Source organism: Ptychodera flava, chromosome 6, assembly GCF_041260155.1.
Source record: "Ptychodera flava strain L36383 chromosome 6, AS_Pfla_20210202, whole genome shotgun sequence".
Classification (NCBI taxonomy): domain Eukaryota; kingdom Metazoa; phylum Hemichordata; class Enteropneusta; family Ptychoderidae; genus Ptychodera; species Ptychodera flava.
In genome coordinates, this window is record NC_091933.1 from 14,724,226 (window position 1) to 14,955,707 (window position 231,482).

The 231,482-nt window shown below is 37.6% G+C and overlaps 10 protein-coding genes across 12 annotated transcripts; 3 read left to right on the forward strand and 7 right to left on the reverse strand.

The window, feature by feature from the left end:
- Nucleotides 1-995: 995 nt before the first annotated feature.
- LOC139134943 (selenoprotein K-like) lies at nucleotides 996-7,335 on the reverse strand. The gene is made up of 6 exons (XM_070702046.1): nucleotides 7,196-7,335; nucleotides 4,790-4,874; nucleotides 4,244-4,262; nucleotides 3,804-3,868; nucleotides 2,996-3,088; nucleotides 996-2,240 (listed from the first exon to the last, which is right to left on the reverse strand). The coding sequence occupies exons 1-6, from the start codon at nucleotides 7,278-7,280 to the stop codon at nucleotides 2,237-2,239; spliced, it is 351 nt and encodes a 116-aa protein (XP_070558147.1). The 5' UTR covers nucleotides 7,281-7,335; the 3' UTR covers nucleotides 996-2,236.
- On the forward strand, nucleotides 7,313-15,866 carry LOC139134940 (proton-activated chloride channel-like). Of its 2 annotated transcripts, none has more exons than XM_070702042.1 (5): nucleotides 7,313-7,537; nucleotides 8,834-9,131; nucleotides 9,538-9,835; nucleotides 10,681-10,825; nucleotides 11,838-15,866. In XM_070702042.1, the coding sequence occupies exons 1-5, from the start codon at nucleotides 7,511-7,513 to the stop codon at nucleotides 12,093-12,095; spliced, it is 1,026 nt and encodes a 341-aa protein (XP_070558143.1). In that variant the 5' UTR covers nucleotides 7,313-7,510; the 3' UTR covers nucleotides 12,096-15,866. The 2 variants fall into 2 exon arrangements, with proteins under 2 accessions (XP_070558143.1, XP_070558144.1); XM_070702043.1 differs by lacking the exon at nucleotides 7,313-7,537 and adding an exon at nucleotides 7,675-7,803.
- Nucleotides 15,867-16,160: 294 nt separating this feature from the next.
- Nucleotides 16,161-30,231, reverse strand: LOC139134933 (myosin-2 heavy chain-like). 2 transcript variants are annotated; one of them, XM_070702034.1, is made up of 10 exons: nucleotides 30,099-30,231; nucleotides 26,237-26,392; nucleotides 25,927-25,997; nucleotides 24,004-24,230; nucleotides 22,679-22,820; nucleotides 19,721-19,862; nucleotides 18,972-19,085; nucleotides 17,897-17,965; nucleotides 17,551-17,649; nucleotides 16,161-17,408 (listed from the first exon to the last, which is right to left on the reverse strand). In XM_070702034.1, the coding sequence occupies exons 1-10, from the start codon at nucleotides 30,165-30,167 to the stop codon at nucleotides 17,289-17,291; spliced, it is 1,209 nt and encodes a 402-aa protein (XP_070558135.1). In that variant the 5' UTR covers nucleotides 30,168-30,231; the 3' UTR covers nucleotides 16,161-17,288. The 2 variants fall into 2 exon arrangements, with proteins under 2 accessions (XP_070558135.1, XP_070558134.1); XM_070702033.1 differs by lacking the exon at nucleotides 30,099-30,231 and adding an exon at nucleotides 26,889-26,974.
- A 1,863-nt stretch (nucleotides 30,232-32,094) lies between these two features.
- LOC139134939 (GDP-fucose transporter 1-like) lies at nucleotides 32,095-91,323 on the reverse strand. Its single transcript, XM_070702041.1, has 6 exons — nucleotides 90,840-91,323; nucleotides 87,412-87,472; nucleotides 85,363-85,503; nucleotides 47,454-47,570; nucleotides 39,987-40,095; nucleotides 32,095-36,493 (listed from the first exon to the last, which is right to left on the reverse strand). Exons 1-6 carry the CDS (start codon nucleotides 91,007-91,009, stop codon nucleotides 35,937-35,939), a joined length of 1,155 nt encoding a protein of 384 aa, XP_070558142.1. The 5' UTR covers nucleotides 91,010-91,323; the 3' UTR covers nucleotides 32,095-35,936.
- On the reverse strand, nucleotides 40,580-44,727 carry LOC139134941 (melatonin receptor type 1B-B-like). The gene has a single exon (XM_070702044.1). It carries the CDS (start codon nucleotides 43,736-43,738, stop codon nucleotides 42,722-42,724), a length of 1,017 nt encoding a protein of 338 aa, XP_070558145.1. The 5' UTR covers nucleotides 43,739-44,727; the 3' UTR covers nucleotides 40,580-42,721.
- LOC139134938 (thyrotropin-releasing hormone receptor-like) lies at nucleotides 52,228-53,691 on the reverse strand. The gene has a single exon (XM_070702039.1). It carries the CDS (start codon nucleotides 53,519-53,521, stop codon nucleotides 52,367-52,369), a length of 1,155 nt encoding a protein of 384 aa, XP_070558140.1. The 5' UTR covers nucleotides 53,522-53,691; the 3' UTR covers nucleotides 52,228-52,366.
- Nucleotides 91,324-91,535: 212 nt separating the features above from the next.
- Nucleotides 91,536-98,124, forward strand: LOC139134944 (dolichol-phosphate mannosyltransferase subunit 3-like). Its single transcript, XM_070702047.1, has 5 exons — nucleotides 91,536-91,644; nucleotides 92,151-92,284; nucleotides 96,022-96,051; nucleotides 96,349-96,426; nucleotides 97,700-98,124. The coding sequence occupies exons 2-5, from the start codon at nucleotides 92,162-92,164 to the stop codon at nucleotides 97,751-97,753; spliced, it is 285 nt and encodes a 94-aa protein (XP_070558148.1). The 5' UTR covers nucleotides 91,536-91,644; nucleotides 92,151-92,161; the 3' UTR covers nucleotides 97,754-98,124.
- A 591-nt stretch (nucleotides 98,125-98,715) lies between these two features.
- On the reverse strand, nucleotides 98,716-111,327 carry LOC139134936 (NCK-interacting protein with SH3 domain-like). The gene is made up of 10 exons (XM_070702036.1): nucleotides 111,023-111,327; nucleotides 110,124-110,233; nucleotides 107,415-108,075; nucleotides 106,490-106,651; nucleotides 105,973-106,059; nucleotides 104,907-105,126; nucleotides 104,358-104,486; nucleotides 103,961-104,053; nucleotides 103,232-103,404; nucleotides 98,716-102,799 (listed from the first exon to the last, which is right to left on the reverse strand). The coding sequence occupies exons 1-10, from the start codon at nucleotides 111,188-111,190 to the stop codon at nucleotides 102,602-102,604; spliced, it is 2,001 nt and encodes a 666-aa protein (XP_070558137.1). The 5' UTR covers nucleotides 111,191-111,327; the 3' UTR covers nucleotides 98,716-102,601.
- On the forward strand, nucleotides 111,308-157,224 carry LOC139134934 (gamma-tubulin complex component 6-like). Its single transcript, XM_070702035.1, has 28 exons — nucleotides 111,308-111,445; nucleotides 112,949-113,278; nucleotides 113,916-114,040; nucleotides 116,130-116,224; nucleotides 116,977-117,043; nucleotides 117,218-117,274; nucleotides 123,338-123,505; nucleotides 124,180-124,319; nucleotides 124,623-124,830; nucleotides 125,150-125,451; nucleotides 126,055-126,240; nucleotides 126,822-126,913; nucleotides 127,764-127,903; nucleotides 128,496-128,645; nucleotides 131,521-131,602; nucleotides 135,004-135,208; nucleotides 139,627-141,713; nucleotides 142,091-142,201; nucleotides 142,427-142,595; nucleotides 143,344-143,485; nucleotides 145,007-145,163; nucleotides 146,463-146,500; nucleotides 147,018-147,150; nucleotides 147,783-147,837; nucleotides 148,979-149,078; nucleotides 149,426-149,487; nucleotides 150,257-150,456; nucleotides 156,214-157,224. Exons 2-28 carry the CDS (start codon nucleotides 112,957-112,959, stop codon nucleotides 156,327-156,329), a joined length of 5,709 nt encoding a protein of 1,902 aa, XP_070558136.1. The 5' UTR covers nucleotides 111,308-111,445; nucleotides 112,949-112,956; the 3' UTR covers nucleotides 156,330-157,224.
- A 792-nt stretch (nucleotides 157,225-158,016) lies between these two features.
- On the reverse strand, nucleotides 158,017-166,088 carry LOC139134942 (tripartite motif-containing protein 3-like). Its single transcript, XM_070702045.1, has 2 exons — nucleotides 165,907-166,088; nucleotides 158,017-161,288 (listed from the first exon to the last, which is right to left on the reverse strand). The coding sequence occupies exon 2, from the start codon at nucleotides 161,265-161,267 to the stop codon at nucleotides 160,293-160,295; it is 975 nt and encodes a 324-aa protein (XP_070558146.1). The 5' UTR covers nucleotides 161,268-161,288; nucleotides 165,907-166,088; the 3' UTR covers nucleotides 158,017-160,292.
- Nucleotides 166,089-231,482: the final 65,394 nt, after the last annotated feature.

Below are 231,482 nucleotides of genomic sequence, written 5' to 3' on the forward strand. Positions count from 1 at the left end.
CTAAGGAAAATAAAAGTTTGTTTCTCATCCTCGTGCGTGTCAATTCAGACCTGCTGCATCAACCTTTTTTTCTGCTGAGGAAATAAAATGAAAAAAAAAATAAACACAAAATACACGACGATAATGCATAACAAAATAACTGACACTAACATTCCATTAGAACTGTACACATATGTCACTGTTGTATTATTAAGCTGTCAAAACTCTTCATTGCTGCACTGAAAGTCAAACCCCAGACGATACTGCTGTGTGGGGGTATTTATCTCTGCATGCATTCCTATGTTGTTTTCATGTTTTTTGTGCGTTCTTGTTGGTTGAAGAGTAAAAAAAAAATTGTAAGAGAAAAAAAGACCCGCGTCACTACATCATTTTTGCAATATGTCTAGGATGAGAAACAAACCTTTTATTTGTCTTGGCCCAAGGTAGTTCCAACTCGCTCCAGTACCATCAACAGTATACAGGATTTTTTGGAAAGTCTGCAGATGAGGAAGATAACACACACTAGGAAGCCAATGTCAGTTACCAGTTTAACCCTTTCACCACCATGGTTTGGCCTAAACCCAGTGTTATCAATGGTGACAATGGATCTGTTTACAGGGAAATGGGTTGAACAGGTTAAATAATATTGACAAATTTCTACATCTATGTTCAACTTTGAGAAGTCCTCTTTCACGGCAATGAAATGAATCTTGCCAGGTTCTGTCACACGTAAGATGCAAACACAGCTATAATTGACAATTTATAATTGAAAGATTCAGTATGTGTGGGCACTTTGCGATGGTCTCTCTTGCGCTCTGACCATGTGGCTAGGGTATTAAAGAGAAAGAGATTAAGGTACTTTAGCACTGATATTGTTACAATTCATTTTCTTGCATCTGTTGGAATGTGCACAGCCGGCTGGTATAATATACCATTGGTGTCATTCTAATGATAAAATTCCTGTCTGATGTCATAAGTATATTTTTGCACTCACAAGTTAACAAAGAAGAGCAAAGTTTGTACTTAACATAAATTTATTTGCTGATAAGAAATACTTTTACAAAGACAAGGACAAATGTTCAGGTTTCTTCATTGGGTTGTATTGCAGCTCTTTCTACTATAAAAATGTTGTGAAAAGATTGCTAGATGGATTCTGTATATGAGTTAAAGAAGTCTGCTGTCAATCATAAAATATAAACAAGTGAAGATACTCTCTCAAAAACAAAAGTTATCTGCAACATCTAAATTCTTAAGAGGTTACTAAAATCGAACATTTTGAATGGCAAAAAAACAGGCATACTGGTGAAGCAATAAATCATATGAAACTAGAATCATTGAAGATGTAACACAGTATGTTTTGAATTCTGAAAAAGAATGATGCTTAAATTTGGAATATACTGTATTTGATGACAAAACAGAAAAAAGTTTTTAAATCATCAAGTCTCATACATTAGGTTTCAAAAATAGTTCTACTGAGAAACTTTCTAGGTGGATCAATTTTTTTAAAGTGAAAAGATATTGCAATATGTCTGTATCGACAGAAACATGACTTTTTTGAATTAAATAATTTTTCAGATCATCTCTTGCGTTCAATTGCCACTACCAGTAGGTCACTAAGTCATTCATATTGTATGTAAATTTAGTGAGTGGAGATAACAGAGTGACGTAGTGGAAATGGCAATTTGAAATGTTGCTGTTGGATCAGTCTGTCCAGTACCACTGCAGTGGTTTCCCCGGACAAACATCATAATCAGTGCCAGACACTGCAGCAACTTAATTAAATAATAGAGTCTATACCATCGAAAAAAGCACAACCACCTCTGGTTGTCAGAATACCACTTCAGGTTCTGTCCACATGGCAGGGCTAGGATGTCTTGATTGTCTCCGTCACAGGCCATGAAGAGTCAAGACTGATATCACATGTTGGAAATTTCAAAACATTTCTTGGAAACACTACTAAAAAAACATTTTCATTCCTGCTCTGTGTTTTCCATATGATTTTAAAAACACTGCTTAATTCGAAGATGGCTCAAAAAATAATGAAATGGCAGTAACACTTTCAAATTTTCATTAAGTAAATGATCAACATCAACTATGGAGTCTAAAGATCTGGCGATGGAAGATTTCAAAACTTTGGAAATTATGGACATGTCTTCAGTGACGTTATCAGCCTGTGATATAGACAATGCTGGTGAATGTATTAGACATCTACTGCACCAATGGTATGACTCTTCTGCCTACATTCAAGTGCAGGCAATTACCTGCAAAACGAAATGCAAAGGATCAGGTCCTGCACTCTATGAATGAAAGAGAATCTCTTGAAATGGAATGTCTACGTTCATATACCATGGCTATATTATCTGGATTCTCAAGATGTAAGTCGCTCGTGTAAAGGTAAATGATGGTTATTTTGGAATTTTTGCAGGTCTTTCTGCACCAGGGTGATTTAGCAAGCACTCTAAGGTACATGTACAACAATTATTCCTATGTCATGAGAATGCCCTGTACCTCTTTGTGTATGATCTAAAGTTGTAATGTGTATAAATTTTAGATTACACATATTTTTGTTGAAGATTTCAAACACAGATCTGTATGATTCTGGAAATCAATAATGCTATAATGCCTGTTGTTAATTTCAATATGGCGTGCATGCTGTAGGTTACAGAGCTCTAAAGGATGACAGAAAAGCGCCAACTTAAACGCAGTACATGCAAGTTGCATTGAATCAATCACCAAAGTTGGGATATCAATTGCTGTTGGTATTTGGAGATTTTTTATTAACTTTGGTATAGCAATGCTGCCATTGCAAACAAGCAGTAAAAAACAAGCTGAATTATGATTGCTGAAAATCGACAGACCGCCAACAAAGAAATTTTTCACCTTCTGCAGTTCACGGGAAACAAACAGTACAACACACTATCAATGACACACAGGATGCGTGTGTAAAGTAAAGCAGCGACAAAAAGTGGAAGAATTTGCTTCTGTTGGAATTCTTAATAGTTACTGATATTCATACCTTCCTCATCCACCTCCAGCTGGGGGTGGGGGCATTGGCCCTCCTCCTCGTCCACCAAATCCTCCCATTCTCCTCCTTGGTGGCTTAGGGGGTCTGACGAGGAAGAATTAGATTGTACTAAAATTTATTTTTTTGCTCAATAATGTTAGGCAACAAGTAAGAAGGGATCAAATATATATGTTGCAGGTTTCTTGTTGGCATACATCATAAAAACTACGGAGTAAATGTGAGTTATATCAAGATTTTCTTTTCAAATTTGCCCAAACCTTTCAAGTTTTCAAATTATAAAAATTGGCATCAACATAAACATATGATAATACATACCAATATGACCAACTTTTTTAGTCCTATACACATTGTGTAAGGGGCGCCTTGGTTTTGTCTGTTTTATAAACTCAATTTCTGACCAGCTCAAAGTAAACATATCAACAAAGCTACTTTCATGGAGAGCATTTTTCAATATATCTTTGTTAACTTGTGTGTCTCAAGCAGAGTTCTAAAACCTAGTACCATCATATAATTAGTGATTACAGCAATGGCTATTCTTCAAAAAGTGTGAATTTACTTTCACTTGTAAATGATTGCAGAGGTAAACATATACATCGTTATCATGTTGTGTCAATGATGCTTTGATATTCAAGTCAGAAGGACAAAAAATGTCTAACATGCAGAATAACTTAGCTAGAAATTATCAAAGCTATAAAATAGAAGTGCTTCTCAAATTGGTCACATTGCCAACAGTGTGAACATTTTCCCATGCAACATATGTTAGAATTAGAAAGCAAAGTTTACTGATTATATTACTAACCCCCATCTGTCGTTGCCGGCTCTGTAATCTGAAGAATAGCCTGTACCACGCTTAGTTAAACCAGGCTGTAAAAGAACAGTGAATTCTATTAGATCATAGATTGCAGACAAAAGACAGTGTATGGTTTGAAAAGGCAACTACACTACAGTGGTTCTACAACTAGCAAATAGTGGGTCATGTTGATCTGTGCTGCCAGAAAGTACACAGAGGTTGTAAAAATAGCTGTTACTGAGTGTTGGCCATCTTGTTCTGAGTTTTAACTTTGCAAAAGGTTGCCTGAAAGAGGAGCAAATTCCTTTTGGGGCGCAAAATACCATAATCCTTCCCTAGACCCTCTACGGCATTTGTACATAACTTTTTCCCCCGATACTCCTGAACTGGTAGATAAATCAATTGGTCTGAGAATACTTTAAGAAGTTGATAATTGTTAATTTACTTACCGAATACATTGTTTGAAAGCTGTTGTGTAAAAAGAGAAAGTAATAAGGTTATATGCATTCAGTCAGAAGTTACATTGGTAATTTATGACAGAACAAAACATACAACTATTAAAATTTCAACACAATTTGAATAAATCTAACCAAAGTCATCATAAAGAATCTGCATACCAACTTTCAACCAAATCTGGCCTGTGGTTACAGAATTTTAGCAATTTGCGGGATTTTCCCTTTTTTAACCTCACTTGCATATTTTTGACACTGACATGTTCACTGGAACAAATTCACATCTCCATCCCTGGGTGCACCTGAACACCAAACACTACGATGGTAGATGCTGCGGTTTTGGAGTTTTTGATGTGGAGACATACATCCGCACATACTAACATACATACATACATAAAGATGCCACCTACCTACCATATTAGCTCTCTTTGGTATATATACATATACCAAATGTGAGCTAAAATCTGTGTCATATGCTGAACTATGATCAAACTGGTATACGGGTAAAAAAAATGAAATCAGAAAAAGTAAAATTTTACTCACAAGAGTGCAATGAAGTTTAGGATTCCCCAGAAGAGTTCTGGAATTGCAGAAATTCGCCATAGTGATCGACTTTCCAAAACATTACCTGAAATAAAATTTGAAGTAGTAAAGTGATATTGCACATTGGTGAAAAAATCATCACCCAGTAGTCTACTGGTATAATGAAATGAAAGTAATTTCATAAAACTGAATTTTTTTCACAGCTTAATTGTTGATTTTAATTTTGATATTGTCCCTAATCAGCATGTTATAATTATAACCTTCTGCTAAGGCAAAGCGCTGGTGTTGAGTATAATATATGGAGCTGCTACACTATTAGACTTAAAGATCCGTTGCTTGAGGATGCTGTCTACGCTCCCTCAAGCGACGGATCTTTCAGTCAAGTACACTATCTAATAGTACACCTTCTTATACACATACGAGGACGCGTGATATAGGTAATGTTATGCTGAGGGGCAAGACTGAAGATTAGTGGACACAGAGAAATTTTATGTGAATTGTTAGTAACGTAGGGAGTCCACTCATATCACCACTTATCCCTTTTAGGGTGTCTCCACTAATCTATTAAGTACTCCCCAACAATGGTATTTTACTCGGGCATTTCTTGAGTGTCTAGTTGATAATTGCAGTGTTGTTTATATAAGACAAATCATGGTAAAGTTATTTGTAAGTGACGACCAATGAAGAAACTTCTTCGCATGAACAGAATGCAGAAGAGACGTGATTTTGAACGAACACGGAGATATGTAGCCACAGCGGATGGTACGAAGAAATGATTTAGCAGTTTGACTTTGATCACCGATTTCCTTGTTATTCTTAGTAAGGGACTGGTCAGTTTCTTCGGCCTGGGGGGGGGGCGGTGGATTATTTTTTGCCGACGTCAAAAGTGGCTGACCCCCCCTATTCCAATTTTGAAAACAGGTGACCCCCCCCTATTCCAAATTTCTAAAACAGGGTGACCCCCCCCCCCCCCCCCCCCCCGGGCGCGACAAAGGTAAAACACTTTCTCTGCTTAACCAGATGTCCTGAACTGTTGTACAGAAATGGATGTCAATCATTAATATCAAAGAGGAAAAAGCAGTGAATCAAAAACTTTGATGGGTGTTAAGACTTGCCAACCATCCAATTAAATCTACTGAGGAGCCATAGAGAGCTTTTTTAGCCAAATCTGATGTGTACAGTGTCTGAGAGGACCTTTCTTGTGTAACATTGAAACCATAAAAGCACAGCTAATAATGACAAAAACTGCCTTTTTAACTGTTATTTTGTTCATAAAAAAGCATCTTTCTACAGAAAACCTATGAAACAAAGGAAAATAATTGCATCAATGAGAAGGAAAGATATCTTGTCATTTTTCTATCTCTAAAATAAGTCACTGTATCAAATATATATTGTGAAATATTTGTGCATGTTGCTTTCTCATACTGATTCTCACAGAGAGAACAGAAAAGTATCAGGAATTTGTCATCCTTTTCATATGAAATGCAGATTTCATAATGGTACACTTTCACTTAGCAAACATCAAGATATCTCTGAAAGTATGGCGCCCGAAGGGCGCGCCAAAAAATATGAAACATCCTGATATCTCTGATATATATGCCTTGTATATTAAAGTCATGCACCTGAAGGCATGCTGAAAGATGTATGATATATTAAAGTAATGAGCCTGAAGAGCACGCTGAAAATAAGCTGAAAAATATTGAACATACAGATATCTCTGATGTATGTATGCTTGATATGTTAAAGTTGGGCGTGCTGAAAAATATGACTGATTATTAAAGTTAGCGCGCCCGAAGGGCGCGCCGAAAAATACAACTGAATGATGAATTTTGTGGCTGACACTAGCATTTTAGGCAATGATGAGCCTGTGTCAAAATTCAAAAACACACTGACCCCCCCTATTGGGCATTTCAAAAACATGGTGACCCCCCCTATCACCAAAGTCAAAAACAGGGTGACCCCCCCCCCCCATGAATCCACCGGCCCCCCCCCCCCCAGGCTGAAGAAACTGACCAGTCCCTAATCTAAAGGAAAATTGTACCCGGCAACCCTTGATTTGATTGAACGACTTTCAATATCCGTTCGACTAAAATATAAACAGTTATAAAGGAAAGAAGCATTTGCCAAATAGGAGAATTTAGTCTGGGAAACATATTACTACAAAGTTTATATTTGGGAACCCGGAAGCAACACGTTTTGCATAGTCACCATACGCACTGTGAGATAACGAAGCGTCGAAGCCATACACTGTATACAGTTGTTGTTGCTGTGTTACATGTAAAAGATTACAGAAAGTGGTTTCTACACATCAGTTCTTACTGAATTGCATTTCGAGGAGCAAACCTGTGAAAGTGAAAAGAGAAACTAAGCACGTTGGGTCAGATAGAAGCATAAATATTGCCTTACTTTCCGATATGTACACCATCTTGGTCTTCTGAAAGCTTAGCTTACGTATCATAAACCACAATGCAATGCAAACGGAAAGGTTCATTTTTTCGTTGGGGACAAAGGTCAACTGAGGGCGTCGTTCTCAGCTATGCAAATTGGGCCGACGGGGCGTTTAAAGTTTAATCAGTGACAAACGTTTATGTATGTATATTTTTATGTACATTTGTAGCGTTCGGAAGACTGGCCTTCTCTACTATGTTACTAGCTAATCTGTTGTTAACTACGACGGACCTTCGCAGGACTTTTACAATTGTGATGTGAACTGTATTCCAAATGGAGCAGAGGCGACCTTCCAGAGAGGTAACAAATAACTGATAATCTAATCAGCTGATTGAAATTGAATCATACAACCCTTTGATTACCATCCATTGGGCTCTAACAGTCTAACTCACCGCATGGAGGTAGGAAGAGCCTGTCATTGGTACTGCTTTCGATAGTGTTTTGAGTAATAGGTCACAGCTTATATAAGTTTCTCATGTAGTATGTATACCGCTTGTTTTGCATTAAAGTGACGGCAAGTTGGCAGGAGGATCCCGGGGACAGCATTGAGGTAGTAGCGGAGAAAGGTATGACTATCCCAATTATGGTCACGGTGGATTAGAAAGTAGACTATCCCATTAGTTTAATTGGTTAATAGATTTGTCCCTTTGTGTTCATGTCGTTTGTACTGGGATGAGCATAAGACATGGTATAGGCGTGTCGGCGAGGGGCGTGTACATCATTGTATGATGGAAGTAATTTTCTGGATGTGTATATTATACTACGTTGGACAACAATCGTTATTTGAATTTCAGTCCGGACTGTGCTTGAATAAAGTACATATATCTGTGTTCTGAGCTTCAGTGGCGGTACCAACTTCAATCTTTATAGACTGCTAATCCCTCAACAGGCATTGCACAAAAGAGCCTCCAGAAATTAATACCCGTGTGTTAGTACCTACAAATATGTTTCAAGGTCTAATACTGCCCAACTGTTTCTTGCATAACCTTGGGATACAAGGTTTTGCCAAAACTATTGTACTTTAAGGCTAAAGTAGTAAAAGTTCCCTTGTTGATTTGTTTCAAATCGTTATTGAGTGGCGCCAATTCTCCCACAGGAATGTGCATTTTAAGGTAGATTAAGAACCTACTGCACATTTTTTTGTTGTGTACCAAAATTGACATGCTGAAGGAGACTGTCTTGTGTCCTTCAGAAAGAGTAAATATGCTAGACTTTCTGTAAACCCCTAAAATTCTAGAAGCAACTTGTATTTTCTATAACAACAATATCCATATTTTGCTCATTTGCTCAATAAAGTCATGTCCATCACAACTCAAAAAACAGAAGTGAACTCATCTACTGCCACAAAATATCTTCTTAACCCAACATTTTGTTTTGTAGTTTTGATAAAACCATAAGCTGTTCTTTTCTGGAAAAGGAAAATCTATGTGGAAAGTTAAATCAATATTTCTATTTTTCTATTTTGCTGGTAAAGTAGGTATTGATATACCAGCAGAGTACATTGAACTCTAGGCATGATGTTATTCTGTTTTCTGTTTGAAAAACAGCAAATGCTGAAGAAATAAAGTTAACTTTTCATATTTCTTTAATTTTCAGATGAAAAAAATTGCCGACAAGGAAAGAGAGAATGACACAGGCAGCTTCTATGATTCCATACAAACCAAAGATGAAGAAAATCTTCTGAACGCTTCCATAGATTCAGTGACTCCACAGTGCAAAGACCCCAAACATCTGTTCAGTCACTTCGTCAAAGGATTTCTTGCCGTATTTTATTTATCTCTAGTAGCAGTGGCAGGGATTGTTGCCTACAATACCATCAATGTTTACGTTGAATCACAGAAGAGGCCTGTTACTTCCATCACGTACAAAGAAATGCAAGTTTATCCAGCACCTGGTGAGTTGTTTTTATTCAAGTTGTGTTTCAATATTATTCTCTCAAAGAGGGACTCACTGTCGTTTTTTATGGAGTGAATTATAACAGATATTTTTCCATTCTAGTGATTATATTTAAAATAGCCACTGTGATTGTTGAAGTTGTTGTATTGATTGAAGTTTGCGTGGTTCAGTCAGTTTTCATAGATTGTTAACAGGTCCTCAGCATACTTTCACAATTCTACCAGAGAATTTGAATCCTGCATATGTCAGTTCTTATGGTGTTTAACCTTCATTCCATTCAATCATTTACCAGTACATGGATGACCGTTCACTTCTGACAGCATTACTTAAAACTTTCAGCTGCTGCCAAGCTCCATGTATCTGAAAAGCTCCTGAACTTGTCACACATCTGGCTTTTGTTGCAGGCATTGTCATTTACTCATCCGACATCAACGCTGTCTTCCTCAGCTGCGGACATTACTACAATGACATTGTTGAACCGCCCACGTTGGATCCCAACCATAAAAACTGTACGTTTGTGGACATCAGCTATCCTAACCCTTACTTTCCTGAGAGGTTTCGCAAGGCAGTGGTTTTCAGAGGACCCACAAAGTTACAAAAGAAGGAGATATTGTTCATAAACTTTAGTCTGAACTTGACTGCCAGGAATTTTAGTGGCATAGAATATTTGCTGTTCCCTAATTGGTACGGTTTCTGGAACAGGTGAGTGAGAAATCCTTTGTACATGTTCTGTGTGAAAAGATGACTCATAAGAATGTTATTGGAAAGCAGAATAAAGGAATTAGAGTACTGAATATGGGGTGTTGCTGTGGATTTTTAAACAAATTTAGTGTTCAACATTCACACCAACTTTCAATCCGTATTTTGCCATGGCTAATGTAACAAAACTCATGTATGAATGTGACGCTTTGGGCGTAAACCTGACCACATCAAATTAACCCATTACTATGGGTGCTCTACTTCCAATTGTATATCAACTATAAGAATATAAGTATCCAAGCCCTTCACTGCTTTTTTAAGCCATAAAACAATAGGAGTTAGCTGGTGTACTGGCCATTTTCTGGCATATCATTGGTCATGCTAATATTGATCTTAGCTTCAAAGAACAACTACTTCAATGAAGGTAAGGTAGAGTGGGCCCTGCATGAGAAACCAGTATGAAAGGCTTACGATGACATTTTTATCAATAAAGCTAGTTGATTTTACATTCATGACATGTGAAATTTGTATAGACATGTAATTCCATAAGTGTGTATAAAATTTCTAGTGTTGCTTATCACAGTTTATGTTTAGATTTCATATCCATGACAATGTGTCAGAGATAACATTCTCATGTCAGCTACTTAAGATAATTTATTGACAGTTAACCTACACGCTTCTGTACTGTATCAAAAGTGAGAGATGGTATGTATACAAGTGTGACAGATGTCCCAGTGCTATCAAGATATGGTATCAGCAGACCACTTGCTCCAGTTTGCCTTTAAAAGCTGTGTTTATGCTTTCATTGTAAATAATGTTTTTTTACCTTCTGCAATTCTTTCTGGTAGTTCTGATAAGGCCAAATTTATTCGAGAATGTGACATCAACAACCCAACGTGGACCTTTTCAGGTGGTATGCTGACATGGATTAAGCTAGCCCTGACAGAAACTTATTACCTTGACAACTCACGTGACTCAGAATTTGACGTAGAGGTCAGTAGATACTGTGTTGTTACATGTATTGACAGTATAGTAAGCTTATACCTACTCTAGACACAGGCAGTGTGTCATTCATTGATCTGTTTATTATCCATTGGCATATGTTCATATATCTGGTACACAGATGCATACAGATCAACATTAACTTAAAGTAAGACCTGTAACCCTAGGTCCTTGACCTCTGAATATTACTTGAAGTGTTGAATTTAATTGAACATAGTCTGGACTTTTTATAATTCACTTTCATCAATGAGAAATGTAGCATACAAACTACTCCCAACCTCACATAACTAAAATTGGCTTTGCTTGCTTGTGGCCTATACCAAGCAGGCATCAAGATTGCCAGATTTGCTGTGATATTGATCGAGAGGGCTTATTATAAATACAAAATGGATTTTCTGATCTCTGATGTGCATGCTCACAACTATAAAACAAAACTTTCACTTCCTACATGTTTATCAAAAAAGTCTCACTAAAATGAGAATTTTGAGATCATTTCCCCAGTTGTGCTTTTATCCTTGATATTTTATCTATTTGGCCAGACAAAATAAATTTTTCATAAAAACAATATTTTTTTCATCTGGCTTAAATCTTGGCTTTCTAAACTTCCTGTCAGTGGAAGCTAAGCTTCCTTTGCTGATTCTCATACAAGTAATGATTCTAAAAGATATTCTTCCCCACTTTTTCCAACACAGGATTTGTAGACAGATTTTGTTGTCATGATTTTTTTGCCATTTTATGTCTGTCATCTTAGACATTTTATCACTATCATTAACTCTAGGATGTATATACTGTGTATTTAATTTCTAATTTCTTTGAAATATTTTTGAAGTCTTGATAAGCAGAAGTGGCCATGAGTAATATGAGAAGCCTTCCTGTCTTATGTACGTCATACTTGAATAAGTATTGAGATATATGGTACATTCCCTTTTTATTTGTATGTAGCTTTTCCTGTTCTGATATTTCCATTCGAAAATAAAACTCTGTATACATTTCCTTTTCCCAGGCCTCCATGGTGAAATACAACGACCCCAGGCCACCGAGTGAAAAAATGAATGAACTTTTCTTCGTAATGTTTCAATGGAGAGACAAGTTTATCACAGAAGCTCACCTTGTAACGACGGTGTCTCCATGGAACACTATAGGAGTACTGTGTGGTGTTTTTCTAACACTTATCAAAGCTGGTGAATTCGCCACAAAGTCTATTAAATGGCTTGTCAAGGCTAGGAGAAGCTTTCAAGATCAAAGACGACCAAAAAGATGAGAAATTATATACATACTAGTATGCATATTGAATGGTGCCTTTCTGTACAGATTAAAATAAGCAATATATTCTTCGTTCAAAATACTTGTCTTGTGAAAAGGTTCATAAAAAGGGTTATAAATTATTATTTAAACAGCAGACTATGCATGAACTAAAATCAGGTTTACAATTAAGAACTAAATTTTAAGTTTTTTCTGCATGTACAATTATACTGTAACGGGTTGAGAAATAAACCTACTATGCTAAGGACACTGCTTTAAGTGTTGAACAATCTTCAGACAACTATTGTTTCTTTCTGTGTCATTCAAAATGTGACTTCCAACAGGAACTTTCACGAGACCAATTGTATATTACCGGTCATCAGTAAAGCTGAAAGTAAAATACACTATGGGAATACCTGTCCAATATGTGCTTTTTTTAGACTAATAAAGAGCACAGGACAAGGATTGCATGAACAGTGCCTTCTAACAAAACCATATTTACATGTGCTTTGATATTCAGTTTTTTTTTATGGGTGCAATTTTATATAGATGATTTCCAAAGTCATGTACAATGTGTGTATATATTTTATGGTCAAGTGACTCACTGGACCGCAGCGGACTCACATTATATAACGATCACCATGTAAAATTATCCATTTATCAACTCATGAACTGCATAATTTGTTATTTTCTTGGTGCCTAGATGACCTTTCATCCTTTTTTTATTTTATGAATTACTGTGGACTATTTTATTTTCACTGGAATTTATTTTAGCTGAAAACAGATTTTCAATGTTTCACTGTGATCTTATTTTCACTTCGTCTAGTCTGACTACATGCAAATGAAAGAAAATTCAAATTTTTACTTGGATTTTATTTTAGCAGAAAAAGGTCAAGTGAAAATAAATTCCAAGTGAAAATAAAGTATTCTACAGTAACCAGTCGGTTATCCTCTCACTCAATGCCGAACTGAATTTGTCACCGTAAAGTATTTCTAGCAAAAATTTGAATTTTTCTTGCAGCTAAATGTTCAAAGTCGAATACCACACACAGTGAGTGGAGGAACTGTGATTTACTCATCACCAAAAAAAAAATGAAAAGGTCACATAGGGATCGTGAACATAGCTGGTTACTTGATGTAACTTTGATCTACCATATGACAAAGTGTATCAACTTATCCATGACAATTTAAACAGTAAAACAACAGACTTTGTAGCATGGTAGACACACTTCTCACCTTATATAAACAAAGTAACAATGCATGATTGTTTACTAGTAGTGATTTCCATTGAATGATGCATGTGCACAGCGAATGGTAAATTCATAAAGTGATTTTTTGATGGTTTAACAGACAAGAAAGTGCAAACTTAGAGGCTCCAAATTGGAAAGTTATATTTTAAATAGTTCTTATTTTTTTGTTGACTTTTAAAAAGAGTACATGCTTTCTAAGTGTACATGTCTGTCCATTTACCAGTGACTGTAACGCTCACGAAATTAGGAATAAATAAATGCAATTTACTCCAGGAATCAGAGTATCCAATCTATAAAGGAGACAAAAGTGGAAAAAATCTTCAAACAGGTGATTGTTTTCAGTCAAACTCGATTTGACTTCAGTGTTCTTTTTGTTGTATTTTACCATCTTTGTGCATTTTCGTTTTTTCATCTCGGAAGGTTTCTTTTCTGATGTAAATTGACCCTTGACAGTCAGGCTGCACCAAAATCATGTTGCCACCCAGTGATTTGAATTTATAGAGGATGTTTTTTTATTGCGACCTGCTCTTACAGTGTGACTCAACATACAATGTACAGTGTACTTTGCTGTCGTACTACAGAATCATTCAGGCTGGAATGTATTGCATATAAAATGTATACGGTATGTTTATTTTCTGACCCTCTTGTGAATGCTAACATTTTTCAGTACTTTTCTGTGCACACCTTTTATTTCTATAGATACTACAGTAAGATTTTAAATGTATATATGAAGTGTTATAGTTTATTGAGAGGGAAGAGCATTCAAAGATAATATCCGTGAATGTTGATTTCACATTCAAAACTTACATTTATTCACAGCAGGTCTGTCAAAACTGCAATTAGTAATGCTGGTTTTTTTTTCGTGTGTTTGACTTTTTCACCTACCATACTCTGTACCCAGGAGGCAGTTCCAGCCGACACAAGGTGGTGGAGTTCATATCTTACCACTCTTTGTAAGGAACAGACTTGATTCAATGGAGATACCTTTAAAGTGGTCTCACTAGAGATACGGCCTTTGACCTTTGCAATGTGTGACACCAGTGTTAAGATCCATCATACACGATATAAAAGCAAGAAAACAGAAACACATCGTTGCAGTCTTTTTGTGGAAATTTGTAACAAATATACCTCTAATGTACCAGTGACTGTTATCAACATCCAGGATATAGTTTCATGAATGGTATAGACACAGATGGTTATTGTTGATACAAACATATACAACAACTTCTTTCGGTATATGATTCAATTGGCAACTGAACATTGGTTTAGAAATGTGTGGCATGATGCCAGAAGGGTGTGCGTGAAGAAAACAAGACAACTATGCAAATGATCCTAGAGTATGGTCTGTTTACTGAGAATGGCTTTCTGTTTGTTATCTTCATCAGTACAAGAGGAGAAATGAAATGTACTGGACAAGTTCAAATTCAAATACAAAGTATTGTTGATCAAAAAACTTGCTAAATGCATCTGGGAGTTTTAAGTATTTGTATCTAGCCTAGGAATGTTTTTCAGTGTTCGGGAACGTAAATTGTTTGGCTGTGAATGTGATACAGAACCATACACAATCCTTTAATACGTCCAATCATTGTACATACCGGTAGCTTATCAACTCATGGCAATAAAAGTATGTTTCATAGTGTTTGTTTCAATGAAATTTCTACCTTTGAAAAACACTGATTTTTTAGCTCACATTTGGTGTACCAATGTGAGGTTATCGTATAAGCTGAATCAGTTATTTGCATCTGATTTGCATGTCTGTATATTTGTGGGTATGTGCGGATGTATGTCCGTCACACACAAAGGCTCCCATACCGCCAAAGCTACCATCTCAGTATTTGGTGTCAGGTAGATGCAGGGGTTGAGATGTGAATTTGTTCAAATGAACACATCAGTGTCAAAAATGTGCAAATGAGGTAAGAAAAAGTGAAATCCTGCAAATGTGCAGGAGGCAATATGCCAGTGAGAAACAGGCAAACTCCACTGATCTTGACTCATTTCCTGTCATTGTTTATGAACTGTTACATATTAACAGACCAGCTGCAACCATAGACAGTAGATGGGGGCAGACCGTTTATACTAAACTTAAGGGGCTTGTTTCTGCTATGCATGTTGCTAAAGTTGACCTCCAGTACCTAAAGTTAGACCTTAATTACTTTTGTCATTCTTGTTTTTCTGGTTTAAATATTTCTTGTTGTTTTTCTGGTTGTACTATGCAGAAATCATTGCCATAACATCAACGTAGAATTTTCCTCCACTGAACAGATAGAAACAACATTTATTGTTGATCATTGGTAACCCATACTAGTATATACCAATTCTGATCAAATTTGAGCGACACCGTATAATTGCGGTATTTTTTTTGAAATGTAGTTATTTCTCAGTTGCTTGAATTTCTTCATAGTTAAGGTTTAGTCCAAGGTAACCGACATAATGATGTAATGTGACTTTTTACTTGTAAAATATTGTAGGCCATGATATGAAAGTTTCATTTATGTCCTTGCATTTTATCATCAGTAATAAACAAAACAAGTTATCCAATATTCTCGTCGTCCGTGAGTGTTTCTGAGTAAGGTATGTGGAATTATGCAAGTCAGTTTAATGCAACATAATGAAGTGTGGTAATGTTGGGACTGTCAACAATGCTTTCAGGCTGAATTTAAGAAAAACTCTGCTAATTTGCCTGACAGGGATATGGGATAGTCCTCAATAGCAAATCATGAAAATTGAAAACAAAATTGCCAGCATCAATGTGACCTTGTCTGTGATGAGATGGTGCTGATTTACTGCTGTCAAAGAAAATATAGATGGGAGATAAACAGGACATGTACAACCGGTAAGGATAAATTAATCACCACTTTTATTTCATCATCATAATTTCCCATCAATCATGTGTCTTAAGTACATTACGAAGCCTGCCAAATATACAAAATACAGACCTTTTATTGCAGTACTAGAGTATTCAGAATAAAATATGTACACGAACTTCATTTGAACTCATAATTTAGCCAGACTGAATAATTCAGTTGGATATTTAGAATTTACATCTTTCATTTATAGAACAAATATATATACCGTATGAAGACAAAAAAGTGATATAAATAGTTGAGACATAATAGTACATCCAAGAGGCAAGATTGGTGCAGTCAAAAAAACAGCAACCAACACATAAAAACCGGTTTAATACTGTATGGTTAACACAAAGACAACAAAGTCCTTTTGAAATGTGATCAGAAAAAACCAACTATAAGTACTTTATAGGTATTGCTGCAAACTGCCATAGTTTGCTGTATCGTCATTCTAATTCTCTATTTCTTCCTACGCTTCCCGGAAAGCACTTTATTCAAATTAACAAGTGCAAAGGTCCCACATGACTTAAAATCATATGAATAAACCATTCTTGCTATATGGTCTTGTGTGTCCCCAAATCAGAAAACAGTGGAGCTTGTATACATTTTACAAATTTAATACAAAATCTTGTACAGCTATTGATCAGCTGGTAAAAATATTTAACGTACTTTGACGTTTTAGAACTCAGAGGCAAACAATACCCAAAGTTGTATTCAAAGTTTGGTTCATGATGGATTTTTTTTTCCTGGCAAAGATTAGAAAACAAGTCAGGACACACTATGTAGTATAGAAATTCCACAGAGCAGCATGTATAAGACGTTCATGTGAAAGAGTTATCAAAATCCAGTAACAAGCAATAGATGTGACCGAGCTGAACTGGGTGCAACCCCATTTGAACAGTGTTCGATGAAAGTGATGAACAAGCTGTTGTCATACACCTGATTCATCTCCAGCGGTCTACCTTCTCTGCTTGTGGTAGTAATAACTCCACAGATAATTCTGGTGGCTTTGTGCAAAGATTGTGGCAAGACTGCACAAGATAGTGTTGGTGTGACAAGTATGCCAAAATATGGAAGATAAAAAGAGCTCTGAATTCATTTTATACATTAGAACTGTCAATTGTTGTCTGCCCAGTGTTCCACAGGTATGTCTCTAGGTGTGTCATCCTGTTTTGTCACCGTGTTTGCGTATAGCCTTCTCTCTGCTCCAACAGTACCGGTAGAAACAGCTCCAATCTGCGAAAAACGTAAGGATAAAGACATTTTATAAGGAGTTTTCTATCAATGCATAATCCCTTCTTTATTTCCAAACAGTATCTTAGTCACAACACTGATTCCACAATCCCCATTTCACAGGAAGCTGAAAGCCTGTGCTTACCTGACTCCATCTGTATTCTTCCTCTTGTCTTTGCTGCTGTTTCTTGCTCTCTATCCAATCATTGGCCTGCTTTGTCATAGCTCTCTCCAATTTCTGTTGCTATTGGTTGATGAAAAGAGTCAAATATCATACTGTAAAATATTATTCATTGAGAATTTTAGGTACAGGTAAGCAAATAATTTACTCCCAAAAAATTTTTTCCTGAAAGTATCATAACTCAAGGTTAAATAGACATGAATACAATATGGTATAAAAGATTCCCAGTTCAATCTGAAGAAGGTAACCATGCAAAATTTGATGCTTCATGCAATCTGTTGAGAGGCCAAACATAGAAAGATATAATTACCTCTAGTTTCTGTCTCCGTAATTGTTTTTGGAGCTTTTCTCTGTCTGCAAAACTTGTCGCAACTTGACTCTGAAACATAGAGCAGACAGTAGACGTCATTGGAAGTCATTGCTTTTCAGTCTTTGGGGATAATATACATCAATGTCAATTTGCTGAATAGAAATATTGATCTCGGATTTCAACTTGGATGTTACAGTGTGTATCATTACTGCTGACCTTGGGCTGTAATTTCATTTCCTCTCATCAATTCATCAATGGACATTAACAATGTCTGCAGCTGCACTACATCCTCGTCAAGCCCTCTTGTACATTGTCCTGTGAAATAGGTTTGACATTGGTGTTGTTCCTCCCCAAGGATAACAAGTATCTGCTCTTTTGCAAAATTTTCAGCAAAGGTCAACAAACAAAAAAAAAAATCAATTTTCTTGCTAAATTGATGAATAGTTTTCATATTTTACAAGAGCAGATAGAGTTGCTGACAGGTGGCTGTATGTGAAAACTGTTTAAGGATAGGTGAAATTTTCTTCACAATGGCTGAGAACTACAATTTGCCTGTTCAACTACTAGTGAATTTTGACACTTGTTTCACGCCCCGTAAAGTATCGGCTTTTCGCAAATTTTCAGCATTTGAGTTTTAGAACAGCCTGAAGTGTCGACACAAGAGCCATTCTTATTCACCTTTTTTGAAACAATGCTATGGTGTTTAATTAGCACTGCTTGAGTTGTAAAAACAAGAAGGCCACTGCAAAAGGCCAGCAAAGTTTTAAAACAACAAGCGTCTACCATTTACGATGTGAAGTCTGAAAATCTGGACAATGTAACCAACATGTCTGAGTATTATATCGCTGTCAACATTGGACAGACACCACTATCTGCTACAGAACTTACATTACCATAGCTGAATATTTGTGTTATTATACTTACTAGGCCTAAGCCCTAGAGACAAAAGTACACGACAGAAATATAATGTCAGAATATTCATAAATTGAAAGTCCAGACTATTCACAGCCTGCATCACATTAATTTGAGCAACATCCCATTGCAATGGTGACATATAAACCCATGGATTTCTCACCTTCAGTATTTGAAGACAACTTCCAGCTTCCTTGGCTCGTTTGAAGAGGTCATCATTCTCTTGCTTGAGTCGTTTTATTTCAGTCTTGAATTTATCATTTTCATCTGTCAGATTCTGTGGGTAATATACGGCATGTAATTGACATTGCAGTAAGATCAACTTGTCATTATGAATTTTCATCATGCTCACATAATGCGGATACAAGTTGGAGTTCTAAGTGATTATCAATATGTGACGGCAAAGAAAAATAAAAGTAACAGTCAACATCTTTGAATACAGCTACCGTTTATGCGTAGGAAATCCATATCTATTTACACAGGTAGACTGCTATTTGAATGCAGTCCATATGTGAAACATGAACGATTTACATCGCCAGAAGCTTGCTAATTTGCTACTTTGCCGTGTATAGTTGTTTTCATATCTGTTACTGAACTTTTCAACCCTTCTCTCTGTCTCTACCTGTCGGCTTGTCAGTTGGTTTCTTTCAATGTAGCTCTCTCTCTTTCTTTCACTCTCTGCACTCATATACACTAGGCTAAGACAGGTTTGAGGATTGCTCGTATGTGTGTAATACCAGCAATAGACAACTAGGAACCTGATACTGTATCTGTTCTTTTATTTATGAAAAATTATATATATATATATATATATATATATATATATATATATATATATATATATATATATATATATATATATATATATATATATATATATATATATATATATATATAAACAATAACACACACCTGATACTTGCGTTGTAAATCTGAATACAATGAAGCTGTTCTGTTTTTAGCTGATGATACCCTTTTTTCCGACTTTTCACCTTTTTGTCCTCCTCCACCTCCTCCTTCTTCTTTCTCATCTTTGTTGTCTTCCTGACCATCTCTGGAAGAGATTGGAAATTTTTAGGGGAAATTGTGAAATGGTAAAAACCACAAAAAGAGAAATCATACACCGTGTTGAGAATCTGAATGCAAGTGAGTTTACAATTTGGTATGCATTACTTTATTTGAAAAATTTTGAAAGCTTTAAATGTGTGCTCAGGTGGGGTTACAGCAAAAATGCACTACTTATTAGTTGTTGTTGTCCTGACTATTTACATGGTGTTAGTCTGTAGTTGTCATTTGGAAATTGGGTCCAAGTCATCGATTTGTTTCAAGATAATGCTGATAAAAAACCTGCCCCTTTAAAGTAACTTGTTTCTTAATTCTGACATTTACCAAACCAGTCTTTGCATAATCATAGGCCCTGCCACACTTTTTGAAAAAGTCACATCTCGAAAAAGATCAGTTTTCCTAAAATGATAGCGTCCATCTACGTATCTTCAGGTGTTTTTTTGTATCAATGATGATATTAAGGCCAAAAAAAAAAATTGTGCTGTTCCGATTACATGGTTTTCAAAAATAGGGTAGGTAGGTAGGGAAATTTTTTTTTTTTCAATTTTTTTTTATTTCTCAATGTGCATTTTGTACACGTTCAAACAAACTACCAGTGAACAATTTCCTAATGAAATGCACTCAAATTGAATACCAATTTATTAAAATAAAATATTCATCAGTAGAATTGAAGTGTGTGGTTTATTAGACTGCCACGGAAATTGATATGGCTGAATTACAATTCTTTGACAGGAAAGTGAACTGTTTATCCACAGGTAAGTCTGACTTGTAAGAACTGACACAACACAATATTTGCTGTCATCAATGCAGTCTTTCATCTAGGATACTATACCAGGGAGGATTGGTCCCCCTCTACTGGAATTTTTGAGGGGGATTTTAAAATTTTGGGGGGATTTAACTGAAACATTTAATGACATCTTATATGTAAGTTTTAATGTTGCAGTGATGTCACTTGTGATATACATACTTCAAGCCATAAATCACTTGCTTACACAATCCAAGCTGCTGGCTCCAAACACCATCCTCTATAAGATTTTTTCAAAAGTCAACAAATTTGGGTATCACTGTTGTGAATGTATAGGGCTTCCAAGAGTGGCGGACGACTCATTAATATTCATAAGCTTTAATATCCCTAAAAATTGTAGCATATTCCCTCATGCTTAAATATTCTGTATGTTTGTTTGCACATATTCTGTAAGTCTGCTTTCATAGGGCTTAATGTACATTCAAACATAAAAATTAACAACAGCCAGCCATTCCCACTGTACCTTCAAGGGATTTTTTCATTTTTCACTGAACTGTCTGCACTACACTAAGGAAGAAAATCTATTGTAGTTATAAAAGAATGTTTTGTAGCTTCTGAAAAAAATAATGTGCTTGTTTGTCACGTTTTTACTGTGCGTATATCATCCCTCACTACTGTAAGTTTGGATCAACATTGCCCTTTGCAAACCAATGAGTTGTATTTTTCTAGTGACCTAGCTGGTCTTGTAGTCTTGTGCGCAGACTCAGTAGAGCTAAAACGAACAACTTAGAGGGTCAGATCCCTTGTTTTGAATTGAATGCGGAGTCGAGTTTTTCTCGATGTCAGATTTGCTCCAGTTGCTTTTTTTCAGTCATTTTAGAATGGGGAAAATAACAAACAGAAAGGTTGGTTGTCACCAACAGTTAATTTTAGGGTTTATTTGCCCCGAAAAATGAGTCAGTGTCTGTTCACTGAATTCAAAAACCGGGCCCATTGACACCACAGCTTGATTCAATGCTTGTGCAGTCTGCACTGAACACGTTTCTGTGACAGTAAAGTCCAATTTTTCGTGTCAATTTTGCTATCAGAATTATTTTCAGAGTATTATGGACATTCATATGATGCACAAAAACTTCAGTTTGTCTCCTTTTCTCAATCCTTCAGAGATGATGTGACACAGAAACCGTATCGGGCTAGGGCAATGAACTTTTGTGAACGTAACTCTCAACTGGCTGATAGGCTTTCATATGCAAAATCAGCGTACGGAAATTTATGCGTGGTATTGTTTCAACAGCATTTTATTGAAGTAGTTCAAAAAGTATCAAAATCGAACTAAAATTAGTTTCATGCCTTTCACGGTTTTTCATATCATTATTTTAACTTCCGGGTTTACGAAGCTCTAAAAAGTCTAGGGTCGGGGGGATAAAATTGGGGTAGGTCGGGTAATCGGAACAGCACATATTTTTTTTTTGGCCTAAGCTACACTGTCTCAGTGTTGCAGCCAGAACGCACCCTTGTCACAATGTACTCCAAGACGGAACCCATTGTATCTCATTCTCGTCTGCTACCGGTCACCTCAGAGTTGACTGTATTGGATGTAGTTGATAGACTAACAGTAATATATTTTACTGATGATGACCTTTGTTTTGAGGCTTATATTTTCATACTTTTAGAGTTGTGATTAGAAGTAATTAAACACTGCACTTGATATTATAACTTGCTCATAATCACTGAGCTCTTATTGGCGGCAGATACCGTATACTGCTACAATTACTTGCCTGAAATTCAAGCAATGAGACGCGGTCTCGATAGCTTGAATTTTGTTTTGTGAAACCAATTTGTTAAAATAATACAAAATTTGATTGACAACTGATGCATGTTGTCCTCACAATGTGCAAAATGTCCCCAAAAATAGACAGTAGTGGGACACAGTGTCCCCAGGTTTAAAATTCTTGGCTGCAACACTGCCGTCTCTTCACACATGGCATCACTATGGGTTCATCTGATGTCTCAATCGATATGAACTGTATTTTTTGTTGTGTTCAGTGAATATTTCCTACCCCTGGATGTCTGTTCTGTCAGTTCTTGGTGTGTTCTTAGTCTGGCTCTTGCGTTTCTCTACTTCATACAGATCTTGATACCGCTGTCCCACTTCCTGACTTCGTTTCAACTCTTCTTCTATGTCAGACAGACGTTTTTCAGCTGAAAACACAGAGGTGAGAATTGTGAGTGTAAACGTTTGCTCTGTTTTGGGGAAAACATTATGGACTACTTTAATATCTAACTTCACGTCTCAAACCTTTATCTTATGAGCATTTTTAGGATTCATTTGATACAACTGACAAAGATATTACTCTTTCATCTGCCATAACAAGAACAATGCTGCTCTCTTTTTGGTTGTACATTTTTACAGACCAGGCAAATATGTATTGATGAAATATCAGAAACATGACAGAAATTACTGGAAACATCATAATTATCATGGACATATTGAAGCATATGCATTCAGACTAAATAAGTTGGCCTTTCCTGGAGATCATATCTCTGTCCACCAAATGTCATTATTATTATAATTATTATTATGATTACTATAATTATTATAATTACTATAATTATTATAATTATAATAATAATATATTATCATCATCATCAAAGGGCAAGTAACTCTATCTTTTTATGGTGTTTTCATTATTTTTATTTTGTATGTCAATTGCAAGTTCATGCTCAACTCCCAAAAGCATGTTGAAACATCCACTATTTAGCTTGTCAACAAAAGCGTCTACATGTGTAAAATGTACTGTTTTTGTTTACATTTGAATTCTAGTTCCGACCAGAATTCACTCGTCAACAATTACGATATAAATACTGTGTCTCTCAACATGGTTTGGGAGAACAAATTATGGAATTATGGTTGACACTAAAAACAAAAATAGTGAAAAAAAATCATCAAAAGTTAAGAGTTACTAGCTTTTAAATCTTTAAGATTGTGGAAAATAATATATAACAAAAAATAGACAAAACAAATTAAAATAGTTATTTATATTAATCATAAACTACATTAATTGAATGATTATATTACAGATCATTTATCAGTTCTTTGACATGTCAGACAGCGCCATCTATGGTGTAATATTATGAACTATTGATTACTTCTTCCACAAAACAGAACTCACCAAATAGTGTCAAAGATTGTGACATTTTAAATGTACAGATAACAGAAACATGATCATAGATGAAGTACATGTAATGCAACCAAGAGCAGGGTGGTATGTAAGCCATTGTCAAGGTTGGGTGAAATAACAGTTTATGCATGCCAAACAGGAGGAATAAACAAAGAAATAAAGAAACAGCAGAGTATGGATAATCCAAGGTTTGGCTAGCTCACCTTCTTTGGCTCTTTTATCAAATAGTTTCAACAATTTTTGTGTGTTTCCCCTCGAAGTGTTGACATCCGCTTGCAGTCTCTTGTTGGTCTGACCCAGCAACTTGAGAGCTTCGATTCTTTCGTAGAGTGCCAGCTCAGTTTTCATTTTGGAATTCTGCATTTCTACATTTCTGGACATCTGTTCTAGGAGTTGGTAGTTGAGTTCTTCCTCACCTGTAGTACCTTGCCTGAAAATGACAACGAAAAAGCAAATATTGAGTTGGTTTTATGGAAGAATGTATGGAGGAAAATATGAGAGTCAGAGACATGGAGACATCACTGTGAAGTCAACTACGCTCTATCAAAATTATCATTAAAGTAATATACAAGTTCCTTTAATATAATTGTATAACTCATGCCCTATTACAAAACAAGTCATCGTTGATGACACAGTCCCCACTTGTTAATGGGTGCTTTGATTACAGGTCCTCAGAGAGGATAGAGTCCTCTTCATTAGGTCTGTGATAAAAATACTTTTGAATAAATTCGCTTGATACATGTCTGAGTTGTAGTTCAGGACATGAAAAAATCGTAATAAAATGGCCACATGGTGGCCATAATGGATCGAATCACAAAACAAATCAATGTGCATATGTATGACATACGGTAGGTCAATGTCCTTGTACCAACTTTGATTAAAATTGTTGAAATATGCCTGAGTTATGGCTTTGTACATGAAACAATCATAACAAAATGGCCGCACAGCAGCCATATTGGATCGTATCACAAACAAATTAACATGCATATGTATGACATTGGTCAATCTCCTTGTACCAACTTTGAATAAATTTGCTTGATACATGTCTGAGTTATGGTTCTGGACATGAAAAAACGTAATAAAAAGGCCACACGGCGGCCATATTGGATCGTATCACAAAACAAGTCAATGTGCATGTGTATGACATAGGTTGATGTCCTTGTACCAACTTTGAATAAAATTGGTTGAGATATGCCTGAGTTATGGCTCTGTACATGAAAAATCGTAACAAAATGGCCGCACGGCGGCCATATTGGATCGTATCACAAAAAAAATTGATGTGCATAGCTATGACATTGGTCAATGTCCTTGTACCAACTTTGAATAAAATCTGTAGAAACATGCCTGAGTTATGGCTCTGTACATGAAAAATCGTAATAAAATGGCCGCCTGGCGGCCATATTGGATCGTATCACAAAACAAATTCATGTGCATATGTATGACATAGGTCAATGTCCTTGTACCAAGTTTGAATATAATCGGTTGAGATATGCCTGAGTTATGGCTCTGTACATGAAAAAATCGTAACAAAATGGCCGCACGGCGGCCATATTGGATCGTATCACAAAAAGAATTGACGTGCATATCTATGACATTGGTCAATGTCCTTGTACCAACTTTGAATAAAATCAGTTGAAACATGCCTGAATTATGGCTCTGTACATGAAAAAATCGTAATAAAATGGCCGCCTGGCAGCATATTGGATCGTATCACAAAACAAATCGATGTGCATCTGTATGACATATGAAGTAATCCTTGTACCAAGTTTGAATGAAATCGCTTTGGGCATCTCTGAGATATCTGCGTGAACGGACGGACGCACGCACGGACAGACGCACGCATGCACGCACACACGCACGGACACGACCAAACCTATAAGTCCCCCGGACGGTGTCCGTGGGGACTAAAAAGGCAGTTGAAGTTGTATGGAGTTATATTTGTGAGTATGTTTCGCTTTTAAGGCCAATATGATTGTTTCAGAATGTAATTGTTACAGATCTTGCATGTTTACTGTATCGGGCACACTGTGTCTAGACATAGACCTGTGTACAATCTACCAACATCCTTGTCATCACTATCAATGGAGATGTTGCTGAGAGAGAAGTTTCACCGTTCCTGCACTTACCATGATTGGGCTTCATTTTCTTGTTTATTCCCTGTCAAAGATGCACTTTTACTCTGAAGAGCTTCTTGAAGCTGATGGAGAAAGCATCAGAATTTATTATGCTTTGCATATTCAAACTGTCACCTAACAATACTTTATATCATTAATTAGCATACTGACTGCTAGATATATTTATGATAGAATTTGAAATCACTTATATAGAGAAAAACTATAAGTATATGGTCAAGGGAAATGACAATTTATGACAACATTTTTTTAATTTTCTAAATGGATATTGCAATATTGCAATCAACTGCGAATCAGATCTTACCTCCAAGTTATTGTCTTTTGTTGCTATATGATGTTGTTTGAGTCTCTCTAGGAGTTCTGCAGAACTTAATTCATTACTCTTTTCTTCAAGGTTTTCTAGCTCCTTGAGTAATGCAGCATTCTTCTCAGACACCTTTTCCAAGTTCTCCAGTACATCCTAAGGGATGGAACATCATTGTACATGTCTTTAAGTAAGGGATGGAATATCATTGTACATGTCTTCAGGGTTTTAAAGACAACCATCATTGCATAGATGGTGTGCATGAAGAAAAATGGGCCAAAACTTGGTCACGCAAACAACACAGTTCACTTTAGGGGGATCCCATAGCTTCTTGAAGCAACTGGCCCCCCTAGGGTCAAGTTGATTTGTAAAATTGTTCCGTGCGACCATAGTCTCCTTCAGCCCTGCCATATAAATTAAACTAACAACTTTACACAATATTTTCAGATAATAGTATGAGTGAGTACCATGCCAATGGAAGAAAAGGAACTCAAAAAGCATGACCTAGGCTGGCAGGACTGTGACGCAAAAAAAAATTGTCATAATACAATTCAGGCAAACTCAACAGCAATTTCAAGAAATCTGACCAAGTTACTTGTTGCTTAAACATTGCGCTGATGCTAAAGTAATGTCCCACTAAACACTACCTTACCATGGACCTGATTGATGAAGGAACAGCAGAATCTTGCCTATCAGATTCACAGGAGATACATATGTGCATGCAATAAAAAATCATTCCCACTTTTATTTGAAAATTTTGAGTGACCTTTATGCATATTTTAAGCTCTTTGTATATCAACATTTCAATTAAAATTCATAACAAAGATGACAGGAAATCACATTGATCACATGTTTCACTGTTCTCAGCCCATCAAACTTTATTTGGCGGACAGTTTGCTATTGTTTTATCGGTATTTACGTCACACGGCAGTTACGGTCCTTGCATTCACACGGCAGTTACGGTCCTTGCATTCCTCAAAGTGTCCGTGAGAGGAGAATGGATTTAACGGCCGTCATTCCTCCCTACCAGTGAAAGCATAATTACATTTCCTACCATTGTTTAACAGTAATGAACTTTAACTGCCTTAGCAAAGCCCATTATGTCTCCTTCATGAGCGATGCTTTTTGTGGCCTCTGTAGGCTGTAACCTCAACTAGCCTTCTGTTACCAAGCATATAAGCCGAAACTTGAACTACTATTTTCTGAAGAAAGTATGATGTTTACATATTTAAAGGGCCAATTGACAGCAGATCTTGAAAACCATCATCAGCTACATTTTGCACATCATCCCAGTAACACTCAGTAAATTACTACCAATAACCGTAGCTTCTATATTATGTTAGGCTGTTGTCCAGTCGAAAATTAAATTTAATTGGCCTACATCTATTGTCAAAGAAGCCATTTATCTCAGTTTTTCAAACCAAAAACTGAACTGTGACTTTGGTAAATACATTGTACTCCTTGCCAAAATACTACATGTATTACTGGTTAATCTTTTTCAATTATGCAGTTATGCTAATGAAAGGTAACCATACAAAGCTAGAAGCCAATGTAAAGAGCAGATTATATTATTGAGTAGGATGGTTCATTGCCAGTAGATTTTTTTATACCAGTATCAGTAATCATGCTACAAGCTCACAGGTCAAAGCTTATGATTTGTCTTTCAAGTAAATATACTTCATTGCAGAATTAATCAAAAACTTGGAAAAAACCTCGAAAGTATATCAAAATACGGTTGCTTAAAAGATTAAACGTCTTAGATCATATAAAATTGCTATACATATATGACTGATATACAGAAAGGTAGCTTTGCTATCTACTCTGGAATATTACGGGGCTAGACTCATTTCTAGAAGGAAAAAAATATTCACAGACACTCAGCCTTTCTGCCTGGACTAAAAGATAAATCTGTTTGTTTCAGTACCTAGACCTCAAGCAAAACTGATATCAAAATCAATGCTATGGGTACATATGGTACATTTAGTGATTTTTAAAGCACATTTCGTAGTACCTTCACTGATGTGTCAGTAACTAATGGCTGCCATATGAGAAAACAAATTGACAAAAGTTTTCTCTTCTTACTCAAAATGTCACATGTTGACTTATAGCTATCCTTTCTTCTCTAGTTGGGATGAGAGATGTCAGCTCATGATGACTGTTGCCAGACTTAAAATGTATATATATATATGTATATATATATATATATATATATATATATATTTTTGAACTCAGTCACTGTGTTTATAATCACGAGCTCATTTTCAACATTACCTAAAAAAGTATTTTGGTAAAGGGGATTCAAAGGGGTTTTCATTGAACACTTGTGATTTAATTTATGTCCTAGGAGTTTCATGAGTTCACCTACGCACAAGCCTAGTGTTCATCCATCATGAGGATGCTAAAAACAAGGGTCAAAAATGACAAATTAAAATGGACCTAGTGGTATGCTGGGTTTTAGTTGCTAAAGTGGGTATGTACAGTCCCTAAAACTGGGGGTTGGGAGTGTTCAGATACTACTTGCTACATAGGGCTAGGCAGTAGCAGTGGCAGATTTATGGCTATACTGACAGCAGGATGGGGCTACTTGGTGTTAACATGCAGGTATGAAGGAGTCCATGAGCTTCCCTGTTGTCATAATTGAAAGCATAGGGCTAGTAATAATAAAGACTTGTAGTTCCATGGATGTACAATTTTTGTACATCCATGCATCATTGTATGGCATTTCTAATGAAAAATTTTCGTTAGAAATGCATTGGTAGTGCTTATGTGATTAAATACATCTACAAACGAAAAACGGATCAAAGTACACTTGAAATCTCATTGGACACCTTGCTGTATTACATGCGGTCGGCACGAGCTGTAGCAACAAGTGTGTGCTGCATACTGCTGCAGTGAGCTGGGGAGAGCTGATCGTTGGTAAGCCCAGGTGCTCACTCCATCAATGCATGTTGCCCATGCTTCCGCAAAGGAACATATCTTCAGTCAGCAAATAAAACAATAGAACGCGACAGCTAGAACTTTTGAAAGGAATGTGTTTAACTTGATCGCTACCTTCGATGAATACACAGGGAGAAACGCTCACCACCATCGGGGTCCAGACACTTCGCACCAAAACCAGTTCGCCCCACACAACTTCGTCCCAAAACCATTTCGTACCAAAACCACCTCGTCCCAAGTACTACTTCGCCCAACCCCACTTCGCCCCAAGTACCACATCGTACTAAAACCACTTCGCCCAAAGTATAGTACCGTCAACTCGTCCTGAAACAACGATGTTACGACGTATCATAAGGTTGTTTTTACCTACAACTTGGAAGCATTAATGTGTTAGGACATTTTGGCTACCACGAACCATTTATTGTTGCATGAAACCATAAACGATAGAATAAGAAAAAAGAAACACGCAAATGCTACAACTCAGGTGCCTTGCGCGGAATTGCACGATGTCAATTTCGCGAAATGTGTACACTTTCAAGATTTCAGTCCCAGGATGACAGAAAGGTGGTTATTTTCAGCTTTACCAGTTAGCGATAAGTTTCAGGCAAAGTGGTTTGGGGACATGACTTTTGGGGCGAAGTGGTTTTGGTACGAGGTTGTTTTGGTGCGAAGTGGTATTGGTGCGAAATGGTATGGGACGAGATGGTATGGTGCGAAGTGGTTTTGGTGCGAAGTGTCTATAGGAACCCACCATCAACTGCAACTGTGCTTCACCTTCAGTGTCACTGTCATGTCATAAGACGAAGCAGTGCGCAATTATTTTTTGTGCAGTGGATTCGGTGTCAGCAATGCCTTGTAAACACTACATACAACATATTCCATTCTTCTGTTTGAAGACTGTTGAGAACTGAACAGAACTACTTACAGTTACGTCTACATTCGATGCAGTCTTGCCGAGTGATTCACCCGCAACGGTGTCGTTGTCGGTCGCCATCTTCTTGTGCCTGGTTTCCTGTATACACAGGTAACCATGACGTCACAGCATCGAGGATTTGACCCCTTAGGTCGGTAGAGATAAGCATTAGTCAGCTTTCGGACTGTTCCGAGTGTTCATACTCATAGACAGAAATTTCATCGATGAATTAATATTTTAACAACTATTATTACTTTGATGTCCATTTTCACTATGTATACTATGTAATAGTCTGAAGAAAGAAATCAAAATACACAGTTTACAAAGTTTTGAAAATATGAAAAATACCTGTTCTCCAGACCTGTAGGTGGCTGTGTGAAATATTGCACTTTCGACTGGACTACAATGGGTTTCTGAACAATATTTCACTTTCATATTTACATTACACATATTATCAACATATTTTCATTCGATTTATCAAGTTTCATTTACGACATATATTTCTTATCTCTCCAAAGCGAGTGGAATTTTGATAGATGACAACTTCATGATGAAAATATGGAAAAAAAAATTGACAAAGGGTTTATATTGTCTGATGAGATCGAGAACTCAGAGAAGTTGCATGAAAAGGTGTAATTCACAACTTGTCCTTGTCAGATCAGAGGCTCAACGGGGTTACAATGGGCCTATTGTGTTTCATTCTAGATTTGAATGAAATTTTTGCCAACTTTAAGTGTCATTCATCATGCTTTGCTGACAATCTGAAATAATTCATGTGAATGACAACATTACAGGATATCAATCATTTATCCAAATGGTCTGAGAAATGGAAAATGCCCCTCAACTATTGCATGTAGTGCTTTGTCTATCTTTTGATAAGGTCTAAAAATATTAACACAAATGAATTGAGAACAGTTCTCTATAGATGCCTGGCTCTCAGGGTTTACAAATTAAGCTTTTCTCAGAACCAGACTAGAACATCTTAGTTGTTGAGAACAGTATTGGCACAGTGTACTCAGACAAGGCTTTAATGTAATTTGATATTCAAGCTTTGTTTTAAAAATAAGATTGCTGGATTATTGGTATGATGATCAGTGTTTAATTTACCAAAACTCTCCAAAAGGCGCATATATTTTGGCATTTATGTAAATCAATCGATGCCATTCTTGATAGTTGACTAATATCCAATTTACATATTCCCGAGCAATGAACTAGACCAAACAGAACATTTTTGGTATGAACATGTTGTAAGAGTTAAATTCACAAGCAATTCACTTCTTATTAATCACATTCTGAAGCTTTGTAATGGCTTTTAACAAAGATTGCCAAAGTGTTAATTTCATTTTTTTAAAAGAAATGTGAAAAGCATGTTTATGATAGTTTTGTCCCGGTTGTTTGTCACTTGTTTTACCTGGCTTCTCTGTCCTGTAACCACTGTTTGTTCCTTTTTACTAAAACCCTCCTGTTAGTGTGGATGTACATATGTATCACATGTGTTGGCGACTGAATAAATAAATAGGTAAATATAGAATTAAACAAATAATTAAATTTATGAATAAATAAATCATTAAATATATGCATGAATGAATAAATAAATATATGAATAAATAAATTAATAAACATAAATAATTAACTTTATGAATGAATGAATAAATAAATAAATAACTGAATAAATGAACTCAAAATACTATGGAAATTACTGCAACAAACTGGCCAGTGTCACCCCAGCTGGAAGTCACTGATTATGAAAGCAATTTCCAGTAAACTTCAATCATCTTAGACGTCTCGGTGGCAAGCTGCTGTATCATCTGTACTGTGCATGGTGGCAGAAATGGTCACTGAGATAGTTTTTTCCTGCAGAATTTCAGTGTATCCAGAAGATTCTTTACTGGTATGCCTGTGCCCTAATTAGTGTAAGAAGGGGTGTGTATATCTGGGAGCATGGCAGGGTCTGTGTGACATCACTACCTGAAGTGTTTGAGATCAAAGGACGGGACTGACAACTAACTTTATTTGCAGAAATAATGAATAATTTATTCAATAATTTAGTTCCAGGGAGGAAATGTTTACACAGCCATCACACAATCTAATGACAGACCACAAGTGAAAAAAAAAGGCACCCTGTTGATTGACCGTACTCCATACTCACTAATATCATCCCACTTTTATCCACAAAATGGAAGATTTCATTTCTACATGCACACATTTTGATGTCTTTGATAACACAAGTTTAGATTTACAATGGCTGTCTTCAAGTGACATAAAATGTGGAAATAAATGTCTTAATCAACCAATCATAACAAATCATGAGAAAGTAAATATAATATATACTTTCTGATGATTTCTTATGACCATTTCCTTTCTAAATGTATATTTTTACATATTATTTCTAAAACTATTAATTCACAATTGGACAATTACTTGTAAAATACCTGATTTGCCCATATCATTAGGGTTTGGTGTTGTATTACTGTCATAGTGTTTGAAGACATCTGCACATGTACATGTAGTATTTCCCTGATTAAAGATAAGTAGCATACAGTCTCTACCTGTGCTTAGCAAGGGGTTTTCATAGTGATTCCTGTTGGTAGGAGATCACTTGGAAGTTTTCCAAAGCACAGAGACTGTGTTATAAGGAAAACATTTTTTACTTGATTCATTGGTATTACTGTAATCAAACTCAAGCATAGTTTATAGTTTTGTAATCATGTCTCTTACAATCTACTGGCTGCACATCCTATGCAAGACACACGGCCCTAAATTCATGAGAATATTGAATATACGTAAACTGTGAGATTTCCTGCTCTTTGTATGAATGGTTTAAGAATTTTGACAAATGGTCTTCATGTGCTTACTGTGATTGAAAAAAATCAAGGTACAAAAAAAAAGATGTTACCAGGTTACTGAATTGACGACACAGTCCAGCCACAGATGTGAACTACTTATGGTTGTACCACAGAGTTCTCAAAAATAAATCCCTGTATGGTAAGATAAATTTGTGCGCTTTCTATCAGTTTTGCTGATGGCCTTTTGAATCTTGATCTTATTTAATACAAAAACTTGCAGCAAATCAAGATGTACAGAGAAATTTATTTTGATAGTAAGACAAAGTTGAACAAATTTATGAAAAATCATCGGCCTAACAATAATCCAAACCTGAATCCAGGGGTGCCTGTCTGCATGACTTTGATGTAATAGATATTAATGTCGGCATGAAGGTAGTCTGTGCTGCCTCTGCCACGGTTTTGAAAGAACTGATGATCTATCATCCGTAGTCAGCAAAGTCTGAAGTGTATTTTCATCAGAGTGGAAGATACATGACGGACGTTGACATTTACATTTCCAAACACAGTGGGGAACTACACAAATTGACAGTACAGTTCTCATGGTGATAAGTAAACAGCGCATCACGTATTGCTTGCATTGAAGAACTGTGTACTCTGCATAGCACGGTGTCGAGAGATTGTGGATAACATTAATGAATTTTAATTAAGAGCTAAAAATACAGTTCCAACTGAAAATGATTCATTGGTTGCGGTTGTTTTCAAGACCAATGGGGTCAGGTTGCTGCGAGAATAAAGGCTTTAATCATTAGAAGCTGCATATACTGTATGAAAAATGATACTGCCTATGCATATTTCAAAATTTGCATTTTCAAATTCGATGGGAATATCATCATTAAAATATTGGAGTGTTTATATCATCCATAAGTCTTTGCAAAGATAAAGAATATCTTGAAGTACATGAGTTCTGTGCTTTACATTTTGTGTCAAAGACAGTGTTGAAATATTCTTGAAGAGAGAGGAAATATCTACTTCAAACTGTGAGCACTTTTCAGCAAACATATTGATCTTAAGGATGGTTATTTGTGCAATGTCTAAAAAGTGAAAAACATGAATTTGAAAAGTGAATGGCAAATTTTCTTTGCAGTGGACAGTCTACTAAAGTAAAATTTCAACACTATTTCTTTCAGATAGACCATGGAATGAAAGAAGCTCAAACCCTGTCATGAATACATTACATTGGAAAGGCAAATGCAAAAAGTGTGCATGATAATATCTCCATCTTGAAGAACTTGGTCCTGGTTATACATATTGTGTGGTTCATGGTTGAACATAAAGACTTAAGCTGCACCACAAGGTATATTTTCAAAGGAAAGACTACTATTACGATATATTACTGAGTGAAATGTACAGACTGTGCGGACTGTCTTTGACAAAGTTTGAGAAAAAGGAGCAATTAATTTTCATTGATTATTCTGAAAATGAAATGTATTCAACATAATTTCTTCAATAAACCATCAATCATTCTTGAGTGACTTGTAGTCTAACACATACCACATATTCAGTTTGCTTGGAACCCATTTATTATCCATGAAATATTCAAAACTTTGAAACTTGCCACACAGAAAATCCAAGTATAAAATGCATTTGTCCTGCCTGTAAAAACAACTAATAATTCTACAAAAAACTGCAACATAGCACAGGAAAATCACCATTTCTTCCATGACTGTTTTCCTTGACATCTTTCTCAAAGTACTTGTGGCCAAACAGCGCCCTCTATGGCAAGACGGACTTGTACCATCAATGATTGATGACACATAGCCACCGATACTGTACAATGCCAAGGACAGCAAAAATGGTAAAAAAATGTTCCCGGTAATCTGGGTACAAGGCCCTAAACTGTTTTCACATTTAGAAAAATAACGTGTCAATTTATCAAATTTCAACATGTTCTGGGATCACAGACAACAGAGAAACAAAACAATCCTGGCCAAACTTGCACATACCAGTATTGCAGGGAGAATGTACCTTTTTTGTGGTCTTTCAGAATACAAGGGAAGCATAAATACATAAAGTGGAACCATCCTACATGTACAAAATGAAATCTTCAAAACATTAATGGGTAAGAAATCAGCCTTGGTGATAAATGTATTTTCCCCTACTCTAACAATTCCCATAACTTAATGAGTTTGCAGAAAAATAAAATAAAAAGTTGCACTGTGCTGGCAAGTCCAGGACTTATCAGTGTCTCTCCTCAAACTTCAGTAATTTGATATGCTGTTCCATTAACAATTATGCAAAATTATCAGATCATATCATACTCCTTGAAAATTGTGAGCAGTTAAATACATTGGGGGCTGTTTACATATTCGGAATGTTATCGGAAGTGGAGTGGTTGAAATTTGCTTTGAAACGTATTTCGCACGGTGTTTGGAGATAGATGAGCCCTGATTCTGAAGATGATGGCTGTTCAAGGTTTAACAGAATTTAAAGTTTAGAATTTTGGACAGAAAATTAACTTTGTGGGACATCGAATTGATAATACTGTTTGAAAACCAATTTATCGGTGACTGAGGAACATGGATTGTACATCTGGGACAAAAAAACAACATGAAACAGTGCAGTTTGCAGCAAAAGTCTACATGTACAGATCATTAATAAGGTGATAATGTACAAATTATAATCTTAAAATTGTTTCCTTGAATAAAATTGTAATTGCAATTTTATGCTCAATTGGCAAGGGGTTGGGATGGGGGAGGGGGGTCTCTGAATGACAATGTTTAAATGCACAAAGAAAATAAAAAAACAATATCTTTGCTTGTTAATGATGAAAAAAGAACTTCATTTTGCAACATGGAAGTCTAACATTTATCTTTGCCATGAAAGACAATGTACCCTGGATCAAGGCCTTTGACCAAGAAGTATGGAAATATCTGATTTTGCATAAATGTCAAAGTTCAAACATGTCACTTTGCTTAATGTCTGGACAATATTCAAGGTCTGTGTATTCTTTGACGTACAATACATATAAAAGAATCAAGTCACAGATTTAGGAGATGTTTTTTGCTTATACAGTTTCCTCATCTGCTTCTTCACCACCATTAATAAGGTTCTCTTCATCTTCTGCTTTCATCGCTTTCAAGTTTGCTTCGTGGGCCTGTTTCATCTCCATGCTCTTGACATGAGTGTAAGCACCCGATCCCAGGATGACTAGCCCGTTGCTCAACCACCACAGGGCCGTCTTGATCTCTGAGTAGTACACCACGGCGATGATAGTCTGGGCACAAGCTTTGGCAGTGCCGCTGATGTTGTGCGTCAGCGGACTGGTGTACTGGATCTGAAGTCCCGTCACATAGCCAATCGAGAAACCCATCAGACCGCTGATCGTCATCACGGTCCAGAACGCCGTGGCACCGATCTTTTCAAAATTTAGCAGAACAGTAAATTCACCTGTCAGGAACAGCAGGGGTAAAAATAAGATGCACGCATTGATATTATTGTAATATTGTAGTTTGCCTATACTGCCATCCACGGCTGGTAGCACCTTCTTTGTGAGAATTGCATTCAGCGAAACACACAGGCTGGCAAGAATTCCGTACACTACACCCATGTAGCTGAGAACACCTGTGAAGATACAAGTCAAAAACACACATACTTTGTCAGAAAGTGCCGTTTTTTTTTCCTGTTTACTGTTGTAACTTCATTATGAATTAAATATAGGATACACCTCATTTGCTTACAGATGTCAAGAAATACGGACTGAAATATGTTTGGTGTGGTTGATGACTTAATTTATACATAAGCATATTTATGCATGTATTACAGAGTGTTCAAGATTTTTCAACCTGGTGGCGAAATGATCATTGATAGATGGTCCGGTAAGGGGATGAGTCAAAGTGTGTATTCCCGGATGAGAAATATTTTTGTTGGGAAGGTAGTCTGCCAACATCAGTGAATGGCTTGGAAGTTTGTTAAGTACGTGGCTAAAAATGAACACTGTGCATCAGATTAATTTGCATAAATTATAGTCAATGTTATGCTATCCAAAGCCGGTAAATTACAAAAGTTGTGCAGCCACTCATGAACTGCACAGTCAGACTTTGACAGGATCCCTACTTCAGACTCTGGTGAGAGTGCTGTGAAATTGAAGGGCTGTGTGTACATATGTTGCTGACCCAGGAAATAATCTCCTCCGACCCCAATGGGAACACATTCAAGGTTAAGGTGGCTGCTCTAGTGCAAGTACGGATATGTTTGTATCAGTGTAATCGAGGCAGCTTTTAAATAACTACATATATCAAACTTTAAGTGTCACTGATTCAATGGTAATTGACATAATGGTCTAGAATGAAGTGTTTGCAGTGAGAGAAAATATACAGAAACTGAGTGTAGAGCTGTTAACGAGATATTACACCAAAAATCTTCTTGTTTTCCTGTAATAACTCATTTTTGTATTCATAAATCCAAATGCTGTATCTATAAAATTATGGAGTGTATAAATTTTTGGCACTCACATGGAATATTACTAGCAAATATTTTATTATGCATATTAACAGAATTGCAAGCACCATCTAGTTTGAAAGTGTAGGATACTTTTAATTTTCAAATGCATTTTCAAATGTTTACTATCACTCAACTCCTTTGAAAACAGAGTAATTATAAATCACAGGGGTTTACCGATACCTATGGAATGATTCTGAAGGTTTAGTGTAGACTTCAAAAGATGTTGAGGTCATCAAACCACTTTGGCATAAATGCTGTTGGCTTGACAACCATGGCTGCAGTGACCAAACAGCCTTGTTCGGAAGTGGAAATAAATGGTCCACGGGAGAATGATGATGAAGCTTTCAGCCTTCTTGGTTAGGATTTAGGAACAAGCAATTGTGAGAATGACAAACATTTAAATATCAGTTTAGCCTTCTTGTAGTGCTTTGCTGTTGCTTGTAACTAGTCAGAAAGACTTTGATGACACTATGACAAAATGTAAGTGTAGTTTGATTTTTGTTTTAACTGACATATTCAACTCAGGATGTAAATCTGTCTGATAATCCCTTTAATCAATATTTTTATGAATTTAGACAAGACAAATAGTACTATTTTGTAATGTTCACAAAAACCTGCTGGGCAAATATCTTCCAGACACTGTAACATCTCATCTTTGATTCATGTTTGTCAGATAAATTCCTTAAGACCCATGCACTTGTGTTATTTATAAACCAGGGCTCGAAATACTTTTTTTCAACCACCTGTCCACTGGACAAGTCAAAATAAAAAGTACCTGTCCCAATGAGAAAAGTACCTGTCCAAAATGGCATAATTTATTCTAAGAAACTATACTAGTTTCAATTCAATTCAACAAACTCATGCCTGTATCATATGCAAACTGGCGTAACAGCGGTGTCGAGATAGCTCTGAGAATCTCCCAATCTAAGAGATTTGAGACGTGACCTTAGATAAATCAATATGGCTGCCTCTTGTAAACAGTGATTAGATATTATCGAATTTTTTACTTTTTTCTGACAGGTAAATATCCAAATATAATGATTTTCAAAATTGTAAAAGGTATATACAGCGTTTTCGTTAACGCAAAATCCTGCATATTTTACGCAAAATAGTTCTGAAATACGCAAAAAAAATCATGGCTGCGTAAACTAATACGCATTGAGAAATGCTGCCCCATGACACGACGTACTTGGCCCGCACTACATTGCCTGAACGTGGTTTCAATGCAGGACAAAAATAGAACATATGCACCTGCTTGCAAGTGACATTTATCATGGTATTTCATCATCACAAAGCATCATGTCAATCAGTTCTGTACAGACAATGACACTACAGATGCAAAAAATTCGAGAATCCATCGAGTCTATGTTGGTGGTAACACAATACGGTTAATGATGGTCATAACGTCGCCTGTTATTTGGAAAGTAGTCGCCTGTTATTTGGAAAGTGTTTACGGGTGACGATTTAAACTCTGGGTTGCATTCTTGAGGTCCCGCTGGATTTTGACCAGTATCTGCTTTTTGTTAGCCCTTTGAAACACTAATTTCGTTGTAAGAAAGTATTTTCTTTGAACATGAAGTCATTAGGCTGCTCGACGATCATTTACGAGACATGCATCACGGCATTGAGAGCGTTCAGCTACTATACCTTGAAGCCCCCAGGCTATTGTTTTTTGTTAATAAAGCATGCGCATTAAAGGAAACCCCCCCAAGTTTGGCAGAAAAGACTGCCCAACTCACTTCAGATGCCGATTCCCACCAACACGGTACACGTTGTTGATACATTTTACGCAAATAAAAACCAAGTTGCGTAAAATCTTACACAAGTTTTGAAATTATAACGGAAACGCTGTTATATAATAATTTAAACTTTTGAATATTTGCTGTAGTCAATAGGTTGAAATACTGGTTGCAGGCTGAAAAACCTACCTGTCCACTTGGACAAGTACTTTTCAAAACTACTTGTCCCAGGCCAAATTTCACTTGTCCGGGACAGGCAGACAGGTATTATTTCGAGCCCTGTAAACTGAACGTAGCTACACTGTTTTTGAACCTTGGCTGGCGTCTAAATCAGAGGGTGCGTGAACAAACTTGTGAATGTTCAAGGGTTTGATACAACGACGCCAGTTTTGATGAAATATGGTACAAGCATCAAGATAAGACGGGGTAATTTACTGCATGTACACGTAAATAAATATTCTTGCTATGAAGTTATGTCAGCTCTTTGTGTGGGGTTATGACAGGTTTGTCAACAATGCTCAGACCCATCCCTTGTTTGTCTTTCTTGAGTGCGCGTGTGTGTGTGATTCACTAAAAATACTGCATTACATTGACTGCCCACTACATGTACCTGTGTACGATACATACGGTACATGTACTTGCAAGTGCTGTACTGATTTTGTTTGATATACATTGAACTCATAAGTTTTTATTAGGCTTCCTGTATTGTTAGAAATCATCTTGTGAGGGGACGAAATGTCTGATGCTTCAACACACATATGAAAAAAAGCTATATTTGAGAATGTTACAGCGAGTGCAAACAGTGCATTACTGAGGTTGAACAGTGCAATGTAGAGCACTGATATATTTGGCTGTCATACAACTGTCCGACTTACCTGTGTTTCCCTCCTGATCAACTCCTAGAATAAAACCAGAAATGATGACACAACAGCATATAATGGCTTTCACTGATGTTGTCTGTTTCAGTACAGCGTATGACAGTATCTGAAATGACGAAATACCAAAATACTGGGTTTAGGACAAAATATTTGAACTATCATATCCTGTCTGAGATCATATACAACATACATTCTTTCTAAGTGATTTTTTTATTTTATGCTTTTATTCAACCCATCGTCCAATGAGAGAAAGCCTGTTTACAGGATGAGGTATCGTCTGCCCATTATCCAGTGAAGCAATGAGGGAGTGAAGTGCCTTGCCCAAGGGTACACCATCATGTTCCAGTCTCCAACTCAACATTCTCCGAGTCCAGTACCCTAGTGTCATGAATGTGATAAGTACAATCTGATAATGGAAATTGATCTTTATTTCATAATGGGAAAATTGCTCATGATAATATCCTTTAATATTCTTCCAACTTTATATTCCACGGTTTTGCACACATATAAAAGTCATCATGGTGCGACGTGAACAAAGGCATGTACCGGTACATGGGTACTGTGAATTGTGTCAATTTCACTATTGGCTGTTGAAAATTGCTATTTCTTTGTCCAGACAATATGAAGAACATATGAATAACATATGGAAATGCTGAGCATAATGCTGTCTCTATGGATTGTGATTGCTGAGTTTGGAATTTCAGATGACAAAGATGTATCTTCTGTTACAATGTGTACACACAACTGTAATAACCAAACTAAAAATTATGGACTATGAACCCTAACAATACAGAAAAGAGCTGCAGTGGTATAATACAGCACTGGGAATGCAAAAAATTGAAATCTAAATGATACGATCACAGTCCCACAACAAGTGAAGGAAACATGCATAGATGTAACATTTAATGAAATATTTTCACAGAAACGTCGAGTCACTTGAATTTCACATTTGTCACCAAAATCGGAGGTAAAATCTACTGTAAATGAAAAAACGGTACTTTTACCGGTACTTCAAACAAAAAAATGAAAACCCTTTATTATTGTATAGATTACACACAATATTGCACAATATTTGAAACGTGATGGCTATAAATCTTTGACATTTTGTTCTTCAATGTTTAATGACAGATGACCTTTTACAAATGAAAGCGAGTTTACATGACGTCACTTTTCACCCTTTTAAGCTTAAGAATAGGTGAAATTGGCCAACTGAAAGTGTCCTTGTTGAGGGTGGCATATTTGGACATACACTGGTACACACACAACTGAAGGCAAATGGAAAGGGAAAAACAGGCGTGTACAGCATATTGAGCCATACAGATGCACTCAAATACAAAAGATAATATTTTCCTCTGTAAAAGGCCAGATGTTTGTAATACAATTGTTTCTAGGCATACCAATGATTGGAAAGTCAGGTAGAAAAATGTATAACAGATTCTCTGGGTGTGAAAAGTCAACCAAACACAGTAACCAATCATTGAGTTGAAATTTTCTCCTTTTATGTTTCAATGAATTATGACCTTCATTAAAGTTTACAACTTCATTACAATAGCTCATCTGACAACTATTGATTTTCTTTCCATTTTGACTGTGTGTATGGTAGTGGGAATACTTCATGTTTGTTTTTTTCACTTTTAAATACAAACAAATCAACTATGTGTATATTATTAACTGCACAATGTTTGAAACGTGATGGTTATAAATCTTTGTCTTTGGCAGTGAATTTCACTGCAAGGACAGGTCAATTTGCATGACTTTACATGCAACGTATATACTGTACACTTGTTGTGTGGAATTAACTCACAGTTCAATTGAGATTCCTTTCTCATGAATACACATATTCATATAAAGATTTGCTTTTCACAGCAATTTCAGATATTAAATAATTTGGGTTGTGAGGAAAACCAAAATGCCACTAAAAGTACGCGATCTCTGCAAGTTTTCTGCATTTAATGAAGAGCGTTTTTTTTGCAGTTGTTGCAGGGTAAATTAAGAGTGGTTCGCAGCACAAAGTGTTGTCAGGTTAGGGTACAGTCAATATTTACTCTCTTATGACTTCATTGCCAATTTAATACCGACCAAAGAAATAAAAAACACACAAAAGATCACGGATTTTATGGGTGATTCATTTCAAAGCTTATGAGCAAGGCCGCTAAACATGTCCTTAATTGGATTCACGATGACTTGCCGTACCATTACTGTCACAACCAAGGAGAGTTATTCACGGACCCATTGAGCAGTGCCGGCATATCACTTGAAATACCGGCAAGTTTCACGGCTCTCTGATGAGTGACCTCCTTGTGGCCTGAAGTTGGTAGCAAATAGTTCAATAAAACACTTTTGCTGAAATAAACGACCCGGCAACATCTAACTTCAAAAGGAAAGAACTTTATTTATTTAGTAATGCTGCGCTACGTTACAAAACTTTATCTGCCACTGAGGAATGTATCAAACACACAGTTTGTATAACTGTACAGAATATGGTTAGCAAAAAACGATTACACCTTTCATGTTTACAAAGTTGCTGCTACCATAGAAACAATAAAAAAAACATGAAATGAACATAAAATTCATTTTCACTGTGATCAGTGCACTTAAAAGTGGAAATAACTCTCAAAACTGCATCTTGGTAAATGACATTCAACCTATAATTGGGTAAATGTAGTCTTGATGGTAACTGCAAATACTGTGTACATTCAAGGACGGTATGAATCAATGTCAGAAGGTCAGTTTCAGGTATTACATTTGCGGCAGGGAGACATCAGGACTTTCTTGTACGCTGCGATAAAGTGTTTATTTTTCAGGGCATACAGGAGAAAGTTGATGGATGAAGTGGAGAACGAGAAGAGAGAGAAAGCCCTCCAGACTCTGTGACTGGCATTTCTCTCGTTGTCCACCAGCGACAGACAGACAAACGGAAGCCAGCAGATGCAGAACACAATAAACACTATGAACAGGTTGATGGCAATGCGGATTTCCTTCTTCCGGCTGTGTCTTGTCCGTCTCTGGGGGGACTGCCCAGCTCCGTCAGGCGATGTGGTGGAACTGTCCTCATCTTTGTTGCTTTGTCGCTGGGTGACTGAAAGTTCCGCTGACTCCTCCACGCGGCGCTTGCTTTTCCAGACGTGAATGAAGATGCCGGTGTAGCAAAACAGGATAATGACGCCGATTGAGAAGAGGACCAGGGAAAGCACTATGAAGAAGTAAATATTTGACTGACATGATATCTTACAGTTAAGCGTCATTCTGTCAAAGCTGTAAGCGCTCCATCCGAACACTGGCGGGAGGGCGAACACGATCGGTATGAACCATATCAACACACACATGAAAACAGTCATCGGCGTTGTATATATGGCAACACTCACTGCCACCGGTTTTGTTATGGTGATAAATCTGTTTATGGCTATACAACCCAAGCTGCAGACGGATGAACCCCGAAGAGCGACACTGAGAAATCCTAAAAGTGTGCAAAGTCCGTCGTTGAGCGGCCATTCCTGATGAATCACTCCAACCATGTAGAATGGCTCCAGTATCAGACACACCATGAGATCAGCAATTGCCAGATTAGTCACAAAGATGTTCGCGGTGCTTTGCAGTTTTACGTTGGTGGCCACAGCGATTATTGTGAGACAGTTACCGAAAGTTCCCACCAACATGCAGACTCCAAGAAAAGATGCTTCAATCACAACAACTACAACCCTATTTTTCTGTACCTCGCCGCAGCCATCATCCTCTGTTACATTATCCATCCCGCCGCTTTTCCTTTGGTTTTTTTCTCTCTTTGGTTTCTCCTCTCAGCAATGCCTATACCGGTAACGTGCCAGCAATCTGTACCACACTGCTATCATGGTGTGTGTGCGAGTAGCAGTGAAGTGATCAGGGGCGTTTACACGCCGACCGGCAATACAAAGCAGACATCACTCACACTCAAGAGCTCACCGAGGCAGCAGAAATTTATGTGTCAAATTACCCTCTGACATTTATGACCAATACTTTATTTCGGTCAACACTCCAGTCGGCTCAGCACACTCCAAACGTACCCAGTAAGCTTTTCCAGTGGGTCACATGAACATCAGTATAATGCAGAGCAACAGCAGTGCGAGGAGGGAGTTAAAATACTAGTCTGCTGATGTCTGGCCATTTAAAAATATTACTAATTTCTATGGTTGGCTGAGGTTAAAGTACCGGCTTGTAGTGTGCTATTTAGACTGCTCAGAGGGACAGAAGTTGATTTGTATTTCAAGTGTCATGGCTGACAATCATAAGTTAAGAACATAATAGATCTCTTCCTTGATGTAGATATGATCACTATGAAAGGACTGACAGGGTTGAGTAGAAACCTGACCATGTGGAGTGTTTTAAATTGCAATTCCATGTCAACCATTCTACCAAAAACTTGTCATTTGTAAGTGTTAATATGTCTTTTCTGCTCATATCGATGCATGTGTGTGTAGGAAGTCAATGAAAAAATGCCAGGTAATTCCTTTATATACGAAAGTGGCAATCTGTTGATGGTGTTCATGAATAGCCAATTTCATTATTTTATTGCTAATATTATTGATAAAACTAGTTTTTAAAAATGAGTCAATAGTGCGTCTTTTATATTTTTAATCATTTGGATTATATGTCAGAATAAAACACACCACTGTCTAAAAATATTTGCTGAGTGTGTGGCAAGATTATGAAAACTGTAATGTCAAATTGCTGACACTTGAATGGAAAACGGAAATAAACGCTTTTCATAAGCGAAAGGAATTTTTTTCACCACTATTAATTATATCGAGTTTGAAATACTATGATAATGTTGACGTATGGAACAAGCTCAATTTAGACTTATAAGTTATATACTGAATCTAAAATTCTTATAAGAATACATTTTATATTCTTTAATGAAAACTTTCTATTTCAAGAAGAAGACTAATTTATTGAAGAAAATGATAAACACATGAAATCTGGGCAACAATAATTTCAAAGTATGTTTACAGATAAAAGTACAACAAAACAATGCAAGCAATGTATCTTTCTCATTTAAAATAATCACAGTCATAACTTTAAGGAACTGTCGTATACTTGAAAGTAAAAGACTTTAACTTTTTCTGAAGTTTTCCTACATGAAAATTTCAACCATTCTTTTACTAAATCCAAAATGAGTCACTGTGCAAAGTGTGGTACTAGGGAAACAAAATTACCAATATTTGAATCTGTGTTAACTCTATGAGGAAAAATGAAAGTTTTGATTTTTGAAAAACTAAGATGGTGAAAATTTTTCTTACACCAAGAGCTTTAAAACAAGCCTCCATGAGTGGTAGATCAGAAAGGAAGTGTAAAAATTTGAGAGCCTGAATATCTGTCCCAAATGCGCATTCTACCATAAAGTTGTTAGCTTGGCAAATTGAGATGTGAAGAGAAGAAAGTGAGGAAACCATCACTAACACTTGTAACTAATTTCATGACACACCAGTCTGATCAAAATGGTCAAGTTTAACTGTATGGAATGTGCTGGAAAGGATGAAAAGTTCTTTATGAATAGACCGACAATCTTGACGCGAAAAACACTGGATTCCTAACACAATATCAACTGGACAGGCTGCTGTGTTGTTTACTACACACTTGAATCATGATAATATCATTCTAACAATATAGTTTTTGACATTTTTTTCTGTTGTTCATATTCTTTTGAGAATTAAGCATTGCTTTTACTTCCAGGTTTACGCCTTGTTTTACTAAAAGTACAGGGTTGGTGGGTAGAAATGACCTAACCACAACCACACAATTATATTGTTTCCGCATAATCAATATCACCAGCCATTAACTGGGTAGGTATAAACCAGTCTCTCTGAGTATCATCTCTTTAAAATTTTAAGAGAATATTTATTGGACATGTAGAGTAAGAAACGTCTTTGGCTGACCTGTGGGACAGAACTAATTTCCTGCTGCAAATATTAGATTAAAACGGCTAAAACCAGTACTATTTGAACAGTTGTTGATAAATCACTCTTATGCACTTCAAAACATTTTAATTGAAGGTCAAAGTCAAGTGTTTGAATGTCTCTTTGCCGCCAGTAGATTGGAAAAAAGCATTTTTAAAGAGGGACTTGTGTTCAAGGTCCCTGTGATGTTGGTTCACTGAAAACTATCTTATGCTGCCTTACAGGGTCAATGTTCTTTTCTTTAACACACTTGGATTTTACTTCTTTCACAAATATGATTACTTATAAGGCTGGTTTGGCTTATGAAATTGTCGAGTAGTTTGTCCTACGGAGTTACACATTGATGCTACTGTTGTGACATAATGATTACTTTAGGTTTTCAACGACAATTTTGCATCTAATGACCAGTATGTTCAGCACTTGACTTTAAAGTTTACAGAAAATAATAAAATGATATGAATAACTTATTACACATGACAAAACAAACAAATTAATGTCAACATACTAGTGACTTTGTCAAAATTTCAATTTGAACTGTGGCCATGGTATGATGGATATATCACATCCAATTAAAAAGGTATTGCTATGTTTATATATCAAGTGTTTAAGAGATATTGCACTTGAATTAGTTAAATATTTGAGAGAAAAAAGTTAATTTTCATTTGTGGATTTTATCAATAGGATAAAATGCACAGTATATTTGACAGGTTAGACACTACTTTGTATCTCAAATTACACCAATTTAATGGGCCAGTATGGTAGTAATGACAACTTTTGATGATTTTTCACTAATTTTGTTTTTTATGTCAACCATAATTTCTTGCACTTTAGCATGTTGATATACACAGCATTCAGCTTGTCAACTTAGCAGATACATGTGTAAACTGAGTTGTTATTGCTGCTCTGCTGACAAGTGAATTCTGGTCTGGACTAGAATTACAATGTAAATAATAACAATAATGCATTTTACAGGATTTTAGATCACCTTTTTGGATTCTAGTGTCAGTAAATTCAGGTAAGTTTTTTTCTTTGATCTTTTGTATGATTTCTGAGGAGGCAATATTTTTGATAAGTTCTACTGGGAACTGCATTGACGATATGTTGTTTGCTTATTCTACGTCACTGTTTGCAATGAAGTAATATCATTTCACTGGAAGAAGAAATTTTAGTGGTAAAAATGTCGTCTTTAGAGTTCTGAATATGACTGCATAAAAATCATTACTGTTAATTATCAGAGTCTACTGAAATATTTTGCGACATTTTCTGATGATTAACCAAAGAATTCACCAGACCAGAACTTCTGAGAAACTGACCTGAATAGGAGCTGGAGCAGAACTGTGGTCATGGAAACAGCTGACTTTAAAACGTAATGAAATAGCCTTGTAAATCCCTTTCCCTGCCAGTCTGTCTGACATGTATATTATCAAGATTATTTGTCCCTGAACAAATACAAAATTCCCACAATGTTGATTTGTTTATCCACCTGTACCTGGTGGTTTCACAGATACCCCAAGGCAGTGGTCAATATACTCACCACATTGAATACTGTTGACAGGGATCTACCAACATTGTAGAAAGACACACCTACATATTTCAAGCACAGGTTGTTGAACGTGATCATGCCAACAAATACCACTGACAAAGGCAGCACCTGAAATGCAGGATTAAAAAAAAATAATATGGAATTTGAAGATTGACAAAATAGATAGATGATGATAATGGTCAGCAGATAGTTTGTCAAGTGTCCTCACAGAACATGCACAAAGGTTGAGACCTTGGCCTCTCACCACACACACATGTACACACACACACCTCACACACACACATGCATGCACAAACTCTCTCTCTCTCTCTCTCTCTCTCTCTCTCTCTCTCTCTCTCTCTCTCTCAACCTCTCTCTCTCAACCTCTCAGAACACAAATGCATATATACCATTATATCAATTGCACTGAATATCTCATACATTCATTGACATATTGTTTATATCAAAACGCAAGGCTTTGGTTTCCTGTGGTACAACTACAGTTTGAAAGACAAAACGTCATATTTTACATTTTTTTGAAATAAATTATCATCAAGATGTTTCGCAAATGGTCTTTATTTTCACTTTGTAGGTCATTTGCTGAGAGAATTTCAAAGAAACTCCACCTGGAATTCAAATACAGCCCAATAAAAAGTACAGACAAACACAAATGAAGTTCCATCTTTAAAATCCAATCTTTATTAACTGACATCATCATTCTCCATCTGCTACCCATCGATAATAAAAACGATGCGAATAAATCATTTATCAGCATGGTTTTATGATCATAACAGGCATGCATGGCCTCATTTGCACACGACTGTGACTGCTTATGAGACTTATCTTATAAAATGAGTTCTAACATTACGTACATGTACCGGTAGGTCCCCTGCTCACAGATTATGGTTATCATTGAGTGAATATTTATAAATACCAGTATATCTAATATCATAAACTTTTACTGAATACAGGTTAGGTAGGTTAATTCAAACACAGTGATTTTTATTCAGTTTCTCTTTCCAGGCTGTTTATCGATGTAGAGAAGTTTAAAATATTAGGCATACATGCATTGCTGGCATTGGATTTTCCTTTGATACTTAGTCTGGTGTGGAATAGCAAACAGGCAGTGAACCTGTTCACCTTGGATGTGAGATGCCTGAAATGATACCAAAAGATGAACTTGAAAAACAATCACAGAAAATGTGATTTTTTTCAATATCATTCACCCTTGAATGCAGCTCTCTTCCTACCCCATGCTGCTGGTCAAAGATCAGTACATCTAGCTATTGTTGTGACGCTGACGATACTTAATTAATGATGATGGTAACTTTTCATTATGATTCAGATTTCAGCTTAAAAATTTCATTCAGCAGACTATCACCTGGCATACTCCTATGCTATTAATACATTGTTTATGTAAATCACTAATTGACCTGAAAAGACATCTTAAATAAAGGGAAAATATTCTGAATGTTATCATGGCTTTCTGTCTCAACGAGTACGTTTTCTTCTTCTCTGACAAAACACTGAGATACAAAGTATAATTTTGGCATGTAAACATAACCCATTGTTATCAGTATGCAACAATGTTCAATTATTGATAAATGAACTTGAATTCAGAATAAAATCCAGCTTTTAAAAATAACAGAACACACGAGCAGGCTGTGGCAGGTTGACCTCAGGACAGTTTGACATATCTTTATTAAAGAGAAGAAGAGGAAACAACATTTGTGAACTGAGCAAAAATACTAGAAAATACAATTACTAAGACATGCTATGATACATCATGTATGGCATCTCCTTTAGATCATAGTTCTCTCATTATTTTACCAGCAACTTTATTGACATTGCGTGCCATTCTCCTAATAAATGTTTCAACACTAGGCAAGCTTTCAACGGTATCTATACAGATGTACACACAGGCTAATATGCACAGAGACAAAGTGTATCATAGACATGAGTCATGTACTTCAGAAACTCATCACAGGTTCTGTTTAAAAGGACAAAGTTACTGTCTGCGCTCATAATATTTGTGAAGTCTGTTTCATGTGAGAAGATACTTGTATTCCACATCTTCGACCATGTTACTGACAAAATTCATCTAGAGTACAGTACACTACACGGAATACAGGTAAATCTATGTAAAGCATTTATGATGAGTCAGTTTATCAAATGACTTGCACGCCAATGACAGATACTAGTTATATGCAAATTATGAAATTATGTTAATTGGGGTATTAATCTACAATTTTTGATAGCTGCCAAAAATTTATGCTAATGAACCAACAGGTGCCTTGACAAAAGTTCAGACCTAAGCCTCTGCTAGAGCATTTGATTGAGTTTCATGAGTTTCCTTAATTCTGGACACATAAAAAATACCAGAAAAATAAAATTTTGTCCTGTGAAATCATACAAAGAACCTGACAGATGATAGTAAGTATTTTAACTTCAGAACTTACAAACTTTACAAGTAGAATTACTTGCAGACATAGAATAAATGGTTACCATGACTACATTACTATGCTTTCAACTGTGTCACATTTAAGTTTATACGAATCGTCCACATTATGGCTTAGCTCGGAGAGGCATTTATGTCCTGCAAAAATAAGGTATTTATGAGCTCATTAGTCCAGACTGGCTGTGCTATTTGACTAAACATAAATCATGGAATTAAATTTCATTTCTCAGGATGTAGCGGCAGTTTATGAAGTCTCAGAGAAACCCGCTCAACCAAATATTGATAGAATCAAAAAGACTGTTTACATATAAATAAAAAAATCTCCAAGTCTTGATGATGACAGGTAGGGTGTGCACCAACTTTATTTTCAAAAATGCTACTACAAGGTATATCTTCAACATGTCTGGTTGTTGTATTTGTCCTTTTGAACATGTTTTTATGTGGTTCTTATATTTTAGATTTCTCAATCCTGAGGGCCCTGGAAGAGATACACTCTCTTTGGAATTTATTGGACTGCCCTCATTAAATAAGATCAAATAAACAATAAGCAAAATGAATATGATTTCTGGCACTTTGTTACAGAAATATTTGTTAGTTTAAATTTTTAAAAGGCAAATACAATTAGAGTAGTCTTGTGGTTTGATTTTGACAAGTTTCACCATAATTTAAATATGGTAAATCACTGAACCACATTGTGTCCATACTTGGATCTGATACAACTACTAATCTACCAAATTTAGACATAAGTGGTACATCATCCAACACTCAGATTACAACACACAGACATACACGCAAGCAAGTACTGAGCTAGGAGACCAGCATAATTTATTGTTGCAAAGGAAAATTACACCAATGTGATGACATTTACAATTTATGCTTAAAGAGCTGCTGCCTGGCAAACTTTCACCATAAATCCCACCATTAACCAGATTAATACAAACGTGCATTGATATAATCCGGCGACAGCAGTGTGTGAGAGTTACAGGGGCCAACTCAACCTAAATGTTCCTTGAGAGCTTGAATTGAAGTAACATACTTCTAACTTGTTTTCCTACAGTCCTTCTTTGCATTATTTAACATTGACTTTGAAAGTAACAAATGAAACCTTTCACTACTGGTGGCCTGCAACAATACTTCACAGAAGATACAGGAATGGAATCCGAATGCAGTATTTACTCATACAAATTAGCCTTAATAAAAATCACATAGAATATGTTGTTGATGATTGAGTAACTGACAACTGAATAAGCTCTTCAAGGCAGCCAGGTTATAATTTTAATTGTCAGTAATACACCTGCATATTGACGGAATCCCAACAATTCAAAAAATTTTATCTACTAAACTCAAAACCCCAAAACCTGTAAATTCTATGTTATGATATCTAGTCAAGTTATTATGACACTGTATTTGTCATCACACCCAAACTTCCATCCTTTCACTTGGGTTGAGAATATTTTGTTTGTCTGTACGTTAACCAATGCATTCTGGACATGGAGGTGATAAGATAACTTGCAAAACTGCTGAAATTACTGCTAAACTTGCTCCTGACTACATTGACTGATCACACATGGACAGACACACACATCTGATATCCGTCCATCCAGTGTAAGTGTGTGTAGTATAGTGTGTGTATGCATACATATGCATATGTGTGTGTGTGTGTGTGTGTGTGTGTAAATATACTATACATTCTAATACAACACACACACACACACACACACACACACACACACACACAATATATATATATATATATTCATTCTTCTACACACATATATTTTTCCCTTATATTCATCATCAAAAATTGCATCTACCTGTTTGCCGCAGGAGAACATTCATTGCCCACTGATCCAATGATTACATAACATGACATGGTGTGAGGCGTTGTATTTTAACAGTTATCAAAACATTTACATTGCAGTGGTCACATGCTTTTAGCATTAAAGAGATTAGGGATTCCCACTTCAGTGTTCTTGATGGTGACCTCTCAATTGTTCACGTTTCCATTTGACAGTGATAGATAGAGGGAGAATGTTGAGAATTTGGGGAATAAGGCTTCAGCATTAGCCACCACTATCTTGACACTTTTCCACAGATACATGTAATATAGCAAACATTTATTGTTGATTATAGGTATATTTTTAGATTAATCTTCTAGCCTGCATGCATGTGTACACTTCAATAATAAAGCAATCTATATTCATATAAGATAAACTCCATGCAGAATATTGAACAGAATAATCAGTTTACAGTGTTAAACGCTATGGATATAATAAACTATGTATTTCATGAAAAGACTTAATATAAGAGCCATTGTTAGATGTAGGAGAAATAAATGTCTGTTGGGGTATTTTGGTGAGAGGTTAACTCTGTATTTCTTTTGTTTTTTCATGCATGAAGTGTATAAACCATAGCAAAATCTGCTCCAGAAGTTTATTAACTATTGCAACGTTTGCTCAAATCCCAACTACTTCACTACTTCATTATTTTCGTAAATCTCTGTAAACAAAGTGGTGACGTGCAACTGCTGCAGACTACTTGCAGCAATGATGAAGATACTGTTGTTGTCATAGTTTGTCTCACTTTGGCGCTTTTTCTGGCGACCGCTCCTACTGAACTTGTTTGTAGATTTCACAGAGCTGTCACGGGTCACCTGTTTGCTCCAGCAGCAACACCTGGAGAAAGCCTGTCTGAAGGCCTGTCGGTACTTTGAACTGGTGGCATTGTAGATGATGGGGTTGACCGCCGAGTTCAAGTACAGCAGAAGACGACAGAAGAAAAACATATCGTAGAAGACGTCCCAGGGGATTGGGACGGGCTGTCCTAATACGCCCAGCACCACTTGGAAAGTCAAAAAACAGTCTGGAAACACACAAATGAAAAATACCACAGTTGTGATGATCAACAGACGCACGATTTGATGTCGATCTCTGGAATGACGGCTTCCATTCTGCAGAGCTCTGATCGACACTGTTGCCAAGTTTTGTCTCTTCAGTCGCCTCATCACCGGTATATACAGGGCAATTACGACAACCAACGAAATCAGGAAAGGTACGATCTGGCAAATGGCGAACGTGACGTATAAAGTGACTGTCAGGTGAAAGCATCCGACGAGGTAGAAGGTAGCGAGAATCAAAGCGAGCACCCAGCTGCTGATGATGAGCCCGAGAATCTGTTTGGCTCGTCCGGGTCTCTGTGCTTTGAAAGGATGACAAATGGCGATGTATCTCTCAAGGCTGATCAGTCCGATGGTGAAAATTGACGTGAAGAGCGGTACCATGTTGAAGAAGGTCCACAGCACGCATGTCACAAAAGAGTCGTCTCCCCTGACTGCGACCAAAAAGGACATGACTTCAAGGGGAACACAGGCCGCCAGGAACAAAGAATCCGCAATGCTGAGACTCAGTAGGTAGTAGTTGGTCGTTGTTCTCATGGAGCGGACTGTCTTGAAGACAACCATGAAGAGAACATTTCCAATCAGACCTGTGATTGCGATCACTGGTAAAGCTATGGCGAAGAAATACACAACACCCTTGCTGATCGGCAGTGAATCATCAACCGGTAAACTGTCATTGTAAAAACTGATATTGCCTGGTATGGCAGACGTACTCATGGCCTCCATGGTTGAAAGTGTCAAAACATTCAAATGACTTATATACTGGTACGTGAAAACACTGCTTGTGCGTTGAAAATTTCAGTAACTTGCTGCTGGAGAATACAATTCTTTAAGAGACTTACACAATAGGGGTAAAACCCAAAATTTTCTGGCAATAGCACCTTTGAAGTCTTTTTCCGTTGCAGTATGTTTCTTTTGATCTGTTATCTCCCAAGACGTTGACGCTGAAGCTGTGAAACAGAGTTTAGAGTGAAGTCTTGTCTCCAGGACAATCTATAGCTGCACATTTCTCAACCACCTGTTGATTCGCTCTGTCTCAGTCTAAAGTTGCACAACTCCTGCGTCTTTGCATCAAGCACCAATCACTTTGGTGAGAGCTCTGAGGAACAAGTTGCACCTTGATGTAAGTTAAGACACACTGCCACTCTACTAAAGCTTGTAAGTTGTCAGCACAAATTACGGACTCTTCGGAGAACAAGCACAGTATCAGTTGGACAGTGGAGCAGAACTGTACCCGTATCTTTGAATTCTATATGAAATTTCCCCTATCGCTATCAATGCATATCTAGGTTTCTTAGAGAGTTACGTAAATCCTCTGTTTGACTACATGTGCCGCCAGGATCTCAACTCACAGATTATATTCACTTAATCTTCATCCTTGATCACACAAGCCTTTTTTTATCTTACTATTTCAAGTGTGTGATAATTTGTACAAAGTTTTGTGACATTGAACGGAAATCCTTCCTTCATGAAGGAAATCATCACTGAGCCCATTAACTGCAAATATATAATAATCTTCATATCAAGAGTAACCTCACTCTTTGTGTGAATGTTTGTTTTGGTTTTTTTTCGAGGGGGGTACTTTGTTGGTACTTTTATTTCTGGAATTAATTATCACTCTTGACAAGTGTCTTTCCAAATTAACAGTTTATTTGTGTACAATTTCAAAAATTTCATGATTTTTTTTGCCTCTTTATAACTAGTAAGTTTTGGGCATGAGTTCACAGGTTACAGTTAGAAAACACTGAGCAATGCCGATAACAAGGCACTGTGACAACCTCAAAAACTTTTAGCACGGATTGGGATTTTTTACAGGAACTCTCCTTTTTTTTATCCTCTCCACTCTAGCCTTTGGTGAGATTTGTTTACTTATGCTGTGCTATTTTTTTAAGGCAGAGGGAATATTGCCTTTTCTTTTTCTAAAAATGTTAAAACTCTACTTGAAAAGGAACTGTTGCATGATAATTGTTGGTGAAATCGTCAGTTCTCTTGAGAGGTACACATTTGATAAGTATTGCCTGTGGCAGACATAAATTCTGTTGCAACACATGAAGTCATCTCACACATATTTCATGGGGGTTATTACACCTGGGCTCATATTATCACAACATTACCTTCATTTTATTTAATCGTTTTATGTTTGGAAACAAAATTAAAACGTGCCTGACACGCAAAAAATGTCCTGCCCGTCCGGAATTCAGATCATTTTCTTCATTACGGCACATGTAAGGGTTGCCATGATAATATGTTTAAAATTCACATTGTCTAGACCTGTATGCCAAATTCAAGTGTTCAGAAATTAATACAGTACAATAGGGTACAAAACTACATTACATAGTCTGACAATTGTGCCTGTAGTGATGAAACTAATAGTCATATTTATAATTGGATATTCTGCTATGTGTAAAAAGGAAACAAGATGTAATATGATTGGCTGGGATTAATTCTGGCATATTTTTACCATGAAGAGGTCACTCTCTTTTCCCAAAATATATTTTATAGCCACTTGTACCAACAACATGCCTGTTAAGAACCACTTCATTAGTTTTAGTAGAATGTGCTGTACTCTCACAGACTGATGAATAAATGAGGTCTTAAGAAAAAAGGTGATTGGTAGCTAAATATAGATTACTGATATCAATCTTTGGGCCTAAATTTATACATTGATATCACCATATATAAACTGTAAAGGCATTAAACAAGATATATTTCAGGAAAGTTTTACATCAGCGTGCTTTAGAAAACTCTTTGTCATGAATGCACGAGCAAAATCTCACAAATGACTTGAGGTACGCTGTAAACATGCATGCTTGCACAAATTATCCTATGCCTTCCAACTTATGGAAATGGCACTTGACTACACAGTACCCGTAAAGTTGAATTTTTAAATTACCTTTCTTTTCCTATATAAATCCAACCATGCTGAAGAAAAAATAAAGTTTGAGCACAAAGTTTGAGTGAGGATTAAAATGATTAAAAAAATATTCAAACATGTTTTTGTACATTGAAGTGCTAATGGGGAGGCAGTTGATATTAAACTTTTACAAGTGGACTGCATTTTTTTTATTGATTTATCAAGAATGAAAAGATTTCATCACAATAGAAAGACCTTACCCTTGTATATCAAGGGTGTTTTTATAGCCAGACAAGGTATTTACGAGACTGATTTACCACATAAGAGTGTGAACACACACTCATATATAAAAGCAATGCAAAGCTGTGGCAACAACTTAAAGATCAAACCGACATTTTATGAGCAAGAGCATATTCATCTCGAAGTCCAGAGATGGTGATGACATACATTTAAGTATTAGCCTGTGTTGTATGAGTCCATTTTGAAAAAAACACTTTTGATGATCCTTGGAACCATGGTTTGCACTTACTGCTTAGGTCAGACAGTGTGGGAAAGAGGTTCGGTGACCCCATGTATGGCCAAACTTTCATAACTTCACTCTCCCTGACCTAAAAAAGTGGATTAGAAAATTGACACAAAACTTTAAGCATGATTTCAATTGGCTGACCTGACCTGAGTCAGAATTGATCAGATCGATAGTCTTCCACCATTTTACAACCATGTTTGTCAGTGTGCCTTCTTAATAACTTTTATTTCTGTGCCAATAATGGCGGTGTTGCCTGGCATGGTGTGGATGGTCTCCAGGGCTAATTACGGCTGATTACACACGTACTTGTATCTTAACTGTGAGACTGTGATGGTGATTAACCAGCTGACTTATGTCCCTGACATCCCTGATAATCCCACTTGTCACACATCTGTGTTGACCTGAGCTTTGATAAAGTGACATTATTATGACTATATAGCTTTTTATTGGCAAATTTGCCACCTGCCTGTCATTCATTCAGGAATGAAAAACAACGTCTTCAAGGCGTGAAGTTCAAATGTACACCTTACATATTTTATATATATATATATATATATATATATATATATATATATATATATATATATATATATATATATATATATATATATATATATATATATATATATATATATATATATATAAACCTTTTCCCTACCATGGTTTGGCCCAAAGCTATTACTACATGTATCAAGGTGATTGTGGACCTCCTTACAGCGAACTGGGGTGAACAGGTTAAAATCTGAAGATCTGATCCATCTTTCAAAGAAGTAAGATTTGGCGTATTCAGCTGTCACCCAGAATGAATATTGCTGTATCTGATCAATTGCTGTAGAATAAAACTAGAATTACATGCTTGTGAAGTTCAAATTTTATCGCTTTACAACATCTAGACATTTTCTGCTGCAAAAATGATAGGCAGACACATGACCGCTATTGATTTGCATTATCTTGTGAAATCAGAATCACAAGAGCATCAGGTGATCTTAAACCAGCAAATTTACGTTTGAACAGAAATTTCAAACTTGATAATGTGTGATACCCATCAAAAGGAGCCTGTTGCCAAGCAACTTAATACTTTTCAACATCCTGTCTTCGTCCAGTTGATCATAAATTTGTATCACTGTAAGTGTCTCATGAAACTTTTCCTATTGGAGTAATATAAATGGACAATGACGTGTACAATATTTCTCATGATTGCAGCTATCACATTGTACCAGCTATACACATGAAAACTTCATTGTGAAAGCATTGTATTCAAAAAACAAGTATTGTTTAACAAAGTTGTCAACTTAAGCAAACGACAAAGTCTGAAAATGTACAAAGTACCGACAGTTCTTTTCACACTTGTCAATGAGAGAAGGGGAGGTAGATCAAACAAATTTCCTGACAAAGCCTTGGTTTACAGAAACTTTCTTAAAAGTAGCCATTATACTACGGCTGCACAAACTGTCAAAATTCATAACTTTCATACTTAAACTAACTATTCAAAGTCCATTGGACATGCTGGCCTGTTCTCCCAGTGAATTCAAATTTTCACTCGTGATGATAAAGACATTGTAAGATCCACGGTTTAGGCAACTTGTTGACTTTCCCTGTTGCGTTAGCGTTATACAACCCTGCCCGAGAGTTCTGCGCTTTGTACAACACTTCCGTCTGGCGAAGGCTTTCGCAAAAGCTTGTCTGTACCGACGGCTGGTTGCATTGTATATGATGGGATTTACAGCAGAGTTGAGGTAGAGAAGAATTCGGAACAGCATGTACAGATCAAAGAACATCTCCCAGGGATACAAGACTGGTTGATCAAACATGTAGAGAACTAGCTGGATGTAGGACAAATTATCCGGGAAAGCCAGGAGGAAGAAAACGATGGAGCTGGTCACCAGGAGACGAATCACCTGTTTCGTTTCTGGGTGTTCTCTGCTGCTGCGCCACTGAGAGTGTCCTCTGTCGACTACCGTCATTTGACTCCGTTTCTTCAATTTGATGATGATGAGGGTGTACAGCACAGAAACAGTCAACATGGAGAGTACAAATGGTATCATTTGGCAGAAGAGAATCGCAAGATGCAGGTATACATTGTTGTAGAAGCAACCAATTAGGTTAGGCACCACCAGAAGTACAGCCATGATCCACGCGCTGATGAGGATTTTGCGGTTTCGCTCTCGGCTGTTCGTTTTTTGAGCTTTCAAAGGGCGACAGACAGCTCGGTACCTTTCGATGCTTATGAGCCCAATGGTGTAAATTGACGTGAAGAGCGGAACACAGGACAAGACTGTCAACATCACGCAGAATATTTTACCTTGCTCGATGTAGATTGAGAGCATCTCCAGAGGATAACCCAAACGTAAGGAACATCAGGTCGGCAATGGCAAGATTCACCAGGTACATGTTGGTAACAGTCCGCATACTGCGGACGTGACGGCAAACGTACAGAAACAGAGTATTGCCCAAGTCTCCGATGATCAGTATGATAGGCAGTAATGTCATAAATACTACAGTCATCCAAGGTGATGCAGTGGAGGGAATACCAGTGTCGGGATCAGAATATGAAGTGTTCATATTTCCAACTTTGTATGTGAGTGTAGGGTTTTTACGGCCGTTTACCACTCTGTGGTGTTGACAAGGTCATACCATGCACTTGACTTGGCCATAAAACTGCTTTTCTATACGTAGCAGGCACTTCAGATGTACACAGCTTGATGCATACCACAATGTCAAGTGAGTCACCTGAGATCAAAGCCAATATCAAAGTAACAGATACTGTTATTAAAAGCTCTATTTACTTTCAATGTCATGGTTGTGTTCATTCAGGTATACATAAATTGTACACTACTGGCACAGAAATTATCACTTGTGAGTTTTTACCACACATAAAAACTATCACTAGCGCAAAAAAAATATTGAATGTATTTAAAGTTTTTTAGATGACAGCTTACAGGAAGATGGCATATAAATTATTGACAAAATGGCTGTGAAAAATTAGATCATTGAGTTGTTTGGATTCATGCACTTCATTTGCACTGGACACTGGTATTAGATGCAAAGTCAAGAAGTTCACTCATTTCTTCAATGTCACACTTACATTGACAACAAAGTACTAAATAACGTTGATGAAATTACAAGTGTCAAAGTCAATGTTATGATTAGTTTCACAGCTTCAATATAGAGCAGACACTTCAGTTGCATTAGAAGTGAATAAGAAGTTCCAAAGTTATTTGTAGACAAAATGAATTGCAGATTTCAAAAAGGATAACAAGTTTGCAGCAAAACAGTTAACCAAAAATGTGAAAACTTTTCTGTAGTGTGTAAAAGTAGATTAGATAATTTGTGTTCACTTGAAAATAGCTAAATGTACACGCTGCAAATTCATATCCAATTCCAATATTTTTGGTAATTTTTTGAACATAAATCATTTGAGAGGGCAGGTAGAAAACAGGGAAAAAATTTACAATAATTTAAAAATTTAATGTCATTTGAAAAGTCATAAAGAAATCCCCTGATAGGAATAATATTAAAGTACTTTCTGTCTGAACTAATATTGTGACGCTATAGCAGTTTTAATACACTTTGTTTGTCCTGACTGACAAGGGCTGTTCAATAATTTTTCTCTGCATGGACTCGTGTGTGATAAACGTTTTCAAGTGACAACTGTCCGAAAGTCAAATCAACAGGTACCTGTGACAGTCTGACACTGTCAGTCAAATGTAACATGATCGTTTACTTGTATTTTACAAAATCATAATAGTATAAACAGTATATACGCACCATACTACAGTACTTTCAAGACAATCACAGAGTAACTTCAGCTGCACAGATTGAGACCTACAACTGCTTCACGGATTAAAGGCTACAACACATTAATCTACAGAAATGATATGTTTTGGCTTCAAATGCACAGCGGTTCATAAAATAAGCTTTTATTTGGGTAATGAAGGACATGTCAAGATGTCTGGGAATTCACCAGCGATGATATAAACAATCACTTCAGTATCACTAGGCGTATGGACATCTTTTATTGCACATGACAAATATGAGCATAGTTACAATGAAATATACATGAGTTTCACAAAATACCAACAGGCAAAAGAACAGTTGTCCAGTTTCCAACATTTACTGTCATGTGACAGAAGAGAGCTGCTGATAATTGTTGGAAAAGATATCACTGTATAGAGGAAAAAAAACTGATATTTTTAGTGCCGGTAATGATCTCGACACTTGTCATCATACTTCAGCGTTTCACAGTGGCAAGGCAAGGAAGTCATTGGTCGCATTGAAGATCTTTCTCATTAACAACTGATGACAGATCACAACGTTCCAATGTCATCATGCGTAAGACAACATTCTAAAAAGTGCCAAACAAAAGTCAACATATAGAACGGACACTTTGTTTTTTGTAAGAGGATATGATCTCACTGGTGGTGTTTTGTTTTGTGGGGAGCAGAGCTGAGGAACACCAAGATCTCTGCGGTATGGGATTATAGCTAAAGTCCTGAACTGATCATGTCATGCATGCATGTTAACATGAGATTGTGGACAGAAAGTTTTGTTCTTCACATAGATTCTATAAAACAGAAAATTTGCAAAAGCACAGTACCGCTTGCTAATTAATTAGAATTTACTATTATTGACAATGCTGCCATGATGACGGGCAGATGATGTTAAAGAAGTTTAAACACTATATCACAGAAACTCACTGTAAGAAAAAAAATCCAATCCAAATTAACAGGATGTACTCTTACATCTTTATTTTTTCAACAAGATCTTCAAAGTTACATTGATGAGTGCTGGTCAAGTATTTAAAGCATACAGGACAACCACATACAGATACATGGGGTATTCAATGAACCATACACAACACACTCTTCACAGAAGAGAATTGCTGAAGATTGTAGGAAAAGATATCACTGTATCGAGATATCACTGTATAGAGGAAGGTACATCATGAATATAGTATTTACAGTATAAAGAATCAGTCACTAATACTTAAGTGAAAAATATCACCCAGCCTGAATGACCACAGGCTTTTAATTTCACTGATATGCTGTCCCATTATGAGAACTATGGTATGATATCAAGATATCAAAGCTGTATCAGAGTGTATCATGATGTACTGTGTGCACAGATATTTTAAGATCAATAAAGCATCTTGAAAAGGCACACAGCACAGTACGAGACACAAGCAGAGAGTTTATGATATGTACAGGTAAGTATATCAGGAATTACTTGGCAGCTGTTGACAGACAAGTCTACTTCAGAGTAAACGTTTTGCACGTTGACTGTTGCTGTACAAGTCCTGAAGAGGCCATGTGATGGCAGTGTTAGAAAAATGTGAATCAACATGTGATAGATGTATTTTTTTGCACAACGGTTTTGTGTGCACCTAGATCTGGGCCACTCAGATTTCAGGTTGTAGCTGTTTTTTTCAATGACGGTAGCTTTATCCCTTTATTCAAGATACTGACTCTAACATCAACTGCAGATCAAGTGAACATGCAAATACATACTATATAGGCAACGTATAGGCTGACACAGGTCTGTGGTTGATGTCTAAAAAAACATAATAAAATGTATAAGAAACCACTCATTTGATAGGTTCTAAATTGCCTGTAGTGTGAACTGTTGCTAGAGGGAATAGCAGACACATAACAAATTACACCAAAGAAAGTTGAAAGTTTGCGGTATGATGGAAACTTAAGTTCATTAACAACTAGGAACTCTGCACTACATTGTGGAAAGTTGCGCAAAAAACAACAAAATCATTGTATTTATACAATTATAGAAACTACATTTATTTATTCATATCTTTCAGCAACGCTATCGCAATGGTACCAGGAAAATGCCACAATGCAATACACTGCCAAAAGCTTTCACAGTCATGCTATTTTCTCCTGTGCTGTATGCAATATTGGAAACTAGTCTGGTTCCCTGACCCATTTCCCCGGTAGAGGGCGTGGGGAAATATAGGGTCAGGTACCGGGTAGCCATCTTGAACAGAATTTTGTTCAAGATGGCGGAGGTTAGTCACCTGACAGAACATGCTACAACAAATATGGCTGCTACCATGAAAACGCCGGTCAAAATTCGACTGGATCAGAATTATGTTTGAACACTGGTATCCGAACCAAAAACATTGGCACACGAGACGGAAAACATAAACTGAAAGGATTAATCCAGAAGTACGGGGAAATAGAGGTGATTGAAGGCTGGCTGTGATATCGCAGCAGTACTTGTTGCGTGTATCGAACGCGCTAGGGTCATTGAGGTCATCGCCGACTGTGGCGTGACCCCAATGACCCGAGCATGTTCGATACACGCCACAAGTACTGCTGCGATATCACAGTTACTTGAAAGCAAACTTTGTTGGAACTGTGAACGACTATTGATTTCGATGGATAGAATGGTGTCCGAATTTGTGAAAAATGCCAGGCATCATGTCGACGTGTGCTAAATCACAGTGGCTAAGTTGGAGGTAGAAAGTCTTTCTTTCTACCTCCACGGCTTTGTGGTACAAACAAGAAGTTGGTGTCAAGTGAGCCTGAAAGTGCGAAACCCAAGAAAGATGAGAAAAAGTTACAAGTGTTACTTTCATCCAATCACAGCTTGTTTTATTTTAACCCAATAGCGTCCATGTTTACATTAGCCGGTACCTGACCCTATATTTCCCCACGCCCTCTACCGGGGAAATGGGTCAGGGAACCAGACTATATTGGAAACATGTGCACCGCCCTCTAGAGGTCATTATGCTTCATTTGTAGTTCATCAACAGGTGGTCGTGATCTCTCCTCATTACAGCATACGCAAATAGGAAAACAAATCTCTTTTCACTAATCATTCACCGCTAGACAAACTGACACTGTACTGATGATGTACTTAAACCTGGCAACATGCGATACACCAATACCTCTCATTGTGGAAATCAAACAACCTTCAAACTTGTCATTTTTCAAAGTTTAGTTTAATGCTGTATATATTAGTCAAGTTCAATAATGTATAGAAACATGCTACACCTGATATTGTGATTTGGCAGAAAAAAAAAAATAAAGAGAATAGAAAAATTGGTCTCTAATATTGGAGGAAATTGTGAAAAATATGGTATATTTAACAATTACCAAATGTATTATATTGACAGTGTCATTTCAGTATCATCTAGATACATGTACGGCAACTATACAGCACAGTGCTTTTGCCAGTATGATATGTTCTGCTAAAAGTACAGGAAATATAATCAAACTTACTTACGGCCATCTTGTGAAATTAGTACAATACATTTTTAACATAAACTCACATGTACGGTGGTAAGAGTAGATTATAATAGAAAAACACTAGGGTTAAAAATGCATGAAAAATCCAAACTGATAATGATATAATATACATATCTTTGTTGTGTAACTCACAGAGGTAAACACAAAAACAAACAGGATGAAAAGGTCAGAAATATTTGAAAGTATTGATATCTAATTTTCTATCTTCCTGGAAATGGAAGAAGATATCAAAAATATTCTCAGTAAAAGTGCATTTAGTTTTGGCTGTCACTTATCAGCTCACAAAATGCAATTGTTAAATGTTATATACTTAAGTAAAATTTTAAAAGATAATTCTTTTTGCTATGGTATATGTTGGTGAAAAAGTTATTGATCCTCATCATTTAAATATACTTCAAAAACTTTGCTAAAGAAATTTGCTGAAAACTTGAATATTTCTGGGTATCTTTATTCTGTACTTTGTTGTAAGACATACCCAAGACATTTTGAAGATGTGGAATTCACACTGACACTTTAAAATGTGAACATATTTCAACGCAACAAAAATTATAACTTATTTCACGCTGTTTCTTCTGTTGCTACATATTACGGTTCATAATCAGTGTGTGAGGGGCATGCTTTTCTGCCAGCTAATTCAAAAGATGTCTGTCCAGGATTTGAATCCTGTATTGCACTCTAAGCTTGGTGTAAATTTTTACAGTAGAGTTTCATACCCTCTCCACGTTCATCAAAGTGGTTGGTGTTTCTGTGCAAACATTAGAATCATTCATACGTCCATGCATCTACATGACTGAAACCCTTTGGCTGCTGTAAATTTTCCTTCCAAAATATTAATGCAATATTTTACCAATTTTTGTGAACTTTTCTGTAAGTTTTTTCATAAATTTGGACCAAATGGATATCACATTTCATCAGCTTGTCTTTATCAAAATTTTGGCAAAAATCTGAAAAAATTGACTGTGGTATATTTTTATAAAGGTGACAAAAATAGACTATGGCACTCAAAGGGATCGCTGCCGCTGTTATTGAAAATTCAATGAAACGTTTTCAAGGGTAATTTCAGAAATTTCAATTAATCCACAAGGAATCTGCAACACTCTTACTGTTGAAAGTAAACTTGACTATTGACAGGCTTTTGAACTTCAACTCACACAAGTGATATGGAAGTTTCAAGACTATTTGTGTTGTTTTTATCGGACCGTTGCTTTCCTGCATTTTTTTCATCAAATTGAATCTTGGCTGTGTCGCTGTCTTTTTCTCTGTTTGTGTCAGTAGCAGGTTTTGCAGCACGTTTGGAGTCAGTAAAGGTGGCCAAATTTCTGTCCTTGTTTCTGTGACAACAGTGCCTACCTAAGTAGCTTTTGGCAAAGGCTTTCTTGAATGCCTCTCTGTAGCGTCTGCTGGTGGCGTTGTAAATGAAGGGATTCACCGCAGAGTTGAGGAAAAGCAAAATGCGGAAGACTATGTACAGATCCAGGAAGATGTCCCAGGGGATGAATGCCGGTACATCGTACATCTGCAAGACGATCTGGATATAGAGCAAGTTGTCCGGAAATGCCAGAAGGAAGAAGATGACAGAACTGATGATGAGCAGCTGTATCACTTGTTTTGTGTCTTGATAGAACGTGCTGCGGAACTTTGGTTGGCTCTGCCCGTCACCGACTCTCCGCCGTCTCCTTCGGAGTCTGATGATCACCAGCGTGTACATGATGATGACCGTGCACATGGACAGCACAAACGGCACCATTTGCAAAATTAAGACCACTAAATACAAAGTCAGTGAGTCGTTGAAGCACTGGACGAAGTTCGGAATGGAGATGAGACTTGCTACGACCCAGGAAACGATGATGATTCGAAGGTTTCGCGGTCGGTGGTTGGCTCGGTGTGCCCTAAGAGGGTGACACACTGCGATGTATCTTTCGATGCTGATCAGTCCAGTGGTGAATATGGACGTGAAAAGAGGAATGCAGCTGAAGAGGGACCACATCACGCAGAACGGTATCCCAGTGTCCATGTACAGGCCATACAGCTCCATCACGATCGAAAAAGTCAGAAATATGAGATCAGAAATGGCCAAGTTGACTAGGTACATATTGGTCACGGTCTGCATGGTGCGAATTTTCACACAGACATAGAGGAATGCAGAATTGCCGACATTGCCTAGCAAGAGGATCAGCGGTAGACAGACCAGAAATGTTACAGATAATGCATGTGAGGGACTTTGGATTACATCATCATTCGTATCTGTGTCATTTGTACATGTACTATTCTCAGAATATACAGCGAAGAGTGGTGACGACTGGGAGCACATCATGCTGAGAGTGTATGAACAGAAAGAAAAAAACCCAGGTTTTGTTGTCTTATTGGCGTTCCCAAAGCATTATGCACAGAAAGATGGGACCACTCTCTCTCCTTTAAGTAAAGTCAATCCATTGATCTTCCAAGTTGGGAAAGCATACGTTTACAGTCCAGAAGTTCAAGTTCAAACTAGCACAAGAACTGTCCACTTCAATAATGCTGCAGATCATATGCAGTGAGTGCATCGATGCTGGAACTGAGTGATGTCATCAACACGAAGTTCCAGGACCCAAGAAACAATGAAAACACTTCAACATACCGGGTACATATATCAACTCTCTTACATATGCTTACTGTACAGTTATCAGCTCGCTCCAGTGCAATGTATCACAGTGAAAGTAACTGAGGAAGGATGCACATATACCGGGTGCATACTGTGGTTTGTGTCATCTCAGTCGTCACCTTGCCTATCAAATGATGCAGTTCAGAGTTGATGTACCCATCTTATGACAGATTCTACAGGCCCGGTTGCATCACTTAAGGGTCTGACAAACATGTATACTTCCCAATTTCCTGGCTGCATCTCACACTTAATTAAAGGATGGCATTGTTGAGCAAATAAACTATGATGTAACAAGGAATGACATGATACAATACTTCACAGATCACAAAAGAGAATGTGAATCCAAAACCGATGGACTCATGACTTTTATTTCAAAATTAGAATCTTCACCTGTCTAATAACAATCTCTGTATAATTTAATTTTTCCAACTTTGAACAATTCCAAATAGATAGTCTGAAACAGACTATCTCAAGAATGACTAAAGAGGTTCATCGCTTGCATCTTGGCAAACTGAAGACTTCATTATTAAGTTTTTAAAGACTCCTAGCTGGTTGTGAAGTCGCTATATCAAATCTACAAGGCTCATTTGATAACAATGGTATTATAGATCTAATTCTGAGATTAAGACTTTTGTGATTGCAATATTCTGAGGCCACGGTTATCTGAAAGGTAAATGATCAAACCAACACAACGCTATTATCCAAGTTAATGAAAACCAACTTGTCAATTTACTTGCTGCATCATGGCATCTAATGAAAGCCAAGTCTATATTTACACTGACAAATTAGCTAGTTCAACCAATTTCAAGTCACTCGGATGCAACCATCAATTGTCCAATCAGCCAGTGTGAAGTAAATGTCATGATTCTTAGTTGCCATGGACACTCAATGGATGGAGAAAAATAATACAATATTTACTTTTTGTTGGTTTTTTTAACAAATTACTGAGGGGCTATCATTCATACGCAATCTGAGGTAAATGTGTGTTTTTACTGTCATGATGACGTGATCAAAGTCATCAGTGAAGCCACCAAGCACGTAGAGAACAATCCCACAATTCCCTGTGAATACAGTGCGCTTTGAATGAGTTGTCTGGATACAGAGGAGTAGCATCTTTTGCAGAATAACTTTTTCACAGATAAAAATTTCTTTCTGATACATGGTGTAAATACACAACTTTGTCTGCACATGATGTAGATGATGGAAAACCACACAGTTCACATGATACAATCACACCATTATCACAGTGTTTGTTCAATAAAGTAAAGTTTCCAGGATGAAACTGTCAGACAGTAGCATCCAAGATTTATTTTTTCATTAAGATACAGCGGGACATGTCTGTGGTAGGGATATATTAGTGAGTCTGATATCTCTTGGTCTATTTTGAACTCATAAAGCCAGAAATAAAGTGAACGGATACTAGACTGGGGCTGTATACAGGTGCTCACTGCAGAGCTCTTCATCAGCACACATGATCACCATCTGAGTAGTATGCAGGGCTTGGTTGGCATGAGGACTGCTTGATAGTATTTCAGAATTAACTACGGCGCTCTAATACGTAATTACTTGTTGAAGCAGAAGCCCATGGAAACAATGTCGATGTGTGTTTGTGGAGGGACCGTGGTGAGATGTATATTTGATCAACTGAAGGCTGCTAGGGGCTGTTACAACAAGTGTACGGATATAAAGTTTCATTGCTGCTTGTGAGTGACAACTTGCAAGATGTCCGCTTCATGTATACTATGTAAAACACTCTAAGTTTGAATAGGGTTTGAACACAGTCACTTGTACAACTGCTTTTATCTGATGATAGAGCGCAACTCTCTGAATTCTATGTGGCTGCATGCAAGAGCTTGGGCAGAAAGGTGGCAATGCCAGGCACAGTGGCTGCAGAAAGTCTAGGAGAGAATGGCTGCAGTAAAGATTAGTACTAGTAAGGCAGACCTTACTATGAAAGTTACAAATGATTGATTTGTCTGCCAAGATAGTATGAACTGTTCGTAAATGCATCTACGCCCACAGTAGGGTATTTTTTAAGACTTACTATCTGTTCATTGACAGATTGGTGTGCTGTACTGATCTCAACCACAAGTTCATGGTTTTTAGTACACAAAACATTTTTATTGTGTTTAGTATCTATACATTGCAAAATAACTGTACATTGTCTCTCTTGATAGTGTATGAACCTCTATACTGGTAGTTACACACTGGGTGTTCAAGAACTCACCTTCATTACTCCTGGCTGTATAATTTTTGAGTAAAGTGTTTGTATACATAATTAAAATAAGGTTGACAAAAGTGTTTTCTACAAAAAATATCTTAAAAATTAACAGACCATGTGGCCAACCTATGAAACTAGTTCAGTTGATCTATTTCAAATTCTGCTGAATGAAATACTCTCTGTCTTTACCTCAGTGAGAATTCTGTCTGGATCCTGTTGGAAGTGATAACCCATTCTTAACCATGGTTTGACCCACACTCATTGTTATTAAAGGTGAGTGCATGTGGACCTGTTTTCAGAGAATTGGGGTGAAAAGATAAAGAGAAAAACTAGCATTTTTTGGATGTTAAATTTCTTGAATTTTGTATTTTTCAGGTTGACAGTTACTGGTACCTTGTGCAGCATCTTGAAACATGACAAAAGTTGTTAATAAAATGCTACTTCAATCCTGCCAACAGAATGGAAGTGACATAATCTCTTCTATTTAACAGAAAGGGAATGTAAATATGCTTTCCCACACTGCAAACCTTGGTACTGCAGTACAGTTGGGTTAATGGGACAATTTTTGTATCATGCATTTACTAGAACATATTGAGTTCATGGTTAATCTTGAATAGGTAACTAACTGACATGAAAAAACCTACAGAAAAAATATGTTGTACCTGTTGTACTCAGAACGGTACATAAGTTCTGGTACATATTGGAATTCATATTCTATCTCTAATTATAGAGCTTAAATGATATTATAAGTGAATGCTCATCATTCTACCACAGAACATCACTGGCAAAAATGATGTCAACTACTGGCAACTTTGTCCCTAGGAACTTTGATCAGATATATTGTATGACATACACTGATATGAAAAACTGATATCTTCATTTACAAATTTATATTTCAAGTTACGAAAAACGGTAAATGTACGTACACATATTTACACTTGTAATAAAAAAATATGTAATCAAGAAAGGACTGAGTCATTCTGAAAGTATCAGCCATCTCATGGTATCTCCCAACTATATTGACAATTGTGCGTACATGTAAACATGAGAGTATAGGAGAAAATATATCTGAAACATGCCTCACTATTTTTAACGTTAAAGTTGATTGAAATAATTTCACTAGTCATTACTATAAATTGTTCATCTATAGTGCTGCACAAACATCATGAGATTTGTTAATTCTTTACAAAATACTATAATATACCGCCATATTTTTATCGGGTCTGTATGCAAAACTTGTTTGCAGTATTCATATACTGGTATATTTAAATGACAGATCAGATGTTTAGTTTTCAAACTTTTGTAAATGTAAAAATACAGGATGTAATTCTGAGATATACCACCAATTGCGACTGTTGTTGTGCTATATCCCCTTTGATTAAGATCTAAGCTTCCTTGACAACACACTCAGGAAAAGACTTGGGTGATGAAAGATGTGCTCAACATTGGAGCACAGTAGTGAGCATAAATTTAATTTTCTGAATTCTTCTAGTGTTCTGGGTTATGATGTTAAAGGTCTAAGTTCAAGTGGTAAATCCCTTCTAAGCCACTATTGATCTGTATGATAAATATGGGTTTCTGCAACCTGTGCATGCATATATACATGTACATACACACATTGCAACCATGATGAGATTCGCTTGATCTGAAATTTATTCCTTTACTGGAACAGTCCATGCAATCATCCACGTACAACTGTGCCTTTTAACATAAATGGGTATAAAAACTTTGACAGTGTCAGTCACTGAGTAATGCAGACAGGGTTATATTATACATATCAACAGTAGATTATAGCGCCATATGTGCATATCAGATTTGTGTGTTATGAGCAGCTGTTGGCTGATCTTGTTGATTTTGATGCATCTCCTGTCTCATTATTGAAATGCAGAATGTCACTAATTTTTCTCATCACAGGATCATCAATACACTGGGTTCAATATGGCGTCACATTTTCCCGGTAATCTTCATGCTTAGTGACAGAGTTACAGATGCTGTTCTTTCTTTCATGTGAGTCTAACTTCATACAGCGGTAAACTGTTTACCTTTGATGCTTCATACAGTGGTACTGTTTTTACCTGACAATGCTGCAGTATCTTCATTGACTGGCAAAGTAGCAATATCGTCACTGACTGGTGATCCTACAGTTCCTTCATTGACTTGCAATACTGCATCACTACTCTTGTTGATTCCCAGTTCTGAGCTTCCAGCCTGTGATATTTCAACACCTTCACGTGGCACTGCAGTATCTTCATTGGTGAGGGAAACAGCAGAACCTTCTCCAATGTGTACTGCTGATGTATTTTCACTTTCTGGTGGCTCGCCCCCAGGCTCACGAGCGGCTGACCTGATCCTGGTGTTTGGTTGTCCAGACACGCTGAGAACCACAGGCTGTGAGCAAGGTGACACACAGTTTGAATTGCGTCTCTTGCACGAGGAGCAACAGGAAGAGAAGGCGGTCTTGTAGGCTTGCCTGTACTTGGAGCTCATGCCGCTGTAGATCAGCGGGTTTATGGCAGAGTTCAGGATTAGCAGACTGCGGAAAATGCGGTAAACAATAGTGAATGAGTGTGACTGTCTCACCGATATCGCACCCAGTCCGTCAAGCAAGAGGAAGAAATACAATAGATGGTCAGGAAAGACACAAATAAAAAATATAGCTGCCGTGACACCGAGTACTTTGACAACATGTTTTGTGTCCTTGGTGCGACATATCCTGCCCGAGTAGCCATCAATCTGGAAAGCTGTCGTTTGCTTCTTCTTAAGGTACTGTATGATGAGGATGTAGAGAACAGTGACGATGCACATGGAGGTGACAAATGGCAGCGTCACAAAGAGAATCATGAGAACATACTGTAGGGTTCCCGGTTCAATTTGGCAAGCGGACAGCACTGCTAGTGTGGCAAATGTCAGCCCCATAAACCATGTACTGGCAATAAAACTCTTGACTCTTGTTCCTGGATGACACCGTTGGACCTTCAGATGTCGGCAAATTGCTATGTATCTCTCGATGCTGATTACGGCGATTGTAAACATTCCAGTATACTGCGGCACAGATATGAAGAAGCTGCCCCTGCAGTTGACCGATGCGGACTCATTATCGTTTAGGCTGATGAAGCCGTACAAGGCGTTCAGTTCTAGCGGAACGATGAAAGCGATGAACAGTGTGTCGGCCACGGCCAGATTGAACAGAAAATAGTTGATGTGCGTCAGCATGGAGCGGACTTTGATGACGACGAACATGAAGATTCCGTTAACTGTTAGTCCGAAGAAAAAAAGAGTCACCAATGTGATAGTGTAGATCAGACGTGGATAGGTATCATCATCTCCCATGGCTGAATCATCCGTGCAGTTCACATCCGTGTAATCTTGATCTGAAGACATTTTCACAAGCCGCTGTTCTCAATAGTCAGTCTCTATCCAAAGAACAATACTAGACTGGAGTGGGACAAAAGCATTGTGATGTGGCACAACCATTTTTTTATCTTCCAGATGATCATGGCCGCCCATAAAATTGTCAAGTTTGGCTGCCTGATGGCCTACTGATGACTAGTCGTTATGGCGACTGGCCGCAATACTCCACAGGTTGCTGTGGAGGAAAGGTTTGCCTGGAAACCGTGTCACTCATTTATCACCATAATTAAGCAAATTAGTGTCTGGAGCAGTTGTTTTCAAGCTGATATACAGCAGCGTAAACAAGCCCATATTGTTTGTTCATAAATGTTTACTCAGGCTTACAAATGCTCCTGAAAATACGGATCAAAATGCTCTGATTTCAAAATTAAAAAAAACACACATGTACAGAGAAATAACACAAAGTTGGAAGGCGAAAAGTGAGAGAAAGATAGTGCAGCGAAACTTGTAAAATTGCTACATGCAGTTTGGTTCAAAGCAATACACAACTCTTGAACTTCATCTTGATGACAATCTGGGTCAGTGTGACAACATACAATGCAATGCATACCACAATGCATACGATATGCCCTAAAATTTTACTATGACAAAAGTAACTTTACAGAAAGGAATATAATTTTGGAGTTTTATTGACAGTAATTTTCTGACATCTACCTAAATCTACCTGGTATAATTTATCTATCAATGCAAAAAAAATAGATAAATAATGCATGAAATTTCCTGTATAAAGTCATTTGGTGTGACTATGATGGCTTCAAGTACCGGAATACTCTGTTTAGATGTGTATTAAATAACTTAACTTTGTCGTCAGCTGTGTCCCTGGTTACTGGTTTTTGACAATTTTGATCAAAGTCTGGAGGCTTAAGGATTATTTCAAGGGGGTTCGACCAAGCTATACCTCAAATAGGACTGTTACTTCACAAGTGCTTGGATCTGTGGGCAAGGATTACAGGGCATAGAGTGTAAGTAGCAAATTATCAGGGCAGTTACTGTTTTGCTTGGGCTGTCTACTCTTCAAAGTTATCAGTATGGATTTCTGGTTGTTTATTTTTCACCAATGTCCAATGCTGTAATCCGTACAACAGGTTTCAGTATGGAGAGAGAATTCTAGCTGATGTTGAACAAACTAAAATGATATTGAAGATGAGGCAGTGGTATTTCATGAAATGGTTTAATTTTTTTGGCTGATCACTACTAATATTTACCTCCTTCTGCAAACGTTATTCTGAACCCATCCGACTATTCTACATGTTTTTCATGGTACAAACTGTGAGCAAGACAACTGATGAGGACTCTCGTGTTTGGACTTGGCAGATGTTTCATGGAGTCATCATATTGTCAAAGAAACTGGTCATTACTGATAAATGGAATTGGCACCTACAACTGATGTTCACGCAGACCAATATTGTAACACATCTCAGAGCAGCTTTGTGCTCAGTGAGATCAATATAGCTTATTGCTGATCAATTGATGCACACTTGGTCATGATGATTTTCCAGTCTACTGATGGACATATTAATGATACATGTACAATTCATTGACAATGTTCATGCACTGAAGAGAACTACCGGTACATGTGTGAAACACAAAAAAATAGTCCATTTATGATGAAAAAGACAGTGGAACAAGCAAACATCATAGCTATACTGTAACACATATTTTATGCAGTGGTAGTACTTATCAGCTCCATTACACTTTCTTTAATCCACAGCTTCCTCAAGTGCTCTGACAATCACTGAAATTTGAGTTACACAAGTATATTGTCTTTACATGATACTTTTCTTCAAATTTCAATTCTCTTTAAATTTCAATTCTCTGCATTTTCAGCTGAATTTATCTTATTGTCTCCTAGCTCCTCACTGTAATATTTTAGGAATGACTCACAACTAGTTCACTGGTATTAAATTTACCGTTTTCAAGCTACACGTTAAGTTACCTGAATCTCCTGCCTTGATTTAGTCTGGGGCAAGTTTAATTTCCTTGCTGCTGTTCATTGTTAACAATTGTTGGAACGGCAAGTGATACGTGAAAATCTGTTTCTGTCTCGCAACAATCTGTTTCCGTCTCATGATCGTTACAATTCACTGATGTCACAGGTATGGCAGAGTTTAATCCATGTTTTGAATTCAATGATGAAGGTGTTTCACTTTGGAGGCTGCCGTGTGATTCAGGTGTTGGTGTCACGTGCAAAGCTTGACGATTCTCTGTGTAGCTGTTGGCCCTGTAGCCGCTAACGTTCAATGCTGACTGAGAGCTATGGTTGGCTGACGACTTACAGCAGAGACACGATTTGACAAAGGCAATCTTCAGTGCCATGCGATATCGGGAACTAACGGCAGTGTAGATATACGGATTGATTGCAGCGTTCAGGATGAGGAGGCCATGACAGAACAGGTACATGATCTGTTTTGTGGAGGTGCATGGCACAGATATCACGTTTGCACTGTCCAGGGCAAATATGCAATACATCAGTTGGTCTGGGAAGACCAGCAGGAAGAAGACAAGTGTGGTGACCACGAGAAGTTTCACCACTTGCCTCGTCTCTCGTGCCCTGTAATTTGGGTGTAGGCTGTTCTGGGGCGCGTTAACGATACAGCTGCGCTTCCTGAGGCGTCGAATGATGCGCACGTAGAGGACCGTCACGGTAGCCATTGTTATGCAAAATGGCATCATTTGAAATACGACCCCGACAATCAGCGATGCCATCTGACTGATTTCCAGAAGGCAGGGAATTACAATGGCAGCAGAGCAGATCACACTGGACAGCCATGTTAGGCCGATGAACTTCTTCGCCCGGGCACTTGAACTTGTCTTCTGAGCTTTGAGAGGGTTACATATTGCTATGTGGCGTTCAATGCCAATGGTAGTGATGGTGAACATTGCCGTGTACTGCGGAACACAGACCAGTAAAGTAGGCAGACACGATAACCTCTCTGTTGAAAACTCATTCTGATGGAGGACGCTGATGTCATAGGTACCAAGCACGATGAGGAACATGGAATCCACAACGGAAAGGTTTAGCAGATACCAGTTGATGTGAAGTCTTCTCACTGATTTGACTTTGTAAATGACAAACATGAACACAAGATTACCAGCCACTCCCAGACACACCAGCAGCAATATTATCAGGGAGTATACGTTCTTTTCTTTCACAGTCAGGGTTTTACATCCTGAATCCCAATCTGAACTATTGCCGGTTTCTGTTGATATGAAAGTTGACGTAGCCATGGCTGCCATTTGGTAAAATATAGTTTTTCCTCAAAGTCTGGAGAATGAAATCCTTCTCGAACTTTTCATCAGACAACAGCAGTTTTGTGGAGAAGAATCTGACAGACCTTGGAAAACACTGACGGAAATTGCAAGCCCTATTTGGACCTTGTAGCACAAAGTTACAAGTTTCCTGTGCAGCTAGCCTGTTTTGGTACATCACAACGGCACTTTTTCAGTATGACTCTCCACATTATGAATTACTCATGGAAATGTATCTTCTGCATTTGTTGGCCTATATTGAATGTGGTTAGGGAATGTGTATATGTACATCTGCCAAGATTGCTAGTTATTTTTTATTTCAACTCCTTCCACTTAGCAGACCCATTTAATATACACGAGACACGCCTATAACCAGCTGACAACTGTATCTGCACACTTTATTGATACATCTGTTGGTGTGGTCCCACAAAATCGATACAAGGATGGTTTCACTAATGACAGACATTACTTGGCAAAAAAAAAGCACAATCAATTCCTTGCTGCATGGGGACCTGTTTTGAAGTGGTTGCACAGGTTAACATCTGTCCATCCAGCTGCACAAAAGCATCTCATTTCACATTTTTTCTGACAAACATGACAGGGATCCAGTGTTAAGCACATGTACAGACTTTGAACTAGTAAATGTCAATTTGTTTCACTACAGACAACAAACAACTTCAAAAATAGAATTCTGATTATTTATTTGAAACAATCATTTTTTTTCTCAGTGCACCTTAGCATATATCCATTGATATATTTTGTATTGAAATTCACAACGGACATTGCATAATCCGCTCTTATACTTCAATTCTGTCATACAATAGGCAATGGGGACACTCCACATTGCAGTCTCTGTGCTTTCATTTGATGCACAGAATACCACAGCGCCCTCTATGGTACCAGCTATGTTCTGGCTACGGTATTTAAGTTTCTAGCTAGAAACTCCACTCTCTGAAAGTTCATGGTCAGTATAGTTAATTTAACAAGAAACTCATGTTTCGATGATGAGAACTTCTGTGCATCAGTTACGGTATATACACCTTGAATGATACACTGGCTTGGATGTCATATCAGAGAATCTGAACAAAACTGTTAAGAAAGGCTATAGTGCTTGTTTTGCATTATACTGCCTATACTTCCATCAGTCTGTATATTCAATCTCATATCTAAATACAATGAAATTTCATCTACAAAATCATAATCATTAAGAAGTCTGCTTCTCTTCAAAAAACAAAAAAAACAAACATTAGGTGACAAAAATCCTATACAGTATTTCGAAATAGATTGTTGTGCCTGCATTCACAATTATCAACAAAATGCTCCATGGAAACAGAGGGCACTATATATTGCTAGTGACACAAATGAAGAAAACATTGGCAAGTTAAAAGATGCAGTGATTAAATGACACACTGAAAATACTCAGAACAATCACTCATTCAAGAATGGACTCTTTGACATTGAATGGAGCAAATCACACGGATATGAAAGAAAGATAAAACAATTTAAACTATAGAGGGCGGTTACACCATACCCCTCTTCAGCTCCTGTGAGGTGGCTACATGCATCGTACACTGGTATTCCTGATCAATTGACATTTCACTGGATGCCTCTACAAGTTTTAAATGCTCCAAAAAGTCATTACAGGTTTGCATACTGATTATTTTCTTCTGAAAATGATGTCTTTTAATTGCATTGATTGTTCAATGCGACCAAAGCTACAAAGAGCTGTCAAAATGACGTACATTCAAGTGGACAGCAATATCATATAGTTACTGAAATTTTATGAATACACAAGGAAATGTTTCAGAAATATGTAAGCTATATAATACAGAAATGTACCACTTCTGAAAAATATTTGAGACAGAGCCACGTTAAAGCAACTAAAGTATTTGTAACAGAAGATCTGATTACAGATCTTGTAAAGTTCTAACTTACAGAAACAACAACTGCCTTCTGAAGGTCAGGCTACTTACGGGTATGTGTGTCAATTTTTAATTTTTTTCTATTTAGAATTGTTGGACAATTCAGTGAAATTTGCCACAAATGCGATTTCTAAAAGCATCCAGTTTGAGCTGACAAAATTGTTCTTGTTTGTCTTTCAAAACAGGTGATATTTGCGAGACACTCAAGCAGAAAAACAAATTGTTACTCTTCCAGTATTAGTTTTCAATACAGACTTAATAGCTTTATCAAGGTCATATCTGACCAAGAACTTCAGAGTAGGATATGAAAGTGCTCACAGTTAGATTCTTGAGTAACAGAAATGACTGTCTCTCTCTGAGTGATTGTGTGATTCTTTCCATTCTTCATTCTTGTGGGTGTGAATGTTATGTAAAAATAGCAAGCCTAGGTTATCAACTCTGTCCTCTGAAATCAGCTATTGGAAAATACTGTGACAGGGTCTGCTGAGGTACAACACAGATACCAATGCATGGTCAGCGCAAAGTTTACTTCAATGGATCCAGCAATGAGAAAATAAGACTGACCAAAAGGAAAATCATTGGTGAAAACAGAACTAAAGAAATCCAACAGAGGTCAATTTTATAGTAGAATTTGAAGCTTTCCATGGGGAAAGCACAGGTTGCTTATGGGAGCAAAACTATCTCCCACTACTGTTCAGAATACTAGTGTACATATATACCTGTACGAGCCTAGACCCTCTACACCATTTTGGATCAAAAAAAACTTTTGTGGGGTTCTGAAATGGCAGCTAGGCTTTATGTTATACCTGTACACAGTCAGCTAAAAATGAAACAAAAACAGTGAAAGTCCTGAAAAAATTCAACACTTACAACAAGACAAGAAAAAATAGCTAATACTTCCCAGTCAGTACATGTAGTTTAACTATTTCCATAACGGAAGGACAAGCAGAGGACAAGACATGATAGAAATTACCTTAACATGGCAGAAATGCAGAGTTTGCTGCCACAAGCTTTAGAATATTCTAGCATTACCATCAACATCCAGTAAGAAGATATTTCACTTGTACATGTCTGTTCTTTCATTTAGAAATCATGGTTAATTTTCCCCGACTGAGATTGTAAATTGTGGCAACATATCAAACTTGGTTTCCTAATCTAATGGCTCAATTCATAATTAAGGATCACTTATATTGGTTGTCAGTCTTCTATCGGTATATATATCCAAGTTTATGGCCCCTATACATGCTAGATATAGGCTCTCTGCTATACGAATTACCTGTTAATAGCACAAAATTGATCCTGCAGCTGTCTGCTCCCAAACTGTATGTTATTGTGTTCCATTAGAGTACACGGTAAGGGTATGTTTTCTATGAAATATTAACACCTTGAGATGCAGTGTAAATCCTCCAAATTGCTTATCAATAAAGACACTACACCAATATAATGACCACAAAACTGTCACTGGGACAATCCTGAAGAATTAGTGCTGTATACTGTAATACTATGTGGAGGACTTACGAGCCTAACAAACTGACCTGGAGGGCAATACTTGGGTGATAATTCCTCCATTGGTGCTTCTTTTATACCACACCTCGAGCAAAGTTAGGGAAAATTTTTGTTGAACGTGGAGCTTATCTTGTGCTACATGTATGTCACAACGACACTTGGGCAATCTGGGAAGACACTTTCTGACCTTTTGTTCACATACGTCTGCCCTCTTACTGAACTGACCGACCGACGCAGAAGGAAACAAACTTTACCCGGCACACCGCAAACATGACTTCTGAGGCCCCGTCAGTTCACAGCACTTTTACAGTGTGATAGCATACAGTCTCAAACAGAAAAAGGAGATCATTTATGAAACTAGGATGACTTTTTCATAGTTTAAGTTTTCTACAATCATTTACATGCCTGCGAAGTCAGGCACTAGCGCAGTGCCATTGGTTCTTGAGAAAAATCATAAGTAAGAAGCTATGTCACTGAGAATCAATCAATACACAGTCAACTGATGAAGCACTAATGGCTCAATTGGATTCCTGTTCAGTTTACACGGCAGACGGATTCAAACGAAACCTGGCAAGCAGTGTGTTGATCATTAACTATGTCAAAAATGACTGGGCCATATACATCCGCCAGCCAAGTTTAGCTTTTCAATGTACAAGTACCTGTCCACATGTCAGTTTAATTACCGGCCCATTAGACAAGTTTATCAACCTTGTAAATTAACGGAATGAGACTGGGACAGCTTCAAAGGCATTATTGGTCTGACTGTGTTCGTGACAGAAAAAGCTGGTCTTCTGTCAAAGTGGAGCAAGGCGTTGCGTCTTCGGCATGAACACAACACTGCTAGGTCCTAGGGGCACGCTGTTCTGAAAAAACGTCATTTCTCCGATCAACATTTGTTTGTCAATTTCGGATGTGACTGAGAAACTCTGAAGAGACAACAGCCTGACTTTGACGATGAACATGAAGAATTCCATTGTTTCCCCTCCCTTGGACAGCTACATCTATGAATGGAATGATACGTACAATGGCAACGACAGTTCTTCAGGAGATGACCAACACGAGAGAAGGCAAGATGAACATTATTCTGTCATTGTGTACACCATAGTATTGGTGGCTGTCCTGATTCTAGGGCTTGTGGGCAACTGTGCATTCATGTACGTGACACTGAAAGTGCCGTCCATGAGAACGGTGTTGAACATCTATCTAATGAACCTCTGTGTTGCCGACACTCTCTTTCTCGTGACAGGCATCCCGACTGAGATCTTCGTCAGTCACAAGGAAGAAGTTAACATGAACATCATCAGCTTCGTTCATAGCATCTTCAGTTCCATCCCACAGATCGCCGCACTCTTCATCATGGCGCTCGTCAGCATTGAGAGATACGTGGGAATATGCCACCCCTTCCGAGCCAGGTACTTCCGTACCAAGTACCGCATACGGATCTCGGTGATGGTTTGCTGGTTGATGGGACTTGTGCTGTCTCTGCCTTACACCATTTCCTCCTTTGCGATGTCCACGGCTCTCTTCACCGCCACCCTCCTCTGCCAGATCATGGCGTTCGTGGTGTCCATGTGTACAGTGTTCGTACTCTACACCATGATCATCTGTAAACTGAGGCGAGACGAACAAGCCCTGGCTAACACCATGTCGGCGATGCTGCAGGACAGAAAGCAGGTAATCGTGCTCTTGGTGGTGACAACATCCGTCTTCTTCGTCTGTGTCTTTCCAGAGTACATGGTCTATTTTGAAATGCTGTTGTACGCACTGGGCGCCACCTCTGAAATGACCGAACGGCACGAGACATTACAGATGCTGGCCAAAACGCTGCTCTTCCTGAATTCCGCTGTCAACGCTCTGATTTACAATGTCACTTGTGCCAAGTACAGGGAAGCATTTAGGAAGGCCTTTGACGGATGGAAGTGCCAGCGGAGAAATCTTTCGGCTCACCGCGACGGAATAACCACCCCTCCGAGATCACCACCAGGAAGCAGACATCTCTCTGTTACAACAGTTTGTGACGTCTCCATACAAACTGATGACCATTGCTTTACCCAGGAGGACTTGGGAACTTACATGTGATGACATACAATGGCAAAAAAACAACAAAAACTAAGGTATGAAATCACTCACTTCTGCTTGACATCAATTAGAACATTGCTCGATCAAATCTTAAATACTACTTATATTGAAACTTGTGTCTTTAAAGCTTCACATTCAGTCGCAGCAATTATGATAATCTACATGTATAAAACAACAACAGACTCCAAAAACTGACTATATCCTGCTTGAGCTTGTACTGGTCTATTGAATTGGCATTTTTCTGATTTGTTGGTCTACTATCATATCACTTTTTAATGGTGACCCACTTATGTGGCTGCGTACGTAGTACACAACTGATTCATCGTAACATAATGTTTTGATTAAATTACAATAATAAATGTTGGATAGAAAACTTTGATTTGCCTCTGTAAAAAGCAATAGAAATGCATCAATATTTGCTTGAATTAGACACTTTTATGAAGTTTATTCATTTCACTGAATTTTTTAGGTAATGATAAATCTCATCAATGCAGGTAGCTTCACATCAAGTGAGGACTACACACATAAGAGAATACAATTTACAAGACTTGTAGAGAATATTATGCATCTGTATGTGTACTTACTACTAAAATCAAGTAACAGCCACTTCTGCTGCTAAAGTACTGTCTCTGTTTAACAATGTCACACATTTACTTTCCTAAAAAATATTAAATGTCATGTATTTCAATCTTATCTATTTTAACATACAATATATGACATGCTCCACCCAAAAACTACAAGAATTGACGTGATATTTCTCACAAAGAGCATGGTTAGTTCACCGCAGTGTATCAGCTTGTTTTTTTTTCTTCTGACAAATGTAGCATCACATAGCAATTCTTGTACCCATCGCACAACCAAAGTACTAATCAACTTGTATGTATACAAAGTATGTTTTAACATTTTGAATTATTTCAGCGAGTACTTGATCTGGTATCAACAATGTACAATGCACTGGTTGCAACTTTCAGCTTGTATTTACTCTTTCATGATTGATCATAAAAAATGTAGGAATAAATAATATTATGATAATGATAGCCCTAACATGGCTAAGGCTTTTGTTTTTTGTACAACAAGTCACGGAATATTGCAAGCCAGTATGGGTATATAAGTCATGGTGAATAATTGTTTGGTTGGTTTTTTTTTGCTACTCTTGCGATAGGCAAATCCATTTTATTAATCTGGCAATTATTGAGTATTATAAAGACAGTGAACAATAAAACTGAATATAAAAAACAGCAAATATCCACAGGGAAAAAAAACTTTAAAAAATATAGCATCATAAACATTTTTGGCCACACAGATTTTCTCCATCAGACAGTGTTCTAGCATAGTCAAAAGGAAGTTCTGTTGTTTATTATTCATCATGAATGAGACAGTAAACACAGATACTGTAGAAGTTCAAAAGACCGGGATACTGGTCTCAGTACTATAATGCAGAGATTTAAGGACAACAGTCCAATGTGTATTGCACACACGTACACCTTTCACTGCCCATCCTTTGAAGAGTTACCAGAAACGCACTATTTTATACTCCTGTGCACAGAGTATACCAGTATGTCCATCCTCCCCCAAGAAGTTGATGGAGGGTATAACGTGGCTGAGTGGTTGGGAGGAGACATGTGCAATTTCTAATATCAGGTATTGCTTTGACACACAATGTACACTCATTACTGGTCCGCTAATGGCTTTAAAATAGTAACAACCTAAGTATGTGTGACTATACGGCAAATAGGGATGATCCAGTCTTATTAAAGTTAGTGTGAACAAGATTGATGGGGAAAAGTTACACCTGTCATGAGTTAATAGACACATGTATACTCAGAGTCTGGTAACCTTTTTTCAGTAATATGCCATAAAGCAATTTGGAAAGTCGATAATACATGAGTGTTTGGTGTAAACTGATGTCGTGGGTCCTGACAAGAGCAACTACAGTGGTGCTGCAGTATCAATGACAGTGTAAGGAAATGAGTAAGACGAGTTTACGCCCGGCACTGTCACACTGACATGAGTAAAGTTGAAGTTTGGATGCAAGCTCCTTCAAAGGGCCACTAGCTGTAACTGTCGATGATTTTTTCACTATTTTTTGTTGTTAATGTCAGCTACAGTTTTTTGTTCTTCTCCCTAGAGCATGTTGAAACACCAACTGTTAAGCTTGTCAACATATATATGTGTAAAACGCACTGTTATTGTTTTGAAGTCTAGTCAGGACCAGAATTCACTTGTGGACAATAGCAATTCAGTCTGCACAGCATGTACAGGCTGAGCTGACAAGCTAAATACTGTGTGTCTCAACATGCTTTACGGAGTAGAACAAGAAACTGTAGCTGACATTCAAAACAAAAATAGTGTAAAAATCACCAAAAAATTAGAGCTACTGGCCTTTTACATGTAACATTTGATTCATGATTTTGATGTGAATAGTTTGAGTGAGCATAAACATAATCCAACTACAACTTTGTTACTTTCTATCTGACCCTCGGTTAAACATGGCCATAATGTAAAATGGCTGATATGAATGCAAAAATCTTATCTTGGTGGGGAGTGCTCTCAACAATTTGTTAACAAAAAATCCCATCTTTTGTCTGTAAGGACAGAGGGGGACACTTTTAGTGACAACTGTACGATACACACAGGGTGCACGAGTTCAGATGGTGAGACATAAAATGAGGGCTCTTCTGTTGGTATATGTATGTTATTCATATCTACCCAGTTCAAACCCTTTACAAGCATTAGACAGTGAGCATGTATGGAAACATTTGAACATTGATTATAGTGCATTGGTACTGTGGAATTGATGCTAACGTGGAGTGTTCAAACACTAAACAAGATAATTGGCAATACATCTACATTGTAATGAACCAGAAGCAAGTTTCAACTGTTTGCATGCACACTACAGGGAAGCAGTAAAAGAGATCTTGTTCAGCATCTGAACTCGTATGCATCTATCAGATATTCAAAGTCACCACTTTTTCTCCAACTTTCTTGGACGAAACTTTAAACCATTTTCTTCCAAATCCAGAATAAAAATCAGGGATGACCATGCACATTTTTGTACAATGAAAACAAATTACCTTAAATTTACTGTTATTTGAAATTCAAAATGGCTGCCATCCCTGTGCCAACTCTAGGGGGAAAAATGAAATTTTAGGTTTTCACAAAACAAGCGAGCAGAGTTACTAAGAATTACTCTATTAGCTTCAAAATGATCCCCCCACAAGTGGTAGACGAAAATACCACGATAAAAGTTCAAGAGTTGGAATATCATTGAATAGGCGAGTTCTACCCTAATAATGAAATAATGGTACACATCCAAAATTTAAAATGATGGTGCTGAGATAGGCTGCTACTTCATATATCAATTTATGCCAACAGTCATTCAGCATATCAATTTCTACGCACAGCAAAACCAATGGCTGCTGTGACTGCTTGTTGCTATGGATACCATCAGTATATCCATAGTAACAAATCTTCATACAGTACGCTGCAATGACTGTATCGGATTGATCAGGAGAGAGCTTTTCGAATCTGATCATAAAACTACATACACATATCATAAACTCACCTGGATAATAATGCACAGGCGCTAAGGCAAGCATTTATTTTGCAGTTTGTTGTGATAGTATCTTCTTATCTCCATTTTAATTCTCCCAGTCTATTCAACATTAAAAGTTTGCTCTTTGATATGAATATTTCAAAAATTCCTTCACACTCAATAAATGGAATACTTGCGGTCATTCAAAGCAGAACAAAGAAACGTGAAACTACAGGCACTGATAAACGAGGGCGCCATGTTGATGTGTTTTACTTCAATTAAAACATTAAATAACAGAAATTGAAGGGAATGTTATTGGTTTTGAGAGGTACCTCAGAATTTACAGTACATACAATAAAAAACAAAGAAATAATGTACGCAGTTTCTTACATTCGTAAATCGAACGTAAATTTTTCAATTCATTACAGCCTTCCAGAAAATTGAGCTTTTGCTGACCAATAGTAGGGGCTACAAATCTGCAAATGTGTCACTGCTTACAGACACAATGACAACAGGATAAGTTTTCGATGCCAGCTGTCACACTGGCAAAGACAAACATTTATAGATATGGCATGTCTCCCTATACCCAGAAGGGAAAATTTACCAGAGCATAAAATAAAAGCTTTCACTGGTTGTAATATGGTGTTTGGTCAACACGTATAATGACATTTCAATACTGATTCAGGACACTCATCTCCACTACCGTATAGGACAGTTTTTTTTCCTTGATACCTACTATACATGAAACTGTCAATAGATTGGTTACAATAGTGGAATAATGTTGTGTTGTACACCCATGAATTCCAATAAACACTTGCTGCCGGCTGTTAGTTGATTGCAAGCTGACACACTATTCCTCAGCAGGCCAAATTACAATTTTATTTCAAAAGGCACACACACTGACATAATATAATAAAGTGAGCAGTGCACAATCTCACTTGTGTATGTTAGTCTATTAGAATGGTCATTGAAATCGGCTTAAAGATGGAATTTCACAATTCAGATTACCTGACATATATTTTCAAAAATCACGGTGAGAGTATCTCAAAAATTTTACATTGCTTCACCATATATATAGCTTCAAAAGACTGCTACCACAGGAAACCAACCATGTAATTTATACTGACACATGTAACACAGAGACATACATACTATTGCTAGTACACATGTACATACATGCCGGGTTCATACCAGTATACATACACACACATATACAGTATTCACAGTCACAAGTACAGACAATTTCATGTCACAGGCTAGGCTGAGAATTCCATGTCACAGGCTAGGCTGACATCATTCTATCAGACAGACCTCTTCTTGACACACACCAACCACACCACACAGCAGTGGGTACATACCTCTCTTGAAACCTTGGGATCAAATCTCACTTTTGGAAAATTGGAAAACGCTTTAAACCAAGATCCTGAAATACCTAGGAGTACACACAACACCACTGTGACAAAACACTGGAACATTGTTACAAACAGCGGTGCATCTAGCTGTTGGAGAAGATTAAAAAAAAGTGTATGAATGAGAACATCACCTAAAGCAAGGCATCATACACTATTATGTAGTTTTGATTAGATGGTATATACATTCAGAGGCACACAAGACCTTGTAAGCATCTTTTCAAGGACAGATAAAGCATCACTATGTGAATTGGGAAAATACATACATACATGTTTTAAACTCAGACAAGACAAAATGAAAAAGACAAAGTAAACTATTTATGAACCTTTAATATGTTGACCTCATGTATAGATATTTATATTTATTATATATTATATATATATATTATATATATATATATAATATATATATATATATATATATATATATATATATATATATATATATATATATATATATATATATACTCTTTCATTGTTGTTTTTGCAAAACCTTCATTGTACTTTATGATCAAGATCCCAACAGGGATACGATTTCAATAAAGGCTTACTTTACTTTACTTTACACAAATCCATTCCATTCTATGGCAGTCTAGAACCTCTATGCAGTTTCAGTATGTCAACTCAAGTCGGCCATTTTGTTTCTGTTTTTTCATGTTTAGAGCTAAAACTAAGACATGCCTTTGCTGATTTGTTGAAACAAATCAAAGTGCATATGTGTAACAATGGGTCATGTCCTTGTAGCAAATTTGAAAGAAACTGGTCCAGGCATCTCTGAAGAAAGCTTGTGGAAGGATGAACACATGGATGGGCTCTCCTCCTTCATCCGTGGGGAGTAAAAATTTGATAAGGGAACAGATGTGAGTGTATTTAGATTTGTGTAAGTAGTAAATTTTTCCTGTCCCTTGAATTCATCATTGCTTCTGTGAGTCAAAGGAGAACTGCAGAACAATAACCAGAAAAACAAAGCATAAGGACCAATTTCATACTAACCCACCTCTTGTATCTAGGTTTTATGACGTTGAAAATTTAATCAGCCTTTAGAAAAGTTTCAATTGAAGGACATCATAGTTTAGGTAAGCTAATCTGCTTGACTACATGAAAACACATGTAATCTGACTATGTTAGTCGTATTACTGTCACCTTTTTAATATCCATGCGAACCATTTCCTTCACAATAACTAAATTTGTGGCCTTGTAGTTTGGCAGCATAAACAAAAGTTACGTACTGTACATGACAAACACACCAACCCTTGTTGTCAGCTTTTAGCACATACATCTGTAGGCCATAACTGTGGCAATGAAAGTCTCCGTAGTTATTTTTAACACAGAATCACATGTACATATAGCTCCTAGCTATTGTGAAAGCAAACTGGTGGGATACCTTTACTCTCACAGTAGGATTTGGTTGGATTAGGGACCATCTCAACTTGTTACATTAGCTGAAAAACTAAAATTGTATCTATTAAAAGAATGATCAACTTCTGTTATCACTTCCTGCCCAATCTGCAAAGGAGTGCCAAGGAAATTCCTATATAACAGCACTACATGTTTTAGCTCTTTGAGAAATGTGGCCAAAATGATTTGTTTGGAGAAAGTGGAAACAGTTTGTGTAGCTATCCCACTTTCACATTCATAAAAGGACAAAGAGCACGTCTCTTTTTTGTGTTATCTTTTCAAGTAAGAAACAACTGAACAAGTGAACTTTATGCAACTGTATGCGAAAACAAAACAAATTTACTGATTAGCCAACATCCATCACCTTGTTCATGGTCTGTGAAATGGTCATGTTCAGATCAAATTATTTGGGCTTTTTCACCTTAATGCAACAATTTGATGTGGTCCCTTAAACCAAATTGTTCACAATTTACATCTTGCACTTCAAAGCATAGGATTTCAGTATCACAATGACTTGGCTGGGCAACTTTGCAGAAAAAATTGTGGTAATAAAAAAAGCATACTTCTCAGTTACTGTATTATTAAAGGTCAATAACATACCTTTAAGTCTGGACTGCTCAATAAGTATTTATTGATAAAAACCATTGATATCGACACAATCCTAAAAAAGTGAGAGAAAAAAACAAGAGTATAAGCACTTGGAACATTAGGTTTAGTTTGCAAATGCAATGGAAAATGCGAAGTGTCCGACAATAAACTTGATTACTTCCTGTCATGGCATGTACCTGGTATTTCTAACATGGAACCATCCATTTGTATTAGCATTGTGACAATTAAATGCTCATACTTGCCACATGAACTACAAAATAAAAGCATTCTTAACTTTTTATTCAACTGACCCCTGTCTCCACTGCAAGTGTGTTTCACACTCACAGAGATTCTTTCAATCATAAAAACCCTATATTCATTCATGTTTTTTTTTTGTACATGTCTTGGTTGTTCCTCCGATTACATAACTTCATTCTTTTCATGAGTTGGTGCTTTGTAACAGTCTTCACAGGACACTTATAGCGCTCGTGTAAGATTGAAGAAACTCCCTTTTCCATGCATGTTGCTGTATAAAGGGCTAGTATAATTCATCAACCTTGATTGTCTAGAATCTTTTTGATTCAGTCCGACACTTCTGGTCTACTTCTGACCAACCCTGACCTGCAGCTCCTTTGAAAAATAATCTGTGGATACTTTGTTCTCACATAGCCTCCCACCATGCCATAGTGTTACATGTAGTTGATAGAGTACAGCAAGTTTTTCCGTGTGTGAAGAAGGAAGTTAAGTTGGTCCAAAAATTTGCATAAGATGATCACTTTTGGGATTTAATTTACAATCAGCTAAAGTCAAGATAGTTTTGCCTTGCTGTCTCTTGTCATCCTTCAACGTAACGCATGTTTCATCGGTACAGATATTTCCTATGGATAGTATCAACATTACATCTCTAGTAGAACTAATACAAAGTCACATTGGTTCAGTCCTTTGTAATAAAGTTTTCAATTGTCTTATATCATTTCTATCATTGTGTAAATGTATGATGAGACAGCAAACAGTCAGACAAATATCATTTTCATGCCTGTATTGTTATGTTTGCATGTAATGTTGAAATGGACAAATCAAGCTAACCAAAGAATTGTTAAAGGCACTGTTTGTGATCCCTGGGATCGCCTTTGTTCTAGCCTGTAAGAGGATTATGGAGGTGTGACAATCTTTTGTTTTGCACTGAAATTGTAATCTTGTGGGTAAATTTTCTGATGAGACAATCCGGGGCCAACTCAGGCCTTTAAGTTTGTGTGGCTAATGGGTGCTTTTTGTGACCATACATTTCAAAGTGTGTGTAGCTTGTGTACACTTTACTATGCAACGTGTAGAATAAATCGCATACATAAGTCTTAATGTAACCACACAAATTTCCCTTATAGCTTGGCTTCAGCTCATGTGATCCCACCCAAGGGCATGCCATAGTTTGGGTATTCACATATGTACCACAGTATGACCCCACCTTTCACCTCATGTTTTGTTAATAAAATTTAGCCTTTTGAACCCTGATTTTAATCCTTCTAGTGCAACTTTTGACCCAAATTAAAAGGGAAGTTCACAAAGGCTGATTTTTACATATGAGCTAGTTTTTTGGTCGCTTTTTCTGGAAAAGCAGTTTTTGCCATTTATAACTCGTACAATTTTTCACAAAAATGGATAAAGATAGTGGCAGAAGTTGCATTTTAGGACTTCATCAACTCATTGTATTTTGAATCACAGGAAAAAAGCACCAAACTTGGTGCTTTCATCACGTGATATGGCAGGGACCATCTTCTGATGGGTATGGCATTTTCATTCACCTTCACACCAGGCTGTGCTTATTTGCATTGTTATTGTTATACGCGCAACCCGGTGTGCAGACTTAGTGGTTTGTAGTTTGGATTGTCAAGGCATGGAGCTACCAAAAGAGTCGGCAGCTCCATGGTCAAGGGTACCTAATTTGGGACGGAGTAGTGACCACCCCTCTACCCCTTCCCCAATATAGTGTAAAATTAATCAAGATGTAGGTATCTTGCGGAGGTCTTGCTAGTGAAATTTGCTTTTATTTACTATGTTTAGTCATCTTCGTTTATCCACCTCTTTCAGATCTTTCCTGCATTAGCTCTTAGTTGTACGTGTGTGATGTGGGGGAGGGGGGGGGTAGGCACAATCATGCTAGACAAGAAAAACTGCAAAACAACAATTTGACTCCATGAGGCTTGACAAACTTGACAAGGTCTTTGTCAATTTCAGGTACATGTATTACACTAATGAAGTGGGAAGGGCCTCAGGTACTCGGGTGGTTCATTCTGCTTTACGCAAAAAAGCCTAGGCTTCTGCTACGTTATGCTATGTGGATCTACACTGAACACTCCAAACGCCTGTGGGAATGGCAACCTGTCATTGATTCATTCTTGATCCCGGACATTTTCTCCTCGTCTGTGGATCAACACATGCATGTGCCGTAGCCCTGCGTACGATGCTGTGTGTTTCCAGCGTTATACGGCTTACCACCACCACAGCATCGTACGCAGGACTAGCATCACAGTCGTTTGGAGAGCTATTCAGCGCTGGGACTATTCGCCCCATAGACGAGTGTGCAGAAGCGAGGAGGGGGTCCAGACACTTCGCACCAAAACCAGTTCGCCCCACACAACTTCGTCCCAAAACCATTTCGCACCAAAACCACCTCGTCCCAAGTACTACCTCGTCCTACGCCACTTCGCCCCAAGTACCACCTCGTACTAAAACCACTTCGCCCAAAGTATAGTACCGTCAACTCGTCCTAAAACAACGATGTCACGACGTATCATAACGTTGTTTTTACCTGCAACTTGGAACCATGAATGTGTCTTGACATTTTGGCTACACGAACAATTTATAGCATGAAACCATAAACCATAACACATGCATGAAACCATAACACATGCAAACTACTCAGTGCTACAACTCAGGTGCCGTGCGCGGAATTGCACGATGTCATTTTCTCGAAATGTGTACAATTTCAAGATTTCAGTCCTGGGATGATAGAAAGGTGATGAAAACTTCAATGGTCGTGGTTGGTTGTTTTCAGCCTTACCGGTTGGCGGTAAGTTTAGGGCAAAATGGCATTGTTTTGGGGGCGAAATGGTGTGGGGCAACGTGACTTTCGGGGCGAAGTGGTTTGGTACGAGGTTGTTTTGGTGCGAAGTGGTTTTGGTGCGAAATGGCATGGGACGAGATGGTATGGTGCGAAGTGGTTTTGGTGCGAAGTGTCTGGGAACCGCGAGAAATACCCCGCTTCTGCACACTCGTCTATGGGGCGAATAGTCCCAGCGCTGAATAGCTCTCCAAACGACTGTGGCTAGCATGCATTCAGTACCATCTCCATGGAGTCCAGGAACTTAAAAAGTTCACATTTCCACAATATTGCACGAGACTACGTGACATAATGGAGAACCACACTCGCACGTTGTACTTACCAGTATAGAGACACAATTGCTGCTATCTTCACGTACTGCGTGAAAAGCGTTCCATACTTCCCGGCTTCCATTTTATTGTTGTAGTCGTTGTAGTTCTGGCTGTGGTGCGACCGCGAGTGAGGTTGCCGACTGTGTGAACGCATCTCCTTTCTGTTGTTAATATTTATCATAAGAAATTGATATATGGGTATTTTCTATTGAAATATTGCACAGCCTGTAGTAATCCTCTTACGGTTTTATTTTATGTACAGATGTTACACACCATGCTCCAGTTTGCAGTTCAGTAGAATCGCATGTTGACGACAGGATACGCCTGCTCGATGCTACGTGTTATGTTTTTACACTGGGAGGCGCCGGCGTTACACTCACGCGTGAATCACATCTTGTTAAACGACGTTCTATTGGTTAGAAGTTGATACTCAATAACTTGTACACCAATACACGATAGGGTGTTATGTGGTGTGTGAAAGAGGAAAATTTAGCATACTCATTTACGTTACATGAATCTGAAGACCGGTTCGCGGCGTGTTTTCTGATAAGAGGCTGAACTTGGATCGTGAATTCAAGCTATAGAATTTTATAACTTATGAAAGAAATGTCTCCTAACAATCAATTTTGTACTATTTGGTTGTCAGTTGTGAATCCCTGAGACAGTGTTTTACGACAAACCGTCTCTTACGACATTACAACCGTGATCCTTCCCAAGGTCAAAGGTTGGGCGGATCGATTAGTAACAGCTGACACGTTACGTTACCACAGCTGTAGCCTTTCTGCTCTCTTTTCCAACAAATATATACGGGGAAAGGTAGGCATCAGTGTGACTTATTTATGGCATTAGACTTATTCTTTCAAGACGAAAAAGTGTGATTGTGCGATGCAAAAATCCGAGTAATAAGTGAATGCTGCATCCTTTACGTCAATGATTCTACATTGAACAATGTCTAAACTACTACAGTACTCACCATGGATGTCTATGTTTTACATCCATATACTCACCAACTCGATTGAGAAATGTACGAGCTTCACCCTGAAGAGAGGGGATGTTATGAGGAGCGGGTGCTGTGGTGGCGCTCTTGTACCACCCTGAAAACACTTGAGAGCACAATCAACAACAACATCATTAAAGAAATTGTCAAAACATGCTGTTGCTTTTCTGATAATATAATGGTACATGTACAAATTTTTATAGGGCATCGTTACAGTACTTGTTTTTGACGTAATATCTTCAATTCCCTGTCTATGGCATACTCAAACTTGGCTATTGTATCACTTTTATATATGTGACAAACCATTATTTATTTCTTCTTTTAGCAAAACAAATCATGGCCACAAAGTTGGTCCAGTGGCTGGTAGTCGTCAGTTTATTTTTCACTGTCTGGGCATCAATAGTGTTTGAAATGACACCAGTCAACCTCAGTACCAACATCAGACAAGTAATATTGCCCGTAAGTAACACTGTGATACTACAAAGCAGAACTTTTGCTCAAAATCACGTTTAGGCAAGGCGATGGTAGAGATGAATTTTTACTGCCAAAAATTTGAAAAAGAGCAATAATTCAATTTCGACATTATGTATTTCAAGCAACTTCATTTTTAGCTCACATTTGGTATACCAATGTGAGGTTATCATATAAGCTGAATCAGTTCATTTGCACCATTTGCATGTCTGTATGTATGTATGTATGTATGTATGTATGTATGTATGTATGTATGTATGTATGTATGTATGAATGTCCATCCACTTCAAAAACTCCTAAACCGCAGCAACTACTGTCTTAGTATTTGGTGTACAGGTGCACCTAGGAGTGGAGATGTGAATTTGTTGAAATGAACTTGTCAGTGTCAAAAATATGCAAATGAGGAGAAAAAAGGGAAAACCCTGCAAATTGCTTAAACTCTGTAACTGTTGGTCAGATAGGGTTGAAACTTGGCATGCAGGTTCCTTTAGGTATTCTCAATTAGGTGTTTAAAATTGAGATGAAATTTGCATGGGGTAATTTTTTCAGTTTTTAGTCAAAAAATCTTTTCCTCTGCAATCACTCATCTGACTGCTTTGTTCCTCAGGATGACCTCAGTCAAGTTTATACAAATTGAATTGAAATTTTCATATTTGTAATTTTGGGTCAATTTTCCGAATTTTTCATCAAAATTTTTTTTATCCAAAAACTACTAATCTGATAGCTTTGATATTTGGTATACAGGTTCCTAAGGTTAATCAAAATCAGTTTTGTGAATATCATGAAGGTATCTAGAATTTTGTATTTTTGCTGAATTTTTTGGTTATTTTTCTCATTTTAAGTAAAAATTCTTCTTCTCTGAAACGGCCAGCCCAATTGCTCTCAAATTTGGGTTAGATGTCTGCAAGGGTGTTACCCTTCTAATTTCTTGAAATTACGACAGTAGTGGAAATATTACTTTTTTTTGGCAATTTTTGTCATTTTTTGGTCATAAAATCTTAAAAAATATTTTCTTTTTAAAACCCCTGGACAGACAGCTTTTATATTTGGTGTACAGATGTCCAGGGATGACAATAGTTAGATATGTTGAAGTTGTTCTGAAATATACAAATTTGTATTTTTAAGACAATTTTGTCATTTTTTGTCAAGAAATATTGTTCTCAAAATTACTTGTCTGATAGCTTTGTAATTTGGTACAAAAGTCCCGAGGGATGTTATTAGATAAAATTTCTGCTCAAAGTGTGGGAAACCCTACATTTTTATATTTTAGGTAATTTTCTCAGTTTGTGACCTTAAATGACCTACACCAACCCAGGATATGTTGTGAGACAGTTTCGAAGGCTGTGAACATAATTTTGTCATATTTGGTATCACTTTGTAGTAAAATTTGATCCAAGTTTTACAACTTTTCCACGTGAGACACACAAGGACTGATTGGAAATTTGGATCCAGGATAATTCCAGATGTCGTAATCACCCCCACAGTGGAAGGCATTTCACTATCTGTAATTAATTTAAGGTAGAGACACACGTTAGATGGTACTTATTTTAAACTCACTTTTTCTCAATAAATTTCACTTTTAGACCCCACACATTATATATTTACTGTTAGCCCTATATCTCAACATTATGAAAAATATGTTTATTTTCCAAAATCACAGTGTTTGTGACCATTTCTCTCAAAAATATGCGTTTTTGAGTTTTTTTACCTAAAAAAAATTAGGTGTTACAGGACTATGGCGACTTGAGATCTTTTAACTGAAATCAACAATTGAGTACTCTGGGGAAAAAACGTGTCCCAGATTTTCGGTAAAATTGATAGAACAAGAGAAATTCTTGCTGAAGTGAACGAAACCCGGTAATTTATTCAAAAACCCAGAGTTGTTACTTTCACACCTTATTGTGCTGAAACAAAAGGGAATAGAAGAAATCTGGGACACCGTTTTTTCCCCAGAGTACGCAATTGTTGATTTCAGTTAAAAGATCTCAAGTCGCCATAGTCCTGTAACACCTAATTTTTTTTAGGTAAAAAAACTCAAAAACGCATATTTTTGAGAGAAATGGTCACAAACACTGTGATTTTGGAAAATAAATATATTTTTCATAATGTTGAGATATAGGGCTAACAGAAAATATATAATGTGTGGGGTCTAAAAGTGAAATTTATTGAGAAAAAGTGAGTTTAAAATAAGTATCATCTAACGTGTGTCTCTACCTTAAGTGCTGTTTACATTCGAATGATAGCATTCATAGTATTAGTTAAAAAATCCCCAAGGTTGTAAATACATTTCCTGCCATTTGGCCTTATGTAAATATGGTCAACCAAGGGGTGAAACATTTAATATTCAGGAGTCGGTAAGGTCTAGAAAATTGATGAGGTAGCATTACATTTTACCAGATCCCTTGTACATTTTTTCCAACTCTTTATTTTTTCCCCACTCTTCCAACCTTTTCTTTTTGTCAAGCCTTCTCTGGCTAATTTTTTTGTTGACATTTGCTTATGTACGTAGGATCTGCTTGTCCCATTGCTATAGAAGTTGATATGCATGTTCCTAAAGATGACCTCCAGTACCTAAGTTGCAGACCTTATTTGTTTTTGTGATTCTTGTTTTTATGGTTTAAATATTTCTTGAATGGACCAATTCAAACCGAAAGTGAGCACACTGTCCTTGATGGTATTTTTCTAAATTCAAAGAATTTTAGATGTATTCAGATTGATAACCACCTCGCACAAATTATCTTCATTTAAATTGAAACTGAATAATGATATTGATTACATGTAAATGTTTGTGACTGAAACACAAACATGAAGACGGCTAATGTTAACCGATGAAATGGCGAAATGAAGAAATAAAGAAACTGAAAAATAGAGAAATTAAAATAAAACATGCTTGATATGATGTCAATAACCAATGTTGTCACTTCCTTTGTAAGTGTATTTTACGTTTCGCTGTTTTGTGTATAGAACTGATTAGCCATGGCGAGACACAGCTGTAATCTGCGTGTTTGTGCAGTCTCTTCTCCAGAGTGGAGAGACTGCGTATAACACTATGATCCTTTAATGTTCGGCATCCATCATGGAGGGACCACCACAAGACTTGGGACCAATGAGTAAAGCCATGTGGGAGCAAATTTTAATAGCCATATATGGAGGCACTGTAGCAAGGGGATAATGGGGAGAGTGAGAGGAGCATGTAATTTACAACAAATCAACCGTGTTTTGCTATTGGTCGGGTTTATATATATATATATATATATATATATAATATATATATATATATATATATATATATATATATATATATATATATATATATATATATAATATATATATATATATATATATATGTGTGTGTGTGTGTGTGTGTGTGTGTGTGTGTGTGTTTTTATATATATATATATTATATATATATATATATATATATATATATATATATATATATATATATATATATATATATATATATATATATATATATATATATATATATGTATATTTCAGTTTCTTTATTTCTTCATCAATGTACTAATTTCTCTAATTTTCAAATTCTTTATTTCTTCATTTCACTATTTCACCGTTTCACAATTTCATACATTAACATTAGACCATGAAGACCCCTTTTGAATACCAGTGTGATTTCATAAAATTTTCAGATTGTCCTGTCGAATAAAATATGTGAATGACTGTCCATCGAATCAATAATATTTTTCTGATCTTCCCAACAGCTTCCAATTTTTGTGGTCATAGTATTGGGGGTAAGATTGTTTATTTTTCTTTCCTTTCAAGATATGTTGCATTAATATGTTCATAGGAGACCATACTCATAGAAAAACAATATTCAGTAATGGACTCCAAAAGTTAGTGGCATTTTTATTTAAAACACTCAAAGCCCTCATCTCATACTTCCTGAATGAATTGATAATCTCAATTTCTCATACTTGATTGAATACATGGTGTTTTTGCTTCAAATTTACCTAATACTAGCTTCTTTGGGCAATATCGCCATACATATTTACAACATGTTGATAGTTGTTCAAATCATTCTCCTTCAGTGTTATGCATTGGCAGTTATTGGATACAGAACAGCAACATTTAATGACTGCATTGAAGCTGCAGAAGAACTTAAAAAGGTAAACGGCTTATTATGTATGTAAATAAGTGGCACCAGTTTTCATCAAATGTTGGCTGTGCAAATGGCATGCATGTTAAGTTTAAAGAGCCAATGCAATAGATTTCTTCTCATTTTTATGTGCACTGGAAAAATGTATAGTGGTATTTTGATCAAAGAATTCACATGGCTGGCAAAATCTGCAATATATTGATGACAGTTGACTTCAGATTGCCAACTTTTGCCACCAAACCTGGCACCAGGTAAGACACAGCTGGCAGTAGTGGACTGCACAACAGGAAGCAATGGGACCTATTCATGATTCTCATTCAAAGTAGAGGTAGCAGACCATGCACATATACTGGAATGGTTCTCCTCGAAACAAACATAGACATTGTCTATGCAACAAGCAAAAAGTGTGATAAAACAGAGACCCTGTCTTGTCATCTCCATTGGGAAATACTTAAAATCAGTCAATTTTCAGAAAAGCAAAAATGTATGTTCCTCCATTTTTGGAGCAATCTAATTATGTGTTAATAACTGTAAAAAAGAAAACATTTCCTCAGTAAAAGAATGTGCAAATTATATATTGTTATGTAAATTTTACAGCCCCCTCTGTTTTTTTCCAAACTGTGGAGAACACTCATGTAATGGAATATGCAGAGTTATTCGTGTGGCTGGCGTCCTTGGGTACTCATATGCACAAATGCACGATGCCAAAGCATCTCGTATACAGCTACAGGCCCATCACTTCCCAATCTGCTAGTCAGTAAAAAGTGGTGTTGAGCCAAAACCTATTCATATTTCCTCCTGCTTTGCATGGTATGTTGTAGCAGGGCTCAGTCAGTAAAGTCATGTGTTTACGGTATCTATGTTTTGACGCACCTTCAAATGTTAGTCTTTGTTACAATGCAACGAATTGGACACGTTATGCCTCACTGGTTTTAATCGACTTGACCTAATGGGGACATTAATTTTCAGGATAAAGCTCAAAGGGAGGCAGTTGTGGGATCTGCGCATGTGCAACTTTCTTGTTTACAAACAATGTATTTCATGCACTATATATAGATGCATCATGTCAACATAGCTGCAACATTTAAATTTTACGATGTACATTAAGACAAACATGTTTTAACTTTCATCAATCGCCAACGTAGCTTGGATACAGTGTTTATATCGGACGTAGGGGTTTCCAGCGACCTTTGACGCAGTTCCAATGACTGCCTCCCTTTAAATACGTTGTAAGATGTTTACAGTCTTTACCCTACTATATATTGCTTTTTAATGTTTTTCAGGAAATTGAGATGGCAAGAGAAGACTTGAAGAAAAAAGGACTGAAAATTTCATGAAGTAAAATTTGAGAGGCTTAAAAACCAGATTTTTTATATACTTTTAAAAGCAATCTACCACTTATTTACTCAAAGAATGAAAAGTGAACTCTATCTTTTCCTGAAAATGAAGCTATGAATGACAAGTACAAAGTACTGAAATCTGAGTCAGGCAAAATATTCCAAACGTGAAATTGCAAGAGAAACATTGTTAGAATAATTTCACTAAGATGAATTCAAAATTCTGTGTAATGTTAGCAACTGTATCAAAACCAAGGAAGTATCTTTTATATTTTTGCATTTTTCACAAGAACTCCCAGTTCCCAGATAAGAAATGTATTTGAAATTTTCAGTTTGTGTCAGTCGCCTGAATAAATCTGAAACAAAAATGATTTTGAATTCGTTGGTGATGACTGACGTGCATGCAATGTTGTTTTTATGGAATTTTGGGGCCAAGTGGAGGGTGTAATTCCCTTTTTTGAGTTTCTCTGTGAGACATGGTCTAACAATAATGAGAAAATTATTAGGCAAACTGCTCCAAAGTGACGCATGGTCAAGATCACAGTGTAGGACAAGGAGGCATGGTAGTGCGTGATATTGAACTAGCAGTGGACTGCATTGTGCCAAACCCGTTAACAGTGATAATTTGTGGGAAAGCGCTTACATAAATGCAGTGGAAGGGACAGCAATCAGCACAAGTACTTGAAATGGCCCCTGTATCTTCACAGTTGGTTGTGGTTAATAGTTTCAGTTCATTGAGACTTGCTTCCACAAATAGGGTATTTTCAGTCGGGGGTATTCAGTGTATTATTTCAGCACAATCTGCTATGCTATAATGATCTCGGATCTGGTTTCAGTCAACCCAGCCTTGAACTGGATATTGCTTCCAGCGGATCTATCACAGTGCAAAATTGTTTTCTGTCAAGACAGTGTGTGTGCTTTGCAGTATGTATAGTCATTTTCATCAAGAACAGAGTCATTAATTATTTCAAACAATCTTTATCAGGGCTTTCTGTGATTTATCAAGTACCATACATTTCCATCAATGATACAGAATTCATACAAATCATAACGTAATACAATTCAATTCAAAAGCATATGTTTTATTGTGAGTTCAACACTTTAGCAATCTCAACACACGTACAAATCTATTTATAGAGGGCAGTAAAGGGCATGTAGCTGTAACTTGTGATGGTTTTCTTACTATTTTCATTTTGTATATCAATCGCAAGTTCTTGAACCACTCCAAAGCAGTCTACACACAGATGTACAGGTTGATTTGACTATCTCAACACTATCTCAACATACTTTTGGGAGTAGAACAAGAATGTGTTGTTGACATTAAATACAGAAATATCAAAAATTAAAAGTTCAATTGCTTCTGGCCCTATAAAGAACCATAGTGGAAGAACTATACACGTAAGTCTATATAAGAAATTCCTAATAGTTTTTTGTAGCTTTAAAATTGGGTTTAATAGTAGTACACGTAGGTCAAATCCTTACTGTCATTAAGTCCCCGTCTTAACTTGCTTCATACTGTCAATAAATAGAAATACAATCCCATGGACAAGCTACCTAAAGCATCAATGACTGCAAAGCTGATAATACTACATATTATAAGTCTGGTCTCACATACAATCCTTCAGTCTTGATATGACCGTAACATCCCTAATAACAGCTCAAATGTGTTTTTTGAGTTCAGAGTCACATTAAAAGCAAACAATGATTATGTTTGTGAGTGTATTCGGCATGAGAACTGCTAGTTGTGTGCTTGATTCATGAAAATTATGATTTCCAGAAATGCAGGTTGATATAAAAGTGAAAAAAGTAAAATCAATGTTGCCAAATAAGATTTACCAACTAGACCAAACAGAGCTACATGTAAACCTGAGCATTTATTGAATGAAAACATCAACATGGAATGCAAGTAAAGGAACAAAGCTTTAACTTACATCAGTAAATGCCCATCAACAAAATTGTGAAATCATTCTATCACAGTCATTGTGGAACAACAGTGACAGATAATGAAAACAGTCCCCTTTAATATTGGAAAAAGAATTCCCCCAAATAATGGAATGGAACATGACAAAATTGAATAAAACAACAAACATTTGCTGTTGTAGCCATTTTAGTAATCACTATGATTATTCATTCTTACTCTCAGAGCATAGTGAATTAAAGCTTCCTTTCGACATAGCTCATGCGTAGGCACTAATATTATACTGAGTAAGCACGACTTACAAAAGGTTGCCTTCACTGAGTCAAAGTACTTAGTATTATAAATATTTTCAAAAAATTTGCTGACCCTTCCCTGAAAACTAGAAAATTCTTTACCATCAACTATTTTAACATCACCCATTTCTTACAAATTTGATGAATGTTCTACTCTATTGAAAGTTATTTCAATTTTGACACATGAAACAAGGTATGCTGTCAAACTGTCATTCTGTATAAAAAGTGATTTCACATATCTGCCAGGAAGAGCAAACTTCAAATTTCATTTAAACATTTCCCTGTACACAAGATGATCTTATCAGTGTTTCCGTATTAAGTTCACATTGGACAAAAGACATTAACAACAACTGGTTACGGAGACTGCGAAAGTCAAGGTAGCTCAACCATGTGGTAGCAGTGTGTTCATGTCTAGCTGGCTACACCGGGCAATTTGTCTAGCTTCTCACTTGCCGTACATCAACACTTTAAGTGCCAGGGTCAGTTTTTGTCGCCTTTATAAAATAAACCCAGTCAATTTTTCTCAGATTTTTGTCAAAACTTTGATAGAAAACTGTAGCCAATGAAGAGTGATGTCCATTTGGTCCAAAATTATCAAAAAAATTATGGAAAAATTCATAGAAATTTATAAAATGTTGCAGTAAAATTTGGGTGGGAAAAATTACAGCACTCAAAGTGTTAACCAGCTGTTTCCTTTCAAAGTTGACTCACCCTCTCCATTCTTGGCTGCCTGTCAATGGTAATGTGCTATCTATTGTGAAAAAAAATAATTCATGGCTCTTTACTAGCAACTTTCTGCCTGTAGTGTGGACTCTACCAACAGAAGTGAACACTTACCTGACTATGTAACACCAGATGATGCTTTGGTATAACATATGTTTGCTCTTTTCATGTCATTAATGGGGAAAAATATACAAATACAGTGGCAGTGAAAGTGCAGACTAATTTAAACTGCTACATTGGGTGTGTGAAATTTTAGCATGAATTTATCCAATGACCTTTTGAAAATGTGAAAGTTTGTTATCAACACAGAAAGTATAACAGGAATCCACTGACGAATTCACCGGTTGTAGAGACGTCTACATGAAGTTGAACACTAGATATTTTCTGGAAACACTGAACGATTCAGAAAACTAACAATTTGGCTGATAAGCTTTTTTTGCATACACTACCACTGATCGACAATTCTAATTACACAAATTGGAATGTTTATTTGACAACTCTTTTCTTTTATGGAAAATGTCTACAAGCAGTGACACAAATAAAACATAACACAAGATTATCTTTTATAAATAGCTGTCATTTGGCAAAAAGAGTTTGAAGATTTCCTAATGAACTCACTACACTTACACAAAAGATTGTTACGGTTGACATATTTCTATCCATTTTCTTCAAAAGTGTGAATAAATGATTTTGAAAACACAATAAATGCAAGTTACAGCTCTATTCAACAGGATACAGCCAACTTTCTATGGTAAGCCGCAGTCTAAAAGTTGCCATCAACAAAGGGGAAATACGGTACACAAGAAATGGTAGGTTGAAAGTGCCCCTAATATATCAAAGGAAGGCAGGGGGAATATGTAAACAATAGTTACATGACATTGTGTTCACTTCATAGTTCATGTGTATTAGGTATTGATAAATGTCCCCTTGCCTGTGAGGAAAATGATTAAAACACCAGTTTGTTTAAAGTAATCATACCATTCTGTATGAAGAGTTTAAGCTCAGCAACAATTAGCAACATAGGAGAACCATTTTATTTAGTTCCACTTTACTTCCATTTGCAAGGACTCTATTTACTAATGCCATTATCGAAACTTACAAAGACTAAAACACTCATGCAAATGATAAATTTTTGGGCTAATATACATGTTTGCGTGCAAACAGGATCCCTAGGTCCTGTCAAAACATATTTCCAATGATAATCCATATTTTGTTTCATATACCATACACCTCATCAAACGGCAGAAACCTTACAACCACTTAGTTCCATTACTTGTTGGAACCTGTCCAGGACATTTTTATTTTTGACAACCAACCATTAAATAGGTGCCTCAATATTAGTATATTACTGGTTACGCTTGAGTTCAAATATTGCAAGGATAATTTCAATCTTGAACACTGTGGAAAAAATTTTTAATGGCTGAAATATAAATTACTATAGTATAACCACTTAAATTATATTTAAAATCAAAATTGACATGTGTAACAAATATATGCATTACATTTCAACACTGAAGGAATAATACAATACAGGCATAAATTTCAGATCACCATGTTCATGGGTCTATATGATATGGATTCCAGTTTTACAGAAATAATGTTCATTCTTGCTCGTAGCATGCAGATTTCACCTGTCTTGAAGTTCTGTATGTCCATAAGACATTGTGCTTGTTAGGAGTGATGTAAATATACAATAATTGCAGCATTCGGACAACTTTACAGGTTTTGATATGGTTGATATAAAATTGAAATAAGGTGTTTGTGACTGGCCCAAGTATATCAGAACTCAGACTGAGAAAGAGCTGTCACTCAAAGGGGTAGCTTAGAGAGCGCCCTCAAGCGATTGATCTTTCAGTCTAATCAGAACTTCACAGTTTCAAATTTAAAATACCACGAGAAAATACATCACAGACATCACGTAACGGCTCTAAAATATTGTGGATAATCCTTCCATATCTGATGAACTATGATTCTGTCTTGTTCGCTTTCTTGATCCTCTTCTACTGCAATGCCAGCAAAACATCTCTGCAGCTCAGAGCAGCGATGTAGGTGTTCACCGTAGTTTGTGGTGCCGACTAAACTGTGAAACAGTGACAGACATTCTGTACGGATCTGTATGGTCAGGAAGACAACATACAAATGTTGAGTAAATTTCTAGATTAATTTTGTGAAAATAAAGGAATCTATGTAGACTATCATATAGACATCCTGAAAATTGCTTAACCTTACAAAGCTTTTTAATGTTCCCTATTTTGAAAAAATCAACTTTGTTCTCGTACATACTGCAGTTATCTACTCTTTATCCATAGAATTACATCAAAAACTTTGACAAAAAGACATTTAAACAGTCAGCTTTAAGTACTTGTCATAATTCTGTTAGATTTCGTCAACCCTGAGGAGAGCTAAGAATGTTTCCTTGGTGATGACAAAAGGTACCAAACATATAATACTGCAAAGTACAGAGCATAAAGTTGAGGAGGATATTTTCCATTTTATGACAAGAGGGGGCGCTGTTCCCAGTAGTTTTTCACCTTCCTCACTTACCTCATCACCAGCAGGAAGATCTGTCAACTGTCTCAGTACAATGTCTATGAGAACCAACAAATCACTACTGTAGAATATATCTGATGTCTGAGTGCTGGAGAAGATATCACCAAGAAACTTCAATAGTGAGTTAGGAGTCCTGAGTTTGTGGTCAAACATTTTCACTGGATCATCTGAAATCCAATTAACACTGAAATTGCATAACAATGTCCCGTAAACCTAAATTTCTCTTTACACTCTTGTCACTCGGGACTCTGATATAGCAATCACTCTTCCTATCACCATTTGATTTTGGCATTTTATTTGTATCAATTTTTATGGAACCGACTAATCCTCCAGATTCGATAGTATTAACATTCACGATTATGGGCATTTTATAAGACTACCATGACATTTTGCACAGCTACTGTACAAGTATCATGTATTCTTACTTCTATCTTGAAGCTAATAATTACTGACGTTGAGAGGAAACTTATGTGTAAGCACAATGAGAAAAGAAAGACAACATTGTGTCATTTCTGAGCAAGGGCACTGAGGGTCAACAATACCAAATCCATGTCTCAACCTATAAACAGCACACTTGTTTTCCAAGAATGCTTCACAACTATGGGATAACACAACTGCCAATGCTCAAAGACATCAAGAATGAGAATGGGGGCATGTCACACATTCAGACTTTGCAAGCAGTGCTTTGAAATGCACCAGGGTCAGGACCAATAACACGCTTACCTCCTCTGTTCACAAGCAGCATGATCTTTTCGCTGAATGTCTTCACATTCTTACGATGTGATAGCACTTTCATCACAAGGTTGTCAGAAGGCACTGAACAAATTGACAATTTGCACTCAATGTCATGAACATGCTGGATGATGCACACCTGAACATGATCATGGCTTAAAAAGCATTTTGACAGTAACGGTAGTTACTAATGTAGGGAATTTTCATGATATGAAACCATATAATTGCGCTTGTTTATATGTACCGTTCACAAAAACAGTGTGAATGACATTAACTTAGCAAGTTTGTTGAGAAATATGCCAGCAAAGACCTCCTTTTAATGAAAATTAAATACAGAAACGCAGACTTATGATACTGTATGTGGTATTGCAGATACAATCATTCTCACCTTGGAAGTGTACGTTGAAAGCTAATATCAGTTTAACAAAGAGATCAGGGATTTGTTCATCCTCATCTTCTATCGGTGGGTCCTCTATCTTATCCAGCAAGAATCCTATAAATGTTTCATTTAAATGATCTGTCAGATAAACACAAAGAAAGAGTTACAGAAACAAAGAATATCACATTTTAAATATGTGTGAACAAATTTTTCTCTCCCCATTGTATCCCCTGGCCTTTGAACTCTTTTTTGAAGTAAATCTCTGCATGTCATAGGTCACTGAGGGGGTCAAGGTTCAAAGAGTCAATTTTCAAATATGTGTTCAGCTTTATACTTTATATGAGAGTTTCTTCTATATGATTTATTTGATATAAACAATAGGAGCTACATTTGCAAATAATGGGTCAAATTAAAAATACTTTGTAAGAATCTATGAACTATGGATCTGTAACCCGGGTCTCAATTTGGATGGATTACATATGGATGCATTTGCAGTTAAGCCAGTTTGATTTTTTTTCAGAAAATTTTTCTCACATGTCACTCAGGCGCGTGACTTACCATAATGTGTATACGGCAGAGATTCACCGGTGGAGAGTAACATCGTACACACCAATGCTGAGAACATCAGTCTTTGCAGTTCATGTGTGTTGGTTTGCATATCCCTTGCTAACTCCATGGGAAGCACCGAACACAGTAAATGGGATATGATGTTTGCCTCCAGTGCACACAGAGCACCAAACGCTTTGAGCAAAGCAAGTCTGATTGTAAGTCGGTGCTCCTGGAGTAAAAGGATAAAAATGGAAAGATTATGCATGAACAGATGAAACTGAAATTTCTTTGAAATTGGGAGACAAGTCTTTGCTCAAGTTTACAAACCTCCAGACAAGAGGCTGCCAATATCTCTATGAAGCTTTTCACAAATTACTAGGCTGTCCACTGTGACAGTCCACATAGTGAGCATAATACAGATGTATTCACAGGGGTCTGAAGAATACTACCGGCCTTGGAACTGACAGATAAGATTAGTGGAATTCTATCAATTTAATTGTACAGGGTTTATTTACTGCTGTTGTGATGGTAAGATGAAAGCAAAGGGAAAGCGGGATGCTCACAGGTCTGCAATGCAGATCTATGGCTATATTAGTGATTGCACAGGAACAAGAACATTGTAATCAATCTACTAAGGTGGTGTGAACAGTTGAGAATTAATGCAAAGCATTTACAAAGTAGAGGAAAGAGTAAAAAAGGCTGGGTTGTTGGCACAGCAATTGCAACAGCGGAAATTTGTCATGTCTGCATTTCATGATTTTAGTTTCACTTTCGAAAAGAAAGCTTTAACAATCATTCGAAAAAGATAAATATAAAGTTTATGTAACATTCATGTGAATATCTTCATTTCACAAAGGCATGTCCGGATGTGTAAATTTCTAATTCTGGGCATTAGATTACATAATTCCTGCAGCACTGTACAATAACACACACATTCATGTTTTAAATTGGTGAATAGCAATACAAGATAAACATTTACCGCAAATGAAATGATAACAAAAATGATAGCATTTTCTGTTCATTTTAGCAAGAAATCATTATTGTCATTTGGAGAATGACACAGAGAGAGACATACCATTTGATAATAAACAACCAATGAATGCAGACACTCAAAGTGATCGCTGGCGATTACATCTCGACAGACCTTTGGATTTGCATCATTCTGAAAGAGATAAAAGTGGCAAAATAGTTGCGTAACCTAAACATATAACATAGCTTGGATGTAGAAAAATTTAGTTGAAGGTGACAAATGAAGTATAAGCGGCGAGGTTACAAATAATGTGTGAGCACATTAAGGTTGTGCAAAATGTCCTTATACTTTTACAAAACTAGTAATTTTCACAACCAACAAATTTCAGCTGACACCTGGTTGTTTTTCGCTGGCTATTTTCACACTTACACTCATATGTTTTCATGAAGACTCTACGACGCAAACCTTGCTATCCTAGTGTACCAGTATTGACGTGACATCCTAATGTTCACGGAATAAACAGGGGAAATGACATGACGTGTAAGCAGACAACCCAAAGCCCACATGGATACATAAATGCATGCAATAAAAACACAGATCTAGAATATTTGTCATGACTTACCAGGATCATTGTCAGTTCATCGACATATTCAATTATAATTGCCTCGTCTTCATGCAATGCCCAACTCCTCTGCTGTGAATCATCCTTGCAGCTTGTCAGTTCAGAAAATATAACTTGCAACCTCTCAGCGTCTTGACTTCCTTCCAGGTCTTTGATATCACTCTGCCGAGACATACAAGAATGCTCTCTAAATTTATCTTTCAGTTTCATTCAGGATGCAGTCATGATGATTTTGCAGTTTTCTACAAACCTTCACCCAAGTTGAAAATTGACAAGAGTCTTCCTTCCGTTTTAGATTTCAATTCCGGTACGTGATAGACCAAAACACCGGTCCCTTGCTGATAAACATTGCACAATTATTGAACATTCTTGAGGACTGTACTTTCCAGTAATGTATAAACATTAGTTTCTTTTCTTCATAACAATCCATTTACTCTAATGGATTCTAAACAAACAGGAGAACTTGGAATTTTCACTGACCATTATAACATCATTGAGCTTTATCACATAGCCGTTTCATCCAGAGCAAAAATCCACAACAGTATGTTTCAGCTCTAAGAAGCTTGTAAAATTACACAATAAATTTTCTTTGTAAATTACATGACATGACAATTTCTGAAAAGAAAATGAACAAAATGTAGGGGTAGCAATTGCTTGTTAAAATTTGAAAATCTGTGTAGAAGGCATTGACTTCGTAAGGTGTTGTAAATCCACATAGGAAGGCACACTGACTTCCTGTTCAAATGAGGACTTTTGTTTACATTTGAAACGTTTTTCCTACATGTAAAAGTGAGCTCTTTCTATGACATCAAAAGTCATTCATTTTATAGCAAAAGACTCAAGAGGCAAATAAAAAATAACTCTGACATTGATAAAAGAGGAAAAAAAATTAACAAAAAAAGGATTGGACAATTGATATACTTACATGATCAGTATGTAATGTTTTCAAAATATCCTCCATTACGTTAGCAACAGCAGGTATGGTTTGTCCGATGTGACTCAGAGCGGTTCCTATGGCAATCCTGGATTTCTCAAAACTCAAGTTCGTGTTGACACGCACAATTTCTATGAGTTCACTTCCCATACTGTCAGGGACCGGAGCATGGATGCTGGCCGCAGATCTACTTGGAGTTGGTGGCAGTGACATTGAGGTACTCTTTGAGAGAGTCTCTGGTGGAGACGGCGCTTTGTATGTTTTGCTTGAGCTTGCTAATCTTTCTGGTGACTTTTTGTCCCACGTCGGTGACATACTACCTTCGCTCTCCTTGCTTTGAGTTGAGTCTGAGCGTTTGGGAGGAGCTGGTGCCTTGTGTCCTTTCAGGGAAGACCTCTTTGCAAGCAGTGGCTGTGCTTGTTGTTGCTGTATCTGCGTTTGCTGTAGCTGTGTGGGTACCGGTGCTTGCCGTTGTTGTTGCTGTTGTTGTTGTTGTTGTTGTTGTTGTTGTTGTTGTTGTTGAGCTTGAGCTAATGGATGCTGGGGTTGTGAACTTCCTGGGCTTGGCGGTTCAGGTGCTCTCCTTTTAGGCTGAGATGGGATTGTCCCGACTTTCTTTTCTAATGTTTCGTGTCTGTGTTTGACCAATTTGCTGTCATTGAAAAAAAAACAACTTACAGAATTATACATTTGAACACAATTTAGGTATCAGTGTTTTTTGACAAACTCTATGAACTGGTCTGGTTTTCTTTGCTTGTACAGATTTGTAAATCGAAAAGAATTCTGAAACTGAATCAGAGAAATTAACAGAAACTTACAATTGGAATAGAAAATTGATTTGGAGACAAAACAAAATTTATGATGGGTTTAATGCAAGTTATGCATAAAATATCACTTGATGCTGTCAGCCATAATGTGGTAATGTATAATTATTACACAAACAAATAACAACTTCACTGTTGTTTAAACTTTGATCTCAACATACTAAGTTTTGTCACTGAAATTTTCGGCTGCAACCGAAAAATTTCAGTGACAAAAAAGTAGTGTGTTGAGATCAAAGTTTAAACAACAGCAATCAGCAACAAACACAGATGAATTTCCATGCAAAGTATCCACTTCCTCGACTTTGTCCAGTCCCTACACCACAGTAGAGGGACTGCGCTAGGTTTTCACCATGGCATAGATGGTACTGTCTAGCGTTGTCTTAGAAGGGGAGGCAGAAGCATTTGTGCATCATAGGATTATCGATATTCATCCGGAGTCTAATATAAATAGGTTTTGACAATTGAAAAGTAATACCTACACACAATGTTTTGACAGGTGGGAGAAAATATGATGTATTTTCAGGAATTGTAAGTATTATAAATTGCGTTGCCAGATATCATATAATATCCTTACTGCTATACTACTGGTTGAAAATAAATAAGATTGATGTTTCCATAAATATAATGACCAAATACGTATTTCAAGAAATAATCTGGATAATCCAGCTGTAGCTTCAAAGCTTATGATTTAAGGATATTACTTTCAATAATCTTATATGAATTATGATGCAGAATTTCTCTGGTCTGCATGACTCTTAAAATTTGCAAACTGAAGACCATTATATGCCCAATAAATATTGATGAACAGGTGAAAATTTGCATACGAAATGGAAATGTCACCATATTTCAAAGTATTATATAAATGGTATAAATCACAAATGTGTCTATTGATTTTATCCCACCATTATAGAAAACGATCTACCGGTAAACCTAGAATTGCATGCAATTGGAACCCTTACCCCTGTTTTGGTGGAGAATCGCTGTTTGCCTGACTAACCTTGTAAAAAATTATAATTATTTCAGGGCAGAAATTTCTGATATTTTGCAAAATAGGGGCAATAAAAGTCATTACATGGAACAAAAATATGTAGGTGGCAGTTTTGGTATTTTCCATACTGTGTGACATACCTTGTCAAAAATCAACCATGAACTGATTTATCCATAATGATTATCATGAATGATATGAGTGTCAATTAAATTTTGCAATACTATACTCTGAAGTTTGAAGTCTGTCCAAAGCTGCTGGCAGTTGTGACTGACACAAGAAATTACGTCAGTGTTTGCATTTTATCTGTTTTGTGTGTTTTACAGTAAAGCAGAATTGGAAGAATCTTTTGTCTTTTGTGGGTGGAGGGACTGTGCTCTGACCAATACAATCGAGTGCACTTCTCAGATTATGTAAATTTGTCTATTTAGATTACCATGTTTAACATACCCATAGGTACATAACCTTTTAACAGTAGGACAAAAACATACATCTCCAATATACCAATATTAGACTTTTTTCAATGTAAATTTGGGGAGGTCAGTGTACAACAGTACTTGAAAACTGAAAGAATAATGACAGTATTTTAGAGTATCTATACTTGTCTTTCTCACTTAATTCTCACTGCATTATCTGGCAGAGAAAAATGGTACAATTAGTGTACACTGTACCCTATGTGACATCAATTTACACTTAAATTTCTTAAATTGCATTTTTTACAAAAACGCTTCATTAAACATCTGCTGTAGGTTCACAGTTTTCTCAAAGTCTCAGGACTCAACAGAACTCCTGGGCTTTTCCTTTCAACATTACCCTGATAATTTTCGAATCTTAGGTATGTTTGCTGGTAATGGCAAAACAATGCAAAGTTGCTTAAAATGGTGAACTCACTTGAGACAGTCTCTTTGTTCAGCAGTGTAGGTTCCACCTCGATGAGTTGCAGCTATGTGGATAGATTCCATGGCTCGGTCTATGGATGACAACACATCATCATCCGAGACCTAATAAACACATTGGAAAAAAGTTATTTTTATAACATTAAAATAATTGCAAACAATCTCTGTCAAAATATAAATACAAAGAAAAATTTAAAGGAAAAATCTTTCTTCCATTATCTATGAAAGAAACTGTTCTATTGTGTAACTGCAATTAAATGTAAAATTTAATTAAGGAAAATAAGTATGTTATACTTGTATGGTGAAAGAGTACAAAAACTAAATAAACACTCTACTGTCTATAAATTACGTGTAATAAGGGCCAAGGGGCTTTCATTAATTCTGTTTCTAAGATTCTTTGCAACTTGATGCGACATTTTTAATATTCAAGTATATTATACATCAATTTACTCTTATTCTCTGACAGCTATCGTTTTACATTGTAAATGTGAACCGAAAGTACACATGTTGAGAATGTCGAGACAAATTAATATACAACACTTTTAATCTATTATGTAACTCAACGTTAGTAACCTTCAATGTAAAATTATAACTATTACATTACTGTCTGTAACACAAACAGTTTAATTAGTTCCTAATCGAGTGTCTTTATAGTTGCTTTACACACAGTCCACAACACGGAGGGACTTTGCTTTACATTTGATTCACAAGTACATTTGAAGGTAAATTACAATGACAGGAGAGGGAGGGGCCAGGCACGGACGAATAAATTGGGTCAGAACCAGAATATGAGCTGGAACCGTTTTCAGGTAAACGATAGAAAGAGGTCTCAGATAGCCATCATTCTTCTCTTCAAGAAAGCGCTTATCATGATTATTAATCAACAAATATTACCTCGTCTTTTTCTATGTAGTTGGCGGGGACATAACCAACTTTCCCACCGGAGTTCATCATCTGCCACCAGTGGACGTCAGTTCGATCGAGCAAGGTGAATTTCTCACCAGGACGAAAATTAAGGGTCTTTTGATCCTCACTCTGAAATGCGTACACCGCACGATACATTATGGCACCTCTTATGTGGAAATTTCAAAGAAAGTGAAATGCCGCTGCACTTTCGAAAGGCGAAAGTGAAGCCGGCCGGGTTTTACAGTTTCTGTCAATAACAAGCAGCCATGTTAAATATAGCGCCACCGCAGATAAAAGTGTAATTTCCTTTCGTTTTTCCCTGTATGATGAATTGTGGGAAGTGCCGCTCAAATCAAGAATGGACGAAAACAATAGGATAGTCGGTGATCTCTCCCTTTCGCCACTTCGAAGGTAATGACAGCTTTTTCTGATCCTTCTAAACTGTATAAATTTAGAATTGCACATAAACATGGTTCCCTACACTTGAACAACCACTGCTTGACCTTATGATTTTGGTTATCTTCGCTTCGGAACCAGATCGCAAACGTGCAAGTGCATGTTTCAAGTTATTGACTGCCATCGAGCATTCCGTGGTTGACAAATACAGTACACTTTTATACTTGGGATTGCCTGAACCATGGAGGCAGTCATGGATACCTCCACACCTAGATAGCACAAAGTATCAGCTTCGAAGTGATCGGTTTGTTATAATTTGCTCTCGACACAAAGCTGATCGAACTGCTGACCTGTCAGTTGTCGATGTCAGAATCACTCTCTGTCTGTCCTTATAGAGGTCGCTGCTACCTCCATGGTCTGTCGATATAGCCACTGTATGTAGTTTTCCCCTCCATAGGGGCCATATCTGACCTGCACAACAATAGACTATGTTATCCTATGGAGGTCTTTTGGTACCTCCATGGTTAGCCTCATGCAGTGCAGTAGCTGCAGTACAGTAGCTCGAGGTTGCGCTGGGGGTGGGGGGGGGGTCGCTTGGCCCTTGGGGTCGTGGGTCGCACAGCCATGGCTGTCCAACAGACATCAACCCCCGGGCAAAACCTCGATACTGTACTGCAGTTAGCTTGGTGGAAGCCTATATAAATTGGGGTCCAGACGATGGGCAGCAAAACCAGGTTGCCCCACACAACTTCCCCCGAAAGCACTTCTTACCAATACCACCTCAATCGTCCCAACACTTCACCCCAAGTACCATCTTGTACTCAACCCATTTCACTCCAAGCATAGTACCAGCTAGCTGCAAAAGAGTAGCGCTACGGTGAGGCGGTCAGTGAGTTTTGGTTTTTGCGACCTCGCTCACCAGTAGCGCTACAATGCCGAGGGCCCTGTAGGGTTCAAAATAAGCGCATCCCACTGGACGAGGCGTGTTGATGTGAAATGCTACATATTTACTGCATTTGGTCGTACTTTCACACGGCTAGTAGAACTATGACTGGTGCCTTGCATAGAATTGCATGATGTCAGTTTCTCAAAATGTATTCACTTTCAAGACTTTGGTCGCAGGATACATTTGTTGAAATCATCATGGGCATTAAAGGATTATTTTCAGCTTTACTGGATGGCCACAGTTTTTGGGCAAAGTTTTTTGGTGAATTAATGAGGTCATTTTGGTCTGAAATTGTATGAGGTGAGGTGGTGTGGTCTGACATGGTTTGAGTGCAAAGTGTCTGGCAACTGTACTAGCTATATTACTGCCATGCTTGGACACATCTTACAACCACGTCGCCCTTGGTGAACTTGTACTGTTGAACTGGGAGGTTCATTTTCACGTTATACTTAAATTGCCTCATGTCACTTCTTCCAACACTGTGATTCCCAGACACTTGGCACCAAAACTGAGTCAAACCACACCATATTGTTCTGATAAATACTGTACTTTGCATTTTAATTTACCAACAGGTGAGATAATGATGGATGGAATCACAGACTTATTCACCAAGCTGTGTGAAAAACACATCGATGCAGACATCTGCCAGCCACGTATCGTACAGCGTAAGTTAAACAAAAGAGATGTGTTGAGAAGACTGCGGAAAAGGCTGTACAATGCATTATTTGAGCAGCAAAAAGGACCACACAGCCATACAATATCTAGTACTGGTGAGGACGCCGGCATTCTTGACATCAGGGAAAGATTTTACGTCTTTGCCTATGAGCTCAGAGGGAGACGACAATTTGATAAGGCTGACAGATTGGAGGAGTTGGTGGACAGTCTACCTCAGAATGATCACAGTAAGTTGACAATAAATGGTACTTAATTTTAACATGACTCACTTATTTGAAGCTGTCAGAGTTAGCCATTTTATGAGATCTGGCATCCTTGGTTCATTTTGTTGTTATGAGCATAACATGATGGAATCTTAACTGTTCCGATAGAACTTGAACCCTCTACAACAACCAACTGTGCATAATCACTGAACGATGAACTGCTTTCACATGATTAGTCTCACTTTCTAGCATTTCATTTTTTTGTTTCAAAATTTTGAATACCACAATGGCATTATTTACGTACTGCCAAACAAACTAGTAAGGTCATTTAAGAATCATGAAAATGTCCTATTGCTGACAAATCAAGTACTGTATGGTATAAAAATAATTAATTGTGTTTATTTGTATGATGAATTATTGTACAGGTATTCCTTGTCAAATTAGATAGTTGTAGATTCTGATATGTGTTTTTACAAGTAATATTTCACTTTCATGTGAATATTGTCAGTATAGATCCACAAGATATTTTTCATTTTACTTACAGTCCCTAATTTGTATTGCAGTGTTTTAATAGTTTCTTTTTAGCATTTATCTGCAATGTCAGGTTATAAAGTCTAAGTTTTATAGGAGATATTTTTCACTTTTGTGTTTCTTGAAACAGACAGTGCAAAGCTTGACCCAGTACTAGAATTTCTAATTTGCCTGTCAAATCATGATGTCAGAAAGCCCAGGAATCCCGTTGGACATTCTCCAATGATACTGCCCATCAAAACTAAAACTCTCAAAGTAAGTGTGATGTCTTCTTTCTATTACCAAGCCCTGTTCTCATATGTGGTACTTTTTTATACTGGCAAGTAAGGGATTTTGACATAAGATGATTCTAAGCACTGCAATGCAGGTGTACACCTTGTTATTTTGTTTTCATGTGTAACTTTCAAGCCTGGATACATCATCACACAGAGCAGCTAGAATGTACTAGTTTGGCACAGCCGTAAAAAAGCCAGAATTTGGTGTGAAAAGTAGTGCTTACTCATTTCTATCAAGAAAAGAAAAATTTGAGACAAATTTATGGCATTTTAGCTCACATTTGGTTTTACCAATGTGAGTTTATCGTATAGGCTGAAGTCAATGGCGTCTGTATGTATGTGTGTATGTATGTATGTATGTATGTATGTATGTATGTATGTATGTATGTATGTATGTACGTACAGTATGTCCGTCAACATCAAAAACAGGCAAACCGCTGCATGTTTCAGCTTGGTATTTGGTGTGTGGATGCATCCTGGGCTATAGATGGGATTTTGTTCAAATGAAGTCTGCATTGCCAAAATTATGCAAATGAGCTTACAAAATGTGAAAATGGTTAAGAATTAATAACTCAAGAACCGCTTTTTTGATTGCTTTGAAAATTTGTGTGCAAGTACCTTAGGTCAACCTTATACAGTTTTATGAATATTGTGAAGATATCCTTAATTTTGTATTTTTGCTGAATTTTTTTGTGATTTTTCTCATTTTCAGTAAAAATTCTTCTTCTCTGAAACCGCCAGCCCAATCGCTCTCAAATTTGGGTTGTCTCTTTGCAAGGGTGTTACTCTTCTAATTTGTTGAAATTATGACAAAATTGGGAAAAACACTATTTTTGTGCAATTTTGTCATATTTGGTCAAAAAAACTTAGACAGTGTTTCCTTTTTAAAACCCTGGACAGACAGCTTTCATATTTCGTACACAGATGTACAGAGATGACAATAGTTAGATATGTGGAAATTGTCCTGAAATATAAAAATTTTATTTTAAGACAATATTGTCATTTTTGGTCAAGAAAACTTTATCTCAACATTACTTGTTTGATAGCTTTGTAATTTGGTATAAAGTCCCTTGTTTGATAGCTTTGTAATTTGGTATAAAGTCCCGAAAGATGTTATTAGATAAATTTTCTGCTCAAAGTGTTGGGAAACCCCAAAATTTGTATATTTTAGGTACTTTTCTCAGTTTGTGACCTTAAATGACCTATACTAACCCAGGATATGTTGTGAGACAATTTTTAAGGCTGTGAACATAATTTTGTCATATTTGATACCAATTTGTAGGAAAATTTGATCCAGAAAACAAAGCTGAGGTGATTTTTTTCATTTTGGACCAATTTTTGCAACTTTTCTATGTAAGACATACAAAAACTGATGAGAAATTTGAATCTAGGATAATTCCAGATGTTGTAATCACCACCCACAGTGGAAGGCATTTCACTATCTGTAACTAACTTAAGTGCTGTTTACATTAGAATGATAACACTCATGGCATTAATTAAAAATCTCCAAGGTTGTAAATGTACTTCCTGTCATTTGGTCTTATGTAATACCAAGGGGTGGAACATTTGATATGCAGGAGGGGGTAGGGTTTAGAAGATCAATGATGTAGCATTACTTTTTTACCAGATCCCTTGTGCATTTTTTGCCCACTCCCACCTTTTCTTTTTATCAAGCCGCCTCTGTTTTTTGTTGTTGACATTTGCTTATGTATTTAGGATCTGCTTCTCCCATTGCTATAGAAGTTGATATGCATGTTCCTAAAGATGACCTCCAGTACCTAAGTTGGAGACCTTATTTGCTTTTGTCATTCTTGTTTTTCCTGGTTTAAATATTTTTCGAATGGACCAATTCAAACCGAATGTGAGCACATAGTGTCCTTGACGGTATTTTTTAACATTTCATAAGAGAAGGCTTTGTTATATTGCTTATGTTGATTAATAAAAAGATTCCAAAGAAAAAAGTTATGAAAGGAAAATGGTAGCTTTAGAATTTACTCATTTTTTCTAACTAGCAAGAAAATTATTTCTTCTGTTCAAGCAATTGTGTGAAATTAATGTTTGATCTACAGGACACATTTGAAGTAGTTCCAAGTGGTCCATTGTATTTTGGAGATTGTAAAGCAGCTTTAAAGCCTGATGTTTCTGAGTATTTATATTATCCCATGTGAGTATAATTTCTGGCTACATTTCTGAGTATTTGTATTATCCCATGTGAGTATAATTTCCAGCTGCATTTAACAGTGAATTATTTCATGGTATGTCATTTAACTTCAATAGTGTTTGTGCTTTTTGTACTTGTTAAATGGTCCTCGCCACAAATTAACACCACTGTTATGACCATTGTGCAATCTTGGACATTTTGTGTGTGTCTTTTATGACGAGATAATCATAACTGATGATGTAAGGTACCATGTGCAATTCAAACATACACATGACATGGGAAACCAAACTCATCGCATTTGCCCTCAATCAACTCCCTTCCTCAATCCAAAATGAAAATTTTGCAGTTTGAAAATCAGACGACAAAATTATGATTTGAACATCTGCAAAACAACATCGCTGAATAAACATCTTGGAAGTAGGTACTTCTGACAGGTACATTTTGAAAAAAAAAATGTGAGTCATTATTTGAGTATCAAACACATACATATTACAATTCCCATGGCATAAACGTGGCATGTATTGAGAGCGAATATGTGCATTATCAAAATACGAACTGGACCCTCTTTTGTCTGTAAGCGTAATGAGTTTCTATTGTCATTGAGGTGTTTAAATATCCACAGCCCTTTACTTTTCCTGCTTTCTGACATAATGTTGTATTTCCATGATAGTGATTGTCCTCCTTCACATCATGACTTTCCCACTCTTTATATAGTCTGTGATTTAATACTCAGTAATTTTCACATACTTTGACAGAGATTTGTTCAATGGTGCTGGCAGTGAATTACCGAGGTCAAGGGCAAACTTGTCAGGATCCACCAAGGTTGGTATGATATTTTGTCATGGTTTGCGCAGGAACTTAATTCATAATATCTTGTTTGTTATGAAGTTGATTTTGACATTTATCCAAAAAAAAAGGAAATTTTAATTATTTTTTTACACTCAATCATAATGGAAAGCACACTAATTCATGACCATTCGTAAAATAATGTTGCAGATATTTGACGTCACACCAGGTCAAGATCTCCTTGGAAACGGACTTTTCAATGTAACAGTAAGTGTACTGAAGATATAGCAATATTTCAAACACAAACTGTGTAGGAAGTTTTTGTTTTATTGCAAGCTTGCACTAAACCCCTTCACTGCCCTTGCCAATGTTACCCCATTACACCAAAGATAATTCGAACACATATATGATCTCACTGAAATTTTCCTGCTCCTGAGGTACGCAGTAAGTGATTCATTGGGTGCCTTAACCCTTTTCCTGCCAAGTCGGTGAAAATCCGCTTGAAATTCGGTGTAGCCAGAATCTAAGCACTGGTGACCGTTATTCTCCCAACCCGGTGGAAATCGGGCCCTTTTTGGGTACCCCCTTTCCTGCCAAGTCGACGGCACTACGTTTTGCTATCCCCTGTGCGTTTAGGGGTCATCCGAGGAGAGGTTTTCTGACAAGGAACGCCTTTTCCCCTCGAAATGGGTTCGCAGGGAGTCGATAGACAGGGAAAGGTGCAGAAACCTGTCTGCCAGTCCCCCACACCCGAGGGGGGCTGGGTTTTTTTTACCGCTTTTTAGCGGACTTGGCAGGATAGCATGGTGACGTTTTCTGGCGGAGTTGGACGTACTTGGCTGCCTGGCACTATAGATTGCTGCCGAACTTGACCAACTCGGCAATGCTAATCTAGAAGGCTACCTCTTGCAAACGACTTGGCAGATATGCCGATGGTGCGAGACGAAAGTCACTTATTCAGTTGTGCGTGACTGAAAATGAGAACGTATTTGTGACGGGACGGCTCGACTTGTTCCTTCGATGGAACGGATATGAACGACTCGGAAATACCATTACAAACTGGTGTCCGACGTACTAAGCTGGGCTTCAGCTCTGCAAGTTCAAGCCAGGCAACGTCCTTCACCGCCTTGGCCATGCCATTCAATGGACGTAGCTTTGGATTTTTTATTTATTCCATCGTCCGAAGTATTGGCTCTGGTTTGCAAGCAAACGTATCCTCTTGCCGACGCATTAGTAACTACGTACGCTGTTTGCGTACAGAGAATTCAAAAGGTGACATAAGGTCAATATGCTACGGGGATACCGCCTGCAGTTAGCAGGGACTGCTTTTGTTATGCAAACCAGCTAGCAGTACAATATGGCTGCCAGGCATGTGGACACGTCGATGGCTAGAACAATGGAAGCATATTGCGTTGCACCCGTGCATCGCAAAAGTGAACTGAAGACTTGGGTGTAGTGACTGGTTATCACTGGTTAGCTGCAGCCCAAGCCATGTCGGTACAAACCCGTACCTGACTGAGGACCACTCGATTAAGTCAGTAATGAACGGTAACACTCGTAAGCCAACTCCCAACTGAGCTGGCTAAACTATGTTGAGCTGTGCTTCAATGGCTCAGCCATGTCGTTAATACAACGGCAAAAACGTAGTTTTGTGCTACACTGCCAAGTCGTTTAAGGTACTGTATTCAATTGACCCTACCCTGGGGAAACAGGACAGGTTTGACGGTGCTTCTGCACCCCTAGCACGACCCTCAGGGTCTCTGACTAACAGACGAGTGAGGTGATGTTTGTGCCTAGCGGACGTGCGTAATACTGAAGGAGTTTATTTCCGAAAAAAAAACATGAAACGGCAATAAAATGACGCACTCCCAGGGGCAAACAAAGCCGGTGACCTCAATTTTTTTCTGCAGCAACCCTTGAGCTCCTTCCCCTGTCTACGGGCATGTAGAAATTATCGAAGTCTAACACGTATAAGTACGGCTAAAACTACCCTGAAAATGGGCGATTTCTGCCAAAATGCCTGGCAGGATAACATGCAGGAGAGCCAATCTTTTGCAGGCACATATTATGGGGCGGTTTTCTACTGACTTGGGAGGATAACGGACAAGGGCGCTCGGCAGGAAAAGGGTTAAAGAAAATTCTTTGTTTGCCGTCAGCGTGCTGGTAGGTTTTCAGAGAAAATTAAGAAACCAGGCACAATTAACACTATTACAAATAAAAATATTATTTTTTCCAAAGGAAACCAAATAAGAATCGAGCTGTGTTTGTTTGTTTTTATCCTTGGCTGGCTGGTAGGTTTTTTGAAAATTCAAGAACGTCAAACAAATAATTTTCTTTGAATGGCCTTATGGCACTGTAATTGAGGGATTGACTTTTCTGCATCAGTGTTTACAGCAAACTATCTGCAGTGTACAGGACAAAGCATGCAGACAAAGTTATTGCAAGTGTAGTACATATAGGTATAAGCATACATACAGCTCCTTACTGTAACAGAACTTATGTTTTCCCTGATTACATAGAATGACAGAAAGTTATCAGTGGATCGATAAAGTGCCATAATTTGTTTTGCTGTAGTAGTCAGTTCCTGCAGTGTGACTTTTAGGTTTCATAAACATCCCTTACTGCTCTCTACTTTGCTACAAGTTTATTTTCTATGTTTCGTTTCCTGGTTCGCTGACTTGATATCCTTTATTGTATTCCAGCATTCACAGCATAAGTGTGTTTTTACATGTACCTCTTAAAGGGAAACCTAAGTCCAGCGACATTGACCGTTTATCCCTTCCAAAATCACCCTTGAATAAAATGCAGCTCAAATTTGCAACATAATTGCATGCACCGACGACTATGGAGCGACGAAAAGAGACATTGAAGTAGACGACATTTATGGAAATGAGCTCGGAATTCCATGGGCGCGAAAGGGCTCATGGGAGGAGCGTGCGTGACGTCATCGGCGATACAGACGATTGTAGCTTGCAGCTGAAGGAGTTCTGTAAACAGTTCAGCGCGTTTGTAAGACGACTATGGAGAGTTCGGACAGCGATATTTCTGACATCGAGTATTAATTTTCCCCGACTGAAATCAAACCATACTAATTTGAACCAAGATATCATGAAAGCATCTCCACACATCGTTCATATTTGGTTGTTTGCGTTTTGTGTATGATTCCACGAAGGGAGTCACTGTGCTTGTACAGACCCCGAACTGAATTGGAGACACTGAGTGACCCTGCGATCCTTCAACGCTACGTTTCTAAAACATAGTTTTTCTTTACCAGTCGCTTAAAATTAATTTTTGGTTCGTGAATGATACGGAAGGATTGACTGATTGTATGTGTTACCATAGACCTCGAGGGTCTATGGTGTTACCATGTAAGTCGAGCTTGGCCAGATCTTTAAGGTTGCGAAATCTCCGATATGTATCGGAAAATATTTACTCGCGATTCGACAAATCTATAGTGTCGTCTATTTTTCGAAGTTCGTTTCGAACTTAGGAAGTCGGGCTTACTCAGATCTACAAAGTGATGAAATCTCCGATATAGTGGATATTTGCCGCTATTTAAAAAAGACAGTATCGTCTATTGTTGTAAAGAATGTATTTCATACAAGACCAGCCAAACTCCCGATGATGTCCGATATGTCCTCTGTTCAAGTCCCGATCGATCGCCAAGTAAAAATGTATTACCTGTACAGAATGTAATTCGTGCAAGGCCCTCCCAAACTCACGGTGATATCCGATCGGCCCTCTCGACGAAGTCCCGATAGTAGTGTATGAAAGTTCGTGTTGACATTTAATGAACAAATGCTTTGCATGTAAAACATGTATTTCGTGCATGAATAAATCTAATAATGTAAAACATACAGTATTCTTGACTACCGGCCATGGATGCTATTTTTGAACTTAGAGTCGGACAGAGGAGTCGGATCTGTTAGGTGGTGAAATCTCCGATATACATCGGACATTTACCCTCAATTTGACAATGTATCGTCTAGTATCAGAGTTAAAGTCCTAAGTCGCCGATATTTATCGGATAAATATCTTATTTCGCAGACCCGGCGTGCCGACACCACACAGTGCAAGTAAATCTAGTGACAGTTTTCGGACAGGGTAGTGAATTTCGCTGAAGCCGTTTTATAAATGACGAGCACTGCGAAATCTTATTACCATATCCTTCGAAACTTTATTGCGCTTATCCTCAAACTGTTAACAGGACGGAAGTGTTATTTAGGGGGTCAAAGTTGCCAAATTGTTGACCCCATGTTGAGTGCGTAGTAATTGGACTGCTATCGCAGTAATCGGACGTCGTATTTCGAATGTGATTATAGGGGCTAAATATTGATATTTTGAAACTTCAAACCCCCGATTTTCAATTTCGATGTGTTTAGAAACTGTTTGTAAAAATATGTGATAAATTAGTTACGTCTAATCCATGGACGACGCAACTATAAGCTTATTTCGACGTGTATGGCGCTTAAATATCGGACATGGGCTGTCTCTGTGTGTTGCGTTCGACACCTTGTATCGAACGGTGTGGCTAAGTTGTAGCCCGAAATAGCTTCTACCGAAAAAATATCCGAAACGGGACAACAGCGTCACTTGACTTAATATGCTTTTACATGACTTTTAAAACACTATCAATACAGAGCGAAGTGAGTACAACGAACAGCATGTCATTAAATGTCCGAAAACCGAGGTCGTCCGAAAACAGCCACACTGAATCGTCTGCATTAGCCTAGGAGTCCCGGCGCAATTGATATTTATCGGGTAAATATAATATCGGCGATTTGTCAGACCCGCCGTGCCGAGACACAATAGGCGAGAAGTCATTCCAGTATATCTTGTTATATCAATATTACCAGATATAGTCCCGAAATTGCCTATATTTATTGGGTATATATTGGCGATTTCGCAGACCCGGGCTGTCGAGATAAGAGACGCTTTGTGTAGTTTCCGTCTTCGGATTTTAGAGTCCCGAAATCGCCAATATTAATATTTATCTGGTTAAAACCGGCGATAGTAGGCTGACTCAGCATGTCAAGATACGAACCGCATTGTGTAGTATAGTCTTGTATCGGTATCAGAATCCCGAAATCCCTTATAAAACAATCATCATGAAAGAAGTAGAACATAACTTTTTATCTTTTAAAGATTTTAAAACTCGCCCGACTTTCTTTTAGCCACTGTCTTCGAAAAAGCTGTTCTGTGGGACGACGATAAAAGCTGACTCAGTTTGTTCTTCCTTGAGTGATTTTTGCACTCAAGTGAACAACAGTTAATCATTTTTATGCTACTGAGCATAAAAGAGTCGTAACGTGCAGAACTGCACTGCTGCAGTCATAGACTCCAATGCTTTGGTAAGCTGTTACACACGTTCGTGTATCGCCGATGACGTCACGCACGCTCCTCCCATGAGCCCTTTCGCGCCCATGGAATTCCGAGCTCATTTCCATAAATGTCGTCTACTTCAATGTCCCTTTTCGTCGCTCCGTAGTCGTCGGCGCGTGCAATTATGTTGCAAATTTGAGCTGCATTTTATTCAAGGGTGACTTTGGAAGGGATAAACGGTCAATGTCGCTGGACTTAGGTTTCCCTTTAATGGATTTTTGCAATAGGCCAAACCCGGAATTCAAATCGACCACGGTACAAACAAAGCCATGTGCGCAAACGCGCATAAACGTACGTGTATTTCCATACGCGTTCGTACACATGTGGGCTTTGTTTGTACCGGCATCACGTGATTATTCGGGCGCACTGAGTCTGTAGAACGCATCGCGTCCTTTTTATTCCGGAGTAGAACCATTAATTGTTGATATTTTCAGCCCCAGCAAACTGACTTAAGTTGACATTTTATTTGCTGCTAACAAACATCAACATACACTCAGATTTATGTGAATTATTTTTGTCTTACGCATTCACTTCTGGCTTCCCTCTTGGACTTGTCTTCAATTAACAAAACTAAATTTCCTGTATCTCTTGTCTCATTACTATATTAAATTCCCTGTTTCTGTAGTCTCATTACAAAATGAAATATCCTGTGTCTCTAGTCTCTTACCGATGACACCGTGCACATGCAACTTTCTCTTTTTACTTGTTTTAAAGCTGATATATATTTGCCAAACTTCTTGACATCATCCAACATCACTGCATAGGCTGTGTAACAAGAATTCTTGCTACTTTGAATCAATGGAAGAATTTATGGACAATGTGTGTGCACAGTATCATTAAATTCCACTCAGTGCATAGGTATTTCTCCCGTAGCTGCTGTTCACACAATGCACCTATGTATGGCCAAAATATACAAAAATCTATCTATTTTTACTATTATCATAACAGAATTTGACAAGATCTTCCAGCAATGATTCTGGTCACAGTAGTTTATTTCACGGTCTGACACATTCCACAGTATCCAGTCTGGATGCCAAGTTAGATTTACCTGAATTACCCGATCACACAGAGACCCACAGTCTTGGATTGCGGCTACCGAAGCATTCACCAACAGAGGTGAGCAACCGTGTAATCTATCGTGCCACTGTGTGTCAGCTCAGCCTCAGTGTTTACGCTAGCTGGACATGCATTCCATGAATGACAGGTGCAAAACTTTAATTGGTAGATTTGTCTGTGTCACCCTTCCACCACCATTTCCTTGTTCAGAGCTTCAACTTCACCATTGAAAACAACAGCATTTGGTCAAACAATTTTCGAAATCACCATTGCCAATAATTCACAATATTACATGTAAGGGTAGTATTAATCTCCAGATTGAAATGCTCAAACTTTCGCACATACTTTCCGTAACAAAACTTCAAAGCATTCCCTTTCAAAATCAGGAGTCACTGTGCAAAATTTAGAACTAGAGAAACATATCACCAAATAATTGCTGACTTTGAAATTTAAAATGGCCGCCATTCCTATGAGAACTCTATGGAGAAAATGCTATCTTCAGCTTTCAAAAAAATAAATCAATGTTGAGTCTTATTACTCTCTGAGCTTCAAAATGAGCCCCAGCAAGCGGTAGACCAAAATAGTATAGTGAAAGTTTGAGTTTCCGAATATCTGTCCCCGAGGTGTGTTCTACCCTTACATGTGATCTTTATCACTGTGCGTATTAAAAAGCAAATGTGTGGAACAAAAGAGGGACTGTCATCATTTCTTTTCTCTCTGTACTTTATCAACAGTGTTCTGAAGATGATGAGGGTTTCCATGAGAGCACTGCCAGTTCATCAACCCTGGAAGTCACGACAGAGACTGAGGACATCTGGCAGGCTGCATTGCATTACATTCCAAACAGAAACCACACATGGGAAACAATTGGAAAGTAAGTTTTGCTTTGTATGTGAAACTGCCTTGCGTGTGTCACTCAGCCTGTGGATGATTTGGAAGTTGGGTATTCCCATGACTATGTCTTCATGAGTAACAAGAAGTGTGGTGTTGTATTATTCATAAAATGTATCATTGCTGAGGTTTTGCAACTTATGGTGAATGTCGTCTGATCCAAAGCATTATCCAGTGTAGAGTAAAAACATAATATGTATTATTTAACTCAAGTTCAATCTCTGTAGAATGATAAAATGCCCATATACATGTACCTGCATTCAGTAGCTACCATGTTGTCTTTCAGAACTGCCAAGCCAGTGGAACGGCCCTATCTAACAGAAGCCGGGCCAGAGGTCTTCGATGAGTTGTACAAAGTCCGACTCAGGGAGGTTGCTAACGTCGATCCAAAGCTGAGCTCAAGACGCCTGAATGTTGTAAGCCAGCAGAATTTGATCAAAGATGCATTAAATGTGATGATTGGTGTAGCATCAAGGACATTTCACTACGACAAGGTAGGTCAAACGTCTCACACTGTTCTGTTTCCTCGAAAGAGCTTGTCGTACACACTTTGTGATTCATCTTTGTTGGCATATTTCAAGTTACTCTTGCATATTTGTACATGAGAAGGTGCTAGTTCGTAGTATTTATGAACTCATTGGTAAGGTGTACTTGGGACCTTATTCTCTCTGCTATCTTGGCATGAAATAGAACTATAACTTTATGTAAGTTACACTTTTGTTCAACAATGTATTATTTTTATTTTTACTTCTTCCTTTTGCATCCAATAATTACTGAGTCACCTGTTCTCTTGCTCCATTCTTTTCCTGCCAGAACCTAGAATGTTTTGTGGTGGAACCAGGAACACACCTGTCAGGCACATCTCCAGAGAGCCTTTCACCCGTTGTGCAACAGTTTGCAGACATGGGTACACAGTACTTAACACTGGACGTCTTCTCCAGACCGGACACCATGTCGTCTTTCTACATGGCAGGGTTAATATTCCAAGCCTTTGCTGGGGAGCTTCAGAGATATCTGCGGCTCTATCAGTCAGCGGTGTTGTCTGCTCCCAGGGGAAAGGATGTGTCAGTCTTCCTGCTTTACAACCTGTATCAAAAATGGGCTTGCCAGTTAAGGTGTGAAAACTTCCAAAAATTGCTCTCAAAGTTTAAAAATTACAAACTCCGATCAAACTAATGGGATTTATCAAAGTAGAAACACCTGTAGTGTGATATGCTGATGATGGAGGACAGAGCTTCAGCAAATATTTGACTTCAGATGTCACCTCTGCAATACAGAAGTTGTCAATTTGGAGCTGTCATTTGGTAGGCATTTTGTGAAATAAGCCTGTATGATGCCATCATCAGCACTTACAGCTATAAATTATGGTATTTGGTTACTCACTTAAGGTAGAATGCACCTCGGGGACAGATATTCAGACTCTCAAACTTTTCCAATTTTTTCTGATATACCACGTGTAGGGGTTCATTTTATTAATAAAGATCTTGGTGTAAGAAAACTTTTCATTGGTTTAGTTTTTCGAAAAATTTTAAAATTTTATTTTTCACCGTAGTGTAAACACAGGGATGGTGGCCTTTTTGAATTTCAGATATTGGTAAATCTTGGATTATTTCTTTCTCTAGTACCAAAATTTGCCTGGTGACCCCCCTTATCAGAGGTGAATATTTATAAATTGCTTGTCATACAGTCCATACAATTCTCTGTAATTTATGTAACAGGTACCTGTATGAGCTGTGTCTGTGTGACAAACGCAGAGGAACAAAACCAGGAGATGCTGGTGATCCATTCCCAACTGGTATCAAGCTACTATCATATATCTACCAAGAAGCATTGGATTGTTGCCACACTGATAACTACATGGTGTTGCTGTCACTACTCAGAGTCAGTTGTGGCCCGTACCTCATGTAAGTGTGTGTACCACTCCCATCATTACTGTGCTCAAATATCTATTATATCATACTAGTATATTGATGGCCCAAATACAGCGATCTGATTGGTCGAGACGCAAAAAGAGCCGTGGTAGATTGGCGATATACCACGGCTGGCATGTGTGCAAGCTCTCAGCTTGAGCAAAAATCCATTTATGACGTTTCACGGCAGAATTTCAACTGTTATGATATAATAGCAATAAATCATACCCATCGATGGTATACCACGAGATTTTCACCAGTTCACTTGATATATGCACTCGTTATCGCTCGTGCATATATGTTGTGAACTGGTCAAAATCTTGTGGTATACCATAGCTGGGTGTGCTTTATTGCTTAATCAGTTCGACACCAAATCTGTTATGTTGAAGAGTGGAACATGCATGTATTCTGGGGGTTTTTTGTAAGCATTGTTCCAAGTGTAAATGATTCTGCCATTGCAGATACATGTAGATAAATACGTTATCATGACTTGATCTAGTCTACGTGTATAACTTTCTGTTGCATGATGTATTGTAAAGATTTATGATTTTGGGTCCAAATTTGTTTTAATCCAGGTTTATTCAAGACTGGGTATTTGATGGAGTATGCAAAGACCCATACAGAGAATTCATGATACGAGTCAATGATGAATATTTCCACTTTAGAGGTAAGATGTAGTCAACAGAATAGCTTAAAAAAATAGCATTTCATTAACTCTCAGATTGAATGCAGTGAACTATCTTTTAGATTAATGCCTTTTTTAACCCTCCCATACTTTATTCCTTTAACGAGAAGTTTTCTATCCCTTAGGAAATTTTTGTATTGTTCTATACAAATGTTCAATGTTATGTGTCAGTATCATACAAATCAAGGCTGAGCCACATTCAAAGAATTAATACCAGGTGGACAGATGTTAATTATGCATAAGATATCATAATATCAGAACATATCTGACATCATGTAAACATTTCTTTTCAATCTAATTCAATTTTAATTTCTAATCAGTGGTTTTGAGCCAAATATTCCTATGTAAGAACATTCAGCTACACAAATCCTATTGACAGGTGTTACATCAATATCAGTTTGGATACTGTTTAATGTTTCGCATGGGAAATCCATTGAAATTTCAAGTTGGTTGGGAAAAGAGCGCCCTCAGTGGTGGTTTAGTAGCAATGATGGAACTCGCAAGTCTTCAGACTGTGATTTAGTGCTTTGCTGTCAGTCTTGCCAGTCTGCATTTCAATTCAAGCAGGATAGGTCAGACTCCAGTTTATACGTACTGAATGTAATTATTGTGGCATTATGTTAGAAGTTCAGTAAAACATTGTAAAGTGTAACAATATAATATATACATACGGTATAATATACAGTTATACATATAGTTCGACTAGAGATGATAATTTGTTAGGTTCTCAGCCCCAATGCTTTAAAACAAAGAAGACCAATATAGATGTATTTGTCGTGTAATTTTCATCATGAGTAACATATTTTTTTCACTTTGTTGTACATACCAACAGATAAATATTACTGGACTAACGGCTTTGTATTGTCAGTGGAAGATGCTTCAGAGAGTGTTCCAATGTTTCTAAGAGACCTGGCTAAAGATCTCTTTATCACCGGCAAGTCTATCAACCTGCTGAAACTCTGCTATCCAGAAGTGAGTCTCATAATTTGTGTTTAGCTATTCTTCAGCAATCTCCATAAATGTGTGTTATATTCTGTATGACTTTTTGTGAAATTTACTGTAAATGTGTACATATAATAAACTCTTCTCCATCATGTGCAGCAAATCTGATTTTGCATCATGGCAGGTACTTTGAAGTGGGTTGAATGTTTTTGTTGTGACATAACACGTATGACTGCTTGCACATCGTACTGTCTGGCTCCCTGTGAATGCCTACATTGTTATTAACTACATTTTACGACATGTATCACAGTCATGATGCATGTACCTGATATAGATCATAGGTATACTTTTATTGGAATATATCGACAATTTCTATTTTTGTCTCAAAATCAAGTCAAATTTGACACACAGATGTAGCAGTTGAAAAATATGTTACTGTTTTATGTAGTCTGACAATAGGATGCCTGTTTGCATGTACATGTGTATGCTAATACATGTACAATGGTCTTAGCTGACACCATCTTCAAGAAAGCTCTTTATATAAACAATAACTTCATCACCACACTTCCATTGAGTATTTGGATACTTCACTCATCCGCTGTCCTCACTCTTGACATTGCAGCATCACCTGTGTAACCCTGAAGTTCAGATTCCGCGTCTGCTGGTAACTTTGTCGCTTGAAGAACTCAAGCATGTTCGCAGGAGGACTAGTGTGTACGTGACAGTGATGAACCAGATAGCACGACTCAAATCAATGTCCAGAGAAGAGAAGGTAGGAATCTGTGAAAAGTGACTATTCCTACAAGTGGTGAAAGAGCTACTGATACAAAGATTATGGTTAACCATATGAGCACTGTAATCGCGGCCCCCCCCCCCCCCATCACCCGCCCGCCGCGCCCCCCCCCCCCCCCCCCCCCCCCCCCCAAAAAAAAAAAAGGTCAGGGCAACATTTTACCAATTTTAGGAATTTTTCTGCAATTTTTTCCATAATTTTGGACCAAACAGACAAAAATGTTCATGGGCTACACTTTTTAGTCCCCACGGACACCGTCCGGGGGGACTTATAGGTTTGGTCATGTCCGTGCGTGCGTGTGTGCGTCCGTGCGTCCGTGCGTCCGTCCGTTCACGCAGATATCTCAGAGACGCCTGGAGCGATTTTATTCAAACTTTGTACAAGGATTATCACCTATGCCATACATATGCACGTCGATTTGTTTTACGATGCAATTCAATATGGCTGTCTGGCAGCCATTTTGTTTCCTGTGTTTCATGTCAGTGGGTATGTTCATGCAAATTTGTCAGTGATGCTAGAAGCGATTCATTTCAAACTTGGTACATAGATTACTCTATATGTTATACATATGCACATAGATTTTTGTTTTGATCTGGTCTAAAATGGCTGCGTGGCGGCCATTTTGTTTCCTATATTTTACGACTGTGCGTTCGTTCACGTAAATTTTGCAGCGATGCTGGGCGCGATTGCACTGAAAGTTGGTACAATATTAATCCCTATCACATATATATGCACGCTGATTTTTGTAATGATTAGATCATAAATGGCTGTGTGACGGCCGTTTTCTTTCCTGTATTTGATATCCATCCACAGGGTCCCCAGGTATGATCCACAGGCGTTCCAGGATGAAATTAATATTAATGCTGTGTCCATGCATAGGGGCTCATGAATGCAGATATCTGAGATATTCCTGTGCCAATTCTTTTTAGTCCCCACGGACACCGTCCGGGGGGACTTATAGGTTTGGTCATGTCCGTGCGTGCGTCCGTCCGTCCGTCCGTTCACGCAGATATCTCAGAGACGCCTGGAGCGATTTCGTTCAAACTTGGTACAAGGATAGTACCCTACCTCATACAGATGCACGTCGATTTGTTTCACAATGCGATCAAATTTGGCCGTGTTAGAGGACTTTTTAGTTTACACCTCCATAGACTCCCATGTATAAGGCGGTTCTCCATAGACTTCCATGTATAAGGCCAAGAAAAATAAAATTTAGTTCTCACCGTTTTCATATTGCAAAAAGGATGCAGTGACACAGTTTTTAGTCCCAACAGATGAAGTCCAGGGGGCTTATAGATTGGATCATGTCTGTCCGTGATTCCATCTGTGAGTCCATCCGTTCATCCGTTCCGCTGATATCTCAGACACTTTGACAAAATGTCACGTGACCTCGATGACCTTTGACCTCAAATATACATATTTGTCCATAACTCAGTAACCACAAGTTCTGCACTCTTCATGTATGGTATGATGGGACACCTTATGAAGCCACATATTGTACCTCATTAATTATGCACATATCTAATTTTGAGCGAGCCAAAAGAGCTAGAGGTCTGATTTTTGGTATATAGGGATAACTTATCAATACAATTTTTTTACAAAATGTCACGTGACCTCAATGACCTTTGACCTCAAATATACATGTTTGTCCATAAATCAGTAACCACAAGTGCGGCAACCTTCATGTATGGTATGACGGGACACCTTATGACGCCACATATTGTACCTCATTAATTATGTGCATATCTAATTTTGAGCGAGCCAATAGAGCTAGATGTCTGGTTTTTGGTATATAGGGATAACTATAGGATAGAATTTTTTTGACAAAATGTCATGTGACCTCGATAACCTTTCACCTAAAATACACGTTCATGTCAATAGATAAGGAACCAGAAGTGCTATGTCCTTTATATTTAGTAGGATGGGAGACCTTATGACAACACATGCTTTACCTCATTAATTATGCACATATATGGGCAAGCCAATAGAGCTAGAGGTCTGAATTTTGGCATATAGGGGTTAATTAGCAATACAGTTTTTTTTTCAAATGTCAAGTGACCTTGATGACCTTTGACCTTGATTATACTAATATATGCATAACTCAGTAACCACAAGTTCTGTACGCTTCAAATTTGTCAGGATAATAGACCTTAAGATGTCACATCTTGTACCTCATTTATTATGTGCATATGTATTTCTTGGCTGGCCAATACAGCTAGAGGTCTGATCTTTTTTCCCGATTTAGAACCATAACTTAGACATGCCTCTTTTTTGCACATTGGGAATAATGATATAGACCTATGTGCCCATAGATCTGAACATATACACTCCAGTGATACTTCTTAATGACCACATTTCCATCAAGACTAATACTCCTATTACAAGTGGGGACTATGTCATTATCAATGACTTGTTGACCATAATTTTGAGAAAAATAAAAAAAATTGTCTACATCTAAAAGAAATTGTTGGCTTTATATTATACCATAAAGCAACAAATTCGACTTTTGTACTCGTGTATTTCCCCAAAGACAACAGATTTTGCTTGTGAAATTTTTAAAAGACTATGCTAGTGAACAAAATATATGAATTCACTCTTGCAGACACTCCTATTGCGCCTATCCCATAATATCTGTACTGTTCATAGCAAAATGCTCTTATGTATGCCGTGTCCGCTCTTTTATTATGAGAGGTTAACATGTCAAATATGCACATTTCTCAATCAAATACAGCCGTTTATGATGTCGACAAGATCAATCTCCATGCAAACTACAATGGTTATATTTCAGGCCATGTTAGTGCTTGTAAGAAGTGTTCACACTCTCTCTGTTATTAATATATATTTGTAATTCCAGGAGATCAGAGCAGACCTGGCCAAGCAACAGTTACTGGTGACTGCCAAACGCACTGCTGCCAATGCCTTACAAAGAATCAAAGGTTAGCTTGCTCTCTGTATTTGTTTCCCATTACATTGCAACACGTGCACAATACTGAAATAGACTTTACTGTAAATGCAGACAGATTTGTTAGTATTGGGCAGTGTTCTGCCAAGCTTTTGCATCAGTGGGGTCTGAGGGCCCATGGAAGCTCAAAAAGTGGGTCGCTGTTGAAAAAAGGGGGTCATTCTCAAGACAATTATACACTTTATTACGTGCCATACCCGTGTTGTTGTTTCGAAGTTCGAACTCGCAGATTCCATGAGTGCTGCGGTTTTATGGTCCTACCTACAGTCTACAAGGCGAGTAAGTGTACTCGTTCGGAAATTCATGTTGTCTCGGGTCATCGTATTTCGTTTATTATTATGCTTTATGCATACTTTGCAAGTCATTTGGTTGTTTTTGGCATCGTAGTGGAGCCAGCTGAAATTACGTAACCATTTTTCATGAAGACGTCGAACATGCCTGCGTGACAATTTCAAAACTTGCGTATGATTTTACGCAACTGAGTTTTATTTGCGTAAAATGTATTCAAAATGCTTATGGCTAAGCAGTGTTCTGCCAAGCTTTTGCATCAGTGGGGTCTAAGGGCCCATGGAAGCTCAAAAAGTGGGTCGCTGTTGAAAAAGGGGGTCATTCTCAAGACAATTATACACTTTATTACGTGCCATACCCGTGTTGTTGTTTCGAAGTTCGAACTCGCAGATTCCATGAGTGCTGCGGTTTTATGGTCCTACCTACAGTCTACAAGGCGAGTAAGTGTACTCGTTCGGAAATTCATGTTGTCTCGGGTCATCGTATTTCGTTTATTATTATGCTTTATGCATACTTTGCAAGTCATTTGGTTGTGTTTGGCATCGTAGTGGAGCCAGCTGAAATTACGTAACCATTTTTCATGAAGACGTCGAACATGCCTGCGTGACAATTTCAAAACTTGCGTATGATTTTACGCAACTGAGTTTTTATTTGCGTAAAATGTATTCAAAATGCTTATGGCTAAGGAATCAGTATCTGATGTGAGTTGGGCAGTCTTTTCTGTAGAACTTGGAGGGTTTCCTGTAATGCGCATGCTCTATTAATAAAAAACAACAACCTGGAGGGCTTCAAGGTGTAGCTGCACGCTTGCCATGCCGTGATGCAAGTCCGGCAGATCGTCCATGTAGCCGACACGAACACGAAGTGTGTGTAACCGGTACCAAAAACTATGAAAAATAGTAAAGAATGAGCTATAAAATCACTATCAGTTTTAAGTTGCAGGTAGAATAAGTCTGTGCCTTTGTAAAAAATACTAAAAAAATAGTAGAAAGTGAAGAACCAGCTGAAAGTTAGTTGAGGAGACCTTGACCGCATATCATTTGCATCTCATTGTCGGCTACATGGACTGTGTGCCGCAAGTCCCGTATATGATCGTTGAGCAGCCCAATGAGTTCATGTTCAAAGAAAAGACCGTAGATCTGACTGTGAAATTAGTGTTTTCAAAGGGCCAACAAAAAGCAGATACTGTTCAAAGTCCAGCGGGACCTCTCAAGAATGCAACCTGACAGATTCTAAATGGTCATCCGTAAACACTTTCCAAATAACATGCGACGTAATGACCATTTGTATTGTGTTACCAACAACGTAGACTCGATCGATTCTCGAATTTTTTGCATCTGTAGTGCCATTGTCTGTACAGAACTGATTGACGTGACGTTTTGTGATGATTAAATACAATGTTGCATAAAGTGCTGCGGTCTGCTAAAATCTAAAATGTTGCAATATCATGATAAATGTCACTTGCAAGCAGGTGCATATGTTCTAATTTTGTCCTGCATTGAACCACATTCAGGCAATACAATGCAATACATGCAGTGCGGCAAGTACGTCGTGTCATGGAGCGGCATTTCTCTCAATGCGTATTAGTTTACACAGTCATGATTTTTTTTGCGTATTTCAGAACAATTTTGCGTAAAATACGCAGGATTTTGCGTTAACGGAAACACTGGCCTGCCTCAATGAAGGCTGAGTTTCCGATGCATGGCTGCTCAATGTTTTGAGACTGCTCTGTTTCTGACCACGGTCCCTCCAGCGGCGTGCATTGGTTTTCAGTTTCCTAGGATGTAAACAGCTGAGACACGATGTCGTGTTCAATCATATTGTCTTCACTCATCCGGTTGTTGGATTTGCCTTTTTAGGGCGGCATTGGTCCAAAAAAACTAAGAATTGTTCTGCCTCGGTGTTTTGATTTATTCACGGAAGCAATTTTCCTTTCCAGAGAGTACTGTGAGGCATTGAATTTAACAGAGACGCTGACTGGCTGACTTGAATCTAGCCGATGAAAACCTAGTTCATGATTCTGCAAATAGATATGGAAGAAACACGTCTCAAGTTCTCACGAGCAGCATACACGCATGAGCAGCGTGGAATGTCTACTTCCGCGTTTGGCCTTTCGCGTATAGTACGTAAATAAGTGTATTTTTTTACCGAAAGTTTAGAGGGACTGATGGCGCGCTGCGCCTTGCGGACCCGATGATTGACTTTTTTGGGGTCTTCAATTTTATTTTTGCGGCAATGGCGCAAGGCCGCGGCCTCGGCAGAACACTGTATTGGGTAATGTTCAATAATCTGTTTCAATAATTTTCAAGTCAAATTTTACAGGTGACACTGAGATGTCGTACTTTGATATTCATTTCTGCCTTCAAGGTGATTGGCAATGACATGGGTGTACTACTACTAGACTTTCAGTATCAAATTCTGAAAGTGACTTGGTGCACTAGACCTTCAGTATGAAATTCTGTCAGTCTATTACATCGTTTATTCACTGTGGCCATGTGTCTGATACTAGAAGTCCAATATCTGCATTAGTTGATTAAATAGCCAATGTCAGGATTGTGTTACCAGTACTTAATCGTATACATTGGAAATTGATGCCGCCATGTTAATCCCTGAGTTGAAAATTTCCACTTTTGCCTTTATCCCGCCAGTCCCTTTACTTTCCATATTGCCAAGTCAGTAAAAAGCAATATTGAGCCAAAAACCAATATGTATTTTCACCTTCTCGGCATGTTATGTTATATAGCAGGTTTAGTCAGTAAAACTTATGTATACAGTGTCTACTTGACCTGATGTTGAGACATGAACTTGGTAGGATAGGGATTAAAATGTATTGAAGCATTTTACTGAATTGGTCATAATTAGAATACTGTTGTGAGCCAGAGATGATCATGTGTGTTCAAATAAACACAACATCCCCAGTCACACAGTCACAATTGAAATACACATTATCACAATCATGATAAGAAATGTATAATGGGAACTCTGATTCCATAGAAAAGGCTCCTCTTGACCGGAAAACAATTTCAAGAAAAAAATGATAAAAGATGTGAGATTAACCGTGATGTATTTTGGTAATTTGACGCATAGATGAAATGCTCAGGGAGAAGATTGCAGCAGATGCCAAGAAAAGGAGACATTTCAAAGAGTTGAAAGAAGAAATGGAAAAGTACCTGGAAAGGAGAGCAACGGAAGAACAGCAAGAAAAAGATGAGGACAAGAAAAGAGTGGAAAATTTGTTAGACAGGGAACAAGAAGAGAAGGAAAAGATAGATGAGCTTGAAAAACAGGCCAGGTAATCAACTTATTTCAATATTTGTATATATGGTTATACGTGAGATAGAATATGCATCACATTTACAGAGTAAGGGACGGTATGTATTGACTGATGACCTGACAATTCCAATCAAAAGTTTCAGGTCTCTTTGTATGCCTTTTAGAAACCTCATTGAAGATTGAGGTAGTGTAGCAAAGTTTGGTAAAAAGGTTTGGAAATGCTGAATGATAAACCAATGTCAAAGTGTGGAGTTATTCTTAAAGTGGTGAAGTCACATCTGGCAAATTGAGACAATATCCAATAATAACTTTTCTACAATATCTTGTCCTTTGAAAAAATGACATTCACAATCAAGGAGGACGTTAGAAATGATTAATTATGTCATCATTACAATATCTTGATGATCACAAGCTGAAAAACCAGTGTCATCAGATACGATGCAGTAAACACAATAAAGATTGTTATAGTCCGGGGTCAATTGTCATTCCGTGTGTTTTTAGTGAAGATTTTTGCCAACCTAGCTCATCGATTTACTTAATGGCCAAGTTTTTCAAAAAAAATTGTTGGCATTTTTTCTGACAACTCTGAAGGTCATTTCAAGGTCATTTCCTTAAAATCGACAAAAATCGTTTTTTCTTAGCCATGAACAGACTTTATGGCCAGTTTGCAACCATATTACCTTTGGAAACATGCATTTTGATGTGAATTATTCCTTACAATCATTAACATTGAGGTTTTTTGAAAAAAAAAACGGTTATTGTATTAAAAATATAGAACTACTTTACCAAAGGTCAATTGAAGGTCAGTATGAAAATTCTTTCTAATTTTCGTAGAAATGCCTTCCATATCTTAAAACATCACAATGATTATCTTGTATACAATTTCAGATTCATAAAACTTATACAACATTCTCAGGAAGTCAGATGTCTAACATTTCCTGTCAAAGGTCAATGACTTTTAATGCCATAATCTCTAATATGAAGAAAGTTTTGTTATAAAAGTAATACGATCACACAGCAACTTCAAAACTTTGATAACTCTGCATGAGTGACTTTCAAAAAAAACAAGATTTTCATGCTTTAAGTTGTTAATCATTATCAAAATCATCAACAAAAGTGTTACTTATAGGAGGTGAACAGTTCGGACAATAATTTTCATCAGCCTCACTGTGACACATTTCTTACATGTGATGTCATTGCATTCGTCTTGCAAGAGCAGATATTGTTTTGTATATATTTTGTTTACAAGAATATCTGATCAAATGCACGACTGCTTCAGGGAAAGGAGGAAGCATGCTTACTATGGGTATGAATGTGTTTTCCTCCAGCTTCCATTGTTAGTTTGTTGGAGGTGGCAAGTGGGGTTAGGCAATCATCATTTTCCATATCATTGTTTGATAATGGACTCTGAGAATTGCTTGGATAAGACTGCCTTTGGTTGGGTACTTCTTGAAAATGATATTGCTTTCTCAAAATTTTGGCAGCTTTGAACAGTACTCTTACATTTTCCTCTGTACTTTCCTCAGCAACTCTCTGTATTGCTGCATCTTTAGTGGCATTTAGCAAAACCAATTCTAGTTCACTGTGTCGTGCAGATTTTCCAAATTCCACACTTTCATGTGATCAGTTATAATTTTCTTTAATTCCTATTTCCAATTGATGGGTTCACAATGCCATGTTCCTTACGTATTGCCAAATATGAGTCATGTACTTCACCCAGGTTTAAAACTGAACCTTCAGCTAAAGAATTTTCCAACAAGGAAACAATTGATATCTGCAGCAAGCATGGTGGTATTAATCATTACTGACATTTGCAGATCCAGTCTCACACAATGGGTCTGCATTTGTGTTTAAATTTCGCAATACATTTTCAATGTTTTTGGTCCAACATCTTTTGTGATTGATATTTAATGTCATGGCTTTAGCATCCTTTGGATCCTTTGCATCACTGAGTCTGACTTTTAACAAGTCTGATTTCCTTGGTTTACTGCTATTTGTGGTTTTTCCCAGCATTGAATGAAGAAACCTCATGGAGAGGACCCAAAGGAAATATATATTGTTGACAGACAAAACACATGCTTTTGTCGTATGTACTAGCTGATGATCTAGTGAAAGCAACTTTAGGTTCAGATGAACCAGCACTTTACATGGTAGATGAGGGTAAAGTTGGTGTACAGGGTCGTCCACGAGCTAAACCTATTAATACAGAGCTATCACATTGCTCTAACGCTTTTTCATAGCGCAATTTTGTTCACTGCAGTAGACCTTTGTGGCAAGTATTTGCATAGCATTCCCTATGCCAGCAAGCACCACAATCTCGAAGGGAATTCGAAGAGGAATCATCATCCTTGAGTCTTGAACATATTCTTGGAAAGACATCATCACAAACTTCACCTCTCTGGTGAACAAACTCCAGCACTGTGTCATATTCAGTGGGATAGGTGACACAAGCTCACTACTTGCTTCCTGACATATCAGGCATAACGTCCTCTTTTCGGAGGAATGAAATGGGGCTTTTTTACTGAAAGTTTGACGAAGTTATTTGCATGCAATGTCAGTTATGTGAAATATGTATATGTGAAATGCAACCACTAAATATCAAGATTCGGTGACAATAAAATATCGAGTAAATAGCCTTTGGATAACGGTTTCTGAGAAACTTCTAACACCGTATATGGCTAATTTTGTCGTTTTTAACCCTAAATAATCTATGGACTCCCAGTGTCTCACAATAAAGGTTCAACCGTTGTTAATGAATCATTTTTTGTACTCAGTATCAATATCTTAACAATAGGTGTCTTGGTTAGTACAACATTGTGCATACTGGAGTTGATTTTCAAAAGCCACAGGTAATAGCCTATATTTCTCAGCGCAGAGGCTTAGTTTTGATAAATTGCTTCTGCATGTAGCCTATGATTAGCAACAAGTCTCTAATCCCTGCTATTGTTAGGAAAAAGTACAAATCGTTTTATATGACTTAGAGACAAATGCGAGGAAAAGTGATGACTTACTCTCACTACACGCAGAGAGTACACACTGCTGGCTGCACAGCAATCCTGTCTATACTAGTGAAATTTTGCACAGAGGTCTGGAATTTACAACCTACCAGAGTTGGTAATACTGCGGATGGCTTACGCCGAGATGCAGGGAAATTTATGATGTAGTTGTCAAGCACAGTGCATGTCAAAAACCGATCTGTGTCATTATTTAACACTGTACAGTGCATGGAAAAAGATGTACAACTGCAATACAAGCAAATCCTTGTAATTGCATATAAATTCATATAGAATAGTAACAAACAGAAACAATAAGGTTTTTTAAATCTTTTATGAGCTGTGAAGCTCCCTTCCACCACTGAAGGTATTATAAAGTAATTTGGTCAATGAGTATAAGCCATTTTGTAGGCACTACAATGCTTAATCAATGGAATTTGTGGAGTAACGAATGACCTTGAATTTGACCTTGACAAGTGGAAAGAAAAAATGCCAACAATGTTTTTTGGACTCTCCAGATATTAAGGAACAAAATGATATATGTTGACAAGAGTTTCACGAAATGCACACGGAAGCAAAAATCATGACAAGTGACCCCGGACTATTATAGTGTTATGGGATTTTATGTCATGATTCAGCATAAAGGTGTCAATCTCACATGTATGTCCCTGCCAACAGTCCATTTTTAATACTGATCCAAAAACCTTGAAACTTGGTTTGAAAGTCACTTGTACATTAGGGACAACATGCAATAATATGCTATTATTGACAAGAGTTTACATGCTGTCATACTCTGTGATGACAGAAATTATTGAGTGAAAAATAGACACTGTGCAAAAAAAAATCACAAACATAACTGTAGTACATAGGATATTGCTCTTCCTCTTGAGTTCTTAACCCTTTGAGCACCAAAGCCAGTTTTTTTGCCCCCATTATGTATACCCCAGTCAGTTTTTTCGGAATTTTTTGCCAAAATTTTGATAAAAAACTGCAGCCGGTGAAATATGATGTCTGTTTGGTCCAAAATTATTTAAAAAATTACCAAAAAATTCATAAAAATTAGTACAATGTTGCACTAAAATTTTGGTGGGGAAAATTACAGCACTCAAAGGGTTAAGGGGAAAAGGTACAAAAAATTGTGTACTATAGGTGTTCATTACCGTGACAAAACATACATGACTCATAATGAAAGGTATACAGTCACCTGTAATCTAAATATGCCCATATATGGTCAAAGGGGCGTTCCTTGGTATTCAAATGCCCATGTGGGGGCGCTGTTTTTAAAAGCGGCCACCCGTTTAAAATCTTTGATTGGTTAGATTTTCTCTTTCCATGGTAACTGTGGCAAAATTTGAACAGGTGACAGTATACCTCATAATTAAGAGAAAAAACACTCTTTGAACTGTGTATTATTAACTTCTTTGATGTTAATTACTTTTTTCAGAGAAGAATTGATCGAGTATTATGAGCAGCTGTCAGCAGAAGCAACACTACGTGAAAAGCGTGCACTGTGGCATGTCAAAAGGAGACGACTTGATGATGCCAGGTACAGATTCTTTCAACAGTCTGAAGCTGATCTCAAAGTTGCTCTTGAAGAGAAAAAGAGAGCGCTTGAGAAAGCTCTGGGAATCATCAAGGAGGAGGGAACAGACTCCCCAGATGACAGGAGGGGAGGCAGTGGTGTGGATCCAGGTAGCAGGCCATCAACTGCTATTCTGCCCGGACTGCCAGGCATAGCCGTACAACAGCAACGTGAATCCAAAACTGATGCGGAAACAGCGGGAAATCAGGAAACTGAAGAGCCACGAACAGACAGCCAACAGACAGGCGATGCTGGTGCCATTGACGATGTCACAGCAGGTGTAACAACAGACACATCATCAGCCAAATCTGTAGATGTGAAATCTCAGAGTACAGAGCTAAAGCAAGGCAAAGAGGCAAAGCAGGACATTGGTACTGCTGATAGTGAGGCAAGCAAAACTCCCACTCAGAGTGATGCAGACAGTAGCGAAGCGGTCGATGGCTCTTCACAGTCACCAGTGAATGACGACATAACGGATGGGAAAGCCAGTGAGAATCTTATCGTGTTAGAAGACATCAGTGTGATTGAAGATGGAAAAGCTAATGAGAATATTGAAGATGCATTGAACTTGGTACGACAAGCACCATCCAGCAATGTCATTGAGGCTAAGCCAGTAAGAGAGGCTCCAATGAATTTAATTGACCTGTCAATCACAGATTTCCTCCCAAAAGAGCCTGACGCCAGCAAGGAGAAAACTGAAACTAGCAAACAGTCAGCTGATACCAGTCTTGATGATGTGTTGATTCAGATAGGTTCCTCGCTACCGACGCATGATTTATCAAAAGACGACAGGTCAGAAAATAATGAAGATGGAAAACCTGACATTGACGATTTCATGAGGCATCCTTCGTCGTCAGTGGCTGGTGACATCTTGTATCCGGGAAAAGGAGAGTTTGTTGATGACGGCTGCAAACCATCAGCAAATGTGCATGGGCATCCATCGGATTCCTCCTTGTTCCCAAGTGGAGGCCATTCTGGTTATGACTCTGTTAGAAAACCAACTCCCAATGTTCATGGACATGCCAGTAATGCAGTTGCTGGGGATATCATTTACTCCAGTGAAGGCAAGGATGAAAAACAGGCAAGGTTTAATATCCATGGACACCCAAGTGATTCAGCATTAGGTGGCACTCTTTACTCCACCGTGGGGCAGGGGGACTCCAAGCTGGCACAGAACATTCACGGACACCCTTCTGACTCAAGATTTCCGCTAGGTGTAGCTATTGTAGATCCTAATGATCTATCAAAACCCAGACAAAACATTCATGGCCACGCCAGTGATTCAGTCGCTGGCGCTGTAATTTACTCCAAAGAGCTTTTCCCAGCCAGCAGATCAGAGCCTAACATTCATGGTCACGCCAGCGACTCTGTTCTAGGGTCTATACTCTATCCTGAGAGGCGGGCGCAAATTGCAGAGTACAAGAAAACAAAGCGGTTGTTGAAGCACTTGAACAAGGCACAGGGAAACGTGGATAGTGATGAAGACGACGACCAGTACGGGTTGCCCGGCTTGCCTCTAAGGTCACCTGAGAAGTTGTCAAAGCAACAGGGGGACACACCCACCGATGAAACAGTAATAGATAAAGGACCCGTTAAGTTCCATGAAGTTGTCTACAGTGACGGTCATGCGCCCGGTAAGAGTACTGAACGTGGAGCTGATCAAGATGACGCCTTAAGCCCTGTGGTGTTCGTTCAAGAGAAACGTCTAGTGACAGGTCATCCTTCAGACTCATCCATACAGCAAATGATGTACCCAGAACCTAGTGAAGACACGCAGAGCTTGGAGCCTAAACCCAGCAGAGAAAAGGCTGCTGGGCGGCCATCGTTATCAACAGGATACGGTAGACCCCGAGCTTGGGGTGGAGGTTTGAAGTCTGGGAAGACGGCCATCAGAGGTCTTGAGTTAGGCCATAGAATCAAATCTCTGATTTACCCAGAGCTACTTGAAGGTACTGGCAAGTCTTAGTCATACTGTGTGAATTATTTATGAATCTACCACTGTGATCATAATCTCTGAGTCAAGTAACAGTTTCAATCTAGCTAATGCACTTCACATAAATCACCAACTACTGTAGAGCTTCTGGTCTGTAAACAGAGACAAGGGCAGTTACAGAGCAAGATGACCAGCAATCAGTTTTGTAATATTTGTAGAGTTTATTATATGAAGTTATTTCATTTGAAAGTCCTAGCTATGATATGCATTGCTGTACAGTATATTTGACATGAATGGGAATACGTACCTAAGCTTTCGTTTATGAATTTATTTTTTTTTTAATGAGCGAGCTGAGCGTACTTATCATTCATCTTATCATTTCTCGCTGTGTAGAGGATAGTAGTGATGAAGACGTCCCTGCCAATGCTGATGCTGGAAGGAAGCCCTATGAGATTTGGGTTGGTGACAATGTAGAACCTTTGAGGGATAACTTTGACATCCTCAGTAAGTTGCAAACCATAAGATTAAACCAAACGATTTGGTGTCAGTGTGTGCTGCTGAATCAAATAGTTATAGTGTTGTAATGCGTCTGAGAGAGTGTTAATAAACCATCATTTTTTCACAACATTTAATCCACAAGATCATATAGATGCATCCTTCAGATGATTTAGAAGCCATTTTGACACAAAATAGCTCAGTACAACACCGACTTTCTTTTCGTTTTGTAAGATGAGATGCCATCCTTTGATCTGCTGGCTGATGCGGGCATAGCGCCCATCTCTACTGAACTTGGAGATTACGGTCTGGCCTTGGCAGAAGACGATGACATCAAAGCATCAGAGCTCTACTGTCTTCCTGTCATACTGAAAAGATCCATAACAGCGTCTCTCTCAGCACAGTAAGTCTTTTCCATGCAGAGGCAGAATTATTTCCCATTGTTCATCTGTTTTGATTATGAAGTATTGGGCATTATCAAATTTGCTGTGATTCTATCATTGATACACAAAAAGTATTTTCAGCCATTTTAACAGCACTTTAAAAATAATGATTATCATACTTCTGTACCGCCAATGTTATTTCAAAATCTAAAAATCACTTGTTTGCTCCACTCAGCAGCAGCATATGTATTTAATGTAATGCTGTCTTTGGTAACAAAACACAATAGTATGCAATCAATACTGTTCTATGCACAAACATTGTCACTCTGACATTTGACATCATAAGCCATGCTGTGGTTATAGCATTATCAAAAATGGAGTTGATTAGAAAAAAATTGTTAAAAGATATCTGAAATCCACACAAACATAGCAGGGATAAAATGATAATTGTGCTCAGGTCACGGTTGTCATGGTAATATGATGCATGATTGCAGTGTCGATGATACTCCTATTCAGAATACAGCCTTGTGGAACAAGGGGCCAATGCAAAAATTGTATTGGCTTACAATGCAGGCTATTGATCTATAACCACAAGGGTCCTTCCTCATACCTGCCAGACATCTAAAACATTTATGTAGTAATGGAGGTTGTGACATTGTCAATGAAATGCCTGCTATCCATGCAATCATGTTCACTGTGCCTTCAATGTCATCGCTGCTGTGCTACTTCCATGGTCTCTTCAACAATTATCTTTCACTCTCTCCACAGGATAAGCCTGGTTAATAGGAGCATCTTAGATTATTACATGGTTGATTTGAATACAGATAAACATCTCCAAGCCCTGAGACATTTCTTGTTTCTTGAAGACGGTGAATTTGGGCATAGCTTGTGTCATCAACTCTTTGAAAGGGTCAGTGTATATTCTCCCCTCAGTCAGTTGTTATTTTGAACGTCCTCCCCTCAGTCAGTCGTTATTTTGAACATCCTCCCCTCAGTCGTTATTTTGAACATCCTCCCCTCAGTCAGTCATTATTTTGAACATCCTCCCCTCAGTCATTATTTTGAACATCCTCCCCTCAGTCAATCATTATTTTGAACATCCTCCCCTCAGTCAATCATTATTTTGAACATCCTCCCTCAGTCAGTCGTTGTTTTGAACATCCTCCCCTCAGTCAATCATTATTTTGAACATCCTCCCCTCAGTCAGTCGTTATTTTGAACATCCTCCCCTCAGTCAGTCATTATTTTGAACATCCTCCCCTCAGTCAGTTGTTATTTTGAACATCCTCCCCTCAGTCAGTTGTTATTTTGAACATCCTCCCCTCAGTCAGTTGTTATTTTTAACATCCTCCCCTCAGTCAGTCGTTATTTTGAACATCCTCCCCTCAGTCAGTCGTTATTTTGAACATCCTCCCCTCAGTCATTATTTTGAACATCCTCCCCTCAGTCAATCATTATTTTGAACATCCTCCCCTCAGTCAATCATTATTTTGAACATCCCCCCTCAGTCAGTTGTTATTTTGAACATCCTCCCCGTCAGTCAGTCGTTGTTTTGAACATCCTCCCGTCAGTCAGTGTTATTTTGAACATCCTCCCTCAGTCAGTCGTTATTTTGAACATCCTCCCCTCAGTCAGTCGTTATTTTGAACATCCTCCCCTCAGTCAGTCGTTATTTTGAACATCCTCCCCTCAGTCAGTCGTTATTTTGAACATCTCCCCTCAGTCAGTTGTTATTTTGAACATCCTCCCCTCAGTCGTTATTTTGAACATCCTCCCCTCAGTCAGTCGTTATTTTGAACATCCTCCCTCAGTCAGTCGTTATTTTGAACATCCTCCCCTCAGTTGTTATTTTGAACATCCTCCCCTCAGTCAGTCGTTATTTTGAACATCCTCCACTCAGTCAGTTGTTATTTTGAACTCACATTTTTTCAACCAAAAATAAGTATTGCACACTTTTGCAATTTCTCAGCCAGTGGAAGAAAATCTGTTATTGTTTTTATTTGATAATTATATCTTAATGTGGTGTAAATTATAAGTCATTCTGTCGTTATATGCTGCTGTCTAGTTTGTTTTCAACTTTTGTCTAGTTACTTTCCATTGCATTGATTTGCTGGTCCTTGAGCATTGCAGTGAGTTAACTCCATGAATGTGATGTTTTTATCATTGCAGAATCACTGCCAATGAAGCTCTCTGAAAGTTTACGAACCAATATTTCAGTACAGGAATGATCAATACTGTTATATTTGTGTAAAACCCATTCCAGGGCTACCCATAGTATTTCTATACACAATGCAAGTTGAAGTTTAGCTTTTAGGTAGATGTATCATAGAGTACTGCTTGTTTAGCGTTTACTTTGATAGATAAATGTGTTCAATGTCTCCAGTGTTTATTGTTAAGTGTGTGCGTCATTTGTCTTGTTCAATGTCAACAGCTTTCACAGGGAGCCAGGCCTGGAGAATTGCTGTCCCCGCTCTCACTGAATAGTATCCTAGCAAAGGCTTTACAGGCAGCTGTGTATGGAGAGATGCAGTTTGCAGAGAACCTCAGCTTTGCTTTGAAATGGATGCCTCCTATTTTCAAAAGAAATTGTAAGTACTCTGGGTTACCGATCATTAAAAGAGCTTCTATCTCAGTTAGCTACACACATAAGAGATTACTGAATAACCTTAAATTAAGAAAACAGCCCTTGCAAGTTAACCAAGGTATTTTAGTTCTAAGTTACATGGAATGCTATAGAATAAATAGAATATGATTATTAGCTCACATTTGGTATTTATGTAAATACCAAAAGAGCTAATATGATGAGTTGGTGGCATCTGTATGTATGTGGGTATGTATGTGCGGATGTATGTCAGTCACACACAAAGGCTCCCATACCGCCAAAGCTACCATCTCAGTATTTGGTGTACAGGTAGATGCAGGGGTTGAGATGTGACTTTGTTCAAATGAACAGGTCAGTGTCAAAAATGTGCAAATGAGATAAGAAAAAGGATATCCTGCAAATGTTCAGGAGTGGTGGCATGCCAATGACTGAAACAGCTTCTCCACTGACCTTGAGTCATTCATGTCATTGTTTATGAGCTGGTTACATATAACAGACCTGCTCAAACCATAGACAGTAGAGGGGGAAGAATGTCTATGCTCAAACTAAGAGGGACTAGCTGTTTCTGCTATGCATGTTGCTAAAGTTGACCTCCAGTACCTAAAGTTTCAGACCTTATTTACTTTTGTCATTCTTGTTTTTCTGGTTTAAATATTTCTTGTTGTTTTTCTGGTTGTACTGTGCAGAAATCATTGTCATAACATCAACGTAGAATTTTCCTGCACTGAACAGATAGAAACAACATTTATTGTTGATCTTTGGTACCCATACTGGTATGTACCAATTCTGATCAAATTTGAGCAACACTGTATAATTGCGGTATTTATTATGGTGTCACTGCCATAATATCAAGCAAAAACAAAATGTGTGTAACATTATCTTTCAAAAGAAAGATGTATCATGAACATCACATACTAACTCTTGGAAAAATAATTTATTGTAGGAATATTGTAAAATAATTGAAATATTAGTGTCTTTTACTAGTTAAGTGATCAAATGATTGCCTAAACTTAGTTCGTTGTGGAAAAAAGCAGTTGGTACAATTTGTGGACACCACGTCACATTGGACCCATGAGAGTGTGAAGAACCTTTCATTTAGAAGAGCGCCCTCTATGGGTTTACTACAGAATTTCTTTCTGAATATGTACTGCATGACATACCTTATTATTCGATAAAAGCTTTTCCAGAAATCGCTGTTCTTATGTACATGTACCCAAAAGTATTTTTAAAAAGTGTCAAATTTTATCAACTATTTATTTAGTTCAAATGTATGTTTAACTTTCAGCAATTGATACATTGGATTGTCTAGAATTAAGATACAAGGTATGTACTCTTCAGTACTCTGTGACATTGTCACATTTTCCTGTTATGTAACTTTCATCCCTTGAATTGTCACATTTGTAAGACTATGTTATATTTGCTAGGTCAACAGCAATACTGTACAAAGAAAAAATTAAACATGGAACTAAAATTTCCTTTGCCACAATGGACGTGATATGAGTGAACATTTCCCATTTATTTCTGTATTAATACTGCATTTCTTTCTTTCTTTCTTCATGTTCATGTGTATATTTTCAAATGATTTTTCATTTTTTATGTATTTTTAGAAATTTTTTTACCGCTTGAACAGTATTATTTGAATTCTGCACATTCAACTTAAAATTCTGCATGTTGAAAATTGCTGTTTTAGAACATTTTAATAATGGTTAGGGAAAATACCAGTAGTTTGTGAAATCTGTCCTTGTTGATGTTTGTTGTATATTTGTAATATAGAATGAACCATCACACTTTTAATTTTGTTCAATTTTAATCATGGATTCAAACTTATGTTTTGATGCAGGTTGACTGGCCAGTGAACATTGTAATCACGGAAAGCAGTATCATGAAATACAATAAGGTATTCTCATTCATCCTGCAAATCAAGAGAGCTGCCTGGATTCTGAGGGACATCTACTTCCATCTGAAACGGAGTGGTAAGTTTTCTCACCGTCTTGTTCAATAGTTAAGTATGAGCACTGTCCGTGAATGAAAAAGATCTAACTCTGCCTTGTGTGTAGTGCGGTAAAGCAGGAAACTTGTATTTCTATCAAGGCTGAAAGATATTGCAATTACGCTGTATTTCCATGGTAAGTGTATTTCTTATGGTGATAAAAATCATTCTAGCAGAATAGAGATAACAACCAGAATGAAATAATTGCAATGTTGGAAGAGAACGGACATCTAGATAAATTTCCCTTGCAGTACTAATTGGGCCTTGTACTGTATATTATCTGCAAATGGCATTGTAAAAAGGAGAGAGCACTTTGGAAAAATATGATATACAGCCCAGTGAAAGTGTTTTCTTTTATGATCAAAATACTCTCTAATAGGTTTTATAAGTTTATTGGCATTTATTCATATGCTTGTTATACACCCGTGTTCTCTTTGTCCACTTATTCATCAGACAACTAGATTCTCTGTAATACCGTAGTTTCATTTGTGCGTCATTTCAGTCATTACCGCCAAGGCAGTTATGTTCAACAGGCTGCTTTGAATGGCAAGGGTATAATTATTCTCATCTCTGCATTCGGTGTAATGTTTTTTTTTTTCTGATTTTATTTTACAGCTCTCGTGAATCACGCAGGCAGTTCTTCTCAGTTCCGCCAGTTACAGCTGTTCAGGTGGGCTTTCATCATTGTACTTTTCTCCACTGCCTTATCTTGCTCACTCTCTCTATCTCTGTCTCTCTCTCTCTTTCAACTCATTTGCTATACCGTGAGTGCGTTGCTTTCTGGTCTCTGCCGACTTTTAATGGATCTGACCTTTGCAGTGTTGTATCTGAGATTCCTATCAGTCTGAAAACTGGCTTTCTTTTCTATCAGACCAGACATCTCATGTCTTTTTTGTCTTTTATTGTCAGTGAAATGTTCTTAATAGACAACCATTACAATGTGACAAGTTGTTTTAAACCACCCTTAGCTCCGTTCTGTTATTCAAATGATTGTTCTTTGTTTATTGTGACACCCGGTATCAAACAAAAGGTTGTACTTTGTACCACATTATCCTGATACAGTGAGTCGGTCAGCCAATACACTGTAATGGCGTTAAGTCTACATCTGACATTTCGGTTATCAAAGCACGTCTTTTATTATTTCCCCAGCATCGCAACATTAGCAACCTACATTTTGCACACGGTTACTCTTACTAACATAGTCGATAGAAACAAAACACTGAAATCTGTGCCAGCCTAACTGGGCTGTGCAATTCAACCATTCTTGTCACATCTAGTCTTGGCAAAAAATATCACTATGAAATAGTGCTACAGAGCAATATGAACAGTGCATAAGGAGTGCAGGTAGCGACATTTTTTACATCTTTTCACAACAAGTAACTTAACGTGATTGTAAATATCAAATTTTTGCATGTGTCAAAAATGATAAAATAGAGCGAATGTTTTTTTATTTGTTGGAAAAATCCTGGCCAAGATAAATAAAGTAGTTACAAGCTCATAATTTTTGCTTATTTAAATCCTTTGTTCACCCTTTAATGCTTATATTGGTAAATGCAAATGCTTTATATGAGGTGTGTCAATCGTGAGCTTGTTGATGCGTGTATTAGTAGACAGAGAACGCGACCAGACATATTGCACTGCTGGGGAGGTCTGTTTTTTGATAAAAGGATCAGGATGTAACTACATATACCCAGAGTCAATTTAAACGGTACATTCATGCAAAAAAAAAGACTGAATGAGGAATTGCAGCAAGGTCGTCTGATATCAGGAGATTGACATGTTTGCCGTGTTCTGTCTCCTCATCCTCACAGGCATGAAATGCAACACTTTGTTCACGTGCTGCAAGGCTACATGGCAAACCAAGTGGTGCATGTTAGCTGGGAAGAATTTCAACAGCATCTCAAGGAAAACGTGAGTAAAGTCAGCGGGACGTGAACGCCCTCAGTGCCAACCCTGACACAAATGTGTGGAACTTCACACCGAGTGTCGTTGACCTTTATGTAGTGTTAGTAGTGTGCCATTATGGCCAAGATGCATCCTAACTCAAAGGTGTCTTTTACAATAAAAACCCAGCAAATCCCTTCCCTTCCCCGTTAAAAATTTGATAAAGAATGAAAACAGGATTTTTATTTGATCTCATAATATGTCCTTGTATCATTGTCAAGCGTATCCCTACCCCATCACATTTCAGGTTGTTAGAGAACAAAATGTTATTATATTTAACTTTTACTACAGTTTTCATCCAATTTTCCACATAGGTTCACAATCTGGATGATCTTCATCGTTGCCATGCAGAATATTTGAACAAAGCTGTTTTCAGGTAACAAGGCAGTGTTTTACTTGATCAAGTACAATACAACATATGTTTGACTGTGCTGTCTGGATGGATGTGCACTTTTTCTGTCATTATGAAAATTACTGTCATTGTGCGGGAGTAGCTCTGTTTTAATGCATTAAGTAGAAGTCTAGTGTACTTTTGCTGAGACACATCATCAAGCTTATGCTGATCCCCCTGCAGCTCAGAAGTATTTTTGTTGCCCAAACAGTAAGCTTAAATCGTGTTTGTTACGTGTACTCTCCAATGACAAAGTAGCACCAGTGGATATGTCTGTTTGAGATTTGCACCTGAGCTGTAGATTCAGAGGGATATGTACTTCTTCACTCTGTTCTCGGATAAATGCATGAAAAGTTTTCTCTGAAGAATAGCCCAGATTACAGTGTTTCTCTAAAGAATAGCCCACCAGTGTGGATTGATGCCACTTTTTTGTAGTCAGTAGCCCTGAGTTGAAAGCAGAATTTTGTGGAAAATCTGTGAAAACATTTCCCAATCTGAAATTTTTTTTCCATATGTATTAATAATTTTCTTGATTTATCACCATCTAACGTCACGAAAAGATTTTTCTTCGACTGTGATGTTGATGTTTTTTTGAACGCTGCAATCATTCCAGTACAGCAGTCTTTCCATGGTGTAGTCATTTTGCCTTGACCCAGTTTGCAGATTACACTAAGTGACCCGATGAATCAAAAATATTACTGATAGAAGGGCATCAAAGTTATGTCCCGATTAAGGCTTTTTATCACTTTTACAGATCACTCCTCAACAAGAAGGCTGAGGTAGTCATGAACATTATCACTAACATCCTGTGTTTGATAGTCAAGTTCCGAACACAGCTGGTCTCCGCCAAGTGGCATTACGACCCAAGGAGTAGGCAAGCCGTCCATCCGGTCTTTGAACCCATGAAAAACTCATTCAGAGCTTTCAAGGATTACTCAGGATTTCTCTATAAAGGTAAAGCCCTCATAATGATACAGAGATATCTGTCAATCCAGCTTGTATCTGTTCTTTCTGTGTTAACTATGGCACTGTGACAAATGTGGAGTTTTCATAATGAGACAATAAAAATTACGGGTAGTTGACCAATTTGTTTCTTTATCTCTCCAGTGAACATTAAAATAAGCACTTTTTTGTTGATAGTATATTTTTTATATTTTAATCCTGAATAACAAGTAGAAATTTTCATGGAGTGGAAACTGGAACACTTCGATGAAATCAAAAGAAAGGGATCTATGCACGATACTTTAGAATGCAAATTGTAGATGGAAAATTTCTGTAAATATCAACCAATATTCTTAGTCATTTTGCAATGAGGCATGTATATGAAAAAAATTATGTGCATGTTTTGAGAAATTTATTGAAAATGGACATACCACTGAGGGCAAGGCATGTGGCAGATCTAGTAACTCTGCCATTGAGACAGGGAACTGGGCACATTTCAAAGACTTCTGTCCAGAAAATAAATTTTGTGACGTTGATTTTACAGGCACAGTCAACAGACATTGAATCGAATCAATGAGCTTTGCTACCTCCAATTCTTGTTATTTAAAGCTGACTTGAATATTTCTATCTGATATTGAGATAAAAACGAAGAAAATCTTACCTCTCGATAACGTCATCTTTATGTCAGAGGGAAAAAAAGAAATTTGGTAGTAACAAGGGACTCAATCACCCTTGACCATGAATGTATCTTGTGTTTGTGTTTTATGAACTTGAACTTCAACCATAACCATGGATGGTTGGTGCTTCAACCAAACAATAGTGGAAATACTGCTCACATTACACTTGAAAACACTCAATAAAGACAGACAGACTCAGATACACCAACATAAAACATATATTGGTTTGTTAAAAAGATTAAGCATAAAAAAATTAGTGAAAATTGCAGGGTAAACTGAAAGCTAAATACATGCACTTAGTTATTATCAAACAATTCAGCACATTTCAGTGAAAAGAATGATAAGGCCATCAATGGAAAGGGTGAAATATTATCTCGTAGGATGACAACATTACACCAAAGTGTCTGTTAGAGTCACTGCTCATTGAACTATACATGGCTGCTCTTCTGAGATCCCATTATCATCAAAATTCTCACTCAGAGCTGTTCAATCAGCAATTCGTATTGTATTGTTGGGGAAGCGTTACGCCCCCGAGGTTTTTGTGCAAGTCCTGTGTTAATGCGATGGTAGCAATTAGTTTTCTCCAAGTCAACGGGGGAAATTGGATAAGATTGTTAGATTTTTAAAGGTGGCATGGTAAAACGTAACTGACAGCCACCAACTGTCAAAACCTACTTGCGCTCTGAGACTTACAGTTAGTAAAGTCATTCTGACAGGAAAATGCCGTAGACAGCCGATAAATGCTGTCACTACCCCTTGATGATCATTTTACCAAGATATCCAGCTGAACATGTAAAGTGCCTTTGCCATGACATCTTTTACCGTCTCTAATACATTTGACATTCTGCGGGCATTTCATCTTTGCCGTATGAGAGCCACATCCTATGATTCAATACACAGCATTATCAACATCAGCCCCAGTCGATGTAATGAGAGGATTTGCACTGCTCACAAATTGCATCAAACTGACGCGCCACTCAATCTAATAAAGATGAAGTGACTATCAAGACAAGGTTTCTGTATATTGGTTTCTTTTCAGAGTGACTGTATCATAAAATGCAGAACATCCCGTCTAATGGGCACGCAGTGCTTTTTAGTATCCGCAGGATTCGTTCATCAATCCTAATTGCGTAGATATGGATCATGTTTGAAATTTGAAACGGTCATCTCAAGTCTTCGTTGACTCTGTATCAGCTATTGACAACTGATGAGTGTCGCATTTGTCAAAGAGCGCTGCAGAATTGAAATTTGATTTCATTCATTCATTCATTTGAATGTACCACTGAAAGTTAAAAGTAAATGTAAGTGACACATTGAATGTTTATCGGTGTAATAGACAGGCAGTATCGTATTGACAGGAAGGAGCTTATTAAGCTGTATGGGTTCCAGCAACTGATATTGCCTTCCCTTAGAAATCAAAAACATATCAAGTCGTAAACATGCCTTCAACGCCAAGCTAGAGTTTACTCATGATTCGGTACCACTTCCCTATGAGAGACACATTGAATGTTATCGGTGTAATCATGGAGGTAGGAAGAGAAGGAGCCTGCACGTCTATTGTCTCCTTTGAGGGAGATGAAACATGCCGCTTGTTTGCTAAGCAAACAATGACGCATCTGCCCGGGTAATCCCATAAATGGATTATGCCGGTTCGGATACGGTTCGATGTTCCTCGGGAATAGTCGGATAGAAAGTACGCGTGCGCTAACACAAGTATAGCGTCTTCCGCGAACAGACAAGTGATGACTGAATCAGTGAAGTGGGCGATCTGATCGACGATTTTTCTTAACTTTGAACTTTTAAGTATTCTGAATTGAAGGAAATGACACAAAACACTGGAAACAAATTAGCAAGCGTGGTAAGTTCGACTACGGACACAGCTAGTTTGACCTTTTAGCAATCCATGGTTCGACGGCAAGGAGAAAATTATGTACTGAATAGAATACCCTATCGTCAATACGACATGGATGTAGTAGTATCTACAAAGTTGCAATGTTTAATAAACGATAAATAAGATAGGTACCATAGCGACTTACTATCAGCATGGACGTAACACAGACTCCCGATGCTACATTATGCTAATCACTGAACCCGGTCGGCAAAGTGACTGAAATTCTGACTTCAATTACAGAAACGCAACGCGTCGCAACGTCAACCTGATATGACTATCAACAACCCAAGGTTACGTTCTTTCAAAACAATGTCGACTTTTTTTGCGGAAATTTGCGGAAACCCCCGAAAAGAGTATAAGTAGTGTGACTTGTAAATAAGCTGTAGAGACGAACAAATGTTTCCGTACTCCATTTTTTTATGCGTCCGGCTGATCTGAAACTGGTCCTCCGACGAGTTACATAACCTCTAGTGTTCAAATGCATCAACTGCGCATGTGCTGTCACAGTATTTTTAGTCTACGCATTCGATTCAAATCCACGATAAAAAATATTTCGAACTCATTAAATTTGACAGTTATGTGACTAGGCGGCCTTGCAGGACCGGCTAAAGCGAGGATAAGAAAGGAGATAACAGGATTATCTGGGCATTATACAATGGTGGTTAATCCATTTATTCTCGTGCAGGCTCCTTCTCTTCCTACCTCCATGGTGTAATAGACATGCAGTATCGTATTGACAGGAAGGAGCTTATTAAGCTGTATGGGTTCCAGCAACTGATATTGCCTTCCCTTAGAAATCAAAAACATATCAAGTCGTAAACATGCCTTCAACGCCAAGCTAGAGTTTACTCATGATTCGGTACCACTTCCCTATGAGAGAGAGACCTGTCGCAAGTAATGTAATATAAATCAATGGGTGGATATGCCTTGCATCATAGATGTCAAAGAAGTAGTGTTTTGAAGAAAAAGCGCAAACCATGCTCTAGGAGAGAAAAATCAGAAAGTCCATCCTGAAATGAAAACCTTAGCAAGCATCTCAATCAAAGTGTTTTCTTGTATGTCTTCAGAGGGTGTTTTATACCTCTTCCACTAATTTCAAACCAATATCTGAGTTTTAAACATTTCACCATCGTGGTTTGGCCCAAACCTATCATTATCAATTACGAGTTTGGACCTGTTCACATGGAATCAGGGTTAACAGGTTAAGGAATACAGCAATTTATATATTCATATGTTCCTCTGTGCATGTGTTTATAACAATGTGATTGTCACTGTACAGTGACTACTAAGACAAATCTTCAACTAGGAAGGCGCAGTGCTTGAATTCATGCGCTGCACAGGTAATGTGGATGTTGGCATTAAACATATCAGTTTCTTTACCTTGGCATCTAAACTAAACCCTGATAATCATGTGTCATTGTTAGCAGTTTATTAGGCTAGGCTCCAGCTGAAAGACTTTGTTAGAGTTTTTGTTTACAATACTTTTTCATTGTGGTCAAAGGAAAGATTAGAAATCTGAATAATGTGCTGGAAATTACTGTATTAAATAGCCCTTTCAGGCCTGACTTTCTGTAACTTGCCACAGCTACCCCTACATACAGTGTAGGGCTTTAGGCCTCAGAGGGTTCAATTTTGAATTTCTACTTAAGCACTCTTGAGAAGTGCCCTCATTCTTTATATGTTTAACGAGTTTGTCTTCATGAATAGCAATGACACATACTACTTTGTCTGTGTTGCAAATAAAACGCTTCAGAAAGTGAGTAAAAGTTGGAATGTTCTTTTCCCAAGTACTTCTTGAATAAATAAATCTCTTGGCAATCAGTAAGAACAATTTGAAAATTCAGGTACAGTGTGATCTCTGAACAATATCTGCCTTTGATCATACGCTATTTCTGAAGCTGTTGTGTGATAGTTTTATGTAGTGATGTACCGTGACTCAACCCTGGTTTTCTCACCTGTACTTCTGTAGTCTTTTCTGTGAGAGTGTTTCATTTCTCTCCGTGAAACAAGATCAGTCCTCTGTTTCATACAACACAGAAGTCAGTGGCAGATGTTCAGTTATCATTACTTAAAGAATTAAAAGTATCACTAACTTGTGATACTGTGTAAACATCTGATAAGGCATAGAAATGGTAGGGAGGACTGTACCGCCCAAAGGCAAGCTTATAGCCTAGTTTGTATTATCATAGACTGTAGAGAAAACTAGGGTCCAGGTATTATAAAATATCGGCTATCTCCCTTACAATACCTAGTCACTGTAGAGAGACACTAATAAGCAGTTTAATACATGTACTAATCCATGAGTTAGTCTGTGAATGCTATAGTCCCCTATGATTGAAGCATTTGAAGATTTTTCTGTGTTTGGGTTTTATTTCAAAATTAAGGGTACTAGGCTAAAATATGCCCGTGGGAAACATTTACATGATGCCAAGCAGTGCTGCAGATCTCTACTGGTGCAGCGGAAGATTGAGTTGATTCCCTTGACATGCAGGATAAATACCTAATCAAGTCTTGTGAACCAAGTGATATACATGTACCTTATAATCTGCAGATAGAAGATAGAATGTCTTTGGAGGCTGTATCTAATAGCCCACATTTATGTGTTCACAAAGAAATTGTATAGGGGTCGTTTACATTGTGACTGTCATTGTGACACCGGTCACCCCTGACCCTTTGCAAGTCTCAATGCCATTTTGATTATAGCATTACATTGTTTGATGGTCACAGGGACACAGGTCTGTACACAAATATGATACAGGTCTTGTTCTCTGATTTTTCCAAGAGGTAATTGGTAACTTTTTCATTGTTTTACAATGCCGTGTGTTACTTTTCATAAAAACTGAAGCTCTTCAATATGAGACCATGGGGGTTTTCTCAGGGGGCCTCACACAGAGTTTGAATCAACTTGACCCCCTAGGATTAATACAATTTGTAAAATTGTCCAGTGTTGGCCCAGTCTTCTCCAGTCTTGCCAAAGTCAGAATATGTATGACAACTAATTATTTATGGTCACTGTGGTGTGACAGAACAGCATATCAAATTTAGCAAGGGGACTCACTGTAAATAGTAAACATGTAGGTCCTTTGAAAGCACAGTGCAGTGTCAAGCAGTATGTTAAATGTAAGGATGATCATGTTCTGTGCATTTCTTCATATCTGTCAGCTTATAGCATTCTAATAATAATGTTTTGTTTCGCTTCAGTTCTCACAAAGCTGGTAACCAGGGGATACCAACCACACTTGGATGACTTCATTCTCCGCCTGAACTTCAACAGCTTTTATGATGTGCAAGCAGGCAGCAGCAACGTGCAGCAGTGACGGGCATACCCCCATGACAGGGCAGAAGTGACCCACATGCCTCTGTGATGGGGCAGTAGTGACGGGCATGCCTCTGTGACGGGATATCAGCGGCAGGCATGCCCCTGTGATGGTAGCAATGACAGGCATACCCTAGTGATGGAGAAGAGCAATTGTTCTTCCATCAATGGTTTGAAAGCCTTTATTCTATGCAAAGAAGGCAAGCTTTGTGTCAGTTGTGAGCCACTGACAATGGCAGATTGATTGCCTTTCTTTAAGGGAACAGACTAGCTGCCAGTCACAGTATTTCTTAGCTGAGTGAGAAGTTACTCTCAGCTTTGAAGGAAATATTCCAATTTTAAGTTATCAAGTTATTTGCATCATCCCTATTTTGAAGCATAGCATTTTCATAGAGTGATCATATTATTTTGATTTACATAATTTATTTACTTACCTGTTGCTTTGATGTTGTGCCTTCAGAGAATCTATTTTGATTATGCACAATTCCATTGTTCAGCATTTTTATGATACGAAAAAATAGCCAAGTCATCTTTTTGTATAAAAATAGTGATTCAGCGCACAAATGGATGTAAATGTTGTCACTCAGTGAGATTGGACTTGTTCTGACTGGTAATCTGACATATTTTTTTGCAAATTTTCTTACTATATTATTATTTGTGTACAAAATGCTCTTTACATTGTGATAGACATGAAATTTAAGAACTGAAAATTATTGCTGGTATGGTTTCTTTGCTAATTAAATCATTTAAAAATGATTATCATTTGGATGTCAGTCTAATTTGCCTTCAAAAACGAATCTAAAACAGTGAATGCCTTGATTCAGCATGTAATGGAGTCCGGATTTTATGGAATGCTAAATCAAGTTAATAGGTTCGATGGTTTATTTTTTTCTATCAAATAAAAGAAAATACAATCAAAAAAGCCTATGTGGTATGATTTATTTGTTCATATATTTTGTGAGAGAGATAGAAGACAGTGGTGTGTTTGACTCGAGAATTCAGAATCAGTCTCTGTCAAAGATTGGCAAAACACCTTTCTGGCTAGTGATTTCGTTGCTATATGTACCTGTATAGTGTACAGTAACCTTATCCAAGAGAAATCAAACCCACACTTCAATGTTGACTTGTCAAAGAAATATCTTTTGATCAAAATTCATCTGTTTAAGCGAATATTACCGCTGCTATATGCACTTGTACACTGACCGCAGGCCGATGATCTTGACACTTAATCCTGTTATTATGCTGTCAGATGTGTCTGTCTCTGTCTGTAGATCTTCAGCGTATAATTTGTCAGGGAATGCGTGTCCACAGACAGACGTGGCGAGCAACGTTTCTGTGCGCTTTTGTTGAATTGTCGAGGAGATAGAAGAAAATGGAGCATGAAATTTTAGTGTCTATCGAGTCATTCTGTACATGCCTGTGTCGTGCTCAATTTTATGTGGCCAGGAGGGGAGTACTCAAAGCTAATTGCCAGACATTCTTTTAAAATTGTAGATTAAATTATTCATATTGGAGTAAATATCTAGCCAAAGGAATATTAAACAAGTAAGTCGATGGACACTGTTTGTATAGGGCTGTACAAATATAGACTCATGCAGTGGGTTTGGCTTTTAACTATATGGCTTGTCCCAGTGAGCCTGTATAACCTCTCCCTGGGTACATCAATAAACCACACACACACCAGGTGATTGTATAAATGAAAAGCGTCTCTATTGAGTGAATACAAACTGCCCACCACAGTGGACGTGTTCACAGTGAAAGAAGCAAACATTCTTTCTCTTATAGCGCTGATGTGAAATGTTTGCCTAGCTATGGGCTTCGAATAAAGTGCGGTGACCTAGCTGTCTCCAAACTAATTATCTGTAATCCTGAAATGTACACCTGTGTAATGTGAAATTTACATAGCGAACAAATATTACATGTAAAATATACATGGGCTAATTTTCAAATGAATACCTTGTGCGCGCAAGGTTTCTTGTATCCCGGGCCATGCGTGCCGGTGGTCGTCATGACGATGTCGTCATAAAAGGTGGTTTCATTCCCGCGCTTAAACACAACTTGTGATTGTATGATTGAAGAAAAGTATTTCAGATGGTCAAATAAGAGTCCATTAACAAAAATTACATGCACAAAATTACAAACGACGTAGGTTTTTAGGTTGCCTGCATGTTTTTCATGAGGGTCTATGATGCAGGGTTGTCTCCTTGATTAGTCTACTTCCTAATGTTTCATTTGACCACATCAGATCTATGAATTTAAAGGGCAAAATTTTGTTTGATAGGAGCTACTATTTATATTGTTTGATATTTTGAAAGACACTTAATGAATGGGTGACCATGCATATATTCGACCCCGATTTTAGACAAATTAAATGAAACCATGGCGAAAATGATCATGACCAATAATTCATTTTCTCGATGGTTTCATGTATCGTGTCTAAAACCGGGGTCAAATATATGCATGGTCAGCCATTCATTCAGTATCTTTCAACATGTCAAACAATATAAGTAGTAGCTTGTATCAAACAAAATTTATGAAGAATGGCCGACTTTGTCCCTTTAATTGACATTGCTATAATATCTCCCTGCAAGAGCATCGGGTCAGTCCGAGTTGTGTGTTTCATGTACATTTCCTACTCAGAATTTTAATGTTTCTCTACGTTCGAAAGTAAACTTTGAAGATTCTCTGGAGTAGATCTATAAAACCAGTACATGGACCATGTGACTTTAATACCTGTATTTCAAAGTATTGATCGTCATTTGAGATTCATCGTCTTCCTGTGTCGGTTATATGCCGCGCGCCTTTGCAATTCACACTTCACCCAACGTCATTATCGCTTTCCCTTTCTTGCTACAAAAAAGATGCACTCTGTTTACAGTTTTCAGTGAAGTGAATTATACGTTCTTTTCGAGTTCCGAGATCACATCCGAACTGCTCTCGAGCGTGAAGCAAGTACTGGGAATATAGATGAAAAATTTATTGCATGGCCAGAGAGAGAGGTAATACTCTGTTTGTGCCTGGATCAACTTGTTCCGCGCGGTTCGATTATGAGTGATTGGTATAAGCCACGGCTATTGAATATCAGCCGAATTCAAAGAACTCAGAGCTTTAAATTTACAAGGTATCGCAGGTGCATTATCGACCTTAGGCCCCCTACATATCTGTTTAGGAAAGGATCTCGTTTCAAGCAGTAAACTAAACATTGTTTGAAAATGACAGTGTCAGATATTGAAAATAGTGTAGACCTACATACAATATGATGTCTGCGAAACACATCGATCTGCTAGTATGGTACCAAGTGCGTGGCGCAGAGTGTGGCTGTTAGTCTAAAAATACGACAGAAATGATTATTAATACTTTGCATTGAAGATGAAAATACACTATAATTTTTGGAGATGTTTTTTTAGCATCGTCCTTGTCGGGACGTAACGAAAATCGTTATACATGAATCACGCACAGGCTGCGGCTGGACCCCAAACCGATTACAATTTGAACATTTTAGGTTGAAACGCTAGAACAGAATGCTGTGAAATGTTAGAAACGGACTATTCTCTTCTCAAGTACGGTCCGTCTGAATTGTGAGATTGCCCTCACTCTGCTGCATTCAGCTTCCACTCTTGCGAAGAAATGAAGGGATTGTCGGGATCATTGAAATGCACGACAAAAATACTGAAAAATATAATTTAAACACCAACAGTTAACAGCTATTGCACTCTGAAACTAATTCATGCTTTGTTGTTATTGCTATAAAGTGTTTAATATTTACTCCCCATCCCGCCTGTAATTGCCTAAATGTTCTGATTACACGTTACTAACTGTTACAGTTTTTGTGGTGATATATGCTTTCGACCATTTTCAGTCCTGCAAACACAGAGGACTGTCCGATTTCATGTTGCTGAGTTGCCCAAATGGTTCCTTTCCACTGGAACCAACCATTAGACCATCGGAACAATTTCTCGAGGCTCTATGAACTAACCAACGGCACCCGTTTGAATTGAGCGGGGTCATACTGGTACACCGATATGCAGGACTTCACGCCGTCGGGTAGACTGCACTTGCAGCAGACCGCGAATACTTTGGAGACGCCGTCACTTTTGAACGTCGCCAATCCCCTGGTATTCGGACCGTCGTGACGGTCCCCGATCTGTCCGAGTTTCTCGCCTTTGAGGGTGAGCATGGTTATGCCCGCTCCGCCGACGACGACCAGGTCGTCGTCATCCACCGACACTCCCGTAGGTCCTTGGACCTGTTGGATTAGACGGGTCACCGATCCGTCCGGATCGAAGACTTGGATGCGATTCGCCAGGTCGGTGACGATAAAGAAATCCCGCCTGGTAAAGCAGACATACATCGGCGTCTGGAATTTTCCAAGGTCGTATCCCTTACTGCCGACGGCCTTCAGGAACTTCCCGTCCTGGTCGAAGATGACCACTCTCGTTTTCGCCCTGTCTACGACATTGACGTATCCTCGATTGTTCACTGCTATCGTGATGCCCCCTTTCAACTTGTCGTGCACGATTTCCTTTTGAACTTCGCCTTCGTAGTTGCACTTGACGATGGCGACTTTCTCGGAGTCGTCGAAATTGACCGAGCCGAGTATGAACAGGAATTCGTCGTTCGGAGTGATAGCTATGTCGCCCGGGTAGAAACTCTCCAACTTCTCGCTACTGTGCGTTATCTCTCGTTGGTATTCGCCGTCTTGGTTGTATATCTTCACACTTGCATTGCCGAAGTCTGCGACGAAAACGTCGCCCTTTCCCGACACGGCAATACCGCAGGGTGTCTTCAGACGAGCGTCCTCGGGCCCATCGTCGCTCATACCGAAGTCAGCGACGTGCTTGTACGCCGGTTCTTCTTCGTTACTTTCGCCTTGTTCGTCCTCTACTTCATCAATGTCACCGTTCTCATTTACCTCCTGTTGCTGAGAGTCATCCGCCATGGCGTCGCTTCAAATGGACACCTGCGAAAATTGTAAAGAAATTCAAAAAACGTTATCAGTCTCCCATTCCTGATTGAGCGTATGATAAATTTTGTTCATCATGTATTTATGCTATGGTTGTGTTCAGTTTTTAGGTATATTCCCAAGAAGTAATGGAATATTCTTCGAAATTGAGCATCAAAGTAAAGTAACGCGCTTTGTCCAGAATATGGTGCCTCCACTGAAGCCATGGCATGGATCGTGTTCGGAGGTATCACCTGTTAACACCGTGTCTGGACAAGCATTCTGCCCTTACACCCCAATTCCTTAACTTTCGCTGCAAAATTTAAGAGTTGTTTCGTTGCAGGAGATGTCGTTTAGTTAGTTCTGTATAGTGGTCGTTGGATTGTGTTTTTGCGGTTTGCCCCTGTGTGTCCATGGAACAATGCTAATAATGTGAGAGGGAATAAATAGGTGTCCATATTTGTATTGTCAACACGGCTGTGTTTGAAATGTCTGTTGTATTTCATGGGACTGTTCCATCTCCTAATTGGACTGTACACATACCTGTCAGAGCGATAGGGACTCAAGTTACACAGCAGTCATTACCGGTTCGACTATAATATACGTACGACCAGCGAGGAAACGGGAACTTGCGGGAAACGCGTCCCTTGGGTGCAATTTATGGGATATGAAAGTACCCTTTTTTCGACATGATCACTGAACTTGGACATTTACTAGAATTATGGCGCAAAATACAAACGCGTTGTAATTTAAAATACGATGGGGTTGCCATCGGTAAATTTTATAAGATCACAGAAATTCCCTTGGTTGTCATTTTCTTGTAGTTTCACCTCCTTTAAGTACTGACGACCTAATTAACCTTCGCCATTGACATTTGTCAAATTGAAGCCCAATGTCACCGCAAAGTAGATTTCAGACAAATAAATAACACTCCCACGTCAGGAAATGGCCTTTGACAATCGTTCAAAAGATTTACATGGCAAATATATTTAAATGGCCATATTTAGCGTGGCGTATGTGTGCAATATCCGACTACATCAGTCACGCTGTCTACTTGGTTACCATGGAGAAAGGAAACATTAAACCAAATTAACGTGTATGTCGTTAACTTAACGGCTTTGAACGTAAAAGGACGATTGCAGAGGCCTACGAGCCATAAATATTCAAACAATATTTCTCGCATGCAAATGTATGGTATACTGTTCTCTCTCTCTCTCTCTCTCTCTCTCTCTCTCTCTCTCTCTCTCTCTCTCTCTCTCTCTCTCTCTCTCTCTCTCTCTCTCTACCCCTCCTATGCGATCCAGCGGAGTAGAGACCCTATGCGACTTGTGTACAGTTGATTTATTGCCGTAGTGTAAAAAATTCGGCTGCAGATGCGCCGAAGTGAACTTTCTCCCGTTTTTGACCAAATATTGAATGAATGAATGAATGAATGCTTTATTTCACCAGATGCTTCACAGTATGTACAATAATGAAAATTATCAGAAAACTGTGTATTACTGAAATCGTACAAAGTCAAAGAAAAGAAAAGAACATTGCAATATTGTAAAATCTGGTGGGGGCCATGAAAATAGTCTAAAAGGACTAGTCGAGTTCATGGCCCGTGAGTATACTAATAACTATTCGGTACAAGCTTAAGTGTGATGGAGGATAGAACAAACACAGATTTAATGTAAATTCAGTAAGTGATGTTTCAATGCAGACTTGAAAACTTGTCTACTTGACAATTGTTTGAGATAGTCAGGCAGCGAATTCCAGTGTTTCACAGCCGCATACCTAATGTTATGTTGTGAAATTGTCAAATTTGAGCCTGGAATACGAAATTTTCAACTTGTGTTAATCGTGTTGGATACGAGTGCTTTGGAATCTCAAAATAGTGTTCAACTGTATGAGGAAGATTGTTATGTTTCAAATCATAAACAAACATACAAGTACAATATTTACTCAGTTTGTAGATATCTAAAATATTCAGTTTGTAAAACAGAGGTTCGGAATGAGCAATGAAATGAGAAAAGGTAATTGAGCGAACAATCCGTTCTGAAGGCGAAAAATTGGCTCTAAATAGCTGAAATAGTGTTCCCCAGATTTCCAAACAGTACATTATATGAGGTAAGATAAAAGCATTATATAGTTGAATGAGAATGAATTTTGGAACATAGTGTCTTAGTCGTGTAATAATACCAATTTTGGGTGTAATTACTTCAATGACCTTTCGTATATGATATTTCCATGACAAAGATGAATCTATTGTAACTCCTAAATAGCTTGCACAAGAAACTTGTTCTATTGTATCATTCCCAATTGACAGATTTCCTTCAATTCTAATTCTAAACTTGATCTCATTTGAAAAGGAATCGTCTAATTTTCTGGAGATCGATGGAAAAATTTCCAATCACAAAATAATTACTAGCCATGAGAAGGTTAAAAGTAGTACTTTCCATGGAAAATGCATAGCACACCTGTCTTCTCATTAACACAAAATTTATAAAATCTACATCTGTTGCATGATTATTCAATTAGAAACTTTATAACCTCATTATGTCAGCGTCCCTGGTAATGGAGAGTTTATGGCCAAGGATCACATCAATGGCCTGCAGCATCAACATTAGAGCAATTATTTACGAGTAAGTTGAATTTCTCGCCCTCCGTATCTATAATAGGCCGTTCACAAATTCTAGCCTTATCGTTGATCTTTGAGCAGAAATATGAATCACAATATTCGAAGTATAGGATAATGGAACAAAATATCACACAATATTGCTACAAGCAAATGTGCTCCACAATGAGTACTACTAGGTACACAAGGAACCTAGAAGGAAGTATCTTGTATACAAACAATTTCGCACTTTGCACAAAGCTCAATGTCTAACTAGCCCTTGAATATATATGTTTACCAAAACTTTCCAACGTTGCTTAGATACGTCATGACGAGTCGGCAGTAAATCCAACCTTAGCTACAACTTTCATATCGGTGATGTTTTCATGATCGTTGTCAGTTACTCAGACATTGAGGAATCTCGGGTCAACGGTTAATGCTATGCAATCCCTCCGAAGCAGGTCGCATAAATTGTCCCGGTGTCTTTATTTGCCGCCTGGCGAGGCATCTCCTAGTCTGTCGTCAGGCTTGTCAAGCATTCACCGCGACAAACAATGCGCGTCACGTCGTTTTGTCCTTTCTGCCAATATGATTGTCGCTGTCGTCGCATGTGACTGCAATCGGATTTAATTAGTTCAAATAGTCACAGAGACAAGTACATTTGTTTGGAGTTTGCTGTTTAGAACCCTGTTAATTTTTAAAATGACAAAGCAATGCATGGATAGATCTCTAATTCCCCTGTACAGTGTTCAGTTTGGCCACGATCACTGCGACCGAGGCCAAAGCCATATTATACTTTTTAGAGTTGAATTGCTAAAACATAAAATTGCTAATGCCTAGCGGTATTTGTTTGGCTGTAGTTTTAGTCGCAACCGAAATGTTTCATGGTAGTCAAGCTAATGACTAAAACTCTCTGTACGTCCGCGCAATATAGAACACAGTCTCTGGTCAGCCACTGTCAAAGATTGACAGTGCAGTTCATAATAAACACACCGGCCTGCAGGCTTGTGACACATTGATTGAGATATCAGAGGCAAAACGCACGATGTAAGTTTTTCTATCGAAGCGCATCAATCAGGAGTATACTATTCGTCCGCCTTGGTTCTTGTATAATAAAGTCATTGTGAACGTTTTTATGTCGAGTGTGAGAGTAAGATCGTGAGGGCCTGGGGCCACACTAAAGTCATTATTTATCCAATTGTAGTGTTTGTTGACAGCGCTTTAGTCAAAGGCACAGTGCAGCCGAGCGATTAAGTACCTGTTGACGTATACCGCCTTCCAAAGTCTGGAGAATGGCCAGTCGTCCACAGTGATTTACATTTTCAGAATGACCCCGCTGATTGGTTTCTGTGACAGTTTTATGAAACTGTTGACTTGCTTATTTTCACCCTTTGCTGGAAACTGTCTAGAAAATATTTAGGAGTATGCCCCCCTTGCTTTGATGATTAGCCGTTGCTATGGAAAGTGTAAGCTGCGGACAATGCTCGCGATCACAATTAGATATTGTCACTGCTATCTAAAGTGTACAATGCAGCGGCTCCCTCCTCGAGCGTCCCATTGAAAGTTTGACAGAAAAGGGGAGGTAGGGTTATTCAAGAATCCCTTAATCCTGGCGTTCAAGTCATTTCACCGAAAACCAGAAAAGCGTATTACGTAAAAAACCTAGCCTCTAGACAAATACGAGTCCGGGCAGAATTTAAAACATATATGGGTAATACAATAATACGATATTTAGAGAAGTACAAGTTACATGAGCATCGGTCTGTAAATCGTGTCAGAATAAAGTTCAGTGATGTTAACTGAGATAAAGGGACCGCTTTGTAGAGAAAAAAGTCTGTCAACACGGCACTCCAAGGAGAAGCAAATGGCAGGTTCACCATGGTAACCATCTGACACAGACCATACAACAAGTTGGTACGTCTTCATTCATTAGGAGATTATAACCGTTTCCTTCCGGGGTTAGCCTACCGCTTTCCGCAGTATTGTCCCTTTTCGTGGTTTTGAGGTATTGCCGAAAACCAAAATGACACACCATCTTACCTTCTGTGTCGCGACTCACTTCTAACGCTATCGCTGTATGTTTCTTTTCGCAAGGAAGTTGTTTCTGGTTACGAAAAAAATTCGGAAACCCGGCGAGAACACCGATCCGACCAGATCGTGACAGTTTACCGTGTAGCCTGTTGTTGGACTGCAAGGTTCAACCGGTTGCTAAGAGAGCTGTAGACAGCTGCGCGCGCATTGGTTTTCGAGTGTTTAGTTGACCCCGAGTGAACTCGTTTCCGTGTTGTTTGTTTTTCGGCCCTAACAAAGATATCAGACACTGAATTGTGAAGGATTTGAACACAAGGACGGTACCTGTCGCTGTCGAGTACTTAATCGATATTGCCAAGGTACTAGGTGCACTGAAATTCCTCGGACGTGTGTTATCTATATGCATCTGGTGCGTCAGGGTGTATTTTCGATAATCTAGGCCCTGCCACCTGTTGATTCATTTTGGTTTTTATCAGTCAATAGAATTAATAAAATTTATTTTAAAAATTGCACTTTTTGCTGAACATCCTTTTTTACTAGCGAGTAAAATCGCATATCGAGAAAGTCACTCCGTCACAATGTCTTGAGCGAGTGAAGCACATTAACTTTATCGTAATACTATGATACTTAATCTTAAGGTAAAATGTGCCTTCTCAATGACAATATTTTGACTCTCGTACTTTTACAATTTTCTTTTGGCCTACTACTTGTGGGGATTCATCATACAGCTTATTGAGTGAATAAAGTTTTTAATGGCTCAGTTTTGTGAAAATCGGGAATTTTATTATAAGTCATACAAGGATGGTGGCCATTTTGAATTTCAAATATCGGTAAATATTGGGTATTTTGTTTCCCTAATACCAAAATTTGCACGATGACCCCGAATTTCATTCTTCATTAAAGAGAATGTTTGAACGTTTGTTTGAGGAAAGTTTGAGCAAATGTTTATGGGTCTTTCATTTTCGAGGCGCGATTACCTTAACGTCTAAATTTTCAACGGAAGAATTATTCTTTATTGCAACCGAAGAATAAGATAACTATTACCACTTTATCTAGTAATTTATAACATATTTTGTTTCACTTTTGCAAGATTCCTGCTTCACAATCAGCTTCGCATCTTGTAGTCTCACACCGCATGCCACGGCTACCAGTGGGCAAGGCTCTCTCGCCCAGCTTCATACGTCATAGACCGCAGTGTGTATCACAGTAATTCACTGAAGGCGTGTGCCGTGTATAGCTGTTTATCTCCTTTCAATATTCCATTTGCAAGTCTCATGTGATACGATAAAAAGATTTACCCGTGATCTAGTTTCAAAGATCATATTTCTGCATATGTATGCCGTAATATTGAAGGTTATCCGTTCATTTTGCGTAGTTTGTTTTATCAGGGTATACGTAAATGATTTTCATATATTGTGCTCCGAGACATACACAACCATAGGGCATAATTAATAGTGCATTGTGCTGTCTGCCCCGCTAGGCCTATTTGTTACCGACAGTCTGATAAGATTTAGTTCATCCACGACTCGATTTTTCCACCCAAACCCACATTCACGACACAGTTCACTTGACGGTCGGAGATCTGACGAGTTCACCAAATATGCTTTGATGTTTTCTTCATGTAGCCAGGCAGATGTTGTAATTGATTCGATCACTGTTTTACGCCGGCAACGGTTCCTGATTAGGCTCCTATTTCTTTTCCTGGGGATATAGAATTTATCGTGCGCACATATCGCCCAGCCTGTCCGACCATTAAGAGTCTACAACTAATCTCCGCTGTCTCCAATCTTTACCTCCCACGTTATATAACTAAAATTTATCAAAACGAGCCATTTCGTTGAAATACGGTAGCTCGACATCGTGTGTTCTGTTGCAACTGCGGGTTTACCGCCATAGACCCTCGAGAAAAACGAGGGTCTATGGTACCGCGTTGTTGCGGAATGTATTTGAACTTGGTTTTTCATGCGAGAGCTTGGAATCTACACACTAGTATTATCTAGGACAAAAAAAGAACAGAAGGCCTTGTTATTTTCCTCAGGTTATCATTCCTTCTTATTTTTCAAACAATCACAAAAAAGACGAATACAGCTCAATGCACCCTGAGTAGGAATGTAGAACTCAGAGATAAGCAGCACATGGCATTAAGGGACCGAGCACAATTAACGGCAAGGGGTGAAAGAGAAAATGGGGGGGGGGCACGAAAAAAAATGAGTGGGCCATGAAAATTCCAGGGAAGGTAAGGGGTGGGCCACCAAAATTTTTTACACCATGACAGACAGAGAATATTTTTTCAGCATTTTTGTTCCTTGTTGAAGCTGGAGTTCCTTGTTAAACTTCTTGTAGCATGATAAAATACCAAGTCTTAAACCTAACAATGCAGTTGTTATGTGTAAAATGAGCTATATTATTATTGAAAATTGACTTTATTTGTCAACAATAATAATAGTTGGTAATGATACAGAGGCTAGGTTGAAACTGGTTATTTCATCATGCAATACTGAAAAGTAGCTGTAGGTGTTACAAGTAGTAAAGCTTGAACATATGTGATTTTGTTTGTTTATTATTTATATATTTATTTGTTTATTATTTATTTCAAGAATGCAAGAATGTTGTTTTCACTAAATCATATATTAAAAGTTATAAGGATTATATATATGTGTACAACTTTGTACACATGTAATCTTCCTTTTTTGGGGAGGGGCCACAAAAATTGTTGCCGCTGATTGGGGCCACTAACATTTTTGCTGGTGTTAGGGGGGCCTGTAAAAAATATATGCACCACATATTTTCTCTTCAAGCCCCCCTGCCGTTAATTGTGCTCGTTCCCTAATCCTTAACAGTACACTCAGCGATTGCTTGATTAAAGGCCAATTATTAATGCTGACCTGAAAACGTTAAAGAGTCTTTTCAATTAATGTTCCTTTTACCGTTTTCCCCTATACCAGGTATTCCCAATACAATAATTACAGTATTTGCCAATTATCCACATAATTACATTTGTAATTTCTTATTTTACCGCCACAGCAGTCATAATCGACAAGTAAATTCCAATTTTTAATCTTTTGGGATAAACAATTTTCACGAGTTGTGCTCACAGTTTTCCTGATCAATTTATTCTTCAAATATTTGAATTTTCCAACTACATTTTCTGACTTCCGACAGAACAAAATTAGAAGGTTGTATATACGGAGTATGAATTTTATCTATGCCCGTGTTTGTTTCTCTTTTGTCGAAATACATTTCACACACTGATACAAAATAAGACATTGGTATATCGATATCAAGTTACAAGAAAGCAGCTTATTCGATAGGAGCTTTTGTTGGTGGACACCAACCATAGTCAGTTTGATGCGTCGATACGAGATTTGTCAGGTCAAAAGAGCTGCTGCTTTATGTAGCGCCCTCAGCAGTTGGAATCCATGGCGGGAATGAAGTCATCAGGTGTTGCAGATCAAGTCAATAATTTACGATTGCAAGACTACCTAGGAAAAAGTTGTAAAATAAACATAATTTAATTGCTCCTACCTTTACTGTACAGTCATCATTTTGTTGGAATGGCGTCGTATTTCGTATTTTCAGCTGTCTTTTTTATTCATGGCAAAAATGCCGAAAAACTTGAAATAAAAAATGAGTATTTTTAGTTGGAATTCGAGTGTTCGGTTCATCCTTAATCAGAACGTGATGGAGGGAAAATTGTGACTCTCCAACTGGCTTAATGAGCACTTAGATACTAGCTTTACACCGCTTTCTCTTTCCTCTTGTCATATCTTGCGGCTGTTGTCATCTGAAGGTCACATCCATGTCCTTGGGAATCTACCAACGCAAGAGCGCGTGATTTTAATTATGTATGAGATGTTTAAGTGTACGTTTCACGCAAACACAGAATGGAGTTCTATAATTTGTAGCTGCACGTCGTCTAATCGAGTTTTTTTACATGTTTTAATACATATTTTGTTTAAAAAACAGCCTTCAGATGATTTATACTTCGTCGTATCACGAAATACAAATTCATGTGACGTTGTCATGACAAGCCATAGAATCAAAGCAGAATACGCATCGTTGACGAGTTCAGGGAAGTGAATGTACGCATTACTGTTTATGTTGGTTCCGTTTTCAAGAAGATCAATATTTCAACTTTGGACGTGGCAATCACTTTGATTTTCAAATATTGGTATATTTGACAGTCTGCAAACTGCCCTTTGCTTGGGTGGGTTGGGGATGACTAGCAGTTCTTAAGAGAATAGTTCAAGTTAGAGTATCTATTTAGAAAACAACACTGAGTAAAAGTGCACGTGGGAAAAATGTTGCGGGTGGTCTTTCATATATTTATGCATGCTCATCTGTGATTACAAGGATTACATCTTTCACTGCCATCGGAAAATATTTAACAAGTACCTCATGGCAGACCAGAAGACTTTGCATAATACATTGTAAACGGTTTAAAGCGGAGATCCTGACATTTTGAGAGCCGCTTGACAGTATGTTTTTGACCTCGCTGTTATTTCCTAATATGGTTCTTTCTTAAATAAGTCGGGGGTGTTTGAGAAAAGTGTTTTTTTTTATGAGTCTCCCAATCGACGATGAACACATTGTTCAAATACAAGGGCTTTCTTGACCGAATAGAGTGTTTCAGGTCTCCCATTAGCTGTATAAATTGACGACCATATCAGAAGAAGTATCTCACCCTGGTGCCGGGATTGATTAACTCGCGCTGGCACCGTGTCAAGTGAGATGAAGAATGAAGTATTTGAAAGTTCGAGGAGGAAATAGGTTTGGTCACGAAACACATTTCGAGAGTTAACCTTCTACGACGGGAAATTACTTCCACAAAGAAATTACACAGGATGAGAAACGTGTACAACTGGTCCTCCAGATGTGAAGACCTTCGCCATACTCACTAAGCATAGACATTATGTTGGTTATCATGACAGATTTTATCAGTACCCTTTGTCGTTACTTTGTTCTTCGATGCAATTCGGTCAAACGCTGGAATATTGATATGTGCTCATACAGTTTTATTGTATTTGCCTTCGATTAAGCATCTTCTATTTGGACACTAAACATTCCATTAGTTATGCGTATCCCGAATCAAGTAATGATTATTCTTATAGCGATAAGACACTCTAAGAAAATGCATGTTTACAGTCGTTGCCGCTACCGCCATGAGAAAACTGAGATATATCAAAGAAAAATCTTGCTATCAAACTACCATAATTGTCATCCGTTAGGAAGGCAGATGTTCCAATCGTTCATTATCTTTGACTTCCGTGCACAGCCTAGGGAATGCCTTGCTTACAAGTACTGGTGTCCTATGACTGATCTCTAGCAGTTGATTTTGCTCAGTTTGTGAGTACTATACGTACTCTCTGCACAGAAAATACATCATCAGCTCGCATATCTCCGTATCCTCACGCCCCAGTAGGCGAACAAATATGGCTCAGATTTCGAAATTCCAGATGTGTAAATCAGAAAGAGGATTAGAAGATTTTTCATGTTTCCTGAACGCGACCGGCTTATCTGAAGAGCTAGTATAGTAGAGAGGGGACTAGTCCTACAACAGCGGTGTCATCAGCCAATGCTGAATCTAAATATTTAGGAATACGCAAGAGACGGACATACGCAGTATCAAGGATGATAATTTATGACGGAATATTTTGCAGTTTGATCAAACGTTGATTTATGAAACTAAGGCTGAGAGAATCGTGGCGTTTGCAAAAGCTTTGTTGACGAGCTGATTAGCCGGAATCACAGTTTCCATCCCGTGAATGAACGTTTTAAACTTTGGTTCACATTAGCTCAGTGAAACCTTAAAGCGTTGCCTTCAAGATCAAAAGAAAATTTAAGTCGACGAGAAAACCCTTGCATTGGAGAATGTCATTGCTTCGAATGCAGATTACATTTAAAATTCAAATGGGTGCTATTTATTGTGATAACTCCCCGGGGGGAATTCAACCTTGAAAATTTGCATGAAAGCAACATGTACAGTGCCAAGGTTCCTTTCAAAACAACCTTTAACGAGCAAATTCACAAATCTCAAATAAAGAAAGATATCGCATCTATATATGCGTATGTATCCCAAATCTATCTAGCCAATAGTGGCCATCTTTCTCCAATCTATCGATCCATCTATCTCTCTATTTGTCAGTCTGCCTGCCTACCTGTCTGTCTGTCTTTCTGTGTCTTTTTGTCTGCCTGCCTGTCTGTCTGTCTGTCTGTCTGTCTCTCTGTCTGTCTGTCCTTCTATCTTTAAAATTGACGGCTTTTGGTTGTGAGATTTGAATCCTTTCATCTCTTCAGAAAATTACTCCAGTAGAAATATTTGAGTCTTGCACTACCGGTCGTCATCAATGTAGAATGGAATACTGGGGATAGAGGGACTTTGACCGAAGTTACTGCAACTTGAAAATGTGAAAAGACTGTCGGAATGAAACTGTTCTCGTGAACGGTGAAGCGATTCCCACCAATTTATATTCGCCCCATAGCAGCTTTGAAACACCAATTAAATAAGTATGGCCTTTTAGAAAGCCAAGTTTGATGTCATTACCTTGTGTTGACCCAGTGACTACAATAATCGTCTGTGTTGACATAATTCATTCCCTTTTTGCTCACGTGTTGACAACACGTGGGCATATGTCGCAGCGATGTCTGTCTGTCTGTCTGTCTGTCTGTGTGTCTGTCTGTCTGTCTGTCTGTCTGTCTGTGTCTGTGTACTCAATATCTCAAAAACGGCTCATCAGATCAGAATCAAATCTGGTACATAGATTCAGTTTGCAAATGGCAAGAACTGATTAGTTTTTGGTGGGTGTGGCTTGCTTACTTTTTGCTCATTTGCATAATTAATGATTTTAGAAAAATGATATATATTGACAACGACTGCACACAATTTGATGAGATTCGCTACAAATGTTGATCACACCAAGATATATCAGCTTTGAAAGATATTAAGGGATGACCTGAAAGATAATTACTAATTTGCATGTTTAATGAAATTTCCTAATTAGGAGTATATATCTGGATTTACTTGATCAAAATTGACAAAACTTGGTATGCATATTGAAGATACTATGATTTAACTTTATTGAAAGTCATTAGCATTTTACTTCATCCAAATCCTAATTTGCATATTTAATGACCTTTTGAAATTAAGGCTATATATTTGAAGTTACAAGACCAAATTGATGAAACTTGCTTTGTACATTAAAGATACTATGATAGAATATGATTAAATGTCATTAAGCATTTGAAGTTTAGCCAATTCCTTATTTGCATATTTAATGAACTTTCATAATCAGGGATATTTATCTGTATTGACAAGACCAAAGTTGACGAAACTTGCTATGTACATTAAAGATACTATGATACGACATTATTGAAAGTCATTAAGTATTTTACTTCATCCAGCTCCTAATTTGCATATTTAATGAATTTTTGAAATTAGGGATATATATTTGAATTTACATGACCAAAATTGATGAAACTTGCTATGTACATTAAAGATACTATTATGTAGGCTAACATTATTGAAAGGCATTAAGCATTTTTGCTTCAGCCAATTCCTAATTTGTGTAATGAACTTTCCTATTTAGGGATATATACTTGGATTTATTTGATCAAAGTTGGCATAACATGCTATGTACATTGATGATTATACCAGGTTATACCAATATTGGAAGTCATTTCGCACTTAAGTTTTCATGTCAGCTAATTTATAGTTTGCATATCTAATGAGCTTTCAAAGTTTGGAATATATAGTTTGAAGGACTTGACCAAAGGCAATTACACTTGCTATATAAAGTGGTGATACAATGACAGCAGTCAAAGAAATTAATTATTTTTTTCAGCTAATTACATATTTGAATACTTAATGACCTATAGAGTTAATCTGTGGTGAATTATGTTCATTATGTTGATCATAATACTTTCAATGAAGTTGCAAACATGTGGCAAAGGTTCAAATTTACACGTAACTGCAATATATAATGAAACACGTGAGCATTTACAGTTCATATCTGGTAATAAGTTAAAGAGTGTTATCCTGCTTCATACACATACCGTTCTGTACCAGGCTCTGATTGTTAGCATGCAGATGCCTGCCAATATTAACGCCCTTTTCTTACACTGAAAAATAAAATCGTCATATTCACATTCCCTAAACACGTGGTATCCGGTATAATCTGCTTAGCCGACCTTGCTGTATCGTCTACCTTTAATCACACCACACCCGTTTAAGAATCAAAACATTCTAATTGTCTTCAAGTAATGATCAGCCATGACCGTTGAGTTAACATAATACGTACAGCACAAGAAAATACGCTTAGTGTACGTCAATTTGTGCAGGTTTTTTCCAAGACGGAAACAGCACTGTATGTTACCATGGTAACGTTCATTCCGGAATCTACATTATGTTCCAGACGATAACGATCGTCTGCGATTCAGGCTGTTCTTGATTTCTACCGTTTCGGTGTGTGCAGCAGACACATTTTATTTGGAGGCATCAGAACTCAAAGAAGCTGGCCGTGTGAGAGAGAATCAGTGAGGAGAATTTCACGCTGTGAAGGTATCAGCGCGTCACGGCAGCTTGAGTTTTTGTTGTGCGATGTATCAATAAATTTAGAAAAATATGAGACGGTGTACACCAGCAAAAAAGAAAGAGCCGTCGGGGGTTTTTGTATTTTCATAAAAGTCAGGGGAATGCATGAATATTCCTACGCAAACATATCTGACCTGCCTCCCTCGATTGGGAAATACTAAACTAAATGTCTGAAACCCGTATGCTTTTACACTAGTTTAAGCGGCGATCGCTCGTGCTACCTAGGTGTCGTTTATCTGTTGGACTCCTGTCATTCTATTCTAGACCACTCAGTCATCGCGTATTAAATTTGTGCTTCTGGGGTTTTAACCCCTAACATAATACCGTAGTTCATGTGATGTGGTTGCTTCGCGTAATTGCCCACCCGCCTACTCTTTTGGGAATTAGTTATCGTTGCGATTGCTCCCTGTATACAATCGACGTGACAAAGTTATCCAGAAGGCTATTTCTTCGTGAGGAGGACCTGCAATCACTCGCTGCGGTTCATTGTGATGTGGTTCGATGGTCTACCTTTACAAGGCACACGCCCACCGCGCCGATACGCTCGCGTCTGTTCTGTGTCATGTAAAGAGTATCATTGACTTTGCACATTAAATAAATGAAGCCTTTGCGGAACAATCCCACACGACACGGAACAGCTGCAATTCTCAGTTGCAGTGTTTATCTCAGGAAAGGTGTACTATATCTCTTATGCCGTCTTTGTTGGAAGTCAACCGCGCTTGCCGTGGACCACTGACCCCAACGCCGCAGCGAAGTCTTGAACGGCGCATCAGCGGTTCAAGTGAACATTCAGTATGAGTGCAGTCAAACTGAATGGAAAAGCTGCATTGAGAAAGGAAAAAAAGCTAAACATTATCACGACTAAAATCCCTTGAAATAGACTAGACTACGGCATTTCTAACAAGACAGGAATCTGTTAATGATTTCATGATGGTCAAATTGCGTTGGTGTATACACAGTAACGTGCATTCTACTACTAGTGTAATGGTACGATTGTATATCATTATGAAAATATGAGGTTAGGGTTCTCCTTTGTGACATGCCAGCTCTCACTACCACAGTACGATTTCTGCGACAAGATGAGAATCTTTCAACTCAGCATAGTGCTCATTCTACCTAACTGGACGGGATATCCACTCACAAGATGTTGGAAGGGATGTGGGAGGAGGGGGGGGGGTTGAAGCGCCCGTACAGGTGACGGGAGCCCTCCTCCGCAGTCTCTGGAATTGTCGAAGCGGAATCTTATGAGACTATGCAAAAATCACATGTCGAGTGAGTGGCAGGCAAGGTGTTGTGACACAGTGGTATCTTGACAGGTCGTGTTGTGAAAATAACCGAATCTTTGCATGAAAGTAAAGGATCATTTGTCTTACAACTTTGACAGGAAGAACACAATCTCACTGACATGATACTTGTCATATCTCATCCTGTATATGGAGAAGTCTAAGCCATGCCCTACTGCACAGTCGCTGTCCATATACTTGCACAATGCCGACCCTCACAAGCACGTATAGCGACTGCTCCGTCGGGGACCACTTTAATTGAATGGCAGTCGGTTGGAAAGCGCTCAGTGACTTTGATTTTGTGGACAGAAGTTGACGGGGTGAAACTTGTCACTTCCGTCGAGTCGTGAGATTATACAAATCGGCACTAAATCAGGTAAAACATTTCGGAGAAGGATTATAGCATTGCGAATTCTAGGCTGATTGAATCCCCTATGAGAGCAGTAAATCAGGCCGATCAGCTTCATTTCTGTTTTATTGGAGAACCCTCAAACCCTGGAACAAGAAATCTAGCAATCTCCGAGGGATTTCACGATATTTAGGGTGGACCATTAGACCTTGGGAGGGGGGGGTGGTCACAATGAAATTGTGAAAAAATTTTTTTTCACTATTGTAAATTTCTGAAATTTTTTTTTCCAATTGAGATTAGCTGTACAAAATTTTTTTTTTCAGAGTAATTTTCAGATTTATAATTTTTTTTAGTTCGTCGCTGTCTGAAGATAAAGAGGGCAAAGATGTGGTACCACACCACAAGCGGCCACGCAGGCGGTCACGGGGGGGGGGGGAGGTCAGAGAGAGGTGTCCCCCTCCTGCCGTTGGAGCTTTTGAAAAATAGAGATTAAAATGGTGTTATTTGGTGGCACTTGGGGAGATTTTTGCGGGGGGAGGGGGGTCAGGAGGGGGTGTCTCCCTCCTGCCGTTGGAGCTTTTGAAAAATAGAGATTAAAATGGTGTTATTTGGTGGCACTTGGGGAGTAGTTTTGCCGGGGGGGGGTGGTCAGGAGGGGGTGTCCCCCTCCTGCTGTTGGAGCTTTTGTAAAATAGAGATTAAAATGGTGTTATTTGGTGGCACTTGGGGAGTAGTTTTGCGGGGGGGGGGGGTCAGGAGGGGGTTTCCCCCTCCTGCCGTTGGAGCTTTTGAAAAATAGAGATAAAAATGGTGTTATTTGGTGGCACTTTGGGAGCATTTTTTTTGGATTACACATCTTCCTCTGAAACATGGTCTTCTTGCTCCTCAGTAGCTTCCTATAGTTTTGAAAATTGACTTTTTGGTTTCCTGGCTTCCCTTTCTACTGGTGGTGAAATGCCTACATTCACCCCACCAAACATCATGCATATCTCATGATTTACAATTGATTTTGACAAGCTGAGAAGCTAAAATAAGCTAAATAATATAGTTAAATTTGCATATTTGTGTTTTTAGAGCAATTGTTGCCCTTTTTTGATCAAAACATCTATTTCTCTGTAGCAGCATGTCCAAATTGATTGAATGTGTATAGATGTGTTGAAATTTCAATATTTGTCTTTTTAGGGCAATTTATGCCATTCATGGTCAAAAAATCTGTATTCTCTGAAAGGGTTGTCCAATTTCTTTGAAATTTGCTACACAAAAAATGATTATTCATGCAGATTTATTCAGTATTTGCTATCGAGAAACTTTCAAAGTTCAACCCTTTTGTGTGTTTTTGTGTTGGGATTTGTTGGATAGATGGCATTCTACGTAGTGTATTGTTGAATGTTAAAACATGTGTTGCTGTTGTTTTTTGAGACTGTTTTTTGAGAAAAAAGAATTGAAAATGCCTTTTTAAAAGCAAAATAATACATAATGACTTGATATGTTGTTTTATCATTATTGACGTGTTTCTACTTGTTCACCCATTCTTGCATTCATCATTGCAATAAAATGCTGTGAAAAAAATGAAACTGATGTGGCCTGCATCTGTTTACCTTGATCTTAAAAGGCAAATACAACTTTCTGTCTTGACAACCATACCATAGTTTCAATGTTTTACCTAGTGTACCTGCTTGGTTTGTACGCAGGAAACAAGTAGAAAACAGGCTCTATAATTTCATAATTTTCAAATGATCAGAATACAAAAGTCCTGAAGAGATAAGATAATTTCAACTTCCAGTATAAGGGATACAGTCACTCTAAATGTATAAATTAAAATTAAAAATGTGCCAGGAGGATGTACTAAAAATACAGAAAGTTGCTTTCTGTCGGTAAAATCTAAAAAAAATTCAAAATTTTAAAGACTTTTGCAATTTTTTTTTTTACGCCTTTGTCTTCTTATTTATTTTTTTTTTATTTTGCAAACTAGTTTGAAAATTTTTTTTCCTAACTTTCTGCTCTGAAATTTTTTTTTTCTGTTTTTGACCACCCCCCTCCCAAGATCTAATGGTCCGTCCCTTAGCACTAAATAACAGTCAGTGTTGAACATATAAAAATATTCACCCAGATCAATAGCATTATATTTACGACCACTTTAATTGTACACGCATGTTGGATCAAGGGTCAACATTGATTGTACTGAATCACCCTGTATTCCCTCTGCACGTAAAACTGCGTTCACATACACTGGAGGGGAATGGAGGGTGACTTTTGGAACGTGGGAAAAATGAGGGTACATTTAAGGGGACTTAAAAATACTGTAGAACTGAAAGGGCTTTACTGGAAAAAAATATGCTGCTAATTGGAAATGTCATGTTGAAGACATAGTAACTCAAAATTGTGTTTTTGAAAATCATTAGCAGTATAGCTGTGCACTCATTGTAGACGTATTATCACGCCCAAAAGGTTAACACAAATCGCATGAAACGGCGTAATCCACTTCGTTGTGCCAAGAGAAACGTTGCTACTTTAAGAGCGCTACAAACATAGTGTAGAACAAATTGAACGTCTCGTTAAATGCAGAATGTTTAAGAATTTATGCTCGCAGATTACACACAATAATTTTCAGTATTTCCCGCACAGACATGGAAGCTAAGGCATGTGTATATTTACCAGACTGATAAGCGCTAGGTGTATCTAACGTACCATGTAGAACCCCTTTGTAGACATCAACACTGGACTTCAAGTACCTCAAGTGGGATAGTATGCACACTATGCATATATTGACTGGCTATGAGATATTATTAGCTGAACATACAGTTCCCATAAGGCTCTTCGTCGCCAAAACAATTCCCTGATATGGTCTAAAGAAATAGATAATTTTTTGTGACTAACAGGCCAACGGCGAATAGATATTATTGAACCAAAACACGACCGGCGCATTTATGTTATTTACATGACTTTCAAGGATGTTCATTTTGTGGCCAGCCGCCAGTCAAATTGATTGGCTATCAGTTCAATTTTGCCAGCTATACCTTTCACGTACTGTGAATTACTTAGCCTTGGTCTATTGTCTATAGTGCAGCTGGTATTTTCATTTTCTACAAACCTCTACGCTTCAGTCGGACTGAACACGTACCTTAGTTTTTCAGTCATTTTGTTTCCATTTTCCCCAATGATCAGTTTTGCTTCCTCCCTTGCAAGAAAAGGTAACAATTGTTTTTCCCTGCACAAACATGGACATGTACGGCCCGACATCGCGTCTACAGATCGACGTTATAATTTACAATGGGGAGAGGGACTTCAAAATTACCATGTTGGAACGGGGTGCTTTAGTTTGTTTGGAGGTTGTTAGGGGTACATCAAAAATCTGGGAAAATTCTGAGAAATTCCCCCCCCTTCAGATTTGTTTGTGAACGCAGCCTAAGAGACCTTTGGTATGAGTCTGTTATTCCTTTCTGTGATATCCAGAAGCAGACAGCATAGATCGGAGCCTTTATAACTGCAATGGCGGTGGCCATTCGTTCGAATGTCACTATTTTGAATTCAAAACAAGAATACCATCATAATATTTCTAGCCATTTATTAATCGACGCGAGAATTGAAAATCCGAGACCCATTAACCGATTTGACATCTAAGAATGTTGACTGTATTTACATAGGTCAAAGGCAGTAAAGCAAATTAATGCGACAATATTGAATCGCTCGATCGGGTCGATGTGAAAGCTTTTGAGATAAATTTCCAAATGTCCTACAGTCAAACTGGAACCAATCGACATCCAAGAATATTGCTACCGCCGTAATCGATGACGAACTGCCGTGTTTCTGTAAATCTTGATTAAGATATGATACGCCTCGGGGATGGATTTTCAAGAACAAATGTGCGCTTTCAGAGTACCTCGCCAACCTTTGCCTGTGTGAAGTCATTTTGAAGATTGAAAATAAAGTATGGTTTTCATCATCCTGTTCTCGTGTAAACTGCGGCCAGTTTGAAAGCTATAAACATGAATCGGAAATTTTATGTAACTCGATTTTCCATTCGCGACAATGGTATTTCATACAAACCTTCCAATGAATGCTCCCCTCGGCATTGTAAATATGTTTGATTCAAAGTCTCTCACAACGAATTGTCAGTAAACTTGCAGGTTGTTGTGATAACTGCAACTGAACACGCGCAAAAGTCATGATTGAGAACTTTGTATGCGTTCAGAAAAACAATACGTCCCTCTTAAGAATGGACTGCACATCCGGGGATTTAGAATGAGTTCAAAAGAAAAAACTGTGAACTCAGTGAAAATTCTTGGTAAATTGAAAATGCTTGTATTGACTAACGAATACTCCATAAAACGTATTCTTAGCACGCCTTTTAACTGGTGTAATTGCAACTTGTACAGTAATTTCACTCAAAAAGAAACTGTCAATTGGGGTATTGATGGTAACATTTTAAGGTAATATCAATTCATCTAATCACAGACTTTATGAATTACCATACATATTGATATTGAGTGACGGACTATACGAAAAATATCTTTGACAGTGTTGCTTTGAACGAGCAGCTAAGGTATGAGCTAAACTTTGATCTCATTAAGAGGTGTTATATAAATCAATCAGTTTAAGCATCAAATAACTTGGAATGTGATCTCTCTTTCACTCTTGACCAGTCAGTCGTAAAACTTCAGTCGCAATCAGAAACAAAAGATAAAACCCGCAATATTTCAAGATCTCGTCCGGAAGCAAATCAATACAAGATATCACGGTTTGTCATGAGAGAAAATAATGAGGTCGTGCATATTTCGAATGTAACTTTCAAATGAACGAGCATCGCGATGTGTGAGATTTTAAACATATCAAAAGGACAGTCACTTGAAAAGTTTGCAGTACTTGTTAAGAGCGATGTCATTACAGAGTATGACGTGAAGTCACGTACATTCACCTCATTAGAGAGTTATGTAGCAGAAAGCCTTGAGACAAGACAGAAAGTTAATGCATAAGACTTAAATTTACGGAGACTTACACTGTAACAGTGCAAGTAGTCACACTTTGGTCTTCTCTCTGCCCATTGTGTTATAGTCGCTACGTTGTTGGTGATGTGCAAGAACGCGGGATTTTCTTGTTTTGCATTGTTTCATTACATAGTTTAAAAAGTAGGGGACATCGATACACGCGGGTAGTGCGCAGTATCAGCCGATTCCTTTGGTTTCTGTGTAGCACTGCAAGGAGACATCCATGTGCTATTGTGTCATTTTCCCTCACGAAAGACTTGGAATGACTATTCATTTCGGAAAAACATAATCCAAAAAGTTGTGTTACCACGCTGGATATTAAAATGTCAAGATTATTCCTCCTCTCAGCCATAATTGATGACTCGTCAGTTTTTCGAGGGGTTTTGATAAATATATAATTGCATGCCTCCATTGCATGGTCAGTAACATGCATTTTTCTTCATACGATTTAAAATCATTTTTAAAGGAATGTTTCACCTGTATGCTGCTTGAAACGACGGTATTTCATTCTTACTAGTTCCCAACATAACATGTTTAAAGACTGAAATTTATGTGAACTGCACAAAATCAAAAGGCATGGCATATTTCCCCAAACAGTAAGAAGGGAGTACTAGTATTTCTAGCCTTCTCACTATACCTTATACACTAATGTCGACATTTTTACTTTTGCGTAGTCATGTACCTTACGGCGATTTAGAGCCGCCAGTGTCGCTGAAAGCGACATGATAGCAGCAGTTTATACCAGTTTATATATAAACTGTGTTAGATTTAACCCATTACGTACTTATCATATTCCTCTACAGATGAGGCTTTCAAAGCCGTTTTCGATCAGTTTCACACTTATCTCGCCCTCGAACATCTCTTTCCAATTACCATCGATTTCCATCCATGCCGGTTTTCTGATACTGCACAACGCTTCCGAATCACGATTTTTCTGTAACCTATTTTGGTTTTACAGTCGATTTGACCCATTTCACTGTTCAGCGGCAGCGCCTCCTCATTCACCGCGAAGTCTAAACGAAGTCTGACAGAATTGCGAGTGCTGTACTATATATGCATCCCTTTGTAGCGTCGGTGGAGGGGGACAATTTTTCCCATCCTGGTTATTGCATCGTCCCAGCCTTATATGGATGCTCGGTTAACATTCATAGAAAGCATGTCGTCGATTGCGTCATTATGATTCCCATTGCGTCGATATTCTCAATTTGACGAGACAAAATCGACTCCTATTTGTTTGTTATCCACGTCTCTTTCAAATCCCGAGTCGATTTAAATTCTGCGACTAATGTTGTGTCATTTGAGTCGCGCTCTGCGCGCCTAGCGAAGCCAGTGCACGTGACTTGCACGTTTGATAACGATGATGCAAATTTGGCCTTTGTGGATAATTTATAGGAATGCGTGCAGCTGCCGCTTTGGAGTCTCTCTCCTTCGGTGTTTATCTGCAGACGAATGGTCATGTACGAAAATGCCAGACTATCTTGTAATTTTGGTAGAAAAGGGAGAGAATCAAATTTCGATGAACGAAATACACGCGTCTGTCCACTATGATCTGACAGTCATGCTATTTACAAGCCGAAATTTTGGAATAAATCGTACAAAATTTTGCAGTTGCCACGTTCCACATGTTTCAATTAATTTCCTTAACACCGACATTGAAATAATTTCAAATCATGTAGTACACGTTTAATACGGAAAGTTTCAGAGTTCTCCGGAGGTACACGGGGTGCAACAATCTAGCAACCAGCGCTAGACTTGAATGAGAAAAGACCTTTCCACGTTTTGACAACAGGCTCCTTATTATAGTCAAAAACTTGGTTTTTAGTCAATAACTACACGTACAGTACCTAAGTATGAATAAATGCAATTAGTATCTTTCACCATACTTGAAGATGTCTTAGTAATCGATTTATAGTCACATAGTACACTGTTGTTGACTTATGAATTTAAATCCAGTATTTTGCTGTACAGTGATATAAATCTCGCTATTTTCGACTTATCGATGAATCGTACAGTAGGTGCCGAGTTCAGAATCGGTGCCTACCTTACATGTAACATTTCATAGATGGTAAACAATTAAAAAAGTGAAATCAAAGATTCATTTCACAATTACTTGAACTTTCTTGTGCATTTCTCCTGAATATGTATATCAAGAACAAAAGGCAGAGTAGAGCATACAATATAGTCTGATGCCGAATGTACTGAGCAGTTACATTAATATCATGACTTCTACAATCATTTCTGTTTTTGGTCACAAATTGTATATGTATAACACAGCAAAACAGCCCAGCGTGCTTGTATGGATTGTGATATTTACGTTTGAATATTTTGGACATGCCATTTCCCAGGCGGCCTTGAATCTGTTTTGCTGTCGTATACAGTCGCTAAAGGTTCCCTGGCTACCCTTCTGAAAGTTGACAACATAGGAATATACAGCGTGTCACTACAGATTTTTGAATCGCCCGAGAGTTAAAAAAGCAGATCTGACCGTCTAAAATAGTTTTGCCTTGTAACTGTAATTTGGAATACAGAATCAAAAATCATCAGTCGGCTCAGTCACAATCAGGGTGCTCTAGAGTGTTTCACTTTTGTCAAAATTTCATCTTGTAGACACATATCTAAATTTACTAAATTCACAAAGCTTAAGGTTTGGTACATATTTGCTTGAAAAGTTGTGAACCAAACTTTCTCAGTATTTCCATGGCAACCAGTTCTTTATTGTGTTGACACACCGTCACGGACACTACAAAATATTATGAGTTGATGGAGAAATAACATAGTAGACTATACAACACTTGTACAAATATTCTTTTAAAAAGTTTAACCAGAAAATATATACATCTGTTGTAGAAAATAAGGTGAATGTATCAGGATTTTACCCAGCTTTGCATGATTTCCTGCAAAATGATTTGTTACGAAAAAAAAAGAATTTTTCATTTTTTTTCTCCCCATGAGCTTATGATTCTTCTAGTTTACAGATTTGCCCTTTAGTACATTTAAGTTATTTTTTACTGCAATTGTTGAAGTCTTAAGAAAACATTAATAGTATTTGCAGCAAAATTTTGCTTATTTTTTGTTAGTTTTCTAGTCATTTTTGTAGTATGGTAAAAGCGTCACGGACACTACACATTCAGGAATATGTGTGTGAAACAAACTATTGTTTTCTATAACCAGTAAACCTGTAAAAATAGTAAAATTATGACAAGAATTGATTACAAACAAATCAAAAAACATATTATTAAGGAAGTTTGACATAAAGAATATTTGTAGTACTGGTATTTTTCTATAACAAGAAATTTTATCAGAAATACAACACTGAATGCGAAATTTTTTAGATAACTGGTATGTAGACAATGATAACTGGTATGTAGAAAATGCTATACAATGCAAACAGTCCTAGTAACACTATAAAGTGAACAGTAAATGATTTACTGAACATTTGGTTTCCAACATATTGTTGTGATCTGTATTTCAGTAGCGTCACGGACACAACACATTTGACTACTTAAAGGGGCAACTTCTTTATCATTTTAACAGACAATATTAAACAACAATTCTCCATATCAGAAGTCTAATAAAAGTCATGAAGATTATAATATAATACTCTCTTGCCACTCATAGTGATATTTGTAGGTGACTGGAGTATTTTAAGTATTTGGTCAGCATCTATTGTGTATAAGGGGGAAAGAGGTTGCACATCTGACTATTTATGGTGGTACTGCAGTAGTGTGGGCTCCATTATGGATCTTTGTCAATAGTGATGTATAAAGGGAGGATTTATGTCCCGTAATGTTTTTTTCTGTTTTATCCCCTCGTTTGCATTATAAGGTGGTATTATTTGTGTTTGATAAAATTTCAGTCGTGTGTTGTTTGTTTAGGGAAAGCTATGGCGAGACATAGTCGGATCTAGCATGTGGTGTCTTTTGAATGCTGTGATCCTGAAATCAATGTTTCAAAACCCAAGTGTGTGGTTTCTCCTCAGTCGCAAAGTCCTGTCTTTCCTAAGTTGTTGTGTCAGATATTTTGATTTTTATATGCTTGTTCTTGTTGTCGTTTTCATGTGTTATTGGCTTCAAAAAATAAAGCCAATATTTCCATATTTTTATCTTGTGTTGAGATTTTTTTGTGAATTTTGTTTTAGACAAGTGTGTCTTTCATGTTTTGTTTCTTTTGTAGGCTGTTATCGGGGGTTAGGGAAAAGGGTTTTTAATGTTTCGTCCTTTTCAAGTTCCTCCTAATATTTTGCAAGACTTTTATTCAAATCTTTTGTTTTAATGTATGGCCTATATGTTGTTGTGAAGATTAGATTATTTGTTGTTTCCTTCTTTATTTTTCTTGTACTTTTTGTTGAGTTCAATTCCTGTGTTTGATTTCTGTTGTAATTCTAGTTATTTCTTTTTCCGTGTATTCTCTGTAAATTAATTTTCTTGTAAAGAAATCAACTATCTCCTTGAAATCGTTTGGGTCATTGCATGTACAGCAGTATCTGAGAATTTCACCTTCAATTAGTCCTTTAAAATTTGATTTAGGTAACATGATTCTCTGTGCAGGTATTGGAATGTTCCAATTAGTTTGTGTGGGTTTTAATATCCAAAATATTTTCTTGGTTGTGCCTTGGGCCCTTCAAAATTTTGACGTCGAGAAATGTTATTTTTTCTAGTGATTTCTTAACTGTAAATTTAAATGTTGGGTGCATTTTGTTTGTTCTATGGCTGAACTCTGCCAGTTGGTTTTGTGTTCCAGTAAAAATTATGAAAATGTCATTTCTGAATCTTTTCCAAAAGTGAATCACATTTTGGTATTCAGAGATGATTTCCATTTCCAGTTTATGAAATGCAATCATGGCAATCTCCAGCAATGCATTTCAGCCTATTAAACAGCCACATATTTAGCGGTAGAATTTCAATGTTGAATAGCCCAAAGACTTGAAAGAAAGTCTTGCAAAATGCTGGCAGGAACTTGAAAAGGACGAAACATTAAAATTTCTTTTCCCAAACCACCCAATAATAACCCACAAAAAGAAACAAGAACATAAAAGACACACTTGTCAAAACAAAGTTCACAAAAAGAGACAAAGCGTTAACAATGATCTCAACACAAATTAAAATATAGAAATTTTGATGTCATTATTTGAAGCCAATAACACGTGAAAACATTAACATCAACAAGTATAACAAAAACAACAAAATATCTGCCACGACAACTTAGGAAAGACAGGACTTTGGGACTGAGGAGAAACCACACACTTGGGTTTCCAACAGATTTCAGGATCACAGCATTCAATAGACACCACATGATAGATCAGACTATGTCTCACCATAGCTTTCCCTTAACAACCAACACACGATTGAAATTTCATCAAACACTTATAATACAGCCTTATAATGCAAACAAAGGCTTAAAACAGAAAAATTATTTAAGGGATATAAACCCTCCCCTTATATACATCACTGTTGACATAGATTCCGTAACGGAGCCAACTCTACATGCAGAACCATGATAAATAGTCAAATGTGCAACCACTTACTCCCCTTATATATCGCCATAGCTTTCCCTTAACAAACAACACACGAATTGAAACTTCATCAAACACTATTAATACAGCCTTATAATGCAAACAAAGGATTAAACAGAAAAATAATTTGAAGGGACATAAACCCTCCCCTTATATACATCACTGTTGATAGAGATCTGTACTGGAGCCAACACTACTGCAGCATCATCATAAATAGTCAGATTTGCAACCACTTCCCCCCTCATAGGACAGTTTTTAACATTACAATCTTAAAAGGTAGAAAAAACATCTTTCACTGGTTTAATATATTTCATTTGATGTCTTACTTAAAAACTAAGTTACTCTCTTATAAAAATGTAACTTCAGCTGGTAAACAATAGAAGTACCAGCTTAAATCACTGTAACAAGTAATGTATGGATTTGGTGTCACGGACACTACGGCTGTCACGGACACTACATTTGGCCCCTTTTTGATATACTGAAACAATACAAGTGATAAATGGATTATATTTTTATAACACATAAGGAAGGCAAACAGGGCCACTTTGGCTAATGACGTCAGATCTCTACTATCTGAATATGGCTGAAAGTTATGAGGGTGTCACGGACACTACAAAATTTTGGGACAAAAAATGTGGGCAACTTTCATGATTTGTCATTCATAATCAATACATTGACCCTATCGACATTTAGTACCAACTAAACATAGTTGGTCTTCCAATCAAATAGATGTTTTAGGAAACATTCTAGGGTAATGTTTTCCAAGTGATAATAGAGAGATAAATCAATGCTGTTGTCAAAATATAAAAAGCGTAACGACACACCAATTTCACTTGTTATCACGCCATTTCCATTCAAATCCATGTATTAAGATGAAATAACTTGCAAAAGAAAGAAGAAATGCTATGTGATACTTTAAATATTCTGAATAATCGAAAAAATTAATCTAACAGTTTCAAAAGTGAGTTAAAAAATGTGCTTTTTCAGATGAACAGCGTAACGCCCATTTTGACCCATTTTTAGGGTACTTTTTTCACTACTCAGCTCAAAATCATAAAAAACTCCATTTTTTCGATGGGGCCTGTTAGGTTCTACTGGTTGTTTCATATTAAGAACAATGTTTCATTAAATTTTGCTCAACATTTTTTTATATTAGAGCGTTACATGTTGGATCTGTCTAGAGCACCCTGATTGTGACTGACCCGAGTGTGTATAGTCGAGAGATCCCGAAGAAAATATTTCGGAGTGAAAGACAGAAGATTTTCTTGCATATGGGAATGATATTATGCGATGGTATTACCCTAATTTAAAATCATTGAAGGGTGGGGAAGGGGTGGCGATTATGACATTTCTTTCATTTCTGACATAAAAGATACTACAATTACTAACGGCTAAGCAGGCCTTACCGGTCACATCTGTTTTCAGAACAGTAGTCCGGAAGTTCAAAGTCCCTTGCAGATTAGTAAACCGGCTCAGACTCTGGGAGCAAGCCTAATGATTACTTCAATTGACCGATTTCGTTATTTCATTTGATTATAGGCAAATGAAAGTAGATTATTGTCTCTGTTGTAATCTCCGTTATCATGTACAGTCGATGTAAAGCCTTTCGGAAAAATGAATACAAACAAAACCGTCCAACCAATGGATGTAGGGATTACTCTGATCCCGAAACAATCAGTAGTTAACATCTTTTCCTAAATTCCCTGTGGTTCCTAAACTTCCCGAGAACCACAACTTAAATGCACTGAAAGCGTTCTAGAGAATCTCAGACTAAACAAGGTCGCAGATATGTACAATATCACAAGACCGTTTGCCACACAATTGGAGAACAATTAGATACCACTCTATTTCAAAGTTCATTCTGTCGTGTTTGCATCGGATGGATTTCATGGTCACGGCGTGCGAGCGATCTTAGCAAGCATTCGCATCCAACAGCGTTTGGTAAACACATAGTGCAAAATCGCCTTTAATCGCAGACAAGCAGTATTCGTAACTCCTACAGATAGAGGTAGTGTGTCCACCTAGTCTGTCGTAGACATATGCTGTGACGCCTAATTTTTCTGATGTACTGTCTTGAAAACTACATATTAAAAGCTGTTTGATCTAACTGCGCTACTTAGGGTGTTCAGATGATATGAAAAAGTGGGAAGATGATGAACAGGTATGATAATATGATGAAATGGTAAGATCACATGATCGAGTGGTAAGATGATATGATGAAAGATGTATTATGATATGATTGAGTGGTGGGATGATAAGGTGAAATTGTGAGATGATATGATACAAGGCAGGGATGCTTCGATGGGCTGGTAAGATTATATGATTACGTGGTAAGGTATATAACGAAGTCGTGAGATAATGTGGCGAAGCAGTGAGATAATAAAGTGAAGCGGTAATGTGATACGATGAAATGGTAAGACAATATGATGAATTGGTGAGGTAGTATGAAGATGCATCGGTGGGGTAATATGATAAAGTTGTAAGGTGATGAGAAGTGGTAAAATGATATGATAAGGGTAAAACATGCAGTATGGAAATAGTAAAATGATACGGTGAAATGGTAGGGTCATTTGATGAAGTAGTCAGATGATAAGATTAATGTAGTGAGATGAGGTGGCAAGATTAAAGTGAAGACGTAGGAACTTGAGAACACACATGTGTGTGACTGATTACACCCGTTAGGATGATCATGCTGCCAATGTGATGATGTCGGTATTGCATTACGGAAGGGTACTCGAAAGGTTTATTTATGAAAAGATAAGTAAAATTATGGTAAATTTGTATAATAATGCTCGTAGTGTTTCATACGTGCTGCATCCGATGGCACTTTGATGCACGATTCATTTAAAATGCAACGGGACACCTCAAGGTTAGTCACGATATGTGTCTGAAAGCTTCCCTTTGACGTACAATTTTGAAGCCTTCTAAGTTCTGCGATTTATTCAATAGATGTGAAATGCACATACATTCGTAAAGAAAGGAAACTGCATTTGTACATTTCCCTGAATGGCGACATGAGACGACACCATCATAGCTTCCTTTTTTTTGAAAAGCGAATGCACGTATGTGACTAATAGAGTACAAGGTCCATCTGCAAAAGAGTACATTTGTTTGGATAAAACGAAAATTTGCTTCTGAGAGACACCATAGTTTCAAATTCTCTTAATCTTGCGTAAAAGGACACCAGGATAATGTAACATCTAAGATATGATGAGATACATTTAGATCTTCCGATAATGCCAGGCCTCGGTAAGACTACCTGAAAGCGATGAAATGGAAGATTTTTGACATATAGAAGCTTAATAATGTATGCACATAGTGTGTACGACGTCATGTTTATCAACTTTGAGCGCAAGTGTCACGGTGAAGACAAATCTTAACACGATTTTGCAGAACAACGATGTAAAGGAGAAAAATGATGTGAAACCGTTTATTCTTATTCGCACGCTTACCCATTCATAAAATCTGGTACCAACACTTTTGTAGTGGTTCAAGATGACACGATTGCTATTGTCATCGATTTGTTTCTTTGACCTGGTGAATTATTTACTTACCTTGAATGACATATACTGATTATTAGACTTGTTTCGATCCACCACCCGGATTGAAAGGATGCTAGCACATGCACAACAGACTCGTCGATACCAAAAACGGGAAAAGCTTCATGAAACTATGTTTTGGAAAATTGATAAAAAATTTACGCACCTTAAAAATTACCATTTGGGTAAAAGTTTTGTTGCAATTGAACTAATTATTATCATATATAATATATATATATATATATATATATATATATATATATATATATATATATATATATATATATATATATATATATATATATATATATATATATATATATATATATATGTATATAGGTTTGGGTGTGTGCGGTTCCGCAGAGCGATTGGTAACTCAAGGTTGGCTGGAGTGACAAAGTAACTCAGTGCGACTCTGAGTTTCACGCTCTATGCGATCATCGGACAACTGACGAATCTTTGCCCCTGCAAACATATACTGTTCTGTGGCACAAGATGACCGCGACCCCACTTAGTAAATGGAACCGACTACCACATACTAACATATCCGGCACCTATATGGCACCAAACATTACATGTATTTAAGGAGCATGATTTGTATGATCATCGAGTAGAAAATCTATCTATTATCTATCTATCTATCTATATATATATTGTATATATATATATATATATATATATATATATATATATATATATATATATATATATATATATATATATATATATATATATATATATATATATATATATATATATATATATATATAGAACAAGACAGATCAAGACGCACCAACTCAGGACACCAAGCTCTTCATTTATAAAATTTATTACACCGACGTTTCGTGGGAGTAATCCCACTTTATCAAGGTTAAAACAATCTGAAATAAAATAACAACGACAAACTTAGAGTAAAATACACATGCTAAAATAGATTGAATCATACAGAGACTGGAAAACGTGTAAAAGTAAAAAATAAAAATTGGCGCCAACTTACAAAAAAGGCGAGCAGGAAACTGCCCCGCTTTCCTTCGAACCCAGAAGTCGAATGGTCAAAGTGTGGGTATTGTTTCAAAACAACGTCAAGGCTTATTTATACTTGAAAGACATTTGCATATTAAAGTGTAGGAAAGGTGGCAGTGCAAACCACACAGAAATGACGTACTAAAAATATCTGACTCTAAAAATACAACTCAAACAGGTGAAATTTAGAACCATGGACAATAACGTACATCCAAGGACACTTATGTAACAACTGAAATTCTACAATACATCAAACTAGAACAGTTACAAAGAAAACTAAAAATGAATACAGCTGAAAGAGTGATGCATACTAAAAATCGTCAAAATGACATGAAGAAAGAGCTCTAAAATCTGCTTACACATCTAGAATTTCTGTGGTGTCTCTCTGTTCAAACCCTGAGGATACATTGTGTTGAGTTGAAATATCCACTTGGACTCTGTGAAATCTCTGGAGAATTTGTCATCTTTGTGTACTTTTATATATATATATATATATATATATATATATATATATATATATATATATATATATATATATATATATATATATATATATATATATATATATATATATATATGGGAGGGCATCCTGCCCAACATGTTGCATCTGTCGAACATAAACATTTATGTCACGTTTAGAATGTTCACATCTTCATGACTGCATTACTGATAAAAATGTGCAATCATTCCAGTGAGTGATACGTCATATTTAATCACCAGTTCGTGATACCTGCCAAAAAGCTTTTTAGTGAAGAGACAAGCCGTTCTCTGGAGTAACGTTGATTCCAAAGTCTTAAGCAGAGAAACTCATGTCTATACAAAAAATCGGTGTATGCACCAGCAGGCTCTTGCGTAGGCATCTAGAATTCATGATTCGGGGAAACTATACACACTGTAAGCTTGTTTGAGCGGAATGCCGCTCGCAAGATGTGAGACATTGATGATATTGAAGTTTAAATTACACCTACTATCGTATAGCTTGTTGGTGAGGTGACAATCATTTTCCAGAAAAAAAAGTTTCTAGAGAAAACGAAACATTGGCCGTTTCTGTGGTTTCTTTTACCTGTAACTGTAAGTCAGAAAGTAAATCTAGCATGTTCAAACACACGACAACATCCATTTGTCTGAATGTAGAATTGAATGATAGGCCTAAGGCCAATGAAATTTCTTTTTGCTAATTGAAGATTTACATAAATTGTGTTTCAATGGAACATAAACACAAATATGCATGTAAGGAAGCACAATTAGTCACAATTCCTTTTATGATATTTATTATAATGCTTTGTTTATTATAATGCTCTATTTATTGTTTTGAGTAAATGGTTTGTCAAATGTCCGTTCTGCAACGGATTATTTTCTAAAGTCGGAAATAAAGAGATAACAACAGCAACAACAACAACAACAACAACAACATCATCATCATCATCATCATCATCATCATCATCATCATCATCATCATCATCATTCTTATTGTCAAGATTTAAAGCTCTACCGCTGTCATTGCAAGCACACTCTTGCTTTCTGAATATTGAAAAGAGAGTGTAGTGATTAGTAACTACTAACAAACATCGTGGTTCACACATTAAAGTAGTCGTTGTCATGTGAAGGCAGACAGAAAATGGTTTTAGTCATGAAAAGCAATTTTCAGTGGTTGTCAGCAAGAAACTTAGATGGGCTTTATCCAGAGACAAATGAAAATCCCCTCCAGGAGCGGAATGCAGCCAAACGCACAGCATATGGAAGGAAACGATATAAGAGCGATTTTCGATTTTTATGGCATCCTGGAATTTGAAATAATATTTTTGTGTGTAGGATTTCATTCAGCGTCCTCTCTTTTGATCTTGCATTCACAGGGGTGTATATGGCTTCTGTGGTTGTCTGTGTTTTTAATCCACAAAAAAGACATATTAGGGCTTCGCGAAATGTGTTACCCTATAGCAAGAATGACGTCTTTCACCAATTTGTGATTGCAGTACAATCGATAAAGATAATATTAACTGTTACACAGTCTGAACATTTAGCGGACCATTAACAAGAAAAACTAGTAATTGAAGAGGCCAACTAAAAGCTGCGAAGAGCATAAAAGCCTTCAAATCAATTAAATGTGCTTATTTTAAGAATTTCTTGCAAATATCCAGATGTTTTATTCAATACACCCTCCTTTTCAAGATGCCATGAATTTGCAACGTTCAATTACAGAGATTGCATTTTGGCAATTCATTTATTAATCTGTAAAGTATGGACGTTAAACACATATAAAATATATAGCACGCGTGTCCTTATCAGAGGAGTTTGTAAAACAGTTTCCTGAAGTATTTCTTTATTCTTTTTAAGGGAATCAACTTCTTTCTGGCAAACAATTACTATGATGATCACAGTAACACACATGTATATTTTGAGAAAGAGAGAGAGAGAGAGAGAGAGAGAGAGAGAGAGAGAGAGAGAGAGAGAGAGAGAGAGAGAGAGAGAGAGAGAGAGAGAGAGAGAGATGTGTCTGTGTGTATGTAAGTGATGGATGGAGAAGAGTTGGAAATGATTTTCAGAATATTATCATAAACATACTGCCAATATGACTTAAGGTTTTTTGAACAATCCCAACCCGTTTTTCTTCCAGGAGATGGAAAAGGTTGCTGGTCGCGTGACTACTCTGCTACCATGACAACAACAGAATGTATGCAAATTGATTCTTAATCATACGTGTATAAAAAGATATATTTGTAATCCTTTCTCAAACACCGACAAAACATTCTTACGAGTATGAAAAGATCAACTTCCTTGCTCATGACTTAGCAATGTTACATCGTTAACCCGTCGTCAGAACTGATTTCGCTGGCAACATACACCGCTATGACTAACGTAGACTTCAACACATTTGTTCTGATAGAAATGAACTTATGATATGTTTTCTTAAAGGCAATTGCTTTATTGACTATGTTGTAGTTCCATAAACACTCAAGGATGTTACAAACCGGTATCAAAGGAACATTTTATATTGATTAATTTTTCAAAAGTTCTTCAATCTACTGATTCGTATGCGAGGGTATGATAAAAAAGCCTCTTATCAAATTTTTAACATTTCTTCCTCCACCCCAATGCTTTTATCAAATAAGTCCTTCTTTGAGAATCGTCAATAATTTATTGAAACATATGTTATATGATCAATTCCTCCGTCAACAAAGTGACTCAATTCTGGCCCAAAAATATTTCTGCTGCTGATTTTTTTTAATCCATAAAGATTTTCACTTTTTTGATTTTTTCCCATCTGAAATCGAGAATTATTTCACAACGCCACATATAGAACTTTTGATAAATATATGAAGCACTTAAATGACTCTTCCCTTTTTCGTGATCGGTGACCTATATTGTCTGTGCGATTTTGTGAAAATTATGGATTACAGTGAAAATATTGAAAAATAAAAACCAGTATAACGGAAAATGGTACCAGTTTTAACAGAACCAGAGGTGCAGAAATCCCTTACCATCACCTTTTTCTCATGTATAGTGTCTTCATTAAAGTCATCGTTGTGTTTGATTTGAAGAACATTCCTTTCTCTGCTTCATGAATACATTAGCGGTGAACAAAAACAAATACAACGGGGATGTTCAACTTTTTGCAGAATTGACTTGAATCAATTTTTTGTAATATATAAGTTCACCAACCCTGCGTAAACAATCGTTTGTGACAGCGAGAACACGCGAAGAAGAAACTAACCGAAGTAGGTGTTATCGACTCGTGTCAAAAATGGTAAATGGAAAATACAGCGCTCATTAGCGCGCCCCGTCCAGGACTGTTAGGTCATAACTACTCCAGACGTGTGTGAATTTACAAATGTCCGTGCCATCAGTCAGCCTTTTCAGCGAAGCATGGTGTGTTTATGTTAAGTTTCACCATGAGCCTTGAAGACACGCTGGAGAACCACTTCGTCTTCCCACATAATGGGGATAATATATATACACAGATTACACGGTAGGTCACGAACCCTCAAGTGACAAAGGGTCAATCCCGCGATACTCAATTCCTACGCATCATGGTTTTATCACCTTCCCTTGTTTTCTCACGAAGAAAATGTGAAAAGCAGCGGCAACCTTCCTGTGTCAATGCCATCAGCGACAAAGGTGGTAATTGTGTTTTCTTTCACCTTTGTTCGTCACGTGATAAGTCCGTCGAAGAGAAAACGGAATTTAGATTTCCCACTGAGATTTTAAGATTCCTAAATGTATCAATCAACTTGAGTAGTAAAAACCGTAACACAGTAAGCATGAGAACATAAAACACTATAGTCCTTTACATCATCTCCCCAATCTCTCTCTGTCTCTCTCTCTCATACATACATACATCCATACATACATACATACATACATATATATAAATATATATATATATATATATATATATATATATATATAATATATATATTTCACACACAGGCATCCGTGCTTGCCTCTCAGGGAATTAAAAAGTCGACGAAAATATATAGAGGCAGAGGGATATACGCACATAGAATACATACATACAATCAAATCCACAGGCAGGCTAAAGTTACATAAATATTCCGAAAACTTTAACTCCTTTTGTGAACTTTATACCACTGATATATGTTTGTTTGCGTATGCGTTAATCACTGCAATATTGGACATGTCGTACTTATAACATCTTATGGAGAGATCTCAACGTATTTTGAATATTGTCCGGAGATAATGCGCAAACGCAGATCATTAAATCGTCCGAGGAATTCAATTAGGTAGTGTTTGGTCGAAGAAATTTCTGTTTTATTTGCCACCCGGCGGAAAATAATTCCCATTATTTGGGATATGAATAGCAATATATGTCAGATCTCTTCCAGAACTCGTCGATCTTTATCCTGTACGATGCGTTCTTATCATGCCATCGGCACACATCGTCGTACCTGCACTGACTTTAATAAATATGCTATGAAAAAAAGCCAACGTAGAGGGTATATGCGCATCGTGCCTATGGATCGAAACCTGAAGTGACAGTCTTGCCTGGAATCTATATGTAAATTAAACACTTTACCTCGGAAAAAAGGGATTTGACACTATAGGGCTTCTTGAAGACCGAGGCAATTTTACCCCGCCCTAGGGTAATCTCATTGCCAGTCGATAATGAAAACTTTTATGTTTCGAAAAGGTCGACCCGCCTTTGGAAATTCACACAGGTTGCCAGCACGCTACATGTGTGGGCAAGTGACCTAAGCAATGAAATTCAAGTGTACAGAAACGGTTTAAATTGAATTATTCCGCTTACTTTCGATAAAATTGTGCCGTTCATGTAGCAAGCAATGTCCAACGCAACAGCTGCCAATATCTGTTTGAAAGAAGAAACCTGAGGGTCATTTTCTTCGCTTTGCCTCAGCTCAGGTGTGTCGGCAACAACTGATTTACAAAGAACTTCGGCAGGACGATGTAACCTTACATACTGTAACTGAAATATCGAAGCCACCAATCTTGCTCTACCAGCTCCGCTACATTTCCTCTTGACGATACATCAAATCTTGTCTGAAAGCGTCCGCAGAAGCTGCATCAACTTTTATTCACAGAAATCGATGCTAAATTTTCACCCTATCGTGTCATGAATCAATTGGAAAAATGTAAGGCCTTGTTTATGACAAACACTAAAAGTATACAGTGTACCACACAGGAAACCTTTCTGCTCATTTTCGTTGCAATTTGTTCATTGACTATTACCCTCGTTGAGGTATTCGTTGAGCGTACAAGTTGGATGTTCTCCCATGAACTTTAACTTTAAGATGCAATAAACCGAGTGAATTTTATTGATCAGATACTGGTCTATTTGATGATAACACTTACTGGCATACTGCTGTACTAACCTATTACATTTTCGTCATTACCGCGGAAGATTAACTTGCACTTAACGGTTCAAGTTCCCTTTGAATATCGCTCTGATTAATCAGCTGTGCTGAAGATTTAAAGTAACAGTAGAGTTGCTGTTTTGAAAGTCTACACAGCAATGTAGAAAGTAGACATAGCAGTGTGTATCGATTGAATCAACCACAACCAAGAGTATTTCCAATTTTCCAATGTATTACTGGACATGACATTTTATTGCATAAGTTTCTAGGCTCCTAATAGTTGTGTGACAAAAATGCATTTCTAATATCGCCGGTAGTAGAGTTGTCGTCAGGTCATTAGAATATCATGTCCGTGTCGTCATGTACGTACATATGTCGAAATCGTTTGAATGCGCTTACAACTTTGCAGTAATTGGCTTACATGTATCATGATGTGTGCAGGGTATGTGCAATATTAAATCGAATTTGCTGTAGTACGTATATGTATGTATGTATGTATGTATGTATGTATGTATGTATGTATGTATGTATGTATGTATGTATGTATGTATGTATGTATGTATGTATGTATGTATGTATGTATGTATTTTAATAACAAATTTAGAGCTTGTATTATATTTGTATAGGTCAATCAATTGGTAACGAACGGTTAGATAACATGAAAACTAAACTTTGCCGTGTACAAAGATTTATGTACGTATCCTCTATGTTTAAACATCAATAAATTGCATTAAACTGATCATGCACACCCACACAAGACGTTTTAATGGCAGTCCTAGCGATAGTGGATAATTAAGCTCCCTGTTTCGTGAATTAGTTCGGAGGGATGATTCGCACAACTGGCATATATATCAATGTCATGCACAAGGGTAACAGGCTTTGATCCACGCTGTGATATCGGGAGATAAATAATATCTGTACCCTATCAGGAGACATTGCTCTTCCCTTGATTATTAAGTTGTCTCCTGATCTTTACCTCAGTCTTGCAGCAAGTAGCTTATGACAATGCGAGCACTATAGAATGGGATCATAATTACAGATTCCCATAAGAAATTTCCACGTTGGAATTTCTAAATTGCCTCATTCAAAATTCACGCAGGAGTTCCTTTTCAGCTTAATTTTCAGATTGTAAAAGGCGGACGACTTTTAAGAAGCAAAAAATATAGACATATGCTATCTCATAGCGTCATTAAACACGAGGCAAATGTGCCTTATCACTGGGGGCTACAATGCGTCTGGTATGTACACTCTGGGGTAGACCGTCGGACCTGAATAGACATCAACAGGTACATAAGTCTTCATACTTTATCGGCACATTAACAAACAAGTTACACAGCGAAGCGTTTACTACTAGAAGGTCTAACAACAGTCGTAAGGTCACAATTGTCGGTGTTCTCAGATATGGTCCTCGAAAAGGTCTCCGTCTAGCAGTCGCCAGTCTCTACAAAGTTATAGACTTACCACGCATGCTTACGTTGGTCCTCCCGCAAGATTTCATTTCGATAACATCGTCAAATCAGAAATGGGTCACATAAGTTTGGTCTTTTTTCAAACAAACAAAAGGGGAACTGGCCTTTTCATTTCAATTATTTCAATGAGAAAAGCTTTGGAGACAGATAAAAACAGCAAATGTAGAGAGTTTGAGTCGGAGATCAAATCAATATAACTGTGAAGTGTGGATGAAGTGAATCGGGACAGCTTGCAGCACTGAACGCCGTGCTAATGATACCCAGAGGGGCGATTCTGTATCTTTAAGACTGATTGGAGGGTACTTACAGTGGCCAATTAAGAACTCATGCGTTTTCTAATTGACAATGTCAAATTGGTATGTCAGCGTTTCGGGATCATTATAAAGCCGATGGAATCGGGGCAATGCCGTAAAACAAGGCGCTCATTCGAGCGTTTAAGTCCGTTTTACAGCAACCAGAAGGAAACCCTTTATGTAGTGTAACCAATATACATTGCCTGCTATAACTGTTTTGTAAGAAATTTGACTTCTATGCATTTGGACTTAACAGCAGACGCTTCCATTTTTGTATACCTCGGTACTCGTCTCCAAAAGAAAGAGTCATTCTTTCGACTTTGTATATTTGTATAACGGCCCAAGGCAGATTTTTGAAAACATGCTACATGAAAATCGCGACAAAAATACAAGGAATCAACTCATGATTTTGAATCAAATGACAGTTCTCGAACGATTCACAGCCATCGACAGCGAAGATGTTGTGTACAGAGAGACTGCAGGACTCTAGCTGGATAATACAGACTCAACGGTGTAGAGAGTCTGGAGAAAGTTGAGAGGTGTTTTAATCCCTCCTGACGTATCACAGAACGATGGTATGAAGAAAATGGTGACAATCACTCGTCGCGGTAATTTTTCGGGGTCCACAGTACTGTTCTATTCAAAATAAACCATTTTGTAAAACTATATCCAGACGGCATGTATGTCTGATTCAACGGTAAAGTAATGCAGTAAGTGACGGAATGCAGTTTTTGTCCCTCAGGTGTGCTTTTTTAACCTCAGAGAATTCTTGTTGTGAGAAGAAATCAAACTTGAAAATACCGGATGTACTGGAGACAAATTTAGACATGACATCGGCTACAATCGATTCAGGCCTCGGGAAATATTTGTCATGTGGAGGCTATGATAACGAGCTGGCGCCGGAGAAACCCAACTTTTTCTTCTTTATTTGCGTTTTCTGCCGTAACAAATCACCAAATGTCCTTGTGCAGAGGCAAGTGTACTTGGAACGACACGTGATCGGCTGCTCCGGTCCATGTCTTCAATTTATTGATGTATGATTGTGTAAAAGAGAATAAATTGTAGTTTTGATTCCAAAGCTACGTTACAATACATCGAGCAAGTTGTACCGAGCCAATCAAGCTGCAGTCTCATCTGCGATGACTGTGGTGGAAAGTTGAATTCCTCTGCGGCATGGTGTTGTACAATCAAGCATGTTAGTGGCATGACCAATGATATCGTGTGAATTCTTAATGCACTGCGTTCAAGTTGTGTGATAAGGTCTGTCTATTCAATTGACGATGGCTCCTCGGCATCGGGGCATATCAGCTAACGGGTAATCAGCTCCAACTGAACAAAAGATGTTTGAAAATATGAAGACAATAGAATCATTATTAGCCGCCATGTTCTTTATTCTTGAATGTAAATTGTCTAACGGTCAACAATTCTGCCCATTTTGTCCTTCTTATCAAACTCTCCAAGCCCCCGCTGACTGCACTGAAGATGTCGTACGGCATATAGAGGCCCCAGGAAACAAGCTTGGCCTGATTGCTTTCCATGGGTGATGATTGCATAAGAAATCTATCTGCCAATCTAAGGACCTATACTTTCACGGGTGTCTACATTTCAAGATCGACGGTATTGATTCAAATGTCACCGGGCAAAACACTGGGCACGTAGTCGTTGTTGCTTTTCATTCTTCGCATGCAACAGAAAGCTAGTAACGCAGACGGTAAAATACCAAAAGGGTAATACCATTTATGGAGTCGGGTTTTCCGCAAAGGACTTCGATGAGAATTTCATCTCCGAGTATACTGTAACACAAAACATCTGTCCTTTTCCCCACACCCAATTTGTACCCTTGATACTGATAAGGGACGTGATCACACGGTGCTCTCCAATGTCATTTGATTTCGAGAAAACTAGTCTTGTGATGGGTGTGTATATTCCTCATCATTATGACGAGGTTTTTCTTGTTTTATCTCATTCTCTCATAGCAATATCATTGTAGTATGGGTTTCTTCAACGCGGATGGAATATTAACGACCAAGCAAGCATACAAAATTAATGGTTTCGATGATGAATTTTTATCAATTTTTAAATTTCACGACCCTGTTGACCGCAGACATGGCATTAAGTATCAAAGTACGCTCAAAATGGGCAATAACTGTATGATTTTCCCATTCGTCGACAATATAATCTTTGTCCAATGAAGGAAGCCCGAACAAGGGTAGCGTATGGCATTAATCACGTGGAAAATGGCAATTGAGAACTTTAACAAGCAAGGCGATATACCACGTGCATTTCTTGCCTCAGTCAACCACGCGGAAAGCCCGCTCTCAGCTCCCAACTGACTCGCCTGCCTTTTTTTTTCGACAGGCTAAGTATTTGTTGATTGCAGTGGAGCTTTCTAGTGCGACATGGTTGACTCATTTGATATTTAGGTACTGTCTATTAACATATTGGTTACTTGGTCCTCGTTGGTGGTTTAATAGTCAGTCAAGACAAAAAATGTTCACCAAGCATTGCAAGGGGTCAAGTTTTGAACTTACATGGTGCCAGAGAACTAGTTCGTATGGTATTGAAGATCACGTGACAAATAGTAGCTAGCGCTTCCCTTTGAGTCAAGGCAGGCTTATCTGTTCTCATAATTAATTCACTGCATACAAGTTCTTTTACAGATTGGGATTATCACACGTGTCATGGTTTGAATTTTTCAGTCGAGTACACATAAACCACCTGTAGCATGTTCTCGCGATGAGTATCTTCTGTCATTCTGTCTTTCTACATCTGCACCGTGATCTGGTTTTTTCTTGCGCGTAGTGCAAACTACATTTTGGATCGGATAGGTGGAGAAAGGCTAAAAACCGTTAAGTAAGAATAGCAATGTTCCATAGCAATTACTCGACGGATGCAAGAAGGGTGTTTCGGTCGGGGACCACAGCTAGTTTTGACGTAAGTCACTCATCAAAAATGTAAATCACAAGATGAGCTTTTAATACCTTGATAATTATGAAGTATTATGAAGAAAGGAAAAAACGGAAGACATCTATACTGTGATTGGAGGAATGATTTTAAAGGCGTTTTCTCATGTAACTTACACAGGCAAACTCAACGAGGTGTAAGGTTATAATTCCATACGTACAGCTGCCACAAAGTTGAATATATAGGTGGTCTGCTATCGGTATTTACCTATCTTATTAATTCACCCCTTACATTCAAATAATCGCCGGGAGACATCCAACTTTTAGTTATGGAGATTCTAGTATATGAAATTACAGTAAATTACGTCGTGACGGGAGGTAGTGGGGCTGCATTACGTTTTGTAAATTGCGATGGGTTACAGTACAGTATGTACCAATTATTCCATGTGGATTCTTTCCTTAATTATCTTGTGAAAACTAAATTTTCCATGATGACGGATGCCATCGAGGAAAATAATTGGGAGTAGCGGTTAGAGTACTTTCACCCGGGTTGAACGCAAAGGGAGCCCGATACATTACCTCTGCACTCGTATGACGAAATTCTTAACTTGCCGTCAGCTATGACAACCACTGCACAATTAGGCCCACGTGCGGGCTTAGACATACGACGAAAGTGTAAAGGTTTATTCTTTTTCTAGATCTTTTACAAAATATTATGCAGTGACTCGATGTTTTCTTTTGCTTTCGGTTTATTTTTAAACATTTTAGCTCACAAGACATCCAATATCAACATAAAAAACAAAACATTAATGTTTACATGAAGTGGCAATTCAGACATGTAGCAAGATGATGACGTCACTTTTTAGAACTGTACGGGGCGTGCATGTGATCCTACACATGTTACATGTAAGTTGCGTAGCCCATCGCCTTTTATTGATGTTTGAGTTTTTGAAGCAAAGGTGAAATCGCTGACGAGGGTTAGTCTTGATCGAAACACACAGGGATGAGACACAAAGCATTTTCTATTTTGGCCTTAGTAGGCTATGGTCTGAGTTTATCTGTCTGGATGTGCCTGTCCGTCTTGCCAGATTTTTCTCTTACGATAGCCCTATGCGTTCTGTAGCACAGCTCTAATTTGGAAGTCCATGTAAAAATCGAAAACTAATCAGTTTCTTGAGGTGTCGCTTTCATAGTCCGTCCAGTAATTTGTACACCTCGTCAAATAAAAACAACGGAACATTGTTAAAAAATGGCTTCTTTAAAATTGATGTAACTTAGTCGTTCTGTCGATGAAAAGTTATTGGTAACTGCATATATTAAGATCGTGACATATTACATGTACTCATTCAGTAATTTGCCCATATAACACAAATTATATGGCAGTATTTGGTTCTCAAGAAGTGCAAAGCCCATTGTTAGGTGGGATACAACTATATAGGGGAATCATGAGTCTTAGACGATGCCACTAGAGTTAGGAATGCGTGAGTGATTACATATTTATCACATGAGTACACTCAATTTTCCGTTAATACGCCTTGTGGGCAGAATTGAAAGATTTTACCGAAGCAATAGAACGAATGGTCTCTTCCATCTACACGGTTAGATCCACGTCATACCGTATATAACACTCAGCTTTACGAAATGCCAATATGCCGCATCGGGGATGTCTCTTTTCCCTATTAAACGTCTCTTTTGGTGGGACGTTGTGGAAATACGTTTTCAGAGGGCTGGCGTCCTCCTTACTTCGCGGCATTCACATGTATGGCAACGTAACACGTGACCACCAAATTATTAATGAACGTATTGCATGTCACTGCGGAGGACCGAATAGAATATCAAAATTTATGTGAGCTCTCAAGAACAAGGGTCAGGACTGTGACGTAACATGTTCAATTATTGCTAAAGCATCGAGTAACTCTAACATAAGCAAGCGATGTTATCTTTGTATATCTGAAAAGCTAGATATAATAAACGCTGTAAATCTACGCCGTTTAAGAAACGCTCTGAGTTGGTTTCAAAGTGTCTCCACCAGAACACCACTTATATAAATATATATATATATATATATATATATATATATATATATATATATATATATATATATATATATATATATATATTCTATCTGTCTGCAGGGTGTATGAAATTTAAGTAACAGATATTACTTTGCACGCGAAGTAATTTGTTGTTTTTAACACTCTACTTTTACTATTGAGCATATTAATTTCCCACTAGGAAATGTGTATCCTATATATATATATATATATATATATATATATATATATATATATATATATATATATATATATATATATATATATATCCTATATATAAATATATAAATATATATATATATATATATATTTTTTTTTTTTTTCGTTTATAGGTATTGCACACGTAACAATATGCAGGATCAAATAGTTTATTATATCTACACAACGTTTCGTCCTAAAAGTAGGACTTCCTCAGGTGCTACAGAACAGTCTGGAACAAAAGTTTCAACTTTAGGTGATTCAATATATATGTATATATATATATATATATATATATATATATATATATATATATATATATATATATATATATATATATATATATATATATTACACTTTCCAAAAATACATTTCGTAATGCCTTGTCTTCAATATATCGATACACCTTTGAGTGTGTCCAATGTTATTGTTGACATAGACTAACAAGAGAATTTTAGCTTGGACTATAATTGGTCAACAGCGTGTACTATGGGTTGTTTTTGTCGGCCTTGAGTTTTTAAATTTGCATTTCGTGTATTATGTGTTGTCATGCAGCTTGTCATACTAGTGCACAAATACGACTATCATGTGTAGAGCGCTTGTTTGTTTTAATGTGAGACAGACGTGTGTGCATAAAATAAGTAATATTTAAGCAATAAAGCACACCCAGCTATGGTATACTGAGAGATTTCGACCTGTTCCTGACATATATGCACGAGCTATATAGCAAGTGCATATATGAAGTTAACTGGTCAAAATCGAGTGGTATACCGTCGCTGAGTGTGATTTATTCCTATTATATCATAACAGTATATCGAAATTCTGGCGTGGAACGTCAAAAACGAATTTTGATAAACGACATATATGTATTCTCTATTGCTCGTGCATATACGTCGTGAACTGATCAAAATCTCGTGGTTTACCGCCGCTGGGGGTGCTTTATTGCTTAAATATTTCATCCATAGACAAAAGTGTTTCTTTACAGATCATTCGACAGCAATTGAGTCATCGACGAGTTTGTTGATTTCAAGCATGCATACGTCACAGGGAAACAAGGGCAGTGTTTCGTAAGGACTGACATAAATCACATGTTTGAAAATTAGTTGTAGCAAGCATGCTATACAATACCAGATGGAATAGCAATCCCAAAACTGTCACCTACAACTGCATAGCAGTGGTGTGGGTCACTTGTGCCAATAATATTACCCTGAGTCGGCTTTGTCGTAAAAAGGTGAGTTTGGGCTGTTTTTAAAAAAAACAAAATCATCTGGATTTAGGTGATCTTAAAATTTGCTTGTCCTCAAGGAGATAAAAAACAAAAGGACAGTTTTTTCAACGCTGTCGTTGACATAGGTAATTGCATCAAGTTAGCAATATTAATTTAATTTGTTACGAATAATTACAATAAACACCTGACAATCATTTTCATATAAGTGTAGAGTACTAAGTAAGATGGTAATTAAGAAACAAGATAAATATATAGATTTCTTCACTTTCATCCCCTTACAGCTATTTCGAAATAGCCAGATTGACTTTAATCATATGGGCACGATTTCAGCCATTTTCTCAACCGAAATTAAGAGAAACCATTGAAAGTCCCCCTGAGCAGAGTAATAACAAAGGTTTATGACTGTCTGTCAAGACGTATATTTCGTCAAAGTGTTGATGCGTTGAGATGGTTGGATACAAAATGGATACTTGCGTCTTGTCACGTCAGAGCTTCGCTTTTCCGTCGTAAAGTGGTAGTGCAATTTACTTGTTTTATTTCCATTAGAGCAAACTTTCTCCATTGAATGGCATTATCTCTCATAGTATCCCAAAAATTTTTGTTTACCAAGGCTGTAAGTCCAACCTCATTTCACCATCCATAATCTTCCTTTATGAGTTCAGGAGACTGCCCACAAGTTGCTTATTCTTTTTATATTTTGATCGTAGCAAATTTTACAAGTACAAGCTAAAATATGACCTAGTGAATTTAGTAAACCGTATTATATTCAGCTTTAAAAGATAAAGATGGCTATAATATAGAAACTCATACCATACGAAGCATGTGAACGGCGAACCAAAAATGGTCTCACGGTCCCTTGTAATTGAACACTGGAGTAGTTAACAAACTTTCAATTGTCTTCAAAAACACTTTAAAAGAATTGAAGACATTTTTGTAACAAGGATAAGGCACACTGAAAACATCTATTAAAGTGTAGTGTATCTTTCGAAAAATCGTGGTACACTATCAGAAACTCCGGCATGTCGGGACGGACTCTTAATTGGACTGTGCCCGTTTTCTTTTAGTGCCTCGTAACGTTTGAGCGAGACAGACGACGATGATTGTGCTACTAATTAGCAAGGAACTTAACGAGGGAGGCGTGACTAGATATTGAGGACAATGAACTCGAGGTTATTCAAGGGTAAACGGACGAATGGATGGCCTACAATTAACTAGAAATGAACTGAAAATGCTCACGCGTTTCAGTATATATTGCAGTTGTCTGTTAATTAAAACTTTTGCCGCATGTTTGCAACTTCATCGAAAGTGTTATGATCAACATCACGAACAACATTTATCACAGATTAATTCCAAAGGTCATAAGTATATAAATATGTAATTAAGTGAAATAGAATACTAAATTTCTGTGACTATTATCATTGTATCACCACTTTATATAGAAAGTTCAATTGCCTGTGGTCAAGTTCTTCAAGCTATAGGCCTATACGTGTACGCCAAATTGGGAAATCATTTGATATACAAATTATAAATTAGCTGACATGAAAATGCATACGATAAAACGATAAATGACTTTCAATATTGTTTAACCTAGTATCATCAATGTACATGGCATGTTTTGCCAATTTTGACCGAGTTGATTCAGGTATATATCTCTAATTAGAGAAAATTCAAAAATAAGAAAATTAGGAATTGGCGAAAGGAAAAATGCTTAATAACTTTCAATAATGTTGTATCATAGTATCTTCAACGTACCTGGCAAGTTTCGTCAACTTTGGTCAAGGCAATCAAGAGTTATTTCCGTTTATATAATATGCAGATTAAGAATTAACTTTCATGTCATACCTTTATGTCTTTCATGGCGGACGTAAAGGTGTCTTTCATTAATCATGCAAATGAGCTAATAATATGCAAGCCACACCTACTAAAAACTAATCAGTTCTTGCCATTCTCAAAATCTATTTACCAAATTTGATTCTGATCCAATAAGCTGTTCTTGAGATATCCCGCCAACAGACAGATAGATAGATAGACAGACAGACAGACAGACAGATAGACAGATAGACAGATAGATAGATAGACAGACAGACAGACAGACAGACATACATACATACAGACAGACAGACAGGCATCGCTGCGACGTTAGCTCACCTGTGTGAACACAAGAGGTAAAACGATTTGGAATGGAATAAATGGAAATCGTCATTAAATACAATTATACGTTGATCGATTATCTCGTTTCAAGCAAACTATATCAGTGATATAATTATGTCTCCCTAACAAGGATGTTCATAGTTTTCTCAGTTTTATTCAAAATCACTCCCTCTACATTGACAACTCCGTCACATAACCCACATAGCTTTTGTATTTTTCAAGCGTATATTTCAGCCTTTAATGATATTTCAACGCAGTCTCCCAGGGCGCCAGTAAGGTTTATGTAAGAATCATTCTTGAGTATGGCTCCTTTGAGTAGCCGCTCCTCCAGACGTTGTATATCTGAAAATAGAGATTGGGTTCAAATTTCTTGTCTGAAGTCCCTTTGTAATAACATGTACTTACAGTTCTCCAGGTCTAGTATCCTATTTATTTCCAACATGTCCAATATTTTAATTTATCGTTTTGAATTAGAGCGGCAAGGTCTGCACTTGTATTATTAACAAATCCACTCTTACTGTGATTAAATCAGTATTTCAAATCGCATTTTAATGCTCTAAACAGACACTCACAACAAAACCACAATTCTGAAACCTGGTTTCCTCCCTGTTAATTGTAGAAATACATACGTCTAGTCACATGGAAGTTGACATCCAATAAAAACTTTTACAATTGTGAAATTGACGTGTCCTCTTCACTACATACTTAATACACTTTGGAGATTTTAATAGACCAGATAAACCTTCTACATATAAAGTATAAGTGAAGTATTTGTTTATAACCCTAGCGGGTAATTGTCAAAATGAAATCCTAAAAATAAATGTGAACGTAGTTTCCTATAGCGGGCAATATACCCGGTCCAAGAACACTTGAAATTGAAACTCGTCTTTCTCGTGTCTCACTGTTCTCCCTCTTCTAGATTAGAACATTTTCAAAGAATTCCGTAACCCACTTGGAAATGTTGTTTTTCTCAAAAAACCCCACAAAAACACCAAAAAATAACAACAACAACAACAACAACAACAACAAATAAAGCCATGAGTACTAAAGAAAATACGCGTGTGAACCCAATTTCAGGAAAATAATCTTATTCTATTTCAATGATGCACCGATCAATTTACGCTGTTTGTCGCCCCTCGGTGAAAAACATGGATATGTGCATGATTGTCGTAAAGTATTTGTAAAGCTGTCCAACTTTTCAAGGTACATGTAGTAAACGCCTCGAAAGTGAAATAATTAAACTGTGGTCAAACTTTCCTGAATGAAACTTTCAACCATTCTCTCTCGGAATAAAAAAAAATAATAAAAATCAGGGGTCACCGAGAACAGTTTGCTACATCAGAAAGATATTACCATAATTATGAATTTACTGATATTTGAAATTTCGATTTTCACGAAACTAAGTTGGTGAAGATTTTATTAACTCCATGAGCTTCAAAATGATCCCCGACGAGAGGTAAACTAAACAAGTATTGTAAAAGTTTGAGAGTCCAAATATCTTTCTCCAAGGTGTATTCTACGTTGAGGTGAAATTACGGCAGAAAATCCAGAACGTTTTCAATGGCACTGCAGAGAAGTCCAGAGACAAATAACATTATACTGGAACGGTCTCATCTTGCGTCTAAACAATCACATCGTCCCTTGCATGAGCATGTTGACGTAGTAACTATTTATTTCAATGTGTATGGCCCTATCGTAAAATGCCAGATTGTGCTTGCAATTCAGCTTAGACGCATTCCTCTTGTACGAAATGGCCCACCCCTGGGGCTCGTCGCTCCTGGTAATTTCATCCTTTATACGATCAAACAGGCCGTATTCGCGACAGAGTGATTTATTCCCTCCTAAAATGTTTCCAAAATGGTATATCTACTTCAGCTTTCCAAAGTAAACTGATAAAGTTAACATTAAAGTGACGACACCGCAGTTCGAAATGTCGAATAATGGGTCCGTGTCGTGATTGTGGAATTTAAAACAAAAAGAGTTACCTGGTTACGCTGAATTGAACCTTTTTACATTTGAGAAATAGGTTATGCACAAACGTGCTCAAGTCCGGCTGGTTTTCATGTCGGTCTATTTTTTTTATCTTGTTTTATCCGATCCACTTTGAATGTTGTCCTGTACGGCTTTCATTTACTCGTCCACTATCTGGCTTAGTACATGGGCTTGCAAAGAGACATCCATATTAATTCTTGAAACCAGACCCTGATCCTCCCAATAGTCTACACACATGGTCACGGTGTTTTCTGTCGGTGTGCCAGTATTAACGATATCCGAAGAAATTCTTTTAAGATTAAAACGTATTTTTCCCATATCAATATGCCATATCAATACGTCATATCAATGCCTCATATTAATACCCCTTACCAATACCAAATTTCATACCAAATATCAATATCCCCCATATCAATGTCCCATACCAATACCCCATATTATATCATACCGGTATATTGATGGCACAAATATTGCGATCTGATTGGTCGATACGTGAAAATAACCGTGCTATATTCGCAATATGGTACTGTTGGAACAGGCACGAGCTCCAAGTTAGAGAAAAAAATCCCCTTTTTGACCTTTCATGCCAGAATTGTAATTCAATGTTATGATGTAATAGCAATATGTTACCTCAACAACGAGTATTCCACTCGATTTTGACCAGTTCATATATGCACTCGCTATCGCCCGTGCACGTTTGTCGTGAACTGGTCAAAATATCGTGGTATACCGTCCCTGGGTGTGGTGTATTGATTAATCAATACCAATTATCATATCCAATATATATAGCCCCTATAAATACCCCACACAGTATCCCGTACCAATACCCCATATCAAGACCCCATATCAAGACCCACATCAATATCCTATAAAATGCCCGATATCAATACCCCATATCAGTATCCCATACCAATACTTTTGTCTGTGGCCTCTGCCGCTAGCTGATTGGGTACCGTGCGTTGTGGGTTCGAGCCCGATTGAAAACCATCGTATTCATATCACTACCTCATATCACTATCGTACATCAATACCCCATATCAATACACATGTGGACGGATGCCATACTCTCGTCAGTTTTGATAGCGCTGCCGCAAATAACTACTTTGTCGTATTAGCATCACTAGTTTCGAAAACCAGCCGTACGTGGAGGACATCTTAGGTATCGTAAAATGTTACAAAAGGATAAAAAATTGAAAGCATACATTTTAAGTTGCAATGGCGCATTTAGACATATGTATGTATGTATGTATGTATGTATGTATGTATGTATGTATGTATGTATGTATGTATGTATGTATGTATGTATGTATGCATGTATGCATGCATGTATGTATGTATGTATGTATGCTACAGTCGAATGATTTGTTATTCAGTTCATATATATTTCGACATTGCAATGGTTTTAACCTTTGCAATGTTCATCATATTCCATCGACTATATGCACTTCTCATTGTATATTCATTATTATAGTACTATCATCAGCGTTTGCAGGTTTCAGATCACCGACGCGATTATTTCCATGGAAACCGACAATCAGTAAATTGAATTTGGCTTCATAAGTGGTCAGATAGATCTGCTGACATTTCGATGAGTCTAGCCAGACCTGACCAATTCAATAATTGCACCACACACGCCTGAAAAAACGTACAAGGCTGTCATCATCAACCTCACAATTATCATTATACTTTGATGCGCTGTATCTATTATAGAAGAATTTAATCTATGGGAGTACTTCGGAGTACAATGGGGTAGTGACTGGCCACCTAATTGTAATAACACAGTATTTATAGATAATGGAGCATATTATTCTTACGTGCAGCTGGCTGGTGGTGTGACATTAAAATTAAATTTTAAGTCCTGTCGTAACTGCATATGTTTTCCTTTTACGATATATATATATATATATATATATATATATATATATATATAATAGATACATATACATGCATTATTATGTTACATTAATTATATATACATGCATGCCTACATACACATAACACGTGCGTTGCCTGAAATATTTCCGTGACTATTTCCCATCTTTGTTTAGAATACTTGCTTTGGGAGGCGTTGTAGTTGACGCAAACATTTTCATATTGTCTCAACTAGGGCCTTGCTTTGTTGTTCCACAAGGTGTTCGGGAAAACTAATCACATGGCAACGGCACATCTCTGCTTCAATTATTGTCACTGGAACAGTAAGGCCCTGAGAAGCCACAGCAAGTTCATATATGTGCCTTTGAGACAGCTTATTTGTCGTAATTTGTTTGTGTGTGGCTCCCATGACTTAGCTATCTCTAAGAACTAATCACGTGACAGACCTTTCATATATCACTGTTCAATAGATAAAATGGCATAGCGATAGTGGAATGAAACAAGAAATAAACAAGATTCGTTGCCTTGCATCGGGATGCTTCCTGTCCAACGCGCGAGGCGATAGATGTATGGCAGGTGATGACTCGTTGTACGCTAGAAACACTTTGACGAAGTGTAATCCATGGTGAAGAATTGGCGTGCAACGATTACAACGGCTGTTTATAATGCTCAGAAGAATGTGGAATTCATTGCTTATTCATTCAATGACTAAAGAGGGAAACTGATGTTACTTGTCAAAAACATATCCTCGGTTTTGATTTTTATGCTGAAAGGTTTTACTCGACACACAAATCTGTATTGTTTGTGGCACGGTTCCTCCTCTTCATCACTCGAACACGTGTCGTACGTGCTGTATCATGCGACCAATTTCTGCACAAGCCCGCGTAGAATTATTCAAACGCTCATTTTCTTTTGTCTGTTGTGTCGCACTTGACTTGCATCGAGAAACACCCAATATCACCACTGAACTTCATATTCTTCACACTCAACTCGAATAAAATACGATATCTTTCTTCAAGCATCCTCGGATTGGTAAAATATAAACTCTTGATATTCATCGTGTAATTATAACCCCTACTAGGGCGCGCCAAATGTTTCAAAACTATTTATCGATTCAGTGCAAAAATAAACTGTTTTTCTCAATTGAAATAAAAATTCGGTCTCATTAGGAAGGAAATAAGTAAGAAAAGTATAATTAAAAAATAAAAGACAAAAATGCCATTTAATACTTCATTTTAAATTGAGAAAAAATCTTTTAAGCGTAATTAGGAAATAAACAATTTTCAACGATTTGAAAAAGTCATACATCCATACTTATCGACATACATACACGTATAATAGTTCACGAAAAAGGTGCAATGAGTGCTGATTTTACAAAAAGAAAAAAGAAAAATATGTTATACAGTGATACGTCCACAAAATTCACAAGAAAATCACTAAAAATCACTACTACCACTCGGAAAAAATAGTACAAAAAATAAAAACGTGAACCACATACAGAAAATAATTGTAAAAGAATCAGACAAAAAAAGCCATGCACACATAAAATTATTTATGTACTTAAGAAAATTAAAAAGCACTACGTCTCATAATAAACGTATTATAGATAATCAAAAATATAATATGAATCACCAGCCGCTTTGACAGTAAAGAGAGAAAATCAGAGAAAAAATTCGGCAGTGATGGCTCTATGCAAAAGTAGATCTCATCTACAAAAAAATAAATAAAATAAAATAAAAACGAAAAAAATAAAAAATGCCATGAACAGAGATACAAAAAAAACGCGTGGGCCTGTGGAAAGAAAAAATAAATGAGGACTCGCCACAGCAAAAAAAAAAAAAAGAAAAAAGAAAAAAAAAGAAAAAAACAAGCACTCGCCACAAAAAAAAAACAAGCCCAAAATTACAATTATTTTATTCAAAAAACTCATGGCTCACGTTTCCTTCGATCGATGAATCCCCAACAGCGGGGAATCCGATCATCACATACTCCAATGTTTGACGAATATTAATCGAGCATTTCAGTGATAAGGGAGCATTCGTTATTTACGGGGAGGGGGGGGGCCGGTGGAATTTGAGCGACAAATGAAACGTAAAAAGCGACCCCCCCTCCAAATCAAATTTCTAAAATTTGACCCCCCCTCAATTCATCAATTGTAAAATGTGACCCCCCCCCCCCATGAAAAAAAAAAATTCATCAGATTTGATTCATTAACCCTTCGCACCCTGTGGCCCCGGGCTGAAAAAGTTTCCTCACATACTAGAGAATCAACATTTTTGGTGAAATGCCAAAATCAATTTTTGCACACACATGAACTTGTAATCGCTGTAGTCTAATCAAGCACACTAATATCAATAATCAAGAGTACATAAATACACAGATTTACCTAGTTTTATATTGGAAAAAAATTATTCATAGTTTCCATATATACAAGATAGTGAATCAACATTTCGGTGACATTCCAAAATCAAATTTCTTGCACAAACATCCACTTGTTACCACCCTAGTCTAATCAAGTAAATTAATATCAATAATCAAGCGTACATAAATACACAGATTTAACTAGTTATGTTATGGAAAAAAATTATTCATAGTTTCCTCTGACAAGATAGTGAATTAACAATTCGGTGAAATTCCAAAATCATATTTCTTGCTCACACATGCACTGGTAACTACCCTAGTCTTATCAAGTACATTAATATCAATAATCAAGAATCTATAAATACACAGATTTAGCTAGTTTTGTATTAAAAGAAATTATTCATAGCTTCTCATAGATTATGTATGGAGGACCTGTGTATTTTCTATTTTGCCTGGGAGTTCTTGTGTGTTATCACTGTATACCTAGGGAGTCCAAGACGGGAACTTTCCAGAGAGTTTTTACGTTACATGCTGCACTGGCACTGGAAGGTTTGAGTGTCAGCGTGTGCTTTTTAAGTCAGATATTTCTCTATTTTGAGTCTTACTCAAGTCAGCAGATATGTAAAGAAACCGGTGAGTGGCAGAGATCGAATTTTGTGCGGATCGGACAGTTTATTTAAACCCTACGCCATGCTCTACTTTTTAGTCGATGGAACGAACATTGCTCACACAAGTGAAAGCCGTGCCGTATATTTGCAATATACGCACTGCTAAGATGATAATATCACCACAAGTTGAAAGCTGATCTTTCTGCAGCAAATTGTGTGTTAACTGTGAACTTTATTCCGTTTATGAGTTCAGTCAGATGTCTGAGATTGTCATGAGAACATTATTTATGATTGTTCCACTGAACTTTTGTCGATGCGCGGAGTTAGCAGAGTAAGACTTCAGATTAGTTCGGCATGTCCCGACCGAAGTAAACAAAAGATCTAAGAATATTAGTAAGATGGCTGCTCCCGTGGTAGCTGAACTGGACGCTGCTTAGCAGTGAATTGCGTGTGTTGTCGCCGACTTTCATGTGCAGACATTACACGGGACTTAAATTGTGCTCATCATCGAACATTAGTTAAAGTCGCGTGTGAACTATTTGTGTTTCCCAGCCGCGTCGTCAAGTCTGAGGTACCTCTGCGGTACCGTTAAGTTTTCCATAGAAATTGTTAAGCATTTAGAAAGGGTTTGAACAGAGTTTTGTTCTGAAAGTGTGTTCGACTCCTGCCGTCGGGAGGTCGATCAGTACGGTTACTGTTACCATGGAGTAATATTTATAGTTTTGGGTACGGTTTTACTATTTTGTATGTAGACCCCGATATTTGACACAATATATACAGAAGTTGTTTGTTACATTATATGACTGTGTGTTGGTTCCTCATTTCGGCAGATCGTCCATGTAGCCGACACGAACACGAAGTGTGTGTTACCGGCTATCAAAAACTATGAAAAATAGTAAAGAATGAGCTACAAAATCACTATCAGTTTTAAGTTGCAGGTAGAATAAGTCTGTGCCTTTGTAGAAAGTGAAGAACCAGCTGAAAGTTAGTTGAGGAGACCTTGACCGCATATCATTTGCATCTCATTGTCGGCTACATGGACTGTGTGCCCTCATGGCTGTGTAGCCCTGCGTACAGGTGTGTGCACGTGTGTTCCCAGCATTATATGGCCTCTACCACAGCCCTGCAATGGTCTTTGAACAGACTTGAGGTCTCTGCGGCCTGGATCTGGACCGCAATGAAGACTAAACGGTCTTTTTGGCCGAAATTCTGCTCTATTGGGGCAAAATCCTTTCCCTGCCTACCTTTACCTCCTAACCAATCCCAGAAAAGATGCGATTGACTTCTCCTAACGTCCAAAACCGCTCATTTTCTGAAACATAACATACTCGACAAGTTGTTTACCCATGGCGATCCCCATTTTGAATCTCGCTGCAGAGACCCCAGTTATCTCCACAGACCGTTGCAGGGCAGCGTGGTGGAGGCCGTATACGCCAGGAACACACAGACCTGTACTCAGGGCTACATGCTCTGTTGCTGCTCTAGAGAGGTTAATGCCAGTCTCGGACTTGTTGGCCCTGCTAGAGAAATAAATTTGGCTGAGCTTCGGTCGGTTATTATTCTGCCGTCTCGAAACATCGGTTACACAAGCAACATTTCGGTGAAATTCCAAAGTCAATTTTGTTTTCCATAACTCAACACAAACCTTTGTAAAATTTGACCCCCCCCTTCAATCATTGATTGTAAAATTTGACCCCCCCTGAAAAGCGGTTTTGTAAAAGTCAACCCCCCCTGATTTCCACCGACCCCCCCCTCCCCGTAAATAACGAATGCTCCCTAACGTGACGTCTTGAAACCTAGCTCTGTTTGGCTGGGCCCTGCTCTACTTGAAACCATACTTGATGAAATGAAGTGGGCAATGTCATCTAAAGAACATCCAAGTTAACAGTGAATAGTTCCAGAGAGTCAAGTTAACTGAGCCAATTTCAGGCAGTCCACAGGTCAGATCACGAGCGAGATGTACAACCCTTCATAGCAACACTGCGAACATAGCGATGCCTTAGGTGCGGTATGGCGGGGCCCACTGCAGGCCTTCCCCGAGCCGCACTGCCATCGCCGTTTGGCCTACATGATTTCTACATAGTTTTTATACGTATGGTTCGATACATCGGGTTCAAATACCATGATAATAAACCACCTCGTTGTTTGCTAATTCCTCGTCTATCCTCAAAGATCACCCAAATCATGATAAAATGAATAGTTTTTGAAGAAATGTGCCGCGTGTTGAGAGAACGTCCATCGCTTTCCCGTGTTCGACAAGACGAGCGACGCAACTGTACAAGCCTTACCTTATGACTACGAGTATGGCGAGAGTGTCCAGCCTTCGCAACGCCAGACACTCTCACTATACTCGCAGGGCTAGACCGGCACATACACGACATGTCGATCCCCATTGCAGAAATCTTTATATCCACACAGTCCAATATATGGAGCTACGATATTTGTGCAGTAGCCTATACATAGCTCTGGGTGGCAGGGCAGGGCTGTGAGTTACCGGCGTTATACGGCCTGGCCGTATAACGCCGGTGTTATACGGCCTGGCCGTATCCGGTAACTCACAGCCCGGCCTTGCTGCGGTTCCGTAACCCTACCACTCCCTTTGCTGGTTGTGTTGAGCTGCAGTATACAGAGAAATAGCGGCTGCTTGATCAGTGTTTGTCAAGTCGGGCGCGTTCGCGTTCTACAGGTACTAGTGAAAACGTTGCCTCGAATTTAAACGGAGTGTTTCAGCCCGAGTATTTTTGCCTTTGCCACACTCTGTTTAGAGGCTAAACCCACGGGATACGTGTGTGGTTCGATACATAGCGGCCGCTGCTAGCTTTGCATGGCAGGGCTGTGTACGTGTTACCGGCGTTATACGGGAGGCCGTGTCACGCCGGTAACACACAGCCCTGCCATGCAGAACTAGGCCGCAGCGTGCTGCGTGGTATGCAATTTTACTATGCATACCCACACGGCGGCCGCTGTGTATCGAACCACACGTAACCGTGGGCTAGCGGCAAGCCATCGTTTTGTTGGGGTTTGGGCACAGACTGTCTATGATTTAGGAGAGGCGGCCCTACACTTTACAGCGAGGGGATCGCTGGTTGCCGGCGTGTAGGCCTACTGTACTAGCGACGGGACCGCCGGCCGCTGGCTTACCACCTCGAGTGTACATTGGAGCGAGGGGACCGCTGGCAGCCGACGAACCACCACGAGTGTTTTGTCCACTTTTAACCAAAACTGGTAACTGTTTAATATAGAATGGGACGTGTCGGTAACTTGGACGTCCATAAGATGATATTGAAGACTAGAAGCTGAGAGTTATCGCTGAAATACCCCAAATATCATGTCCAACATCCGAGTGTGATGATCCCAAACCCTCTGGCATTAAACTGTAACAATCATGTCGTTGACAATTATTCAATTTTCATGTTGGGCATTTTCTGCGGGGTGTCCCACACTATTTTCTTTTCTCGAACGGGCCTCTTTTTTTTCTACTGAGTTTTTTTTTTTTTTTTTTTTTTTTTTTTTTTTTTTTTTTTTTTTGGTAACCTCTTTTTTTTTTTTTTTTTTTGTAACCTCGCTTTGGTTTTTTTTCCAAGCTGACCTCGTTTTGGTTTCTTTACAGCCTCAACGCCGGCGCGATCTCGGTCGACTTTTCAATTGTGATTCTCTTTCTTTTTTAGTCAGACCTGATGGTGGTTCGTTTTGTTTATTGTAGTAGTGCAAGTACTATTTGTGGTTTTGTTTTTAATCATTTCAATATTTTTTGTGTGTGCTTGATTTTTTTCTTTTTTCCCTTATAATCAGCATTCATTGCACCTTTATATCAAATACACGTGTATGTGTACGTCAATAAGTATGGGAGTGTGGTATTTCCAATTTTTGAAAAGTTTATCTTCTCATTACGGTTTAAAGAATATTTTACAATTAAGCATTACATAATATTCTGCCCTTTTTTTGCAATAATACTTTTCTCGTTTTTTCTTCCGTAATTCCATCGAATTTTTATTTCAATCAGAAAGACGGTTGCACGTCATCTTTATCTGTACAGGCACATTCAAATATTTAATGACACGTATTTTCAAATGAATGCTTTTTTTATGAAAAGGTACATTAATAAAATGCAATGATATGGACGAAAGAACTTTTTTCTTTATTATTCATACACGTTTAAGACTTTTTTAGAAAGAAAATTTGACAGTTTATTTTTACTCTATGACGATAAATATTTTTGAAACATTTGGCGCGCCGTACTCCACCTTCGACTCAGATATGTGGGCGCTCACATCGCCAAAGGTTTATATTTTTCACAAAATTTAACGCTCAATATACTTTTGGCAATATGTAGATCAACAATTACACGATACCCATTCATGATTTTGGTGCCATTCTTTAAGAATCGCCAGCAATGGACAGCTTACTTTCTTGTTACACATTCGCTTCTTAAGATGTGGTTTCAGTTTTAGCAAGATTTGTCTTCGTGTATCTTAACAATATTAAGATGTTTTTGCGTGAGAGGCTAGAATGGTAAATGAGTTTTAATAGAGGTAAATAAAAAAGTGATTGACCTATCCGCGTCAATCATTTTGTGATTGAATAAAAAACTGAATGCGAAATGATCAGTTCCTCCAGCCGAATCTTTTTTCGCTGCATATTAATGCACCTACCGGCATCACTACGAATCACGTTGGACACAATTTGAAGGGCCGAAGTCCGTGATGCCAGTATTTGAAAGAAACCTTTAAAATGCAATGAAGCATATTATTTATTGCACGGCAATCTTAAAACTAGAGAAACGAGCGATTTTCTTGTTCCAGGAGTCAGTTTGGCGACACCATCGAAATATATTTTTAAAGCAGAATTGCTTAACAATTCATGAGTGTGCTCTCTCTCTTAAATGTGGTTTCAACTCAGCGTGAACTCTAGCCGTGATGCCGCGCTAACGCCGTAATCTGAACGAGTTCGGTAAATGATCGCGAAGTGACTCGTTTTTCCTGGGTCGTTTTTTAATAACGCTCCGACTTTGTTGCTAATTCAACGTTATAGCATCGATTGTTGCCGTCTTCATAAATAAAGTCAGACACATAGCCTAATATATTTTGGTCATGTCATCAACCCGCAAAGGATCGATCAGTTAGCAAATCAACGGAATGAACCCGAACGCAGTAAAATATAATCTTATTGCTCTATGGTGACCGCTCTTTCGGGCCCAACAAAAAGTTATTGGTGGAAAGTGCCGTAATGTTTACAACAATACGAGACCGCTAAGCCTTATATAAAACAGTCCTCTGCATATAGATCAACAGAAACATGTCGCAATACTTTAGAGTGCGGTTACGTCGGAAATGAAATACACATTGTATACCAATGAGTGAAACTACATCATAACAACGAAAAACATATAATTTTTGTCGTTTTAGTGAAAGGTCTGAACATAAATGGTTTCTATCTTCAGCAGTCTGGATAATTGACAACCTTCCCGTTTTGTACGAAACGCGCATAACAAGTACGATATTAAATATAGGTGCTTAACATCTTTAGCGGGATAAAATACACAATATAATATATATATATATATATATATATATATATATATATATATATATATATATATATATATATATATATATATATATATATATATATATATCTGCAAATTCAAATGTGACCCGCTTACACTTTTCTGCTACATCTTATAAATGTCAATACTTGAAGATAATCATTTCTTAGACCATTTATATAGTTCCAGTACATGTGTGAATGATTTCACAATGTATGGAATATTCAGTGGTTGTTAGAAATTCTACTCTGGTTTACTTACACTTGATTCATCGTGCAGTGTATTGTTAAAACAACTTTATGGCAAAGTTTCTGGGTACTGAGATGTCAACTTTACAATCATTATCCAATAACACAAACGTTTTTCCCTCACCTTGATTACGCTTCATGTCTGTCATTTTTGTTCTGCTTAATACTTGATCAGGGCTCATCATTTACAATACCCCGGATCTAGGTCTTCCTTATTATTTACAATAAATCTAAGTTTACAATTTCTTCTATTATCATGGGAAACACCGTGACTGTCGGTAGATTGTGATCGGTTTATGCTGGAGGCATAAACATTAACATGTAAGTGCCTGATATTCTCTAGACGATATCCAAGGTAAACGGAAAAGTTAAAATAATAACAAAGAATTTTTTACGCTCGAAACATAGCCTTAAAATGTATATAAAAAAATACCAGCTGCGGGCTAAGGACACATGACTACATGATTATAAGTTAGCTCATTTAGATAATTGAGAAGCAAGAATTATCAGATGTCCTTTTGTATTTTGCAGAAGAGAAATAAACATGTAACTGCATTAGAAATACACCTTTGAAATATGAATTCAATGGGTGTTAAACAAATAAAATATGTACATTATGTATAAGAATGATGTCCTTTTAGGGAGAATGTTAGAATTCTTTTCTGATCTACCATTTGTGGGGACTCATTTTAAAACTTTTTCGATAAGAAAATATGCACTGTCTTTATAGTTGTTCGGAAGTCGAAAATTGCATTTTCCTCCATAGAGTTAACACAGGGATTGTGGCCATTTTAATTCAAATATCAGTAAATTTTAAGCAATATGTTTCTCTACTATAAAGATTTGCGAGGTGACCCCGATTTTATATTCTGATTTGGTAAGAGGATAGTAGAAGGTTTAACTGAGGGAAGTTTTAGCAAAAGTCTAAGTCTATTTTTTTACGAGGCGCATACTATTTTAATTCCCAAAACATTGCATTAAGTGATTCAACAATATTCTTATAGTCTAAATCCGGATATACAATCGGCTTTCTAAACTAAAGGCGCAAAAAAACCTTATATGCTGACTGTGAAAAAATATATGATTGTCTGTGTATTGGTGATCGCTATCCACGTTCATCATCATTTACTCCGCGATTCTTATAGTTTGAAATTAATAAGTAAAATAAGATGGTAAGCTATCTTCACTTGGCAAGATTATTTTATGGGGTGTTTTAGGTCGAAAAATAGATGATTATCTGGAGATAACCAATGGCCCTCTGGCAAAAATGATTATCTCGAAATTGAGGGCAAAAGAGTTGGACATGAAGCCAATTTCCTGACTGATTCAAATAGCAACCTATTTATCAAATAGATCTGGGTAGAGGGTATAATGGCATTGACTCGTGTCCTGTTTGCCATTTTGATTGTGCCGTAACTCCAAATTAAAGCACAAAAAGTAATTTAGAGAAGGAAACGTTTGGGTAATTACTACAAAATACAAGACAGGTTTTATGCGAACCTTTTAGCAATAGAGCAAAATGACGCTTAGTATTTGTTTCAATTGCAATTAATTTGTCCTGGTTCGAAGGTATTAATTAAATTTCTAACAGATCCCAATAAGAACTTCTCTTATCTAATTGACATAGGTGTGGGATTTTATCATTCTACTCGTTTTCAGATACATCTAATATTTTTAGATATGTAACAATAGAATGTTTACCAAATTTTAGAGTTAGGCTGTTTGGAGAGCCAAAACAGAAGTTCATGATAACAACTATGCTGGACATATTTAGGGATAAGATACTGGCGTACGAACCATTGCCGACTAGCTAGTAACTATAGTACAAAATGTTTTTATCACTGTTCATCATGAAATATATACTCCCAGTGATTGAATACACATACTAAAACCAAAATAATGATAAAAATAATCATTTAAAAAAGAGACAAAATGACAAAGAAATACACTCATCAAATATGTTAACACTATTATAAAATATACAATATTGACTCCTAATAATCGCAATAAATGAAAAAGAACTTATCGAGATTTGTATTTTCATTAATCAAGATTTATGTCATCGTATCTCGAATATCATCTGGGAGCTAACATTTATACCCTTCTACAGGCGGAGTACCTGACAGGCATTTTCTTCCATAGACCCTATTTTTAAGTGTCTATGTTGTTTCCAATACCTTGTCTTCGTAATGTATAACGTATAATGCATAACATGACGTACAATAAGTGAGATGTCCAAAAACACTCTCTGATTTGTATTCTCAGTGATCACATCACTTGTCATAGCCGACCGAATATTTTAGGGATAGCGAAAATGCCCTAGGATATTGATTTTTAAAACATAAAGCAAAGAGTATTTTGACCAACAGAGTCGACGATATCATTATTTCAACAAGTACTTAATTTATACACATACGACAAATGTATATGTAATTGTAAATTTTAGCAATTCTTTCTTTAACTTAACATAATTTTTCACATAGTAAGGTGAAGAATACGTGGAACAACAGCAGTATTTTTGCATGTATTTGTTGTTTGCGTGTACAAATCAGCAAGGACAATTTCCGGTGCAGTGTGGCGTAATTCCCATGAGCAACGGCTACCAATCAATTTGACACCATCAGCATCACCTACCCCATACTCCAAAGGCACCGCAGGCCTTTGCCGGAGTTGTAGACACCGCCAGGACGAACGTACGAACCATTACTTTGAAAAAAACAAAAACAAACGGTAGGCTGATTATGTCCACCGTAAACCATTGACATTGATTTGCTTTGGTTTGGAATCCGACGATCCTCACAACATAATCTTTCAGCGGTATAGTTGGGTCCTGATTCTACGCCTCGGATGTTGTGTAACAGTCCCGAATCCCTGAAGGCTAGATTACTACGAATCATGTCAGAAACTCATAATCATGCCACAAGAGAGTGCAAGAGTAAGTATTGTTCTGCAAGCTGGTTTTTAAAATCCAAACTTTCTCGAACCCCCAGTTTCTACGTCCATCTGATTTGCTGTCACGGTCACCCGAAATGTCAAACAAAAGCATACCTTTAAAAGAAGAAAAATCTGAGAAAACACGAGATATTGCAACGGAGAAATTGCAAGCATAGATCATTTTTAAGTCGGAAACGAGAAATCATTTCCGGAACACTATCGCCAGTGGTACTGAGTTTGACACAGCAAGAGGCACGAAATGCGTGACTGGCATCCAGAGCACGTGTTTTCGTTAAAAGAGTATCAGGTTTCCTCCGCGATACCTGATGGTGAATAGGCTTATCATACTTATCTACGGACTACCAGGAAATTTGGACCGTAATAGCTGTGAAATATGAAGATAGAAAATCCCAGCCCATAATTACGGTTTATTATGCATGGATGCCCTTTCCAACGAATGCTACCTGGAATCATACTTCGATATGGGCAGCGGAACAACAGGATTCTCTGAACGATAAACTTCACATCACGCACGTAAAGAAGTGAAAACCTCAATCACGTGCATATAAGTGGGAGGGCAAATATTAAGAGAACGCAATACAAACATAATCAAGAAATTCAAAGCGGAAGCCCAGAGGCAAACCACTAATGACAGAGTAGGTCAATCAGCTGATCCAGCAACTTACATCAAACTAAATAACATAAAATCTTGAAACGCGATCCGAGTAAACCATTCGCTACGAGAGTTGAACGTCCAAATGCGAGTTCATGAATAAATTATTTGAGCACCTTCAGAGATTATTTCCATTAAAGCGATATGTGAGAAGCTCATGAGAGTTCTTCTGTCCTTACATTTGATTCTAATGCTGTCCTTCGCAGGCAGAGATTTTACAGATCATGTCCCCTCTCCTATGGCTCACCTGTCATCTTCTCTGAGATACTCACAGTCATTTTTCCTTCTCGTTACACCGCCCGCACTCCCAAATGGTGGACGAAAGATAAGGGTAATTGCGACATCCTTCAAAAACTACTCTCTTGTGATTTCGCAAGGTGCAAATGGTGATAGATCCGACTATCTCTGCCAGATCTATTTTTGTTTTCATTTTTTTGCATTTCAGAATCGCCCATGGAATATTTGGCAAAGTCACAATGGGAAATGCTGGACATTGATCTCAAAGTGTTTGTTAACCGTCCACGTAGAAGCATCGCCGAGAGTTAGCATACGATTCAGTCTGATTCATTTACAATCACCAAACGTTATCAAAACGTGACATAAAATGATAGAACTACCATAACAAAATACAAAAAACCGAATTGCACTGTTGTAACCTCACCAATGGATTCCTACTGGTAGATATTTTTCACGTGATCAGTTCATATAAAATTCAGAAAAGATTCGAAAAAGCCCGTCGGGACACAAAAGTCTGTTACTGAATATTAAGTCTTGTGCGTTTATATCACGACACTTATTCGGGCTGAGACCTATATTTCCGTTGAAATTAGAGACTTTTTCTCATGCAGTATCCATTATATATTCAGAATGTGAATTCGATACATATTGTCGGGAATTTACAATAAGGGAACAATCAGTACTTTGTCATAACTGGTGTGACACTTTCGCTTAACAGGTGATGGCAGAGATATGGGCTACACAGACTTTCATTTAAGGAGACATGTTTCCAAATTAATAGTTGTAAGACAATGCCTTCAAACCGCCCCAGAGATTTACAAAACCTTGATATCGTTTGCCGTTTATCCCGTAATGTGCGATAAGATCAGAAATTGATATTATCACAATGAAATGCAAAGACATTGATGCTCACATGAAGCAATTATATTTATCATGATTAAAGTAGGCGCTGTAGTGCAAATCTGCGCAACAGCATTTCAAAGACCGGAACATACAAGCCTTTATACATGGTAATCGTCTAAAACATGTATAAACACCCTGTATCATGTGCCTCCAATTTAATTTGTAGAAGCAAGAAACGTTTAAGGAACCAGAAAGCATTATCTTCAAAGAGTAAGTAGCAGATGTTCGAATGTCTCACTTGCATTTCTATTAAGGTGGAATGTGCCTCGGGGAAGGGTATTCGGACTCAAACTTGTCAATTCTTTTCTGATCTACCACTTATGGGGATTCATTTTAAAGCTCTTGGTGTAAACGAACTTTCTACCGTCTTAGTTTTTCGAAAATCAAACATTATATTTTTTGCCATAGAGTTTACACAGGGGGTGGCCATTTTTAATTTCAGATATCGGTAAATCCTTGATAACTTGTTTCTCTAGTACAAAAATTTGCACGGTGACTCCAAATTTTTATTCGTGATTTTGAAAGAGGATAGTTGAAAGATTCCTTGAGAAAGATTTGAGTAAAAGTTTCAGTCTTTAATTTTTGACTTTTGTTTTATTGATAATGTGCGAAATCGTTCTTCATCCAGATGTAAGCCAGCTACATGCATTACTTTAGTATCAAATTTTATCGAAGATAACTTAGGTAGATAAGTAAAACATTCTATATGTTGGTAAATGTTATGCATTATTCAAATACCATTTTTGCATGTAAAATGTTAGGAAAATATGTGCCTCTAAAGAGAATGTCCGTTTCGTATCTTATAACGTCCGTTGCGTCTGACTGACATGCGATTCCCAAATGAAGAACATGTATTTCAAACGTCCTACGAAATGGAAACGACTTCTACAATTCTGCTACACTGCAATTATGTTACAGTTACATTAATTACAGTGACAGGAAACTGATGTCCCAATATTTCTCTCTCTTAAAGAGGACACGGTACATTTGGACCTACATGTTTTCCGAGAAGAAAGTGAACCCCTGCAAAAGATAAGGTTATTCACATGGCGTCCTTATTCACCAACTTTGCCAACACTTGGCTACTCAGCTACAATTAGGAGTTTTCAAATAGCTAGGAATAACACAAGGACTGTTCAGTTGGCGTCTTGATTAAAGAAGAACTATAGTCGCATCCTAAAGCTTAAAGTATTAGGCACGGGCATATGCAACTGCTAAGTTGTGTTCATGTGCATAATGTCCTCTTGGGTATTAAATGGGGAAACTTTCAAGCGTGCAGTCGATGAGCACTTGTTGATTCAGATTCTATATCCTTCCTAAAATGGATAAAATCATACCATATTTTCTATTTGAGATTGTCGCCTGGGCATGGATTCGAATTCATGATGCCATAAAGGTTTAATTGCAAAGTGAAGGATTGAAGATATGACCGTCAAGAAATATGCATCGCTGCCTTCAGTTATAAAGATTGCAAAACACCGAATGTTGTATTAGACTACAGTCAAACGATACTAAAGAGTTAACTATTATGTCTTCAAAAAGTACACTGCACAGCTGCTATCGTCAGAAAGTGTCCAACTGGGTACCAGCGAACAATGAGTATACGTTTCCAAAACTCTGTCTCACTCTCTACATTAAGATGATCCGACATAAAATATTTTGCAGCTGTAACGCCTAATGTATAAGTCAAATTAGGCCACAATATTTCGGTTATCTATCATGCCTTCGTCTCGCTGGATTAACTCTGCCGCCTGTTTATGGACTGCAACTTTATGTTACTACCTTGGGATATTGCCTTGGAATGGTAAAAATCACTCCCTATCATTACTAAGGATGATCAAAAATGTCACTGCTTTAAACTTTAATAAGACTCATTTGGGGTTTTAAATGTTTTACTTATTTAGGATAAATACATGACAATAAATAATATATTTGAAATATGAAACATATCGATATTACCAACACAATAAATGATGTATGAGGATGTACTGTCACGCATTATATCAAACGCTCAAGGCCAAGACTAACGTCTTGATGAAATATTATATGAAACTAGTTGTGTGCTTGAGAAGGCCGTTTTACAGATATATAACAATTGTATTGTGGGCTTCTTGGTCTTGAAATATTTTTACCCATGCTTTTGTTATTACTATGATCTTAATAGTTATGTCGAAGTATACGTAATGATATCCAGTTCATCAGTACATTGCTGTGTGGAAATTCATAGTCTAATTTAGTATAGTGCGAAATGTTTACTTATTGCTTTAATCCTCTAACAGCATGTTGGGGATTGACCATTAGAACTTTGAGATTGTGATCAAAAAATCTTTAAAAGATATGCAAACGCATCGGTAAAATAAAAAAAAATGTTCAGACCATGATTGTACGAAAAGGATATGCAGAAAATCATAATTAAATCCTGAATTGTTATCTCGCCATGTAATTTACCAACGTTGAGCAACACCTGAATTTTTGCGCGGTTGTTTGAAGACACTGCCTTTAATCATATGTAAAGGATAGCAGAAGAATTGAAGAAGGCCTGATTGCATCTGGAAAGTGCAACTTACAGTGAAAACATGAAAGTCATATGATTGCATAGTGTATCGTATTGTTAGTCACAGCTCGAAACTGTCTGTACAACTCGGACATGTCTTGCTTCAAATGGTTTATCTAAGATAAGTGTCACCCATGGTTCGGCAAAGCTTTCGAATCGAATATAGGTCTTTATTCAGTGATTTAAGGCCATCGGCCCAATACACGATAACATGATGAAATAAGTTGATCAAATATAATTCAGTGTCTAGCAGCATTCCATTATACATCCTACATTCCATGCTATGAAATTAAGACAAGAGACTACTGAACAGTACTGACTACGTGTTTGTTCTATTTACCTGTCAAATTATATACTCTCCTTCGCAAAGCTTTCGTTGCAGTTGTTAATAGAAATCTGAAAATAAATGTAAGCTTACATTTAATTGCACTCCACCAAGATCTGGTATTCCTAGCTTCCACTGGCATTTACACTTTTTGCACAGGAACTAATCATCTTGAAAGTAATTGTACTGTCTTAAACGGTACCTCAAAGGATCAAAACAAAGGATATAGTCAAAACAATCCATGAAACGATATTTTCATTACCAGAAACGACAAGATGAAAACAAACATCATAACAGTCATTAAATCACTGGTTCTACTACATATGTGACTACAATATTTCCATTAAATTTTTACCACAAAAATTCTTTTGATTGTAGGTAGCTGTCGAGTACATATACATTATAGTGATTAATTTGTGTATTTCGCCTTTACAATTTGTGTTTAGCCTCAAACCACAGGAATCTATTTGATTTTCATAAGCAGGTTGACAATTACAGGCGATCCTAGTGTTAAGCCCGTATATTCTAAAAACAAATTTTGGAGCTATGCATATAAATTGTCCCCTTCCGTTTTGCAGGATATGAGATTGATGAGTTCTCTTTCCTAGAGTCTTCAATGTAATATTTTTGTTTTTAAATGCATTCGGAGATTTGTTCCAACACCAGATGTTAACCAAGAAGCAATAACGGACATTTGCAAAGTAATGCTCTTTGATTTGGCTCTCCTTTACATACAATCATCGAAATACCTAAATTTTCCTTTTTAACATCAAACTTGAGAAAAAAAGGAAAACTGAAAATGAATTGACAACAAAAAGTTGCAAAGAATTTGAAATACAAAAAATTGCAGGTTCTAAATCTGAGCAAAGTCTTCGAGATATCTAATGGTACAATCACTCATTTCCCATAATTACCGCCACGATCCGACAAGACTTCTTATGCTGGAATTAGTTTCTGTAACTGACACTTTACACGATGTCATGTTTGTTCATTCAGAGTAAACTTTCTAAACGTCTCTTTACAGAATTCAAACACCTTGTAGGCAATATTCCCGATTAACTTATTAAAAATAGGTTGCTTTGTTAATGTTAATTACCTGTAATGTTCTCATAGGCAATTATTTTGCATTCAATGTTGAACTTCCGTCAACGCAGTGCCAAGGAGCGCTAGGCTTGTTATCCTTTGTGTAAGATATCGTGAAGGCCAATGACGAATCAGTTACCTCTATAACAGAGACTAAAGCTACACCTCATGATACAAATTGCCGTAAAATCGTTAATTTATTATTGCAGTTCGACCCTTAACTGTAAGAAAAAGGATTGTAACTATTTCAAACTTTTGTAGGTAATTTTATTGCCTTGGTCTTTCGAAAGGATAATTCTATTATCTTTTAGACTTGTTATATATCCATGGCATGGTAAAAGATCGTTTTCTTTTGTACTAAAGGTCTCTCTCTCTCTCTCTCTCTCTCTCTCTCTCTCTCTCTCTCTCTCTCTCTCTCTCTCTCTCTCTATATATATATATATATATCGAAGTATACAGATGTCTTCGTGGGAAATTACAGTGCTCAATGCTAAACAGAGCGTTATAAATAAACAGATTACTTCAAGTACAAAGTAATGAAATCTATTACTTAAGTTTCATGCATCCTGCAATCCTCAGATAGAAGTCTTCTATCTGAGGATTGCAGGATGCATGAAACTTAAGTAATAGATTTCATTACTTTTTTTTATTTCGGGAGATACGAACAAAAAATTAATTACATAACTTGCAAAAGAACATGAACTCTTTACATATTGGCAATCAAAGCATAATGTTACAATTACAGAAATAATCGCAATCATACCAATCCATAATCCAATAACATTAGGTCGGAATTTGTAAGACAATAGTTGTAAACATAGACACAAAACAACACAGAACAGACAGTAAATAGACGGTACACAAACAAAGTCAAATTCATGAAAGAAAGATATATGGACCTCTGGCAAAAATACCAAGAAGTGATGTCAGGTGTTTCGAAAATAGTAAGCGCATCCTGCCCCACATGTGGCACCCGCCATATATCAATCTGTAAGTCAGATAGGTAGTGGTCACTAACTAAGACCCCATGTCACCGATGCCATCAGTGATCATTTGTCAAAGAGAGATATAGTAGAGTTTTTGAAGGTTTATGAAGGCTATTATTTCACGCCTAATAAATATAATTACACTTCAAAATTTTCCCACTTTAGTAGGGCCCGTATGTTGTGGGTTCGAACCCGATTGAAAACTAGCCGTATTTTCTACCCTGGGTTGGTAACTCTGCTGGTGGACATAATTGTCCCCGAGGTTATCATTCGCCCAGTTAAAGCGATGAATTCGTTTCTTCGCTTCGATAAAGTTTGTATGTGCGATGTGCGATAGTGAGCATGCGTGCGTGAGTGCTTCACGAACTCTACAACGTGTGGAGCGGTCTCAGTCAGAAAAATGTAACAACTTAGCCGGCTATTGAACCACTCTTTTTTTGGAGTGGAGATTTAGCCGAGCGGTTCTCTCTGTGGCCTCTCCGCTAGGCGACTGATGCCGTATGTTGTGGGTTCGAACCCGATTGAAAACTAGCCGTATTATTTCTTTTGGCAATATACAATTCAACTTTCTTGGCAGTTTTTACATTTATTCTCACAAGATTAAAAGACGGTATGACATTTTTAAGTTTACAATCAGAAATCGATTTTTAGCGATGAGAATCACCTGATTTAACAATAAGTTGAAAGACTTGTCTCCAAGCAGAATTTGCTTAGCTGAGAAACTGGATGGTGCTTCGAATGCAGCACCCCACAGTCCCAAAAAGCTTTTCCATACTGATTCTACACATTCACAATGCACAAATAAATGAAGAACTGTTTCATCAACTTCCTTGCAAAATGAACATAAGCTATTGATTACTCTTGGTGGACTCATTCGATATAGGACATAATTAGTATAAATGATATTGTGGACAACTTTCCATTGAAAAGCTTGCAGTTTTGTTTCCATGGTTACATTAAATGGTAGTAAAAAAATAACTCGTTTTCATCTACATCGAGAAATCGTGAAAAAAAACCCAATTTACATTTCGGTGTGATAAAATAATCTGATGTAAAACGTTTTCTGATAGTCTTTACTGTACAATTTTTAAGTGGCATTAACTTATCATTGATAACAGTACTGACAGGCAATTCCGGTCTAACTAACTCCGGTTTGCACTGCTTCCATATCGGTGGTATTGACGTTAAAATACCTTGCCATTGTAACAAGTGGTTTAAATTACAACCCATTGCTGATAACTCATTCCATATTTTAAACTCATTTTCTTCATTAAAAATATCTGCAACACATACAATACCTTTTTTGAAAAGAAAGTTATCAAAAATCGACCTATTTTTTACGAGAATCTCTTTGTTGTTCCAGATAATTTGTTTGCCAATACCAAAAGAATTACACGGGTTTATCTCGCTCCAAAGATCCAACATTTCTGTGTAAAATTTTGGCAAATGAATAGGCAGGAGCTCGGTGCTAAAATTGCAACAAAAGACAAGATTGCCACCAACTGGAAGCAAAAGAAAATTCAAAAATGCTTTCCATGGGTGACGTACCTCGTCTGCTAAAAAATGTTTCATCCATGAAACTTTTAACGGCTTATACATTGCAAAAACGCCAACCATTCCTAAACCCCCATCTTTGATATCGCCTATCAATGAATTTCTACTGATACGATCAGGTCCTTTCCAAATGGAGCGATGAATGACACTGTTAATGATTTTTATATCAGCCATCTTGATGTTAATAAGGTTAAATAAATACAAAAACTTGGGAATAATCAATGCCTTAATTATTTGGATTTACCAATTAGAGAGAGATTTCATTACTTTGTACTTGAAGTAATCTGTTTACATACATACAT

Coding starts and splice junctions, on each gene's coding strand:
- LOC139134940 (XM_070702042.1), top strand. CDS start 7,511: ATGGAGCAGAGGCGACCTTCCAGAGAG. Junction 9,836..10,680: donor TGGTACGGTTTCTGGAACAG/GTGAGTGAGAAA, acceptor TCTTTCTGGTAG/TTCTGATAAGGCCAAATTTA. Junction 10,826..11,837: donor ACTCAGAATTTGACGTAGAG/GTCAGTAGATAC, acceptor TCCTTTTCCCAG/GCCTCCATGGTGAAATACAA.
- LOC139134933 (XM_070702033.1), bottom strand. CDS start 26,972: ATGATTTTTTATTGCATGCACATATGTATCTCCTGTGAATCTGATAGG. Junction 19,863..22,678: donor GACAGAACAGACATCCAGGG/GTAGGAAATATT, acceptor AATCTCTTCCAG/AGATGGTCAGGAAGACAACA. Junction 17,409..17,550: donor AAGAATACAGATGGAGTCAG/GTAAGCACAGGC, acceptor CGTTTTTCGCAG/ATTGGAGCTGTTTCTACCGG.
- LOC139134941 (XM_070702044.1), bottom strand. CDS start 43,738: ATGGATAATGTAACAGAGGATGATGGCTGCGGCGAGGTACAGAAAAAT.
- LOC139134938 (XM_070702039.1), bottom strand. CDS start 53,521: ATGGAGGCCATGAGTACGTCTGCCATACCAGGCAATATCAGTTTTTAC.
- LOC139134939 (XM_070702041.1), bottom strand. CDS start 91,009: ATGATAAATATTAACAACAGAAAGGAGATGCGTTCACACAGTCGGCAA. Junction 47,571..85,362: donor ATCCCAAGGTTTCAAGAGAG/GTATGTACCCAC, acceptor CCTGCATTTCAG/GTGCTGCCTTTGTCAGTGGT. Junction 40,096..47,453: donor TGTCAACAGTATTCAATGTG/GTGAGTATATTG, acceptor TCGTCATTTCAG/ATACTGTCATACGCTGTACT.
- LOC139134944 (XM_070702047.1), top strand. CDS start 92,162: ATGGCCACAAAGTTGGTCCAGTGGCTGGTAGTCGTCAGTTTATTTTTC. Junction 92,285..96,021: donor TCAGACAAGTAATATTGCCC/GTAAGTAACACT, acceptor TCTTCCCAACAG/CTTCCAATTTTTGTGGTCAT. Junction 96,052..96,348: donor TTGTGGTCATAGTATTGGGG/GTAAGATTGTTT, acceptor ATTCTCCTTCAG/TGTTATGCATTGGCAGTTAT.
- LOC139134936 (XM_070702036.1), bottom strand. CDS start 111,190: ATGTATCGTGCGGTGTACGCATTTCAGAGTGAGGATCAAAAGACCCTT. Junction 108,076..110,123: donor GAACAAAGAGACTGTCTCAA/GTGAGTTCACCA, acceptor TTTCAATGACAG/CAAATTGGTCAAACACAGAC. Junction 104,054..104,357: donor TTTCAACGTACACTTCCAAG/GTGAGAATGATT, acceptor CAATTTGTTCAG/TGCCTTCTGACAACCTTGTG.
- LOC139134934 (XM_070702035.1), top strand. CDS start 112,957: ATGATGGATGGAATCACAGACTTATTCACCAAGCTGTGTGAAAAACAC. Junction 117,275..123,337: donor ACGGACTTTTCAATGTAACA/GTAAGTGTACTG, acceptor TTATCATAACAG/AATTTGACAAGATCTTCCAG. Junction 143,486..145,006: donor GTCATCAACTCTTTGAAAGG/GTCAGTGTATAT, acceptor CAATGTCAACAG/CTTTCACAGGGAGCCAGGCC.
- LOC139134942 (XM_070702045.1), bottom strand. CDS start 161,267: ATGGCGGATGACTCTCAGCAACAGGAGGTAAATGAGAACGGTGACATT.